The sequence below is a fragment of the Sarcophilus harrisii genome, chromosome 1, assembly GCF_902635505.1.
Source record: "Sarcophilus harrisii chromosome 1, mSarHar1.11, whole genome shotgun sequence".
In the NCBI taxonomy this organism is placed as follows: Eukaryota; Metazoa; Chordata; class Mammalia; order Dasyuromorphia; family Dasyuridae; genus Sarcophilus; species Sarcophilus harrisii.
Window position 1 is genome coordinate 351,243,481 of NC_045426.1, and position 288,358 is coordinate 351,531,838.

Consider the following 288,358-nt stretch of genomic DNA (forward strand, 5'->3'; position numbering starts at 1 on the left):
CCTCAATAAACTTTGATTTAATGGTTCAGGGGTCCTCAAACTTTTTAAATAGGGGGCCAGTTCATTGTCCCTCAGACTGTTGGAGGGCAGGAGTATAGTGAAAACAAAAACTTTGTTTTGTAGGCCTTTAAATAAAGAAACTTCATAGTCCTGGGTGAGGGGGATAATCGGCCTCAGCTACCGCATCTGGCCCACGGGCCGTAGTTTGAGGACCCCTACAAAAATCCATAGTTTCTTAATAAGAGATAAGCTTTTGAAGACTTCTATGCCTGACAATTAGGGCTAAATCCTTCTGTGCTTTCTCTGTACATCTACGAAAAAAAAGTTAGTAGAAGGTCCTAGAAAATGACAGAATTTAAGAGTTGGAAGGGATCTTAGCACCCAGACATCCAAAAGAATCCTTGTTATAACCCTCTGGACAAGTGGGTTTTTTCTTTCCCAGGAAACTTGTCATTTAGGATATCCCATTATCCTAAAAGACTGAAATCACATCTCATCAGTATTCATTGCCCTTCTAATTGGATACTGTGACTGAAGGGAAAGGGTATGGACTCCACAGCCATTATTTAAGGATGGGGTTTAGCACAGTTTTTCTCTACATTGCCTTTCAGTTTCACTGATTTTAGACTTCTGGGGAATTCTCCATCATCCCTCCCTGTCTAACACCTCTTCCTCCACTACCTTTTAAGCTTTCTTTTGTGTATTGTCTTCCCCCATTAGATTGTAAACTCCTTGTGGTCAGGGACTGTTTTTGTTTATATTTTTATTTATATCCCCAGTGTTTAGAACAATTCCTGCCACATAAAAGATGCTTAATAAATGTTTATTGACTAATTAATCATCCAGCCTTTGTTTGAAGACTTCTATTAAGGAGTATCCTATTAACTTTTGAGGTAACTGCTTTGGATGGCTCTCATTGCTGGGAAATAAATTTGCCTCCTTGCAATTTCTACCCATTGATCTTGGATATGCTTTCTAGGGTCAAACAAAACAATCCTAATTACTTCTCCACAGGATAACCTTTGAAATGTTTAAAGGTAGGTATCATGTCTCCCTTTTAGTCTTCTCTTCTCCAAGTTAAATATCCCTAGGTTTTTAAATCATTTCTTATATGATATCTACTCGAAACGCTTAACAATTCTAATTGCTCTTCTATGGATAATAGGGTCACATGTAAATCATTATGATCTAATATATGCTTAGACTTGGTATATGATATAACTCTCATAGATGTATTGGGAAATCTTAAAGGTCTTTGTAAAGGCAAATGTATAACCACTGTAGAATTGTCTACCCCCACCACCAGTTGTAAAATACATTTTCCAGATTGGTTTCCCAGGTAGATGGAAGATCCTCCAGTATTTCTCACACAAAACTCTATGGATCTTTAGCCATATCAGGACTCCACAGCCAGACTGACTCAGAGAAGGGCAAGGGACAATGGTCAGCACCTTCAGGGACTTGAGCTAGGATTAACTTTGGAATGTACTTGTTTTTGCTGATTAGCTTTCAAAAGGATTCTCTTCTACTATATATCAATTTATATATAATTTATATATAATTCAATTATTGGTCTTGGTGATGTGTTATGAATATAGGCTTACCAGGTACAAACTACCTGTGTACTCATATAAAGTTATATCTTTGGTACTATGCTACATTATTACAATTCTTCCATTATCTTCAATGACTACTAGCCAACTGAACAATACTCCATATGGATAATGCTGCTTGGGAGTTACTGAACTACCTGCATTTTTACCTGCTAAACAGGAAGTTCTATATGAAATATGTTAGCCCTGGGTGAATGTTTCTTATACTTTATAAGCATCGCATCCTTTAAAGCTTAAAGACTGCAGTTGTATATTCATAAATTGAATGAAAAATTCTGATCATGTATAAACAATGGCATATTTGTTTTACTCTCTTCTTGGTATTATTTACTCTCTTCTTCTATAGGAATGCAAAGAAAGCCAAAAACATGAGAACAGGTCCTCATCTTTATGAAGTGAATAGCAAATTTGCAGTTAGTCAAACTCTCCTTCTCCTGTTTCCCCCTCAATCAATTGTGATATTTGAAAACAGAGATTTGGGAAAGGACGTGACATGATATTTTGTCTTTCCACCAACCATTGATTGTTCTGGAATTCCTGAGACATGAGAAAACAGAGTAACATTATCAATATATTTCAGTAACAAAATTCATACTGAATATAAAGGGAAAGCTTTGAAGTCATTGTGTGTTATTGTATCTCATGTGGCTCTTATATTAGGTATGAAACTGAATGTGCAAATCTGAAGCAAAACATATTCTTCCCAGAGGAACTATAGTTCTACCTAGAAGTGTCTCTGGTCTTAAGGGGGAAGAGGTTTTAATTGACTATAAAAAGCATTCTTTAATTAATCTAATTAGTTCTGTGCATGTGTTATTCTTATCTTTGCTGGGAAATTTATCAAAACTTTAAGTGATACGAAGATGAGAGGCTAAAGTATACACAATCCCATGGTTTATTAGTTGGTGATATGTTTGAATTTGGACTTGTGGCACTGTGGTTATATAGAATTCTGGAGAAAGAAATGGGAAATTGCAACCAACAAGTCAAGGTAATACATGTTATGTACCATGCAAAGAAGAAGGCCAGGGAATGGGATGTATATCCAACCTATGGCAACTGGCTGCCTTCCCTCTTCTTTTGAGACCCATCTCACACAGAATGAGTGAAATACACAGAGAAGCAAAGGTGGCTTTTTTCTCCAAGTAAGAACTGTTGAGTATACATTGGTGAGTTTGAGTCAATTCTCTCAATATTTTAGAACTGAGACCTTTATCAGAACCCTTGAATGAAAAAATGTTTTCCCAATTTATTGCTTCCTTTCCAATCTTGTCTGCATTACTTTTGTTTGTACAAAACCTTTTTAATTTAATATAATCAAAATTATTTATTTTGGTTCAATAATAAGCTCTAGTTCTTTTTTTGACCATCAATTCTTTAGGATTAAGTTAAATATTCTCCAATTAATTAAACCTTTTCTTAAAAAGTCTTCTAATTCTTTAGGATTAAGTTAAATATTCTCCAATTAATTAAACCTTTTCTTAAAAAGTCTTCTATCACACATATTTTTAATTACATTGTGACCAGTAAAGCTTATGTTTAATAATCTTGCTTCTCAATATTTGTGAGTTTTAACGTTCTAATACCTGGTCATTTTTTGTAAAACATATATGTTATATTCCTCTCTGCTTCTATTCAGTAGATGCCAGAGATTTATCATATTTAACTTTTCTAGATTCCTATTCAGGTCCTTAATTTTGTTATACTTGTCTAATACTGGAAAGAAGTACATTGAGTCTAAGACTGAGGGATAGGGAAGAAAATGACACGTTGGGTTTTATGAGACATTATGAGTTCATGGTAAAGAATTTTGTAGCAATTAAAAAGTGGCACTATAAGTCAAATATGAGATAGGGATGGGAGATATAGTTTTGGGTATTATCATTACAGTGGCATACATGAAGCCAAGGCAGGGAGTACTGAGTGAACAATGGTTCTCAGTCTGTTTTGTGATTTTATGACATTGATAGTCTTATGAAGCCAACAGACATAGTCTCAGAATTATTTTATTTTTAAATGCATAAAATTAAATATATGATTACATAGGAAAAAGTTATATTAAATATAAATTATTCAATTTTTAAAAAATTCCCAGACCTTGAGTTAAAAACCTGTGGAGAAGAGAAAAACAGACTAACGGGAGGTTTGAGAGACAGTATTTATACTTTACTAGTAATATAGTGTTTACTCTTATTAGCAACATCAGAGAAACCTGAAATTTCTCTTTTGTTCTTAAACTCCTTATTTTGAAATTGACATTTAAATGTTTTTAAATGGTTCTTCTAAAATTCATAAAAGTACTTCATTTAAAAAGCAACTGGAATCTTTCTGCTTTCTTTTATAGCTTTTATCTGTTACTAACTCTTTGTTGGCAAAATCAGGAAGATTTTCAGCTTTTTGGGACTTTATACAACCAGTGTGATAGACCATAAACAGCAGAATCTGGAGGACCTCACTGTGCAAAGGAAGTTCCTCTGAATGGTAAAATAGATTTCCTCCATTACGTTTGCATATTACTTTAACAAGAATACATTACCCTAATTTATGCTTTTTCTGTGGTTTCTTATCAAGAGTCTTTATACAACATTATTTATATTTTTTTCTTCATTTAAGGAATCTTTAATAACTTCGATGAATGGAAGATGCTTTGCTGGAAGAGACTTTTTTTCTTTAAAGAGTTAATTAATTTTTCACATTAAAAAAATTGAATTCAAATTCTCTCCTTCCCCTACCAAAAGATAAGACAAACAATATGATGTAAATTATACACGCGAAATCATGTAAAATACATTTCCATACTAGACATATTGCAAAAAAAAAATCAATGAAAAGAAATAAGCACAAAAAAATTAAAAATATATTATTCAATCTGTACCCAAGAGTCAATTATTTCTCTCTCTGGAGGTAGCATTATCATAAGTCTTTTGGAATTGTCTTGGATCATTGTATTGATCAGAGCAGTCAAGTTTTTCACATTTGATCATTATTATAATATTGTTGTTACTGTATACAGTGTTCTCCTGATTCTGCTCACTTCACTTTGCAACAGTTCATATGTCTTCCCTGTTTTTTTTCCCTTAAACTGTCTTATCTTTCTTATAATACAACAATATTTTATCACAATCATATATCACAACTTGTTCAATCATTTCCCAGTTAATGTGCATCCCCTCAATTTTTAATTCTTTGCTACCACAAAAGAGTTTCTATGAATATTTTTATAGTTTTATAACTTTCCCCTTTTCTTCGATTTTTTTGGAATACAGACCTAGTAATAGTATTGTTGGGGCAATGGATATGCAGTTTTCTAGCCCTTTGAACACAGTTTCAAATTATTTTCTATAACCACCAACAATATCCCTATTTTTCCATGTTCCCTCCAGTATTTATCATTTTTCTTTTCTTTCATGTTAACCAATCTGATCAGAAATTTTAAATTTGCATTTCCCTAATCAAGAGTGATTTAAAACATTTTCATATAACTATAGCTAGCTCTGATTTCTCCTGAAAGTTTCCTGTTCATATGTTTTAATTTTTTATCAATTGGTTAATGGAACAGAACTTTTAAGGAAGTGGTTTTTGCTTTACTTCTTCAAATGCTTAAAAAAAAAACCTCAACAAATAAGCACAATGGGCTCCTGTATTCTCTATATTTTTCAGTGTATTTTGTGATGGTTAAGGTTTTCACTGTGGCATATGGCTTGTGAAGATCTACCTGTTCTCCTCTTACATTCTCACTGAGAATTTCTTTAATGTTTGTGAAGAAGATTCTTATGAGAAATTTTATGATGCATATTGAAAAACAGGCATATAAGTCAGGAGCTGTTAATGTGCAATTTGGTCACTTCAGTATTAGTAAAAAAAATCTAAGATATTTTTTCAGAGTCTTTTAAACATTACTTGCTTTGAGATACCTTGTGTATTCTTAATTGCTTTGAAAATTGTTTCACCTCTAACACTGACACCTTTTGATCTAAACAGAATTATTTTCCTATCTTTATATTATTTTTTTGTTTTATTTCTACCTTCTCCATAATCATGTTTGATATTGGAATGTTTAGAGTTCAAGTGTAGTAAAACAAAACATAAAATCTTTGTAGACTTCCTATTTTTCTTTCCTTCCATTTTTATCCTTAAGTTCCTTTGGAGTGACTTTATTCAGTTTAGTCTTTACCAAACTTTCTTTTTTTAAAAAAATTATCTATTTATTACCTTTATTATCTGCCTCTCCCATATGTCTTCCTCAAATTGAATAATCAAATAAAAACTTAATAACAAATATGCATAGTCTAGCAAAACAAGTCTCCATAAATATTTGTCTTATTTAATCTCTCTTGACAGGAGATGCTTCATCTTTAATCTTCTGGAATTATAGTTTATCATTGCATTATCATTGTATAATATTGTTGTCGTATATATTTTTCTGCTAGTTCTGCTCATTTTGCATCAGTTCATATATGTTTTCCCAATTTCTTCTGAAATTGTCCATATCATTATTTTTAATGGTATAACAATGTTCTACTCTATTCTACAAAATCCTAATGCCACAATTTGTTTAGCCATTCACCAATAGGTGGATATTTCCTTAGTTTTCTTTTTTTGGGGGTGGAGAGGGGTATAAAAAGAGGTGCTATGAATATTTTTATACATATCAATCTTTGGGGTCTTTCTGTGATTTCTTTCCAAATCTCTCTTGATTCTAGTGCCTTTCTTTTGTTTACCCTGTATATAGTTTGTTCATACATATTTGTTTGATGTTGTCTCTCCATGGGAGCTCTCTTGTCTTTTTGTCTTTCTTTGTATCTCCAGTACATGGTACATCATAGCCACTTAGTATAAATGCTTTTTGAATGATTTTGGAGTATATTGCCAATCTTCATTTTTAAATTAAAATTTATTTTTATTAATAAAATAGATTTTTCTCTATCCCACACTATCCACAATGAAAAAGAAAAAGAAAATCCTTATAATAAATATGGGTAGTAACATGCATAGCTATTGCATTGATCAGAGTTCTTACTCTTTTAGGGTGGCTTTCTTTTAATGCTGTTATTGTATTTCCTGGTTCTACTCATTTCATTCTGCATCAGTTCATACAGATCTTAGCAGGTTTTTGAAAAGTCATCCCCACCATTATTTCTTATAACTTAATAATAGTTTAATAAGGGTGTAATACTGATTTACTATAATTTGTTTGGCTATTTCCCAACTGATAGGTTTCTCCTTTGCTTTCAGTTCTTTGCTCCTACAAAAAAGAAATACTATATATTTTCTTTGTACAATTACTTTTCTTTTTCCTTTGATCTCTTTGAGCTCTATCTCTAAGCTTTCTTTAAATTGGTTTTATCTTCCACTGTTTCTATCTGCTTTCTGAGGCAATATTGTTTATAATCCTTTAAAATATCTTACATATGAGTTGTATTTTAAACTGGTGTGACTTTTTGTTCTCATTTCTTTCCACTTGCAAGTAAGACAAGTATTGCCCAACTAAGGCACTTTTAAGACTTTTTTGGTCTCCTTGTGAAGGGAGGAGTTGACACGGTCAGACCTCTGCTTTAGGAACAAATATCACTCTGGCAACAGTGTGCAGAATAAATTGGATAAGGGGGAGATTGGAAACAGAAAGACTAATCAGAATATTGTTGTAACAGTCTAAGGGGAAAATAGTGAATGCTTAAATTAGGCTAGTGGCTTGAGGTAGAAGAAAGAGTAAATGACTAAATTATGAACTTGTAGCTGGAATAATAGTAGATATTTCAACAGAAGCAGGAAACTTAGGGAGAGGAAAGGGTTTTGGAATGAGCTCTATTTTGGACATACTGCTTATGATTACCTACAGAATTGTCAGTCTAAAAGTTACGTGGTAATGACATACTGGAGCTCAGGAGAGAGATTACAGTTGAGTGAAGATGAGGATTGAACCTGTGATAGTTAATGAAGTAATCCACAAAGGGGATATAGAAAGAAAATAATAAGGGCCAAAACAGAGAGTAAAAGGCACATTTGAGAGTAAGACACACACACACACACACACACACACACACACACACACACGAGAGTAAGACACAGATGATCATCCATCCAATGAGACTAAAAAGGAGGAAGCAGATAGAGGTTAAGAGAATAATGAAAAAAGTAGCGTCACAAAAAACCAGGAGGAAATGAGGAAAGGTTGATGCTATTTGTTAATAGCATCAAATGCTCCCCAAAGTAAGGTTTTTTTGGGGGGATAGTGCAATAAACTGCTCATAAATTTTGGTGACACTTAATTTTAATTTATACTACTCAAGTTAAATCAACAAAATAGATTGACCACATGATCACATTAAAGTAACTAGGAGAATAAAGAGAAGAAATAAAAATGATAATTCAACAAACATTTCAAATGATGTATATTAAGCACATATACCCACTACACTGTGCTAAATCTTTGGGGGAGACACAGAGATGAGTAAATGTGATCCCCAACCTCAAAGAACTTAAAATTTAATAGGAAAAATAATAACCTTATATAAATTAACACAATGTAAATTAGAATATATTTGGTAGGTAAAAAAGTATAATGAAATCAGATGAAAATCATATTTTACAAAGACTCATATATAAAGATGATGTACAAATTGATCTTTACGGTCCTAGCTCCAGATCTCTTTTCACACTTAGATAAATATCAATACTGTGGAATACTTTCATGCACATTTTGTATATGTAAAAACTAGAGCATTATCTTCTTCAAGTTCACTTTGCTAGAATTTGACCCAGTTAGTAATAGAATTTAGGCATCTGCTTTGTTGCCCTTTGCAGAGGTCATTAGTCCTCAACTATTTTTTCTGCCACCTGTATGTTTGTATGGGGATAGGCTCACAAGATATCTAGTTACATAAGGGAGTGTCATAACACTGTCAATTGAGCAACTTCTAAAAGAGGTAGCTGCTGCTGATTCTACTTAACCTACGTTTTTGGCTCTTAGTGCTTCTGTCATGAGGGATATCATGTTCAGGAGACATTATGCATGGGGTATTTGCTTCTCAAGCTCATAGGAATTTAAATAGTTTCAGCTTCCCAAGGGTGAATCATACAAAGTCACATATTTATTCAGCAGATCTCATGCTTTATATGGTGGGCTAAAGAACATGGGCAAGGAAATATTTCTATATTAGGCAAGGCTTTGGGACCAGTAGTGTGGTGGTCATTACCTATTTTATTCTCTTTATACAAGAACAATCCTTGAGTATTCTAAATAACTACACAGGTCTTTACGCCCTGAAGGATAGTCAGGATCTACAAAAGAGCCCTGATTCTAGGAATCTTTCCTATCTGGAAATATCCAATCAATACTAAGTATTAGTCTCTTATTTTGTGTCAAACATCATGCCAAAACACTGGGAATACAAGTACAAAGTATCTGTCAGGACAGACCAGGAACAAAGAGGGATATTGATAGTTCAACCATACCTTGAAGTTCTTTATATTCCCTTTCTGTTTTTCCATATACATCTCCCCTCATTCTCCTCCCAAAGCTCTTAAATTCAATAGAAATTCCAACCTGAAATCAAACATAAAAATCTAGGAGGTAAGAATGCATTTGCTTAGCAGGCTTATATTTGAACATTTTTTATTTGGTTTGGGGTTCTTGTATGACTCCAGTGGCTAGATCCATAGGAGGGGGTTATCCTTTGATTATATTTCTATTGGATCCTTTCACCACCCCATGCCATCATGGATAGGAAAATGGATTCATATTTTGCAAGATAAATGAGAATATAGAATGTTAGAGTTGGAAGGGTCCTTAGAAGTCTTTTGTTTTCAGTCTCTCATTTTTGCAGGTGAGGAAACGGAAGCCCAGAAAGATAAAATTATTTACCTAAGGTTATGAAGCTAGATAATAAAAAATTAGGAATAGAACCCTGGTCTCCTGACTCACAATCTTGCAGGCTTTCTGTTAGTACAACAAATTGTTGAAACACTTGAATGCTGATTTCACAAAAACAACCCAGAGAAGGATTCCTACAAAACATTGCAGATAAAATGAATGTAAATCAGGAAAACAACTATTGCTTTTATATGATATTGCTTCACATTTTCTTTCCTTCCTTCTCTCTTTTTTCTTTGTTTTTATTTCTTTTTTCCTTCTTTTTTCTTTCTTCCTTTCTTCCTTATTTTCTTTCTTTCTTTCCTTTCTTTTTCTTCCTTCTTTCTTTCTTTTTCCTTCCTTCCTTCCTTCCTTCCTTCCTTCCTTCCTTCCTTCCTTCCTTCCTTCCTTCCTTCCTTCCTTCCTTCCTTCCTTCCTTCCTTTCTTCCTTCCTTCCTTCCTTCCTTCCTATCGTCCTTCCTTCCTTGCATCCTTGCTTGTTTGCTTGCTTCCTTCTCCCCTTCCTTTATTTCTCTGTCATACAGCCAATATGTGTTGGAAGTAAAACTTGAAGCCAGTTCTTCCTAACTCAGGGTAACTTTCTCTCTAAGACAGTTTACCACCCAAAAACACACAGTAAAAACAGCCTTCATTCTTAGCCTGGGACAACAGCTTAAGGGGCTGCTTAGTTAGACTATTCGACTTGTAGTATGTGTATTGAATCTGACCAAATTAAGAATGTTAGATGACCTAAAGTTAGATCTAACTGATGAATTATGGTAATAATGTCCACATTCTGAGGTGTATTTTAGAATTTGATTCAGTGAGAAGCTCATACGTAGACTTAGTGATGTCAGGACACATCTATGGAGAATTCCCAGTTTAACCTGAAGTTCCTGTGGAGGGTGATCTCCCATTTAGCAAACTGAGAATCACAGGAATTGTGACTCAGCCATAGGTGTGGGAAAGTCCAGCAAGTCATCATTTGATTTCTAATTAGATCAAGGAACAGGGACAGCTGAAAACTAATCAAATTCATGATTTAGTGTAAAGCAGGCCTTTTATTTGCTAAATATGATGACAACTTAGGACACAGGAATGATTTTCAGGACTCTAGGGACCACATTTCTAGTCAGCTACACAGCTTTGGGACTTCTTTAAAACTCTCTATTATGTCCTTTTATGCGTTGTCTTCTTCTGGAGAATGAACACTTTTTGAGGAAGGAGACTGTCCTTTTAAATTTTTATTTGTATTCCTTGCATTTACTATAGAATCTAGCATATAAAAATGTTTATGGACTTACTGATTGACCAATATAAGAAGTCAAGTGAAGACCTAGTAGGAGCTCCATTCAATTTAATTCATTTGAACATATGTTCCTTAAACTAGTTATTATCCAAAATGCTCTGTGCTAATAAAGACAGGATACAAAGATGAAAAATGACATAACGATTGTCCTTCAAATTTTCACTGATTTAGAAAGGTAAGATATGTATACAAATAACTATTTTACAATATCCATGTATATATCAAGTTATATAGAGGAAAGGTCAAACAAAGATATGAGAAATTGTTGAGGAAAAGATTACTTCTAGCTAGGAAATTCAAACTGGGTACATATAGGAAGCGATATCCAGTCTGGGTCTAGAAAGAAAAAGAAAAATTTCACTAGGCAGAAATGGGAAAGAAATAGTATCAGATTTGGTTCTTGGCCTTTTATTCTAAGAAGGCAAGAAATGGATAAATAAGACTGGGAAATAGCTAGCAGTGCAAAGTGCCTAAAACAGAGAGGAAAAGTGAAAAATTAGGCCAAAAAGGTGAGTTGGAATTAAATGATAGAATTCGCATCTCAAGCTGAGTCCTTTAATCTCTTTTTTTCTCAGTTTCCTTAAGTGAAAAAATGAGGATAATAATACTAATCCTCACAGGTTTGTTATGAGAATAAATTGAGATAATTGTCAAGGTTTTTAGCACAGTTCCTGGTATATATTAGGTACTATATAAATGCTTATTCCTTTTTCTTCTACCTCATCTCAGGTGAGAATATTTTGGGTACCTAAGTAGGGAGAGTGGTATGATGAAGCCTGCATTTAGGAAGATTAATCTGGCAACACTAGACAAGGTAAAGTAGAAGGGAGAAGGAGGTATCAAGAGGGCCAGTTAATACTTTATTACAATAGTCTAAACAAAAGATGATAGGGAAAGATAATGATAAATGTTAAAGGGGCTGTGGGAAAACTGGGATGTTAATCCATTGTTGGTGGAGTTCTGAAAAGATCCAAACATTTTGAAAAACAATTTGGAATAATGCCCAAAGGGCTATAAAACTGTGATTCAGCAGTATCTCTACTAGATCTGTATTCCAAAGAGATCATAAAAGAAGGAAAAGGACCCCCACATATGGAAAAATGTTTGTGGCAGCCATTTTTGTAGTGGCAAGAACTGGAAATTGAGTGGACGCCCATCAATTGGTCAATGACTGAATAAGTTATAATATATGAATGTGATGAAATACAATTGTTCTATAAGAAATGCTGAGCAATTTGATTTAAGAAAAGCCTGGAAAGACTTATATGAGCTAATGTTGAGTGAAATGAGCATAACTATGTATAAGAGAACATTATACACAGTAACAACAAGATCATATGATGATCAATTGTGATGGACTTGGCTCTTTTCAACAATGCAGTGATTTAAGGCAATTCCAATAGACTTGGCATGGAGGATGCATTTCACCTTTTTTATTTGTTTGATTTTCTTTCTAATTTTTCCATTTCTAATCTGATTTTTCTTGTACAGCATGACAAGTGTGGAAATATGTTTTAAAGAATTGCATATGTTCAGCTTATACTGGATTGCTTCTGACTGGGGTGGGGAGATGATTCGAGGCAATTCCAATAGACTTGTGATGGAAAGTACAATCCATATCCAGAGAGAGAACTATGGAAGCTGAATGTGCATCAAAGCATAGTATTTTCATTTTGTTGTTGTTGTTGTTTGTTTGTTTGCTTGCTTCTTTTTTCTTTCTTGTGTTTTTTTCCTTTTAATCTGATTTTTCTTATGTAACATGTCAAATGTAGAAATATACTTAGAAGAACTACATGTATTTAACTTCTGTTGGATTACTTGCTGTCTAGGAGAGGGAATGAGAGAAGAAAGAGAGAAAAAATTGGAAGACAAGATTTTATAGGGGTGAATGTATAAAAAGTATATTTGCATGTATTTGGAAAATTAAAAAAAACTTTTATAAAAAATAAAATAAAACCAAACGTGGATGTTGAGAACCATCTTTATATGTGTTTAGAAAAATAAAATATTATTAAAAATTAAAATTAACTTTAGGTTATCCTTATAGATTTTGACAGTGTCACATATAGGGAGATATTTGGCAGCAGCTAATATGTCCTCACTGAATAGGTCTCATAACTTCAGTTTGCTCATGTAAGCCAGAGAAAGAGAAAATAGCAAGAAGGATATAGACAGTTATCAAATGAAAGGTCATATTGGGTAAAAACTGAGAGAGACCTTAGGCATATAATTTAATTTGCAGCAATTCCTGGCTTTTTTCTTCAAATTTAAATTAGTATGAAAGCTTTAGAGACTGATAGTAAATGAATAGTCTTTAGTTTTCTTTGGAAATTCTAAGTCAAATCAGGTCCCAAAATTAGGATCTTGAAATCAACCTGTTCTTTTAGGGTTGTTCAAACTGAGATTTTGCTCAGATCCAAAGTAAGACACTGGAGCAGTGGTCTCAATAGTAGGGACTGAGCCAAGGGAGAGGAGAATCATGTCTTCATTCCAGATAGGCTTTGGTTTGATGCAAAGGGATATGTGATCAGCCAATCAAAGAGTAGAAATATGGGTTGTATTTCCCCTTCTCCATGACAGCCATACTCAAGACAGCATCAATACAACTGGTATCTATTCTTATTTCTCAGTACTCTCCTTCATAGTCCCTTCTCTCCACTATGCACAAATTCCAGTCTTTAGATTTTTCTCTGGAGTATGGGTCAAATTCTCTGGGTACCAACAACAGCAACTATACAGGGACCTTTGGGATAATTCTCCTCAACCCAGAAAACCATCTCTGAAGCCCAGATCACCTGAGTGGTCATAGAAGATGCCTCTTGGAAGGAAGGTTCAAGTTCTGAGTAAGACAGGATGAGCAGTTATGAATAGATTGTAATATGTATTACAGATATTATTATGTTACCTTTCACCCATTCCTCTTCTGGACTTATATTTGTGGAGAATACCAGTAGTCTAATCACCCAGGTGGTCATTCTTAGTGTCATCCTCAACTTTACTCTTATTCCCCTTATATTTCTAATCAGTTTCCAAGTGTCCTTTTTTTTTTTTTTACCTCCACACCTCTTGAGTTTGTTCTCCTTTCTCTATTTACACAGTTGCTACTCTACTTCAGATCTTAATCACTTCCCATCCATCTCTCTAACTCAAACCTTTCCCAACTTCTTTGTATTCTTCATATAGTTTCCAAAGTCAGTCTCAGGTCTGACCACATCACTCCCCTATTTAATATTACAGCAAATGATTAAATGTGATATTTATAAAGTGCTTAGTACAATGCTTGCTACATAATAAATGCTTGGTCCCTTCCCTCTCTCAATAAATTTCAATGGCTTCTGATTAATTGTAGGGTCCAGTATTATTTCTTCTTTATATCTTCTTATATATAAATGTTTATTTTTGGCATAAATTTTATAATGTGCACAATGATTAGTTTAGTGGTATCATGAGCTAATTTTAAATTAGTAAATATATACTAATTTGGAGATACAAGCATTGTTTTACTGAGAAGGATCAGTGAGAGGGATTAGAGCTCATTACTTTTGGAAAGAAGATTCCTCAATCTAATCCTTTAAGTGTCAAAACAAAGATTCCCTAAACTCTGGTGCAATCCATGACTTACCATACTATTCCAGGCTAACATATATGCATAACTATGCATAACTAATTTTTATTGCCAAAAAAGAAGGGAGCAAGGAGAAATAGTTTAGTGTAATTGAAGGAGTCTTAATATTACTGTTAGGAAGATGTGTTCAAATCCTATTAGAAATATTTAATAGCTTTATGTAAATTTATTCAGCTTTTCTAATTTTAAGTTTCTTTATGAAGTGGAAATAATAACAGCATTTACCTCACAGGATTGTTGTGAAGCTCAAATTAGAAAATATATGAACTTATTTTTAAACCTTACAAGTCTATATAATTGTGAATTATTAATAGCAACAACAAGGTTTTTGTTTTGTTCTTACAAACCAACTCCATAATATCTTTCAAGTTCTTCCCTTTAATTAATATTTCAGTTGATGGGTAGTAGGATCAGAGAGGAGACCTCAGCAAACAACTCAAAAAGAAACTTTGAAGTAAATTGTATCCCACTCCTAAGTTGACAAAGTTCCATTCAGTTCCAGAAAGATATACAAATTCAACATCAGAAGGGCTCAGCCATCAATTCCAATGAAAAAATAGCTGCCAGAAAGGACCTAGAAATTGATTGAATGCCTATCAGTTGGAAAATGGCTGAATAAATTATGGTATATGAATGTAATAGAACATTATTGTTCTATAAAAATAATGAGCAGGCTGATTTCCAAAAAACCTGGAAAAATTTACATGAACTGATGCTGAGTGAAGTGAGCAGAACCAAGAGAATATTGGGCATTGTATGTAATGATCAATTGTGATGGATTTGGTTCTTATCAACAATGTGGTAATTTAAGACAATTCCAATAGACTTGGGATGGAAAATGCGATCCACATCCAGAGAGAACTATGGAGACTGAATGTGAATAAAAAAAAAGTATTTTCACCTTTTGCTATTGTTGTTGCTTTGCTTTTTTTGTAGATTTTTTCCTTTAATCTGATTTTTCTTACAAAGCATGAAATATAAGGAAATATATTTAAAAGAATTGCACATGTTCAGCCTATATCAATTGCTTGCTGTCTTGGGGAGGAGAGGGGAGGAAGGAGAGAGAAAAAATTTGAACACAAAGTTTTGCAAAGGTGAATGTTGAAAACTCTCATTGCATGAATGTGGAAAAATTAAACAGTATTAAAAAATAGCTGCCAGAAAATTTAGGTTATACAAGTCAACTCAATTATACATACATTTATTGATCATTATCTATATGTTAGACACTGAGTTGAATGGAGTAATAGAGTTTTTGTCATATTTTCAAACATTATGAAACTAGAAACAATAGTTAACATAATGGATGTCAGAATTAGGATTCAAAAAGATTTCCAGGCCAGAGCTAATTTCTGTAGGTTAACACCAATAAGAAAAAATTATATTAGGAATCTAACATTTGGGTAAGTCCTTCAGATTAAAAAAACAGTCAATAGCCTAAATAAAGTGTGATGGAGACATGTCCATATGATCTTTTACATGACAATACCACAATATTTTGAGCTGTACACACCCTTTTGGGAACCAGAAATTTGAAACTATATTTCTCCTATAAAGAATAGGAGAAAGTCCTTGGGGAAAAATAATGTCTGCTACTTGCTGGGAACTTAGGAGATCTGGAGAAATATCTACAGAGGGTGGTCAGGTCAGCTCAGTGGATAGAGTATTGGGCTTAGAATCAGGAAGACCTGGGTTCAAATCCTGACTCAGATATTATTAGCTGTGTGACCTTCAGCAAATCATTTCACCAGATAGGTTTCTTCATCTGTAAAATGAGCTGGAGAAGGAAATGGCAAATCACTTCAATATCTCTGCCAAGAAGATCTTAAATGGGGTCTCAAAGTGTTGGACATGACTGAACAACAACAAAAGGGAGGGTAGAAATTGGGAGCAGTAACTAAGAGCAGCAATAAATGACATCATCTTAAATCAGTAAGAGCTGTGGAGAAAGAATAATATTATACAGAGAATAAAGCCAAATATATGATCACTGAATTCATGTGGATTCAGTACCAAGACCACCTATTCAGTAAATGGCTGCAAGGGGTATGACTGAGATTGTGCAGTAGTTTTGGAGAAGGGAAGGTTTGCCCACTAGGTTTCATTATTTCTAAGATCTCTAGAAGAAGTCCAATTTACCTTAACTTTTAAGGAAACTCTTTCCTATCTTGATCTTCCGTTTGTTGTGTTATGGAGTGTTAAATATTGAAAATTTTAAGTCAGCTGCTAGGAGGGAACAATGAGCCAAAGAAATGAGTAGTTCTTCTAAAATGTTCCAGGATCCTCATGGCAGTTAGGAACCTGTAAAAAATATCAGTGACAATGGGTTAAGCATTAAGTCCTGAGTCAAATTAGGGTCCAGGTGGGTCTACTATCAATTTTTCTTACAAAAATAAATGTGTATCAGTTAACATAATATAATTCTAATAAATTCTAAGTGCCATTACATGGAGATTGAAGTACCCTATTTTAAAGATTGAAGTAGAAGAATATATAATAGCAAATTCTAATTTGTTTATGCTGTGGGCTGATTTACAAAAATAATGAGAATATTGTTTCTAAAGATAACATTTTCCTTACATTTGGTAACACACTAGTGCTGTTGTTTTTAATTTTAAAAAACGTTTTCTTGGATCTCAAGTAGCTGTTCCAAGATTGCTTTTTTAATGAATGGATATAAAAATATGAATATATGGTTTAAATATTTCCACAAAATACACACTGATGTAACAATAGTTGAGGTGGAAGAAATTTTTAACTTTATTGAAACAAGCATTTTGAAAAATATTTCCAGATATTTTTCCCATCACAGAACTTTTAAAAATTTATACATTTTAACTTTTCCCCCAAGAAGAGTGAAGAATGTTTCATTTTCTCCTATGTGTGATATTTTTACTTCCTTACATAGGAGAAGATAATTACTATTTTCTTTCTCCCTTGACATTTACACTCATTTGTCCCTCTGTTCTTGTTTTGGCATTTAATAAACCAATGTAGTATTGGCTCAAATTTTGTTTTATATATGTCTGTCATACTCTACTACTATGCATTTGGTAATGCAGTAGTTTTCAAAGAACTTTGTTGTAAATTTTAGGAAATCACTGCAAATAATGCTTTTTATAACAATTGAACATATGATATAATCACTCACTTATTGTACATTTGAATAATTCACCTCACAAGGCTTACTTATATCTTTAATAATGAATGTATTCACAGAAACATACCTCAAGTAATTTTTTTTAAAATGGGAAACTTTTTTTGAATTACCAAATGGCAGATTATTAACTCTCTCTGTTCCCTTGAGTAGTCAGATATTTTTCAGTTCCCAGAGTATCCAGTTATGGTGCTATAATATACAACAGGTCTCTTGCATTTTGCATCCCCAGTATTCTTTTTTTCATTCTGTCAATATCTCCTTTGCCTTTCTAGGGTTCCTTATTGTAAGAGCTATAAATTAGGGTGAAGCAATCAGGGCCTTTCTCCAGGGGTACCTAAACTTAGAGGGCATGGATATCTCATTTCATCCTTAGCACAAAGTTAGGAAGACTAATTGGTTAAAACAGGAAACTTATAGATAACCTTTTTTTTTTTTTAAACTTGATATGCATTTTCTTCAGAAGTGTATTTTCCAGCAGCAATTTCTCAGTGACCCAGGGTTTCTCCCCACAGGGCTGCTGTCCTAGATCACTATTTCTCTTTTGTAGTATGCAGTGTATAGCAATTTCTCTCTGTTCTTTCCTCTCCTCCTAAAGTCGCCTCCACAGGAATTTTCCTTTAAAAGTTGATTTGAAGGAACATTTCACAGGGCTTGTCCCAGATGTATTCTGTGGGACCCAAAATGATAGTGACATCTCCACATACTTCCCAAGTTCAGGTAGGAAGAGAAGATTTTTACTTTGTTGGTCCTTCTCTGCTCCTTAATAACAATGTAACCAATTCTTAAGTGATTTATCTGATCATGATCTTTTATAAGTCCATCTTCCCTTCTGCCTTGTGAGTCTTAACCTTGTTCTTCATTCTCATTATGAACTTCCTCTAATTCCTTCACTACTCAGTTCTTTCTTAGGCTATCATTCCTTCCCACTTTCTTCCCATTTCTTATTTCCACCCATGGGTAAACCAGATCAATTCTACACTCTCTTATGTACTCGATTCCCTTGCCCACATCCTGTTGTCAAAAATGCCTTGCCAAACCTCAACTTTGGATTACTCCCAATGTCTAATGTCTTTGCTCCGACTTAAGTGTTACTGAAGGAAGCTGGAAAAAAGCATGAAATTGTACTGACTAGGTCCTGCAGTTTTATATAACATAATCTCAATAGGTACCTCATTGCTCCTGGGTAATACTTAAAGGATATGGAGGGAGCATGGGTAAGTTTGTAGGCAGCAGGAAAGTGGCCAGTAGATAGGAAAAAAAAAAACAAACCAAGAATAGCCAACGAGAAGGCAGGGGGAAGTGGAGGAGCAGTAAGTAATTTGCTGGAGAAGGAATAGATTGGGGTCATTTGTGCAAGTTGAGCCTTGGTAAGGAGACAGGTATTTCTCTCAGTCCCTAGCTGATTCACATCTTACTCACTGTAGGGGCTCCAAACTTTTTCATCTGTCTCAAACCAACTACAGTACCTCTCCCCCTATTCTCTCCGCTAAAAACCTTGACTCAAACTTCACTGAACAAATTCAATACTTGTTTATCCCCTTCTCATCTTCCATCTCTCAGATGCCCTTCACTCTCTTTTCTTTCACTCCAGAAGAAGACTAATTGGTTAAAATTGGAAACTTATAAATAACCTTTTTTTTTTTAAACTTGATATGCACTTTTCTCAGAAGTGTATTTTCCAGCAGCAATTTCTCAGTGACCCAGGGTTTCTCCCCTTGTCTCCTTACCAAAGTTGTACTTACAGAAATGATCCCATTCTACCCCCTCTTCTCCAGGAAATTACTTAACTTCTATCATTCTCACTCCTCACTAAACTTTATCATTTTTTGTTTGCTGTCCACTTTCTTGCTGCCTATAAACATACCCATGTTTCCTTCCTATCCTTAAAAAACTCCAAACCTTTTATTTGATCTGTCAATCCCTCCTCTCTTTCATGGCTAAATTATCTCTCTTCTCTTTAATGTTTAAATTCCATAAGAAATCTATCTATAAATGCGTCTATTTTCTGTGCTGTCTTGATTCCAACCTTGTTATTTAGCTGAAATTAAATTGAAACTACTTACTCCAAAGTAACCATTAATCTTATTGCCAAATCTAATGGCTTTTTCTCATTCTTCATTCTTTTAGATAACTTTGAAGCCTTTGACATTGTCAATCACTCTTTTCCCCTTGATACTTTCTCTTTTTTCAGTCTTCATTATATTTCTCTTTTGGTTTTCCTTCTACTTGTTTGACTGCTCTTTCCCAGTCTCTTTTGCTAGAACTTCATCCGGATCACCCCCTATAACAATGGGTTCCCCTCTTGGCTCTGTCCAAGTCCTCCTCTCTCCTTCCTTTACATCATTCCATTTGGTAATCTTATTACCTTCCATGGATTTAATTATTATCTGTGATATGTTTCCTGTATCTCTTTCTCTAACCTTGACTTTTCTCCTGACCTCTAGACTTGAATTTTCAATAGTCTATCGAACATTTATTTCTTTTCTTTTTTTTGGTCAGGTAATTGGGTTTAAGTGACTTACCTAGGGTCACACAGCTAGTAAGTATTAAGTGTCTCAGGCTGGATTTTAACTCAGATCCTCCTGCACCCATATTCTATGTTCTATCCACTATGTCATCTAGTTGCTGTGTTTATTGAACATTTCAAACTGGATGATTCATAGACACCTTAAACTCAACATGTCCAAAACTCATTATCTTTCACCACAAATCTTCCTTTCTTCCTTACTTTCCTAGCACTATTGAGGGCCCAATATCCCTTTTTATTTTCTCAGGCTTATAATATACTTCAACTCTTCATCTTCCTTCATCCCACATATCCAGACTGTTGTCAAGTCTTATCATTTCTACCTTTATAACATGTGTGTGTATACATATAATGTATATATCCACATATATAATATATACACACATATAAAGATAAATAGATGTATATATATATATGCAAGTCCTCATCACCTCGTGCCTAGAGAATTACAATAACCTCATTGATCTCCTATGCCTCAAGTCTCACCTTACTTCAATGCATCCTCCACTCAGTGACCAAAAAGATCTTCCTAAAATGCAGATTTGACCGTGCTGATGCCCTACTCAACAAACTCAGGGACTCCCTATCACCTCTAGGAGAAAATATGAAATATTCTCTTTGGCTTTTAAAACCCTTTACAATTTAATTTCTTTTTACTTCTCCAGTTATCCTGGGCTCTTTGCAAGTGTACAAGGATTCTGTTTTGTTCTGTAGGCATATTCTGTGGATAGGTTTTTCCTAATCCTGGAAATATAGACCCAGAAGTCCTCATCCAGCTCTTAGCAGAACTTTCACTAATCCAGTGTCACTTTTAATCAGAGGTGGTATCAAAGTTTATCTTTCAAATATAATTGGTAAAAGTACATTTTTTCTAGTATAATTTTAAAGTTATATTTCTTCTACCCTTGCTACCCTCTGCTTTTTTGTACCAAGGAAGTACTTCCTACTTTACCTGTTTTTCTATCCCTATATGTGTAGAAATATAGCAATAATTTCTGGATCATTCTATCTTTCTTTTTTCCCAATTAACTTTTTAACAAATAATAAGAGATTAGTTATAACAAAAAACAGCAAACATTTACTTATGTGTACAATATATTCTGAACATTGGGACTGAAAAGAATTTCCCTGAGTGGTTTTAATTAATTCATTTTATTTTATATTCATGGATTAGAGGTTAAGAGTTAATTTTGGACATTGATGAAACATGGAGCTTTACTTATCTGGCGAGAAGAAACAGGGCAGCACAGGAGAAGGCACAGGAGAAGGAAGTCAGAAAATATGGATTGAAAGTCTGGCTCTCTGCCACTAATTCTGTGTAACATTGGATCAATCATTTAATTTCTATGGTTTCTTCACCCATAAAATGAAAAGTTTGAGTTAGATGATATCTGATATACCTTACAACTCTAAATCCATCATCCTAGAGTGACTTTGCACAGTTCTGCCTCACTTAAATACAATTCACTTGCAAGTCAAGACATCAGCTTCCTGATATCATTGGTCCTCTTCTAGAATGAAGGACAAACAACAAGAACAAGAACAAATCCATCATTCTATGAACTCTAAGACTGTGTTTCTCTTTAAAATGGATCATAGCATAGATTTTGCCTGTGAAAGCATCTTTGGGGATAAATAACTTCTTTTTTTATATTCTTGGATGATGATATCGAGTTAAAGAATTCAGGACAATAGAATTTTTAAATTTTTAAAATTCAAAGATTACTCAATTCTTTTTAATGTACTTACTATGTACAAGATACTGTTGTGGTATTGGGCTGGGTACTGTGGCACCCAAATAGTTTCTTCTCTTGGGAGATCTGATATTCTCCTAAGGAAATATAACAGGTTTACCGATAAGCAAATGCAATTGAATTTGAGGAGGGAGAGAGCATTAACAACTAGGAGATGGAAAGGAAACTTGCTGAGACTTCAAAGAAATCAAGGTATTCGAGTAATGGAAAGAGTACTTTAGATACATAGTGATATTCCACGCCATACTTTATTCTAAGAGCAATAAAGGGTTATTGAAGGTTATGCCTCAGAAATATTTTTTTACATCAGGGTAAATGATGGTTGGAAGGCTAGGAGAATGATTAGTAGCCTTTTACAAAAGGTTACATAAAAGTGATAAGGTTCATTTGGGTGGAGAGAATAGGTACATGACATGTCATATAGGTTACAAACAAAACTTGGCAACTGATTGTATATGAGGGTGAGAGAACTGTGTCAAGAATGATTTGAAGATTATAAAACCCAGTGATAAGAAAGACTGTGGTTTCCATTGTTATGAAAGAGTATTAATCAGTAAATCAAAATATGCAACAATCCTGAGGCAATTTAGTTCAAAAGACAAGCTTAATTAAGAAATTATTTTTATTTTCAGTTTCAGATTTTCTCCCTCCCATCATATTCTTCTCCACCCATTGAGAAGGCAAGGAATACAATACCCATTATGCTTATGACATCATGCAAAACATTTCCACAGTAGCCTTATTTCCAAAGAAAATAAGAAAAAAAAAGTGAAAAAAAAAGTATGCTTCAATCTGCACCCAGGCATAAATTCACTCTTTGAAAGGGGATAGTATTTTTAAATTAAGAGTCCTTTGGAATTGTTGTATATCCTTATAAGGTTCAGAGTAGCTAAGTCCCGGTTCATTATTATTACAATATTGCTGTTACTATATAGAATGTTCTCCACATCTTACTTCATTTTTCATAATCTCATATAAATCTTTCCAGATTTTTCTGATATTTGTCTATTCTATTTGTCATTTCTTACAGCATAGTGGTATTCTACTACAAGCATAATTTCCTCAGCCATTTCCCAGTTGATGGTCATTCCCTCAGTTTCCAATTCCTTATCACCACAAAAAGAGTAGCTTTTAAAATATTTTTGTACATATGTGTTTTTCCCCTTATCTTTGATTTTTTTTTTTTAGGATATAGACCTAATAATTGTATTGCTGACTCAAATATAGCTCTTTGGTCATAGTTCCAAATTTTCCCCCACAATGGTTGGATTAGTTGCCAGCTTTACCAACAATGCCTTAGTGTACCTATTTCCCCAAATCCTATCCAGCATTGGTTCTTTTCTTTCTCTGTCATATTAGTCAATTTGGTGGATATGTAGTATTTTCACGGAGTTGTTTTAATTTGCATTTCTCTACTCATTAGTGATTCAGAGCATTTTTATATGATTGTTGATAGCTTTGATTTTTTTCCTGAAAACTACTTGTTCATATGATTTGACCATTTGTCAGTGGGGGAATAACTCTTATTTTTATAAATTTGGCTCAGTTGCCTTTATTTGAGAAATGAAATCTTTATTAGAGAACTTTGCTGCAAAAATTTCCCTGCAAAATATCTTCCTTTCCTTCTAAATTTGGCTGCATTGTTTTGTATCTACAAAACTTTTTAATTTATTACAAATCAAAATTATCCATTTTATCCTCATGATCCTCTATTTCTTCTTGTTTGTCATTAACTACCTTTATCCATAAATCTGACAGGTTATTTTTCCTCCATGCTTCCTTAAATAGCTTATGATATGACTCCTTATGTTTAAATAATCTCCCTATTTTGAGCTTATCTTGATATAGAATAATACATACTGCTCTATGACTAGTTTTTGCCAAACTAGTTTCCACTTTTACTAGCAGTTTTTGTCAAATAGTAAGTTCTTGCCCCAGTAGCAGGTATCTTTGGAATAATCAAACACTAGGTTATTGTGGTCATTTGTTTTGATATATTATATAATAATCTATTCCATTGATCAAATATTATATTTCTTATATATTGCCACGTTGTTTTGATATTCACTCTTTTGTAATATAATTTGAGATCTGGTACTTCTAGGTCCCCTACTTTCACTTTGATAGGCTTAAAATTTGCAGTCTTCTCATTATCGTTTAGAAAGCCTAAAACCATAGTTAACAATTATAATATTTTGGATTTTTACTATTGTGAGTTCAAAATGGACTTATTAGTTACAAGAACTTTATCTGTCCAAATAGTCTGTGAAAACAGCTATTACAAATTAGATAATTTCCCCCCAACGTTTCCCATACCACTGATTGGAGTCAGTTTGTTTTATCAAGCAGTTTTTGAATGCTTTTTAATTTTAAGTGTTGTATGGCCCTATTTCTTTTTTTTTTACATAATAGATACTTTAAAATTTTTTTACTAAAAAACTATTTTTAATATACATTGCTTTATGAATCATGTTGTGAGAGAAAAATCAGAGCAAAAGGGAAAAAACCATGGGAAAAATAAAAAAAAAACAGAAAAAAGAAATGAACATAACATGTGTTGATTTACATTTGGTCTCCATAATTCTTTTTCTGGATGCAGATGGCATTTTCTGTCCAATGTCTATTGGGGTTGCTTTGGATAACACTGAGAAGAAACAAGTCCTTCATAGCTGATTATCTCACATTCTTTTTGTTATTGTGTACAATGTACTCCTGGTTCTGCTTGTTTTGCTCAGCATCAGTTTGTGTAAATCTTTCCAGGCTTTTAAAAAATCACCTTGTTCAGCATTTTTATACAACCATAATATTCCATTACTTTCATATACCACAACTTGTTTAGCCATTGCCCAGCTGATAGGCATTTATTCATTTTTCAGTACTTTGCTACCACAAAAAGAGCTGCTGCAAACATTTTTGCACATGTGGGTCCTTTTCTCTCCTTTATGATTTCCTTGGGATATAAAGCAAGTAATGGCACTGCTGAGTCAAAAAGTAGCTTTTTGGGCATAGTTCCAGATTGCTTTGCAGAATTGTTGGATCATTTTACAACTCCACCAACAATGCATTATTGTCCCAGTTTTCCCACATTCCCTCCAATATTTATCATTATCTTTTCCTGTCATCTTAGCCAATCTGAGATATATGAGGTGGTATCTCAGAGTTGTTTTAATTTGCATTTTTCTAATCAATAGAGATTTAGAGCATTTTTTTCATATGATTAGAGATAATTTTAATTTCATAACCTGAAAATTGTCTGTTCTTATTCAATTTATCGATTGGGGAATGACTTGTATTCTTACAAATTTGATACAGTTCTTTATAAATTTTAGAAATGAAATCTTTTGCTAAGTGAAGTGAGCAGAACCAGGAGATCATTGTACATGGCAACAACAAGATTATACGAAAATCAATTCTGATGGACATGGCTCTTTTCAACAATGAGATGGCTAAGGCCAATTCCAATGTTCTTGTGATGAAAAGACCTATTTACATCCATAGAAGGAACTGTGGGAACTGAGTGTAGATTACAAGATAGCATTTTACACTCTTTTTGTTGTTGTTTGCTTGCATTTTGTTTTCTTTTTCATTTTTTTCCTTTTTGAACTTATTTTTCTTGTGCAACATGATAATTGTATAAACATGTATACATATGTTGGATTTAACATTTTTAATATGTTTAACATACTTGCTATCTAGGGGAAGGAGTAGAGGGAAGAGGCAGAAAAATTTAGAACACAAAGTTTTGCAAGAGTCACTGTTGAAAAATTATCCATGTATGTGTCTTGAATATAAAAAGCTTTAATAAAAAGAAAGAAATGAGATCTTTATTAGAAACACTGGCTAAAAAGATTTTTCCCAGCCTTGTACTTCTTTTTTATTCTGTTTCTATTGGTTTTGTTTGTACAAACCTTTTTAATTTAATGTAATCAAAGTAATCCATTTTGCCTTTCCATACAGTTCTCTAATTCTTCTTTGGTTACAAATTTCTCCCTTCTCCAAAGATCTGATAGATAAATTATCCCTTGCTGTCCTAATTTGTTTATGATATCATTCTTTATACCCAAATAATGTAACTTATTTTGATATGGGGTGTGAGATGTAGGTCTATGTTGAGTTTCTGACATATTTTCCAGTTTTCCCAGCAATTTTTGTCAATAGTGAATTCTTATTCCAAAAGCTGGAGTTTGGGAGTTTATCAAATACTAGATTACTATAAGCCTTGATTATTGTGTCATGTGTATCTAATCTGTTTCACTGATCTACCACTCTATTTCTTAGCTAGTACCAAATGTTTTTGATAACTGCTGCTTTATAATATAATTTTAGGTTTGGCACTTCTAAGCCACCATCCCTTGTATTTTTTTCATTAATTCCCTTCATATTCTTGACTCTTTGTTCTGCTAGATGAATTTTATTATTATTTTTAGTTCTATAAAATATTTTTTGGCAGTTTGATTGGTATGACACTGAACAAGTAGACCAATTTAGGAAGAATTGTCATTTTCATTATATTAGCTCAGCCTACCCATGAGCAGTTGATATTTTTCCAATTGTTTAGATATGATTTTATTTATGTGAGAAGTGTTTTGTAATTGTGTTCATATAGTGTAATGTTCTCTTCTCTAAAATATATAATGTTCTCTGGGAGCAGGTTTCTTGGGGGGCTTCTGGGAGCAGCCTTCGTTTCAGTTCTGTGTAATAATCACCTCAAATGCAGCCAGCTGTTAAAGTCCAGTCCTTTATTGTCTCTTCCAAAATAGCCTGGTTAGTTTTCTTAGAGGCCTATCTCTCTCCTTGGTTCCAAGAGCTCTTGCTGCTAGTCTTTTGCCTCTGCCAGCTTCAGCCTCTCCTCCGTCTGAATCCAAAGCCTCCAGCCAGCAGAAAGGTTGAAGTTGGAATGAATTGACTCCTCCTCTGAGAGTGGGATTGTGGGTTCTCTGTGACTTGTGAATCTCCTCCAAACTGAACTCCAAAGGTGTGAACCAAGTATATAAGCATTGTTTCTATCATTTCCAGTGACTTAGGACTTTGTTTCAAGTTCTGGCCCATAACAATATAGTTCTTGGATTTGTCTTGGCTGATAGATACCCAGGTATTTTATTTTGTTTATAGTTATTTTAAATGTAATTTCTCTTCCTGTCTCTTACTTTGTCAGTAATACATAGAAATGCTGATGATTTGTGTAGGTTTATTTTATATCCTGTAACTTTGCTAAAACTGTGAATTGTTTCAAGTAGGTTTTTGGATAATTTTATAGGTTTCTCCAAGTTTTTCTAGGTTTTTTCATCATATCATTTGCAAAGAGGGATAGTTTTATTTCCACATTGCCTATTCTAATTCCTTTAATTTTTTTTTTCTTTTCTTATTGCTAAAGCCAACACTTCTAGTTTGGTGTTGAATAATGGTAGTGGTAATGAGCATCCATCCTTGTTTCACAAACCCTGATCTTATTGGGAATGCATCCAATTTCTCTCCATTACAATAATATTAGTTTTAGATAAATAGTGCTTATTGTTTTAAGGAAAGCTTCCTTTATCCCTATGTTCTTTAGTGTTTTTAACAGGAATGGGTGCTGTATTTAGTCAAAAGCTCTTTCTGCATCTATTGAGATTATCATATGATTTCTGTGGGTTTTGTTATTATTATGGTCAATTATATAGTAGTTTTCCTGATATTGAACCAGCCCTGTATTCCTAGTATAAATCCTACTTGGTTATAGTGTATTATCCTGTTGATAAGTTGCTGTAATCTCTTTGCTAATGTTTCATTTGAAATTTTTATATCATGTATGCCCCTATTTCAGGTGATTTGAGGAAATATCAGAATTAGTGATATATGGTACCATATATCAGGTACCTCCCCTGTGGGAGGTTAGAATAGGAGAGAAGGCATGTACACAAATAACTTTACTGCAAGGTCAAATGTGGTAGATACTATAGGAAAGAGACAAAGTCCTGAAGAATCACAGAGAAAAGAAAGATCACTTCTGGTTGGAATAGGGCCTGGGATTCAGGAGAGTCTCCAGAAAGGAGGGAAATAACCTATAGCTCAGAGGTAGATGGACATTCTGTGGCCTTAGGCCACAGAAAAATTTTCTTCAAAATTCTGTTTTCCTTAGAAAGAGGGTTATTGGGCCAAAATTATATGTATCTGCTTCCATATATATTCATAATCTATGGGACAAAATTTTCTGCTTCAAGCCAAGTTCCTGATCACTGTTCCTTAATAAGGAAAGGAAGACTTTAATTGGGAGTTAAAATTTAGAGGGCACTGATAGAACCTATAATCTTTCAGTGCAAATCGAAAAAACTGAACATAATATAGTGTTGGCAAGAATAAGAATAATCAGTTAAAATAAAAAGCTACCAGATAGCAGCTCACTTCTGCCCTAGATATGCTCTAGAGTCTCTCCTTTGCATTAGAATTAATGTTATATGGTCTTTTTCTTGCCCCTAATGGTTTTTAAAAAGTTGATTTAAGAATATATTTTGTTTTGCTTACCCCAGGCATATTTTAGAAAAATTGTCTTAGGTGCCAAAATTGTTCATGATGGTTTTGATTATGGTTCTCATATAAAGAATATCTCCTTATCTTATATTCTCATAGTAGAATATAAAGGGCTTAGGGGTCTAGAAAGTAAAAATATCGCCAAAAGTATAAAACCCAACTGACTTATTTTTCCTCTACCATCTGTAGGGTAAGGAAGAAATGGTTATTTTGCTAATACTTCATACTATGCAGGGGTTCTCAAACTTTTTAAATAGGGGGCCAGTTCACTGTCCCTCAGACTGTTGGAGGGCCAGACTATAGTAAAAACAAAAACTTTGTTTTGTGGGCCTTTAAATAAAGAAACTTCATAGCCCTGGGTGAGGGGGATAAACGTCCTTAGCTGCCATATCTGGCCCATGGGCCGTAGTTTGAGGACCCCTGCTTCAGAAGCATATGAAATCTATGCTACTAAACAGATACTTTATTTATTACCAAGCAAGATACTATGAACAATTAGCACAAGAGAATGCCGAAAAACATGAGCAGTGTATTATTCCAATTGGCCTCAGGACTGGCCTTGATACCTTTAGAGGGGTAGAAGGAGAATTGGAAGCAGGAAGGGGTATTGATTTTAGCAGTATCTACTGAGATGGAGCAAAACATTGACAGTTCCCTGCAGTAAATGTGAACAGCTCAGGTTTTGGTCTCTCCTAGGGGTGCTGGCAGCAACTCTGATCTGACATGTGATGAGTACAAAAACCTGAGCCAAATATGTCCTCTCCTGTGAGACATTACATCATGCATATCATTCTCCATGAATATTTGGGAAGCTTTGGTGCCAACAGGAATGAAATAAGCAGAGAAATCCCTAATGCTTTAGCCCAAATATGAAAGATGATAGTGAATAACAACATGGGAACAAAATTAATTTGCTTTAAGCATTAAGGCTTATTAGAGAAGAACTGACTAAATATCTCTCCTTTATAAGGCGAGGGTGGCTGAAGAACTAAGCAGCCCCATGCTTTGGTGATGCCAAGAAAATGTCATCTGGAACACTGGGAAATCCAAAAGGCCTTTCAGAGAAGCAATTAAAAATGACTGATGCTGAAATGTGTTTGCAAACACTTTTGTACCGATTTAATTTCCTTAGAAATGAGGGCTCAGAAGCAAGAGATTTAACTTTACACAAAATTGAAATTTTATATTAAGTTGCAACTTTTCCATTTAAGAACCCCATAAAACAAAGGTCCTCCTAGTACTATCTCTTAATCACCTCTAGGCCTCTGGCAGTTTGGTTCTCATTTTGAAAAGTTACCACTGCCTCCCATCTCCCATCTTCTAAAGTAATAGGAAAGACAGGAACAGGGATAGGTTGGGGGAAGGGAGGAAAAAATGAGTTTGGTTTTGGACATGTTGAGTTTAAGATAAGAAATGTTCAGTTTGAGATATCAAGTAGGCAGATGGAGATGAAAGATTGGAGGTTAGTATTGAATAAGTATATCTGAGAATCATCAGCATGAGATAATCATTGAATCACTGGAAATAATCAATAAGATCATCAAATTAAATGGTTTAGAGGGGGAAAAAAGGACCATAGCAGAGCCATAGTAGATACTCATAGTTATTGGGAATAATGTTGAGAAAATCCAGCAAAGGAGACAGTGGAAAAAACAAAGAGTTAACTGATAGCATCAAAGGCTGCAAAGCATTAATAATGATGAGGATTGAAAAAATGCTATTGGATTTGTCAATTAAGAAATCATTGGTATCTTTGGAGAAGGCAGTTTCAGTTGAATTTTCAGGTGAGAAGTGAGATTGCATAGAGTTAAGAAGCAAATAGGGATAGCTAAGTGTATATTGGATACAGTACTGACTCTGGAGTCAAGAGGACCTGAGTTCAAATGTCACCTCAGACACATACTAGCTGTGGGACACTGATCAAGTCACTTAATTCCAATTGTCTTAAAAAAAGAAATAGCAGCAGAGAATAATGAAAAAAAAAACAGTGGAGGCACCAATTCTAAAGGAATTTAGTCACAAAAGGGAGGCTAGATAGAGGGGATGGATGGATTAAATGACACGGGTTTTTTTTTGAGGATAGACATATTTGTAGACATAAGGGAAATAGTCAATAGAAAAGAACAAATTAAAAAAATAAGAGAATAAAGATGATAGAGTGGGCAATTTTCTGTAGAATATGGGATAGAATTGGATCTCTTGTGCATGTAGAGATATTTGCCTTGTCAAGAAGAGTCATCTCTTTATGTGAGACAAGGATGAAAGAAGAGATAGTGGCAGAAGATATTTCAGGGATGTAAGATGAAAAGATAGTGAAAAGACGTAACTCTGAGTGAATGGCTTCATTTTTTTTGGTTAAATATGAGGTTCTCAGATGAGATAGTGAAGGTAGGAGGAGCACAGGGAAATTTGAACAGGGATGAACATTTTGGAAAAGCTCCTCTATTGAGTGAAATAGTGAACTGATTAGGGAGATGTATAAAGATTGACTAGTCACATAAATTTGTAGTGAGTCCAGTCCACATGGTTTCATGATTTTCTCTAGTTTTATTCAACACCATATGAATAGGAATGAAGGTAGTGAATCATGGGATTAATTCAAGGCTAGGGCTTGGCAGGGAAAAGGAGATCAAGGGACTCAAGAGAAGAGGACAGTGTAGAGTTAAATTGTTTAAGTTAAAGATATTAAAATGAAGCAAGTGTAGCCAGTGCAGAGGTGATGGCTATCAACCTGGGAGATTATAAGAATGGTTGTGCCTTCAAGAAAAACAGCAAAGTTTGTTAGAGAGGTTAATTTGAGGGGAAAGATGAATTCTGATTTGGACATGCTTGTGTTTGAATTGTGCCCGGAACATTTAGTTTGAAATATCCATCAGGAAGTTGGTGATGCAGAACTCACGCTCAGGAGAAATTGGAGCTAGATATAGATCTAGCAATTATCTACAGAGAGATGACAAAGCTGATAAAGTCTCTTAGCAAAAGAAGAAAAGAAAGTTCAGGATAAAGCTTTGGGAGTAACATAAGTTAGTGAGTATGATATGGATGATGGGTCAGGAAAGGAGCTATCAGACAAGCAGGAGAGGCAGGAGAGGTTGAGTTAGGAAAATCCAGAGTGGAAAAAAATATACAGGAGAGATTGACTAACAATGTCAAATGCAGCAGAGGAGTCAAAAAGTATGACTGAGAAAAGATGATTATATATGACAAGTAAAAGATTATTGCTTATGTTGGAGAGAATTGTTTCTGTGAAATGATGGATCTGGAAGATAGAGTGCAAAGGTTTGAGGAAGAAGAGAGGAAGTGGAGAAAAATACTTTTTCTAGGAGTTTGGCTTCTAGACAAAGGGAAAAGAGATTTAGAATATAGTTTGAGGGGAGTATTATAGTCTGGTAGAAATTTTTTAAAGAAGGGGAAGATAAGCATGTAGGCAGTAGAGAAGGAACCAGCAAATAGGAAGACTGTGAACATTAGGGGAACATAATGTCAGGAACAATCTAGTGGAGAAGGTAGGAATGGATAAAATTGAGAACATATGTAGAAGAGTTAGAGAAGAATAATCTTATTATGAGAGACTGGAAGGAAAAAAGGAAGGTCATGGTGTAATGTCCATTACATCATGTCAAGGAGTTTTGAAATGAAATAAAAGAAAGGAAGAAGTTACTCATGATAAATGGCCTCAGTTTTCTCAGCAATTTAAGAGATGAAGTATCCAGCTAAAAAGGTGAAAGGGAAATAGGGAGGCCTAAAAAGAAGGGAAAGTCTAAAATAACTTTTGTGGGGAGTGAGATAGGTTAAGAAGGAAAAAAATTACCTTCTTACAAAAAGGGCTCAGATGAAATAAGAAAACATATATTTGTAATGAACTTAAATATCATCATTGTTTGATTTCCTGCCAGCTCTGTCCAATAATTGTGAGTAGGACAAGAGGAGACAGTGAAGAGTAATGTAGGGATGAATTTGGTAAAGAATGAATGTCAATAAGATAAGGTGGAAAGGTTTTCAGAAATAGAAGACAATTCAGAGTTGAATTAATTTTAGGATCTTTCTATAGAAAGCTAGGTCACAGCAGGGTTTATACTACTGAGAGACTGAAGGACTGAGAATAGATTTAGAAGGGATGAGGTAAAGGAAAAGATGGAATAATAGGTTAGATAGAGGAGTATAAGTTTTTCACCAAGGAAATGGCATACTTTTGGGTAGTAGATAGTGATAGACATGAATCAGGAACACTTGGGTTCAAATCTTACCTCAGAAACCAGCTATATGTCTCCCTGGCCAAATCATCCAACTCTCTGAGCCAGGTCCTTTCTAGTACCTTCCTATGATGTATTTCACATATATATTACATATATATATATATGTGTGTGTGTGTATGTAGACATATATATGCATACCATGCACAGGTATGTGTACACACACACACACATATATAGATATATGTGTTCATATATAAATATATGTGTGTCTACACACTAACACTCTTCACTCTTCATTTTGGTACATGATCCTTTTTGCATTTGGAAAACATTATGCTGTTTACTAGAGAATGGACATTTACAGTATATTCCTTTCAAGGTCGTATTCTGCCCTACTCATTTTTCTGTGTTGCTAATTTTAGCTGCCAGACTCCAATTAGATCCTTTTTTTTTCTATGTTGTCAGTATCCAGATATGATACATTAAATTTTATGATAGCAGTTCTAAGTTGTTTCAAGGCAATGACCCCTTCATGGACTCAAAGAAGATTCAATTCTTTTAAAATAGTTATATTTTTGCAATTTAATTTCTTAATAATTTAAATTAATAGGAGCACTAAATATTGCTTGCATCAACAGTGGCAAGAGCCTTGGATTTTGAATTAGGTCTGGGTCAGAGTTTAAATTGTCATTTATTACCCATGAATCAATAAGCATATCATAGACTTAAAAAAAAAGTCCTTTCCTCAAATCTCAAAAAAAAAATTATTAAAGCAAATACTATGGGCCAGGTTATGGCTGGGTCTGGAAGATGCAAACACAAAAACAAGGTGTTTACATACTGCTGGGGATAGGGTGGGAGAGTTCAACATTTTCACAGATAAATACATAGTGATTTGAATGGTGTAATAAGGCATAATAGCTAGGGAATCGGGAAAAATCTCTTGAAGCAGGTGACAAGTGTACCTGTGGACAAACATAATTTCTCTGAACCTCAATATCTGCATATGTTTTTAAGAAGCTAATTCTAGCACTGCCTTTCCACAGAGTTGCTAAAAGGACACTTTGAAACAACATACAGGGTGCCCAAAAAGTCCTATTTAAGTCTAAAGCTTAAAATTACACAAAGAGTTTTGGGATGGCTTGTCTAAATAAGAGTAGTGAATGTGCTCATCGAAGAAAGCTGTTACTGTGTCTGGCCTTCAGCTCTTTCTTGTGGATTCATTCCCTTTCTTTTTACTGGTCAGAAATAGGAAGTATAAAAAAGAAGTTGGGGGGGGAGTGCTGGAGTTTGACCCCATTCTCCTTTTGTTTTCTGTAGGGGACTTCATAGGATGAGTAGAACTCCACTTAATCAACTGTATTTACTACATGCACTTTTAATCACTAAAATTCACTATCCTAGAAATAATTGTTTTGTTTTAGCTTAAGCGCCTTTCATAGTGATATGTTTTATTCTTCCAAGGTTAGTGAGCTGAGCCCCAAATTCGCAGTGTGCTGCTCAGCCTTCCCAGCCCCTGGTGAGAGCTTGTCCCTGCGCTTCATCAGTTCTCCGGGGCAGCATTTCACACTTAGCCCTCTGCCAGGGCCCCACCAGCGTCAATCACACCTACTACAGAAACAACCCTCAAATTTCATCACAGTGATGCTAAAATACACTCCATTTTGCTTGATGACCTAGCCCATTCAAGGGCAGACAAAAATGCTCCTCCTTTTGAACTTTCCCAAAGACCTTCTAGGAAGAGAGACTTGTTCAAGAGACTTGTTCCCAAAAATAAACATAGCTTCTCATTGGCCAGACCCTGCAAAAGGACCCTAAATCTTGTGTTCCAAATTCCAGGCCTGGAACTTTAGTCCGTACGAGCCCCTCCCAGCATCAGCCCTCCTCCAGAGACTCCTGGACAAAACGTTGTGAAAAGTAAGTCTGCACGCTTTGGCCTTTACACCTGAAATGGCTTAGGCTTTAGATAGAGAGCTGCTCACATTTTCTAGAGGGATGAAATGCCATAAAACAGAACCAAATGGAAAAACAAGTAAGGACAAGTTTGTGGATTTTTCTATGCAGTTTTAGTTTACTTTATTGTCAGTGATGTTTTCTTAGTTTAATAGAACTCTGATCCAATTTGAAGAGGAATTTCTTGCTTAGTCTTAATTATTTTCTGTAATTTTTTCTATAGCTGAACCAGCAATGAAAACTAGAAAGAAACAATGTGTGAAGAAATAGATCTGTTTATAAAAACTATGTCAATGATAGAGGCATTTTCCAGCCAATTTAGGCTCCATAATCTTTGACCTGAATTTATCTGTGTTGTTTAAACCAAGATACTTTCTTTTCTTAGAGTTATCTGGCAATTCCCACTTTTTGCACAGCCTTATAATGCCAACTGCAGGTAGTGAGAATTGCCAGAAGGCTTTCAGATGATGAAAACAGGGAAATTCAAGATTGCAGAGTGTCAGTACAGAGATTCTACATTTGTGACAAAATCAGACCAAGTGAAAAAGGTTGGTAAAATGGCAGTACCATAATCTTGTTTGTTTATGAATCCATCTAAACTTTAAAACTGCCCTGATTAAGGGTGTCAGTTACAGGCATCTGGCAATCGTTTAAAAATAGATAAAAGCAAGAATAACATTGCTGGGCTGCTGCTATAATTACTATCCATTACCTTTTCCCTTACTAAAGGTATACTTCATCTTCGAAGATTAAAGAATGAATTCCTTGGCTGGTGATATAGTCTTTCTCCTTTGAAGGGATGTATAATGCATTTCATGAAAGTACATTGAAACAAGGTAAGGATAACATGAAAACATTTTTCTGGAAACATTTTTGCTGGAAAGCTTAGGAATTGCAATTCAATATAAAAGCATTATACTGAACCGATATAATCTGTATAGAGGTTAAAAAGTATTTTTTTTCACTACACTGAGATTTAGACATTTGCAAACAAGATGCATGCGTACAAATTAAATGAATTTTAGGCATCAAATGGTCCTTCCTGTTTGAGTTACTTAAAAATTCAGTCACAGCTTTCCAAATTAATTTTTAAAAAATAGTATTTATTTGACCTGTGAAATGTGTTCTATTTAACAAAAGAATTTTTTTTCTTGAGGTGGGAAGACCAAAGTTCTTATTTTATAGTTTTTAGACATTGTTCCTTAGTTGAATTTCATTTTTTAAAAAAGTCTCATACATATGCATATGGATATATATATATATATATATATATGTATGCCACATATATGTTCATGCACAAAAACTTTATGACAAATATTCTAATTTTCCAATATGAGTATTTGGTATTTCACTTACTTTTTTGTAAACATAAAAATTTTAAAATATTTTTTCAATAAAAATTCTGCAAGTGTGTGAAATAATGAATAAAGTAAACGAGTAATTAGAATGTAAAATGTGCTTTATTTTAATTGTCAGAAAATTTAAATAATTTTCAGTAATATATGAGTATAATTAAAACATTACATTTAAGTACTATGCCTAAGAAAACAACAAAGTTATTGAAAGAAATAAATGATAGGCTTTTTATATTCAAAATTTAAAAAATATAGGTAAACTTAGATGAGAGATAAGTATGAGTTATAGAATCGCAAGACTAAAATATTATCTCAAATCTGTACTGAATATGTATGTATATAAAGTAAAAAAAATAGAATTTAAAATTTTCCTATGGACATTAAAGCATTGGTTTAACCTTTTCTATACAAACAAAATAGGCTAAACCTGAATGATATTCCCTTCTTTCTAAAAAAGAAAAGAAAAGAAAAGAAAAGCTAATTAAATCTATCAACCTAAAGATGGCATTTGGATGAGAATAAAAAGGATAGATAAATAAAAATTATGTAACTGGAAGCATTTTATAGACCGCCAAACTGGCTGGATTATATATGTGTGTGTGTGTGTGTGTGTGTATATATATATATATATATATATATGTAATGCCTACTGAAAATAAGTAATAAAATTGACCCAGAAGTAAATGATAGGACTAAATTACCTTAAGGACTATCTCATCTATAAAATTCTATTATTTTAGAAGTGATAATCAACTATACACTGTAATTCTCATTTTTATAAATCTGATAAATATATTAGACATTTTGCTGATGACGTCATGCCTTGGAGAGTAAAGGAAATGAGAAATTGCCACTATGAACTCAATTCTAACAAAAAAAGGGGGGATTGGTGAAGTGGAAGGTAACAAGTACCTGAGGACAAAGAAACCATCTCACCTTAGAGTTTTGTAATAGCAAAATAAAAAAATGCTGGATATAATCAGACATATATATCTAGACATTAGGAAAATATGTATAAAAAGGGTAAGAAAAAATATAGAAATGGTTCCCTAACTAGACTCTCTGAAAAGAAAGGCAGTTAAAAAGGACGAAAAGATTCTAAAAAATTAAAATTTGATAATACAATTGTAATCTGTGACTCAAAAACCCTTTGTGTGACTTTTCTCACTGGTGAATTGATTACTGGATGTTCCTTCTTGTGTTGATGAGAATCTGAGAGAAGATAGATCTTGGTCTTCCCACTTCCACATTATCTTCAGGGACAAGTCCCTCCAAGGGAGAGAACGATTGTGGGAAGAATATGAGGAATTTCTAGATAATGGTTAAACTCACTAGTGAGGAAAGTCTTCTATAAGGAGGATTCGAACAGCATGTTCCATAATGACAAATGGTCCTGAGAGGAATGAAAGAGAGATGTACCTAAGATATTAGTGTGATTGATGCTCAAATCTCAGATTTTGAAAGAATGCATACAAATTATTGAAAGAAAAAACATGTAATCAAGAATGACTAGAGAAGTAAAATGAATCTGAACAATAGTATCAGGATATTTTAAACCAAAAATGAACAGAAGATTGTAAAATATTAAATGAACGACAAAAGAATTCTTTTTGCTTTATTTGGAAGAAAAAAAAAGAACGAGAAATGCATGGACTCACTGCTTGGGACAGATTATTTAAAGTTAACATACGACAAAGAGAAAGCAAGGTTACCAGTTTCTACTCTGTAACCATCTTCTTCAATCTTCAAACTGGAAAAGAGAGAACAAAAATTATGATGAGTAGGGAAATGAAGGCTGAGCTAGGTGAGGAGACAGTGATATAAAAGCACATGATCACTTTAAATGAACTTGGATTTCCCTTTTAAATAACTTACAAATATGAGTAAAATCAAACAATGCAAAACAACAATAACAAATGTCCCACTGTTTATATACTGAAAAATAATGGAAAAAAGAAAAAAAGTTATGAACAATTGGATCCTAGGAGAAGTATTGTACAATGCAAAGAATACTAGACTTAGTGCCTCAGGACCTGTATTTGAGTCCTGGTTCCATTACTTATTACTTATTAATTACGTTAGTTGATGGGATACAAAGATGCAAAGGAAACATCCTTGCTTTCAAGGAATTTACATTCTTACGAGGGAGGTGAACACTTGAGCTCTGTGATTCTTGAGGGAATACAGATTCTGAGATGCAGGAGGAATGCATTTGAGGTATAAGGGAGAATTTGAATAGCTTCCCAGAGATGGGAAATGGATTGTAGGTACCATGATGGATAAAGCCCTATATTTAGAATCTGGAAGACACGAATTCAAATCCTGTCTCAGACACCTATTTTGTAAGTTTGGGCAAATCATTTAACTTGATTTAGCCTCAGTTTTCTCATCTGTGATAGTATATATCTCACAGAGTTCTGGAGAGAATCAGATAAGAAAATATATCTAAAAAGTTTTGAAAACCTTAATAAAGTGCTATGTGAATGTTAGCTATTATTATTACTACTCTTTTTGTTGAGTATGTGAACAGTTAGTAGTTTAATTTGATGGGAAGATAAAGTTCATGAAAAAATAGCATTTTTTAAAGACTAGAAAGTTAAATAGGAGCTAGATTTTGGAAATGAAGCCAGATGTTCCTCAGGTTTATATAATTCTTATATAATAAGAATATTATATACACGTTTGAAAAACACAGAGTTTACATCTCCACCTCCATAAAAAAATCTAAAAATTTAACTTCTTTTATTGGTCCAGCAGATCAGGAGAAGATTGCAGGTAGAGCATACATTGGTTTCAGCCAAGCATTTAGGTCTATCTTCCTTAATATTCTTTTGAATAAGGTGGAGAAATGTAGGCTACATGCATGTAGTTCTGTAGATTGCTTTTTAATTGAATATTACCATTCAAGTGTGGATTCATGCATTGATTAATCTGGAAGATGGGTTCTAATGATATGTCACTGAATTTTATTCCTGATCCCTAATCTTCAAGCCTCAAGCTTGAGTAACCCCACACAGAGGACAAAATAAAAATAGGTTGTATAGGGTCAACTGGAACTATATTAAAACGTTATCCATCTTGATAAGGCAAGTTATCTTGAAGGATGTACCCAAAAAACTGCTGAAGAAGAAAGACCTCTCTCTTCCTGGGGAATTTGTCAAGCAAACTTCTGGGAAATAAGATAATCAATTCTGATAATTATGAGTGTGTAGCTAAAGCTGTTATTTTTAAAGTACATTCCCCCGTTTTTATGATACCAGCTATCTAGGGATGGTACTGAAGGTAGAATACCCAAATATGCTGACACAGGCCCAAATCTTGGACCTTCTTTGCAGTAATAGGTATACCAATCAGAGATAATAGTACAAGTGGCAGCATAGGAAGGAAGGAGATTTTTCTAAGAACCTTGATATTAACTGTAATGGTTGTAGACTTAATTAACATTACAAACCCATATCCTGAATAAACATAGATTACAAGGCCAAACATCTTGTCCACAGATAGAGGAAGAGAATCAATATGATTAATATGATATTCAGAGACAGATTGAGGAACACATGGGATCATACCATATTGATCCTTAAAAGGTAGACACTGGCTTGGAAAGTATCATTGGGCAGGAGTAGCTACATCATTCTACTTAGTTAAGGGGAATTTATGGTTCTTTGAGGCAATTAGGTGATATAGTGTATAAAATGCTGGATCTGACTTGGAGTCAGGAAAGCCTGACTTTAAATCCAATCTCAAACACTTGATGGCCCTGTGAGGCTGGGAAAATCACTTAATCCTATTTGCCTGAATTTCCTCATCTGTAAAATGAAGCTGATAATAATAAAAACACCTAACTCCCAGGACTGCTGTGAGCATCAAAATGAGATTATATTTTTAAAGTGCTATTCAAACCTTAAAGTAAATGCTAGCGATAATGATGATAGTGATGATTATATTGTTCTATGATGACTCCAACACAGCATCATCACCCCCATCTATGATGAAGAATCCAATCCCCAATCTCCACTTTCTTATGAAGGTATCAGTCTGATTATTCATTTTGGCAGTTGGAATATGATATCTCTAATAAGCACAAATCTACCCCACAAACAACTATTCTCCCCTGGTTACAAGCTACATATCCAAACCTGTAGCCACCAAAATTAAGTAAAAAAAAAAAATTATGACCTTCTTCCCTCAAAACTCTCTCACTGGCCAACCATACAACAGAACCCCATCCCTTAGGTTGGATGTTCTTAATAGTGAATTTATGAGTTTGTTTTAAAAGATATTTTGATTACAGTCTTACTATGCAATTTGTATTGTAATTTTATGTATTTCATTTTATGGATTGACATTGTTCCAAGAAGACCATATGTTTCATTACACTACCAAAAAAGGTTAGAAACCCTTGTCTTAGGTTATTTCCAGTACTGAGTTTATAAATGCTGAAGTCTAGATTCATATGCCTTTCTCATAAAAGGCACAATCATCAGGAAACCAGGTAAAACAACCTTCTTCAAGAGCTAGGTCCTCATAGATAGGGACCCATTGGGTTAGATAACAAGACAAGGTATTAAGGCTAGAATGGAGTGTCTCAGCCTGGGACAATATTAGAACCTGGTCATCATACCTGAGTGATTATGATCTTGGATGAGCCATTTTCATCTAATAATGAAAGCTTTTTATGGTCTATTCATATTGTTAAAAGAACTATCTAATATTTCCCAATTCATGATGGTATTTTTGAACTAAAGGTAATAATATGCATCATCTGTTCAGCAGTAATCAGGGCCCAATAACATGAAAACAATTGTTTCTCAAATGTAATATAATAGTTGATCACTTGGGAGTTAATGGCTATAAAAGCCCAAGTGGTCACTTAATGTGAACATTCATCTTGGTCTCTATGCATACTCTAGAAACTTAGGTCCCAAAAGGATCATAAAGGCCCCAAGGGAAAAACTGATGATGGGCTCCCTTAAATCCCCCAAATCCTGTTCTAGTTTCTGCTCAAAAGAAAAAGAATTTTGATAAATAGGAGCAATTTAAAAATACAGATGTGGAATATCTGGGAGTATTTGGGAAGATCCAAAGAGTTCAGTAAAACTTTGAGTTTCTTTTTTTGTTTTATAAGAGAGCAAATATCACTAATTCATTTATGACTATACTAAGATAATCTAGACAATGTATTCCTAAAATGTTAACTAAATGGCCTAGATCCTGAATTTTTCTTTGTGTTAATCTCTTACCTTTGTGTCTCATGTGAACCATTATCAGAATCGTGGCTTCATTTGACCCAATCAGAATTATATCATCAATATAATGGTCAACATCAATGACCTCAGGAAGTAGGATCCCTTTCAGTTTCTGCCCTGAGAGAAACTGGCAATATGAAAGAGAATTCAAATAAAAAGAAGGAATAATGCTGAGAGTGTGCTCAACTCCTTTACAAGTAGAGACTAACTGACTGATCTCAGCCACAAGAATGGAGAAAAAGCCATCATTGATAAGAACAATATTCTCATGCTACTCACCTGGTATTTGCATAATCTAGTCCCATGCCAATGGGAACAGGAATAAGCAGGATGACTGAAATGTTCAACTCCCCCTATCATCTAGTTATTGATTACCAGGTAAAACCCACCATCCTCACTAGCCACACAGATTTGTCAAAATAGGAATTTTTCTGACAGAATATTAGAGTCTTTTTCATCTCCATTACTAAGAAGGAAATATCTTTCACCATCATCCCCCAATCTGATGTCATTTAATATTGACTACAGAGGATGGTTTAGATCTACCTAAAATATCTGGCACAAGAACTACTGAAATACCCAAAGCAGTATTGATTTCCAAGAACTCAAAATGTCTGTACTCATAAAGCACTCTTTTTTATTCAGCCCCACAATGGAGACCAAAATAGAGATTTTTCTACTCACTTCTACCTGAACAATCATATTTCTTTGTCACCCAGTCCTCTAATAGAAACTGGGGTAACCTATGAAGCTGTTGAAGGAGCCATGTAAAAATATGGTCTGGCTGCCTGTATCTCACAGACCTTTAGATATCTGGTGTCTCCTCCCTTCTCAAAGCGACAGTAACTCAAGCATATGATCTCCAGTCCCCCACTATCCTACAGCAATTCATGAAGTTGGGGAAGAGGAAGAGGAAGGAGAGAGCTTTAGCCTTTTCCTTATGGTGATTCTTTTTAACAATCTCTAAAATCTGGACTTGTCTGGAAGCACAGAACAGGTAGGTGAAAACTTTGAAGGATGTTCTAAATTTTGATAGAAGACCCATCAATTTTCTTTTGCATCCCGTGTTTTAAAAGCCAAAGTCATGATTCACTAGAGGAAAGAATATCTTCACAGATACCCACCTAACATGAGCATCCTGAATAACTTAATCAACAAGTATTAATTGCTTACTATGTACCAAGTGGGATGGGCAGATGAGAACAATTCATTCCATGAAGGTGGCTACAGCAGGTGCTGTGGAGTGCTTTGGCGTTTGTCAGACATTGAAGGTCATCTACTGCATCCTGGGCTATTGTCAGTTATCCTGATTTTTGTCTTGTCATGGGACTTTGATGACTCTGGAAGAGAGAGATGACTTTGTGTAACTACACTTAACTTAAATCCCATCAGCAACAAGTTGAGACTTCATCCCATGATGTCATTGGTCTTCTTTGAAAATGAAGGATAAGCAATAACAACCATGTGCCAGGCACTGGAGTCCCTTGCTCTAATCCAGTCTCTCTCAGCTGGTTAGAAAATGATGGCTAAAATCAGGAAAGGAGTCAGTGTCCTCTCTACATCCATTTCCTTTGGCCATCCTATTTATTTACTGCTTATGGGCACTGTCAGGGGAACAACCAACAAGCATTTATGATTCACCTATTATGTGTCAGACACTGGGGATGCAAGGATAAAAATAAAACAGTTCTACCCTTAAGAAGCTTACATTCTATTGGGTGAGGCAACAGACATAAATAAATATATTCCAAGTGAATATAAGGATACATAGCAGCTGGAAAGATGAAAAAAGATTTTATATAGAAGATAACACAAGAAGATTTTGAAGAAGCCAAGAGATTCTACAAGATGGAGGGGAGATGGCTGTATATAGAACCTAGATGATATGAAGACCAAATGATTGCAGGCTAGACATGTATAAGGCTGTATTCTATTTCAGATCCCCTCCTTCTCCAACTTTGTCTCAAATTCTCCAAAATGTATTCCTTAAAGTTAGAGGTTTGGTCCCTCCTAATCACAAATTTCCTATCAAGAAGACTGTCTTTTAGGCTCTATTAAGGCAAACATACTTAGGACTTCATTTTGTGATCTCATGAAAGAAAATAACTTTCCACTGGTGTTTACTCTCCACATGACTTCACCCTTTGTCCTTCTTGTCCAAGAGTTGGGATCAGTCCTTTACAGAGGTTTATCCCTCTGTAACCCTCTGCTGGAATGTGACCTCGTTACTTTTAAAGAAGTAGTCCATCTCCTCCAAAAATTCACTGGACCTTAGACAAAGTTCTCATATTGAATGTTCACTGTTAACAACTATAATCACTAGGATTTATCTAGCCTATTAAGGATTGCTAAGCACTTTGCAAATTTCTTATTTTAGCCTCACAACACTCCTGAGAGGTAGGTGCTATTTTTAATGCCCATTTTATAGATAGGAAAACTTAAACAGACATTAAATCCCACAGCTGGTAAATGTGACCCTGGGAACTCAGGTCTTCCTGACTCCAGATTTGGCACTCTTGCCGCCTCAGTTCTGAAGTTCTTAGAATCTTTAAGCTTCTTCACCCACATTCCACCCGCCTCTTATGAAAGAGGAAGGAGGTTGTTTGGTTTGGGATCATTTTGTATTTTCAGCTATTCTGTGGATCACCCAAGGCCAAAGAATTCATTACCTTCTAGTTATAATTCTTTTCATACTTAGGTTGATTTTTGAGGAGCAAAGTTCACTGCTAAGACTATAATTGAAGCTTTATAACTAGGTAGAAATTACCAGTCCTTGTGCACTGCTGTCACTGATTTTGGAAATTCAAAGTCACCTCTATCCCCCTAGGCACTAGAGGAACATTTTTCCAAGGAGAAATATTTCAGCATATATTTAGTATATTTTAGCAAGGGTGATTGAACAAGAAGTTGGGAAGGAAATGTCACCAGAAAAGTCATGAGAAGAGGATTGAGGGAATCTGAAAATTTAATTTGGTTATAAGAGTCAGCAACCTATGACCATTAAAAAAAATACTTTAAAATCATGATCATAATAGCTAACAATTATATAGTTTTAGGATTTGTAAAGCATTTTACATATATTATCTCATTTGATCCTCTCAACAACTTTGTGAAGTAAGTGCTATTATTATCCTCTTTTTAGAGATTAGGAAACCGAGATTAAGAGAGGTATGTGAAAATCTGCTTTGTTATTTTTGTTGTACCTTATACATTTATAGTAGCACAATCTTGCTTGTCTTCCTTATCCTAATCCTTAAAAGGAAAAGGAGCAGGACAGCCAGGACAATCAGTCCTTTCTATGTCTTGGACAGGGAGTCTGGATAGCTAAGTCTAAATACTTATTATTTCTTTAAATAGTTTTATTCTGGGCAAATGACTATGTCTTTAGAGCTCAGTTTTCTCATCTATTAAATGGAGGTTGTTCCAGGAAAGAGACCTTCCAGCCCTCACATTCTATGATTTTTAACTCCCCTAGATTTACTCTTCCTTTGCTCCTAATATATTCCCTCATAACAACCCTAATCTATCCTATCCCACTACATACTTGAGTGTTTCCTTTCCCCGATTCTCACTGGAAAGAGTGTATATTTATCAGCTTAGAGATTTAGAACTCAAAGTTTTCTTAGAATTCCTTTGAATCCAAACTCATTTCACAAATAGTAAAAAACCAAATCTAGAGAGGTTAAGTAATCTATCCAAGACCACAAAATTAGTAATTATGTGAGATTTTATTTGAACTCAGGTCTTCTTGACTCTAAGTCCAGCAATAGATCAATAACATCATGTTGCTGCTCAGATAATTGAACAAAGTCAAATTTTAGGATTATTCTGCATGAGCAGAATCCAGCCTAGCAATGGTGAGAAATTATCTCTACATTAACAACTTTAGCAATCAGCTCCTAAGTATCTGTTCTTTTTCTCTGTGTTATCTGGGATCTGTTCCCTGTCACCTAGGGGTGACATATGGTTTTCTTCCCAGGAGCACTTTTCTTTGCTGACAACTACAGTTTCCAGTTGGCACATGGCCAGAGGGCAGGAAACCCCATTTAGGTGGATTTACCATCTGAGATTAGCTAATACCCCACCACTGTTCCTTTCCATTCATCCAGTACTTCAGGTTGACTGTACATGTTGGATTTACTCTCTGGCAGAATTAAATTAAGATTAAAATAGCTACAGTTAATAAACCTCTTTGCATTTATCTGCAATGGTTTTTAGCCTCAAAGAAAGCTTCAAATAACTCTCATTAGCTATCATCCTTTTCCCCTGGGTACAGTCAGTACCCTGTAGTTGCAATATGTGCTGAGATGGTGAGAGGGGTCAGATGAAGTGCTTTTCTCAGTATTACAGCACATGAGCAATTTAGAGAAGAGACACAAGTGACTCAGGGCAGGATATGGTCCTGATACCTTTATTCTCATTCTCTTACTTGATCCTGGGGAAAGGCAGAGATGAGAGCTCTCTATATAATGACAATGGCAAGGTAAGTGTTATAAAATGACTGAGGAAATTCTTTATGTATTGATAGGAATACCATTAAAATTAGCCACATGTTTTAAAAAATCAAGATTATAATAACTCAAATGAAAGTAAGATTACTGCCTGAAAGGTACAAATTCTTTTTAAATGTGATGACTTGGATTTCATAGCTAACTTTTCTACAATCATTTTCAAAGGAATTGGCTTATTACTGACAAAATTATATATATTGTTGAAAGGTAAAATATACTTTGCTTTATTGGTGGTTATTGAAGGCTACATTTTTTGTTTCAGATGAATTATTTCATACTATCCCTACACACACACACACACACACACACACACACACACACACACACCATTATTTCAACGTTCTAGCCAAATAGGATCCTTCAATTTGAAATACTTATCTCTCACTTCCTGGCATTTATTAGACAATCCACTCCCCAGTCCTTCCTCATCTCAAACCCTCAGAAGCTTTATCTCCCTTTGAAGCTCACTTTAGGTGCCAAAATTGTTCTAATAATTTGTATACTTGTCCTCACAGAATTATGGCTAAATGATACTTCACAGATCATATAATCTATCCTGTTCCCAAAAGAAAGATATGTTATATGAGATAATCATCTTCAAAGTATTATCCGCTAATGGTTGGCTGTTCCTAATTAGACCCTGTGGAGCCAAGCAGAACAAATCCAATCCTTCTGTCACAGGATAGTCCTTCAATTATTTGAAAATAGCCGTCTGCCTGTGTATGTATTCTCAGAGCTTAGCACAGTGCCTGGCACATAGTAAGTATTTAATAAATGACATTCATTCATCCATTTATTCATTCATCATGTTCAGATGTCTCTGGTTCTCCAAAACATCCCCATTTCTTATGTAGCATGATTATGAAGCCCTTCTCTATCCTGGCTATCCTCTAAATGTTTTCCAGTTTATCAGTGACTTAGATACCAACACAGTTACTCCAGATAGGGATTGCATAGGAGGATGTAGAAAAATATCTATATGAGATGAAAGTTCAAAGAATAATTTTTTTTTTTTACCCAGGATAATCAAATATGGGAGATGCATAAGAAGAGAAAATGACTAAAACAACTGATAGATTAACTTCAATGCAATAAAAACATTACTAGGAACAAGATGCTATTCTAGGTTACCATGAAATAAAGATAATAATAATTCAAATTTACATACATAAATTATAATTTATATAGGACTTTCTATATATTATCACATTTAATTCTCATAATAACAGTCTAAGCTTTGTGTTACAAATATCATACCCATTTACAGATGAGGAAAACAAAGTTCAGAGAATTGACACAAAATGGCACAGTAGATAGAATATTGAACCTGGAGTCAGGAAGACCAGAGTTCAAATCCAGCCTCAGACACTTGAAAACTGTGATCTTGGCCAAATCTCTTAACCCTGCTTGCCTCAGTTTCCTCATCTGTAAAATGAGCTGAAGAAGGAAATGGCAAACCAAGCCAGTATCTCTGCCAAGAAAACCCCAAATGGGATCATGAAGAAGGAACTGTATTGTAAAGGGCTGAAACTCTGAATAGGTGCACTGGAATGAGACAACCAAGCACTTGAGGCTAATTACCTATTGGACAATACTCTATTAGCATATGTTTGGAAAATGGCCCTTCCCACTATCTTGTGCTGGCTCGATCTTTTAGTGTACACAGAGAATTGTAGGAGGGATTAGGGGATGGAGTAAGACAAGCCAGAGTCACTTGGATGGTGGACGAGGAGAAGGGATATTGTGGAGAGCTTGTGTCCATCCCCTTTACTTCTCCCCCTAAAGACCAAGAATAAAGACCAAGGACTTTTGCTTATCCTGACTCTGGCTGATTCTAAGGCATCAGGGTGCTAACCCAGACATCACATTGGACAAGTCTGAGCAACATTTTGCAAGCAAGGAAAGTGAAATTCAAAGTACTTCATGACTTGTACAAGATCCCATAGGTAGGGAGTTCTAAAGCTGGGATTCAAATCTAGGTCTTCTGGCTCCATATCTGGGGTTTCTAGCCCTGCATCAAGTCAGCAGACCCTTGCTCCCTAAGGATCTACTAATATGTAAAAAGTGGGGGGAAAGGGGAGCAATGAGACCAGAAATAAAGTGTGTATATAGAGTGACTGATACAAGAAAGACTGTCATAAGCACATAGGAAAGATCCAAAGCTGCAAGAACTTAGAGGACAGATGGGTGATTTTGGGCAAGGGGGGGGCGGTTTACGGGGGAAGAGAGACCCTGAGTTGGAACTTAAAAGAAAATGATATACCTCTACAGGCAGAGATAGTCATTTTATTCTATACTTGGACACAATATACTACTCCTGATATAATAATAACTCCTCATAATAATAATAACACGACAACTATTGTTGGTGTTCGGTCATTTTTCAGTCATCTCCCATTCTTTATGACCTTATTTGGAGATTTCTTGGCAAAGATTTTAGAGGGGTTGGCCATTTCCTTTTCCAGCTCATTTTATAGATGAGATGAACTGAGGCAAACAAGGTTAAGTAACTTGTCCAGGACCACACAGTAAGTATTTGAGGCCAGATATGAAGCCAGATGAGTCTTCCGGAATCCTGACACTCTATCCATCTAACTACTTATAATAGTTAACTTTTATCTAACACCTACTAAGTGCCTGACACTGTGCTAAGCACTTTAGAAATATTATCTCATTTGATTTAAATGATCAAAGACCCAGAAAGAGAAAACACATGTAGGGATAAGAAGAGGGAACAGGAATAGTCAAAACTGGGGACTAGTATAGACAGTTTGGAACCTTTGGATAGCCTTGAATATTAGGAGAAAGAGTTTAAATTTTATTCAGTAGGCAAGAGGGAACCATCAAAAATTTTAAGCAAAGTAGTTCTGTGATCTGGATTCATGCATAAAGAAAATTATCACAAGAGCAGTGTGTTGGAGGAGGAAGCAGAGATGTTTGGGTATAGAACAGACTTCTGGTCTCAGGTGAATTCATTTATCTTTTTTGCCCCAATTTTTTCTTCTCCATCTTAGTTAGATTTTGCTAGGCCAAGGGTAGGAAAAATCATTTTTAGCTGGAGATCTGTACAAAAACAGGTAGAGGGTTGAATTTGAACCACAGGAAATATACCTATGTTAGTGTGTAGCATATCTGTCATAGTAAGTACTTAAGAAATGCCAATCGATTGGCTGACTTTAACTTTGGGAAAGCTTACCTCTCCCTGTGAATGTCCATTACCCAATGGAAATGATTCTCCTAAATAACTGATGGTAGAGCTATGACCTCTTTAATTCACTGAAATTTAAACATTTTACAGAACTTAGTATGAAGAATCATTAACAAAGACTTTATTCTCCCAGATTTACTCGGCATGAGAGAATGACAGACTCTGAGCTGGCCCCGAGGAGTGCCCTGTGTTTCCTATCAACTTTGCCTTCTCAAAAGATTCCTGAGAAATCAGATCTTGTTCTTCGATGCACAATATCTGGTAACCAACACTAGCTAATCAGCATCTGAAATCTAATTATAAAAAAGGCCTTTTGTTCTTTTTCATTTATGTTTTGTTCATGTTTCAATTCAGCATATTTATTGATGCTGTTTCTTATGAAGAACAACTTTTTACTGATGCAATGTTTTTGATGTAATAGAAAATCTCCCCAAACGTAGGAAAAACCTTTACTTACTCTCCCTCCTAAGTGTGTATATGAGAACCTAGGCAAGTCACTTAACCTCTGTTTGCCTCAGTTCTTAATAATAGCACCCACCTGGCAGGGTTGTGGTAAGGATCAAAGGAAATGGTATTTGTAAAAAAAAATGTTTAGCATAATACTTATCAGAGAGCTGGCCCTTAAATGCTCATTTCCTTTCTTCCCAGGTAAAATTGCCTAAGGGCCACATTCACCTGGTAGCTTGAGTAAGCTTCCACTTTTGTAGTTTCCTGATTGTTCACGAATAAACCATGTAGATACTCTAATTTGAAGGTCCTGGACCAATAGGATCCAGTGCATTTAACTTGAATTTTGATACCTTTTCATATTATAACCCCCATAGATCCATTCTTTATGATCTATGGCAGTTAGTATAGATTCCTAAACCCACAATGAATCCAGAACACTGTTTGGTGATATCTTGCATCTCTTTCCTCATTTTCTATTCTGTGTTTTCCTACTAGAGCAGCCACCAAATAGCATGACTTTTTGAATTAATGTACTCCTCCCTGTCTGTCTTCTTTGAAAAAACAAAAATGAGTGAATAAATAAACGGATAAAACTTCAGTAATCTGTGAATAGAGGAGAAACAAAAGGTCTGGCTGATTAGCAAATGGAAGAATAATTGACATCCTTTGTGACTATGTTCATTTTCTAATAAAATAAACTAAAATTGGTACAAATTACTTAATCATTCTATCACCTTTAATGGGCAAGAAGATGCCCTCTACTTTCTTGGATGTAAATAGAAAGTAATAACATTTATTTGACTTTTAAATAGTATTATAGACTGAAGGGGACTCTTAAAGATAATCAAATATAATCCTCTTAGTTTACATATAGGGAAATTGAAATACCAAGAGGCTCAATGCTATGGTCAAGTTCACCAGGCTAGTTAATAATTGAGCTGCCATGATAATCTAGGTTTCCTGATTTCCTGTCCAAGATTTCTTTACTTTTTCTTTGTCACAGATACTTTTGGCAGTTTGGTGAAGCTTATGGACATTTCACAAAATTGTTTTTAAATGCTTATAAAAATAAAATGCATAGGTTTACAAAATTGTGCTGAAATAATAGTTATTAGAATGTTTTAAAAAACAAATTAATTGACACCCAGGTTAAGAACCTGATTTCTAGAATGCTTTCTGAAATAAATGATATACTCTATCCTTTTAACAATTCTGTGAGTCAGTTATTACATTGAAAAATCACATGATTACTTCAACTCAGGGGTGGAGCTAATCTTAATTATGGCCTATTTATGTTTCCCTTTCAATTTGTTATGATTCTCATTTTTCTCTGATTCATTTCCTTCTCTTCCTACTTTCCACTTCCTTCTCATCTCTTTGTTTTCTTTCCTTTTTTTGCTTTTTAAAGTATTTGAATCCAGAGTTCAAATTACCATATCTATATAGCATAATGTCAGACTTTCAAGTGGAAATAGTTTTGGACTATTTGTAAGGGGGGAAAAAGTATTGTTTTTAATTTTAAAGTTGAATAAATTTAGATTCAGACAAATTACATAACATCACACAGTAAATTGGACATTTGGATTAGGTCTTTTGTCTCTAAATTCACTACTCATACTCTTTTTGATGTTCATCCCTTAATCTAGGTCTTATATATTTAACTGGAAAGGAGAAAAAAAAAATAGGACATCTATAGTAACCTCTATTTTCTCAGGAAAAGTTATGCTATAGGCTTGTCTTTGAAAGGTGGAGGGATGACTTTTCTTAGGTGACTACATGCTCTGAAATATATTCTGGCTTTAGATTGTGCATCTGTAGTAGAACAGAGGTGCAGGTAAAAACCTAGATATTTCTTAGCCATTCTCTGTACCCAAAATAGATTTCATAATGCTACTCAGAGAGCTTCAATGTTATAGAACCTTACAGACTAGACTTCTCCATTACTTCTACTCTCTTCCATCTAAGGAATTCTGGAATTATCAAGTCACTTGATGATCAGAGTTTAAGATGATGGTTTTCAATATATACTCTTTAAGTGGGTGCAACCTGTCTAAGCCTAAGGAAGAGGTGAGTGTGCTTGCATCTCAGTGAATTCCTGTCAACAATGTAAAGACATCTCATTTAAATCATATTTTTACTATTTCCGCTCCTCAACCCACGTCTGCTCCCTGAAGCAATTTGCCCTATACTAGTTATGGCTCTGGTATCCAGGCAAATAAATGTTTCCCTGTATATAGTCTAAATTCATCTTATGCTTTTGAACTTAATATCATCCTGTACAGACCTAATAAAATGAGCTTTGCCATAAAAAGCTTGCTCTATATGGACCACATTGAAAAGGAAAAGAAATGAATCCCAATAAAAATGAGAATAATAAAAAGTTATTGAAAAGGGAACTGTAAGGCAAAAGGGTAAAGAAAGGTCATATGACTCTAAGGTCCAAATTGGGCTCAGCTTCCCTAATGGATAAAAACAATCATAAAGAAGCAATTCTTGTTTAATTGGTTGCTTGGTTGAGGTGCCCATGGAAGTCATACCCTTAGCAAGAGCCCAGGGGAAAGGCATGTGCTGGCCTGCCAGCTTGTCTGCCTCTCACTCAGCAGATTGCTTACTCAGGCTCCTACCTGAAGGGACAAGCCATTGATGAGGAATTTGTCTCATTTGCCAGGAAGAACATTCACAGCATGCTCAGGGGGAGCAGTCACTGGAGCTGAGGCCAGGAAGACTAAAAATGAATGAGACACAGAGTGACCTTTATAGACTTTTTCAAGCTCTGCAATCTTTTCTCTGTACATGTGGCTTTATCTTGTGGCATTCTTCACCCTCCTTTCATTTTTTTCCTTCTTTAAATGTCCTTAGAAGGATAAGAATCACTACCTTTAATGATAGCTGGGGCTGTCAGCCAAAAATTCCTAATACATAATATGAGAGGATTAGGAGCCCATTCTGGAAATGAATTTAAGATGACTAGACATTTCAAAGCCCTGATACATTTCCCACCCTGTTGCAACACTTTTAAGGATTTTTCTCTGAGATGGAAGTTATTTTAAAAAAAGAAGAAGAGGAAAGAATCCCTGGGACTTTACTTAATAATAGCCCAACCTAAAGGCTTCATAAAAATAGGAAAGCACCCACAGGCTGGAACTTCCAGTTTCTCCATATCCACCCAGTCAACATTGCCCAATGCTGTATTATGAACTAATGAATCCACTAGAGGGAAAAAAGCATAGGAAAGGGATAGTGACACTTTTTTCTTTCTCAATAGTATTTTTTTCCAAATACATATAAAGATTCCCTTATCTGCTCCCTCCTCAAGACAGTAAGCAATCCAATATAGCTTAAAAGTATGCAATCCTTTTAGAGATATTTCTGTATTTGTTATGTTGTGCAAGAAAAATCAGACCAAGAGAGGAAAAGCCATGAGAGAGAAAAAGCAAACAAATAAACAAAAAATGAAAATACTATGCTGTTTCTATACATATTCAGCCTCTATAGTTCTCATTCTGGATAAATGGCATTTTCCATCCCAAGTCTATTGGAATTATAGTGGTGAATTTTTGACAGTTACATCAAACACCAGTCAAGCAGCCCAGATTCCTTAAATCTTGGGTCATTTAAAGGAAAATTATCTTTGTTAAACCAGTTTAGTTCTTTTCTCAGTCATGCACTTAATCTTTTATTGGAACCTAATGTATGCTGACAGTATCAATCTTTTCAGTCTTATTGTTCTATTGTACTATCCATGGTGTTCTCATTATGTTTGATTACAGCTCAGCAGATTTTTTAATTTTTCTAAAACATCTATTTAAAGAAAACTAATGTTCTTATTTTTATGTTCCCAGGTCAACCCAAGCCAGAAGTAACTTGGTATAAAAATGGTCATGCTATTAGTGAATCAAATATCATTTCTAATTATGAAATCTTGGAGAATCAGTATATTCACATGTTACATTTATATAGGTAAGTGACTTTCTCTACACACTGTTTCTTAACAAAATCTATATTCTGTCATGTGTATTGAGAACATATGGAAGCAAGGCCAGAAAAATGGTCTTTACTTTTTCACTAAATTACAGTTTCAGAGGGCCGACTTCCTGCTTGTGTTATTAACATTACTTAAAATTTCCTTGATTTTTCTAGATGACTTGACTGCTTTAGATTGCATTATTTGGTGCCATTTACGATATTACAACTTGAGAGTTATGAGGAATCTTTATCGAAATTAATCAAGCTATTTCTGAGAGGAGGGAGAAGTTAAAATATTAGGCAACTAATGATGACCAGTGCTTCAATAGTTTGGTGAATCTGTAATTTCATCAATGTGAGTTACCCCATCCAATGAATCAGGTCACAACTCATCCTTACCTTTTCATCTTTTGTGACTAATTGTCCTATAAATTCTTCTTTTGTAGTAAGAGCTCTGAATTTGGAATCAGAGGACCCAAGTTCAAATCCCAAATTTGCTACTCAATACCTTCTAGCTGTACGATCTACCCAATTGGCTAAATGTCTTAAAACCCTAGTATCATAATGATCGACACTCAGTAAATACTTTCTGATTGATTGGTTCCAACATCATCAAAACCTAAGAAATGCTATTTTTTAGTCTTGGCCTAGACAGTGTGTATAGCACTAGAATGGCATTTTAATCTGATGAATTATTTTTAAATTACATGTCAATTATACAGTGGGTCTAGATCAACAGGAGGGAGAAACAGTTGTGCTTAATGGGCACCTAGGTAGAAGGAAAGGGAGAGAAGAAGAGTCAGGGAGTACTAGAGCTTCATAAAATGGAAAGTTGAAACCTTATGGTCAGGAACACTGAAGGGAAATTAGTTGTAGAAAAATTCTTAGAGAAATGTGTTAAGTGTGCTGGACTGCTAGTGAATGTCATTTTTTCTTAATGGATTTAAATTTCTCATAATTGAATAAGCTATTTCCACTCTCTTGGAGTGCCACTGAGAAAATATGACTGATGATAGAGAGGATAGTGCACTATCTACACTCTAGAAGAAATCTGTTGTATAAAATTCAAGTCTGGATTATTGTATATGTGTGTGTGTGTGTGTGTGTGTGTGTGTGTGTGTGTGTATGTGTGTATACACCAAAGAGAGCTTTGAAATTTTGACACTTTATTCCCTAAATATTTTTAATAAAATAGTTTCATTTATGCCAAAATGTTAGATGAATGAGTTCTGAAAATGAACTATTTGAAAGGAATATCTGAAAGGTCTTTCAAAACCTGTTTGTTGTTCATTAATTAAAAGTCTGACCTCTTTGTCTTTTTTTGCCATTATTACTAAACCACAAACCACAAGATTAGCCTCATAGTGTATCAAAGAAAAAAAAAGTGCTTTTCTTTATCTTCAAGGGTTTCTTCTTTGGGTCATTTATTTTGAGTTTTTCCAGATATTAGAAGCTCCTATTTCTGGCTTTTTCAAGGCCTGTTCCTGGTTTAAAAGTCTAATTTCTAAAACTTTTTTCTGTTTCATGAGGCATTGAAACAATGTTTTTCACTGAACCTTTCTCTTTCCCTAAGCACTCCCTCCCCCAAACCTTCCTTCTTGGTTTTCTTTATGCTTTCCCTTTTCATTTAGCTGGAGCAGATGGGTTTTCACAAATGAGACAGTTTTGGTGAGACAAATGCTTATGTGATCTTTATATTTATATGGTGGTTTGGGCAGGAAGGTAGAGAGGAGCTATCTTATAGAAAGATTCCTTCCTTCCTCCCTCCCACCCTCTCTCTCTCCATTCTCTCTCTGTCTCTGTCTCTGTCTCTCTGTCTCTCCATTCTCTCTCTCTCTCTCTCTCTCTCTCTCTCTCTCTCTCTCTCTCTCTCTCTCTCTCTCTCTGTCTCTCTCCCTCTCTCTCTCTCTCTCTTTCCCTATGTGATGTTAGATGTCACTTAGCCGCTCTGAGACTCAGTTTTTTCACCAGCAACATAAGGTAATTGAACTCCATGGACTCTAAAGTCCCTTCTACCTATTTGATCTACTTAGTAGGCTAGACACCTTATAGCCATAGTATTATAATGATGGGTATTCAATAAATACTTTCTGATTGATTGATTCCAATATCATCAAAACTCAAGAAATGCTCATTTTAAGTTTTGGCCTAGACAATTTGTGCTTCAGAAGAATGGCATTTTAAAACCTGATGAATTATTTTAAAATTATGTATCAATTATACAATGGATCTTTCTTTCCTTCTTTCTTTTTTTCTTCCTTCCTTTCTTTTCCTTCCTTCCTTTTTTTTTCTTTCCTTCCTTCCTTTTTTTTAACATATTATTCCTCCCTTTTCTCTTCTTTCTTCTCTATCCTTCTGCATTTATTTAATCAAGAATGACCATTAAAGTAAACGTTACAGTTTTATTTAACGTTCTTTCTGGGAAGTGAAGTGCAGATCTCTTGAGAGAGAAAAGCAATAGGAAAAATGATAAATATTTTCTATCTCATAGTAAAAGAAAGACTGTGACTGTGACTTATATGAATACAATATATGACAAGGCAGCAATGCAAGAGATAAAAATCAAGAGAAAACAGGAACCCACACCTAAAAGACTACACCCATTCTTATAACAAACAAGTTTGTTTTTATTTTTTAAAATTCAACCAAACCTCACTGAGAAAACACACAGTTTATTGCAACAACAAGGGGAAGCAGATGGATTTGTCAGAGGAACCAGTTAGATTCCTGAGCAAATCACAATGTGGATAGGGAGAGGGAGGGAAGGAAGGAGGTATGGGTGAAGAAACAGATAGACAGTGATAGACACAGAGACTGAGACAAGTAGAGAGGTGGAGACAGAGATATATAATGAGATGGAAAGAAAGACAGAGACACAGAGAAAGAAGCAGAAATTGGGATAGAAAGAGAAAGAGAAAGGGGTATAGGGAAAAAGGGAGAGAGAGAGAAGAAAAATAGACAGACAGATAAAAATAAGATAGATCTAGATAGAGAGAGAGGAGAAATATAGAGACAGAGAATAGCAGTTGTGTCTTCCTAATCATCCCCAGGGGGAGCTCAGTGATCTATGCCATGCTAATTCAGGTTAAGGAATGGTAGCAGCAAAAGCTTGAAGAAGATTAGTGGGCAAAAACCTTGTAGGAGCAAAGCAGCCTTTTTGAATCCTTACCAGCTTTAAGTGTATATATGAACAGGCGCTTATACAGTTTTGTCATTAACGTAATATGACCAAAAAGGGCTGTAAACATTATTTGACATCACAAGACAAGGATCAAAGGAAATGAGTCAAAGGATAAATATCATATCTGCTAACTCATCCCCAATGTGGACATTTCTGTCCAAGGCTAACTGATAGAGGGAAAATTCCTTTGTTACTTCTTTAATTCCCAATTTCTGTGTGTTCACAATTTCTAACCTACCCTGTCTCTATTTAGTTTAAACTCATTTATGATTTTATACTTTAAATAGAAATTATTTATCAGATCATGCATAACTTTAGATTCTAAACTAAAAGGGACCTTAGAGGTCATGAAGTCAAACTGTCTCCTTTTATAGTTGAGGAAACCAAGTCCCAGAGAGATGAAGGGACTTTCTGAGGCTTACCCAGGTAATTCAATTCAGATCCTGGTTCTCCAAGTTTAGTAGTCTTGTTATTGGACTCTTCTATTAGACCCTTCCCACCTGATCTCTGGATTTTTTCTACTTGATACTCTTTGCCTTCTATCCATTGTAGGCACCACGGCCTAGTAAATTATTCTAAAGATATAGTTGGCTTTGATTATGTCACTCTCTTGCTAAATAAAAACCTTCAATGTCTCCTTATTGTAGAATAAAGTCTATAACTATTAGTCTGGCATTTAGGGCTTTCTATAATCTATCTCCAATCTTCCTTTCTAGCTTTATTTTCCATGATCCCCTTCTGTACAGTCCTAATTTCATCACCTTAGGAATAGGAATAGGAATAACCATCTCCAATGCTTTGCTCATCCCATAGCTCCTGCTTGGATTGTCCTCTCTTTTTCTTCCTGTTTATCTAAGTCTTCTCTGGTCTTCAAGATAGATTTCACATTCTACTTTATCTTTATCTTCTTTGAAGCCTTCTCTAACAAGCACATAATAATTGCTCCATCCTCTTATTTCCTCTAATACCTATCTATTGGGATATTCACTGAACACTTGCCCTATAATACCATGTATTGTCATTTATCTTATCTTATCTATTTATCTGTCTCTCTAACTACCTATCTGAATATGTGTGTCTATATGTGTGTGTAGGTATATCTATAGTAATATGCATGTATATACAGTAGGGTTTTTTTTTGGGGGGGGGGTAGGGGTCTGTAAGTTGGATTTAAATCGAAGCTCTGTTAGTTACACTTTTGTGATCTTTCCCTGCTTCCTATATGTAAAATGTTTTGAGGTCTTCCTGAAGGTTTAAATCTGTGTTCTTCTGGATTCTAATCCAGTTCTTCTGGATTAAACACTTCTTATAGGATTGTATTTTAAATGTTTTTGTCTTTAGTAACTCATACAATGCACTACCACAGTAAGAACTTAATCAGTGCATACGTTTACTGGAGGTAATGATATTTTTCATATTCTTACACTGGCCTCCAGAATGCCCATTTGCAGGTCTATCACTGACTGGATTCTTTTTTCTTCTTAAGGAGGGATTACTTTTAAGCTGTTCAGTTACAGTGCAAGTTTTGTATAGAACCCTGTCCATATTGTGCAAATGTTTTGAAAACCTCTCCGACATCCTAATATCTGGCTGAGTCAGCCAGATTTGTGAGTTTTGAGCTTCATAGGACAAAGTCATGGTCTGATCCCTTTGGTGGCCAGTGAAGGTCCTAATTATACTGAATCATTTGAAAACTGAGTCTTTGAGGACTCCTGAATCCTACATAGAAATTGTTGCAACCAGTTGTTTTCATCCTGCCTCTGATACTTCCTAGGTGTGTGACTTTGGGGAAAAAAAAAACATCCTGATCTTTGTGAGCTTCATTTTTCTTTATATGTATATCGAGGGAAGTTGGATTAGACAGTCTCCAAGCCGATTAGCTCTACAGTCATGAAATCATGATCTAGCTCATAATTTTTCCTAGTTCTCTTTTAGCCCAGGTTTCCTGTATTATGACTTTAGCACCAGGTAGCTGTTCCCTTCTATTGCTACAGACAGTTACAGCTGTCTCACAAACTTAGAGTAGTTGTTAACAAGTAAGATGGATCTAACAAGTACGTATAGTTTGCTGATCAATAATAAATACTTTTTGAATTGAATTGAATGGAGCAAATACAAATAGGGGACTGAAATCTTAAAATTCCCATCTAACTATTTGAAGATCTTTAATGTTTTTGCCACAAACAAAGGACAAAACATTATTTCTACTTGAAAAAACTTCCAAATACCATATATTGATCCCATACACAAAGCCAGGTGATTCCATACACAAATTTTTAAAAGGAAGAGAAATGGGCAAGTTGAAGAGAAAAAACTCACTTTAGTTTGGTAGTTTGCTTCTTCGCTCTTTGGCTTGCCTCCCTCACCACTAACTCCCTAAAAACTCCCAATAAATCAGACTGTCTCTGTCTGGAGTAATAAAGTTTCATAAATATCCTTGGCTCAAAGAATCATCTAAAAGTGTTGAGTAATTTTTGGTAGGCAATATTTGGAAAAGCCTCCTGGCTGCAAGATTTCTTGAATGAGTTCCCTACTTCTGATGTAAACCTGCCCTATGAGTCCCCAGGGTGGTAAGTCGGCTGCTGGGAACTTGTTGTCAATCGTCACTCTTACAGTTGTGCCTAAGGAGGTGAGCATCTCCAAAGAGTCAGTGACTGGAGGGAGGAGCCGGTAGGCTAGCTTGGCCACACATAGGGGGGATTCTGGGCCTCTCTGCTCATTCTAAGTGCTTACTCATCTGTACCAAGAGATGGGAAGGCTGCTGCAGCTGCTACTAGCCTAATGGTGATGACCCCTCAGGGACAAAACAAGAGTAGGCTGAGGAAGGCAACCAGAGTAACCAAACAGGTGCCTTGTGTCTCAGAGCAAACAGAAGCAGATTCCCTGTTGGACTATTAGAAAATGAGAATTGAGGTTAAAGCCCTAAATACTTTATTTCACCATATTGTTCCCAGGAAACTCCTAAGGTCTTCTATTCTAGGGATACTGGGAGTAATCACAAGGCTGATCCAAATTTCAAGCCTACTTGAGAACTACACAATTAGAATTTTCTATTGATGCTAGAAAAGAGCTTAAACGATTCATTCATTTCCCAAACATTTTAAAGAATTCCTACAATCGAGTTCACTTTTTCATTTCATAGATTCATTGAAAAAGCTACAATAATAAGCAGAACAACAGTCTTTTCTTTCAAGACACATTCTACTGAGGGTGAAACTATTTGAACACAGATAAGGAAAAAAAAACACATATATACAAGGACAATAAAAAGTAATTCCTTTTTTTAGGGGGAGGGAATAAGCATCTTGATAGGAAAGGGTCCATCAGGCCTTAGGTAGCACATGGTGATTGAGTTGTATCTTGAAGGAAGCTAAAGGTAAAAAAAGAGGCTGGAGGACATGTCAATGAGGTCTAGTGAAGTTAAGTGATCTCATTAAGGTTACACAGCAAACCAGTAAAGATTTGTAACTAGAGCCCAATTTACTTGATTATTAAATTATCTGAGGGCTGTGGTTAAAAAAAGGGAATGAAAGTCAGTTTCTTCTTTCAAGGAGATAAAAACCTATCAGAAAAGAGAAAAAAAATCTAAAGATAACTATACTAGTAGGCAGAAAGTTATAGGGAAAGTATAAAGTATTGAGGACCACCGAAGAAAGAAAGACAACTCGTAAAGTAGGTGTGGGATCAGAGAAGGCTTCTCAGGAGAGAAAATAAGTCAGAAACTGTGACTTTAGGATTGAGTACACCTTTCAGAAGTTGATGTGTTTCTAAGCATAGAAGGGAGAAAATATCATTTTGAATGAAGGGGCTTGAGTTTAGATGGAAACTTTTGCCTTACTACCTACAAAGCTACTCTTTGGGTCTGTGTCCTCATCTGTAAAATGAAGGGATTGGATTAGATGGCCTCTAAGATCCTTCAAAGTCTTATGGTTTTTAAGGTCCCTTCAAGATCCTATAAATATCATCAAAATATTATAGTCAAACCTCACCATGATTTCACAAGACTCTGCTGTAACCTTTTTTAGGGAAATGCCCCCTAAACATTTATAATATTGTTTCCATTTAACTGTCTCCTGTATTATTGTTTTGTCTAACGTTATGTTTTTGTGATCCCGGTTAATCATTGCATATCAAAACTTACCAGTTATAATTTGAATATGGATGTAGAATATAAGCCCATTGAGGGTAGGAATTACTTCATTTTGTCTTTGTACTCCCAGTATGAGGGCAGTGTCTAGACTTTAATAAGGGCTTAAATAAATGTTTTTGATTGAGTGAGTGATAGGATTAAGGCCACTTCTCATAGTTTATGGAAAGAAGCAATCAAACACAATCACACAGATTTAGAGAAAGGCTGCTGATACTGATTGAGGAAAGATGTGGTCTTAGAAATTCCTGTAGAAGAGTCAAAGAGAATTTAAGCCCAGTTCAAAGTCCTAGATATGCCCGTAGAATATGTGGGAAGAAGAGGATATGAAGCTGAATAGGAAACATCTCATTCAATTCCACAAGTTTTCATTGGATGCTGGTGTGAAACAGTGTCAGAAAAGGGCTTCCTGGTGTGAAACAGTGTCAGAAAAGGGCTATGTCATTTCATGCTCTATCCATGTAAATTTTGTTTTATTCCAAAACTGTAAGAAAAGGCTTCAGGCAGAAGGAGATCTCTAGGCTCTGCCTGGCAAAGAGAGAGGTTTCCAGGAGTCTTGGAGGTGTATCTATTATAGATGAAGATGGGACTTTGATTATGAATAATAGCTCTCAATTAGACTATTTTTTTTTTTTTGCAGAAGCTAATGCTCCCAAATTCTAGAGTTATAATGAACACAGCTGAGATAGAAATACTATAAGTAAGATGGTGAAAATCTGAGGAAATGTAAGAAAGGCAGCCTGGTACAAGAGGTCAAGGGTTCTGGGTTTGAATCCCAGCTCTTCTCCTTACTGCCTCAATATATGTATGTATATGTATATTTTTTCCTGGTCACCCTGCTCCCCACCAGTTTTCTTGTTGTGTCCTCTCCTCTGAAGCAGGGCATCCTTTAAATACCTTTTTCCAATTAAATATGTCTTCTAGCCAGTTCTGAATCACTGAGTTATTGGGCTTGGCTGCTCAGTGTTTTCATTCTGCCCTCAGTTCATCTTGCCCTTGCTTAGTGAAGAAGCGCTAGAATTGAGGCCTGATGACTTGATCTTGTTGAGATGACAAAGAGCAAGGCAGGAACCAGAGATCTGATGCTGACAGGAGAAACCTGGGCCCAGCAAAGACATTGATTGTGATTGCCTTCCTACTCTGACATTTATTACAGGGTTTACTATAGGGTATGAAAGAAAGCCTAACATACAGTTTTATTTATGTTTCCTGCCTGTGTGCAGCAATTAAAAAATGTTCCCAAATCCACTGGGTAATATGAAAAAAGGGACTTTTGTGAGGAATTCTCCAGCTCAAATTCAGCTGTCAACAGACAATTGGCACTTTCTAAAGACAATAAATGGGGAATTATCATAAGAAGAAAGAAGGAAGAAAAGAAGGAAAAGAGGAAGAAAGGGAGGAGGGAAGGAGAGAGGGAGGGAGAGAGAGGAGGGAAGGAGGGAAAGAAAGAAAAAAGGAAGGAAAGAAGGAAGGAAGGAGGGAGGAGGGAAGGAGGAAAGAAAGAAGGGAGGAAAGGAAGGAGGGAGGGTAGGAGGGAAGAAAAGAAGGAAGAAGAGAGGGAGGGAAGGAAGAAAAGAAGGAGGAAAGGAAGGAAGGAGGGAAGGAAGGATGAGAAGTAGGAAGGAAAGAGGGAGAGTGGGAAAGAAGGAAGGAAGGAAAGGTAGGAAGGAAGGAGGAAAGATAGAAAAGAAGGAAGGAAAGTAGGAAAGAAGGAAGGTGGGAAGGTAGGAAGATAAGAAGGAAGAGAGAAAGGGAAGAGGGAGAGAGGGATGGAAGAAGGAAACATTCATTAAGTGCCCACTATGTGACAAATACTGGGCTTGAGTGCTTTATAAATTTTATCTCATTTGATACAACAGCCTGGGAAATAGATGCTATTATTATTCTCATTTTGACAATGAGAAAACTGAGGCAGATAGAAATTAATAGAAATGATCACAAAGTTCCCTAATTTGCTTCAAAGCTCAGCTCAAAGAGTTATCTTCTACACTAGATGCTTCTGGAATTCTATAGCTACTCATGCCTCACTTCACAAAATTATCTTGTATCTATTGTATACCCTTACATATGTAATGTTGTTTCCCCCAATAGAATGCAAACTTCTTGAGAGAAAAAACTGTTTTTTTACTTGTTTGTTTTTGTATCCCTGATACCTAGTACAATTCTGGCACATAGTAGGTTCTTAACAAATACTTGATTGGTTGTTGGGGTCATAGAATTAAAATGGAAACCAATTATTTTACAATAGAGAAAAGAGAGAACTGACTTTGCCAAAGTATTTTAAGTGACAGAGAAGTGCATTAACTTCAAGGTCCCTATCAACTATGATCTCCTTCATGAAGGATCATTATAAGCAGAACTGGTCTCTCCCTTTTTTTGAATTTTGAATTCTGTGCTATTCACATGACATTTATCATTTGTGTCCTAATAATTTGTATATATCACTTCTCTCCTGTTAGATGGATGGCAGGGCTCCATATTACTCTTATAAAGCTCAAAGCCTTGCCTATAGTAACAGTGGCTGACATTTACATAGTACTTTAAGGTTTGCAAAGTGCTTTGCATTTGTAATTTCATACAAACCTAATAATAACTTAGAGAGGTTGGTATAACAGTAATTATTAACTTGTTATTACTTTATAGATAAGGAATTTGATGCTCTGAAAGGTAGATGATTGCTCATATTTGTCACATTTCAGAGATGCTATAAGAACTGGGGTTTCTCCAAATTTCAGCTCCAATCTGGGCTCCTCTACACTATCCTGACTTATACACATAGTGAAGTGCATGTAGGGAGAACTTACAAAATTTGTTGTTGATTCAGAAGTAATTACGAAATGAATAAATGCAAGGGTCTGATGGCTGTTTTGGACTGGGGGAGAAAAGGTGAGAAAGAAATTTAAAGTGTTCCTGTAGCCAGTAATTCCTTTCAATTATATACAAAATTCTAAGTTTCAGGGTCTCAATATTCTAAGCTCCACCCCTCCTCTTGAATTATGATTCATTTGAATAAATCACAAAATTCCAGAATAGTAAAATAATTAATGTTTGATATTATATTGGTGAATTTTTTTAAACTCCCAAAACTTGTTTCAAGGAGATATCCTTTTAAATGAGTTCCACCACCAAGAAAAGGAACTAGTTTTCATCTTGCAGATAGTTGGAGCACTTCCCTTTGTGGTAACTTGTTCAGAAAATTCACACCCTCTCAAGAAGAAACATTAGAGGATTTAAGTCCTTCACTGCCAATAGTGCATGTAATTCAGATGTGGTTTGTTCCTTGATTATTTTTCTTCTACTGGGAAGTGGATTGTGTCACTTTAATGGGAAAGGACTATGCATGTCATTATCTAATTGAGTTGGTGTTAAGTCCCACATAGTTTTGTTACCTGAATTTAGACAGGAAGAGGCAGAAATAAGTAAAATCCAAATAGGATTTCAGAGCCTCATTTTAGATTTTAGCTTCTTACCAAACTTTTCACTAGAGCATCAGGCAAAGAGCTATTTAGCCTGTTTTGAGTTTCAGCAATTTCTATTTCTCTGGTAGTCCTTGCTTATGAACAGTTATCCAAAAAGCCCGCAGCCAGCTAGAGGGAAGACCCAGCAAGGGGTCAGAATAATTTACCATGTAGACAATCATTCCCTTTGTAACTGAGAATTGATTTAATTGCCTTTAATAGAAGCTATCACCAGATAAATGTTGCTCTAACTGTCATATCTCTATTGAAAAATCTGTAATATTTCCATTCAAAAGCACCAGTGCATTTGAAATAATGAAAGGGCTAGAAAAATTGCAAAAGGTTCTATAATGAACGAGCTAGAAAAATTGTAAAAGGCTCTACAAATACACAGGACTGTTATTTGGAAACTAGGAATTACTAGAGGCAGCAGCAATTACATGATCAAGTGGCATTTATTATTGAAATTGGCTGAGCAGCACTATTTCTAGAAAGGAAATATGAACAGTTAAAATTATTTAAAACTTTTAAAAGGCATTGCTTCTTCATTCTCCAGTATTCTTATTATCATTGTTTGTTCATTTGTTGCTATACTAGTAGATCAAGGGAATCTTATAGACCTTGCTATATTTCAATAAATTAATTGACAAATTCTCCCTTGCTGCCTTCCCTGAGAGTAAGCAATGTGATGTAGTATCGAGTGCTACACTTGAAACCAGGAGAAAATTGTGTTAAAATCCATTATCTGACACTTAGCTATTAGACTTTGAGCAAATCTTATTAAACCTCAGGCTTCTTGTCTATAAAATAGGGATAGTTGCTCTTATAGTACTTACTTGCTTTTTTTTAAATATAATTTTTTCTAACTATACATAAAGATAATTTTTAGCATTCATACCTTTTATTTAATATTTTATTTTCCTCAATTACATACAAAAATATTTTACATCCTTTTAAAAATTTTCCCCAAAATTTTGAGTTCTAAATTTTCTGCCTCCTTCCCCTCTTTTTCTCATTGAGAAGCCAAGCAATTTAACATAGATTATATAATCATTTAAAATACATTTCCATTTAGTATTCACTTTTACAAAATTTGAAGTTCCAAATTGTTCCCTTCCTCCTTCCCTACTCCCCTCTTCCTAAAAGTGTAAGCATATACATATATATATATATATATATATATATATGTGTGTGTGTGTGTATATATATATATATGCAATCACATAAAACATATTTTAGTCATAATATTAATCACAGGGGATATATTTCCACGTTAGTCATAGTGGCCGAAGAAAAAATAAGACCAAAAGGGGAAAACCACAAAAAAATAAAGGAAGTGAAAATAGCATGCTTTGATCTGCATTAAGAATTCATCAGTTCTTTCTCTGGATGTGGATAGCATTTTTTATCATGAGTCTTTTGTAATTGTCTTGGATCACTGGATTGCTGTCATTTATAATTGATCATCAGACAATGTTGCTGTTATTGTGTTTAATGTTCTCTTGGTTCTGTTCATTTCATTTTGCATCAGTTCATACAAGACTGTCCATGTTTTTTCTGAAATCTGCCTGCTTATCATTTGTTATTGCACAATAGCATTCTATTCCATTTGATGGACATCCCCTCAATTTTCAATTTTTTGTCACCACAAAAATAGCTGCTATAAATATTTCTGTATATATAGGTCCTTTTCCCTTTTTTTATGATCTTTTTAGGATACAGACCTAGTAGTTGTATTGCTGAATCAAAGAGTTGTTTGCTTGTCACAGTTTGGTTATCCTTTGGGTATAGTTCCAAATTGTTCTCCAGAATGGTTGAATGAATTCACAACTCGACCAACAGTGTATTAGTGCTCCAATTTTCCCAATCCTTTCCAATGTTTATCATTTTCCTTTTTGGTAATATTAGCCAGTCTGATAGATATGAAGTAGTATCTCAGAATTGTCTTAATTTGCATTTCTCTAATCAAAAGTAATTTAGAGTATTTCTTCATATTACAACTGATAAGTTTGATTTCTTCAACTGAAAACTGCCTGTTCATCTCCTTTGATTTGTGAATAACTTATATTATTATATATTTGATTCAGTTCTCTAAATATTTGAGAAATGAGGTATTTATCACAGATATTTGCTACAAAACAATCTACAAAGATTGTTTCCCAGAGTTTCTGGGGTTTTTTCCTTATCTTGGTTGCATTGGCTTTGTTTGTATAAAACCTTTCAAATTTAATATAATCAAAATTATCTATTTTATATTTTGTAATGTTCTCTACCTCTTGTTTGATCTATAGTACCTATTTTTTAGGTTTCTTGCAAAGATCTAATAAGATAATATATATAAAGTGTTTTGTAAACTTTGAAGTGTGCAATAGAAATACCAGCTATTATTATTATTGGTGGGTAGAAAAAGAGAAGGAGGAATATTGAGACTATTTACTACTCAAGAACAGCAACTATTCATGGGCCCACTCCCACTTTTGATCAGAAGGGACATTTTAACAATTTCTGATCTGATAGGTTTACCTTCTTTTAGGCAGTTTGGTGCTTTCCTACTCCCTACTCATAGGACTTACCATGCTGACCTAAAGTAGACCCTTTGTATAGACAACTAGTACAGAAGCCTGACCTAGTATAACACCTGAATGCTTAAGTTCTACTTTTGCTCAGGACTTCTGAGCTCAAATGATCCACCAGGCACAGACTCCTAGTAGGAGGCATTAAAAGTATGTGCCACCATACTTGGCTAAGTATCAGATGTTATTATTAAAAGAATGGTCTGTGGAATAGTAGAGTTAATCAAATTTAGAATTGGGTAAAATGGCACTCAAAAGTCCTGATTAGTATAAACTGATGCTAACCTGGAAGGAACTCTCCAATGACTCATTGCAAGGCTCTGATCTATTTTACATTTCAATCGATGATTTGTATGAAGACATAAAAGAGAGTAGCCTAGTGAAAAGAGCCCTGAAATTTTAGTCAGGCGGTCTGGACTCCAGTTTTGGCTCTGCTACTTCCTAGCAGTATAACCATAGAAAAATTATGTACCCTCTTGATCTATACTAACTACCTCACAATGTTGCTGTGAGGAAAGTGCTTTTTAAGCTTTAAAATACTATATAAAAAAGACTATTATTATTATTAGACCTTTCAGATAACACAACTGGGAAGGGTAATCAATATTTGAATGATGGATTCTATGTCAAAAGACCCTGAAAGATTGAATTTTGGGCTGGATCTAACAAAAGGACTTATATAGAATAGAATAGAACCAAAGACAAAGCCAGACAACAAGCTATTTGAAATTGTCCTCCAGGCTGACCTATTTGGGCATGATTATTTGGTTTAAGATGAATCTACTGGATTATATTATCACCCAATGCATTCTTCTTCATTTAATCCATAGGTATAATATGAGAGACTTTGTCATGACTTTGTTGTGACTTTTTCAGTACATCCTTTTTGAAATAAAAATACATTATTCTCATTACATTTCTGTAATTTAAAAAAATGATGTATACAAGTACTGAATAAAGCAGTAATAGGGGTTGAGAAGGGGGACCTAATTAACTGCAATTTTCATATGGAAAAAACTTGGGGGTTTTAGTTAATGAAAGGACTGATAATAGTACCACAAAAAATGATGAAATAGCATGTCTAAGGTAATGGGATATATACAACTGAGTCCTCAGTCTTGAGTTACTAAAGGTTCCTTAGGGGTCTATATGTTTTCCATTCCAGATACCTTCCTTTCTTTATACTCCTATTTAACAATCTTGAGTCCTTGGTGGGAAAGGGGAATAAAGAGTTATGATTTGGGGTAGAGGAAAGTAGAAGTAGAGAAGCATAATGAAGCATGTTATATTCAATTAATGGGATCAATCACTTTTTAACAAGTAAGCTGTCAGAAAGCAAGCCACTGGAAGTCTATAAAAGAAGTGGCAGAGGTGATTCCCTTGCCTTAAGGTATATTTTATTTTCTATTTTTGTTGCTCAGTCATTTTTCAGTCCAACTCTTTATGATCCATTCCGGATTTTCTTGGCAAGGAAACTGGAATGGTTTGCATTTCCTTTTCCAGATTCTACACATGAGGAAACTGAGGCCAATAGAGTTAAGTGATTTGTCCAGGGTTACACAGCTTTTAAGTGTCTGAGGCCAGATTTGAACTCAGGAGTATGCCATCTTGATTCCAGGCCTAGCACTCTATCCACTAAGCGGCCTAATCATCTATTTTTTTTAAAAAATTGACTTAGTTCTTGCTACCATCTTTCCTATTACCAAAGAGATCAAACTTTTGTTCAGTTAAAACAAATTCTGGGCTCTTTAGGCTTCTTTTTGTGATAATTGCTTCCTGTCAGCTGAATATTCTCAGAAAATGGTAATCATCAAAGTCAATGTTATTTTTTTTTCCATTTCCCATTTTTAGATATTGACCACTGTGCTTGAGTAGGTCAAGTTCATTCATTCAACATGCATTTATCAAACACTGGATACAAAAACAAAACTAAAGACTCCCTGTCCTCTTAGAACTTACATTCTATTGGGACCTTATAACATTTATGTAGATAAGTTAAGTAAAAGGTGATTTAAAAAGGATAAAGGCAGTATTTAAAGAGATTGAGAAAGGATTCCAGTAGGAATTTAAGGGTTTAATAAATATATGAAATTTCTTGCCAACTTTATCCTTCTAACTTGATGTTAACTTTTATCTTTGTTCTAACTAGTTATGGTCTGACTACATACAGATAACTGGTTCTGCTACGATTCCCACATCACTAACAAGTTATTTCCTGTCAGTTAAGACTGAGATATTTTCAGGGTGAGTTTTTCCCCCCTTTGATGATGTTCCAACTCCCTTCTTGAAGAAAGTATTCATGACATATAGTAAAGCTTCTGAATAATCTATGAGTTTATTTAGTTCTTAAACTTGAACTCTATTTTTCCATCATAGTTTTGCCATTTTCCCCTAGGCCCATCTTCATATCAAAGTTACTGAAGACCAAAGCATGTACTGACAAGATTTATTTTCTTATCTCTTCATCTTCATCTTTTAATATAGATATAATAGATGCCATAAGCTGCAACTAACTGGTGGAAGATGAGTCAATGTTCTATGTAGTTGTATTTCTTATTTTGAAGGGCATAAATGGCATTCATTCTACATCTTTATTTGTCTTTTGATGGAGACTCTGTAAGGCATCCTGTTATCTAGAAAAAATTTCCTTTTTGAATTCTGCTTTCATATTTCATATTGATAAGGTTTAGTTCTTTGAATAATATGTTAACTTATTGGTTATTGGAAATGTATTTTACATTTTAATATCTACAATTAGTATTTTCCTTCCCTTCTTTTTCCTTCTTCTTTCTTTACCTTCTTTTGTTCTTAGCTTCCATTCCCTTCTTCCTTCCCTTGCTTCCTTCCTCACACCTTCCGTCAGCTCCTTTCTCCTTTCCTCCACCTCTCCTTTCCTTCCTATAATTGTAACCTCTGTGATTCCTGGCCCCCGCAACTCCCTTTATTGCTTTATAAAAACTTCAGAGAGAAGAGAGAAAGATTACAGTTTCATCTCATAAAACAGTGAAAAGCAATAGAAGTAAAAACAATTCTGCAGAAAGCTTGTCATTAGACCAACTGAGTAAAATCACTCCAGGAGAATTCATTAATGAAATGAACAGAAAATTAACAAATACATGGAAAATTAAACAGATCTGAGAGCATTGCATATAATGAATCTATTTTCATTATCCATTTGTACTACCAAATTTAGAATTATGTCTCAATCCCCATTGTGATACATGAAAAAACAAAAATTATATGTAAAGTGAGAAAAGTAGGAAAAGTAGCTAGAACAGAAAAATAAGAGTTCATCTATGGTGATTCCATTTTGAAAATCTTGAATGACTGTTTTATAAAATATTTCAGGAAGAAGAAGATAACAAAAATGGAAAATATAATAGCTAACATTCCACCCCCCAAAAAGGGGACACAGAAGATATCACCTTTTGAGAGAAAGCTTAAACTTGATTGTTGTGATGACTAGGTACTGGATTGGGTTCAGGAGCACCTGTGTTAAAATTTCCCCTTCACTTTGGATGTTCTGTCATTGTGTGGTGCTGGATAGACATAACTTTCCTTATCTGTAAAATGAAGACTTTGGACTCATTGGTTTCAGTTTCTATCTCTAAATCAATGGTCCTATGAACAACTACCAACCTATGTCTATTTTTTCAACTTTATATAACATTGCTGATATCAGGAGAAGGTAGAAGATGGAAGATACTATAGAAAATGTCATTAAAATGCAAATATTAAGGACTAAGAGCAGGCAATAGAGCATTCAACCCAATAGCTGATGGTGCTCTGGAAAACTGTTACACTTACTCTGACTCTTAGAGCTACCTATGTTTTTTTCCTTAGATTCACCATTGTGGATGGTGATACATATTGTCATCATCATCATCATCATCACCAATTAACATTTGCAAGGCTCATAGAAACTTATCTAATTGAGTCCCCTCATTTTTCAGAAGAAGAAATCAAGATCCAGGGACAATAACCGATTTGTCCAAAGTAGCATTTATAGTAAGAGACAGAGCCAAGATTTGAACACAGGCCCTCTGACTCCAAATAGTGTTCTTTCCACTGACTCATAGAAGTTATATTATGGATATATCAGATCAGACTCTTGGAGCTCTCATCCTTACCTTACTTGGGAAAATTCTTCCCCTTTTTCTGAGGCTTGTTAACGCTTTCATTGAAGTTACTTGCCAAGACAAGCCATAAAAATATAAAGTGCTTTATTCATACCATTAGAAAATAACATAAACAAATGCATTAAAACACTGGCATGGATAACATTTCAGACTACAAATTTTTCCTACATGAGAAAGCTTTCTTTCCCTCCCTTCCCATTCTGGGTGGCAAATCAGACCACAAAAACTTAGTTTCTCTTCCTATTTGCTCCCACCTGCAACTGGTAAGTGTTCATCAAAGCAATTTTGCACTTTCAGCAAATAGGTCAATGTCCAGTCACCTGAGATGAATTAGGAACTCAGGACACCTGGTTGGTCTCCGTCTTATTTTTAAAGGTGGCCATGGCTTGAGTACTTAGAATAATATCAAGCAGATTAAATTTGGCAATGATTCCTTCTATGGGGACCCAGTCTGTTTGTATGTTAGTCTGTCTGCCTATCTCCATAATTACTTAAAAGAGCTCAGCCTACAAACCCACAGAGAAAAATCAAATAGATGAATAATGCCTATTGTAGAGAATATGAGATGCATCTAGTTAGCTAGTCCCATAAGTTAGTGCATCTCTCCATAGATATAGAAATATTTAGAAATCTTTCTATATGTATTGTTATACAAATATATTTGTTCTTCTCCATGGGCATGCATAGATGATATGTAATTATATGCAGAATAAGCAATGAAGATGCCAGGGTCTTCATGCTATTGCTGTATAGTTCCATTTCTTGAGGCCCTGAAGTGTCCAAAGAATCAAGTACTCAATGGACAATGGAGAGATGCATGTGGTTATAAATAGGCCATAGCACATTTCCAAGGGGCCCATATATAAGTAGCCAAGAGAAGAGTGATCAGAAAAGGAGAAAGACCATCCATGAAGTAAGAGTGAGTCATAAGAGAGGAGTGGCCTGCGTACCCCACTGATATATCTATGGAAGACAAAAAGGGAAGGCCTCTCTAATACTGGTAAATCCTTTGTGGAAGCTCTCTGAGAGAACAGGAACTGGAATTATGCTGGTTGAAAAAAATGAGAATAGGTTGTTAGCTGCAATAATGAATGGAGTATCCATGTTAACAAGAATATGGATCCATGGAAATGTTATTTATGGAGACAAAATTTATGCATTTAAAATTGACGGATGGTGGTACATGACTATAGTATCTGTTGCTAGGGAGGATGAGGTGGATGAATCACTTGAGTTTAAAAGTCCAAACTTCAGTAAACTTAAAGCTGCCTAAAGTGTCTACACTAAGTCCATCACCAATATGGTGAATTTCTGGAAGCAGAGGACTATCAGGCTTCCTATGAAGTGATAAACTAGCCCAAGTTAAAAAAAAAATGGAGCAGGTTAAAGATTCCATAACAGCCAATGTTGTGATCAGGCTTGTGACTGACGGTTATACTTCCAAACTATGTAAAAGAGAGAGAACTAATAAAAAATTAAGAACATTTAAGAGGCAGTGGGGTATAATGGATAGGGCACTGTCTTCATTCAGGAAGTTGTAAGTTCAAATTTTATCCTACAACTTCTACTGGTTCTATGGCCCCTGGTAAGTCATTTAACCTTCCATAAAGCATTATATATTTGCTTTTATACTAGTAACCTCTCTGTACCTCAGTTTTCTTATCTGTAAAAATGAGAAGATTGAACTCCATGGTACCTTCCTCCTCTGTCTCTAAAATCCTGTTGCCTAAAAACAAGTGCAACTTAATAAAATATCACCTGGACACTTAAAGGTTGCCTAATGCCTAATACTTAACTCTGATCACAAGCTCAGAGTAGAATAGTATTAATGGAAGGACCTCCTGGAGCAGGAACATTTTAAGTTCAGACTGCTCCAGGATCAGCTGCCTGGAAAACCATACCAGCAGCAGAAAGTTCAAAGAATCAGATTATTTGCTATTACCTTGCTTTGATACCCTATTCCCTAAGACACAACTATTGGGATTATGGGAATTCTTAAGAATGGTTTCATTTAACACTCCCTACTTTGGCTTAGTAGACATCTTAAAATTACAACTATGAGAATCAGTTTGGATTTAAGTCCTTCTTTAGCATCCCACAGCCAGATGATAGCTACCACACTCTCTAGTTCACAGTTGTATAGGTGGCCACATGGCCCTAGTTTGCTTCTCCCAAGAGAAAAGGCTCCTTTATTGAGTGATTGATGGGCCTCTCTCTCTGTGATGAGCATCCCTCCTCCCTCGGGCCAGCCTTTCTCTATAGCCAAGCACAACAGGGGTGGTATCACGTGCCATGGGGTCAGGCTGGCTCAGGATAATGTTTGCATGAGACTTAGACTGTAGGATTCAGGAAGTTTTCATTTTGGGGCAGGACATCATCTTCTGCCATCTTTCCTTATAATGAAGTGGTATATTTGGATTGCCTCCTGGCCTGTTAGTGGGACTGAGGTTCATGGCTTTTCATGGTTTGTTGTGAAGCCCCAGCTACCAATAAGTGAGGAGAGTCTTTCCCAAATAGACTCAGAGAAAGTTAAAATAATGGAGTGGATGAATAGATCCAGAAATTAACTCGTTCTGGGCAAGAGTGGGGATGCTGCAAGCTTGGCTGTTGTGGTAAGTCCACAGGTTACAATTATTTTTATCATAAATGATCATTAATTGTGGTACTCTGGAATGCATACTTTTCCCATTGAAATTAATGGCAATTATGTTTTTGACTCTAAAAAATTTGGCCTAGGAGAGTTTTAAAGGAATTAATTACTGCACTAAGATGAGAGAAGAATTTATATGAGCTCTTCCTAAGCATTCAGCCCTCTCTTTTCTTTTGTAATTTTTCAGTTGTGTAAACACAAACATTTATTACATATTTACTTTAGGCAGGACTGTAGAAAACACCAAAGCTCAATGCGGTTTGCAAAGAAACAGATTGTTTGCCCAGATCTCTAATGGAGTCTTTCCACTTCCCAGTCCTGCTCAGCAACCATATCCAAACTACAGGGAAAGAATAAATAAAGCTCTGCTTCAATTGAATTTTCCCAAGAATCCCTGGTCCTGATTATTGATTATAACATTAGATGGTGAGTAGGAGAGAGTAAGGTGTCATGGGTCAATATCCTCTGGATCAATATAATTCAGGTTACCCTGGTTACATTGACCTTTTTCTTCGGTTCACCACTTATTGCTGGTTCTCTTTCCTTCTTTCTTTCTTTTTCTCTTTCTTTATTCCCTTTTTTCCTTTCTTTTTCTCTTTCTTTCTCTCTTTCTCATTCTTTCTTTTCTCCTTGCCTTTCTCCTTGCTGAATCCCTTCACCTTTCCTTTCTTTTCCTTCCTTTCTTTAAAATGTAGGTGAGGCCATGTATTAGGGAGATGGACTCCCTCTTTTAAAGCAACATTAATTTATATGCAACATATATGTATATATATAAAGTGATATATATATGAACATGAAATTTTGTAAATAGGCATATATGCATGTGTATACACACATGCTCACACACATTTGTATGTATACATAGATATAAATATAGACATAGACATATAGATAGATATAGATATAGATATTTAGATATCTCCCCTTGGAGCTAGTTTTAGCTCTGTGAATTTTGTAGAAGTTTTACTCAGAAACAGTAAACATGTGTTTTCAGTTCTCTTTTAACATTCTTTTATACAAATTTAGGGAGGAAACACACTCTTGCCCAATTGCTAGGTAAGTAAACAAGTGCTTGTCATGTGTTCAAGCCTATATTTTCCTTTTTCATACAATAATGTGAAAGCAATTGCCAGTTGATCCCTTGTGGGTCCAGCATAGTGAGGGTCTGTGAGGCATACAAGAGAAATTAAATTTTGGAGGATCAAGGAGGTTCTGAAGACTTGACCAGAAATCCTGAATTGTATGGCTTAGATGCTTACTATTATAAATGGGACAGTTAGGTGGCACTCCAGGATAGGTGCTGGTCTGGAATCAGCAAGACTCATCTTCCTGAGTTCAAATCTGGCCTCAGGCACTTACTAGCTGTGCTCCCTTGGTCAAGCCACTTAACCTTGTTTGCCTTAGTTTCCTCATCTGTTAAAATGAGATGAAAAAGGAAATGACAAATCACTTTAGTATCTTTGCCAAGAAAACCCCACATAAGAGTCAAGAAGAATAGAACACAACTGAACAATAACAGTAAGCTACAAGATGAGTAAGGTTTACCAAATGAGGGATGGACAAGGCCAGCAATCAGCAAGCATTTATTAAGTGCTTACTTAAATGCCAAGTACTGTACTAAGATGAATACAAGCAAAGACAAAGACAGATACTGCTGCTAAGGACCTTACCACACATAAAAGGAACCTAAAGGAGGGAAGATGAAAAAAGTACTTGGGTTGGAGGCATGATGGAGAAATACTGAATGCATAATGCTCAGCTATGAAGAAATGGATGACCTGGGGCTATCATTAAGTAGAAATTCTGGCAGAAGCCATCAAATCAGAATGAGGGGCTTTCTGAGATGTCAATTGTAAGGCTGAGATAATTTTCCAGTTAAACTAGTTGCAGAGGCAGTTTGGAGAGGATAGTATGAGAAGAAGTCCCAGAGAAGGTGGAATATGAATGGAGCCTTAAGGGCTGTGTATGATTTAGATGGGCAGGAAGGAAAGAAGAAGGGCATTGCAAGAAGAAACCTGTGAAGGTATTACTCAGTGGAGTGGAAAGAGGTCCAGATGGGAAAGACCAAAATTTAAATCCTATTCCTGCCACTTCAGAGATTATTTGACCATGACCTAATTATGTGTCATCTCCAAATCTTATTTTTCTCATCTACAAATGATAATAATAATAGTCACTTCTTTCACAGGGTTGTTGTCATCAGGATCCAGTGAGACCATGTATGTAAATTGTTTTACAAGTGTTTAAACAGTTTATAAATATCTGACAATATTATAAAGAAACAAAGGCTTGAATAAATATGTCAATTGGAAGAACAGTTTTAAAATCACAGGTATGAGAGCTAAAAAGAATCTTAGACATCATTTCAGTACAATTTCTCCTTTTAACATTATATAAGTATTACTCATGCCTCTTGTTTTTGCGTCAGTTATTGCTGCATATTCCAGTCCTTCTATTCCTTCACCAGAATGAAACCCTTGAAAGGAAATACAATTTGATACAGTGACCTCATCTGACAATGGGCTTAACATTCTGTCCCTGTATTTGTATACTAAGAAAGATGACCACTGTATTTTACAAATAAGAAAACTGAGGTCCAGAAGTGATGGACCAGGCAAAAAGCATGACTCTTCTTTCCTTCTGCTTCTTCCTTCTTTTCTTCTTTCCTTCCTTTGCTCTTTTCTCCCTTTTTTCCTCCCTCCCTCCTTCTCTTCCAATCATTGATATCATCAAGAGGAATATGGTCCCAGACATCTCTGGCACTCTGGAATGTGATGTTAAATGCTTTGTGGCAGCTCTATTAGCCTCTGTCTCCTATGTCTGGTTATACTAGTGAGAAAGGGTATGAGCTTTATTTTCCCAAGTGTAGTAGTAACTGAGTACTAAGAAGGAGGATGAGACAAGAGTTGCCCTAATTCCCTTCCCCACCACCACTCAAGGACCCTGTGGGATCCTTTGCTCCCAAAGCTTGGTAGTCCAGAAGCTATGGCTAGAGATAAGAGAGGGACTTAGTAAGAGACAGATGAGTATAATGGCAAATATCCTCCAGTCTTATCTCAGAAATCCTGAGGCATACAAATGAGGATGAAACTACTTCTGTTAAAAGACTGCGTTGACACCCAGGGAAAAACATTGATGTAAACAAAGTTTAAAAAGTATTGCGTTTACTTTGACACATGTTCTGATCACCTCTACGGAACTAGGTGCTCCTCTCAGGATTAGCTCATCACTTTTAAACTCACCATTAAGCCTGGTGAGGCTTGACTGATAGCACCTCCCTCAATCTCCTTTCCTTTGATTGGAAGGCAGGAAGACAAAGTACCAAATTCCTCCCAATACTTTACTTTACAGAGGGCAGAAACTGGACTCTCTTCTCACTTCACTTTGCAGCTGCTTCACTGTCTGATTTCAACTCCATTGAATAATATGTCCTTATGTCAGGTAGATGTCCCGTTTCTGCATTCTTACTGCTTTCCTGCTTCCTTTTTTGTGTTGTCTCCCCCACTAAATTGTAAGCTGCTTGAGGGCAGGAACTTGTCTTGATTTTTATTGATTATAGCTCTTTAGATATATGCTTATGCTTATATTGATTAGATATATGCTTATCTATGCTTAGAATAATGCCTGGCACATGGTAAGTGCGTAATAAATGTTGATTGGATTGGATAAATGCCTTTTCATTCGTCCATCCCTGTGGTTGCTCCTTTCATTATAGCAGACCATAACTTCGCCATGACTTCTTAATCAATGTGTCTTATCTATACTTTTCTCCAAACCTCATGGAGGATTTACCTAAGACACTAAAGGCTTTCCTCTGATCCTAATTACCTGTCAAACCCAAGGCAAGGCATCTACTATTCTGAGGCCTTGGTTTTCTCCTCTACAAAAAGAATTGGTTAGATGAGATGACCTCTAGGGTCCCATCCAACTCTATATTTGTGGCTCTTTGTATATCTTGGGAACACAAGAATGACTTCTAGACTGCTTATGTGTACATAGCTGCCTTGGAACTTAAAAAAAATAAAAAAAATTTCTAAGAGAAAAAAATGTACACTCATAAAAAGTGATATTTATAAAAAGCTCTTTCCTCTTTTACTTTATTCCCAACCTCAGTTTTACCATGCCTAAAACCCATAAATACTCCTCACTTCCTTATCCTGGTCCTGGCTTTCTAGTTATGAGTAGTTCACAGGACAAGTGGATTAGAGTATACACAAAGGGTCAGTTCTAGTAATAACAGTAAGTTGATATTTATAAAGCATTTTGAGTTTGTTCACAACAGCTCTCTGAGGAAACATTACATGGACACAGTTTATAAATTAGGGATAGGAACTCACGGACACCAAGTGATTTATCAATAGCTAAATATCAACACTACTAAAAATCTAGATCTTACGACTCTGAGTTCATGGCTTTTCACACTGAAACAGTAATTCCCAACTTTGAGTATGCAGAACATTTTTTTCCATTTATTTTTCTAAATCATTTTTATGTTTTTTCTAATTAACAACCATTTCTTTTCTTTTCTTCTTATGCCTCCCCAATTGAACAATATTGCAAAAGAAAAAGAAACCCCTATGAAAATTCTTTACTATCAAAATATCTAGCAAATCTCTATGTGATCATAGTTGTATGATTTGTATTTCTTAAGAAAAAATATCATGGCATTGAATTCTGTAATACTTTTGAAATGAATTTACATTGTATTATTGCAATTTATATTATATATTATTGCAATAGTATATATATATATATACATATATATATATTTGGAAACATATATACAAGACCTAATTTTTATTCAGGTTGTAGTCTACTGGAGCTAAGTAAAAATCAATATGATAAAACTGGATGTGCCTACAAATTCACAGACTATTCTTAATGACTCCTTGGAAGGTTAGTGATTAGGAGCCACCTGACATGATCATAATTCCTCCTATCTGAAATAATAGCTGGAGGTCTGAGACTTACCCAGGGTTGTTCTTTTTGAGGAAAAGCTCTAAAAGCCAAATTAGCTTAAGGCAAAGGCCTATAACCAGGTAATATGTTGGTTTCATTTATCAGGAGACAGACAAAAGCTGCCACACTCTGTCTCCCCAGTTTAAAGATGTTGTGGGGTAGAGAGAGAGAATATATTCTTTGCTCCCTTCTAATGAACCCAATGTGGTACCTGCTCCAACACCTGTTTCTAAGGATAGTTGTCATTAGGAGACAAGTTGGTGCTAGGGGAGGGGGTGATTTTGGCACAGAATCTTTGTTTTCTGAACACTTCTAAAGCAGGAATTTTAATTTTTTTTATATCATGGACCCCTGGCAATCTAATAAAACCAATAGACCTCTCACATATACAATACATGGGATGACAAAAAAAAAAAAACTATATCAAAAGACAGTTCATACAGTTTGGTCATGTATACTTATTGTGTATCTAATTTATATTTTAATATATTTAACATCTACTGGTTATCCTGCCATCTGGGGGAGAGGGTGGGGGGAAGGAGGTGAAAAATTGGAATAAGAGGTTTGGCAATTGTCAGTGCTGTAAAGTTACCCATACATATAACCTGTAAATAAAAGGCTATTAAAACAAAAGACAGTTTATATATACATATATAAATCTATGGATTTCAGGTTAAGAATCTCTGTTCTGGGATATCCTAGGATATTTTGTCTACTCTAGGGTTGGGTCTAAGGGATTCTGGATTTAAATTTAAATGAGTCTTAGTCTTAACCCAGAGTAGATTCGAGTAGCTTCGTTCTTCCTTCTCTTTCGGGAAGATTTTACAGTAGGAAGAGATCCCAGAAATTGTCTAGTTCAATGTATACCTATGACATCCTGGACAAATGGTTATTCAGCTTCTCTTTTTAAGGACCTATAATCAAGGTAAAGCCCCTGTCTTCCATGGCAGCCCATTTTACTTTGGGAGAATTTTATCAGCAAGATTTTTTTTTCAGAGAGCAAGACTAAATTTGTACTTTTTTCAACCTTCACCAAGTGGTACTAGTTCTCACTTCGGGGGGAAAATAGAACAAGACTAATTCCTCACTCACATGACAGCCTCTTCAAATACATACATACATACACACACATATACATACATCTGTGTGTGTGTGTGTGTGTGTGTGTGTGTGTGTGTAATCATTATGCTCTTCTTGGATCTTTTCATTTTCAGGTTTATCATCCCCAATTCCTTCAACCAATCCTCATATATCATTATCTTAAGGCCCTTCATCATCCTGGCTATCTTCTTCTGGCTGCTCTCTAGTTTATCAATGTCCGTTTAAATTTGTGACATCCAGAGCTGAACATAATACAGCAGATGCGGTTTGGCCAGGGCAGAGCATAGAGAGAAACTATCAGCTCCTAATTCTTGGCGTCTATAGTTCTGAAAATGGCGTTCAAGCTATCATTTTTACAAGATGAACTTTTTTGTTGGCTGAATCATAGTGAGCAAGGCAGTTCATTAAAACCTTCAGATCTTTTTTCAGACTGTCAGTTATATAATTTGCCACCTCAACTCTGAACTTGTAAAGCTGGCTTTATGAACCAAAGTGTAAATTAACTTTACATTTATTCACCCTATTGAGTTTTATCTGTTTAAATTAAACCCCATTCTTGCATGTTAAGAACTTTTCTGTATCCTTACTCCATCATACAGTTATTTATTCCTCCCAGCTTTGTGTTATCTGAAAAATTAGTGAGCATGCCATATATGCTTTCATCCAAATCATTGATAAGGATGTTAAATAGATCAATCATAGATAACTGGGATTTTCCACTAGAGACCTACCACAATGATCTTGAACCATAAACTTACTTCCCTTTGAATCCAGCTATTCAACTAGTTTTATCCATCTAATTTTATATTTGTCTATTCTACATATCAACAAAAGTCCATGGCAATGTCAGATGGATCAGAATCAGAAAGATGTGGTTTCATCACTAAAAATGATATTAAAGAAGATGCATTATCAGCTACTCTGCTATTGTACCCTAAGGACCATGGTATTTTTCCATCTGACTTAAAACCCAAATCTCCTAAATATGTTGTCTCCCTCACTAAAATTTAAATTCCTTGAGAGCAAGGAATATTTTGGGTTTTTTCTGCTTAGCAGAATTCTTTGCACACTAAGTTGCACACTTTGCACACAATAATTTAATAAATTATTTTTCATTCATTCATTCTAACTTCTCCATCTTTTCCACAAGATTAATATTAGATGCTTTGTCAAATGGTTTGCTAAAATCTAAATAAATTATATTTAAAGCATTCCCCTGGGAAAAACAATAAAAAAGGAAATAAAAGTATTCTTCAGTCTTGAAGAAGTCATGCTGGTTCTTGCTCAAGAATTTTCTCAGGAATTGAAGTTAAACTCACTAGTCTATATAATTTTGAAACTTCCCTCTTTGACAAGTGGTTCAACATTTGTCCTTCTCCTTTTCCCCATTTACTCATTTTAAAACACTATTTACAGTGATGCAGTAATTACACCTGACAAGTCTTTTATCCCAAAAGGTACAGGTTCAGGAAACTTAAATTCATGTAGGTTATTATTATATAATATACATATTATATTATTATCTCTTTATCTTGAGCACAACTATTGGTCATTTTTATTCTAGTGTAAAAGTACTTGTCCTTGATTAAAAAAAAAGAAGAAGCAAATCCAGACATGAATAGCTCTGCCTTCTCTGGTATCAGTTGTCCTTGTTTCATCTGTCCAAGGGGCCATCTCTTCTTTGATGCTCTTTCTTCCCCCCCCCCCCAGCATAGCTAAAATTAAAACCATTTTATTGTTTTTAGTTTTCCTTTACAGATTCAGCTCATTTAGAGCCATCACTTGACACCATTTTTATAGGACCATGCTCTTATATTCATCCTCTGTTACTCTCCCCTCTTTTATAAATATCTTTTATTTATTTATTTATTTTTTGTAAATCAAAATTGACTGGTGAGTTCTCTTGGCATTCTCATTAATCTCTTCCAATTAGCAAAAATTGCATCTCTGCAAGGAAATTGATCTCTTACACCAGGAGACCAAGAGATGGAAAACAATGATTAATGGAATGATTTTTGTCTTCATAGTGCAGTAAATAAAAAAAATAGCTTCTATTTAGAGTCTTTCAAGTTTCAGCTTAATTACCATCTTTTGAAAGAAACCTCTCAGTCCTCCTTAATCTTAGTGTTTTCCCTCTGAGACTACTTTTACTTTATATATCTTGTTTGTACATAGTTGTGTGCTGAAATTTTATCTTGTTCTGGTCCCACCCCCAATGTAAAGTAACAAATAATAAATAGGAATTAAAAGTACAAAGGGGAACTTTGAAAAAACTGCCTCCTATATTGATTAAGGCTACATCCAGAGATTATCCACTGAATTTGAAGAAACCAGATAATAGCTCCTTCATTCCCACTAATATTCTTTTGATCTGTAAACTACAGATAAGGTCCAGATATAAGCAGTAAAGCAGAGAAACGTTATGCTAAGGAACCCCAACTTTGAGATGATATTGATATGTTAATGAACAATCTTAAGGTAGTGTGGACAGGAGTTAGACCATCCTCCATCCCCAGAACTCTATTAGAATAGGACATCCACACCCCTGTCCCTTGAGTACTATTTAACCTGCTATGGGCCCATTTTGCCCATGTGCTTCCAACTCTGAACTATAATTAAGTGACTCTCTGTGCCCCTAGGGGTCCCTCCCCAGTCTCTTCCCAGAGCTGTCTGCCTCCTGCTCCCATCCCATTTCCATATCTGTACTCTCTGGGCCTTCTTGGAGTATAACTGATGCATTACCCTACCTTGTTGCTGGTGTGATCTTTCCCAGGGAGAATCCAAATAATCCTGTGTGCCTCCCCTTTTGTGATCTCTTGGCTTTAAGCAGGAACCAAAGGTACCAGACTAGGAGTAATTGTTCACAGATACCTTTCTCATGGGAGAACAAGGTGTTGTGAACCTACTGGGAGAAAGGCAAGGACAATCAGAGACAAGGGACCCCATCTTCCTCCCTGGGCAGGGATCTTCTCTCCCATCTTGGTTGGATTGTAAACAAATAGCTGTTTATATAATGTCTTCCTCTAGTGGACTGTGAGCTTGCTTCTTGAAGGCCTACTTGAAGGTCTTTTGTCTTTCTTTGTATCCCTGGTGCGTAATACAATTTGGGACACATAGCAGGCACTTAGTAAATGGCTAGTTGACTGATTTCAAACAAACTTCTTCCTTATTGAAATAATTTCCCTTTGTTTCTTTAGGATTTTATTCTTGACAATTTCCCAACTCCTCTGAGCTGAATTCCCCTGTAAAATTTAAGACATGGGTTTTTATCTATCCTTCCTCTGGTCCCTCAAAAATCTCCTTTCCCCAGTTCTTAGCTTCCTGTCAGAATATGTCCAATTTTTCTGTCATTTATCAGAAATTTTAGAAAGAAATGGTCACTGCTTCACAAAGTTCCCAACATTTTCCCACTACTACAATAACCATTTTCTTCCCTTTAGTGGGAATTGGGCCAAGAATATTATTTCCACTCATTTTTTTGAGGTAATCAGGGTTAGATGACTTGTCCAGGATCACACAACTAGAATATATCTGAGGCCTTCTGAATCTAGAACTACTTACTGTTTCTTAGAGGAAACTTTTGAAAAGGTAGAATTTTTAAAGAAGGAAATTAGTTCCAATTTATAGTGAGAATCAGATCCATCAATTTTCCTTTATAGTTCCTCCCTGTTTTGAAGGATAAAATGACTATTAAGGTAGATAGAGAAATTATTGACTGCCAGTTTTTGGCAGAGGGATATTCAGAAGATATGTCGATAATTGAAATTACTTTCATTGTTAAATCCTCGTGTGTGTGTGTGTGTGTGTGTGTGTGTGTGTGTGGTATAAAAGCAAACACACTGGATTTGGCTTTACCTGGGTTTAATCCCCTGCTCTGTTACATAATAGTTTCAAAATCTTGTGATCCAATTGACCTTAGTGGATTTCACTTTCCTCTTTTGTTGCTGAAGATGAGATGATCATTAAGGTCCCTTCCAGTTTAGAATTCCATGAATTAATAAGCCCACACTTTATGACTGTAAATAAAGGCTTTGATGCTAAACACTTAGACATTAGATCAATTTGAGAGTCAATTTCTATTTTAGCTATCATGGGGCAGTTAGGAAGCAATGGAAGCCCCAGGAAGACCTTGAGTTAAAATCCACTTTCGGATACTTACTTAGCTATATGACTGTGGACAAATCATTTAATCTCTGCCTTAGTTTCCTCATCTGGTAAATGAGCAATATAATAGCACCGTTCTGGAAAGGTTTTTGTGAGGATCAACTGAGCATAGTGTCTGGTACATCATAAGTTCCATGTAGATGTTAACTATTATTATCATTATTATTATTGTTATTGCTTACTCTGAAGCATTTATTTCTAGTAATGTTAGTGTATTGCATATTTCAAAACCCCCATCCAGTTTCCATCTCTGTCAGACTTATAAGCTTATTTTACCATAAGAAATATAGGAGATTTCATTTTCTATTTGTATTCCTAGCACTTAACAAAATATTTAATAAATGCTTTTTCATGGCTTTCAAAAAGCTTGTCTAAAGATTTCCTTAAATTGACTTTAATAACTCCTAAGGTTTTTAAATAGCAAAATCGTTAAAAATAGAATTAAAATTGGGAATTACCACCCATTATCCCCTCTAAACTCTCTTAACCTTTCAAAATATTGCTTAAAAATTATGAGGATGTCAAAAAGGGAAAAGAGCAAATAGAACTCTTCCACACCCACTCACGCCAAACCATGGGGAAATGAACAGATAATTCTAATTTGCTTCCAAGTAACTGTAGACCATGGTGAAGTATTTATATTGACTTTGTGGGTGATTCCATTCCCTTTAGGTGATAATCATCCCAGCATTTTAAGTGTGCTTAAGGATTCTGTAGGAAGAAATGTATTATGTAATGCAATCATCTTTAGACTAAAAAGAAAGCACATAAATATATACTGCACATATTGTATATGCGAGAGCCAAAGGATTAGGGAGATGGTTTATAATTGAGTGAGTGTGTGCTTCAGAGAGCAATTAGTAATGAAAATAAAGAGGAGAAGAAATGTGGTGATCTAGGAATTTTATCACTCAGAATTTATATGGCACATTAATATTTGTCAAGCACTTTATAAATATCTCAATTTATCTTCAAAACCTATTATTATCCCCATTTCACAGACAAAGATATTGAGGCAGACAGTTTGAGCTCACATATCTACCAAGTGTCTGAGACCAGATTTTAAGCTCAGGTCTTCCTTATTTGGTTTTCATCTCTACAGCCACTGTGCCACATACCTGCCCTAGTGAAGTGGACATCCCAGGAAAAAGGGGTAAGGAGGTAAAAGGTTTTGTATACAGTTATCCATGTGGGTATAACACTGCCCTCTTCTGGATAGGATTTAATATAGGATAGGATAGGATAGGATACAATTTGCATGTATGTTATATGATGTACATCAACAGTCAACAAGTATTTATTAAGTATTTAATATACTAGACAAGTATCATATAGCTATCTAGAGTAAAGTCACAAAAATTATTATTCTGATTATTCTTTCGGAACAGGCTCATGATTTTTATTGGTGTAGTTGACTACTAGTCAGCTGTGCAATTTACCATCTTAAAGAGTTGTCAGAGACACCAATTTCCTGATCATTTTTACTAATATTATTAATAGTGACAATTACAAAAACAGATTAAATCCATGGAGTACTTTATGGTTTTGGGGTGCTTTTATATATCAATCAATAAACATTTATGAAATACGCATATCTAATGCCTTTGGTTTAGTTGTCCTAATTACATTTTCTGATGAACAAATAGTTCCCATAAACAGCTTACCTGAATGGCCAGTTATGACTAGGGCCCTGTTTCTCAACATTAGAAGTACTTTCCAGAAGCAACTAGGTGGTATTGTAGGTAATTAGTAAAGGTGCTAGACCTGGAGTTAGGAAAAATTTGAGTTCAAATCCTGTCTCAGACACTCAGCTGTGAGATTTGAACCAAGTCATTTAACCTGTGTCTGTCTGTTTCTTCCTCTGTGAAATGGCAATCCACCTCCCAAAGTTATTGTGAGGATAAAATGGGATTCTATTTGCAAAGTGCTTTGTAAACATTAAAACACTGCATAAATGATTTAATATTGTTATTTCCACCAAACTTCAAGAAGAGTAATGGTTTCTGTCTCTTTCTTTTATTTTTTTTTTCTGTAGCTTTCTTCCATTTCCCCCTTCCCCCTTGGTGTACATAAAGTACTTCTGTGAGCCAGAATTACTCCCCTTCTCCTCATATTAAAATTCCCATTTCAATCATTATCTTTTATCTAGGAACTAGAAGACAGTTGGCATAAAAGGAGCCAACTTCCAAAGTCAGGCTATCTAGGTTGATATCTGACTCTACTTGTATAATCTTGGACTAATCACTTAGTATTTTTAAGCCTTAGTTTTCTCTTAAATGAGAAAGCTTCTTGTTTTATTCCGTAAAATTAAAAAAATAAAATGAGGAAGTTAAACTGAATGAATTATAAGAACCTATTATTTGAATACTTCATGGATCCTCCTTTAGGTGTGTTTATTAATTTAACTTCCTTTTTAATTGATGGAATGTATTGGAGACCTTGGGAGGATATCAGCCTTACCTGATGTCTCTTGACTGCTTATGTACTTCTCTTCCTCTGACAAATTGGAACCAGGCACTGGTATTCCGCTTCTGAAAGGCTGTAGATTCCTGAAATGTGTCAAACAAACAGGGGTTAGTTATATGAAATTAAATGATGCGTAGGTGAAAGGTTACCAAGTATCAAGTCTTATATAAATGCAAGGTATTCATAGAATAGAATGATTATGAATAAATTACACTAGTTTTCCCTCTAATAGTTCATAATTTGACCAAAGCTCTCCAGATCTGCAAGGTAGGGCCATATAGAAAAATGACATTAACAATGACAATGCTACATCAGTCAGACTTTTTTGGGAAGGGCACTGAAAGTGGAACTGGAAATTATAATAATTAATGATGGTGATGATAATAATAGCTAATATTTATATAGCATTTTAAAGTTTGCAAAGTGCTTTACAAATATCTTATTTGATCTTCGCAACAATCCTGGAAGAGAAGTGTTCTTATTTTCCTTATTTTACAGAGGAGGAAACTGAGGTCAAGAGAAGTTAAGTGACTGATTTAGGGTCACACAGCTATTGAATGTTTGAATATGGATTTGAACTCAAATCTTCCTAACTGGGTTTAGAATTCAAATCCTGCCTTATTTACTATTTATGTGCCTGACTTAACTTCTCTAAGCCTCATTTTCCTCATCCATAAAATGAAGTGGCAAGAATCAACGGTCCCAAAGTTCCAGCTGTAAATTTATGATCCTGTGTGCCAAGCACCATGCCAGGATCTGGGAGGCAGAGACAAAAAGTGAACAGCCCCTTTCCTCAAGAAGCTTGCATTCTATTGGCAAACAAAAACCCTTACTTACATCATACCATTTAAGGCTCAGAATAGCTACAAGAAAGAGGTCATTCAAATATTATTATGATTATATTGTGGGAGATCAAGAGTAAGTTTAGAGAAGTTAAATGATTTACCTCAGTTTACACAGCTAAGAAATTCAGGAGCTGGGACCCAAACCCAGGACTCCTTACTTCAGCATTTGGAATTTTCATACCATATCACTTCTCCTTTCTAATGGCAATTATATAGGGTCATGGGGGAAAAAAAAACTAAGGTATCCTAAGTGATGTTTGCTCATATTTGAACAACTGTATACAGCATCAGAGACAATTTTTTTTTGCTCTATAGACTTTAAGCATAAGAAAGCTTAATGTTCTGTTAGGGATGGCATTCTCAGCCAGAATCACCCAAGAATCATGGTTGGATGTATTGGACTACCTGCCATCTAGGCAGGGAGTGGAGGGAAGGAGGGGATAATCTAGAACAGAAGGCTTTGCAAGGGTCAGTGTTGAAAAATTATCCATGCATATGTTTTGTAAATAAAAAGCTTAAAAACACAACCATGTTTGATAGCACTGGCAAGTCCACTGGCTAAGAACACTGTATTTAGAAAACTCTCTTTTCTATAATTAGTAGCATTGTAATCAGAGAGATCTACTGGCAAAAGTCACAATATTTAACATGACATTAAATACATTTGTTGTTCAGGTTGTCTCAGTCATATGGGGCAGAATATGGTAGTTATTTGAGTTTAAGTCACAATTTCTTGCTTGGAAACAAATGCTAGAATGGTACTTTCTCAATTCCCAGCACTCCAATAATGTCATAACATTTCTCCCTGGTAGGAGGGAAATTGTGAAAAATGAGACATTTTTTCATCTAAGTAAACAGCCAACTTTCTCCATTTGGGGAAGTGTTGTGGAAAGTTTTTTTGAGACTACTGAGAGTCTATCCATCGTGTGGTAAATGATGTGTTTTTTTTTTTTTTCCTCTTTCACCTCAGCTGCACCAAGAATGATGCTGCGGTTTATCAGATCTCTGCTCAAAACTGTTTTGGAATGATTTGCTGTTCAGCTTTTGTTGAAGTTGAGTGTTTTTCAGAGAACCCACAACTCAATCCTAACCTGAGAGAAGATACTGCTAAGAGTTGTAAGGATAAGACTGAGATTTACAAGAAGGACAACTCACATCAAGTTGATGATAAAGAACAAGTTTTCCAGGAGGAAGAGATTGCCACTGAGGACACTTCTATTCTGTCTGGTTCTTCTTTCCCTCAACTTAGAGACTTCTGCTTCTCACAGTTTTACTCCAACAATGATAATAAGACACAGAGTCCTGAAAAAGACACAGGTGTCAAAAGCACTATTCAAACTCCAAAGAATTACTCTAATCATAATTACACAGAGGAAAATACATTTGATCTGCTTTCCCCTAAAGACAGGGATGAGACAGACAGACTGGAAAAATCTTGCAGTGAGCTGGTACATTCCAAACCATCAAGATTAATTGATGATTGTATGGCCAGTTATGGTCATAATGATGAAGTCTTACCATCTAGTCATCAAGACCCTAAAATACAGAAATATATTAGCTTTAGCATGGCGTTGTCTGAGGAAACCACATCCATTTATCCAGTGTACAACTCCATAACCAAGCAGAATGTTTCCCCAGAGATTTCCAGTGAAGACTCTGACACAGATTTTGAACTCTGCCCAGAGATAAACCTAACCTGCACTGAGGAGTTTTCAGATGATGACCTTGAGTATTTGGAATGTTCCGATGTTATGACAGATTACTCTAATGTGATCTGGCAAGAGGACCTCAGAGGGAATGACCCTGTCTTTTTATTAGAAAGAGATGACGAAGAGACAAAATTCAGAGAGGGTTGTCTGGGTGGGTGTGAGCATTTCCACAGTGAAATGGCTCATCAGTGTCAGGTGTCAGATAACATTGTGCCTATGGATACCACCACTGGCTTCTGCGATCATCACTCAAAACTACAAGAAGTAGCTGGAAGGAGCAATCTACCCATTTCCAATCAATCTGCCTTGCAACCAGGAATGACTCTTACTTTGGGACACTCTCAAGATGAAACATCCCCAATGAAAGACCAAGAGCGATATAAGCTCCCTGCCGCTTCTCCAACCAATGACAGTGATCAACCAGGAATGAAAGGAGAAAATGCAGATAGTCACCAGGCAGGAGAGTACCTTGCCATTGACAGTCTGATGAACATGGAGAAGACTCCTAGAGAGATGGTGCCCCAGACTCATGAGCTAGAAAAGCCAGTGACAAACCAGCCTGTGGAGAACCTAGCAAAGAAAAGTGTGCAGGGAGACCTGCCGTGGAAGAAGGGCTCACAGAAATTAGTCAGGGTGAGAAGACCAGGGAGCAAAGGGAAACCCAGGAAGCCAAACACCAACCTGAAAGAAAATGCAACAGATGGCACGCTTAACCTCCCAGGTCCTGGAGAAGTCAGGAATCTTGAATTTAGCCAAGGCGATACAAGAGAAAGTTTTCATGAAGAGGCAGAAGTTATTCATCTTAATTCCCAGTTCCATGGAGGAGAATATACCATTTCGACCCAAGCACAGCAAGAAACAGAAACCCTTCCAGCGCCAACAGAGTCACTTCCCACAAAAGGAGAGACAGAATGGAAGAAGAAAGGGAAGGGTACTAAAGGCCTACTGGAGAAAGACCAAGTGGTAAACCAACATGCCCATCCTCAGGTAAGACTCCTTTCGAAAGATTAACAGAACAGAAAGCATCCTTCCATGTCCTTATCCCCCCACTTCAGGTTCCCATGAGCTCCACCATAATGTAAATCACAAGTAAGCCCTCAGATACCATTAAGGCAAGAGTGAGTGACAGCTGCTGCTGCTAGGAAGGAAATCTGGTTTTGAAAAAGGCCCAGATAAACCTTAAGCCATCCTAATTATAGAAAAAGACGGCCAGTAGTAAGAGGGACTAATGGGATTCTGGACAGCTGTATAGAGAAACCTGATCTTTCATACTCTGCATGTGTTTTACCAGGCAGTCTCTCTATTCAGAAAGTTTCTCAAGCAAGTTTTTTGAGTATAGCCTATGAAAATTTTCTCTCTATTTAGTCATATTTGGTGGGAGCAGTTTCTGAAAAGTGGGACCTGACAAGTTCATATTCCCTGTGGGAATGGGTAATTTCTAGATATTTTGATTTATGTTATTCATTTTGTCATGCTAGATAAATCATGTGGTTCTGCTACTGCCTTTTACTTTTAACTACATGTATTTTATCTGTATCTCTATGAAAATACTTTGTAAATTATGGTATGCTATACATCAGTAGTATTAGGTATCAGAGAAGAAGATAAAGAGTTAAGCAAATGACTATAAATTCCACTAATTGCTTATTTGGAGGAAGCATTTTAAAAAGAAAGAATTAAAAGCAAAGAAATAATTCAAGTATAAAGAAGTTTGCTTCTTAAGAAATACTTTTGTCCAATTTTTTTTTAAAGTTTTGAATTGACTTTTGAGGCTATATAATAAAAGTTATAATGTCTTGAATTTATGCAATATCTTAGAAAATTGTCCTTGATTCCTAGTAATGATTTATCTGACATAAAATTATTAAGAGGTTATGAGTTATTGATTTTTGGGGGGGGAATTGATTTATAGCAGAAATTGGGTTTTGTTATTTTGTTTGTTTTTGCCAAAACAAACAAACAACTTATTTGTCATTTGCCTGCTTCTTCTGCCAGGAAAGATGAAACTCTAACTTCAAAGGCTTTCAAAGGTATTCAGGGATTTTTTTTAACTCTCTCAAAAAAAACTTTAAATATTAGGCTATTTAAAATGCAGTATAGGGATTCCTACAGACTGACCGTACAACTTCCATGGTAGATTATTCTATTTAGCTGTCAAAAACAGGCAACTTAGCCACATAACATTTCCATTTCACTGTCTGCTGTATAGATGTAGTCTCACTAATAACAGGTCTATGACTGCTGTCATTTAATATTCACCCATAAATAATTTGCAACAAATTTGTTCCCATATATAGCTTACATTACTGGATTGCTCAAATAGTTATACAAAATAGGTTGTTGTTTTAAGTTTTTCTGGAATTTTATACATCATTTTCTTTCCTGACCATGAAGTTCCTTCTCTCATACCTTATTTATCTTTTTCATGTGTCTATACATTTCTAGTGCATATCATTAGGCAGAATATCCCTTTTACTAAAAGTAAATCTGCTATCTGCTCCAATGATAGAACATGAGAAAAAATAGGAATTAAAAAATAAAGGTTCCCTTATAAAGGGGGGTGGCAGGGATATACCCACCATCACCAGAGGCTTGATTTTATCTGTCCTAGATGCACTAAATTGAGAAACTGAGGGAAAAGAATCCCTATCCATCATTAGTCTCCAAACCCACTGGCGACTGGCTACCATGTCATTTTTTTTTCATTGAGAGTTAAGTAAATGAAAATACTTTCATTCCTGAAGCCAAATTTCTATCTGTTACGTCCATTCCAAGATCTATACTCAAGTACCTATACTTTCTCAGTTATAGCAAGCACAGTCACAAACATCTTCATCAAAAAAGCAACTTGAACTTTGGGATAAAATAAATAAATTAGGCAGGGACCTAGGTTGGAAAATAAGCTGAGAAACAGTTTACATGGAGTCAGATAGTTCAGTTCTCACTTTGCTGTGATCATCAGCAGAACTGATTCCCACTATGGGAACAACCAGCAACTTCAAAGGGAACTGTGTCTTCAAGACAGTTCTGTACAACTTAGGTGCTAAGAAGGCTTCTTCTTCCTATAATATCTATTGTTCTTTGGATAGAAAAAGTTTGTTAGGGGAATGGAAGAAGAAGGGATTGGTATATTTGACAAGGCAGAGTCTTCTTCCCATATAAATTTGTGTTCCTAACAGCAAGCTGTGTCAGCATTCATAACAAACCCCAAGGCTTGAGTGAGCTTTGGGGACCACAGGGAAATTTTCAGAATCATGTAAAAAATGTATTACCAGAATTGGGAAAATCTATTGGTTTTACCTTAAGCCTTTATCCTAAAACTTTGAAGTTTAAGAGTTAATTTTTGGGGTTTGTAGCTTTTGTTTCTAAACCTCCTATCCACTTTAAGTGGACCTAAGGATTAAGATGAAAATCCTGGGTTTCAGGGTAGTTGAAATAAAGGTGCCTCTCCTCTTTCATCTCTTCCCATTAGCTGATGGGTACATGCTATGACTCATTTACCTCTAAGTGTCTTCTGGTAGGATTAGTGACCTGTAGACTAACTCCTTTTCTAGTTTCTTGATTTTCATCACAATCATTTTTCTGGTCTGTCTCTCAAGGAACTTTATTTTAGTGGAGGTATACAACATATATACTGATAGGGAAATTCAAAGTACCCAAATACAAAGAGCAATAGTCTGGGATAAGAAGGGAAGAGCACTTATAAATGGGAGAAGTAACAAAGGTCTTAAGTAGGAGGCAGCTCCTGAACTGAGCCTGGAAAGGATGGGGGAAGTGATGGAGAAAAGAAGAGCATTCCAGGGAGGGGGCACAATCTATGTTAAGTCACAGAGTCAGGAAATAGAATGTTATGTATAGCACTGGGGGAAAAACAAAACAAAAAAAATTTCTACCATTTTATTTCTTTTATAATCCCTCCTCAGAATGTTTTTAGATGTACAAAATAAACTATATAAGATAAAAAAGTATACCAATTATATTGAAATATGGTTATCAACATATTTTTAATAAATAAGTTCATACACCCTAGTTTTAAAACTAATGACACCCTCCTTCCTCTCCTTTGTAAACTCATCTCTTCAGATTTTATACTTGCTTTCCTGTTTCACAATGTAAAAACAAAATAAAACACAACACAACAAAACTGTTTTAGTCTTATTGGAAATAGTATTTATCCAAGTTCACCCTCATTAATCTAGTCCTCCCAACCTAGTCTCAGTAGTTTAGCCATTGAGAGCAGAGAGGGTACCTCAGGCCAATCTGAACCGTCTCCAAAGGTCACACCAACAAAACCTTTACTCTGGTTTAAACCTCAGTGTGCTGGTCCAATTCTGAGGTTAGGAATGACATTCTACTCATCTAAAGTTTCTTCTGGTGCCTCACTGGAGTCATATAAGCTTCGCTCCTAAATGAGGAGTCCTGCTGGGTAACTGTCAGCTTTACTCTACAGAATGTGCATTTGGGGTCTAGGGAGGATTGGGTAATGGGTTTCCCATATGTACAATATGGAAATGTAATCTTAAGGTTTTTTGTAAATTTTCTGAATGGGGAGTCAGCACTTGGTAATTATGAAGCACTGCACTACATTCCATGTATTTTAACTAGATACTGTGGCAATAACAAATAATAATAAGCTTTTTCATGAAAGAATGATATAGTTTATTCCATACATCACAAACACTATTTCATGCAAATGTATTTTCTTTTAAATGCAGAAATGGCACTCCTGAATGATCATTCTATTTTTCTATTTATTTTGCATAACTTATTTTGTATATGTTTTCTCCACAAGAATATATCTATACATATATGTGTATGTATATATATATATATATATATATATATATAGTCTCTGCCTTCAAGGAATGTATGTGTATATACACACACAATATATGTGTGATTATACTACAGGCATATACACATATATATGCATGTATGTATGTATACATATCTGTATGTATAAACACATATTCTTTTAAGTCAGAGAGTTTGTTTTTTCTTTTTGTCTCCACAATACTAGAAACAGTGGCTGGCACATAGTAGGTTTTTAATGAATAAAAATTATACTAAAATAATTACTCATTGATTGAGTGATTGATCATTAGTGGAACATATCTTTGAGTTGTTTTTCTAATAGTGGAGATATAATTATGGTAAGCCATTCTCAGGCTTACCTGACTCCCTTTTGACAGTGCCATTAACTTTGGGGATGACTGTCAGAGGTTGGGAGTTTAGTCTATGACAATGTGATAGGCAGAAATTATGACAGAACCCATGTCATCTTTATTGCAATGCTCTGGATAAATTAGCTAGTCCCAGAAAAATGTTATAGTCCATATATGTCAGACTCCATTAGTCTGATAATGGAGATTAAATAATTCCAGTCTGCCTCTCTAACTTTAGTTCCTCTAGTAAAACTCTCACTCATGCCCCTAAATGTACTATGTCACTTCCTTAACCCGTTTCCTGAATGGCTAGCCCTTTAAGCATGAACAGATTCTTGAGACCCTTCATAATGTCCTGTCAATTCATTAGCATTTATTAAGCGCCTACTATGTGCAAGGCACTTAGTGTTAGGTTCTAGGGATCCAAAGAACACTAACGACTGGGAGGGATCAAGAGAGGCTTCATGTAGGACCTGAGCCTAGAAAGGAACTAGAAGTTCCCAGATGTGAAGAGGAAGAGAAGGAGAAGGAGGAAGAGGGCTGGGGAGGAGAGGAGCATTCCAGACATGGGAGAAAACCTGATCAAAGGCATGGAACATCACATGTGGGTAACAGCAAAAAGGCCAGTTTGACAGAAAATTAGAACATGTAAAGAAAAGGAAAGTGAAATAAGTCTGGAAAGATAGGCTTTAACTGGAGTGTGAAAAGATTTTAGTGTCAAACTGGAATTTATATTTTATACAGAAATCAACTGGCAGATACTGATGCTTCTTGAAGAGAGGACCATTATGTTAGACCTGAGTTTTATGAATACCAATTTGGTAGCTGTATAGAGGATGGATTGGAGAAAGGAAAGGCTTGAAACTATTAGATCAATTGACAAGTCACTGCATTAACTCAGGTGAGAGGTGTTAAAGGCCTGTAAGAGAAGAGAAGAGGATAGGTAATGGATATATATATATGGCAGTAAAATCAAAAAGACTTAAACACTGACCATATATGGGAGAGTAACTTAGAGCAATTATTGTCTATAACAGTTCTCCAAATTAATACAAGCTAGTTTGTCTTTGTTTTTACTTTATTGCCCCCCTTCACCCAGTTGAATTGTAAGTTTCTGGAGCACAAGGTCTTATTGCACTTAATTCTATCTCCAGCACACTTAATGTAGCAGGAACTGAATATGTAATCAGGTTTTGGGGCAGGACTGGGCATCTAGGTGGTACAGCGAATAGAGTGTCAGGCCTGGAGTTAGGAACATTCATCTTTCTGAGTTCAAATCTATCCTCAGGTACTTACTATCTGTGTGACCTTGAACAAGTCCCTTAGCCCTGTTTGTGTCAGTTCTTTCATCTGTAAAATGATCTCAAGAAAGAAATAATAACAACAACAACAAAAACTCTGGGCAAAAACTTTGCCCAGAAAAACCCTAAATGTGGTCATCAAGTGTAGGACATAACAGAAAAATGACTAAACAAAAAGAGCCAGGATCACTTGGCTTTCAGGGAATAACACTAAGGGCCAGAAGTATAAGAAGCCAGTAGTTGGAACTCATCCATAAAAAGAAACTAAGCAATTAAAGTTTGCTTTTCAGTCAAACTCAATGAGTGGCCAATAGAAAGAAGGCAGGGGAAACTGGTAGAATTCCTGATCAAGTAGGAGGATTAGACTTGAGGACCTCTCAGGTCCTTTCAATTCTGAGATTCTGTGATTGTTTCTCTGCGTGAAAGGGTCAGTCAATCAACACTGTTTTCAAGTGTCCACTCTGTGGAGGGCACCATCCCAGGATACGGTACATGACATTGGCATTTCCTCATGAGTGAGTACATCTAATTTTCTATATCTGTCATCAACATATCTATTTACTGACTTAAAAAAACAAACAAGGGGATTAAGCAGAGAAAAAATAATAAACCAAAAGAACTCTAAGCCTAAGCAATATGCCGTAGCACTAAAAGCAATAAATGATGTTATGGTCTGAGAAAGAGCAGTTATCTCATAAAGTCGTTTGTTTGCTAGCACGAATGGATGCAGACACGAGGGAGATGAATTCAGTATCGCAGACACGAGGGAGATGAATTCAGTATCTAGTACAGAGCTGGATTTTATGTGACACAAAGGAAGAATGAACTCTTTTGTGTTTATATATAAGTGGTAGAAGAAAACCACGAGTGTGGGGAACAGCTTCCTAGTCATCCAGTTTAACTAGAACATAGAGTTTGTGCAGAGAGACCATATGAAATAAGGTTGGAAAGGTTTGCAGGAGCCAGCCTTTGGATGGTGTATTTTCTCAACCTAGGAAAGTCCCTTTGGATTATGATTCCATGCATTAGCTATCCCTCCCAGCTAAATAATAGTAATAACAGCAGTGGTGATACTCATTGTTCAGATAAAGCTGTGATCTCATCAGTGTGGAAGCTCCTTCTGATGGGATAGATCACAATCCATAAATACCTACTTATTAGGGGATTTTTTGTCTATATCCTTACCATAAGTCAGCCACGAATGAACACCTGTAGTACTAAATGCTTTCATTGTTTTTTCTTGATGTATACTAACAAATTACTGATAACAAAAGCATTAATAAAACTATTAGTATCGTTTATTATTGCCACCAATAGACCTAGTGTGTTTATTCAGTTGTGTCTGATTCTTTGTGACCTCTGTTCATAGGTTTTCTTGGTAAAGGTACTACAGGGGCTTACTATTTCTTTCTCTAATGACAGAAACTGAATTAACTTACTGAAGGTCACACAGGTAGGATGTTTCTAAGGTTGAATTTGAATCCTGGTTTTCCTGACACCACGTCCAGCACTCTATTCACTGCCCCACCTAGTTGCTCCAAATGTGCTTAGCATATGAATATTATGCTCAAAACTTCTTAAAACCTAAGCTTCCAATTCTGAGTTTCTTAGCTTGAGGTTATTGATTTTTAAAAAAATTATTTCAATAACTGTATTTTAATATAATTTGGTTTTTTTGGAGTCTTATGTATTTTATTTATGTATTTGAATACATTATTCTGAGTCCATAAACTTCACCAGACTGCCAAAGGAGTATATGAAAGAAAAGAGCTAGAGAACCCCTATTCTAATGAGCTATAATCAAGGCACTATCAGAACTATCCAGTACATGACTCACAGAGTAATTAGTGCTGACTCTGCTCTTTGATCAGGAAGCCCATTTTGTAAGACCATCCATGGTGACTGAACTAGCTGGTTACTTTGATGTGTACTTAAAATCTGGCTTACTGTAATCCTACCATTTGTGTTAAAAGATCTATAAAAGTGCTCAGAGACCAGGCAACATAAACTTTTCATCATCTGTGGCCAGTTGGAGCAGAGATAGAATAACCCAAGTATTATTTTATTTATCCTAATATTTCTACCTCATCTTATTACATATATCCTCTCTCCTTCCCAATAAATCTGTTTTAATGGCTTGAAAGACATCCCTTAGGCCCACCTTATTTTGAATCTGACCATGATATAACCTCTACAACCAGTGTGGGATTTGATCATATATTCGTTGGGTAACTTATGACCAGTAGTATCTCCTGGAGCAAGTATTTTGGACATGCAAATCAAAACAATGTGGTACAACCCTAATGAATAAGACATATGAGGTGCTATAGAACAATTCAGTGTATTGATGGGAGGAGAGAACATTTTAGTGTTTCATTTAACCAAGTAATACAGTTTGTGGTTTACTTTATTGTATTCTGAACTTAAGAAATGAAATAAGCATTTCCAAATGTACTATATACAATTTACTTTTCCTTTTAAAAATATAAAAATTTATCATCGTAACTTCCTTCTTTTCCCTTTTTTCTTCCCTTCCCCTCCCACCCCGGAGATGGCCATCATTGGAGACAAATATGTGTATATATATATATATATATATATATATATATATACACACATATATACACATATATGTGAAGTCATTCCATAAAATACTTTTATCAGTTCTTTCTCTAGACACAGATAATGTCTTCTTTCATAGATTCTTTGTTGTTAATTTGCATATTTATAATAGTCAAAACTATTTAGTTATTCAAAGTTGTTTTTAAAACAATGTTGTTGTACAACATTCTCTTGGAATTGCTCATTTCACTTTTCATTGTTTCATGCAAGTCTTGCTATATGAATGGTCAAGATATTTAATCTTGAATAGTTAAGAATAATGTACCTAGGCTAAGAATTGAAGAGGATTGGGATAGACATCAGAGAAAGCTTCATGAAGAATAAGAATGAACTAAGCAGAGGCAGCTAGGTAGCGCAGTGGATAGTGTACCAGCCTTGGAGTCAGGAGGACCTGAGTTCAAATTTGACCTCAGACACTTAACACTTACTAGCTGTGTGACCTGGGCAAGTCACTTAACCCCAATTGGGGGGGAAAATAATGAACTAAGCTTTGAAGTTTAACCTGAATATTAATAGACAAAGTTGTTGGGGGAGGGTATTTTAGACAGAGTAAAGCCTTGGAGTCAGGAGAATGTGGGATATGTCTAAGGACCAAAGAGTGTTGAGTTTGCCTGGAGCATGGGGTATGTGAAAGGAAGGCATGGGACACAAAGGCCAAAAAGGGTTTTATATCCTAATTATATAGGATCTTGGATGCCAGACTAAGGACTTCATGTAATAGGCAGCCAATAAAAGTTTGGGAATGAGATAAGTGAGACATTATGGTGTGAGTAGGAACAAATACTGAGCTAGGACTCAGGAGCTTTGAATTTGAACTCCATGTTCTACCACCAACTTAGCCTGTGTGATCTCATTCAACCTCTTGATTTCCTCCCTCATTAAAATGAAGGGTTCCAATTAGATGATCTCTAAGGCCTCTTTCAATAATATGGACTAAAGAATATGAGATTAAAGCTGTACTTTTGGAAGAATAATCTGGAAGCACAGTTCAAAATGAATTCAAGAGGGAAAGAGTTTAGTTAGAAAGTCGCTATAACAACAACAATTAAAAAAAAACAGTAATAAGAACCTGAATTGTGGTGATAAAATTATGAAGTGAAAATAAATGCTTATTCAAGATGGTTTGTATAGGCAAAATCTACAAGACTTGAGAATTATAGTGCCATTTACATGGAAGAAATAGAAAAGTCAAGAAAAGGGGTAGGTTTTTTTTGGTAGGATAGGACATAGATTATAGTGAGATTCCAAGTTGGAAAGTAACTTTGAGGTCATCTAATCTCTCTCATTTTTTTTAATGGATAAGGAGACCAAAGGGAAGACAACTTTGACTATGGAAAAAGAGAGTTTGAAATTGTCAGTGGGACATACAAGAAGGGATGTTTAATAATTAGGTAGAAATGAGGAAACAGAGACTGGGAAAGAGAATGAAGCTAGAAATAAAAATGTTTGGGAGCTGTCTACATGGAGGCTCTTGATAAAGACATGGTGCAAAGGAGGATACCAAAGAATATAAGGGGAGTTAGAACAAACAGACCTTTGGGAGAACTGCCTATATTCAAGAGTATAAAGAAAAAGAAGAGATGGAGTAGGAGGCAAGGAAAGAATAATCGGAGAGATAGGAGAACAGTTAAGAAGATAAGCAAAAAAAACAAAAAAAGAGAGAATATCAAGAAACAAGGGAGGTAATAAGTACTTCATGGAGGTCAAGAAAGGTAAAGACTCTTGAATTTGGAAATTAAGAAGACAGTAAAATTTGAGAAGCCAGTTTCCCATGAATGGGAATCAAGAAGGTAAATTGCAAGAAGTTGAAATTCATCTGAATAAGAAATTAGCAAATATAAACTATTCATTGCAGAAATTTGACAAAAAGCCTTCCTTCTTTGCTGAAGTGGGGGACTAGTGGGTGATGAAAATTACATATATTATCTGACTTAGTTGCTGTGTTGGTTTGTTTTTCTAAACAGTTTTTCTTATTTTTTTTATTCTTTGTTTTAAAGGATGACTCAGAGAGGGAAAGGGACAGAGGATGAGAAAGAGAGAGAGAAGGCGGGGGGGAGGAGACAGATCAATAGGGATAGACAGAGACAGAAAGACAGACAAAGAGAGAGAGTGAGAGTAGGAATTGCAAGTGATGTAAAAACAAAATATATTGATAAATTTTAAAACAAATTTGACAAAGAAAGTGAAAAGAAAGAAAAGATAAGACTCACCTAGTAATAGGAATGAATGATGGTATTTTGATTTTTCTTTTGGTTTAAAGATAAAGGAGATGAACTAGTTTGTAGGCAAAATGAAAAGATCTAGGGAAGGAAGAGAAGAAATTAGAAATTGCAATTAGTCATGGGAAAGTGGTGAATTCTGAAGGACCTGATGAAGGCTTAATAGGATAGGTTCTCTTCCTGACAATCTGACTGCTCCTCAGTCTTCTTTTCTCAGTCTTCATCTACAATTACACTTGCTAACCAGAGGAGTCCTCAAAGCTGTCCTTTACAATCTCTTCTTTCTCCATACCATCTTATTTGATGATTTCATCAGCTGTCACAGATTCAATTACCACCTCTGTGAAGATGATTCTCAGATCTGTTTATCAAGACTTAACCATTTTCCTGACCTCCCTCACATTTTAACTCCCTATTATACATCTGAACTTAGTTGTTCCATTGTCATCTTAGATTCATCATGTCCAAAATTGAATTTATGATTTGCCTGCTCCCCAGTCCAACCTCCCCTCTTCTGAACCTCCCTGTTACTGTTGAAGGCACTACTATCATCCCAATTACCCAAGCTCACAACCTAAGTTTCATCTTTGACTCTTATTACTTATCCTACTTACCCAATCTGGTGCCATATGATCTCATTTTATCTTTGTGAAGGTTAAAAAAAAACACACACAAACCTCTCACACACATCCTATCACCATCCTGTGTTTATTTTGCACATATGTCCCTGGTGCAATCCCTCATCACCTCAGGTCTAGACTGTTGCAATAATCTTTCTGCTTTAAATTGTTGCTCTCCTCTCAGTTCCATTCTCATAGCTTCCCTATCAATCTTAAAAGTACAGGTATGATCGATTGGAATTCCACGATCAAATTTTAAATCTTCTATTTAGTTTTTAAAGCCCTTCATAATCTGTTCCTTCCTACTCATACAATCATTTTACACTTCATTGCTTCTTACCGTGGTCTACAATCCAGAAACAGTGTCTTTCTTGCTATTCTTATCACACAATATTCCCTCTCTCATATCTTTTCTCTTTCTGGAGGTTTCCTTAGTTTCCTTCAAGACTCAACTCAAATCTTTTCTTCTGCAAGAAGGTTTTTTCTTTTTTAACCCCTCAGTGTTAACCTTCTCTGAAATTAAGTCCAGTTCACTCTGAATATCTCTTATATGTACATAGTTGTTTGAATGTTGTCTCTCCAATTGGAGTATGAAACTCCTTTTGTCTTTGTAGCTTCAGTATAAGGGGAATTGATTTCTGGCACATAGTAAGCACATAATGGATGCTTGTTGACTTGAGGATCAAAGTCTTAGGGAGAAAGGATTAGTCTTGGAATAAAAGGACAATTCTATCTTCCAAGATAGGAGGGAAAGAGCAGAGAATGGATGCAAATATACAGAGGGCTTTTTTTTTTTTAAACATAAAGGAGGAGAGCTGAAATAGATGTCTAATGTCCTTAAGTAATAAAGCTAGTAGTAGAGAGGCTACCACTCTCTCTAGTAACAGAGAGACCAAGGTAAGGCTCTCTGTTGAGAGTGAATGGGTTCATCATTGAGAAGTGGCTGAATAAATTATGGTATGTGAATATAATAGAATATTACTGTTCTATAAGAAACAATGAGCAAGTTGATTTCAAAAAAGCCCAGGAAGATTTTAAAGAACTGATGCTTAATGAAGTGAGCAGACTCAACAGAACATTGGATCCAGTAACAGCAAGATTATGTGATGATCAACTGTAATGGAGCTGGCTCTTCTCAGCAATGTAGGGATTCAAAACAATTACAATAGACTTGAGATGGAAAATGCCATCCACATTCAGAGAGAACCGTGGAGACTGAATGTGCATCAAAACATAGTATTTTCACACTTTTTGTTTATTTTTTCTTTCTGTTCTGATTTTTTCAGACCATTTGTACATTTATGTACAATATGACAAATATGGAAATATATTTATAATACACAGGTTTAACCTAAAATAAAGTGACTAAGTCTGGATGGGGTTGGGGTCTTGAGGAGAGTGCAGAGGGTTTGGAATAACAGTTGTAAAGACTATATTAGGAGTGAATAAAATATGAAAAATAGGAGTGCTAGGTAGCAGGGTGGCCCACTGAGGATAAATAGGATGAATCTGTAGTATACTTAGCCAACATAGTTACATAACTTTGTCCATCAAAACTCAGAAGCCTTGAAAACAGGAATGGAGAAAACACATGGTAAAGGTTACCCAGGGTTAAGGATTAGCTGGATGGGAACAGTACAAGGTCAAGTATACTTAGGAAGGGGGGCATCATGGTTTACCGGATACAATGCTAGATGTGTTGTCAGGGAGACCTGGGATCTGAAGTGATACTTAGAAGCAGTTTGACCTCAAGCAAGTCATGTAACTTCTCAGTTTCTATATCTGTAACACTGAGATAATGACATCTTTAAGTAACCACCTTTTATGTTTAGTATAAAGATTAAATGAGATGATGAAAACAGAGTCCTTTTCAAACTTTAAATGTTTGCTATAATTATTAAATGAGTGAGGAATTCTAGAGTGATGATGAATATGCATTAGCTCCCAAAGTGACTGTGGGGTCTAAGCTGAGTAAGGAGGGCAGCAAGTAAAGCCAGAATGAGGTGAAGGAACTGGAAAAACAAAGAGGAGTAGAGAGGCCAGAGATAACAACAAGGGCAAAAAAAAAAAAATTCTAAGTAGTAAGGTATAAAAGAAGTAGAAGAATAGGAGATTATGATTGAATGACTTTGGAGTTCAGCATCTAAAAAGTGGTACAGATCCAAGTGAAAGTGAGCAATAAGATATGGTCTTATAGGTAGTTCATTGAAGTGGGTGGAAGGTGGAGGTAACTGAAGAGCTTGAGAAATTGTGAATACAGAATGCTAAAAAGGTTCATTAAAATGCGAGTTGATTATGCTCAAAAAGTTATCAAACTGTTCATACCCTTTGATCCAGCAGTGTTTCTATTGGGCTTATACCCCAAAGAGATACTAAAGAAGGGAAAGGGATCTATCTGTATGTGCCAAAATGTTTGTGGCAGCTCTGTTTGTAGTGACTAGAAACTGGAAAATGAATGAATTCCCATCAATTGGAGAATGGTTGGGTAATTTGTGGTATATGAATGTTATGGAATATTATTGTTCTGTAAGAAATGACCAGCAGGATGAATACAGAGAGGATTGGCGAGACTTACGTGTACTGATGCTGAGTGAAATGATCAGAATCAGGAGATCATTATATACCTCAACAACGATACTGTATGAGGATGTATTCTGATAGAAGTGGATTTCTTTGACAAAGAGAAGATCTGACTCAGTTTCAGTTGATCAAGGATGGACAGAAGCAGCTACACCCAAAGAAAGAACAGTGGGAAATGAATGTAAACTGCCTGCATTTTTGTTTTTCTTCCTGGGTTATTTATACCTCTGAATCCAATTCTTCCTGTGCGACAAGAGAACTGTTCGGTTCTGCACACATATATTGTGTCTAGGATATACTGCGACATATTTAACATATATAGGACTGCTTGCCATCTGGGCGAGGGGGTGGAGGGAGAGAGGGGAAAAATCGGAACAGAAGTGAGTTCAAGGGATAATGTTGTAAAAAAATTACCCAGGCATGGGTTCTGTCAATAAAAAGTTATTTAAAAAAAAAAAGTAAGTTGATGTCCCCAAGGATAATAGCAGGGGACAGTGTGAAGAGGAAGACTTTTGTTGAGTCAGATGCATTGAGGAAGGAGGGGAAGTGTCCTGAATGTCAACTGAAACTATTAATCAAGATGAAATTGTCATGGCTGAAACTTGCAGAAAAGGAGAGTTTGCTGAGGATGACACCAGGACAATTGATTTAGAATTAACAGTGGGGAGCAAGGGCATCTTCCAACTCTGCTCCTAACTTTAACAGATTCAAAATCATTGCATAATGATGGGGAGGGGTGAGACAGAAGGCACTGGCAGCTGGTGAGATCAAGAACAGCCTCATGCCTGTATGTGCAAGAATGTTTGTGGCAGGTCTCTTTGTAATGGCCAGAAACTGGAAACTGAGTGGATGCCCATCAATTGGAGAATGGCTGAATAAACTGTGGTATATGAATATTATGAAATATTATTGTTCTGTAAGAAATGACTAGCAGGATGATTTCAGAAAGACCTGGAGAGACTTACACGAACTGATGCTGAGTGAAATGAGCAGACCCAGGAGATCGTTATATATTTCAACAACAATACTATGATGATCAATTCTGATGGATGTGGCCCTCTTCAACAATGAGATGAACCAAATCAGTTCCAATAGAGCAGTAATGAATTGAACCAACTACACCCAGTGAAAGAAGATGACTATGAACCACTACATAGAATGCCCAATTCCTCTATTTTTGTCTGCCTGCATTTTTGATTTCCTTCACAGGTTAATTGTACACTATTTCAAAGTCTAATTCTTTCTGTACGGCAAAATAACTGTATGGACATGTATGCATAAATTATATTTAATTTATACTTTAACATATTTTACATGTTTTGGTCAACCTGCCATTGTGGGGAGGGGGTGGGGAAAGGAGAGGAAAAATTGGGACAAAAGATTTTGCAATTATCAATGCTGAAAAATTACCCATGCATATATCTTGTAAATAAAAAGCTATAATAAAAAACCTTCCATTTAATAAAAAGAACAGCCTCATGTAGGAGATGGCATTTGGAGGAAACTTGAAAATAACTGGGAATTAATTCTAAGAAGCAGAGGTAAGGAAGCAGTGGATTATTGTTATAAGGAATAGCCAGTGCAAAGGTAGAGATATTAAAGAAAGTGGTATGTATAAGAATACTATAGTGTATATGAAGGGGAGTAAGGTGTAATAATACTGGAAATTTAGATTGGATCCAGATTGTGAAAAGTCTGACCATGGGAGGATTTTATATGTGATTCAGAGGTAATAGAAATCCATTAGTGTTTATTGGATAGGGATGTGGCAGAATTAGCTCTGCTCTTTAAAAAAAAATCATTTTAACTGTGGTTCAATAGATGACTTAGAAAAGGAAGAAATTGGACAACCCATTAGAAAGCTATTGCAATAAACCAATAGAGAACTGATGAGGTACTGAACTAGGGTGATCTGATCTGAAAAAAGGATAGATCCGAAATATACTGTCAAGACAGAAGCAACAAGATTTAGCTACTGTCTGACATATGGAGTGAATAAAAATAAAGATTTGAGTTTGAAACCAAGATTTCAAACCTAGGGAATCAAGAGGATAGTGGTATCCTGGGAAGAAAGTGAGATTCCAGTCCATTTTGGGTAAATTGAAGGAGAAGCAGAACTAGAAAAAATGTCAGAAAATTAGTTTACAATAGAATGAGAATACCCAAAAACTCAGTAGAAGGGACCAATAAAAGAATAGATTGTAGTGGAATAGACTTTGGGAGGCTTTGTTGAATAAGGATGAAAATACAAAAGGCAATGGGGGCAGAGAAGTCTTTTCACCTATGGTGATAATGCTGGATAATACAGATTAGGAAACCAGGGAGTTAGAGAGTAGGCTGGAGGGATATGCTAATGATAAAGCCATGTTGGGGTGACAGAATTTTAGATGTGTAGGCACTTACTGGTCAAGTTAATAGTTACACCCTACCACAGGACTTGGAAGCTCCTTTGGTGATTCATTCTTCCACTGCAACTATAATAACACTATTTTATCCATTTCCACATTTTACCCTTTCATTTCCCTCTCTGTTTTCTAGTATGCTTGCTAAAAACATGTCTTTGTTTTCACCTGTCCGGGGTAACTGAAATAAGCACAGATGTTGATTTATTGTAACTAATCCAAAACAGGTGTACCATTTACAGCCTAGTTTTATTTTGAGGAGCAGTTCAGGGACTGGAATTTGGGTGACTCCTGATGAGGCTTGTGAGAGGCGGTCATGAACCTCCTGGTGTGTGGGTTTAGTCTCCTGAAACAAATCACTCATTGCTGACTTGTTTTGGAGCTGAGTGCCAAAAACAATGCTTCATTTGCCCCCTTCTTTTGGTCTGACTTAAACCTCAATCACAACAATCCTATATTGATCAAAACTAGCCTAGGTTATCTGCTAGGGTTTTCCATTCTCCTTAGAGTGTAAAATTTCACTTGCTAAAGTCTTAAAGGGTTGGTTTGGTTTCTGTGACTCAAGACAATGTCATAGAATTTTAAAGGTAAATAAACCTTGAAGATAACTGGCCCAACACCCTGTTTTAAGGATGGAAAATATGCTGAATAAAAAGATTAAGTAGCTTGCCCAATGTGGCAAAATTAGTTCATAGTAGAGCTAGGAATAAAACCAATGATCCCCAGTTCTAAGATTCTTAGTCCAATTTCCTCAAACTCATTACATTCCTGCAACAGATGGGTCAATTTTGCAATAAGAGTTTTTCATATTTGACTAGGGTAGCTTAACATGAATTTATTAATTTTAAAAGGGAGAATAATTTCTTGTCCATTCTCTCCTGGGTCCTTTACTCCAGAGGCAAGTTTTAATTTATTCAACAGGAACATATAGTGCTATAATTTTTCTAAATCTCTTAATTTAGAGAACAACTATTTAATGAGCAATAGAGATTTTTCTTTGTGTTCAGAGAGAATATAACATGGCTGATTAAAGTAAAATAACCTTTTAAGATAGCCACGAGTCCTAAAAATGAGTTCATTTAGACAAATATGAGCCCAATAATTAATGGGAATTAATACTTTTCTATTTCCTAAGGGCATTTTTTAAAAAAGAAAGGGCCATTTTATTTTGTTCTGGAAATCTTTGAAGAATATACTGAGCTAACATGGAACCCAATTTCCTCAGTGGAACCTAATTTCCTCTACTTTCCAGAGATATGGTAAGTTACCTTGGAAGATTATGTTTAAGTATTCAGATAACTTGGGGGACTATTTGGTATCCTCTTGTACAGTTTGGTTTGGAAAATTCCATCTTTGCTGATTTGAAACCAGGGAGGCAACAATGTTCCAAAATAATATTTCCTACTGATGCTGGTAAGAACATTGTAATGCTTTGCCCATAATAGTAATATCAGCCTTTTCTAGGAACTTTACAGGGCTATATGGTGAATCATCTCCTGGATGTACACCATCAGGTCACAATTTCAATTGCTACATCAAATTTTCATAAGAAGAAAGAGAAGATGTTATCTTAATTAGGACTGGGAAATACTATATAGAATAAGAGGAAGACAATTTGTTTTTGTTTTGCCTTAGACATATTGCATCAGGTGAGCAGTTTGAAATATAGGGCGGTAAGATGGAAAGTTTACTGGCTTTGGCGTCAAATGACGGGGGTTAAAATTTTGGTTGGTGATCTTGGGCAAGAAACTCCATCTCTCTGGGTCTCAGCTTCCTCATTTGCATAATGAGGGAGTTGACCTAGATGATCTCTATGGTTCTTTCCAGCTCCAAATTTATGACTCTGTGATTCATAAGGTGAATATAAGCAGAACAACAACAAAATCAACCAGAATCATTCAGGCAAAACAACCCCATTCATTTTTTTCAATCTCTAGCTTTTCACTGAAAACACTCAGCTACACTAACATGGCTTTCTATCTCTAAAAGAATAATGGTTATTGTCTATAACCCAACTTCTTAAACTGTGGTTCACAATCCCATATGGGGTCTCATAACTGAATGTGGGGCTCACAAATTTATGATTTATTATCAATAAATGTTTGATTTGTATACCTATTTTATATATTTATATGCCTGGTATCCCGAGTAGAAAAGGTTTAAGAAGCCTTGATCTTTGGCTTATTGGAGTCCATTAGTCTGCACACTAATGTGAATTCTTAGCTTAAGTATAAAAACATTATGAACTAAAATAAGCCAGGAAGATCTCCTTGAGTCTTTAATTTTAAAAACCTTATTTTTGTTGATTTTTTTTCTTTTATACCTTCAGTTCTAAAAATATCTTTATCTCTTCTACTCAGTGAGTCATTCCTTATATCCACTATCAAAAGTAAGAGGGAAAAAAAGGAAGATCAACAAAACAAAACAACAAAACAAATACATCCAGCACATTAGACAATATATGCAATTGTTGCTTAATTTTTAGACCCGCCCCTCAAAAAACCCACACAAATATGGGAGAATATTTGTTCACTTTTCTCTGAAACTTAGTTGAGAAGAAACTCACCATCAGAAAGAGAGTCCAAATTACATTACATTCAGGTCCAAGCTGGGCAAACTTCCATGATTCCAGGCCAGTAGGAAGCCAGTGCTGTTTCCACCCCATTCATGGAAAGCACCCAACTGCCTAACCCTGTTCTTCCCAGAAGAAAAAGCAACTCTGTATGAGGGCAAAAAGGAAACATTTCTAGCTTCATGTTCTTATTTAGTTGGGCAGGAGGCATAAAATGAAAGCAAAGTATCTTCTGTGCCAAATAGAAAATTGTCACAAAGGTCAATACGAACCCAGAATGCTGAAATATGTATCAGAGACCTTGGAGCAGGGATTTCTTATAATGTGATTTTTCCATTCATGGAAGAATTATCACATAAGTAAATGGAAATCAGCCAGATTACATCAACACAAAGGGAATTCTGGGACAGCTCCACCTCAAAATTTTCCTGTCTGGCAACAGTTGCAACAGTTAAGGCAACAGGAGTTGTAATGGAACTAAGGACACATATGTTTCCTTTAGTTTAATGAATAATAAAGATTGGTACTCAGCACAAAAAGCCTTTGAATGGCACCAAACTAGGCTACCATTGTTCACTATTGAATCCTATCTGTGTATAAGTAGTATACCTTTTAAAAAACCACTGATGTTTATACTTTAGTCCTTACCTCTGATTTTCTCTTGTGTTCTCCAGTTGTCAGTACAACCAGCTGTAGTTCCTATTTTTAAAAGAATGGGGTCTGGGGCTACTTCCTGTATTTTATACATTCAAATTCCACTGTCTGACAGTTTGCAACAAGTGGTATGGGTTAGACTTCTATCTAACCTCAGCCCACACTTGCCTTAGAGAGGGAATTAATTTCTAATTTCTCCATATATAATACAAACTTTTATCCATCTCTCTTGACTATCTACTTGCCATCTCCCCTGCTAATGCATCCTCTGGACCATTGAACTTCCAGAAACCAATTTCTGAGGCATTTAATCTACTCATTTCTGAAAGTAGTCTGAGCTGTTGGTAATGAGTGAGCATAAATTCATTTAGTCTGCTATCATCCTCACCCCAGACTACATTATACCTTCCATCTTATTCTGCCAGGCATCCCAGATATCTTCATTCCATCTTCCCTTTCACTTCAGACATCCCTTCAAAAATCCATCTCTTACCTTCCCACTTCTTGTTTGATTGAATATCTGAGATATGTTTGTAGTTAACAACATGCAATTTAATTACAGTTGAATTTATTATGTAGGTTAAAGTACCCCCTCTGAAAACCTCATCTATAATTTCATCCTACTTAGAATCATCAAAAAATCCATCTTAGAGAAGTATGAATTAATGAGGTTTCACTGTGAAACAATGAAATTAAGAATGTGTGTGTACATATGTAAACATTTTCTTATTATGGCAGGATGTGTATCCCAATCAATTTTCATTTACACAGCCATTTGCCATAAATGAATTACTATGAAATATCCAATCACTTACAGCTAGCACAATAAATCAGATAGCCTGAAAGTGTGGAGACCACAGGGCAGGCAGATCAAGAGTTCCTTGAAACCTCTATGAGAAAGCCAGTTGGGTCTTACAGGATTTTCATTTTTTATTAGAATTTATTAAGATAAAAACACAGAATGTTTCTACATAATAAGAAGAGTCTCAAGAAGTCTCAAGTCTTTAACTGAATCTTCCAATATGGATTCAAAGATCATTTGGACCCACAGAAAGTTTCTTTAGCCTTTAACATTTGCATTTGACTCACATATTTATAAATGTCATCCAGACCAAATCCTGGTCTATGGCCACTTTGATAAGAAGACAAACAACTATATATAACAGTATTTTCAACAACACAATACTATTCCATTAATTTCATATACCATGTTTAGCCATGCTCTAATGAATGGGCATTTATTAAGTTTCCAATTCTTTGCTACTATTAAAAAATGCTGCAGTGAAATGTTTGACATAGTGTTAGAGGGAATGGCCTTCTCTCAAGAGAAAGTAAACTAGTGTGGTCTTTGAATTCTTCCATCAAAACATTATCCTAGTCCTTTTATTGGACTTTAACTTTCTTGTCATCCTATTACTTAGATAAGAAAGTTGATGGGGAAAGGTTTCTGCTATTGTTTTTGTTGTTATTTTTAAAAGAAAAGCCTTTTTAAGGAGCATCCAGCATAGTGAACAAGTTTATACCCTGCTACACATACTGTTGCTCCAGTTTCATGTACCTAACTAGTATCATGGATGTAATCATCTGCATACACATGTGTGTGCATGCACACACACACAAATGGTTTTTATGAATAAACAAAAAGTGCTTCTGTTTTCTCCAAGAAAAACCAAACAGTTCAGATCTAAAAAGTCAAGAAGGTCAAAAATGCACTCAGCTACTTCATGGATTAGGAGAGCAAATATTCCAGTTTGAAGCAAAACTTAAATTTGAAATAAGGGGAAAGGTTTAGCCCAGTAGAAGCTGACAATTTGTAAAGACAAAGATGTCTCAGGTAGGAATAAAATAAGAGGATTAAAATCTAAAGAGATATAGATGTCAGGCAACATCCAAGGGAATCTTAGATGAAGAATAGGATGGATGAAGGCAATCCATGAATAAATATCACTATAATTTGTTTCTTAAATTAGCCAAAGGCTATCTTTCTACTTATTGTTTGCATTATTTATTATTGGCTTATATGTATTGGCTTAGAGTGGGTTACTGTACTAATGACTTCTAAGAGTAGAATACACAAGGCAAAAAAGAACTAAATACTACTAAATCCTAATTTCATGTCAATTAAGATAAGGAACTAGCAACTCACAGCAAGTAGGATACTGTGCCCCACAAAGTCCTAAAGTAATATATATATATATATATATATATATATATATTTATTATTATAATTTTTAATTGACAGAACCCATGCCAGGGTAATTTTTTACAACATTTTCCCTTGCACTCACTTCTGTTCCGATTTTTCCCCTCTCTCCCTCCACCCCCTCCCCTAGATGGCAAGCAGTCCTATATATGTTAAATATGTCGCAGTATATACTAGATACAATATATGTGTGCAGAACCGAACAATTCTCTTGTTGCGCAGGGAAAATTGGATTCAGAAGGTAAAAATAACCCGAGAAGAAAAACAAAAATGCAAACAGTTTACATTCATTTCCCAGTGTTCTTTCTTTGGGTGTAGCTGCTTCTGTCCATCATTGATCAATTGAAACTGAGTTAGGTCTCTTTGTCAAAGAAATCCACTTCCATCAGAATACATCTTCATACAGTATCGTTGTTGAAGTATATAATGATCTCCTGGTTCTGCTCATTTCACTTAGCATCAGTTTGTGTAAGTCTCTCCAAGACTCTCTGTATTCATCCTGCTGGTCATTTCTTACAGAACAATAATATTCCATAACATTCATATATCACAATTTACCCAACCATTCTCCAATTGATGGGCAGCCATTCATTTTCTAGTTTCTAGCCACTACAAACAGGGCTGCCACAAACATTTTGGCACATACAGGTCCCTTTCCCTTCTTTAGTATCTCTTTGGGGTATAAGCCCAATAGTAACACTGCTGGGTCAAAGGGTAAGTAAAATATATTTCTTTTTACTTTTTGATATTTGCAAAAACAATCATATGTCTAAGACAAGTTGCTTGCTTAATAGTTACATTTGTTTTCTTAAGTATCATTATGATACATGTTTTGAAACCACCCTTGAAAAGCTGAGTGATGGGATGATATTTATATCACGTGTTTCCTGTTTCTGGTTTAGACTTCTAAAATTTTTACAAGAACTTGTTTGTACAATTGTTATTGTCACTACAGGACAATAATGGCAACCACATACTCATGACTCAAGAAACCATAGATTCAGATCTATTAACATTTAAAAATCATTAACTATCATAACAATTTTCTTTTTTATCCATTTTGAAATTTCTTTTTCAGGCCAAACCTATATTAAATAAATATAGTATGCGCCAGAAGCTTATCCTCACTTCAATGCTGATAGCCTACATGTCCATCCAAAGACAGAGATAGGGGACTAAAGACCTTCTGGGATTATATTGGTTCTATGGTTCTAGGTTCTAACCTTCTACAAGACCAAGCTTTGAGGCAGAAATAGTAGATGCATTTTTTTTTTTCAGATCACGATGCAATAAAAATTACTTTCAATAAAAGGCCAGGGGAAAATAGACCAAAAAGTAATTGGAAACTAAATAATCTCATCCTAAAGAATGAATGGGTTAAACAGCAAATCATAGACACAATCAATAATTTCATTCAAGAGAATGACAACAATGAGACAACATACCAAAATTTGTGAGATGCAGCCAAAGCGGTAATAAGGGAAAATTTTATATCTCCAGATATTTACTTGCATAAAATAGAGAAAGAGAAGATCAATGAATTGGGCTTATAATTAAAAAAGCTAGAAAAAGAACAAATTAAAACCCCAATCAAATACCAAACTTGAAATTCTAAAAATAAAAGGAGAGGTCAATAAAATTGAAACTAAAAACTATTGAATTAACAAATAAAACTAAGAATTAGTTTTGTGAAAAAACCACAAAATAGATAAACCTTTAGTTAATTTGATTAAAAAAAGGAAAGAGGAAAATCAAATTGTTAGTCTCAAAAATTTAAAGAGAGAACTTTCCACCAATGAAGAAGAAATTAGAGCAATAATTAGGAGTTATTTTTGCTCAACTTTATGCCAAAAAAATTGATAACCTAAGTGAAATGGAGAAATACCTAAAAAATATAAAGTTCCCCAATTAATAGAAGAGGAAATAAATTACTTAAATAGCCCTATTTTAGAAAAAGAAATAGAATGAACTATTAATCAACTTCCTAAGAAAAAATCCCCAGGACCAGATGGATTTATATGTGAATTCCATCAAATATTTAAAGAACAATTAATTCTAATACTATATAAACTATTTGAAAAAATAGGGAATGAAGGACTCCTACCTAATTCCTTTTATGACACAGATATGGTTCTGATACCTAAACCAAGTAGGATGAAAACAGAGAAAAAAATTATAGACCAATCTCCCTAATGAATATTGATGCAAAAAATCTTAAATAAAATATTAGCAAAGAGATTTCAGAAATTCAGCCCCAGGATAATACACCATGACCAAGTAGGATTTATAATAGGAATGCAAGGCTGGTTCATTATTAGGAAACCATTAGCATAATTGACTTTATCAATAACCAAATTAACAAAAACCATATGATTATCTCAATAGATGCAGAAAAAGCATTTGATAAAATCCAACACCAATTCCTATTAAAAAAAAAACACTCAAAAGTATAGGGGTAAATGGAGTTTTCCTTAATATAATCAGTAGCATCTATTTAAAACCATCATATGTAATGGGGATAAACTTGGACCATTCCCAATAAGTTCAGGAGTGAAACAAGTTTGCTCATTATCACCATTACTATTCAATATTTTATTAGAAATGCTAGCTTTGGCAATAAGAGATGAAAAAGAGTTTAAAGGAATTAGAGTAGGTAATGAGGAAACCAAATTTTCACTCTTTGCATATGATATGATGGTATACTTAGAGAACCCCAGAGAATCTACTATTAGAAATAATCTACAACTTTAGCAAAGTTGCAGGATACAAAATAAATCCATATAAATCATCAGCATTTTTGTACATCACTAACAAAATCCAACAGCAAGAGATACAAAGAGAAATTCCATTCAGAACAACTGTTGATACTATAAAATATTTGGGAATCTCTCTGCCAAGGGAAAATCAAGAACTATATGAGCAGAACTATAAAACATTTTCCACACAAGTAAAGTCAGATTTAGGCATTTGGGAAAATATCAAGTGCTCTTGGATAGGTTGAGCGAATATAATAAAGATGACAATACTCCCTAAACTAATCTACTTATTTAGTGCTATGCCAATCAAACTCCCAAGAAACTATTTTACTGACCAAGAAATAATAACAAAATTCATCTGGAAGAACAAAAGGTCAAGAATTTCAAGGGAATTAATGAAAAGAAAAGCAAATGAAATGGGCCTAGCTGTACCAGATCTAAAACTATATTATAAAACAGTGGTCATCAAAACCATTTGGTATTGGCTAAGAAATACAGCAGTTGATCAGTGGAATAGGTTAGGTTCACAGAACAAAATAGTCAATGATGATAGCAACTAATGTGTAACAAACCCAAAGACCCCAGCTTTTGGGACAAGAATTCACTATTTGACAAAAACTGCTAGGAAAATTGGAAACTAGTATGGCAGAAACTAGGCATTGACCCACACATAACACCGTATATCAAGATAAGGTCAAAATGGGTTCATGATCTACACATAAAGAATGATATTATAAACAAATTAGAAGAACATAGGATAGTTTACCTCTTAAATCTATGGAGGAGGAAGGAATTTGTGACCAAAGAAGAACTAGAGATAATTATTGATCACAAAATAGATAATTTTGATTATATTAAGTTAAAAAGTTTTTGTACAAACAAAATTAATGTAGACAAGATTAGAAGGGAAGCAATAAACTGGGAAAGAAAACAAAATGTATATTCAAAGATTCTGATAAAGGCCTCATTTCTAAAATATGTAGAAAATTGACTCAACTTTATAAGAATTCAAGCCATTCTCTGATAAATGGTCAAAGGATATTAACAGACAATTTTCATTCAAAGAAATTAAAACTATTTCTAATTATATAAAAAGGGGCTCCAAATCACTATTGATCAGAGAAATGCAAATTGAGACAACTCTGAGATACCACTATATACCTCTCAGATTGGCTAAAATGACAGGAAAAGATAATGACGGATGTTGGAGGGGATATGAGAACACCTGGACATGATACATTGTTGGTGGAATTGTGAATGGATCCAACCATTCTGGAGAGCAATCTGGAACTATGCTCAAAAAGCTACCAAACTGGGTATACCCTTTGACCCAGCAATGTTTCTATTGGTTTATATCCCAAAGAGATATTAAAGAAGGGAAAGGGACCCACATGTACAAAAATGTTTGTGGCAGGCTTTTTTGTAGTGGCAAGAAACTGGAAACTGAATGGATACCCATCAATTGGAAAATGGTTATGGTATGTGAATGTTCTGTAAGAAATAACCAGCAAGATGATTTTAGAAAGGCCTGGAGAGACTTACATGAACTGATGCTGAGTGAAATGAGCAGGACCAGGAGATCATTATATACAGCAACAAGACTATACAAAGATCAATTCTGATGGACATGGCTCTCTTCAACAATGAGGTAATTCAAACCAATTACAATTGTTCAATGATGAAGAGAGTCATGTACACCCAAAGAGAGGACCATGGGAGCAGAATGTGGACCACAACATAAGCATTCTCACTCTTTCTGTTGTTGTTTGCTTACATTTTGTTTTCTTTCCCAGTTTTTTTTTTCTTCTTGATCCAATTTATCTTGTGCACAAGATAACTGTATAAGTATGTATACATATATTGGATTTAAGACATATTTCAACACATTTAACATGTAATGGACTACCTGTCATCTAGGGGTGGGGGTGGGGAGAAGGAGGGTAATTTGGAACAAAAGGCTTTGCAAAGATCAATGTTGAAAAATTACCCATGCATATGTTTTGTAAATAAAAAGCTTTAATAAAAAATAATAAACAAAAAAAGACCAAGCTTTGGGTCCAGGGCTTCAGAACACAACACATTGTCAACAAATTAAGGATTTTCTGGAATGAATTAAAGGATAATGGAGCCATTAAAGAGGAAGAAAAGAGCAGAGTTTACATTTGAGAAAAAAATGTGATTCATTTGATTCATTCATGTTGATTGGGGGGAAAAGAGAATGAAATTAGCACAGAGAGGTAAATATAAAGAAAAATTAATTTCTGAATTGGAAGACAGGACACCAGCCACTAGAGAAAAAAGATCCTGTAGGTCTTCATGTAACAGGTGACACTTGAGCTGGGCCTTGAAAAAAGGTAAGGATTCTATGATGTGGCTCTGAGAAAGAAGTGCATTCTGGGAATGGAGACAGTTGATCAAAGGGCACAAAAATGGTATGTTTTAGGGTCTTATCATATGTATCAGGGAACAGTAATAGGTCAGGCCTGGCCTTCTAATTCTGCGAATGATGAAAATTTATACTTGGTTCATTTCCTCTTTCCATTGTTAAATCAATTTTGCTCAAAAATAGTAAAGTTTCTGTCACTTAGTTATTGGCTAATAGCTAATGACAGAGACCCTTGTACTTTGTAGAGTCCTATTTTGCCTTCTCTGGTCTTGTTCACATTTCAGTCTTCATTGAGTAATTCATTTTCCCAAGGGGAAATACTATTCTGTGTTTTTTCAAGACTGTAATTTGTCATCAGGTATACTAAGAAAATACGTTCACACATTTGTGTGTGTGTGTGTGTGTGTGTGTGTGTGTATACACATTTACATGCATATTTATATACATAATACAAATATATATACATACACTTTTACATATATCTGTATATATACATGGATACAACATGAAAGATAGCTAGATTTGAAGTCAGGAAAACCTATGTTTAAATTCTTCCATAGACTCTTATAGGCTGTGTGATGCTGGGAAAGTCATTTAAATTCTCTGGGTTTGTTTTCTTTTTAAGAACTTTTTATTTTTCAAAACACATGCATGGACAATTCTTCAACATTAGCTCTTGTAAAATCTTGTATGCCAATTTCCCTCCTACTGCCTCCACACCCTCTCCTAGATGGCAAGTAGTTCTGGGTCTGTTTTCTTATTTATAGAATCAAGATTAAAAATTGAACCTATTTCCTAGGCTCAAGTAAGATAATGCATCAATCAGTCAATCAATAAACATTTTTTAAGAATTAACTATGTGCCAAGGCCTTTGCTAAATTCTGGGGATATAAAGAATAAAAATGTTATCATATTTGCTCATGCTTCAATTTCCTATCCCATTCTACTATTCATTCATCCCATCCTCTCCTTGCTTTTGCTAACTTGTTCCTCTATACCTGTCTAGATTATCATCCTTTACAGTGGACCTCAGACCTGTACCTCCATACCCAGGTTTTACTTGATCCATATCTTCAGTCCCTAGGGGGGAGTTAATCCAATGATCTTGGATCAGTTGATCAGCCAATAAGTATACTGAGTGTCTACTTCATGCTAGGGATAGAAATTCAAAGAATGAAACACTTTCTACTCATAATGAACTTACATTCTATTGGAAGAAACAAGTAATTTAAAATATTATATATGTATATATAAAATATATTATATTATATGTATATATGTATATGTATAATATATGTATATATAATAAAAATATATAATATACATATGTATATATGTATATAATATATATGTGTATATGCATATATATAAAAACTATCAAATTAAGTAGCACACATATGTTTATACACACACACATACATACACACATATATATTTAAACTGGAGAGAGGAGGACAGAAAGACACAGAGAGGTCTATACACACAAATTAGCGAAATGTAAGATAGCTTGGAAATGACATCTCTAGAAAATAGAGGATCAGGGAAGGCTTCTTTAAAGAAAAACAGGGACTATATGAGGCACAGGTAAGGATGGAGAATGTTCCAGACCCTGGGGGTCATGGAGTTAATATCTGTCAAAAGTGGGACTTGAACCCAGCTATTATTGGCTTTGAAGCCAGTTCTCTATTATTTATATCACAGAACTTTTCAGAAAGGGAAATAACAGAGAATAAAGTTAGAAAGGTAAATCCTAGTCAGGTTAGGAAGAATTTTAAAAGTCAAAGAAGTCGGTAGTGAGTCCTCTCAGCGATAGGGAGCCACTGAAGTTAATTGAACAGAGATGGACATAGTTAGCTTTCCTGAAGGAAATCACTTTAACAACTGTGTTGAAGATCATTGGGAAAAGGAAGAGATTATCTGAAAATTCAATTAGAAGAGGATTACAATAAGTAAGGATAGTGAGAAGGAAATGAATTCAAGAGTTATGGAACTAAAATAGTGATATCTGGTTACTGATTGAATATAAAAATTCATGTTGATAATGAATATGAAGTGTACTGAAAAATCTTAAAATATAAATATCAGCTATTATCACTATTATCTTGTAGCTAAGTGACACAGTGGTTAGAGGGCCAGACCTGAAGTCAGGAAGACTCAACTCCCCAAGTTCAAATCTAGGCTCAGACATTTAGTAATTGTGTGATCTGGGACAAATCACTTAACCCTGTTTGTCCTAGTTTCCTTATCTGTAATAGGAGCTAGAGAAGGAAATGGCAAAACACTCCAATATCTTTGCCAAGAAAATCCCAAATGGGCTTATGAAGCATTAGAGGCAACCGAAAAATGACTAAAAACAAAGAAAAAAATTACTATTATCATCCTCTCACTCACTTGTTCAACAAGCATTTATCATAAAAATGGTGTCTTGGCCATCTGAAAGTTAATTCAATTCTCTCAGAATTCAGTACCTCAAAAGCAATAAGAGTATCATGTATTTCTGCTGTACTTTTATATAAATTGTTTCACTGGATAAAATGTAGGCATCTAGAGAGTAGGTATTGTTTCATTCTTTGTCTTTATATCCCCAGTACTTAGCATAGTGCTTGTCTTATGGTGAGTGCTTAGTAAGTGCTTGTTAATTGATTATTATTATCTCATTTCTGTGAGATAGCTTGATAGCACCATTCTTAACCATTTTTTTTTTTGTCCTGGACCTTTATGCAATCCAATGAAATCTATAAAACTTTTCTAAAAATAAGGCTTTAAATGTATAAAGTAAAATACATAAGATTACAAAGGAAATCAATTATATTGAAATACAATTATCAAAATATTCAAATAACAATTTCATCAACCTGGAATTAAGAAGCCTTGCTCTAGCTGAGGATTTGAGAAAAGCTCAGTGACTTACTTACTCAAGGTCACATTACTGTCAAGGCCAAAATGAAAACCCAAGGCTCCGGGCTTCTGCTCTGATGCTGTTTCTACTATACCACACTGCTTGGCAAAAGTTCCCTGATGAATTCACATTAACCCTTGGAGGTCCCCTTAACATCCTTTTATAGAACCAAAATGAAATTCATAGTGTCAAAGCAGAAAAGGAGCCAGACCTACATTTCTGCCCCTGATATATAAGCTGCACCAATATTAAAAACTCAGTGACTTTCCCAGAAATAAGCACAGGGTTCTAAACTTAGCCTGCTGAAGTTTTCTCATTTCACAGGAGTCACTGGAATGAAGGAGAGCAAGTCAAATCCCAAGAATGCAATGGGTCCAATTACGAAGGGTGGGAGAGTCAGAAGGGAATTGAGAGACATTGGGGGCAAATTCTAGTGAGTTATATACTTTCTTTTTTTTATTGTATTATTTTGAAGTGATTTTCAAAGATTTTAGTGAAGGTGTATTTTTCCCCCTTCTTATGCTGTAGAACTCCTAAAAATAAATGCGGTCCCCAAAATATTCTGCATTTTGCTTTCAAGCTTCTACTGGCTCAGGGACAGGTCTGTTCTATCTATTTTCAGTTTCACACCACCAGGTGGTATGGATTTGATCTATCGAATGACATTATGCATGTTTAATGAAAGCTCAGCAGATAATCTGGGAAAGGGTGGCTATGCATGAGGATGTAGCAGCTCAGGATGATTTGGGATTGGGAGAGTCCCCCATTTAAAGTATCCAGGAGCCAGAGGAGTAAATTGAAAATGTGAAGACAACTGTTGATGGACACACTGCTATTTACACCCAGTCAAACATGGAGGAAAGAAGGTATGAATGAAACAAGATGAAGTAAGGAAATTATGTGACAATAAAATTCATTTCTGGCATGTGCCAATATAAAGCAGAGCCTGAGGAAGAGAGATGAATATCTGATTCTTCAAGGTCTTGTATCCATGTATTTGTGATTTCAAGACCCTTCGGCAGCTCAGACCCTTTGACCCTATTCCTCTGCTTTATCACTTCTCATGTTTCCTCCTACTGCTTTCCTTGGCACTAGTCAAGTTGGCCCACTCTTATCTGCTTTGATGCCTTTTTCCTTGGCATATCTTTCACCACCTCCATGCTTCAGTTCCCGTTTGATGGATCTGCCTCCGCACCCCATGACATTGTCCTCAAATATTCATTTCTCCCTCAAGCTGTCCAATGCCTCTTAAGGGCTTTGAGTAGCCTGACATGGTAGGTACAGCACTGACCTTGGAGTCCAGAAGACCAGATTCTGGGATATGGCTGCAGCCTGTGCTTTTACTAGCTGTGTGACTATGGACAAGTCACTTCACCTCAGTGCCAACTGAGGCAATGCTCTAAGATTACAGAAGAGTTGTCGATATATCACAGTGGAGGAATTGCCGGGCAAAATGATCCTTATACTAATGAAAACACAGAATTCTCCCTCTCCTTCCCCCTACTGCAAAGGCATATGCCCTTTTTCTCCCAATAGATGATAAGCTTTTTGAGGTCATGCCCCTAAAGTACATATCACATATCTCAATAATTTCTTTCACATAGTCAGCACTTAGCAGATGTTTATTTATAATGACAATGATTGATGATGACATGTAAGCAGCAAAATCTCTCTCTTGGCTTCACAGGCTAGGTATGTGGGAGATGGAACTATAGAAGGAACTTAAGAAAACTTTGAGTAATTCAGAGTCTACATAGGTATCAACAAAGACAGCTTTCAAGCAGTCATACCCAAGGATCTCCAAGGCAAAGGTTTTGTTGCTTTTCAATCATGTCTAATTTTTCATGATTGCATTTGGAGTTTTCTTGGCAAAGATACTGGAGTAGTTTGCCATTTCCTTCTCCAGCTCATTTTATAGATGAAGAAACTGAGGGAAACGGGGTTATTAATTTACTAGAGTCACCCCAACTTAATAAGTGTCTGAGTTTGGATTTAAGCTCAAGCCCTTCTAATTGGGGGTGGTGTGTGTGTGTGTGTGTGTGTGTGTGTGTAAGACAACAGTCCATCTACTGTACCAACTAACTGCCCTTAAGGCACAGATAGGCAAGTAAATAAATTCCATTCACCAGGCAAGAAAAACACACACTTAATCAGTAACTGCCAACAGAATTTGCTGGCATTATCTGGGAACAAGGGGTTGTCGGAACCAGTTGTCAAGAGGTTTGTTAAATATTCAGTGTAAATATTTACACCTTAAAAATATGCAAAGGTACAAATCAAGACTTGATTTATTGTTTCATTGATTGTCTTTATTTGAAAAAGTAATGGAGAAAATATTGATAATGTAGATTAAACTTACAGATATGACCTGTGGTACACTTTTTTTTTTCTCCTGGAGAGCCAAGTGTTAAACATTTACTAGCACATCTCTGCCTGGGAGTCTAGAAAATAGTAATTCCAGACCTAACTTTCTGGAATTGTTGCTAGCATCTGATTTATTTTTCTTTCTCCCTCTCCTCTACAACATTGCCCTGGATGAACAAAAACCAGCCCTCTTGACTTCTGGGACAAGTAGTACAAAACAAATTTTACAACTAATGTGAAAATAAAAGAAGTAATTAAGACCAAATTCAATTGAATTTCTCTAGTAACTTCTGATTGTTAAAAGAGTGTATGTGGCAAACTTTCACATCCTTTAAATTTTCGTGGCCTGGGACAAAGCCTTGGTGGCTTCCTGTAGGTTACAGATCTGATCTCCATTCCTACTATCCACCCACCCACCTGAAACACACATTTTTTTCTAAAGGAAGATGTCTAATTCTGATACAGGGGTTTGTTTCTATTTCTCATATTAAAACGTGCGAACTTGGCAAGAAAACAAGCAGCTAAAAACAGAACACTGAAATTGACTCTCCATCAGCAGTTTTATTTTCACCTGAACAAAGAGTTTCCCCACAAGATAAGACATAAAGGAAGCCTACATGATCCTAGTCACGGGTCCTCTGACAAAAATCGAGCAGCAGAAGACTCATTCTTTGTTGAGGCTGTTTCATAATGACTTACTGAGAAAGATGGCCTTCAAAGAAATGGCTGACTCACACAGAAAGTTTTGTTTTATGGTTTTGATTTGCATTTTAATTATTCTTCAGAATGAAAAATGAGACTGGAGCATCCTGTCTCCAGAATTGATGTCCCTAAAGTCTGTGGTTTCAGTCTTGGTTCTGTCACTTATTAGCAGTGTGACCAAGGGCAAGTTATTAACAACAACTCACATTTCTATAAAAACTTAAGAATTACAAAGTACTTCCCCCTAATGCAATCTTGCATGGAAAGCTTCTGACCCAGGCAGGACCTTACTATCTCTAAAAAGATAGGTGGTGAAAGTCTTATTAACTCCATTCTACAAATGAGAAAAATTGAGAATCAGACAAGTTAATGACTTTGCTCAAATTATGTAGTTAATTTGCATCAAATTTGGCATTTGAACTTAGCTGTCTTTCTTCCAAGTAATAGTGCTTGTTATACCACAGTAGAAAGTCATGGACTTGCAGTCAGGATCTGCGTATTCTTTTTAACTTTGCTACTTACTACTTGTGTGACTTTTGGGAAGTGATGGTTTCTCTTGGACTCAGTGTCTTCATCTGTAAAATGAAGAAAGATGCCTGAACAAGATGACCTTAGGTCCCTTCCATTTCTAATTCTCTGAGTTCTAACCATTTCAAGGATTCTAAATCTCATTTATTATTTACAAAGTGGGTATAATAATACAGTGGTTAGATACACATCAGGATGACTAGAGATAGCTCTGGATATATTAAGAACCTTGACGTTTTTAAACTAGGGGTTGACTGAGGCAACACCTATTCAGTGATTAAAGCTAAGTGAGAAATGAGACAGAAAATTGCCTCTTTTACCTATCAAAAAAAAAATCAGTCTGAGAGGGGAAGACCCTTAGGGTTTCTAGCCAAAACAGAAACAATTGCTATTTATGTTCACTCTGAGCCATCTGGGCCCAAAGCAAGCTATACATGGAATAAATAGGAAATAACAGAGTAAAACCACTGGAATTAAGAGTATTATATACTCGCTGAGCCAGTGACACTTGCCTCCTGGCTTTTCCATGAACAAGATGTTCTATTTCTCAACTCCAGGCATTTTCTCTGACTGTCCTCCAAGCCTAGAACACTCTACCTTTTCTCCTCTTTGACTACTGACCTCCCTAGCTCCTTTTAAGTCCCAGCTAAAATACCAACTCCTACAGGAAGCTTATCCCAACCCCTTTTAATTCCAGTGTTTTCACTTCAATCCACCCTCCACACTCAGGTACTAAAATGATATTTTTAAAGCACATGTCACCCTACCAGTCAACAAACTCCAGTAATTTTCTATTGCCCCAAGAACAAATATAAAATGCTCTGTTTGGCATTCAAAGCTTTTCATTAGGTTATGATTGAAGTGAAGATTTGAGGTAAAAGAAAGAATGAGGAGCCATGTCATCATATGAGACAGTGGTAAAGAAAGAAAAATTGGGGGAAGGTATCTGAGTGATAGGAGATCAGAAAAAGGGAAGAAGAGAGATAGTGAATGTCCTCTATTTTTTTTTTTTTGAGAGTGGGGAAAGGGGAAAGTATGGGGGATTTGAGGAGGTATGAAAAGATTTGGAAGAATTAAGAGAGTAGAATAGTGAGTTGATGAGGGAGGTACACATTAAAATTAAAATTACCTGGGAGCAATGATGGTCCAATTGAGGTTATGTAACATAAATTATGAATCTAGTCAGAAGAGATGCATAGTTTTCTCCGCATTCATTTAGCATATGTATAGAAATGAAGACAATTGACGATAGGAGTGATATAATGTTGAGGCTTGGCTGGGTGCAACCCATGTCTTCCTGACTATAAGAGGTTAGTTTGATGTGTACTGTATACTGCCATTCTCAGAGCCAATAAAATAGGAAAATCATATCATTAGGCAATTCTAGGGTATTGAACACTGATGCCTTCTGCTCACTAATCCTGAAAAACCTCTCTTAAAAGAAAAAAATATGTAAGCATACTGAGCAGGAGATGGAAGAGAGTCAACATTTATATTAATTATTTACTTTGTGCCAAGCCTTATGCAAAGTTCTGGGGATACAAAGGAAAGCAAAAGAAGCCCTATTTTCAAGGAACTCATAGTCTAATAGGAGAAATAACATGCAAACAGCTATGTATACACAAGTTATATACAGGATAAACTGAAAATAATCAGCAGAAGAAGGCATTAAAATGAAGGGTGAAGAGTCCTGTCTGGAATCCCATAGCCAGTAGGATTTGGACTCACATCTTCCTATGAGGTCGGTTTGATGTCTGCTATATCAACTGCTTTACCCAGAGGCAATAAAATAAAATAGGAAAATCACATTATTAGGCAATTCTAGGGTATTGAACAGTAAAGCCTTCTGCCCACCAATCCTGAAAAACCTCTCTTAAAAAAAACATATTCATAGTCAAGGATGATGACATTAGAACTGGGAGGAGTCTCAGAAATCATCTGGTTTACTGCTTCTCTATTTCATAGAAGGAGTGATAGTAGCGAGATTCAAACCCATAACCTGCAATAAATCCAGTATTCTCTTCTTCTGCACCACTCCTCCATTTTACAGGCATGAATTATATAGGTTAGTTTTTTTTTTTAATGGGAAAGTTTTGGGGGTGAGACAACTAGTGCAATACATTTCTTGTTCTCCTTCCCCACATGTCATCTTGTATAAGAGGAATTTTTAGGAGAAAAAAATTAATGAGGAAAGAACACTTAGCAGTCAATACTGTGAGAGTAACAGAAGTCTGCAGTTACAGTATAAGTTGTGTGTCATTTATTTTCATGTATAGCTCGTTGAAATGTGTCTTATAGTCACACCATGTACATATACACCAAATCTCTATTTTAGTATGGGCTGGCAGTGCCAACTTTCTTTTAGCACTGTTTGATCTCCATTGTATTCTGAGGAACCCCAATGTAATTGCTTTGATTTATAGTACCCTGGAGGGGTTTGGAAAGTCACTGGCTAAGAAGATGTTTATTGGATTAAATGTGGATTTCAATTATTCATATTATCTTTGCTTCCCATTAGTGCAGGTAATTAAAGGATTAAATATCATCTGGATAATTAATATGTCCTATTATAGGTTCTTAATAGTAATGATTCTATTCTGCTTATCTTCCTAGATACAAAGGGAGGAAAACAAAGCAGAGGGTGTTACCAGTAGTCACCTGCCAGTCTCTTCAGAGCTCATGAGAAATTCAGAATTTCTGTGGAAATCTTCTGCCTTAAGTGGGACCATAATAAACTCCAGAGACACTCTGCAAAGTATCAGTGATGAAGGTGGATCAGTGACCCAACACATACAGCTGGAAGGCTGCTCTCCAAGGCCACAACACCATGAGACACAAGACCAAGAAAATGATATCTGCCATCCCAAAAGTCCCAGGGAAGACAAACCAGATGAGCAAATCAACTCTGAGGCCAGTCATGAAAATGCATTAGACTGTGAACTCTTAGCCCATTACCAGAGGATAAGTGATGCTGATCTTGGGGAGCAAGAGAATCTATATATTGCTTTGGCAGAAGCTTCATATGATCTTCTGACAGTAGCACATTCCCTCAGTGCACCAAGGGATGCAGAAGAACCATTAGTCATGGAACTCCATGAAACAGGTGACACAGAAACAGGATGTGATCCCAAAGATTTTCCCTCTCCAATGCTAGGTGATGACTGTTTGCCTCAAGAAGATTGCTCTAGGGGCTCAGAGCTGGCAGAAGGTCAATGTGAAGCATCTGATTTATGTTTGCTCAGTGACATGATAACTGAACAACTTACTGGAGCACAGGCTGCTGACTCATCTTGCCCAACATGTGAAAATAGAGAGGCTGCAGGTACAAACACAACACCATATCCCATGAACATTTCCATGGGAAGCAGCTTGGAAAGGTCATATGAAAATGAGATGAAAGAAAAGAAGCTGGATAACAGAAAAAAACTGACTAGAATGCTAAAAGCAGACCAAGAAAGTAATTTAGTCAGTACTTGGAAGGACCACATTGTTACTCCAGAGAACAACTGCCTTTCCCAGCTCCAAAAAGCAAGTGATGTGACACTCCTTCTTGGAACTGAGGATGAAGCAGAGACATCTTTACTCTGTGGAATGACTGCAGAGCATCCTGAAGAGAAGTCAACTGAGATTCCAACTGAAAATATCAGGAATTCTCAGATTTCCAGTGATGGGGAGGAAACACTTACTCTTCAAACTATTGGTAAAGATCATCAGGTCAAATATCTTGCTGTTTCAATTGCTCAAAACAATCACTCAGAGAGAACTAAAGAAAATTTTCCTGGGGTGCCAGCTGGAAGCATTACTCACCTTCATTCTGATGAACAGTCTGCCCCTGCTGGAAATGACTGGGCAACTAAGACTTCAGAGCAGTTGACCCTCAAAGAACCCCTTGGGACAGCAGCTCATTTACCCCATCCACAGCTGCTGAGGGAAGAGTTCTCGAGTAATTCTTGGGGTGTTCTTACTGATGGATTGACCACTGAAAGTCAGGACACTGAGGGTGCTGTGGGTAAAAACTGGGAAGAGAGTTGTCAGAGCAAAGTGAGAGATTCAGAACAAAATGTACACAAAGAGATTCATCATCACTTAGCTTCTTTCTCTGAAGACGGCCTCCAAGATGACTTCTATGCCTTCACAGCTACATGGAGGCAAAGTAGCCTGTTGCCATTAGAACATTCAACAGATAATTCTGAGGAGAGAGAAAGGAATTTAGGAGTTCCCAGTGGCAAAGTAGCTATGATAAGTGACAAAGGAGAAAGGCAGGCTTCCCAGAAAGTTCCACCTTCTCTGGAAAATCTTCTGGAGGAGGCTAGCAAAAATTCCATGGATGATAGTCAGGGAGATTGTGAGTTGGGAGGAAAGCAAAAAGCCTCAACTTTGACAGATCTTGTTTCAGAGTCTTCATCACCAATTCAGGCAGTGGATGGAGCATGCCCAGTTAGTTCTGTGGTTCTGGACAATGTCTGTGTGATTTCTGAAGAGCTTGGGGCAGACAACAAGATACAAAAATTGGATACATCTGAAATAGACACATCAACTAGCAGCAATCAGTTTACTTGTTTTGATGGGAAAATTCAAGAGAAAAAAGAAGTAAGAAAGAATGTAGGCTTTTATATCCCTAGCATCCAGAATTTGAAAGATTCTAGCATCCTAGAATCATCAGTAGATCCGATAGATGAGAAGGAAGCCTCTACTGCAGTTTCACTATTTAAAGGGACCTTGAATATGGTCTCAGATGTCTCTGGGAAGAAAAACACCAGCCATGTAAGTAAAGCAGAGGAAAAAGACCAATGTACAGAGATTCACCCCATTTTGCTTACACAGCTTTTGACTCACCCACAAATCATGGAATCTTCTGTAGATTCTGCAGATGGAGCAGAAGTTATGGAGTGTGTTGGGACAGGAAAAATAGTGACTTCTGAGACCACACTAGAGGTGATGTCAGAGGAAAGGAATTTCAACAAGGAGAGCTTTAATCAAAAGTTGAAAGTTCCATGTCATAAGGAAGCTGAACACCTTGGGGAAGGAATTCCATGTGCAGACAATGGGAGACAAAGACAAAGCCCAGAGACCATGGAGAGTAACTTAGATGAGCCAAGCCACAAGGCACAAGACAGTACTATTGAATGTAGTTCAGCATCCCTTGTTCTTTCCAATAATCTTGTTGAACTAGTCACTGATACTTCCAATGAAAGAGATACCAATAGTGCCATAAGTCAAACACAAGATGTGCCTATGAATGGCTTAGTTGAGCCAAAACATGAATGGATTTGTACTGATTCAAAGGAATGTAAAAACACTGAGAATGAATATGTGAAAAATTTGTCACCTACCTTGCCTCCTTCAAGTGTGCCTGTTGAATTAACCTTGACTTCATTTCTAAAGGGAAAGGCCACACATTTTGCAAAGGATTGTAAAATACAAGTGCCCACAACTGGAGAACTCAAAGCCACAGATTCACTGGGATCCCCCATAGAAACTTTGGCATTCATTCCAGCAGAATGTTCTTCCAAAACCAGCCCTAAATGTCAAGACCAACATCTACTAAATCATTGTCTGAAAGACTCTTTACCAGGAACTGTACAAAAGGCAAGAGAGGAAAAAAAGCATTGTCATATGGTGCCTCCCAAATCTAAAGTGCTAGAGACTCTGGCATCAGCATCTGAGGAAGGAAATAAAAAGCAAGAAATGTCCGGGACTGGACATTTAGCTGAGGGTGTGAAGAAGAAAATTCTGTCCAAAGTGGCAGCTCTGAAAATGCGCTTGGAAGAAAAAGAAAGGGCCAGAAAGAACTCTATTTTTAGTAAAAAGATTCCTAAACCCGAAACACTGACTCAAAATGAAGAAAAAAAAGACTCCAAAAGATTGTCTTGTAAAAGAGAAAGCAAAGGTAAGGCTGAACAAATTTTCATTTCTTTATAGATGAGATTATAAGATTATAACTAATTATAAGATTAGTTTCAAGAAGATATTTATTGCCGCATAAGTCTTTTGCCTACAGCCAAGTTGCCATTTTGTGGTCAATGGCACCTTTTTCTTTACCTAAAAAAAAAATCAGTCCTATATTTTGTATTATTCAGTTTCTTGAAGATATGCTTTGCTAAGGGACTGAGAAGGAGGGAAGAGATTATTGCACATTTCTATGCAATTATGTTTTAAAAGAAAGAGATCTTTTTATGAAAAAAAAACTAATCATAAGTATTATGGACAATATTTAAGTAGATGAAAATAGTGTTAAAGTAGATTTAAGTAGTGTTAAAAGCAAGATCCAAATAAATAAGTACCTGGGTACCTTTCTCACTAAATAAATATTTACAAATATTACAAATACTAAATAAGTATTTACAAATTATTGTTTAATCTAACCCTGTTTTCCACCCCAACATTTGAGTATGATGCTTCACTCTCCCCAGCCTTCTAATTACTATAAATTTATCTAGCCAAAAGACTTCTGGGCAATGCCAAAACTCCCTGATTTACGGCCACTTCACTTTAAAAACCATTTTTATCACCACTCTTCTTTCGCAGTCTGAAATGGAAATAATTCTTCTTACGTTTCAGTTCTCTTCTTTTTAAAAGTTCTTGCTTTCCCATCAATGAAACTTGGAAGGGACTAAAAAAGACATTATAGAGAGATATTGTGCATCTTGATGTCAGATATAGTAGAAGAGCCATTATAGTCTGGATCTGATCACAAGGGAGCAACATCCTCTTTCCTTTTGAAGTCTGAATTCTTGTTATTCTTATTATTTTTTGGATGGTTTCTTAGCAACCATCACACAAAGTATTATATACAAAACTATTTTTCCAAAAGAGCTTGTAGTTCCCCAACCAAGCATGCCATACATAACTTTTTAAACAGAACCTAATGTTTTTAAACAAAGTTAGAAAAGACATAAAATAGTTTTGCCAATGTAAAAGAAGTACTACGTTTGGAACGCCATAAAGGGCATTGACTGTCTAGCTTGAGTATGAGAAGTTATTATTCTTCAAAACATTGTACTATGGAAGTATTTGGTGATGATCCCAAGGCAGCTTCATCAGGCAATGCATAATTAGGCCTAGTATAGCAAAAGCACACTTGAGCAATAGACTGGATCCTTTATAGGCCCATCCATAAGCAAAGAAGGATATATTTAGAACAGAGGTATTGTTAAAGCTATGGTTTCAAACTACCCACACTCACATGTAGATACACACACCAGCAAACACATATATGTGTATCCAATCCCCTCACACACAATGGATCATAGTATAGAGCTAAGCCTCTATTGGACTTATCCTGGCCAATTTCCCATTTTATAGATGAGGAAATGAGTCCCTGATAAGTCGTGTCATATGGATAGTAAGAAGTAGAACTTGGATTTGAATACATGTCAACTGGCTCCAACTTTCAGCATTTTAAGAAAGCAATCAGAGTCAAGGAAATGAGTACAAGCAATTTATATCAGTTAAAATCAAGATCCTAGATTTCATATCTCAGGTGTCATAATATTTCCATGCCATGTTCTGTACTTTGTGTTAGGGGGAAGAAGACCATTTGTTCCCAAGACACCCTCAGTCTTGTCTATTTCTCTGTGAAAGTGGAAATCCTTTATCAAAGGAGAGGAATGGGAACAGAAAGAAAGCACCATCATAACTCTGGACAAAGATTTACAGCTATTGTATGTGTATCAAAGATGGCTCATGATCCTATTTCCAGTGCCCAACTGGAGGTAGCATAACAGAGTGGAAAGATCTCTTAGTCAGAATCTGGTTTGAACCCAGGCTGACTTGTGGCTACTATTGTTTATACTAATACCCTCAGAATATATGTATACTAGGCATCTAGGTGGTGCCATAGTGCACAGAGCACCAGGTCTGGAGCCAGGAAGACATCTCCCCAAGTTCAAATCCAATCTCAAACATTTATTAGCTGTGTGAACCTGGCAAGTCACTTAACTCTGTTTGTTTCAGTTTCCTCATCTGCGAAATGAGTTGGAAAAGGAAATGACAAACTATTCCAGTATCTTTACCTAAAATACTCCAAATAGGATCACAAAGAGTTGAACATGACAGAAACAAGTGAATAACAGCAACATATATACTAAAGATCTCTGTTGTTTAATACTGCTTACTAGTTGCACAACTTGGAGCCTGTCATTCAACATCTTGGGCTTTTGCAAAATGTATTTTTCAACTGCAAAATGAGCTAGTTGTTTCTCCAACTAGCTCAAAAAAGAACTTTTAAGGTTCTTGTCAGCTTTCATAGAATCTTAGATTTTAGAACTGAAAGAGATTTCAGAGACCAGTAAATCCAGCTTTTTTTCCTGAGGAAGAAGCCAATACCTTGAAAAGTTGATTAACTTGCCCAGGATCACACAGTTTGTAAATATCTGATATATGATCTGACTTTATTCCTCTACCCTCACCTGCCTTCTATTGAACATATTATGACTGATGTGCCAAAGAAAGAATCCTAGAAACATATATTAAGAGGACCTTACAGTCAGCAAAAATCAATAGCATTATTGTCTCCTTTCCGCAGAGAGGTGAAGGTCTGTGCTTGCAGAACATTAACTATGTTGTCAAATGTCATTGTTGAATTGGCCATTTCTGGTTAATTCTTTTTACTTTGTTTCAAGGGAACAAATATAGGTATATATGACATATATATGTATGTGTATATGTAAATGACTATGATGTAAAAATAACATCAATAAAATTTTTTAAATATACAAAAATAAAATGGAGCTAACTCTTCCTCTACCCTCCAATGCTTAGAATAACAAAACCATTAGCATTTGAATGAAAAGAATTTTTTTTGGAAGAATAAGTGAGGCTCCTGTTTTCCCAAATTAATGCAGAGAGAGATAATTAGAAAATATTGAGTCTAAACTATTTTCTGATTGTAGAATTTGTTACCCAGTGTTCCCATCACCACTTCTCTAATATGGAATAAGCTTTTTATTTATACAAGTGGCTGTTATTCCAACAATGACTGGCAGCAGCTTTTGATCTGCTGAATTATTCACAGTAGTGAATATTGTAGTGACAGATCAACAAAGCAATGTTGGATCTTGGATGGGGCTCAGAAGGTTTTCATTACAGTTATTTTTTTTTGGTGGTGGTGGTTGTTATTTCGTGAGTGAACCTACTTAATGGTATTTGACTTGTATTGCATTGACACCTATGGCTGAGGCTAAGGCAAACTTTCCCAGAAACCCTCCTGGAAGCCTCAGAATGCTGACTTTAAATATTGTCATTATACCAAATGAAATTGCTTATTCTTTAGTTTTTGTGGCACCTGCTCCTTGCTTTTCAGGGAGAATCTACAACAAAATGAAGTAAAACTTTTTCCATCTAGATTTTTAAAAATCCTGGCCCTTTACATTAGGACTTTAACTTTTTCCACCTGGGACCCCTTTTCACCTGAGAAATTTGTATGTGACCCTGAGCATATAGGTATTTTATAAAAAGGTATACAAACCAAACATTCACTGATAATAAATGATAATTTTGTGACTCCCCCCTTCAGTTATGAGACCTCATATGAGGTCACAAAGCACAATTTAAGAAGCTGTGCTTTAGATAATGATGGTCCAAAACCAATTCTAAATGATATCATGTTAATACTGCCTCCTGGTGGCTACACCGATAATTGTACCTTATCTGGTACTCCACTCTTTTGCTTCTTCATAGGATAGCCCCATCTTCCAGTAATTGATTTTTTTTTTCATAGCTTATATTTGTTTTTTCCAATACCAATGTTCTATTGATATGAAGGAAATAAAATATAGCACCTTTTTAGTAGGGTTTCTTTTACAAAGAAAGTGAGGAAGAAAAACTCAATACAAATATATTATTGAGTTGCCCTTTGCTTCTTGGTGGTCTAGCTTTAGTTACCTTTACAATTCAGGTATACACTATTCCATGGACTTCACCCCACTTATTTAATATTGGCTTGGGAAAAAAGGGTATAGTTTTGTTAGCTGAAAACATGTATATGATATCTCAATATCCAATTTCACTTTTTAAAAAGGAAGGACTTATATTCTGTTTCATTGTCTGTGATTTAGATTTGGCCTCAGGATTTTTGAATACGAAAAAGAAGAGGTCAGGTTTTCTAGATCATTTAATTTCTCACTTTCCTACCAATGATGAATTGCAAAATTCTCATTGACAGCCCCAGTGCTATTGAAGAAGATCCAGGCTGAGATGTTTCCTGATCATTCTGGAAATATAAAATTAAGCTGTCAGTTTGCAGAAATCCATGAAGACTCCACCATCTCCTGGACAAAAGATTCTAAGTTAATTGCAAGGGTTCAAAGAAGGTAAAATGTCTGGTTTTGGACTAGCCAGTCTTAATCATTTCTCACAATCCTATTGGGGCATTGTTCTCATTTGCAATATGAGAAAATTAGACTAGATAATGTCTAAGGTCTTTCTTGTGTCTGACATTACACAATTCTATGATTTTATGACCATCTTGTCACATCATTTCTTAGGAGGTAGTGGAGGTGGCAGAAATAGTGAGAAGAGGTAAAGATTTGAGTTCCATTAAGGTAAAGATTCAGTATCTTATCTAAATATACCAACCCATTAGTAATCAAGTAATATTTGTTGAATAGGGATAAGGACTAGAATTATGATTCCATATTGCACAGGAAACTACAGATTGAGGGAATTCCCCAACTTTTAGTGGAGGTTAGTATCTTTGTAACTAGGTCTCAGAGAATAGCTTAGAGCACTGAGACATTAAGTAACCTGCCTAGTTCTGTAGCTAGCTTGTGTCAGAGGTGAAGCTTGAACACGATATTTTCGACTTTAAGGCCAGTTCTCTGTCCATTATGTAACACTGCTTCATTTATTGAAGACTGGAGACAAGAAGAACTGAGTTCAAATGCGGCCTCAGACACTTAATAGTTGCATGATTCTATGAAGTTACTTAACTCTTCTATGTCTCAATTCTCCATTCAAAATCCCCGGAGAAGGAAATAGCAAATTTTACAGCATCTTTGCCAAAAAAAAACTTTAAAAGAAATCATGAAGAGTTGGACATGACTCGAAATAACTGAACAACAATAATAATTCACATTTCTATAACTCTTTTAAAAAGCATCTTTCTCATCTTCACCTGTGAATCAAGTATCATAAAGCTTATTATTTCCATTACATAGATGAGAAAATCATCTGAGAAAGGTCAGACACCCTTGCTGAAAGTCATACATCTACTAACATCAGAATAGGCACTCAAACCCAAATCTAAGACCAGTCCACCTGCTTCTGTACCATACAGTGCAATGCACTAACTGCATGAGGCATTAAGAACTAGACTATGGGGAATGCTGAAGTGTGAAAGCAATACTGTCCTAGGGGACTAAAGATCTAGAATCTCGTGTTTGCTTTGCAGCTAAGAAGCTTGTGGTCTTGAGAAAATATCCACGTTTTTGGATTTCAGTCTACTTGCATGGCAAAGTCAAGAGACTCTAGGGGATGCCTTCCAGGATGCCTTCCAGGTCTGGAATTCTACCAGCCTAATACTGAACTAGGCTTTTTGCATCTGAAATGTTTTTCCTTACATATGTCATTGTGTGTGTCTGTTTCATAACTATCTCCATTAACCTGTCAAGTACTGTATACAGTCAAGCAAAGGTCAAATGCAGCAGATGAGCCCAAGAATATAAACAAGTATGGCATCCTTGGCATGAAGCTGCAAGAAACACTTGTAGCCCTCAGACCAAATAGCAGTCGTTGAGAAGTGCTGACTAGCCATTTCTAGGAATGGAAGGACTAGTTTGTTTTTCTGTTTCTAGGAGACTGATGAGGTGGGGAGTGGAAGTGGCAATGGGATTTTTTTCACTAATAAACATGCCAGGTATGCTGTCTGGGGTCTCTGAAGACTTGGTGGCTCACTTTTGTTTTCTCCCTGGCATAGAAAGTATCATCTCACTTTTGGCCCTTCTTCAGATCTCACTGGATAATCCCTGTGCCAGAAAAGCATTTCCTTCATTTCTTCAGGAAATAGACTTTTTACTAAAAGGATAAAAATTTTGTGATTTAAAAACAAATGACAGGGTTTGGTTGTGGCTAAGGGCAAGCTTAGGCAAAACTACCAAGCCTTAGAAATGTTACCTTTTTTCTAGTCTTTCCTTTTGCTACCTATGCACTATTCATTTAAACAACAGGAGGAACTTGCTAGTGAAGGCTAAGTAAGCCTTGGGCTACATTCACCTATCCCTACCCCACTTTCAAATGATCACCAGCCCTATATGACAGAAATTCTGACATTAATAATCATAATTATAGCATTGTTGCTGTTACTTTTTTAAAAAGATATTAGCCACAAACATTTTTAAGTTCCCCCTCATACCAGGAACTGCACTAAATTCTGGAGATACACAATTTAGAAAAATCAAACAATCCCTGCTTCAAAAACCTCACAGACAACTGTGAACAAACAGAACATATATTAAGAGATTTGGAGTAGTTTCAGAAAGAAGGCACTAAATTTAAGAAGCATAGAAAAAAACTTCTTGCTGAAGTTTGAAACTTTAGCTGAGACTTGAAAGAAGATAGAAAGCATGTAGGAGGAACAGCTAGGAGGCTAGAATATGAAGAGCAGTAGGATGTAAAAAAATTGAGGTTAGAAAGGGATTAGATTATAAAAGACTTTAAAAGCCCAGCAGTGGGGTTTATAACTGATCCTAGAGAAGGCAAATAGGTGACATATGCTGGGCCTAGAGTCAGGAAGATTCATCTTCCTGAGTTCAAATCTTATCTCAGATGACACTTATTATCTTTGTCATCCTTGGTAAGTCACTTAATCCTGTTTGCCTCAGTTTCCTCATCTATAAAAAGAGTTAGATAAGAAAATAATGAATCACTCTAGGCTCTCTGACAAGAAAACCCCAAATGGGGTCACGAAGGAAGAGTCAGACATGACTTAAAAAAATACTTAAGAATAACAACAAAAGAGATAATAGGGAAATGGTGGAACACATTGAATTAAGTGTATTTAACATTCTTTAGGAAGATCAATTTGACAGTGGATAGATTGGAGGGAGGGACAGATTTGGAGTGAAAGAAAGATTGTGACTGGGTTGAGAGAAAAGGATATATTTGTACAAGAGATGTTGCAAAGATAAGAAAGATAAAATGTGTCAATGGTTTGAATATGGGGAGTCATTGAGAGTGAGGAATCCAAGTTAGCTTGTTGGTTGAGATCCTGTATGATTAGGAAAATAGTGGAACCCTTGCTAGTAAGGGGAAAGTGTGGACACACTATTTTAGATACATGCAATTGTCATTGCAGAGGAGGCATTTTATTTGAGATGTCCAAGAGGCAGTTGGACATACACGACTGTGGGTTAGCAAAGAGGTTAGATATACAGATCTGAAAATCAGATGAATAGAGATCCATGTAGATGGGCCCATGAGAGCTAATGACATCATCAAGTGAAATAATATAGAGTGAAAAAAGGTCCATACTTTGGGGGACATTCATGATTAGAATATATAATATAGAAGAACCAGCAAAACAGTCTGAAGAGTGATCAAACAGAATGAGAACCAGGAAAGAGTAGTGTAACAAACCAAGAGAGGAGAAAGGGACCCAGATATCTCCTAGTTCAACCCCCTCCTTTTACAGATGAGGAAATTTTGACTCTTAAGAGTTCAAGTGATTTGCCCAAGGATACTTAAGTAATAAGTGGCAAAGAAGGAATTTGAATTCAAGAAACTTACATTTTACTAGGGGAATTCAACAAATTCCCAAATAAAATAGAAGATAAACAACAAAAGAATACAGAGTTATTGGTGAAAGTAGGGATACTAATAAATGTGACACAATCAACAGTATCACTATTCAAAAAGTGTTATAATCTATTATGACATAATCCCTATCAAAGTCCTCCTTTGATACTTCCTCCTAGTGTAGAATCGACCCTGGGTTCTTAACAACTACCAGTAGAACCTTAGCTCTGGCAAGTCCTACCAAGCTGGTAAGGATACAAACATAGGTTCATAGATGGACTGAAGGTCATATGAGAACCAGTAACCTGAGTTAAGTAAGGTTCATTACTAGGTTGACCTTTGGTTATAGGATGAACTTTTTGGCCTTTGCAATTCATAAAGGTCCATCTAATAAAACTGGGAGAGACTTTCATCTGAATCCTTGGAAAATCCACATAAATGAAAATTCACATTCTTGAGGTAGTGAAATCAGAGTTATATAATTCTCCAGTTTATCTATATTTATGGTCTTAGGGTCATCTTTGGCTTTTTCCTCCCTTATTCCCACTTCCAATCAGTTGGCAAGTTATGGTAATTCTATTGCTATAATGCAACAGGGATTCATCACCTATTTTCCACCCTGGAATGAGACAGTGATCTCTTCTTCTTTTTACACAGTCCCATACATTTTAATAAACATGAAGCATATTCCTTATATAAGGCTATGAGATCAGAATCAGTTTACAAAAAAGATGAATAAAATATGGAATGAAGCCTCAGATCTTTCTGTATAGTAGAGGAAAAAGCATAGGAGAGGCAAAAACAAAATGCTTTAAAAACTTACTGGAAGAAGAGACTATTTTTAGCTGGAAGATCAGGGAAAGTTTCCTGAAGAAGACTCATACAACTTTATAAAAATGTAACCACTGTGCAAAACAATATATACTTATATTTATATATTTTGACATGACATTGAAAGTACATCCTCTCCCAAATATTTTTAGTCTCCCAAATATTTAGTAAGTGCATACTGTGTATAAACCAATCTACTACTCAGGGCAATACCAAAATGAAGGAGATCCAGCTTCTGCCTCCCGGAACTTGTAATTTGGTGGGAGAGATAAGAGTTAGGTTAACTAAACAAGGACAAAGTAAAACCATAAAAATACATTTTCACAAAATTGTATGAAAATTGTGTGTAAATCAGAGACTTTACCAAAAAACTAAAATAGGATAAATTCATTTACTAAACTCCAACTAACCGATACTCAAAAATCAGTCAGGTAGGGATTTTCTTTCTTTCTTTTTTCTTTTACTAAACCAAAGTTTTCCCCCTTCCCCTCTCAGTTAATAAGCATTTATATACCAGCCATTGAGCTAAGCACTGGGGCTGTAAAGAAACACAAAAAACCCACCAAATTCCCTTCCCTCAAAGAGATGACAGTCTAATGGGAAATATAGAGAATTAACTTGAAACCCAAAGCACCTATACATTTTCTAGAATGATTAGACCAGAACAAAATATAAAAATATTCACCCAACCAAACATGAGGCAAAGAGTTGTTTCATTAAATATTTATACATATTGAATTATGTTTAAAATTCACCAAGGAGCTCACTATTCAAAGAAATGCCTCTTTTAATACTTTTATGAGATAGAGAACACTCTAGTAATATAGATAACTGTCTCTTAATTGATCCATTTAGTCAGAGTCAATTTTGATATACCTGGTTTTCCTAAAACAGCACACTATACAGTATTAATACTATTGCAGGGAATCAGGGCAGTGTGCAAAAGTATGAATGGTTATCCAGAAATATCTCCATTCTTTTCAGGGATTTATATTACAATGGCAGACTTATTCTCCTAATGAATGGGCAGATTAATATTTCATGATGGTACACAAATATTGGTGCAAGATCAGGATTTTCAAGACTTTTACTCTTTTCAAGGTTCTTTTACAAAATTTAATGGGCCAAGCATTCTTTACAAATAAATAAATTGTAAAACAATGTACCACAATGGAGGACTCCTCTTAGTTTATTGGTTGCAAAAAACAGAGGAGGGGGTAATAGTAGTTTTTCCTTGCAGCTTAAGAATATGAGACGTTAAAATGATTACGTTTGTAAATGTTAATGTTTTTTATTATCAGTGCAGGAGATAATTCAACTGTGTCCTTGGCCATTGTTCAAGCAAGTAAAAAAGATCAGGGATTGTATTATTGCTGCCTCAAGAACAGTTATGGGAAAGTGACAGCTGAATTTAACTTCACTTCTGAAGGTAAATCTCAACTTTATACTCTTGGATAGAAAGCAGAGTTACAGCCATTTCACTGATGCTCCTGGTCTGACAGCCTTTCTCTCTCATCTTTTGTCTCCTTTTAGTTCTGGGTCAGCTTTCAAGTCATCAGGATATTAAAGGTAAGTCAGTATGGGCTGTCAGAGAAAATGGGTTCACCATTAAATCATGAAATAGGCACCCCCTGGGAAAAATGATGGAAATAATGTGTTCCTTTAGACAGATAACAAGTAAAATAGATAAATTACGAGAGAGGTTGGAGAAGTGAAGGGCAAGCAATAAGCCACTTCAATCTCTCATTCTCTTGCTTTTGAGTAATAATATTCACTATCATCGTTTTGCCAAGTTATTAAAATTCTAGAGCTTTATCATTATCAGAGAGAGGGATTAGGTTAACACTAATTATTGTAAGTTTATTGATATCTTTGTTTTTATACCACATTTAATTTTTTTCCAGTTCTAAATTCAATTTTATTTTCAGTTTTAAATTATCCTCATTTCCCTATCCATTGAGAAGGTAAGAGAAACAAAATCCATCACAATGGATTGTACATGTATAGGTATGCAAAACAAACTTCCACATTAGCCATGTCCCAAAAAATTAGGAAAAAAGAAAGAGAAAAAATATTCTTCAGTCTTCACTCTTAAGTCTATCAGTTCTTTATGTTGAAGTATTACATTTTATCATAAGTTCTTTGAATTGTGGTCAGTTGTGTTAATTATTATGTCTTGATTATTCATTATCTTTATAATATAGCTAATAACGTATAATTTTTTCTTGGTTCTGCTCATTTCACTTTGCATCAATTCATGCAATTATTTCTGGGTTTTTCTGAAACCACCCCCTTCATTATTGCAAGCACAAAAGTATTCCATCATATTCATATGCCACAACTTACTTAGTCATTCTCCAGTTGATGAGTATGTCATCAGTTTCCAATTCTTTGCCACTGTAAAAAGCTACTGTAAATATTTTTGCATGTATGTGTTCCTTTCTTATTTCTTTCATTACTTTGGAATATAGAACTATTGGTGATATTACTAGATCAAAAACTATGAACAATTTAATATTTTTGGTGTATCTCCAATTTGTTTTTCAGAGTGATTAGAGTCATTCACAGTTCCACCAATAGTCTGTTAAAGTACCTATTTTGTTACATCCCTTCTAGCATTTGTCATTTTACATTTTCTTCATTTTAGACATTCCGATGAATTGTTTTTTTTAACTGTTTTACTTTGCATTTCTCTAATTATTACTAAATTGGAACATTTTTATGACTATTTATACCTTTGATTTCTTCCTCTAAAAATTCCTTATTCGTATCTTTTGGTCAGTTGTCAACTCTTGAGTGTCTTTTGTTTTTGTAAATTTGACTCAGTTCCTTGTGTGTTTAAAAAAGAAGAGGTCTTTATGAGAAAAACTTGCTGCAAAATTTTCCCGGTTTACTGCTTTTCTTCTAGTTCTAGATGCATTAGTTTTATTTTTGTTAAATCTTTTAAATTTTATGAATCAAAATTATCTAGTTTAACTCCTATAAACTTCTCTTTCTCTTGTGTGGGCATAAAGTCTTCCTCTATCCATAAATCTTACAAGTAAATTCTTATACAGACATTTTGAATATTTTCCTTCCCCACAATGAACCTTCCCTTGTAACAAAGGGGAAAAAATTAAGCAAAACCCCCATCTGGCAAAGTAAACATTTAATTCTCCACATACACCATTGTGTTCTACTTCTACAACAAATTTAGGTTGGTGCATTTTATCATTCCCTGTCCAGAATTAAAATTAGTAATTATAATTACACAAAAATCAGCTTTGTTTTACAGTTCTTTTCATTTACATTGTGATATATACACACATATATTATAAGTGTATATATATTTGTGCATACATGTATATACATACACACTTTTTTTGGTTCTGCTCACTACACTGTAGCATATAGTTTTCCTATGTTTATCAAAATTCCTCATATTCATTGTTGCTTATATTTTGTTCCTTCATAGGGTATATGTTTAGTAGTGGGATCTCTGGGTTAAAGGCTATAGACATTTTAGCCACCTTTTAAAAAACATATAATTCCAAATTGCTTCCCAGAATTGTTGGGTTAATTCATCAAAACCATCTGAGTATTGCTGTTTTTCTACAGCCCCTTCAATATTGATTTGTTGTTTCTCAAGAAGAAACAATATTCCATTACATCTGTATACCACGATTTGTTCAGTCATTTTTCAATCAATGGGCACCCATTGTGTTCCTAGTTCTTTGCTACCACAAAGTGTTGCTATGAATACCACTAATACTATAGTAAGTATTTGGAATGAGGACTTTCAGATTAGCTTCTATTTGCAAGTGTCTATGATATATAGATTTGATAGTTGAGGGCAATCTCCTCCCCACAAAAATGCCATTCGACTTTTTTCCACAATTCCACCTCCCTCTTTTCTGCATAGGCTCATAAACTACCTCTTTAATTGCTTCCACTGATTGTTCAGCTGTGCATGCTGATAAGCACATTCCCAAAAAGCATCAGGTATTTGGCAAGAACAAATCCTTTCATCTGCACTTTAATGCAAGTGGAAGGAGGGTTTTGATGTTTGCCTTTGATACCCACATACAGCTCTCTGTTCAACAAAGCTTAGGAGCCATTCCTGAATCTGCTCACGTTTTGATCAACTCCTCCACTGAATGTTCCCTGGCAAAGTGTTATTCTGCAGCCTATCCCTCCTCACAGAAATTTTACCTTCTGTTCAGGGTTGTAGCTGATTGAAGAGAGAATTGAATTTTACTACAGTTAAAATGTTTTGGATCATTCTGATCATTTATAACTTGTGCTCACTCTAAAACAAAACACAAGACAAACCAACCCTCAAACTTATGGATGAAAAGATATAGAATGAAAATACCAAGAGAAGAATTATTAGGATGTTTGCCTGCTTTTGTCAGGAGGCATTAGAGTCCCCTGGAAAAAGAGCACCAGTGTGTTCAATAGAGCACGGAAGTTCCATTCTCACTTCTGATGATTATTCCCTGTGTGACTTTGGGTCCAAAACTTAATCTCAGTTTCCTTACCTGTAAAATGAAGATAATGGGCTGGATGACTTCTGAGTGCTTCCAGATTAGATCTATGAATTTTTGTCCTTCATTTTGGGTCCAGGAGAAGTTGTGATATTGATATTTTGGGGATGGGAGCTTTAATTTCACTGGTATAGGTAACTCTCTCTACAAACACCGATTAGCACTTGCTCCACCACTTATAGTTTTAGAAGATTGCCTGGCCTTCTGAGAAGTCAAGTGCAGGGTCACATAATCAATCTTTGTTTGAGTCAGGATCTGAACCCAGACAATCTTCTTTTGAAAGTAGTTGTTTATCCTACTATATTAGATTGCCTTTTTTTTTATATAGCATTGATAATTTATTTTTTAAAATGACTAATTTGAATAATAAGGAGCTTCTGACTCCATATTGGGAAGAGCTTCTGACTCCATATTGGGAAGTTATTTCATAATTAAATGGCTTGCCATGTGAGGTAGTGAATTTCTCTCTCTAGAGTTTTTAGACAAAGCTGAATGATCACCTGTCATTGTTGATAATGAAGGGATTCAGGCTTCAAGTAGGAACTGGACTGGATGATCCCTGAAGTCTTTTCCAGCTCTGAGCTAAGATTCAATAGTTATATGATTCTCAATTACCTCTCAACAAAACCACTGGAGCAGAAAATAAATTTACTTCTAGTATTGATAGTGTGTGGTACACCTGCCAGTGGCCTCAAACAAAAATATCAGACAGGCCTCCCTCTTCATTTGTAAACCACAAAATGGAGCTCCAAAGTAGAGAGGGGCCCCTTCTTACAATCTATACCAAGAGTTTTGTTGTGGTCCATACCTGTGATGTTTGCTACTGCTTTGAAGGTTTGGATTTGCACAATCTAATATAATTATAGTGAAACTGAGTTTGCAATGAGAGTTAAAATGTGCCCCAGTTGGCAACCCTATAAGACTAATCCCTCTCTAGAGATTTCAAAGGCTTTAGAGGCCCCCATCAGAACTTCTGGCTCCCCTGTGACTATGATTACCAGGCCATGAACTTTGTATTCAGTTCCAGGGTGCTCCTGTCTGGCCTTTCTCACTAAATATTTTCTGAATGTAATTATAATTTCCATCTTGCAACTTGCATTTTGCAAGTTGCTCTCTGATTCAAAACTAATAAAGCTAAACCCATGAGAAACTCCAGAATGAATGTCGTGCCAGCTACAAAGCAACAAGCTGTGCATGATGACATTATTAAGGTTATAGATGCATTTGGGGATCACTTTCTGCTTGTTATCTTTAGGATCAGCATCCTATATCATTGCCTCCAGGCTGTGCTCCCTCTGTCTACATTGAATAAAATCTGTGGCTTGTAATAAAGCCTTCTGAAAACTAAGATGTGTTGATTTATATTCAACAATTCCAACAAACAAACCCAAATAAGGTTTTTTGCCAATTCATAGTATTCTTCATGCTTTATTGAAACACCACTTCAAGGCCACTGGTAATTTCCTGTCCAAATGATGCATTTGGTTTTTCTCACAATTTTAGGTTATCTATCCATCTACAATGTAGAAGATATTTAGCAAATAAGAAATTTACCTAGAATAGTCTTCTGCAAAATTGTCATCTAAGTGAACTCTATTACCTTCTTCCTTTCCTTCCCATCTTTTTTATTTCTCCTCCTCTTTCCCTCCCTCCCCCCATGTCCTGGGTATAAAGAAATCTAATTATTTGTTCAGGTATTAGAGACATAATATGTTTACCTTCCAAGCAACACATCAAAGCTTTTATCCCTTAAAATGCTTCACTCACAGGAATGAAACACTAATAGTAGAATTTCAGGCATAGTTTGAGAGTTGTTAGAAACAGAGCAGGTCTATAAACATTGTAACATTGCATGGATTTGCAGCTAGAGGATCTGGGTTTAAATTCAACTTCTAACATGTAATATTTCCTCAGGGAAATCACATCAGTGGTCTAGGTTACAGTATGGGGGTTTGGTTTTTTTTTTTTGTTTGATCTCTAAAATGAATACTATATGACCTTAGTTCCATTCCATCTCTAATATAATCCCATGATCCATTTGGAGATGCTTCCCCTACAACACTCACTACATAAAAATAATAGGGTAGATGTTAAGTAACTATCTGAGGTTAATATCAGTTTTAGGGGAGAAGCAAAGATATACCAGAGTCAGCTCAAACTGACTTTTGAGAGTCAATTGTTAAATTTTCAGTGTGTACTACAAATCAAGGTTTGATGTAATGTTTTGTTGATGGTCTAGACTTAAGAAAATGATTGAGAAAAATGTTGAAAAAACTGAGAAAAATGCAAATTAAACTTGACAGTATGGCCTGCTTTTTTTCAGAGAGCAGCTTATTAAACATTTACCATTTACCATGCACCTAACTGAAAGAGCCCATGGAAATCATCTAAGGTCTACTTCTTTAGTTCTTCTGAAGCCAAAGAAGGCATTCTGTATCTTGTGACTATAGATAGGGACCTTTTTATGTTCAGTTATCAGACTCTAAAGGAAAGAAAGGTTACCTGATTTTCTTTAGTATCTCCAGGCACTTTCAAGACTGCTTATGACTATAGAAAAACCAATTTAAAATCATCACTGCTTGGTGAAGCAGTATATTGCTAGCCAGTGACGATGTAAAAAGGGGGAAAGGGAGCATTCCTCCAGCATTTTTATATGGCAAATAAACATTCCTGAAGTTCCTTTAACACAAAATTCTTGAATAGTGCCGGGGGGGAGGGAGGGGGGAATCTTCTCAAGGTCCCTGAAATCATGCCCCATCATTGTTGTTCAGTCATGTCCAATTCTTCATAACCTCTGGACCATACTGTTCATGGGGTTTTCTTGGCAAAGATACTGAAGTAGTTTGTCATTACCTTCAAACCACTGCTCATTCCACTTTCCATAAGGTCTTATAGAGGCAACCTAGGATTGAGATCTCCGATAAGAGAGGAGTGGTCTTGGAGGTAGGAAGACCTGAGTTCACATCCTCCCTCTGACATATACTAGCAGCTGTATGTGCCCTGGGCAAATTATGTAATCTCCAGCAATTCTCTAAGACCATAGGCAACAGAGAAGTTTCAGATCTATATACCCAGAGGAAGTTTACATGTTGGAACTTCTCTTTGGTGGAATTACAAGGCTAGACAGGGAAAAAAGACCAGAATAGGGACTGCTTCTTAGAATGTTTTTCTAAAATCCCTGTATCAAGTTCTGCCTTGTATTATTCTCTTAAGTGTACTGAGGGATGCTGTCATTTTACCTGAAGGGGAAGAGAAGGAATGAGATTGTTCTATTTCTTCTTTTGCTGTGTTCATTGGCAGGGCTGCTAATGATGTCCCATTCTGTGTTTTGCTGTTGCTGCAGCTTTTCCTTCTTATACCCCAACATGATCTCCTGGATACCCATTTTCTTGAATTGTTGCCTGAACTAATTTTGAAGTTTTTCTTGGGTTGCAGAAATTCTTAACCTGATAAACTGAATTACACCGAAATGTTTCATTTATTAATTTTTACCTCTGGATTTTAAGCAATGGCATTGTCAGTTATAAAAAAATGTTTTTAAGTACACTACTATGTATGTCCCTATAGAGCTGACTTTATTCTTCTATGGGAGAGAGAGGTCAGGTTCCAACCTATAAAAGAGAAATAGCTATGCACCAGAAATGAAAAGTGTCATTCTTCTCTTATACTTCTCATCATTAAAATTATATACATATATATACATACATATATACAAGTGTGTACATATGTTTTTTGAAATATATATTGATGTGTATATATTATTTATATATGTATATATGTGAATAGCTATCCTGTATATATGTATACATATATGTATAAGCAGAAGACTATCCCATAACATACCTAAAGCTAATGGAATCCATCTCTCACTATTTTTCCTTTTTATATATTTTATTTTAGTCTTGTTTAAAAAGAAAAGAAAAATCTCTATTTCTATTGCTTTTTACTTGATTCACTCACATATACTTCTAATTATTGTTGAGACACTTAGATCCAATGTAATCACATTGATTTAGATATCCAAAAGCTAGATTAAAGGAAAACCAAAGCTTCCTCTTTCTATCAGAATAGGAGAGAGTCCATTTTGTCTTCTACTCTCCTGTCTTCTTGTAGCTCAGTAAAAAGAGAAAGAAAAATCATATAGCAGCAGCGAGAAATTACAGGCCTGGGTCACAATTTCATACTGGTAATTTTCATCATCCCTGCTTTCCCTGATGGCTAGCTCTTAAATGTGAGCCTGAATTTTCTATTTAAGAGGGCCTTCAAAAAGAAGGCCTTCAGTTTCTTCCTTTCCAAACTCCTTTCTAATCAATAATTAGTTCAATGTACAGTTTGATCCCTGACAAATAGCTGCAGGCCCCCACAGATTTGACAACATGGCTTCTGATAGAGACCACAGACAGTGTTCTTGTAAAGAAATCATACTGAAAGAGACAGACAAGCCATACTGTTTTTCCCAGGGTATGATATTTTAAACACATAAACAGAACATAATAAGATGTTTAACTCAAAATATAAACCAGTATTACCAGAACCAGTGCTATATTTTTTTTTAATCATAAGCTTGAGGTAAGAGGTGAACATTAGAAAATCAAAATAGAAGAACATTTATCTAAAATCCAGTCCTTTCTCAGTCATTCAGAAGTCTGGCTTCAGATACTTCAACTTTAAAGTGGAAGAAATAATCATAGGGAATCATTTATCATATGAAACACATTATCTTAAATTGATATTGAAATATAGCATTGTTGGGGACAACTACTGGCCTAGTGGACAAAGCACTGGACTTGGAATCACAAAGACATATTTAAGAGTTCAAATCCAGCCGCAGATACTTACCAGCAGTGTGACCCACTTAATAACCTTCTTTGCCTTAGTTTTTCATCTGTAAAATGAGTGGACAAGGAAATAGCAAACCACTCCAATCTCTTTGGCATGAAAACCCCAAAATGGCATCACAGAGAGTCAGAGACGACTGAAATGATCAAAAAATAACTAAAAATAGGCACTTTTCAGAATGCTCAAAAAGAAAAGATAGTACTGCTCCCCTCACACAAGAAAAACCAAAAGAAAAATACTGTTGTCTTTTCTCAAGGACTTTTCAAAAGAAGTTTTAGTTGTGATTTATTTTTTAATCCAACCATTTCCTGTATCTGAACATCTGAATGGTATAGTGGCTGAAAAGCTTGGATATTAGGAAGACCTAGACGAAGATTCTGCCTTTGTCACATATTGGCCAGGTGATGGGAAAAGTCACTTAGCCTCTTATTGCCTCATGGGAACTCTTCAAGACTATAAGTTGCAAAATATTTGATTTGCATTGCTAGAGAGTTCTTTATATCAATGAAATCTAGCCAACCCCTGCACATCTGTACCAACCAATCTCTGTCCCAAACCTTATATAACTATTTCCAGTCTCTACCCCTCCACTTTTCTCTGTCCACTTATAGCTAGGCACTATTCCTATTCCTATTCTCGGGTCAGTGTAAAATTTTCTTTCTGATTGGCCTCCCAACATTTGCTTCAGTAAATCTTGTGGAAAGCACAGATGGTGCCTTCCATTCTCCTATGACTTTTCTAGCACTGGATCTCCTTCTGCCCTTTTTCAGGGGCTTAAGTCTCTTATTATTTAGTTCTTCCTAACCTAATCATCTGTTCTTTTTAGAGTTTGCTTTATATTATAATATTTGTGTACATAACACAATTAAAATTTTTTTAAAGCTTAAAAACCAACAACTTTCCTTCTCTATCCTTGGTCGACATTGTTCTTCATATAAGCATATTAAGTTATGTATTAGGGGTGAACATAGGCTATAGTAGAGCTGCATCACCCAGCCAAAACCATTCTGTGTTTCAGAATTTGAAGAGATTGAATTCAGCCAGCTTATCTTCAGAGAAGACTTTATCAGTGACAGCTATTTTGGGGGCAACCTGCATGGTCAGATTGTAACAGAAGAACTCCACTTTGGAGAAGGGGTCCACCGTAAAGCCTTCCGAAGTAAAGTGATGCAGGGTCTCACTCCCGTGTTCAGCCCTGGCCATACCTGTGTACTCAAAGTGCACAATGCAATTGCCTATGGGACCAAAAACAATGACGAACTTGTCAAGAAGAACTACAAACTTGCTGCACAGGTGGGTCCTTCTTTTTCCCAGTTGAGTTAGCTCTAAAAGATCATCCTTCAGGGTATGAGATTGACTCATGTTTTGAGTTTAAAGTTTAAGTGAGGATCAATAGGAGTTTCTCTAAGGTAGAGATTCTTCACTTTTTTGTGTCATGGACCCCTTTGGCAGTCTGGTAAAACTTATGGACTCCTTAAATAATTTTAAATGCATAAATGAAATAGTTTTAAAAGGAAACCAATTATATTGAAATAAATTATCTGTCTACTCATCTAAAGAAACCCATTCAGAGCCTCAAATACAAGTGAAGAAATTTTGAAAACCTTCAGCCAAGGACTTCTTTGGATCTCAGATTATTAGGGACCTGTTTTGATACTAAGATAAATATGGCAAACCATTTGATTTCCAATGGTTTTATTTAATATCTTTCCTACCAATTCTTCACAGTTAAAGTTCAAGGCTCATCCATGTTTCAGAACTTTTTATCAGGTTTGGCCAAGCCTTGGAGAAGTCAGGATTTTAACTACATCTCAGTTTTTTGGGGGGGAGAGATCGTATTTAGTAAAGCCAAGGCCCTCTTTTGCAAGACTTTTATCAAGTATCAATAGAGACACTAAGCTAGATTTGAAGACTCAGTTGTGAACAAAATGCTTTGGCATTTCTACAACAGAAGCAGATATTTTAGCCTCTCAGATTGTTACCTAGAACTTTCGGGGATGTTTTAGCAGAATGGAATAGAAAGAGATAATTTAATGGATGAGCAATTCCCATGGGAGTAACTAATAATGATCATTGAACTTCTGCTAACTAATTAAACTCATTGTTCAAAGCTGACTGATAGATCAGTTAAATGATGCCAGATTTGTGAGGTCCCAATCACTTATTATTCCTATAGAGCCTGTCTTGATAAAACAACAACAATAACAAGAAACAAACAAACAAACAACACCTTTCCTGTAAACTTCTAACACATTCTCTGGGATACACACTATCCTTCTAGGGGCAGATAGAAAATATATTTGGAAAGTAGTGAATCTTAGTCACACCATATCTGCTGGGCCCAAATCTCTGATGATAGTCTAGAAAAGGACTAGTCATTGGGAAATTCAACAGACATACATTTCCTTTCCTTTTTCCCCTATTTCTTTTTTTTATATTTTATTCTGATTTTAAGAAATAAAGCAAGCATTTCCATAACAAAGTAGAATAGAAAAACAATGAATTGCATTTGAAATGACAAATGCATTATGTACAACTTGCAGTTTCTTTCAAATAGACAACAAAGTTATCATGTAGCTTTCTTTTTCCCCCCACTCCTAATTCCTTATGTATTTCTACCTGTTTGAATCAATTCAGGATATCAACTTAGAAAATCATGATTAGTTGAGACTTTTATTACTTTAGCTGATTTTTAGCACAATTCTTAAATAAGCCCTGGATCTACAAGATGCTATTCAAAGTAACAGAGAGGCGTTCTCTCTTTTTATTGTATACCTCTTTCCTAGTACTGACCTGAAAGTTAGGATACTTGGATCTTAGGTTCAGATGTGCTACTAATTGTCTATGAACTTTCAGTCAAGTCAACCTCTGTAGGTCTCTGCTTTTCCCTTCTGGAAAACTATGTTTTAGTCTAACCCTTTTTCATGATTTCTAAGTTTTTCCAACTTCACAATTCTACCATTTATATAACATTTTAATATATCATTTATAACATTTGGCCCTGAATCAAAGAAAGCCATTCCTATTCTTCACATACAGAATTCTGCCCATTCATGTTCATTTTGATTCAAAATATCACTCCTTTTCCTTTTCTAAAGTTTATTCTTTATACTTCAACCATTTTAGCACAATTATGACGAATTTCAATGGCATCCCAAGCTCTACATTAAGAAATGCCCCTATTCCTAAGAAAATGTAGATTCAATAGTACCAATTATCCAAGCCAACATCTCACTATAGTATTATAAAGTATTTATTTCTCAAATGGTATCTTTGAAAATGGGATTTTTTATTCACTAATCTCTTGCTTCTTTACCAATCATAATAGTTCTAGCTTTAGATTAGAGTCAGCACATCATTGAATCACAGAGTATCATATTTGGAGATGTCTAGGTTCATCCATTCAAAATGACTAAAACATGAATCTCTTATAACATTCTTGGACAGTAGTTCTCTAAATCAGCTTCAAGGTCTCCAGTAGTAATGAATTAACTTCTTCCAGAAGTATTCCTTTTTTTTTTTTTTTTAAAGCAATTCTAATTACTAGGAAATAATTCCTAATTTATTTAGCCAAAATCTGCCTTCCATCTATTGTTCTTCACTTATAGGTCAAGGAAAATAAGTCTAATAATAATTTTTCTACCTAAAAAAAACCACTTCAAAAATTTGATGAGAGACATCATGTTTTCCCAACCCTTCTTTTTTGAAGGTTGACCATCCCTAATTCCTTTAAGTTACCTTTGTATAAAATAATCTAAAATTTCTTCATAATTTTGATTGTCCTCCTTTGGATATATTACGGCTTATAATTGTCCTTTCCAAAATATTGTTTCCATAACTGAACACAAAATGTTTTAAACAATGTAGAGTACAATAGAATTATCATCCCTTTCCTTCTGAATGTTATTTTTCTTTTGTTAATGATAAAGATAGCATTTTTTTGGCTAAAACTATAGACTTATTAAGCTTTGCAGTCTACCAAAACTTAGAACTTTTTTTAAAATATGAACTGAGAGCACATATTGTATTCTTGTAAAATTTATTTCTTTGAACCTATTTAGAATCTTATATTGATCCCTATTTAAAATCCACGTTAGTCAATTTCATCCATAATGATTAATATCTTTTTCCATTTCCATTCTTTTAATCCAACTTTTCATTTCATTCTATTTCGTGACAACTGTAAAGTTGACACGCATGTGATTTGTGTCTCTGGATATCTCTCTGGGATAATTTGTCCAAGGATTTAGGCCTCTTTTGATCTTTTTGGAGGGGGAGTGGGATTCAATTATTTTTTATTTTGAATGTAAACCTTCAAAAGGAAGCATTTTCCATATATAAAGCATTTTTAAAGACTGAACATGAAACCATGTTTCTTCATTTAATACTACTTCTATTTCTTAAATCACATAAGTTCTACATAATTGCTTTCAAAAACTTCCCTGTTTATCTGTGCTCCCTTTGAAAGTCTTTTAAAAATATTTTGATGGCTCTCTCTCTCTCCAGCATCATTATTGATAACTCCCACCCTTCCACTTTTCCCAAACTCTTAATTTGCTAGTTTAAAATGAGAAAGAGAGAGAGAGAGAGAGAGAGAGAGAGAGAGAGAGAGAGAGAGAGAGAGAGAGAGAGAGGAGAACCCTTGTAATAAATACAGACAAGCAAAATTAATCTATTCTGGGCCAGGACCATGTGCTCCTATTCTACTTCTACTGTAAGCATGCTACCTTAACCTCATCAGGGATTGCTGCCTGGCTTTTCCCTATTAACATGTATTTTTTGTATCTCTTGGTGTACAGGAATGTTATGTTCAAAATACTGCCAGACAGTATGCCAAGATCTATGCAGCTGAAGCCCAGCCTTTGGAAGGCTTTGGAGAAGTACCAGAGTGAGTAGCCATGTTCAGGTTTGTAATGCTCCCCATCTGTCTCACCAGAGATGATATTAGAGACAGTGGTGGGATGGAAGTAGGAAAGAGAGGCCCTGTGAGCAATACAATTTGTCCCTAAATTCCCACAGTGACAGAGTCATTTTCCTGACCCACAAAAGGAGAGAAGAAACTCCCAAAAGTAAATCTCTTGCCTCCATGGGGGAGGGAGTTCCTCACCCTATGGAGGGGCAGCCCCACTAGATGTGGTCTCATTCAAGGGATAGACAAGATTAATGGTGGGATTCATGGCTGACACTCAGTTAGGATAGATATGATATGTTGTTTATCTGAGAATATATCTGAGAATATACTGACTTCTCAGCCAGAGAAAAGCACTTTTTTTTTTTTTTTTTTTTTTTTTTTTTTTTTTTTTTTTACCAAGGGCAGCTAGGTGACCTGGTAGATAGAGTGCTGGGCTTAGATTCAGGATAGCCTGAGTTCAAATCCCGTCTTAACCACTTGCTAACTGGCTACCCCGAGAAGGTTACCTGACCCTGTAAAGTGAGTGTAATAATAAGTGTAAAAATAGTACCTCCCTCCCAAACTTGTTGTGAGGATCATGGGAAATAACATTGTAAAGCACTTAACACAGTGCTTGGCACATAGCGAGCACCATATAATTCGTAGCTATTATTGACTATTAATAACATTAGTTTCCATTTGTGTACCACTTTACATCTACAAAATGTACTTTTATATATAAAATCTCATAGGAATGTTGCAAAATCCAGTCATGCAAATATATGAATGTATATGTATATGTGCATGTGTAAAAATGTAAAAATGTTTTATATCTATTTTGTCTTATTAAATGTGTACATATTTTCCCTGATCATAAGTTCCTTGATGGACTTTCATTTTTGTCTTTGAGCAGTGTCCAGCACAGTATATGACATAATGTAGATAGTTATTAAGTGCTTAGGGGAGTTTTACACCTGTGATTTCACTGATTTATCAGTGCTGATCAGCAATTTCTCCAAAATGGAAAGTCTTAGGGAATTTTCTGGGCTCCCAGAGAGGTTAACTAACTTGCCCTCAGGGAATGTAGCTGGTAGGTATCAGAGACAATACTTGAACTCCAGTTTTCCTGATTCTAACTAAGGCAAGTCCCCTCTCCACAGCGAAGACTTGTTAATTGACTGATTGATAGGTATAAAATTGTATGGTCTGCAGTCTCAAAAAGAAATGGAAACATACCTGAGTAAAGTGATGCTCTTAGATGAGGAGAGACCTGAATCTAAAGTTTATTAGTTAGGTAATCTAAAAACAAATTATTTAACTATTCTGAAGTTCAGACATCTCCTGGTGATTCTGGTATCTTATGGATGGATAGCAATCTGTAAGTTGAAGGAATTACATCTATGAAAGACAAATCCCTGAAGTATTATCCTGAGGTATACAAAGAATTTTCTTCACAATAATGTTGTAAAATAGGAGCTGTTTCCATTTGATAGATGTGTAAATTGAGGCTTGATCAGACTAAGTGAATTACCCAATACAACTAAGTAGGTCGGTCACAGCCAGGTAGGTGATGGAGACAGCATTCCAATCCAGGGCCTCCTTCCATTCTACCATACTACCTCTCACATAATAACTTCTATTTTAGAGGAATAGGGCCTAGACCTGTGATTTCTTTGGCATAGGGAATTCCCAGGTGAGGAAATACCCTCTACCAAAATTGCTCAATATCTCTGCAACTTGATATCACAGAGAGTTATCTAAAGCATTGAGAGTTAAATAATAAATTATTTATCCAGGGTTATACAGACAGCTTATGTTAGATGTAGGATTTAAACACAGCTCTTTCTGATTTCCAGACTAGCTTGGTATACACTAAACCATGAGGTCTCTCACACCACACTCTAACATCTCTATGGAGCTTCTTAAATGTTTCAGGAGTTCTTTTCACACAGAAACCTTGTGAAATGAACAGTGCAAGTATTATTAGTCTCTTTCTATAAAGACTTTGAGTAACTTGCTTAAGATCACACATCTAAAGAATGGCAGAGTCGAAATGAAAATTCCGCTCCTGGCTCCAAGTCTTGATTGCCCTTGCTGCTGAATTGGCTCTACATCTGTCATTAGACTACCACGTTAGCCACACACCCTCAACTATTCTTTTGGATGACCAATAGCACACTTTGGCCAGACATCTGGTTAAGGTTAGAAGCAGAGGCTCTAGCCATAGAATCCCCCAAAGTTAAATAGCCCAAATGGGCAGTGAGTTCCCTGCCATGGAATCATTAATGAAGCACAAAGTTCTAATCCTCTGAGCTAATTGGCCCCAGAAAAGAAAGAATTATAATTAAGCATTGTGATGCTTTCTTTCATATGAATGCCAATAAATTCTATTTACAAAGCAAACACAAAACCCCACTGAATCTTACAGAGATATTTCTTTGCTCATTCACATTAGTTTTTTCAGTTCATGTTTAAAAATATTTATCAAGCCAACCAAAAAAAAAGTTAGGCACCCAGGATATGTGATTGCCTATTTATTTATAAGGTAATTATTACTTACTTATGTATGTATACATACTGAAAGAAGGAGTGCGGTAGGGTATATTAACATAATCTGAAACAGGAATTCTTAAGAAATGAGAAAATTGAAGTAGGAATTTAGAAATGTTTTATCAAATAACTCACTATGAGTGAGGGTTTACAAAGGTGAGTAAAAAAAGTGCCATCAAGTCATTTATAATAGATTCTCAGGAAGAAAAAAAAGTAAATGAATTACTATAAGATAAAGTAGAACAGGTGGTAGTATGGATAAAGCAGTATACCTAACAGGAAGATCTGAGTTCAAACCTAGGCTTAGACATTTACTAGCTGTGTGACTAGTAAGTCACTTAACCCTTTTTTTGCCTCAGTTCTTCATCTGTAAAATGGGGACACATTGGAAAAGGAAATCGCAAACCATTCATGTTTCTTTGCTGAGAAAACCCCACAGACAGTCCATATGATCAAGAAAACTCAGATATGACTAAATAACCAAATAATAACAACATAGTAGCATACAAATACTATAAAGGGATGTAACCAAAATGATATAGTCATTTAGTGAAGAGAGACATCATATCATTAGGAAAGACTTATAAAGGCAAAGACAGGGAGGATTCATAGGAGGATTACATGAATATGGAGCTGGAAGGTCCATTAAGAGTATCTATTCTACTCCTCATTTTACAGATACCCAAGCAAGTGACTTGCCCAAGTTTGGACAGGTACAGGAATATTCATATTGATTGGGACAGAAAAATAATTAAATTTGACATGACATAAATCTGACATCTTTTTGCATCCTTAAATTTTTTAATATAATGTTCCCCTGCTACAATCATTGCTTTTCATGATGTAGTATTGAGTTCTCAAGATTTTGACATTATCTAGTTATTCATTATGAAACCATAAATCCTACTGAGCAGTTCATTTCCCCAAGGCTGGCCTTGTTTAGAGTGCATAGATTTTTTTTTCACAGGAGTTTAAATTCAGAGCTTCTAGGTGACTGAAGCATGGTTATCTTTATATCTTAGAAAAATTTCTTAACCTTTTGTGACATATAACATGGTATAAAGTCAGGTTGCAGTAATCCATCAACATTTGAAAATTCCTATAATTTTGGAACAATTCTGCTTTTCAATATATCATTATATTAATAGAGTTTATTATCGCCTTACAAGACTTCAGGCCCACTAGATAGAAAACCGTTTTTGAGCTTTTGTGTTTTACAGTTTGATACAGATGCTTAGATCTTAAAGGCCCATTAGACTTCTTACAGTGTTTTGGTATAGCCTCAGATGGAAAATGTGGGCTTTAGCAAAAATCAAACAAACAAAAAACAATTGCTTTTCTCCAGAAGAAGTAGTTTTTCTTCAAAGTACTCATTAGTAGGTGTATTTTTTAAAATTGGTCTTTTGCTGTTCTTTCAACTTTCAGAATTCTGTGCTAGGAATCAGCATATTTCAGGGACCTCTGAAGGTCTTTGCTTGTTTTCTGAAGCTTCATTAGGCTACTTTGGAGTAGTAGTTCATCAATTCTCAGTGTTTTGGGGTTTTGATCCCACTTTCCCTTTGCTCACCTGGTCCTTTAACCACAAATTTTTACACCAATAAATGCCACAATATTCTCTAACAATAATTGAAATATATTCTTTATACAATATTTAGAATCATAGAATTAAAAACTTAATTAAAAACAATGTAAACACATGTATGTAATGTGAAATCCAGGACTCAACTGACAGAGAATTAAAATGCAGTAAGCCTAATGTCAATAGAAGCACACATGCATGACCACTGCAATTACAAAATAACACCATATCAAAATTATTGCTTGTCTTAAGTAATTCACATGCCACTATAGTAAGCTTCATACATAGGATTTGAACTGAGGTCCTCTACTTCAGAATTTTTTCTCCAAAAGGGGTAGATGGGAAATAGGACAACCCAAGTAAAAGAAACAACTTGAGCACAGTCTTAAAGGTGGAAAAGTGTAGAGGATGTTGAGGAATGTAGAACAGATATAGGGGAGTTGTAAGATTTAAGTTTGAAAAGATATATTAAATCTATTTTATAGAAAACATTTAATGCCAGACTGAGGAAGCTGGAATGAATTTAGTAAGCCTCTAACCTTTTTCAGCAGAAGGGTGGTGTGATTGTAGTTTGTTTAAGGAAAACGTATTAAATAGTAGACATGCAAGAAGGATTAGAGTTGTGGGCTTTAGGTGGGTAGGAGAGATGAGTCATTCATCTCTTTCCCTCTATTATTTTTCAAAACTTTTTTTTCAGTCATATTTTATACTACCTGTTATATGTCATTCAGTCTACTGGCCATCCCTCATGCGTATCCTCCCACCATATTTGGGTTCATACTGTGAATGAAATAACTTTGTTTTTTGAATTCCCACTTATAAAATTACACAATTATAGCATTCTAGTACCAGAAAGAATCTTAGAGGTCATCAAGCCCAGACTCTTCCTTTTTAGATGAGATAGTGAGCCCAAAAGGGGTAGAAAGGTTAGTTATAAACAAAGTAACTAAAAGTCACACAGCAAGTCAGTGGTTGAGCCAGGCCCTAAATTCAGATCTTCCCAATTCCAAATATAAGGCTATTTCTATTAAACTGATAACCATTAAAATTCTGCTCCTCCATGATGCTTCCCCAGATCCTTCCAGCCAGTGATGATCTTAAATACTCTGTCTGAATCTCTCTTATGTATGTAATATTTTCAATTATGTATATTTGACTTGCCCTAATATGGCACTTTAAAATTTAAAAAATCTCTTGTTTTTTATTAGATTATAAATTCCAATAGGATAGGAAGAATATCTCCTCCCCAAATTTCTATTTCTTCCAGAATTCAACACAGTGATCTTTAGACACAGAAGCCACTTAAAAATCCTTGCTAAATACTGAACTGAAGGTTAAGTGACTAGTTAAAAGACTCTTACAATAGTCTTGTGGTAATAGAGGTCCTGAATCAGAGTGGTAATGGGGTAGGTAGAAAAGATACAATGAATATTTCAAAAGTAAGATAGGAATCCCCAGTGGATTGTCTAAGGGGGAGATGCTTTTGAAAAAAAGAGAGGATAAGTCAGAGATATCTACAAGGTGGCATCTTTCAGAGATAAGGGAAGTCAGAGGAAATAGTTTGGAGAGAGAAGCTGAGCTTACTTTGAGAGAAAAATATGGAATACTTTGTAATGAAGGAAGTAACTCTGTATAACTGTCACCCATTTTAAAATTCATCAGCTAGAAATAAATATTCTCCATGTACTTCAGGGTTGAGCAGCATCTGTACATCAAACCAGATGATTTTCAGTCCTTACTGGCACCAGATTTACCACATACATTTATACATGAGTATGCCTCTCTGTGAGGAGGAGAAGAGGATGGATTTCTAGCAGCACAAAAAGGCATACCTATAAACACAGTTTAGTGTGGCTTCTTTTCTATTATGCACAGTAAGATAGAAACTAGGCTGAATGAAGGTCACATACAGTAAGAACTAGTCCTTATTACTCCACCTAAATATCCCCCACTTTTCTCAACCTCTCCAGGCAAAATAAGGACTCATGAACAGCAGAATGGGAAAATCAGACAATCTGTTTTTGGTATATTAATAACCACCAAATTCAAGTCCCTTCTTAACACAGAGCAGGAGATTATTGTATCCAAACCACTTCCCTCTCAGGTAAATAAGGGCATAATTAATTTGAACTTTCCCCTCAAATTCTAGAATCCTAGGAAGAACTCTAAGGAGTAGCTGGAAAGGATTTTGAAAGCTCTTATTTAAGCAGAAGACTATCTAAAGGGTCTGAGGCCTCCTTGGAACTCTCCACCCTGGGACCCATTGTAGAAAAGCTTGAAATAGGCAGCCTTTTGGATGCCGCCTGTATAGGCACATTGTGTGTATGCAGGGAATAAATTAAGATCCTGAGAGCCCTGTAGCTTTGTGAGCTTAGAGGCAGAACAATCCCAGTTGGCAGTAATAGTAGCCAAGAGAAGGGACAGACTGAGGAAGAAAGGGATTCATGAAGAGCAGAAGGGAAAGGTCACACAATCTGCTCCCCACATATTCAAGGGTCTTCTCTATTTTTAACCATACAGAAGGAAAAGGAACTGAGTCAAAGGGGCTTGAACTGAAAATACCAGAATCAACTATGTTAGAACTGAATTTGATAAAGAGATCTTTGTCTCTGCAAATACTGAGGTAGAATTTCATGGTGCAACTTTTGACAATACAAGCCAGCCCCTATGTTTTCTTCCTCATAGGATGATATTAGTCCCTGGGAGTTCCCTTTCCGAGATTTATTTATAAGAGAATCAGGGCCTTAAATGAAATGCTATATGTGAAGATAGCTACCCGTTTAAAAATTTATGATCATCCAGGGATCCAAATTAGGTATGCAAATGAAATACCACTGGGCATGGACTAGGCTTAATTAAAGTGCTGAACAGTGCTTAGCCATTGTTGGTATTTTATAAATGCCACGTAATTAATGAGTGCACATGCAGTCCATGAACCCTTTCACTTCTGCTAAGAAGCCAAGTGGTTGGTTGGATTTTCAAGTGCTCACTAAGGAATACAACTGTGTAACCATAACTTATCTATAATGGGAACAGTAAAAGTGAACAAGGAAACTTAATAGATGTTCTGTGAAAACTGTAGAATTGAAATTGTGGAGAAGGAACCATTTCTTTTTTCTTTAAGAACTACTGCAACTCTAGATGGACATTATTCCCCTTCATCTTACCTATTTCCCTTCCCACTAGGGCCAGCTTCAAAGCATGAGATGCTAGGAAAGCCCCTGATTCTGCCTTTAAACTGTTTCAATTACCCACTTCACCTTTTAGTGAAACTTGAAATGCCTCTAATAAGGGATAACATCTTTTATTTTATAGTTACAGATGAAATGTAAAATGGAAAAAAACTCTCAAAAGAGAGGAAAGAGTTGGAGTTATAGAATCATTAGCAACTATGAAGGAATAGATGTTAGGGGAGACACAAAGCTAAAAAAGACAGAGTTCCTGCCCTTGTGGACCTGAGAAACAGATGGAATTTTAGCTTTGGAATCAAGCTCAGAGGTTATCTCCTCATTTTTAAAATGAGAAAACAAACAGTCCTACTTTAAGTCCCCAGCTTAAATGATTTGCTTTAGGTCACACAGTTACTATTGAAAATTCCACCTCCTGACTCCTAATTCTGAAAGGAGCTTTGCAGATGATTCCAAAAATGTAAAGAGTCTTGCAAGGGACAAGGTGATTAGTTTTGTGGCAGGAATATAAAAAACCCATATAAACCACCAGAATTTCTATATATTACCAGCAAAACCCAATAGGAAGAAAGAAAAAGAAAATTCCATTTAAAATAACTGCAGACAGTGTAAAACAGTTGGGAGTCTACCTGCTAAGAGATACACAGGAACTAAAAGAAAATAATTACAAAACAGTTTTCATACAAATAAAGATAGATACAAATAACTGGAGAAATATTAATTGATTATGGGTAGGCTGAGCCAAGACAATGAAAATCATAATTTTGCTTAAAATATTTTAGTTATCCAGTGCCATACCAATCAATACCAAAGAATTATTTTGTAGCTAGAAAAAATGATAACACAATTTATCTGAAAGAACAAAAGGTCAAGAATATTAAGGGAATAAATGAAAAAATAAAATAAAACAGAGGAAGGCATCCTAGGCTTACCAGATTTCCAACTGCTATAAAAGGATAATCATGAAAAAAACAGCTGGCACTAGCTAAGAAATAGAGTGGTGGATCAGTGGAATAGATTAGGTACACAATATACAATAGTAAATGATGATAATAATTTAATGTTTGAGCAACTCAAAGATCCAAGCTCTGGGGGCACAAACTATTTAATAACTATTAATTAATTAATGAGAGGTAAAATGGATAACTTTGATTATATGATTGGGAGATATGGGACACAGCATTTAGGCCTGGATTTCCTCCTAATTAGCTTTTTAATTGAGCCTCTAGGCTTCAGTTTTCTCAGCTCTAAAATGAATAAAGCATATAATTATTTATTTAGTGCTTGAGGGGACCTGTGACATTATTGAGTCTAACCCCTTTTACAGATGAGGAAATTGAGATCCAGAGAGGTGTAGTGACATGCCCAGAGTCACACATCTAGCAAGAATTTGAATATTTGAACCCTGATTTTCCTGACTCTAATTCCATCACCATATTCATTAAAACATGCTGCCAGCTATAATGGTCACCTAATTTCTGAGTCTTAATATATTCATCTACAAAATGACTGGACTAAATGGCTTACAAGATCCCTTCAGACTCCTGATTTATGATTCTATAATCCAGGATATAAATTCAAACTAAGGTACAAATCACTAAGAGTGGATCTTTTCCATAGAACAAGTTTTCTCAGCAAGAAGAGACTAGTAAGAGAGGGGAGACAGAAGAGGAGACTCAACATAACCAAAAAGCCCACACATATTTATTTCTTTTCCAATTTTTCTAAGGCTACTCTTGATATTTTCCCCTTGCATGTTTATCATTGTATTTCTCTTTAAGTTGTTCTCCCTAACCTAAGTCCAAATCCATGTCACCAGGAATGTACTGGTAAAGTTTAATAGAGAATATAAGCAGAATACACTTTTGAGTTTAATCTGCATTATTAACATGTTCTCTACTCCTTCTAATATTAAGACAATCAACAAAATAATAAATTAAATCCTGGTTTGTAGCTTTTGCCAACTTTGAAGGCATAAAACAAAACTTAATAATTGGCTCCCAAAAGCCCAGTGTGAATTGGCTCCAGCATATCATCATTGTCTTTCACAATATTAATTGTAGCTGATTGATTTGGTATCCCTTTTACAATGCCTAATAAGAAGTGTTTGGAGAGTGCAACCATATCATAATTCCCTTTCACAGAGTGAGGGGGCCACAATAGATAAAGGCTATGTCAAATTGATGTGATAATAGCTGTAGAGAACAAAATCACCACTTCTTTGTCTGTCTCCTTGGCTCACCTGGCACTCTATTCTCTGTTATTTGTAGACAAAAAACTTTTTTTTGATCTGTCATTAGTTATACCAATTTGTTCATTCATTCCTTTATTCATAGACTTTTTCTGCCATTACCCATTCCTGAGATTTATATCACCATATTTTTTTTTATTTAATAGCCTTTTATTTACAGGGTATATGCATGGGTAACTTTACAGCATTAACAATTGCCAAACCTCTTGTTCCAATTTTTCACCTCTCATCCCCCCATCCCCTCCCCTAGATGGCAGGATGACTAGTAGATGTTAAATATATTAAAATATAAATTAGATACACAATAAGTATACATGACCAAAACGTTATTTTGCTGTACAAAAAGAATCAGACTCTGAAATATTGTACAATTAGCTTGTGAAGGAAATAAAAAATGCAGCTGTGCATAAATATAGGGATTGGGAATTCAATGTAATGGTTTTTAGTCATCTCCCAGAGTTCTTTTTCTGGGCATAGCTGGTTCAGTTCATTACTGCTCCATTGGAAATGATTTGGTTGATCTCGTTGCTGAGGATGGCCTGGTCCATCAGAACTGGTCATCATATAGTATTGTTGTTGAAGTATATATTGATCTCCTGGTCCTGCTCATTTCACTCAGCATCAGTTCGTATCACCATATTTTTCAAAGTATTCCTCCCATCTTTGATTCTAGAAATACATTTTTGAAACATTTAATCTAGTTGATGACTAGTTACTTGAAAGTTGATAAAACCTGAATTTAAAATCCTTCTGCAGGCCTGATTCCTGCTGGAAGAAAGATGACAGTCCTGCCTGAGTATCATTAGTGCTACCTGTAAAATCATTCAGATTGTTTGGCAGAAAGTGAGCTCTATGATTAAATCCTTGGCAAAGCACACACTGCATTTTTCAGAAGTTACAGAACTTTGCATTTTTAAGTGTTATGGTCATATTTTTAAGGATTTAGAGCTACAAGGGACCTTAGAGATGATCTATTTTCATTTTATAGACAAGGACAATGAGTACTTGTCAGGTAAAGTTATTTGCCTGAAGTTATACATTTAGTAAGTGGAAAAGGCAGAACTTACATTCAGGCATAAATTCATATTTCTTTCTACAGTGATTCTTTAGAAAATTTTTCTTTACTTTTTTAGACTTCTTATATCTCTTTTTTTCCTTTTCCTCAGCTGTCTACATAAAGGCATTTTGCTATTCTTTTCCATCCTTAAGTTATTAAAGGGTATCATATGACTGACAGCATAGGAAGCAAAGACAGAGATGGCTTAGGAGTTAAGGAAGATCTGTGTTGAAGTCCTGCCTATGACATATACTGGCTGTGTGACCGTTGGCAAGTCACTTAAGCCCCCCAACAGTTTTCTAAAACTATAAATTTTAGAACAGGTACAAGTCTTCAGTGGCAGGCGCTATCTCTTTAGAAGTTCACAATGCTAATGAAATCAAATAAAATAATAGTAGACTCATTGTAAAAAAGAAACAACATCGACCCTTTCCAGTTCCTTTCTGGATGAAGCTTACAAGCTAAGATAGATACATTGCCATAGTCACACATCTAAAACAGATTATCCTTCCCAAACGAAAAAGAGGTTGATTTATTGTTTTGTTGATTGTTTAGACATAAGAAAATAATGGAAAAATTGCAGAGTAGTGACAATTAACTTGGGAAATGAAATGTTATATTCAAGGACTATAAGTAGACCAGTGCTGCTGTATTATAAAGTGTGTGAAAAAGTGTAACATGTATGAAGGGCTATAAATTCTTAAGAGAGTACTTTATATCTCTTCCTTGAGATAAAAAGTGAGCTGCACATGTCAGGATGTGTGTGTGTGTGTGTGTGTGTGTGTGTGTGTGTAGGGCTAATATAATTGACTCTCACTTCAGTAAATTCACCTGCAGGTGAGAGGGGACGGATTGGAGTGGAGAGAGACTTGGAGCTAGTGATTAAGTTAGAAGGCTATTTCAGTAGAACAAGTGAGAAATGATGAGGTCCTGAACTAGGATTATGGTTATATTAGTGGAGAGAAAATGATGTGTTTGAGAAATTCTGTGGAGGTAGGAATGAGAAGATTTTTAAATGGTTTATATATGTGGGGTGAGTAAGAATGAGGAATCAAGGATGACACTGAGTTTGTTAGCCTAGGTCACTGGGAGGATGGTGGTGTCCTTGACAGTAATAGGGAAGTTCAAAAGAGACAAGAATTTGGGAAAAAACATTATGAGTTTTTTTTTGGGGGGGCTCTATTAAATTCAAGATAGCTACAGGATATCTATTTCAAATGCAGACAAGGCAGATAATGGATACCTATAACAGTATTGTTGTATGACTAGAAATAGAGATCTGGTAGACTTGCACAGAAAAGATAATTAAATTCATGGGAGATGATGAAAATATAAAGTAAGATAGCATAGAGCAACCAAAAAAGAGGACTCAGAATATACTTGTGAATCTTTTGCCCAGATTGAACAGGGCTAGAACTAGAAGACAACACTGAAATGTGTCCATTTTGTTGCTTAAAGCAAGTTTTGGAAAAAAGGTTTGGTGAAGAATATGATTCAGATCATTGTTTCACAGTGTGGTCCAGAGAAACTTGTGGATCCTTAAGACCTTTTCAGTAAGTCCATGAGGTTAAAGCTATTTTCCTAATAATAATAGTAATAAAATATTATATTTTACCCACTTTTTTAAAAAAGAAAAAGCTCTTTGGGTTTTCAGTAATTTTCAAGATAGTAAAAAAATTTTGAGACCAAAGGTTTGAAGACTGCTAATTTAAATTATAGGCTAACAAGATCCTCTGGGACTTTCTGATATTTAATTCATCTAGCAAGTCAACTTAGGGCAGTAGTACAGTACAAAAGAGGGCTGGATGTAGATTACATAGAACTAAGTCTGAATCTTAGCTCTGACACATGCTATATTTGCCCAGCAGCAAGTAATTTAATCTCTCAGATCCTCCGTTTCTGATTCTGTGAAATGGGGAGAATAACAGGGCTTACTTCATGAGGTTGTTGCAGGAATCAAATGAGAGAAATGCATGTGAAATGTTTTGCTAACTTTAAAGAGCTGTACAAATGCCAGCTTTTATTTTTCTTTTATCCCAACCAAAGAAATTAAATCTTGTCCCAAGACTGACCAAACAATTTTGGAGTGAGGATAATAAATGTTTATTGATTGAACAAAGAAGCCCTTCTCTTATTTGATGGTTCAGTATAGTGCTACAATTCCTTCCACTATTATTAGATGTGTTTTCAATAGAGGACTCGGGTATGAGTTTCTTGAGCTCATTGTAGCCTTAGACTGGAATAATAAACATATTAGCTTTTCTTTCCTGCATGAGGACTGCCTGGGTAACCCTACTTCTTTGCTTCCAGGATCATTCCAATCTTTCTTATACATCGGCCTAAGAATAACATCCCATATGCCACTGTGGAGGAAGAGCTGATCGGGGAGTTTGTGAAGTATTCTATCAGGGATGGGAAGGAAATCAACTTTCTGAGAAGAGAATCAGAAGCTGGTCAGAAGTGCTGCACCTTTCAACACTGGGTGTATCAGAAAACAAGTGGCTGTCTGCTTGTGACTGATATGCAAGGTAAGAATACCAGCTCCCGCTATACCCCATGGGATATCCTTGGGGACTGAGTGAGCAAATGAGAAAGAGAGCTCACTCTTGTTTAACCAGAGCAGATTGTTCTTTGGGGAAGGAAAGGAATACTTTTTTATTGTTTCACTAGTGGTCACAAGTCATTTGACCAGAGGATGAATGGGAGAAGGGAAAGAACATAAAGTTCATAAGCACCTCACTTTTGAAGTGGAAGGGACCTTAGAGATCATCAGGTTCATTTTATAAATAAGAAAATTGAAGTCCAAGGACCTTGAGTCATATGCATGGAGTCATAAAAATACCAAGTGACAGAATTGGGATTTAACTTAAGTCACTTGACTTCAAATCTCATTCTTTTTCTATCAGATCATGAAGCTTCAATCTACCTATGTGGAGTTTTTAAAAATAAACACTTCTTTTTTATAAACTTAAAAAAAGTTTGAAACATATGGCCAAAAAGAAGTGTAGAATAAATTACAATAATTTCCCCTGCTAAATAGAACAACCAATTACTCTAGATAAGGGGTTCTTAAGGTTTGTGTGTATGTGTATGTCATGGGCCCTTTTACCAGGCTGATGGAAGGATTAGACCCCTTAGCAAGTTAATAGTCTTAAATGAAAATTAAATACAAAGGATTACTAAGGAAACCAGTTTGTTATAGAAATAAATTTTGCCCATTTGAATTCATGGTCCATGGTAGATCCCAGGTTAAGAACCTCAACCCTAGATAATCGAGTGATGGCTCTATAAATATGCCTTTCTTTAAGCAAACTCAATACTACATGTGAAAATCAGAATGATCATTAAAGAAGTGTTTATGTATTTTACAGAAGGTTGCCTTCTTTAACAGGAGTCATAGCCAGGACTCCTTTAAACATCAAACTTCCCTAAATGCATTTAAAAGAATTTCCAATTTATTCATAGCTTTTCAGAAACACAAGGTATAAGGTATACCTATAGAAACTTTTTTCCTCTACTGCATAAATAAAACCCAATAATGATGCTGATGGAATATAAGAAGTCTGTTTTCCCTTCCAATTAAGGAATAAAATTCATTTCAAGTTTGTTCCATTATCTCCTGTTGTGCTGGGTCCTAGATTATTCTTCTCTCTTCCAAGATATAACACTTCATGTAGAATTCCCTCTCTTTCTTGACTCATCCCTGACCCTTCCCTCTTAATCTCTGTCCCCAGGCAGAAGCTGAAAATATTTGATCTTTCCTATGACCCCAAGAGGCCAGTATACTAAAAGTAGTTATGTTCTTTTATTCTCAGGAGAGCTATCAGACTGTAGAAACATCTTCCTTTATAAACCTAGGTACTTTTCTATCCTAATTAGCCTTTAGCTGTGCAATCATTGATGTTCCTTCCCCTCCTCTTCCTCTTTGGTGCTAATTTTACATTAAATATGAAGTTATAGCCTGGAGTTATCTGAATAATTTTTTCTTTCCAGTTGGCAATAAATAACCATAATACATTACATTCCAGATATAAAATAAAATGCCAGTTAATATACCAGTGAGGTGTTTCATAAAAGTGTTTCTTTAGTCAACCCTGCCAGGAAATCTGCCTTTTTTTTTTAAACTGTTGGCTGCATAGTTGTACATGATAATTCTATCCATGTTCCAAACAAATCCAATGCTCCTTCCTGCTTACTGGCCTTTTTTGTGTCATTGATCCAGCCCTTTAGCAGACTACAGAAACTTTCTGAGAATAATATGTTTAATCAAAGGAAATGCTAGATTTCAGATAGGGATGAATGAAAATAAAGATGTAATTTTTTTTCTAACCAAAGTTCATAGATCCTGAGTAAATCTGTCCATGGCAGATAATAAATTCTCATTTTATACAATTCAGTGGTCCAGAGATTGAGCAACAAAAAACTAGATTACAGATGGTGAATTCAAAGCAGTCATCTTAACAACTGAAATAACCAGGTCAGGCCTGATGGAAAAAGCTGTCTCAGTTGTCATTGTGATGAGAAAATCATGTCTTCATGTACTAGTCAGTCTGTGCAGCTCTCACACACAAGAGCAGCCAAAACAACCATTCTGTCTCAGAGATGCTCCAGTTACTGATGCTGTGAAAGACACAAGTACAAAGTCAGACAGTGCTATTATGAATGAGGCAGGATCAACTAACTCATGACATCTGTTCTTATAAACAAAAAATGGTAACTACTGGCCTAGACCATAAAGAGCAACTCACTTAGAATGTGTATCCTGAAAACAGCTGGGAGCAAATCTCCAGGATTATGAGCTAGAAAGATTTTAAATTAAATTTGGACTTTGTATAAGGGAACAAAAGATTATTGTTCTCTACTGCATTGTGGCAGATCTGAAAAATCTGGTTTCTTACCTCTTCATTTCTTAATCTTCATAGTTTTTCCTATTAAGAAATGTTTTTCTTGAGCAAAGTTATGGAGCCAACATATTCTGATCAAGATGCATGTGCCAGTTATTTTGTTAGGAGAAGAGAAAGGAAGAAGAGGACAGTAGAGGTCAGTAGTTTTTGAATGATCTCTATAGGACCATTGCATGTCTCAACAGAATGGAAAATGAAATCAATTCTTTTCAGTCCAACAAACATTAAGTGTAGTCATTTTTGCACCACATGCAAAGACTCTTAAATGTGTAAGGTAAGAGACATTGTGGTATGGTAGATGAAGAGTTGCCTTAGAGTCAGAAAGATTTTGATCCTGCCTCTGACACATACCAGCTATGTGTTTTTTGGCAAGTCACTCAGGCAATCCTTGAAGACTATAAATTACAGAATACTATATATGTGCATTGGTAAAGGAACTTTCTTCATCAGGAATTGACTACCTTGAAGAAATCACAAGTCTAGACCAAACCAAATCAAACCACAGAAAAACCAAACAAATATGTTAAGGCCTCTGACACTGGAGATACAAAAAGAAAAAACCCAAACTATCCCTGACCTCGGGGAGCTTACATTCTGGGTGTTAAGTAAATATAAAAGTCAACAAGGCATTAAATTTACAGGATATCTGCCAATCCTAGGTCAGGAAAAACTTACCATCTAGGCCATCTCTAAATATACTGAATAATGCTTTCTCTGATTTTGAATTTTGCTTTCTAGGGATGTGTAAACCTATACCTTATGCCTTCAACTACACATGAGCCCATGCTTTTAGTTCTAGGTCTGAATTATCATATTTTCATAGACTCTTAGAAAATATTTTACCAAGAGCATAGATTTACTAACCTTACTAGAGTGAAAGACTTAGAAATGGAGTCTGGGAATCAAGCTTAAATAGTAGTAGATGAGGGAAAACAGTGTGGCCTAAGAGTTAGAGAGCCAGAATGGGAATCTACATTCATGTCTTGTCTCTGACTGCCACATACTAGCAGGGTGACCCTAGGCAAGTCATTTAATTTCTCAGTTCCTCAGGAAACTAAGATTGTTAATTTTCCCTGGGAGTTTACCACTCTGATCAATTCCCCTCTTCCCTCAAAAATGTACATATGTAACTACTACTAGTAAAGTTCCAGGATACTATCATCAACAAATCTCAAAGATATAAACAACAGGGAAACCAGTCACCTAAAGCTAAGTTAAGCATATCCCTTCACCATCCACTCCACGGGGGTGCAGTGGAAAGAACATTGGCTTTTGAGTCCAAGGATTCAAATTCCACTTACTTGTATTACTCTCTTATTTGGGCAAGTAATTTTACTACCCTGTGCCTCAGTTTCCTTATCTGTAAACTAAGGAAAGTGGATTGTGTGAATTGTGAAGTCTCTTCTAGCTCTAGATTTTTTAAATGACTGCTATATCAAATCTGTCTTAATGATTTCATATTGTAATTTAAAAATTACACTGTAAAATTTTTTGAAAAGTGTTGTTGAATTGTAGTCATTACTAAAGAGTACTTTTTTCTTGTTTTTTTTTTTTTTTTTTTTTTGTAATCACATTTCTTTTTTTTCCCCTAACTTATCAGTAACATCTATTAATGAGGGAAGGAATCAGGGAGCAATAACTTGGTTTTTCCCAAATGATTAGGGGAGAAAGAAAGTTAAGCAATTCTAGAAAAATGGATTTGTGATTTTAAAATACATTTCACATGCAGCAGGAAGCAAACTCAGCAAGGAGATTTTTTATTTTTATTTTTTCTAACAAGGCCCAGTTATCCAAGCCCCATGGTGTGTTTCCATGTGTATCTTGGTAGTTAACAGTGTCAGAATAGAGAGATGAATTAGTTCCCCACTGTGGAAAACATTTTAAAAACTGCTCATTGCCTTCCACAAAAGTGCCATTTCTAATTTAGGCTTGCAGGTTCGAAGAAGAAAAACAGAGCTCAGACCTTCTGTCTGAATGACCAGTCTGAAAAAAAAAATGTCCCAGGCTGTTTGTTGGGCTCCACAAAGGTCCTGCTGCTTCTGAGTTTTGTTGTTCAGTGCACTTCGTGCCCAGTGGGGTTCAGGGAAATAAAGATATGTTTTTATCTCTATTCTTTTCTCTTTTACCCCCAAAGTTTCACTCCTATAATTTTGAATTTCTTTATATATGTAAATATTTACCCAATAGAACGGAAGATCTGAGGAGCAAGGTTTCTTTCATCTTTATCTTTCTATCCTTGGCACCAAGTGCCATGCTTGACCCATATTGCCAACTAGTATGTGCTTTTGATTGATGGGGGGGGGAGGTTGGAGGAACACCAGAATCAGCCAGACAGTCTTTTCCCATGGGAACAAAGGGATAAACAGCTTTAGAACAGAGTCAAATACCAGGTATTACAGTCTTTGTCTTCCCGGAACTGGAATGTAAGCAAAGGGCAGATACCAAACATCAGGCAGGACCAGCAGAGTGACTGTTGTTGAACTGGCACATCTTGTGGTAAGGACATCTTGGTCCTTATCAAAGGTCAAACAGCAGATTTTCCAGGATTTTAGCTGGAGATCATGGGGGACTAGAATACAGGAATTGAGAAGGGAACCCAAAATAGAAGCTACATCTGTGCTTGATCAAGTCAAGGAGACTTAAGAAAGGCACTTGGGAAATAATGCTCAATAATTAAGAAAAGAGATTCTATGTGACACCTCCCTCCCTAATGTGACTCCCATAGTACTCAAGCAGTATTAGGGGAACTAGATCTCTTATCGTTTACTGCAACAAGACAGGGGTAGGAAGGCATCCCATAGCAAGGGGATAATTAGAGCATCTTTCTCTGCAAAGCAAGGATTTCCTACTCTTTCCATTTTCACCATTTGACAGAGCTGGAGCTTGGTACCTGATTGAAAGAACACCCTAACTTCCTTCACCATTGAGGCTTGCTTCTGTGTGTCTCTCAGAATCTTCTGCCATCTAAGAGTTTCCCTTTTCAATATTTAATTGGACTCAATCCTTTTAGCAAGAGCCAAAGAGCCCCATATGCATCTCTTTGGAGAGAGCTCCTGGGAAAAGGGTAGATGAATTCAACTGCATGTAACTAGAAGAACCAAAAGGAGCCCCTGACAGGCAATGTTGCACAAGGGGCAACTCAGACCTGGAATGCATTTCTCAGGGCTATGAAAGGCCCTCCATTGTCAGTGTATTCATGCCACAGTGATTTATTTACAAAGACATGAATCCCCTGTCTTTCTCCGGATATGCAGCTTACAGTTCCTCATTACTGTTGTGTCAAAGGCCTAGGACTCCTATTATCATTCCCTTACAGTCAGTACATTTCTGAAAGACAACGGTCACCAGCCCAGAGAAAGCAATCTCAAGCAGAGGAAATCAGAGTGGAAAATGAGCTCCCTAATGCAGGAAGGGAAATGACTAGTGATCAGAAGTATCAGAGTGCCCATCAGTAGTGGATTGCTGATTTCCCTTTTGAGAAACTCATGGTATCTCAGACCTTATCTTTCCTTTCTTTTCCTGTAGGTGTAGGAATGAAATTAACTGACGTTGGCATAGCAACATTGGCGAAAGGGTGAGTGGAAAAATAAATCCAACAGCGAATGCTTTTGCATTGTATCTCCAATGCCTCACTGGGCAAACACGATAGAGACTGGCATGTGTAATGCTGGCCTCTTGTCCTAACTTAAAAAGACAAATATTCTTGGTGTGATTTTAATTCATCCTTCTCTCATTTCCATCAATTGTTTATTGGAAATGGTCCTTACATAAAACACATTTGTTGTCTACTTTTTAAAAAACGCATATATTACTACCTAAAAGCTTTATCTTGAAATAAATAAAGGTACTATTGTTATTTCTCTTTACAGGCACACTTTGGTTTTCTAAGATTTCTTTTTTCAGCATTGCTAAAGTTTTGCACAATCTCCAAAGTAGAAAAGAAAGAGTTGATTTAAGAAATATTTTCTTTTGCCATCAAGAAAACTCAATGAATTTAGTTTATAGCTGACAATATTAAGAAAATGAGGATTTTTATAGCTGTGAAAAAATTAATCAGTCCTCTTTTCCATCTCCTCACCTTCCTTCTACTTCTAATCTTTCAATATAGAATATTATTTTGCTCTGCCAGAAAGGAAGATAAAAAGAGAGTGGCCTTGTATGTGTGAAAGAGGAAGGGGAGAGAGAAGAGGGGGGAGGGGGAAAGTTACTTCCTATCTGCTCTAAAATATTTCTGTATTTGAGATTTATGGGTAGTTTGGTATTTTTTGGCTACAGGATTGCTATCTGGCTATGGTGGAAGATGAGAACATAAAGATAAGCTTGAAAGAGAGTTAAAAAAGGAATACTTTTTCATTTTAATATCAACCAACCTATATTTCTTCAGGACCTGTGGGAATAGTAGTGCTGCATCCAATTCTATTTGGATTTTTGGACTATAATTTATATTGAGCATTATCTCTTTTTTTCTTCCCTCTCCCCCCAATGAAAAAATCCTGCAAAGTTTTCTTTAGGAAAAAGAAACTAGGCTGGACAGCAGCATGTATTTTTTTTTATTTTTTTTATTTTTTGTCTCCAGATTGATTATGATCGTTCTAACCTTTGTGGTCAGGTGTTATAATGCATGGGGCTAAAGAATTGGGGTGGGGAGGAAGACATTCCTTGCGCCCAAATACACATCTCTGTCTTTTTAGAATGATCTTTGTCCTGTCATCAGAGCAGGAAAATTATATTCTACCATTCAAAGCCTCAGGAACACAGATTAGCAAATCCTTTACATTTTTCTTAACCTCTTCCATATTAAGACAAAACCCAAAACAAACATAAAACCCCAAACCAAATGCTGCAATGCTCTAGGATAGTACTTAATCATTTAAAGCTGTTTTAGAAATATGAAATACAGCTCTGAGGAATGCAGACCCTTGGAGAGGCTGAATCACTCTCACCTCTCCCTTTCCCTTCCCCCTCCAATTTAATGACATCCCAATCCTTTGGTTTTGTATGACTAGACAGGTATGGCAGTGTAAGAACCATTAGAGATAATAGTTACACAACAATCTAAAGGTTTGCTTGCGCCCCCCAATTTTTTATTGTGTACCCCCATCAGTTAAAAAGAGATACTGATGGGGATATATATCAGCATTTGTCCAATGACACTCATAAGCATCAGGATTCAGTTATAACAGCCCTAAGAAAGTAGTGCCTGATTCTGAAGAAGGTTAGAAGCTTGTGGATTGGAGGAAGTGGGTAGGTAGGAACAGAATTGGGTTATAATGCGTAAAGGACAGGTGTGATTGTGTTGAAAACAAGTCCCCAGATTGGCTGGGTGACAAGACGCGAATGAGATCAAGAAGGGAAATACTGAACTGAGGAGAAATGTAGTCAGATTTTATAGAGAATACTGGAGGTGAAAGGGACCTTAGAAATTATTTGGCCTAACTGGTCAGATAAACCCCTTGTAGATAAAGAAAGGGAGGTGATTTGTCCAAAATCACACCACGTTTAAAATCCAATTCTAATTCCCAGTCCCATAGAAGTTGCCAGAGAAAAAAAAGAACTAATCATCAACTCTTTGTAGTAGAAATATGTTATGAAGTAAGTCTCTTGGAACCCCAAATAGGGAAACAAAACAAAAGGACAGATTGAAGGAGCTTTAAATTTGATTCTGAAATTGATAGGAAAGGAGAAGTGGTAAGAGGAAAAAAACTAGCAAAATAAAAAAGGAAAATTAAAAGGAGAAAAGAATTACTATAACAAGAATTAAGTTGGGAAAAAAAGGTGAATGGAGCAATGTCAGAAGACAAGGCATACATATTAATTCAATTGAACAAGGATTCACCATCACCTTTGCTCACACTGGGGAGTGCAGGGTTAGTTCACTTATAGCAAATGGGGTAGAATTGGATGCTTACAAGAGGGGAAGATTGATGGAACTTAGCACAGAAATATGTTTGTCCAGTAACTTGGAGGTGAGAGAATTGATTTCTGGGGTTTTTTCCCTGAGGCAATTGGGGTTAAATGACTTGCTCAAGGTTACACAGCTAGGAAGTGTTAAGTGTCTGAGACCAAATTTGAACTCAGTTCCTTTTGACTTAAGGGCTGGTGCTCTATCCACTGTGCCACCTAGCTGCCTGAGAGTTGATTTCTTACTCATTTTAGAGGGGCTTGTTCAAATCTTGACTCTAAAGCATGCCTAGATTTTCCCATTCTGCCAAGCTACTCATTTCTTTCACATACAACCTACATTAGAGAAAAGGTTTCATAATGCCTTGTGATGCCATACTATGAAAATACCCCAACTTTTCACAAATGCAACTTGTACTATACTCAAGGCTTAATTAAGCTAATTGATTCCAGAGACAGTGACTTGGAGGTAAATTGTTATTCATAAGTTAACTAAAAAAAAAAAAAGGGGCGAGTATCATTTTTCATTTGTTTGATGATATACTCCATTCCCACCCCCCACCTTCCTGCACTACTCTTAAAACAGAAGTATGTGATTTTTCTTTTGGGATATAGAAGATATTATTATGCTTGAGAGCATGTCATATATAAAATATGCATTTGTGTATTATATATGTATATATGTGTATATCCCAACACCATTAATCTTTTGGCAAAGGTAAAAATAAAAGGTTTAAATGGTTAGTCAGAAAACTAACAAATTGAATTGTCTTGACATCTATTTAGCCATTGACTTTTTGTCAGTTGCTCCCTGTTAGAATAATTCAATCTGCTGGCTCTAGTGCTATATCTCTTTTTCTGATTGAAAATTCCTCAGCCAACAAGAAATGCTCTGAAAAGTATGCATTCCAAGTGAGAAAAGCAGCTAGTTCCATAGAGGGTGCTTGGGATCGTGCAAATAATAGTTCCTTTCAAACAAGCCAACAAAAACAACAGTAATCGCCACTGAAAAGAGTGTGTAAAAGTACTTTGACTTTTAATTTATTTTCTATTTATCCTGTAGAAAAGAAACAAAGAAGGATAGATCCAAATAAAATCTCTTGATCTATTATCCATGCTGGAGATGAAAGTTAAAAATTCAGCCAGCAGAGGGAACCAGAGTCAACAATTTAATAGTAATTTTTTTTTTAAATGTTCATTCCCCATCTCTAGATTTAACTAGAACAAAGAGAAGTACATTGAATAGGGTTCTCTCGCGCTCAGAAATGCTGGGCCAAAAAAAGACAGAGACAAGAGCAAAAAAGAGTACTCCTTCTTTTGGACAGTTGCCGAAACCAGCTGAGCCAATTCTTGCTTTCCTATCCCCAGACATTATGACGATAAAGATAAATGATTCATGGGATTTGTCAGAAATGTAAAAATTAAACTCCTAAGACACTGGGTGGGAATCACAGATGGGTCCCTATTATGGGGAGATGGAGGCACCCATGCTCTGAAGTTACAGAAGTAGGATTCAATCGGTTCCCTTGAGAAAACCAGCACTGACACAGTCTCCTCCCCCAACGCTGGTGCTACAAACCATATTAATAATAGAATGCAATTGCTGCCAAGCCAGAGTTCCTTTCATCATTCTGCCTTTGCAGAACAAATGTTGCATTCTGGATCTACCGAGTCCAGTGGTTCTGGGCCTCAGAACTGACAATGGCAAACAAAGAGGAGGAGGGGAAGGCTAGGGATGCCCTTGGGTACTTATGGCATGTACAGAGATCTACTACTGGGCCAGTAAGTAAAACACTGAAATTAACTTGTTAGGTGCAGGAAATTAGTTCTAATGATCAGAAAAGATCTGGAATGGGACTAATTGTTGCTTCCTGGAGTCAGAATATTCCCTCCAGAGTCTATATGAAGAGGAAACAGAATGAGGTTCTGCAACTGTACTCCCTGATCTTTGTCTCTTTCCTCAGGCTCCAGAAGGTTGAACAGTTCTCCTGATAACTGGGGACTGTCTGGCATCTGCTGGGTAACTCGGGATTGCTGTAGGCAGGAGTAACCCAATAACATAGTGATTTAGTGAATAGTGATTTAGAAAGTACACCATTGCTACAAAATAGCGTTAAGAGCCAGAAATCCTTAGCCATTAGCTCTTCTTTTGAAAGGTACCTTAGTATAGTAGTTTCCCTATTGGTCTTGGTATTAGAAAGTCCTGGCTTCAGAACCTGCCCCCTTCACTTGCTGCCTGTGGGATGGTAGACTCAAGTTGGTGTAGTTGCTTGTCATTTGTTCTCAAGTCACTTAATTCTTTAATTCTTCATCATAAAATGGGAATTACCTTTGCATAAATTACCCACCTAGGGCAACTGGGTGGCGCAGTGAATAGAGTACCAGGCCTAAAGTCAAGAAAACCTGAATTCAAACCTGGCCTCAGACACTTACTAGCTGTGTGACTCTGTTTGCCTCAGTTTCCTCATCTGTAAAATGAGAGAAGAGGGAAATGGCAAACTACTCCAGTATCTTTGCCAAGAAAACTCCCTCCCAAAAGGCATCACAAAGAATTCAGACTTAAAAATGACTGGACAAACTACCTCACAGTATTGTTGGGAAGCTTGTAGGAGAAAATATATATAAAATGCAATGGTGGGGTTAGTTTTAATGAGTCATTTTCACTAGGTGAAGACATTATATTACCCTGGAGGTCACGTAGCTAGCCAGCATATTAGCCAGGTTATCCAATCAATTATGATGACAGATACAGGCAGTAGCACAAGGTCTGATGAAAGAGGAAAGCATATCAGGAATCTGGTAGATGCTTGGGCAGAACAGCCTCCAATGGGAAGTTGTGGGCAGCACTTACATCATAGATATCTTTTAGAGAGAAGGTACCAAAGAAGGATAAGTGGAGGTATAAATGCTTTTAATGATATAATGCTATAAGTGGAGGTAAAAAAAAATGCTTTTAGGTTTAAATTTTTACTTAAGGCAGCAAGATATTGTAGTGAATAGAGCGCTCTATTTAGTGTCTGGAAGATCTAAGTTTGAATTCTGCTTCAGACAGTTACTAGTCACAGTATGTATCAGCTTGAGTTTCCTCATCTGTAAAATTAGTGTTACAGTAGGACCTAATTCAAAAGGTCCTTGTGGGGATCAAATGAGGTAAACTACATGTCTCTTTGCAAACTTCAAAGAACTGTATAAATGCTATCAATTATTATTATTATTTGTCTTGGCCTAAGATTTCATCAGTAAGATACTTCTAGTATCTACAATTCTCTCTACCAGGAAATTCAACAACAAATCTATAACTAATAATATTAAAAAGTTTCTGTGTTTTTAAAAAGTAAAATGACTTGTCCAGAGACATTCAGTTTGCATGTGTCAGAGGAAGGACTAGAATCTAGATCTTGCTGACCACAATGCCAGCCTTCTATATGATGTATCATACTGCCTTTTTATCAACTTTATTATTTTGCATAGCACTGGTCTTGCTAACAAATTTACTTGAGTTCTTTGTGATCAAAAGTTTCTGTACCTTCTGTTCTAAAATTGTTTGATACCTTGTAGGTAGGAATGACAGTGATATTGACCTTGGAACTCAATTGCAAGGTTTCAAATTGACTTTTTTGGTAGGATGAAATTTTGTTCCATTGCATTGAGTTGAGGGTTCTAGGGTTCTCTGTACCAGCTGCCACTATACCTGAATATCCTCACTGTTCTGCAGAAATCCAGCCAGACATCTTTGGTTTCTGATTTATGTGACTTATGAGTGTAGAATAAGAAGAAGATGGGCATTGGAGAATATCCTCCAGAAAGGAGAAAAGAGAAGCCATCAGAAAAGACAAAGAATCATAAGTGAGTTAGAGAATTGGAGAAAACAAGTTTTGGGGAGCTAAGAACAATGTATGTCAAGAGGGAGCTCATGTATAAGAATGTCAAATCTTTCATAAAGATTGATGAACATAAATATTGAGTACAGATCCCAAGAAGGTCATTTGATAATTAGAGAAACCATTTTTAATTAAGGAAATCTGAAGACAGAAGTGTTAAAGATGGAGAATATAGGTTTATGGAGGCAATTGATGTTCAAGAAGTTTGGTAGTTAAAGAAAAGAGAGGGAATAGATGACAGCTAGAAAGGGATAGCAGGGCAAATTGTGATGTGTGAAAAATGAAGTTACAGAGAAAGTCTGAGCTTCTAAGTATAATAATTTAAGCAATGAATGCTGATTACCCAGCAAGTCAGGACCAGTATTCTTCCTCAGTTTTGGTTCTAGACCTCAAATACAGGGGGAGACAGATTGTTTTATACATTAAAAACAATTAATCAAATAAGCATGATTAATTAAAAGGAAACAATAAATCAGGAAATCTGATTTCTAATTGAGGAAAAGATATGGGACTTCTTAGGTTGGGAGAAGAAAAGCAAACAGGTACAATTCACTGAAATCAGAAAAAGAAGTATCCTATCCCCATCCCTCTAGTATTTGTAGGAATATGGTAACAGAAACTGATTAATCAATATGGGGCCAGTTTTCAGGTAAGACATATGGGTTACTCAAGATGTAAAATTTGAAAAAATTTGCATCAATCTTTGGATCTAACTAGGTTTCTGGTCAGCAAAACTAAGTCCTTAGTTAAAAGTCTCAAAGCAGCAAATAGAGGTGAGCCAGCTTTACAGTCACTTAGAGCTGGGTTCAAAGAAGAGCATATAATAGGAAAATTGAAATGATGATGTCTAACAAATAAAACCCTAGTTATTAGGGGAGGAAATCTGCCTAATTTAATGGACCTTGACATTGAATTCAGACTCTGACCCCCCAACTTCCAATGTATATTTCACTTTTTTTGAGTAAAGGGTTCTACAATGTAAAACTAAAATGTAAAACAGGGAAATATGTTGCCTAAAGAAAAAAAATATTTATTCTATACTTCTCACTTTGGGTACAAATTTGAAACACTTTTATTTATTATTTAATTAATATTATTTATCATTTATTCATCCTAAATCTAGCATTCCAGTTTAGAAAGAAGAATGTCCAAACTGATATCAATTCCTTATCCCCTTAATGTAATTTATATAATGTCACCTGAAAAATAGAAGCATCTAGAGAACTTCTTTCATTTGGACTTAGCCTAGACTTACTCCATGACACTAGCAGTCAGTATTGATGAATAAATTGTGGAAAGCACAATAAAAACCTGTTTTTAAGAGATATTAAGAAATTATTCTTTCTCTAGCCTAAAAATCCTTTCTAGAATACGACTCTTGAGGTAACATTTGTAGGAATATTGAACAAGGAAAATAAATCATATGTTCTTTTTTTTTTTTTTTTTGACAAAACATATGCTTGGGTAATTTTTTTTTTATTTTTTTATTTAATAGCCTTTTATTTACAGGTTATATGTATGGGTAACTTTATAGCATTAACAATTGCCAAACCTCTTGTTCCAATTTTTCACCTCTTACCCTCCCCCCTACCCCCTCCCCCAGATGGCAGGATGACCAGTAGATGTTAAATATATTAAAATATAAATTAAATACACAATAAGTATACATGACCAAACCGTTATTTTGCTGTACAAAAAGAATCAGACTCTGAAATTAAATCCTGAAATTAAATCATATGTTCAAATGCAACATTGGGTTAACATTCCAAAGTAACTGGTACTATTTAGTTCCTTCATTGATTCCTCCCTTCACATATACTTCAGGAGTAATCCTAGAGACCTCTGCCTTTTGAAGTGGTACAATTAGAAGCAGGAAGACTCATCTTTCTGAATTCAATTTTAATTTCAGACACTAGTTGTGTGATCCTGAGCAAGTCATTTAACCCTATTTGCCTTAGCTCCTTATCTGTAAAATGAAATGGAGAAAAATATGGTAAGTCATTTAAGTATCTTTGCCAAGAAAACTTCAAAGGGAGTCACAAAAATTGAAATCATCTTTCTTTCTGAGTGGAGAAACATGGGTTTTTTAACTTTATTGTGACTTTATTTGTGTGGTTCTTCTATCACTGAAATACTCTTAGTTTCAATGTGGCTTTTGTACTGCTGTGGAAAGTTAGCTCTGTGACCTTTAGAAGTGTGCAGAGGTAGCAGAAACCACGTCAACAGCTAGTACCTGGATGGCTTGTTGCTTGATTAGTCAGCCTTCTGTGATGGAGGCTATCTCCACCTTCTCTCATTTTTCTAAAAAATGAGGATATTTTAGTACTCTGCTTTTTTTCTTCCACGGTGACACTTCCAGAGTGTGCTAAATTTGGTTTCCATGGAGGCAATCTGAGACAGTTATTAGACTTGAGGACAGAGGGAAAGGCCAAAACATGCACTATTAGCTTGACGCTGGTTGTTAGAGGGATATAGAACAGCATATAAGACACTTAATATCTCCAAGAGGCCCAATTGATGAACTCACAGAACTCTGAGCTTAAAGGACCTCAGAGGTCCATACCTGACTGAGAATCCCCTTGACAACATACCTGACTCGAGGTTCTCTCGCCTCTGCTTAAAGACTTAGTGAGCAGCAAGCCACTATCTCCTGAAGCCATATTCAGTAAGTTTTTTGTTTTTTTTTTTTGGCAAATTTTTCTTTACATCAAACTTAGATTTGACTCCACAATTTACACAAACTGTTCCTAATGTTGCTTTTTGTGATAAGGCAGAACAACTTACATCTCTCCTCTTTCTCTTTTTCTCTCTCTCTATACATTATAGCCCTTTAACTATTTGTCACATCTGTTCTAAGACTTCTCTCCTTCAGGCTAAATATTCCCTTTTCCTCCCACTGATCTCCATAAGGGATGCTGACCATATGATACTGTTCAATTTGTCCATGTTCCTTTTTAAAAAATGATGCCTAAAACTGAGTATAATACTCCAAATTTGGCAGTTTGATCAAAAGCTCAAGGATCTTAGGTCACTGATGAAAGGCCCTTTGGAAGTCATACAAACAGGATTCCCAGTAGGTAATCATGGAGTTCTTGGACCTAGGGGTACTGGTGTCACACATCTATTATTTTCCTAGAAAATTTTTTCCTCTCACAGTTAGAAGGCTGACTGATGATCACTGTGAGAAGTCATTTTCATAGAATGTTAGAACTAGGAGGAGCTTTAGAAATCAATTGCTAATATCTTTTTATTTTACAGATGAGAAAACAATGTGTACAGTTTTTCCCATTTCTAACATTGATTATTAGGATCACAGGTTATTCACAACACAAAAGATTTGACACAAATTGAAAGAATAAAAGAGTTATTCCCTAGAAGAAAAAAAGGTTGTTAGAGGGACAACATCCTCCTAATATGTACTGCTACTCTATATAGTGTGATGGGATTTTTCACTTTTTAGAAAGCTTATTTTTAACATTCTTTTTTTTTTTTAATTTTGAATTCCAGATTCTCTCCCTCACTTCCATCCCTCCCTTAGCCACTGAGAAGGCAAACTATGTATCATTTATACATATGATATCATGTAAAGTATATTCATATTAGCCATATCATAAGACAGCAAAAAATAAAGCAAGCAAGGAAATTATAAATTTTGAACTCAGAGTTCATCAGTTCTTTCTGGAAGTAGAGAACATTTTTTCATTACAAATCATTTGGGATTATCTTGAATCACTGTATTGATTAGAGTAGCCGAATCTTTCATAATTAATGATCATTTACAACACTGCCATTTTTACTGTGCATAGTGATCTCCCAGTTCTTACCTGTCTTTGCATTAGTTCATATAGAACTCATCATGTTTTTGTTTTTTTCCTGAAACTACTCCCCAAAATTTCTAATAGCACAGAATCCTAATAGCACCTTCAGAATCCTATGCCACAATTTATTTAGTCACTCCCAATTTTCAATACTTTGCCGTCACAAAAAGAGCTGATATAAGCATTTTTGTACATAAAAGTCCTTTTCCTTTTTCTTTCATCTCTTTGTGGGTATGGTATTGTTGGATCAAAGAGTATGTATTGTTTGTAGCCTTTGGGCATAGATATATATTGTTTTCCAGAATGGTTGGACCAGTTTTCTAAAGCCAACAATTCATTTTCTTTCATCCCCTCTAGTATTTGTCATTTCTGATAGATGTGAAATAGTACCTCAGTTATTTTAATTTGTGTTTTTCAAATTTCTAGTGAGTTAGACCATTTTTAATATGACTATAGCTTTGATTTCTTCTGAAAACTGCCTATTTATAATCTTTGCCCACTTAGCAATTAGGGAATGGCTCTTATTTTAATAAATTTGATTTAATACCCTATATATTTGAGAAATGATATATTTATCAGAGAAACTTGTAAAATTTTTAATATTACTTCTTATCTTTTAGCCAAATGTAGTTTTCTTGATTATCTCTTACAATTAGGCCTTTGTTTGCTTTTGCTTTGTCTGAGATCATGATTGCCACCCCTGACCTCTTCATTCAACTGAAGCATAATAGACTCTGCTTCAGCCCTTCATTTCAAATCTGTGTGTGTCTTTCTGTCCCAAGTGTGTGTCTCTTCTTGTTGGATACAACTTCTTGTTGGATTCTGATTTCCAATACACTCTGCTTTCTGCTTCCAATTCTATGGATTAATTCTTTGCATTCCCATTCCCAATTATGATTACAAACTGCATTTTCCTGTATCCCATTTTGCTCTGTTTATCTTCTCTTTCTCTTCCTCTCTCCCCCTCTGTCTGTCTCTCTCTGTGTCTCTATGTGTATCTCTCTGTCTCTGTCTCTCTCCATCCTTCTCTCTTACCTCTTCTTTTCAAGTCAGTTCTTGTCAATTTCCCAATTGACTGTGTATATATATTCTTCCCTCTTTTATCCAATTCCATTGAGAATGAAGTTCGTGGAATTTCCACCACCACTTCTGTTTCCTCCTCCCCTAAAAAGAAGTTCTTCCTTGTACATCACTTTTATATGAGAAAATTTACCCCATTCTACCTTTCATTTCCCCTTTATCCTAGTACATTCCTTTTTCTCACCCCTACATTCTTTTTTTGGAAGATCATCTCAACATAATCAATTCACACCCATACACCTCTGTCTATGTAGATTCCTTCTAAATTGTCCTAATGATGAAAAAAATTTTAGAAGTTGCACATATCATCTTCCTACATAGGAATGTAAACAATAACAGCACTGAATCCCTTATGATAACTCTTTCATGCTTATCTTTTTTTATGCTTCTCTTGAGTCTTGGGTTTGCTAAATTTTCTATTCAGCTCTGGCCTTTTCATCAGGAATGTCTGAAAGTCCTCTATTTCATTAAATATCCATCTTCCTCCTAAAAAAAAGTATACTGTTTTTTCTGTGAAGATGATTCTTGGTTGCAATTCTAGTTCATTTGTCATTTCATTTTATCATTATCATTTCAAGCCCTTTATCCCTTTAACTTGGAAAATGCTAATTCTTGTGTGATCCTGACTATGGTTCAATGATTTTTTTATTTGATTCTTTTTGACCATTTGTAATATTTTCTCCTTCCCCTGGAGCTTTGAAATTTGGTATGATATTTCTGAAGTTTTCATTTAAGTAATCAGTGGATTCATTCAATTTCTATTTTATCCACAGGATCTATTTTACCTTCAGTTTTCTTTTATAATTTCTTTTCTCTTTTTGGGGGGGAGGGATATAATTTCTTGAAATATGATATCCAGGCTGTCCCTCTTTTTTTTAAATCGTGGCTTTCTGGTAATATTTGTAATAATTATTAAATTATATCTCCTAGATCTACTTTCCAGGTGAGTTATTTTACCAATGAAATATTTCATATTTTCTTCTATTTTTCCCATTCTTTTGACTTTATATTATTATTTCTTGACATTTCATAGTCATTAGTTTCCATTTGCCTAATTTTAATTTTTAAAGAATTATTTTCTTCAGTGAGTTTTTGTACCTTTTTTCCATTTCCTCAATTCTGCTTTTAAAGGAAATCTTTTCTTCAATGAACTTTTCTGCCTCTTTTACCATTAAACCAATTCTGTTTTTTTTAAGATAATAATTTCCTCAGTATTTTTGTGCCTCTTTTATCAGCTGTTAATTCTCTTCTTATAATTTTCTTGCATCACTTTTTTCTCTACAACTCATCTCTTACTTTAGTTTCTCTAGGAATTCTTGCTGATCTTGAGTCCAATTAGCATTTTTAAGACTTTGTTTGTAGTTATTTCCATATTATTGTCTTCTAAATTTATGTCTTAGTCTTCTCTGCCACCATATTAATATTTGATGGTCAAACTGAGTTGAACTCTGCTTACCTGAGGAGTGAGGAGGTAGTGTGCCAACCTTCAGTTTTTTTCATACTGCTGTTTTCAAAGATAGTTCTGAAGTGTCTGAAAGTTTTCAGTATTTCAAAGCAGTATGATTCAGAGAGAAGTCTCCTGGTCTTAGCCCTGGCCTTTACCCAGGTCCCCTGTCTCCCCGAAGCCACGAGCACTAGTACTCCTTGTGGTCCTAGAACCATGACCAAGTGTCTTGTTGCCCTGCCCCTATAAGCACTAGTCCTCCTCTTGGCTCTGAAACTTTGATCAGGGCCCCTGATTCCTTGTGACAGATCACATTTGCTCATCCTGACCCAGAATTGTTTGTATGGTAAAAGAGTTGCCAATTACTGCCAGTTGCATCTAGCACCAGCAAGGAGTCCCCTGTAATCTCTTTCTGACTAGTTCCTGACTATCTTACTTCCTCTGGACTGAGAGGATCCGAAGCTACTGATGTTGCTCTGTCCATCTCTAGGCTTCTAAAGGTCTTCTAGATTTCTGCTGGTACTTCTGCTTTAGTCCAGGCCTGTGCCCATCCTATTGTTACATATCTCTGCTATAGACCTCCTAAGTTGTCTTAGGCTGGAAAAATGTCTCTGACCTTTTGTTGGCTCTGTCACTCCAAAAATTTCTTTCAGAAATTAATTTAAAGTTGTTTGGAGAGAAATGTTTAGAAAATACAGTTGGGTCCCAGGCTGTCCTCTGCCATCCTGGATCTATCTCTAGGAAACCTTATAGAGTGTATTTTTCCTTGCTTTTTCAATTCTCTAAATTTGGGACCATTTTTAATGAAGATCTTTCACAATAATAATAGTGCTTTAAGATTTGTAAAGCACTTAATATATTTTCTCATTTGGTCTTTACAAGAAAGTTGTGAGATAGGTGCTATTATTATTCCCATTTTATAGATGAGGAAAATGAGGCTGAAGGTAAATACCTTACCTAAGGTCACATAGATATTAATCATCTAAGGCTAAATTTGAACTCAGGTCTTCTAATTTCTAAGTTTAGCTCCCTTTAAAGTATAGTATCTAACATACATAACTCCTTTGATATGGATCCTCAATGATCATGATCTTGACTTAATTGGCACAGCTGCCATAGGTTTTATCTATATCATATCCTATTTCTCCTACTCTTTCTCTTGAACATTTGTTCCCTAATTAGCAGCACAGCCCAACTCCCAATTCCTTTCTACGGGGCCAGGAAGTCAATACAATGTGCTCAAGGAGGATGAGGGCTGATTAGACTTTGGACTTTTGATTAAGAAGGCAATGGCAACTGCTAAGAGAGGTTTCAGTGAAGTGGCAAAGAAAGGAGTTAGATTTCAGTGCGAAAAGAGGAGCACATGTTGCATGGATTTAATTATCTGAGTCAAGAGTAGAGGAAGTAGAAGCAGAAAATGCAGCCTAGCCATCTTAGAAGCTTGCTGGTGAAGAGGAAGAAAGTCAGAGTATATCTTTTTTTTTTTAAGCTTTTTATTTATAAAACATATGCATGGGTAATTTTTCAACATGGACCCTTACAAAATCTTCTGTTCCAACTTTTCCCCTCCTTCCTCCTATCCCCACCCCTAGGTGGCAAGTAGTCCAATATATGTTAAATATGTTAAAGTATATGTTAAATACAATATATGTATACATATTTATACAGTTATCTTGCTGCTCAAGAAAGATCAGATCTAGAAAGAAGGTTAAAAAAAACCTGAGAAGGAAAACAAAAAATGCCAGCAAACAATAACAGAAAGAATACAAATGCTATGTGGTGGTCCACACTCATTTCCCATAGTTCTCTCTCTGGGTATAGCTGATTCTCTTCATTACTAAACAATTGGAATTGGTTTGGATCATCTCATTGTTGAAGAGAGCCACATCCCATTGTTGGTGGAGTTGTGAACGAATCCAACCATTCTGGAGAGCAGTTTGGAACTATGCTCAAAAAGTTATCAAACTGTGCATACCCTTTGATCCAGCAGTGTTACTACTGGGCTTATATCCCAAAGAGATCATAAAGAAGGGAAAGGGACCTGTATGTGCACGAATGTTTGTGGCAGCCCTCTTTATACTGGCTAGAAACTGGAAATTGAGTGGATGCCCATCAGTTAGAGAATGACTGAATAAATTGTGTTATATGAATATTATGGAATATTATTGTTCTGTAAGAAATGACCAACAGGATGATTTCAGAAAGGCCTGGAGAGACTTACACGAACTGATGCTGAGTGAAACGAGCAAGACCAGGAGATCATTATATACTTCAACAACAATACTATATGATGACCAGTTCTGATGGACCTGGCCATCCTCAGCAAGGAGATCAACCAAATCATTTCCAATGGAGCAGTAATGAACTGAACCAGCTATGCCCAGAGAAAGAACTCTGGGAGATGACTAAAAACCATTATATTGAATTCCCAATCCCTATATTCATGCCCACCTGCATTTTTGATTTCCTTCACAAGTTAATTGTACAATATTTCAGAGTCTGATTCTTTTTGTACAGCAAAACAACAGTTTGGTCACGTATACTTATTGTGTATCTAATTTATAGTAGAGAGTTCAGCAAGTTCATAGGCAGAGGGAAGGAAACTGGAAGAGAAGTGACGAAGGCCAATGGGGAGAGCACTAGAATTGGAGTGTGAGATAGGAGTTCAAATCTTATCTTTACCATTTGCCACTTTTCTGATTCTGGACAAATCCTTTAACCTATCTAAGCTTTTGTTTCCTTTTTCTCACCATCAGAGTTATACAGAAGTGTAATGGACTGTCTCAGGAGGTAATGGCTTCCCTTTTGGCCTCACTAGAGACTTCATAAAAAGATTGGGTGACTACTGGTCAGGGATATTGCCTGAAATTCTGTGAATCACTAAGAAATGAATAAAAGAATTATTGCACAATATTGAAAACCCAGTTGAATGAGATTAGATAAGACCTGGACACAGTGTGATGAATGTCTGTCAATGCTTGATTTAACCATAGAAGCAAAACAATGAGGTTAGAGCCAGGGTAGATTATGCCTGTCATCCTAGCTGCTAAGAGGTTAAGGCTGGTGGATCTCTTGAGCTCAGGAGCTCTGAGGTGCAGTGGGCTAAGCTGATCAGGCACCTGCATTGTTCAGCATTAATTCGGTGAATGCCTTGGGAGCAGGGGGTTCCATGTTGCCTAAGGAAGCATAAATTTACCCAGTTTGGAAATGGAGTAAATCAAACCCCCATGCTAATCAGAACCAAATCAAACCTGTGAATTGTCCCTGTACTTCCACCTATAGGAGAGGAAAGGTCAAAAACAGAGAGATGGAGATAAAGACAGAGAGGGGAAGAGAAAGATCCAGAGACAGACCAGACTAGACTAAAAATTCAGTGAGTGTGGTTTCAATGTCACTGAGATCTCTAGGAAGATTTCAAATATATAGCACTTTACTTGATTAGCAGTGTGGTGGTAGAATATTTAGAATTTAAATCAGAAGCCTTGAGCTTTGACTGTTGGTTCTTCCTCTATTATTATGACAATGGCTAAACTACTTCTCCTTTTTTGGTCTCACCTATAAAAGGTGGGAGTTGGAGTGGATAAGCTCCAAGATTCCTTTCAGTTCTCAGTTTATGACACTGAACAGGAAAAACAATAAAGGGATGACTGGAAATTAAGCCAGTGGGAGAAGAGTTAATAAATAGCCCCCCTCCATTTTTGGCTCCCTCCAACTTTAGAGCAGGCCACAGATTGTGCTGTAGATTATGTATGATGATTCACAGAGCTTGGAGATCTCATCTCGGCCAGTGGTTGTATAATCAAAGACACGCAAGTAGCCATAAGAAACTATTATTGTTCACTTGTTTCAATCATGTCCACCTCTTCATGACCCCATTTAGGGTTTTCTTGGCAAAGATACTGGAGTGGTTTGCAATTTCCTTTTGTAGCTCTTGCCACTAGCTGCCCCCTTCCCTCAGAAATAGGGAGAGGAAATAATACTATAGAGAATTATTTGTGTCTGACTGAATTTTAATAGCCAAACAAGAAATGTCTTGCTTTTTCTCTCAGGAAATACTTTATTCTCTTGGTTTAAGAGAACAATATATCAGAGGAGAATCCAGGCAGAAGACAGGGGGCAACTAGAAGATATGAGGTGACAAATGCAATTCCACAAAAGTAGAGGCAAAGGAAATTTTAGAGATGTACTCACAGAGACACAAGTTAAATTAGCTCATTTTGAGGGCCACAATCCTTCAAAAGGTACCCTCTCCAAGCAAACTGGATACTTTGTTCCTTTGTTCTCATAGAAACATACAAGCAGGAAACACCCTTTTGAGATCAAGCTTAATGGAATGAACCAAAGGAAGGTATATAAACACACATAAAGCAGTCTGCATGGTACTCAACTCCAGATATGGTATTTGATAAGCGCATTTTATTTGTTTTGAGTCCCTATCCAGTTTAACTGAAGAAGTCCAAAATCTTCTAAAATTCAGTTTTTATAACAGATGAGGAATTTCAAACTAAAGCATTTCATCAAGATTAAAATAATTTTTAAAAAGAATAGGAAGAACACTTTCCTTAGCACTTACTCTGGGAATTAGATTTTGATCCCAGGATAGTTTTCTGTGAGATTCATGTTCAGAGTGTGGCGAAAGCATGAAAGATGTTTCTTTCTGGACTGAGAGTTGGGAAAATTCATTCCTGTGACACTTGGTCAACATTTGATTTCCTACTCAGAATATTTGCTACTTTCTGCCAACCTAGTAACAGCAAGAAGTGTTCCACTCAACTCACCTTACCCTTGGCAGTCAAAAGTCAGGTTTCATTGCTGCTGTCTCTTATTCCGCAAGCACAGCCATAAAAAAAAAATTCTCCATATGGCTCCCTTTTTCTTCTCCCTAGAAGTCTCTACCACCTGGCTGATACAGACCCTGTAAAGTTACATAGTTTCAAAAAGTATTACTGTCTTAGGCAAGTCAATCTGACCCTTCTTTGAGGACCATGGGAAATGGTCCTTCATAGGAAATATTGTTTTTCCCCTCAGATACAAGGAAAAAGATTCTCAGAACTTGCAATTATAGGTTCTCTATGATAATCAAAACTATAGGGGTTAGGACTAGTTTTTAAGGATCATAAGACATACATGAGCTCATTGTGATGATTTGTCAGAACAATAATGAGAAGGCAAGATACCAGCCAGACTATCCAGCACAAGGGGTTCTTCTACCCCACATTAAGAAGGCACATGTGGAGCTATGTAAAACGTTTCCATAAAAGTCATGTTGTGAAAGAACCCCACTCCCCAACAAAAAGTCCTCAAGAAGAACAAAGAAAAAAAAACAAAATGAATATGCTTCAATCTGTATTCAGACCCAATCAGTTCTTTCTCTGGGTATGGACAGTATTTTTCTCCATAAGTCATTCAGAGTAGTCTTGGTTCTTTGTACTGCTGAGAATAGCAAAATCATTCACAGTTGATCATCCCACAACATTGCTATTACTTTGTATACAGTACATTTCACTTTGCTTGAGCTCATGGAAGACTTTTCAGGTTTTTCTGAGAGCATCTGCTCATCATTTCCCAAAAAACAATACAATTGTTTCATAACCACATATCACAGTTTATTCAGCCCTTCCCCAATTGATGGGCCTCCCCTCATTGTCCAATTCTTTGTCCTGAAAAAAGAACTTCTAAAAATATTTTTGTATATACATGCCCTTTTCCTTTTTTTATTCTCTTTTGAGATTCATGCCTAGTAATGCTATTGTTAGGTCAAAGGATATTCATAATTTTATATTCTTTTGGGCATAGTTCATATATTTTGATGATTTATCAATTGGGAAATGGCTAAGCAGGAAACTTAACCTTGCTGTTTCAATTCTCCTATTTGTGAAATGAGCATACAAATACTTATACTACCTACTTTATAAGATTACTGTGGGGGAAAGCTGGAGAATAGAGATTACCTGAAGAGAAGCTCAAAGAGGAATGTTCATGAATCAACTGATCAACAAGCATTTACTGTGCTTAGACCTAATATGTGCCAGGCTCTAGAGATAAAACGTTAAAGGCAAAAATCAGCTTCTGACTTCAAGGAACTTTCGTTCTAATGGGAAGAAACAACTTATGCACTTAAGAAGAAATGTAAAATAGATAGTTAACATAAAGCAATGGGGATATCAACCCTTGGAGATATCAGTAGAGGCCTTTTGTGTGAAAGAGGTGGCATCTGAATTGTACTTTGAATGGAGCTGGCTATTCTATGAAAGAAGGAGAAGATGCATTCTAGTCAGGAGGGAGAGTTTTTGCAGAAGCATGGACATGAGAGATGGACAAGCAAATCTGGCTGAAATGTTCAGTGCAGGAAGGAGAGTAGAATGCCAGGAAAGGTAAATTGGAATCAAATTATGAAGAGCACTGAATAAAAATCAGATGCTATTTTCTCCTAGAGACAACAGGAAGACTGAGGCAGAGGAGTCTCATGACCAGAACCGTGTTTTAGGAGTATCACCTAAACTACTGCATGGAATGTGAATCAAAGAGGGAAAGATAGGAGGCCAGGAAATAAATCCAAAGGTTATTATAATAGTCCAGCAGAGAAGTTATGAAAGCCTGGACCTGAGTAACACATGTGTAAGTGGACAGAAGGGGAGCGATGCTGCAGATGTTGTGGAAGTAAAAATTACAAGATTTGTCAACTGGTTATTATGTGAAGTGAGAAGGAATAAAGAGCTGAGGATTACTCTTCTGATGTGAACCAGAATGACTGGGAGAAGGAGGAATTCGTTGACAAAATTTAGAAATTTAGGAAGAGATGTCAGGGAAAATATAATGAGTTTTGCTTCCGACATGCTGAGCTTGAGATCTGGTTAGAAATATCCAAAAGGCAACTGATGACATATGAAAAGAGTTCAGGATAATAATTAACTAATAATAACAGCTAATATTTATAGAATGCTTTAAAGTTTGCAAAGCCCTTTATAAATATCATCTCATTTTATTCTCACAGTTTTTTTTGGAAAGTAAATGCTATTTCCATTGTCATTTTACAGATGAAGACCCTGAGGCAGAGAGTGTAAGCAACTTTCCCAGAGTTACACAGTTAAAGAGTATCCAAGGTAGGATTTAAATTCAGCTCTTCCTGATTCCAGATTTAGTGCATTATCTACTGAACCTCCTAGCTATCTTAGGAGAGACTTGGATTGGATAATCAGATCTGGGAGTTGTTTTCATAGAAATGATTGTTGAATTCACAGGGACTTATGGAATCATCAAGAAAGGTTTTAGAAAGACAAGAAAAAAGGGCCTTAGGATCCATACAAAATGGGCAAAACATAAATTATGATCAAGTAAAGGAAACTAAGGAACTACCAGGTAGGAGGAAAACCAGGCAAGAACTAAAAAATATCTTGCAGGAGAATGCAGTCAATAATGTCAATGTGCAGAGGGACCAAGAAAGTGGAAGACTGAGAAAAGGTCAATTAGACTTGGCAATAAAGAACTTTTTACAAATAATTTTCATTTTAATTATCTTATTTTTTCCAATTACATGTAAAGACAAATTTAACATTCATTTTTTTCAGTAAAATTTTGAGTTCCAAATTTTCTCTTTTCTTTCCTTCCTCCTCTTCTTCCTCCCTAAATTGGTAAGCAGTTTGATATAGGTTCTATATATACAGTCATGTAAAACACTTTCCCATATTAGTTATATTGTGAAAAAAGAAACAGAACAAAAAGGAAAAAATACTCCCCAAAAGTGAAAATAATGATGACAAAGAATTTTGGAGTGAGTTGTTGAGTCGTGTCCAACTCTTCATGACTCCATTAAGGGTTTTCTTGGCAAAGACACTGAGGAAACTGAGGCAAACAAGGTTAGATGACATGTCCAGAGAAACACAACCACAAAGTATTTGAGGCCAGATTTGAACTCAGAAATATAGAGAAGTCTTCCTGACTTCAGAACTAACGTTCTAGCTACTGTGCCACCTAGCAGCCCTTGGAGAGAGTAACTTCAAATAAATGATGAGACTAGAAGTCAGTTTGCAAGAGTCTGGTGGAAGACGTGGAGAAAACAAAAAAAAATATAAGTAGCTTTTTCTAGCGTTTGGCTGTGAAGAGAATAATTATAGGAAAATAAAGGATTGCTAGGATGAAGTGAAAGCTTTTTATTTTAAGGGATGAGGGAAACTTGGCCTGTTTATAGGGAAGGAGCCAGTAAATAGGGAGAGTTTGACAAAAAGGATGATTATGGGACAATCTATCACAGTAGATAGAAGGAGGTGAGATGAACCAAAGAGTTGCTTTTGGAAGAGAAAAGGGCTGCTTCTTTATTTGAAACAGACCAAAGGAAGAGAAAATGAGGGATAGTATAAAGGACTTCGAGATGTAGAGTAAGAGACAAGAAGATCATGACAAATGCCCTGTTTTCTCACTGTAATATGAAGAGAGATTATTTCCTGACAAGGAAGAGGTATAGATAATACGGATATGAATCTGATTGGGAGAGAAAGCAAAGATTTGGAAGAGCCACTATGGCCAAGTGAATAGGACACAGACTTGAGCCGGACAAAACCTCAGAAATCATCCAGTTCAAACACCAACTTTTACAGCTACAGAAATTGAGATCCTCATGAGACAGATGAAATGACTGACCTCAGTCCCTTTCTACTCCTTGACTATTATGACTATTTATAAGTAAAAGGATTGCTTGGGCTAATGACAGCTCCATTTACAACTAAATAATAAATAAACAAATAAAGAAAGAAAGAGGAGAAGTATAGTTAAGGTATTAGTCTGTATTATTAAGGATTGGGCAAATAATATCCAGACAGAAGGAATTCACTAAGTATTACTATCTAAACTGAACAAAACTAAACTTGGAATGTACTATACCTATTATTTCCTTTTAAGTATGTGTGTGTGTGTGTCTGTAGATACATATGTGTATGTATATATATATATGTGTGTGTGTGTGTGTACATGTACATATCTGTTGATACATACATCACACACACACACACACACACACACACACATATATATATATATATATATACACACACTGGTCCTCAGATGACAGACCTAGAATCACTCTCAAGGACATTCTTCTGTTTACATGAGAACAAAAATATGTAGTCCCAATGAACCCATTACCCACACACAGATCTTCTGATAGTCCACTGCAGGGATCCATCAGCATTGTCTCAGGGGAATTATAATATGGTGAATTATTGTTGTTATTTTCCTTGTGGTCATTTCCAGGGCTGCCTATGTGTTTAGCAGCCCTAAGGCATTCACATCATGGATGAGCGTGACTGTTTCTTCCCTTGTCCCTATTTGCATGTGTATAAACATCGGTACTAGCCTGTGTGCATTACATTTGGAGTATGAGTAAGAAGCCATGGAATCTGTGTTATCCATCAAAGACCTTTCCTCAGTAGAGAATGGGATTATGCTTTCCATCATGGTTCAGACAAACACAGGAGGCCCCAAGAGGCTTCACATCCTGCCAGGGAGTCCTGGAGCACAGTAGAGAAATGGACATGCTGACATTTCAGCTTCCCTCTCTGGTCCCCTCAAATAGAAGATAGAGATGTAAAAATGAAGTGAGGAGACAGCTGGATCTTTCATTCCGCCAGATTCATCGCCCTCTATTCTGTTGACTTTTCCTTCAACGAATGAGCGTGGTTTCTGGAACATATGCAACCATCTTTTATAAGACAATGGAATGCAGCCTCCCAGAGGAGAAGACGTATTTGTTGGCCTGAAGTACATAGGGTGTGGAGAAGGAGAGGTAGGGAGAGGAAAAATTATAACAAACATGTCAAGATGATGATATGCCTTGGTGCTTCAGCTTCAGAACTGAAAGAAACTTGTCATGCCCATAATTGTCTAAAGCCCAGCTCAGATTGCATGGTGAAGAAAGCAGTCTCCAGACCCTATCCTTTCTAGGATTGTTTGATCTTTCTGTCTCCCAGAAATAAATTGAATTTAGCTAGAGTTCTTTAGTCAGTTTAGCTATGGAATGAAAGTAGCCAGATGCTTTGGCTCACTGTCATTCCTCCCAAGCCTAAAAATTGTTTTTTGCCTCTATGTGAGACTGTATTAAGTGCTTTACCACACTTAGACAGCTGTAGCTACTGCCCCGGGGAGCTGGAAGTCTATCAGAGATATTACTAATTCAGATAAATTAAAAAAAAAGTTACCAGACCATTCCAGTAATGGTAGCAATTGATGTTTATATAGCACTTTAACAAAAAGTTATCTTGTTAAAGATAAAATTATTCTCAAAATACCCCTGATCCAAAGGAGCCTCTAGAGCAGTGGAGAAGTCAACATGTACATATATACACATATACAGACTATATATTGTATAACCACAAGCCATTGGACAAGGGGCAGTAGCATCTCAGGGATAAAGAAAGAATATTTGTGGGAGTGTTTAATTTGAGCTTTGAAGGAAACTAAGGAACTGAGGTGATGAGAAAAACCTTTGTAGGGGTGGAAAAAACGACCTGTTCACATACACAGAGATGGAAGAAAAGGTCATATATAAGGAATAGTAAGTTCACAAGTTTAACAGAGTGCATGAAGAGGAGTTGTGTATAATGAAATGAAGATAGGTTCGCCTCAGATTATGAGAGGATTTAAATCCTAGTGTTTGAAGTTAGAGATAAGAGGGAACCACTGGAGTTTATTGAACAGAGAAAGGACATGGAGAGATCTATGCTTTAGAAATATCCCTTTAGATATTCTGTATAGAAGAGAAGGATTGGAGATAGGGAGACCAATTAAGTAAGCTACTTAATTTCAAGCAAAAGATGAACAAATTACACAGAAAAAAACCTATGTGGACTTAGTCAGTGTTCTTTAACATATCCATGGCTAGAGCCAGTGCATTTTAGTTTCAAAATTCTTTTCATATTTACTATTGCTAATTGTATTTTCCTGTTTATTTTATTCTCTTTCCTTACACCCTGTTCCTCCTCAAAAGTGTCTTCTTCTGACAGCCTCTCCCTTAATGTGCTCACTCTTCCATCACTTTTCCTCCTTTCTAATCTCCTTCCCCTCCTACTTTCCTACAGGGAAAGATAGATTTCTATACCCATACTGAGGTGTAGTGTGTATAATACTTCCTCTTGAGCAAATTCTGATGACAGTTAAGGTTCACTCACTCTCTCTCTCATCCTCCTCTTCCCCTCCATTGCAAAAGCTTTTTTTTGCCTCTTTTATGGCAAATAATTTACACCTTTTCACCTCTCCTTTTCTCTTTCTCCAAGTACATTCCTCTCTCACCCCTTGGTTTTATTTTTTAATTACTATCCCTTCATATTCAACTCACACCTGATCCCTCTGTCTGTATATACTTTTTCTATCTGCCATGATGAAAAGTTCTTGTGAGTTACAAATATCCTCTCATGTAAAATGATAAATCTTGTTAAATCCCATATGATTTTCCTTTCCTGAATACCTCCTTATGCTTCTCCTGAGTCCTGTATTTGGAAATCAAATTTTCTGTTCAGTTCTGAACATCATGAATGTTTGAAAGTCCTCTATTTTACTGAATGACCACCTTTTCCCCTGAAATATTATACTCCATTTCGCTGAGTATATGATTCTTGGTTGTAATCCTAGTTCCATTGCTCTCCAGGGTATCATATTCTAAGCCCTCAAATCCTTTGACATAGAAGCTGCTAAATCTTGTGTTATATTGATTGTGACTCTATTATACTTCAATTCTTTCTTGATGCTTGCAATATTTTCTCCTTAATCTAGGAATGCTCTTTGACCTACACTATTCCTGGGAGTTTTCGTTTTGGCATCTCTTTTAGGAGGTGAGCAGTGTATTTTTTTCAATTTCTATTTTACCTTCTGGTTCTAGAATATCAGGACAATTTTCCTTGATAGTTTCTCGAAAGATGATGTTCTGGTTCTTTTTTTGATCATGGCTTTAGGGTATGCCAATAATCTTTAAATTATCTTTCCTGGATCTATTTTCTAGTCGGTTGTTTTTTTCAGTGAGATATTTCACATTTTTTCCTATTTTTTCATTCTTTTAATTTTGCTTTATTATATCTTGATTTCTCATAAAGTCATTAGCTTCCATTTGCTCAATTCTAATTTTTAAGTAATTATTTTCTTCAGTGAACTTTTGTACCACCTTTCCCATTTGGCCATTTTTTTACTGCCTTGCATCATTCTCATTTCCTCTATATCTCATACTTGATTTCAGAATTCCTTTTGAGCTTTTCCATGATCCAAAACGAAGTCTTATTTTTCTTTGAGGCTTTGGATATAGGAGCTTTGATTTTTATTATCTTGTTCTGGGTGTGTATTTTGACCTTCCTTGTCACCATAGTAGCTTTCTATGGTCAGAATCTTTTTCTGTTGTTTGCTCATTTCCCTAGCCTATTACTTGGCTTGTAACACTTTATTAAAGTAGGGCTCTGTTTCCAGGATGGAAGGTGTAATGTTCCAAGTTTCATGGGTTTTATGCAGCTATTTTCAGAGATCCTGCTGTGGACATGTATTGTCAGCATTGCTATCCAGATCTGCTTATGGGCAAAGCAACTGAGTTCCTGCCATAATGCCAGCAAAGAGACACCTGAAATCTCCCTCTGACAATCTGTTCCAGCCCCACCCACCATCTGTGTTCTGAGATCTCCAGAACCCACTGCTGTATCACACTGTCTGTGCGCCACATCATTACCACTACCTCATTGCTGCTGCCTTTGCTGTTGATTCAGTGGCTCCCAAAGCCCAGACCTGATCTGGGGCTCCCCTCACACCCTAGTATGTCAAACCTTTCTTGCTGAGTTGCCCTTGGCTTCTGTGACCTGAGAAGTCTAGAGGTCGCTGGCTGCCACTGCTGCCAATTCAGAGGTCTCACTGTCAGCTCCTGCTTTCTTGGGACCTGGGCTGTACTGGCCCAGCCTAAACTGTGATTGTGCTCCAGAGTCACTCATTGCAACAGATCCCATTTGCCGAACTTCCAAGCTTCCTTTGGCTGAAAAAATGTTCCATTCTGTCTTTTGTGGTTTTGATGGTCTTGATGGTCTAAAATTTATTTAGAGTCATTATTTAAAGATATCTGGATGAGACTGGAGGGAAACTTGGTGATTTCCTTCCTCTCTTTATTCTGCCGTTTTGGATCCACCTCCCCACAAGTGCATTTTAGGAAAAAAAAAGTGGCCTCCTTATCTAATGGGAAGAATGATGGACTATGTTCTCAGTCTGCTTCTTTCAGTAACAAGAATAATGGCTTGGAAACAGAGTGGATGTCCCTCAGTTGGAGAATGGCTAAATAAGTTATGGTATATGAATGTTATGGAATATTATTGTTCTAGAAGAAACAACCAACAGGATGGTTTCAGAGAGGCCTGGAGAGACTTACAGGAACTGATGCTGAGTTAAGTAAGTAGAACCAAGAGAACATTGTACACAACAATAACAAAATTATGCAACAATCAATTCTAATGGACATGGCTCTTTTCAACTATAAGATGATTCAAGCCAATTCTAATAGATTTGTGGAGAGAGCCATCTGCATACATTAGGGACTGAATGTACATCACAACAACATAGTATTTTCACCTTTTTGTTGTTTGCTTGCTTTTTCTTTTCTTTCTCATTTTCTTTCCTTTTTGGTCTGATTTTTTTGTGCAGTATGATAGTTATGGAAATATGTATAGAATATTTGTACATATTTATTATATATTGGATTACTTGCCATCCAAGGGAGGGGACGGAAAGGTGGAGGTGGAAGGAAGGAAGAGAAAATTTGGAACACAAGGTTTTCAGAGGGTGCATGTTTAAAAGTATCTTTGCATATATTTTGAAAATAAAAAGTTATTATTAAAAAAACAAATAAACAAGGATAATGGCTTTAGGAAAGTCACCTCTCACCTCTCTAAGCCTCAGTTTTCTCATCTGTAACAAATTGTTATTGGACCATATGGCATGTAGGGGTGAAAAAGCCCTTTGGATACATTCACATCTAATTTCCACAGCCTTGTGAAATATGTTGTTATTATCCTTATTGAGGAAAATACTCAGAATCACACATCCAAAATCATAGAGTTGTAGGGTTTGGAAGGATGGGCTCATGCAGCCCCAGCCCAAACTATAAACCTCCTATATAACAACCCTCACAATTAGTCATGCAGTAATCACATGAAAGACTTCTAGTGATGGGGAATTCACTACTTACTCCATCCCCAAAGCAATGCATATTTAGAGAAGCTCTAATTATTAGGGAAGATCCCTTACATTAACTCAGAATCTTTCTTTCTCTCTATATATATATATCCTACCTACTGGGTTTAATTCTTCCATCAAGAGACAAGAGGAGCAGGAGAGCTATCTATATGGCAAGAGGCTTCAGGTCTATCATCGTCACCTTGTATTCTCTTCCCTAGGTTAAGCAGCTCCTATTCCTTTATCCTCAGACACAGGTCTGAGTCTTTAATCCATTTTGGTTGCCCTCCCTGGATGCAGTCCAGCTTTTCCACATTCTACCTAATTATAGCTCCCCAAGTGCACACAGAACTCCAGATGTGGTCTGATATGAACAGAGAGAGTACAGTTGACTTACCACCTCTCTCACTTTGGACATCTTTATTCTATTTACGTAGACAGAGAATGCAGGAGTTTTTCTGGCTGCCCTGTCACACTGGGGGAATTCAGCTATTTAAGCATCTGCTGAAGCAGACATTCTGCTAAAAACAGAATCACTGACCAACTGGGGACCTGCCTTGCTGAGAATTTCATTGTTCAAAAGGTGGAGGAAGCAGCAAAAAGCCTGCTATTCTGGACCTCATTCTAACCCATAAGTAGAGCCTGCTTCCTGAAATAGAAATGCCTTGAACCTTGGAAGAAAGAGATCACACCACATTATGTTGCTGATTCATTTGGAGCCTGCAGTTCACTTTCACATGAGCAACTTTATAGCCATGCCTTTCTTTAAAAAAAAATACTTATGCAATCATGGCTGCTTTAAAAAAAATTGTTTTTAGCCCAAGTTCAGGATATAGTACATCATAACACCAAGACTTGAATCCAAGTCACACAGGATTATTGTTGTTTTGTCTTTTGTTTTCTAAGAGACCAATGATATCATGAGTGATATAAGAGGAGACCACTGAGTTCAACATTTTGGAGGGTTTTTTGTTTGTATGTTTTATTTTGCTTTTTTTTTTTTTTTTTTGGTCAGGACTAGGTTCCCCTCCCCTATGTTTTTAGATGGAATTGACAGACCATATGTGATAATGTCCTCTCTATATAGTATCAACTCCTTCATTTTTCAAAACAGCAAAGGAAGCCCCAGACAAGTGGTGTGATTCACAAAGGTCATTCCCCTGAATTATATTTTTTTAAAATTTTTTTATTTAATAGCCTTTTATTTACAGGATATATACATGGGTAACTTTACAGCGTTAACAATTGCCAAACCTCTTGTTCCAATTTTTTACCTCTTACTCCCCCACCCCCTCCCCCAGATGGCAGGATGACCAGTTCATGTTAAATATATTAAAATATAAATTAGATACACAATAAGTATACATGACCAAAATGTTATTTTGCTGTACAAAAAGAATCAGACTCTGAAATATTGTGCAATTAGCTTGTGAAGGAAATCATAAATGCAGGTGTGCATAAATATAGGGATTGGGAATTCAATGTAATGGTTTTTAGTCATCTCCCAGAGTTCTTTTTCTGGGCATAGCTGGTTCAGTTCATTACTGCTCCATTGGAAATGATTTGGTTGATCTCGTTGCTGAGGATGGCCTGGTCCATCAGAACTGGTCATCATATAGTATTGTTGTTGAAGTATATAATGATCTCCTGGTCCTGCTCATTTCACTCAGCATCAGTTCATGTAAGTCTCTCCAGGCCTTTCTGAAATCATCCTGTTGGTCATTTCTTACAGAACAGTAATGTTCCATAATATTCATATACACAATTTATTCAGCCATTCTCCAACTGATGGACATCCATTCAGTTTCCAGTTTTTAGCTACTACAAAAAGGGCTGCCACAAACATTCGTGCACATACAGGTCCCTTTCCCTTCTTTATAATCTCTTTGGGATATAATCCCAGTAGTAACACTGCTGGATCAAAGGGTATGCACAGTTTGATAACTTTTTGAGCATAGTTCCAAACTACTTTCCAAAATGGTTGGATTGCTCACAACTCCACCAACAATGCATCAATGTCCCAGTTTTCCGTATCCCTCCAACAATCATCATTATTTTTCCTGTCATCTTAGCCAATCTGACAGGTGTGTAGTGGTATCTTAGAGTTGTCTTAATTTGCATTTCTCTGATTAATAATGACTTGGAGCATCTTTTCATATGACTAGAAATAGTTTCAATTTCTTCATCTGAGAATTGTCTGTTCATATCCTTTTGACCATTTTTCAATTGAGAATGGCTTGATTTTTTATAAATTAGAGTTAATTCTCATATATTTTGGAAATGAGGCCTTTATCAGAACCTTTGACTGTAAAAATATTTTCCCAGTTTATTGCTTCCTTCTAATCTTGTCTGCATTAGTTTTGTTTGTACAAAAACTTTTCAGTTTGGTATAATCGAAATTTTCTATTTTGTGATCAGTAATGATCTCTAGTTCTTCTTTGGTCATAAAGACCTTCCCCTTCCACAGGTCTGAGAGGTAAACTATTCTGTGTTCCTCTAATTTATTAATAATTTCATTCTTTATGCCTAGGTCATGAACCCATTTTGACCTTATCTTGGTGTACGGTGTTAAGTATGGATCAATGCCTAGTTTCTGCCATATTAGTTTCCAATTTTCCCAGCAATTTTTATCAAACAGTAAGTTCTTATCCCAAAAGCTGGGATCTTTGATTTCCCCTGAATTATAAGGGAAAACCAATAATGAGCTAATCAAATTTGACAAGAAGTTGTCAATTCAAAATTTGCAAAAAGAGTGTTTGAAATACAGCTTAACATAAACTGTTATTAATACTGAATGTCACCCTACAATGTATTGTGCCTTGGAGATAATAACCAAAGGCATGGAGATATTAACCAATCAAAAGGCATTTTGAATCTAAGCATCCATAAAGAAAAACTTCAACCATGTTTAAACTTATGTGATAATTGTGTACTTTATGAAATTTCACTGAATCTTTTAAGTGCCTAGAACCTTATGACATTCTGTATTTAATATGCAAAAATGAAAAGCCACGCCTCATTGGAGAAATACTTCTTCTTTTATCACAGTAGACATGGCTGAAATTATTCTCCTAAAACAATAAGATGATAAAACACATTTTTTTTTTTGTCAGCAAATACAGTTGGAAGATACCTACAAGACAAAGCTAAAGTTTTGATGAAACATTCTAGAGAAGAGTCAGAATTTGAATTCAGCTCTTAGTGTGGCTCTATCTATAGTTCCAGGCTAGCACTGGATTTCTATTTCCATATAATGATAAGATTTTGTGGTTCTGTGGTTAGTTTGCAAGGAACCACAGAGAATGTATTTTAAGATCTTCTCCAAAAAAATACTGCTCTGACAGTTACTTTTAGTTATTTGCCCTCAAATTTTCTCAGGTCCAGCTACATTGCCTTAATTTTCATGGTTATCAATTCAAGTTTAGAGAGTAAAGGTAGATTCCAGTTGCTCCCAGAACACTGGGCAATTTATTACACCTAAATGACAAGAAATTCAGAATACTTGTTATTCCTATTGTAAGTAGCAAGCTTTGGTGTTCTGAAATTCTTCACAAATATTGAAAACAATGAATTTTTAATCTCTGCTTAAAGATCTCCAGTAATGCATAACTCATTACCTTACAAGGCAGCCCATTCTACTTTCATAGTTCAGGAACTGAAGACTTTTTTTTTTATTTCAATAGTATTTTATTTTTCCAAAGACATGTAAAGATAGTTTTCAACATTCATTTTTGTAAAACTTTGTGTTCCAAATTTTTCTCTCTCTCTCCCTTATCCCCCCAAGACAGCAAGAAATATGAATATGATTGAATATATGCAATCTTTTAAAACATATTTCCATATTTGTCAGTCATGTTGTTTAAGAAAAAGCAGACCAAAAGGGAGAAAAGAAAAAGCAAACAAACAACAACCATAAAAAAGTGAAAATGCTTAGATCCACATTCATTCTGTATAATTCTCTCTCTGGATGCAGATGGCATTTTCCATCTCAAGTCTATTGGAATTGTCTTGAATCACCACATTGATCTAACTCCATCACATTTGATTATCACATAATTTTGCTGATACTGTGTACAGTGTTCTCCTAGTTCTGCTCACTTCACTTCCAGGCTTTTCTGAAATCAACCTGCTCATCACTTCTTTTAGAAGAATAATATTCCATTAAATGCATGCATTATAGCTTATTCAGGCATACCCCAGATGATGGGCATCCACTCAATTTCTAGTTCCTTGCCACTATAAAAAGAGCTGCTACCAACATTTTTGCACATGTGGGTCCTTTTCCATCTTTTGCAATTTCTTTCAGATATAGACCTAGTAATAACACTGCTGGATCTAAGGGAATGTACAGTTTTATAGCCCTTTGGACATACAAGAACAGAATACCTTCTATGGCATATTAAGGTGTTAGCCAAGGATTGAAGATGCCAAGTAATAGCAGAATAAGGATATAAAATAAAAGTTATTTTCATACAGACTTGTAAATATACTAAAGTTCAACCTGTCAGTCAATATGACTATTGCTAAGTCATGGGACTTTGGCTAAGCCTTGGTTTTGGCTTATATCTGTTGAATCTGCCAAGACACCCATCATGATAACCAACATGATAATATTAGACTCTTTACTTTGGTTTCATTCCCAAATGATATTATAGATATTATCTATAATATATATATGATGATAATATAATATATGACATATATATATAATATAGATATGATTATATAGATATTATAGATAATATAAGGATATTATAGAGGACAGTAATCTCTAAGACAACTGGCAAAATAATTTCTGTGTTAAATCATCAGCTTTTCTATCAACTATCAACAAAACTCAGCAGTAAGAGCTAGAAAAAGAAAATCCATTCAAACATTTGCAAATTATACAACATACTAGGAGGTTTACCTTCTAACATATATATATATATATATATATATATATATATATATATATATATATTTCACAAATGCAATTATAAAATATCCTTTAGAGAAGTAAAAGAAAATTTAAATAATTGGAGAAATATTGATTGTTTATGGTTGGCCCTGAACAATATTAATAAAAATTACAATGTTAGTTAAATTAGTTTATTTATTCAGTACTATACCAATAAATTTACCAAATTGTTGCCTTATAGGGTTGATTTTTTTTATTTTTAACAAAATTCATCTGGAAAAATAAAGGTCAAGAAATAGTATATAAAAGGAGACCTAGCAGTATCATATCTATAACTCTACTACAAATCAGTAATCATTAAAACTTGTTAGTATTGCTTTAAAAATAGAAAAAACACTTAGGAGACTATATCAAGTAAACAATATGTTCAATAAACCCAAAGATCCCAACTATACCCTATTCACCAAAAATTGGTTCAGACCAACATTTCATACAATCTACCAAAATAAGCTCCAAATGGATACATGACTTAGACATAAAAAGTGACATCATAAACAAATTAGAGAAACAGGGAAAGAAATGGATTGGGGAAGAATTCATACACAAAAGCAATAGAAACAGAGATAATAAAGTGGACAATTTTAATTACATGAAATTGAAACATTTATACAAATATCATATTCTAATTTTAGTATAGAAACAATTTGCAAGAAAACTATTTTTGCAGAGTCTCTGATAAATATCTAGTATATAAGGAAAAGATTCTAATATATAGAAACAAGTTCTATTTCCCAAAAGATAAATGGTCAAAGAAAAGGAATAGGCTGTTCTCATACAAAGAAATTCAAGTTATCAAAAAAAAAAAACTATATAAAATGCTCCACAACACTAAAAACAAAAGCAACAACAACCAAAAAACCCATCTAGAAAAATACTTGGAAAAAGTCCGAGTTTCTGTCACAGCTACCAGATTTGCAAACAACAAGAAAGGAAAATTATGATTACTGAAGATTCTACCAAAAGACAGGCACAGTGATGGATATATTCTTGGTATGAAGCTGTGAATTTATCCAGCCTTTCTGGAAAAATAATTTGGGACCATATCTAAAAAGTCACCAAACTATATTTCTTTTCATACAATAACACCAATATTAGGCTAATACCTCAAAGAAATAACAAAAAAAACATATGTATACAAATATTTATAATAGCTCTATTTGTTGTAGCAAGGAACGTGTAGGAAGAAGTAGACCAATAATGAATGTGCCATACATTTTGTGAGAGAGAGATGATGGTCTCAAAATAAGATATAATTTTAGGATATGGCCAACTTGCTAATATATTTTGTTTTGCATGCATATGTTACATAATTGCTTTTCTTTAAAAAAAAATAGTGGGGGGAGAGATTAGTAATAATATTATAGAAAAAAAGACAAGAAGGTAAGTGAATTATTTATAACATGTACAAAAGAACACAATGAAGTATAGAAAGAAACAGATCAGCCAGCCAACTTGAAAGAAACAAATTCAATTTTCTTATATATCTAAAAAGAAAAGGAAGCCATCATGTATGATCTTCATTATCTATTCTGTTTTGCATGTCAATATGCTCATTTTATTTGGTGTTTAAGTTCAGAATTTTAAAAAATTGGTTTTCTGTACCATAATCCTGGGTAGGCTACTGAACCTAATGTAAATAGTCTTTGGCTTGAGAGAGGTGGGAAAAAAAAACAGTAATCATGAGTGAGGTGGCCTGAATTCCCATCCTTCTACTGCTGCTAAGGAATTCTGTGACTTTGGACCAATCATTTCACTTCCTTATATTTCGGTTTTCTTAGCTATATGTTAGTTATAACATGATCTTTGAGCTGCTGCCCAGCTCTAAATAGAATTATATTATTCCTTTCATAAAGAAATTTGATAGGAAGAAAAAGAAAGGGTAAAGATTCCTTGTATTTGTTATTGGACTTACATGCCACTGAGATTTTACCCAGGTTTCTGTCAAAATGGTCTATCCCTAGGTATACGAATAAAAGAAAAAATGTAAAATACAATGGCATTATAAAATGTGTTAAAGACTTGGAACTCTTTTTGATATCATGTCAAAGGTGGTTTGACCTTTACTGCATAAAACTAATTTTACTTTTCCTTAATTCTATTGTATTCATTGTTTTCACCACTATTTATGTTCTTGTCCTTCATTTAGTTACTAATAACTTGCTTCTGTTGTTTACTGCCTTTGTGACAAATGGTGTAACCCCCATCCTGGATTTCTATCTCCCTTATTTGTAAAAGACTAAACCTGAATGAGATGGCCTCTGAGATCTTTGCCCACTCCAGCTCTACAATCTCGTTATTCTAAATGTAGATTGTATATTTCTCCTCTATCTATCAATTTCTTTCCTTCAAGTCTGGTAGAGTAGGTTTTCTGGCAAGGACTCCATTTAAAATTTTCTCTTTCCTTCTTTACAGGTACAAAGGTTTTAAAGGCAACTGTTCCATGACCTTCATTGACCAGTTTAAAGCCCTGCACCAGTGTAATAAATATTGTGAAATGCTGGGGTTAAAATCCCTTCAAAGCAATAACCAGAAACAGAGAAAACCAGTCATCGGGAAAGGCAAAGTTCAGCCACCCACTACCCCTGCCAAGAAGGCAGGGACCAATGCCCCTGCAGAGAAGAAAACAGACTCTACGGTTAAGTCACCTGCTAGCAGAGAGTGACAGAGAAAAGCAGAGGCCTTATGCAAGAGGGACTTCACAGTCAGTTATAAGACTGTAGCTATTCCCAGTTTACAGTGCCTTTAGATGCTTTGTAAACTATAACCTTCTGTCCTTATTGAAATGTTAGCAGGACCCATGAAAGACTTAAACTGGAAAACAAACCAAACTGTCCATCAGAGTGATAGTCAGTCCTCTCTTTGTCTGAACTTTTCAGTATTTTTACCATTGTCACATCTGTATGTATTTGTGGGTTTTGCACATTGTTGTGCTATCAAGGACTTGGTGTAAGGTTGGGACTATCCTTTGTCCTATGCCTTCTTTATTTCCCATTCAGAACTAGACCAGTGAGGTTATTCAGCTGCTATATAAATTTAAAATATGAATGACTGACTCTATATTGAAGTTTTGCACTAGTGTTGGTTACTGGCCTTTTTGAAATTGTTCAGTAATGATGACCTTTTTCATAATTATTTGCACAGTTGTTACCCTTGTGAAACTTTGACAACCAGGTGTACTTTTCTGTTTAATTAAATTCCTATTTAAACAAAAGAAAGTTGTGTGGATACTTGGATCATTGCCAGCATCTTTTCTGTGTAATTTGTAACATAAGCCAAATCTCTTGGGTTTAATAATCACCTAATAAGGTGACCTACTCATATGGCATTTCCTTTTTAAAACAGAAAAGCTCTAAAAATGGACATCTGTGGTTTCTCTATTCTTAGGTCTCCACTTGAAAAGGTACAAACTTTCTATTATTTTCCATAAATCCAGAACTCCAAAGATTGATGACTCTTTCTCTGATTGCATAAAAAAGAGGCATAAACGCTAGACTGTATTTTCTCTTTTATACACAGGAGGGTGTTGGTTCTACACATTTCTCAGTTGACACTGTCCCTCCTCACATTGTGTCTTTCCCTCACTTTCATCGCCCCCAAATTACATCTCATTAATCCTTTGTTATGTATTCATATTATAGTATTATGGTATTCACCAGTCAATTATGTCAATTCTTTCTGAATAGTTAATGGGAAAATGGAACCAATCTGATGACCTTTAATGGGATGGGTCAGTGTTAAATGTAGACACATCTTCTGGCATCATGTCCATGTAAGTAGACCTGCTCCACCCAGGACATCAACACCAAATTTTCCAGAAGACACCTGTATGCAATGTCCCTCTTACCCACCGCCATAAAAAATCTCTAAGGTTAGAAGTTTATTTCTTTTGCCAATGGATTTTCCTGTTTAGAGACTAGTACAGGGGACAGATATTGCATATGGACAATGAGTTGAACTCTGAATTGAATGGAGGTAAAATATTAGGTAGATTGTGTTTTACAGAGACTTAGATCTGAAAGATCATCTAACCCAACTTGTATCTTAATGACAAAAGAATGTCCTCTTCAATATATCTGATAGATGGTCATCCACCCTTTACTTAAAGACCTCTAATGAGGGGAAATGTGCTTTACTTCCTGATGAAGCCCATACTCTGTTAAATATCTCTAATTATTGGGAATTTTTCCCTAAAATCATTACTACATTTGCCCCTGGCAAATTGCTTCTATTTCTATATTCTGGTGCTCAGCAGAAAAAAATTATCTTCCAAATATCCAATAATTCCTATCATACCTTAATTCATTTTTTGGATTTTTAGACTAAACACCATTAGTTTCTTTATCCCCACCTGACATGAAACTTAAGACACTCAAGTTTCACTACTCTGAACACTCTCTTAATTTCTCAAAGTCATCTTCAAAATTTGCCCAGAGTTAAACACATTCTTTTAGAGGTGGTCTGACTAGGAACTTCTCTGGTCCAAGAGCTATACCTCTTGAATCTAAGACTGTACTACTCTTTGGGGCTGCCCCACTGTACTATTTATTTAAGTTGACCTTGAAATTTACTAAAAAACCCCTATCTTTTTCAGAGGAATTGTTATTTAGTCATGTCTCTTTCATTTTGTACTTTTGGAAAGAGTAAAAACTATGGATTTTTTTGCTGAGAACAAGGAATGGAATAGAGAAAGGTAGGGAGGAATTTCACCTAGGACATAGCCAACAAGGAAAAAGAAGCTATCCTCTAGAATACCAAAAGATTTCTATGCTGTTTAAAAGAATGGACACTCTTTGGAGAGAGGGGAGGGATTTTGATGGGATGCTAGAATTTAATAATATGATTGTTTGGGGTGGGGGAAAAACACATGCCTAAATGAGCCCTCCTTCCTCCAGCAATGGTGAAAGATGTAAATAGTACATGGGATACCACTAGGTTTTTCTACTGCTGAAGGATCAACCACTGTCAACCAGTGGAAAGTTGAGTCATGGGAGAGAGGAAGTGTGTCCCAAGATAAAGCTTTTGGTGCTCTCCAGATTTTGGTGTCCCAGGGCAATTACATTACTGATTCTGTTTGTAAAATTGATTTTTTATACCCAAGGGTAAGACTTTATATTTATCCCAATTTTATTTTATTTTATTCCATTCAGCCTAGCATTCTAGCCTATCAAGATGATTTTGCATCCTATCATTCAATGTGTTAGTTTTGTCTCTTAACTTTATGTCATCTGCATATCTGATAAGGATCACAGTTTTTTCCTTTTATCTGAGTCAATGATCAAAATGTTGAACAAGAATGCCAAACAGAGATCCCTTGGTCATTTCACTGAAAACCTTCTTCTATGCTGATGCTGAACCACCAATGACTACTCTTTGCATTTGGTAACTTAAACAGTTCTAAATTTTCTTAACTGTTATACTGTGGAGTCTTCATCTCTCCATCTTATCTACAAAATAACAAGAGAGACTGTTAAGTGTTATGCTAAAATCAAATCAACCAATATCTATTGTATTCCCCCATTTTACCTGTTTAGTAATCCAATGGAAGAGGCAAATGAGATGTGTCTAGTGTGATTTTTTTCTTGATCAAGACACACTAGATCTTTATAATGTTCATCTCCTTTTCTGGCTTTTTACTCATCATCCTTAAATAGTACATCGTAAAATTTTGCAGGATTCATTATCTAGTTTACTAAACTATACTTTATAAACTCTTCTTTTTAGAAAGTTAGGACATTTCCTTTCCTTAGATCCTTGGCACCTAAATCATTCATGTTATGCATATTCATCTAGCCCCTTGATTATTCGAACTCTTCAAAGTACTCCCTTATTCTTCCCCTAACTTGCCTTGGGCATCAATCAACTCCTTATTAACCAAAAATCATTTCCTTAGAAGAGAATTGAGAACAAAAAGAGTTGAATCTTAATGCCTTTGAGATCTTATATATACATGCATACATACATACATATATGTAAAATTGTTCCTTTCACTTGAATTCATATCTTCCTTTTTACCCTTATTTCCCTAATATAGCTAAAGACAAAAACAAAACAAAAAAATTGTTGATGTCGTTTTTAGTCACTCTTAGTTGACTCTGAGTTTAATTGTTCCCAATATTAATTTTATTAGATCAGGCCATATTTTTTAGTGTTTCTTTTCCATGACTTAGCTTGGGTTTCATTTTGTATATACTTATATATATATATATATATATATATATATATATATATATAAAGTATATACATTTTTGGTGAGTCTTTGTGCACCAACATAGATCCCTTTAAACAACTCATCAGAAATGTTTCCCTTTATTTCTTCAGAATTTCATTTCTGTGAGTTTCCTTTATTTTTCATATGGATTACCCTTGCAGAATTCTAGTTCATGGTATCCTATGTGTCTTTTTCTTTGAACTCTTTTAAAATCTATTCCAAAGACACTAATGCATTGTTGATGGAGTTGTGAACTGATCCAACATTCTGGAGAGCAATCTGGAACTATGCCCAAAGGGCTATAAAACTGTACATACCCTTTGACCCATCAGTGCCATTATTGGGTCTGTGTCCAAAGGAAATCATAAAGGAGGGAAAAGGACCCACATGAGCAAAAATGTTTGTAGCAGCTCTTTTTGTAGTAGTAAAGAATTAGAAAATGAGTACATGTCCATCAACTGGGGAATGACTGAAGAAATTATGGTATAAGAAAGTAATGGAATATTATTGTTCAATAAAAAATGATGAACAAGTTGATTTTAGAAAGGCCTGGAAAGATTTACAAGAATTGATGCTAAGCAAAACAAGCAGAACCAGTAATACACTGTACACAATAACAGCAAGAATGTGCTATGATCAACTATAAAAGACTTGGTTCTTTCTCAGTAGGTCAGTAATCCAAAGTAATCCCAATAGACTTAGGACAGAAAATGCTATCTGTATCCACAAAAAGAACTGTGGAGATTAATGTAAATCAACACATTCTATGTTCATTTCTTTTTTTTTTTTTAATTTCTCCTATGGTTTTTTCTTTTGTTGTGATTTTTCTCTTCCAACATGATTAATAAAGCAATGTGTATTAAAATAAAATAAATTAATTTTAAAAATAAAATAAAATCTATTCCAGAAATCCAGCTTCCAATCTAAAATACCATCTTATTTGGGAGGGTGTACAGTGTATAATCCGAAATTTCTTCCCTAAAATAAAATCTATCTGAAAATAACACTACCACAAAACTTTTCCTGGTGATGCTATATCTTGGAAACAAGACTGTAAATCTTGGAACATCAATCCCTGAAGAATTAAAGTTGTAAGTTACTAAAAGGATAATGGAGAAAGATTTATATGGTGGGCATAAATACGATGCAGCCTATTTCCAATGCTGACCAATGAGACAAGAAGCAATGTATGTCATATCATTCAAAAAATTTATGATAAAAAAGTGGGCTAGTCATGTAGAAAAATATGAACAATGTTAAATGAACAATTCATATGCTAGTTTCATACCTAGGAAATGTAAAAAGAAACAGAAGGCCTCCAGCCTGCTTCCTACATCTTATGTGGAGCTCTATGGGACAACATGGGTAAGACTCATGCATGATAAGAAGGTATGGTTATATTACAATTCATTCCAACAGAAGGAATGCCCATATTGATGAAGTCACAAGTCCATACAGGTATTCAAGAGTTAAAGGTATTTATCCTATCATTTATCCTCCTCTCATACTTTGTATGTATGATGTCTATTCCTATATATATGGCATAGTTGTCCCATTAAAAAATAAGCTTCTCAAGGGTAAGGATTGTTTTCCCCATTTCCTTTTTCTAATGCTTACTTAGCACAGTCCAACACACATCAAGGGCTTAATAAAAACTTGGTACTTGCTTGCTTGATTCCTAGACCTAAGGTTGAAAACTCTAGTTCCATCCTTTTTGTCCATCCTTTTTACTGGTGGCTGAGCAGTGACTTAAACAGGCAGCTTCTATGGGTGAAAAAAGTGAATCCCAGTAAGTTGATGCTGCAAGCTCCTTTTTTTGTTCAGTCTCTCAGTCATGTCCAATTCTTCACGACTCCATTTGAGGTTTTCTTGGCAGATATTGGAGTGGTTTGTCATTTCCTTCTCTAGCTCATTTTACTGATAAGGAAACTAAGGCAGGGTCACACAGCTAGTACATTTCTGAAGCAAGATTGGAATTCAGGAAGATGAATTTTCCTTATTACAAGCTCAGTGCTCTATGTGCTGAGCCACCTAGCTGCCCCTTATCAGCCTATTAATTCCTCCTACCATCTCCATGCAAATAATAAAATTGTCCCTCATTTCTTACACACTCATTGACATGCCCCCTTAAGCTCTTTTGTGTCCTCACTGGGCCCCTACCATTCTCTTTTCAAGATTGCCCAAGATGCTATTTCCCAATTTCACCGCTAAAAATAGTAGAGAGCAGGGAGTAGGAGGAGCACAAAGAGTGATGATGTGCTCATCGCTCTGACAGAATCTCCTCCTTCTCCTCACCCCTACCAATTTTCTTTGGCCCTCAATCCCCCTCCAGATGCTCTTGGGTGGGATTGTTTTGCCATCTGCCCAATCAGCCAAATCATGACCATCTTCTTTGGAATTAATTGTTATTTTCCTTGTATTGGAAAATAACAGGGTGCTCACACCAAGGGCTCTATTACACAAGAGGTCCCAGAAATATACACATTCTTTTTAATTGCTTCAGAGGGCTAAGAGTGGTAACTGAATGAGATGTTATTGATTTTCCAGTTGGGGCCAATTAGAGTGCTTTATTATTAGATATATCAAGGACCCATACACTGAAAATATCCTCATGCTTCACCCTTTTTCCTTCCCTCCTTCCATTGCCTCCTCTCCCCACCAAGCTTTTTTCAAATCATTTAGCCAGGACAGCCTCAAATGTAACTATTTCTCAGCCCTGGGATCCTCTCTCTTTCTGACTGCTCCCATGACTGCATATATGCCCAAGAACAATTTTTTTCATGCAAGGCTCAGTCATGAAGCTATATTTGTGAATTGTAAGTCACAATAAATGAATGTTTCATTAACATGTGTCTGGTGTCCCTGGAGTTGGGTGCATCTCTAATAAGGATGGCAGGAAAATCACAACAGCATGCCAATAGCATAAGAGCTTGGCTGGATTTCACCCTGGATAGATGGGAAGCTTTTCTGAATGTTTCACTCCATCCTCGCTATACTCATATTTCCCTAGGGAGGCTTCTGATCATCCCTGTAATTAGAGCCAAAGATTCAATAGGATTATTATTTAAAATGAATGCCAGAAGAAGTAATTATTTTCTAATTATAAAGTGCTCTCTTTTCTAAATATATAGATGATTACGTGTGTGTTTGCATGTCCCACAACAGCCAGGAGAGAGTATGCTGACAAATGGATTTTGTTTTTCTGGCTCTGTTCCAAAGGAGCTGTGTAGCCTCAAAGTAGAAGGGCTGACTCAATTGAATCATTTTGAGATGGACAGATGCCACTTGGACTGGGATGTTTTAAAAAACAAACAAAACAAGAGACACTATTTTGATTCTGCATTATAGCCAAGGGGGCATCTCCCAGCTCTCTCTTCCACACTTCTTTGAAAATGTCTAGAACAGCTTGAAGGCAAGGTTGAGGTCAATTGAATTATTTCCTGAAGTGAATCACAAATTTTATTGACAGATTCTTGCGTTGCTGACAGATATTTATAAGCATGGCTGAAAACATTTTAAAATTCACTTTCCTAGTAGAAAACAAAATGGTCCCAGATAAATTTCTAATTAGCTCCTAAGCTTAAAACTCCATGCCAGCTTCCATTTTAGGTCCTGTAGATTCAAAGCTTCAGCAAGCTTTCTGTGACATCTCTAAGGCTCTCACTAGTTTGTGACTTGTGTAGTCTCTGCAGAAAGATACATACAGTGATCTTAGTAAAGCATTCATCTTCTTTTTCCATTTTTTGCCAAGTTTTCCTTAGTTTCTTCTACTTCCGATCTAGGAGTTCTGGTGATTCCAACTGTCTTTGACACTCTCTCTCTCTCTCTCTCTCTCTCTCTCTCTCTCTCTCTCTCTCTCTCTCTCTCTCTCTTTCTTTCTTTCTTTCTTTCTTTCTTTCTTTCTTTCTTTCTTTCTTTCTTTCTTTCTTTCTTTCTTTCTTTCTTTCTTTCTTTCTTTCTTTCTTTCTTTCTTTCTCTGTTCTCTCTTTCCTCAATAGCCTTTCTCAGCTTCTTTTCCTCCAATTTCAAGCACATTTGAATTTTTCTCTAATTTCTTCCACCTTGCCACTCTTTCGCATATTGGTTATAGTCTTTTTATCTAGGATGATAGAGTTGCTTCCATTTTCTTCTTTTGGCCTTGTTAATCCTTCCTAATTTTCCTAAATCATTTCCAGCAAGATTCTCAATGAATGAATCTTAGCTGGAATATTGACTCATTCTTTTCTTCTTACTGGTCCATTTTGAATACCAATTACAGAAAGAAATAAAACAGAATTGAAGAGGGGTAAGGTTTAACATAAGAACACAAAATTGTCATATTTGATTAGATTTATGGTTAATTGAGCTCTATTTTCTCTCTTTTATACAGGATAGTTTTGTAGAAAGGTATATTATACCCTATAGTAATTTCTAAATGGCCAGAGAGAGATACATTCAAAAAATCACTACCTTTCTTTCTGTCAAGAACTTATACAAAATGTCCTTAAATATTTTCATCTGTTCAGTGTATAGGGAAGTTTTATATATGTGTATACACACATGTAAATATATATACATGTGTACATTGTATACATATATGTATATGTGAGTATATATTCATATGTATGTATAACTTTGGAGATAGTCATTTCCACTGAGTAAATACCCTTTATTTAAAGTAATCAATCATAAAACCTCATTTAATTAGAGATAAGAACCAGAAGTAGAACTTCATTGATAGAGGTTGACAAGTCTAATTTTATTACTAAGGTAACCTACCAATACAATTCCTCATCTTCTCTGCCAGCTACAGTCTTAGAGAGCTGCCATTCAGAAGAAAATTGACTTGCTTAGGGTCCCATAAACCTACGTCAGAGGTGGATTTTGAATGCAGATAAACTCATAAGTCAGATGTCTACCTCAGTGCTATTAAGCCAGCCATCTATCTTCCTCAGTGCTCTGACTCTCTTATAAAACTATATAAATGTGAATTGTAAACATTCTCATCATCCTTATTGTTATTATTGCTGAAGCAAACTCTTGTATCTATTTTTAGATTTTTCAGTGATTGCCATCTGACAGAAACCATCTTGATCTCAGTCCTATTGGTGGAAACAAGCAGTGGATGAAAGTAGGCTTTAATCACTGGTGGTTCTGAATATAATAGTATTGCCCTTCTCCCAAGAGCAGTCAAGGAATTTATGTTATGGATGTCCACTACTAGTAACTGAGCTCAGATGACACAGAATGAGGAAATCATGGAGAATTTCTGTTCGATAATTGGGCTCTCATGTCCCTACCATTTCTCCTGATGTAGCCACACTCTGTGATTTATTTTTGCCTGGATTGATCTGTCTTATGACTCAAGGAGGTGTACATTGCTTTTCCTGGGTAACTAAATCAAAAGAAATCAACCAAATGATGGCCCAGATGAACAGAATTTCTTCTAATTGAATTGTCAGTCAATTTAAGTTAAGCATTCACTATGGAGGAAACACAGGGCCAAGTACTGGGATACAAAGAGTGGCAAAAGACTATTTTTGTCCTCAAGGAGGTTATAATCTGATGAGAGACAACATGTAAAAAATCATGTAGAAATAAGCTACATAGGTGATAAATTAGAAATAATTAACAAAGGGAGGGTATTAAAAATAAGAGGCAATGGAAAAGGTCAATGGTTTTTTGTTTTATTTCATATTGTTTTGTAGGAGAGATTTAATCTAGAATTTGAAGGAAGCCAGGAGGTAAAGATGGAAGCATAATTGTCTATCTTTTCAGTTTCCCAAGGACAGCCTCCATTCTTTATAAGTGGTGCTAGGCTAACAAAGGAAAGTAAAAAGGTAATAAATGAAACCTTTCCCCACTTTTGCTTGGAGGCTTATATAAATTCTTCACATATTTTGGAATATATTTCAATCTAATAAGGTTATTGCTCAAAAGTCCAGTAATCAAGAGTACAGACTCAATTACTACCAATTGAATTATATTTTCAAGATATTAATATGAGCAGAAATATACTCCTTGAAAGAATTTAATTGGAAATATATCTATCTGTAAAAAGAAAATTCACTCCATAATGTGTCTTTCTTGTAAATCAAGATTTTCAGATTTTGATTTAAGGTGTGCTGCTATCTCTATTAAATTATTTTGAACCAATCAATTAATTAATATTTATTAAATCCTTACCCTATTCCAAGCACTATGGTAAGTGCTGGGAATACAGAGACAAGAAAGAAATTGCCCTTGCCTTCAGTGAAACTATTTACACTTAGAAATGTAATGCCAGAAAAACTTGAGGCAATACAGAATTGGTTTTTAATCTTTTAATGTGGAGAGTTTAATAAGCTAACTGACTGATGGGACCATCTTCCAAAGCATTTTGTATAGAGTGACTGAGGCACAGCATTTACATAGGATTTAACTAGCAAAGCAAGTAGGTGATACAAAAGCAAAAAGAGTGCAGTTAGGTCATCAGGAAGCTCTTATTCAAAAAAATTATATTTTCCACAGCAATAACCGGAAGCATACAATGGTGAGAATGGGCTTAAGAGGACCTTCCAGGGTCAGTATTTTCAAAGAATAATAACTGATCTTATCTGTAGAAGTACCTCACAGGTGTGATGCCCAAGTAAGCATAAGAACAAAAATAGGCAAGGTCACTCTATGGTTATCTTGTCACTTTGATCTAGTATGTGAAGCTAGGTTGAGGTTCTTATTAGAAATTTACAGGGTCCTTTTTGGTTCAGCAGAAGCATATACAAAATACAGATACAATGAATATAAGATAGTGAGTGGAGGGGATGAGGAGAAATAAGGTGAAATTCTTGCTAAATTTTGAAGGGAACTAAGGATTCCAAGAGACTGAGATGAGGAGGGCAAGCCTTCCAGATATGGAGAGGCAGGGGAAGCATTGAAAATACAGAGATGGAGTGATGAGTGTGAAAACAAAAAACAAAAAACAAAAAAAAAAAAAAAACATGTAGCCTGCAGGTCTGGACAGTAGGGCTCATTTTGGGGAGGAAAGAGTAAGAAGACTTGGGGAGGTGGGAAGCATTCAAGTTTAAAGCTGTAAATACCAGACAGAGATTATATTTGATCCTGTTGGCAAAAGGGAGCTACTGGAGTTCATTGTATAAGAGAGTGACATGGTCACATCTATGTTTTAGAAAAAATCCCTATGGCACTGTGTGGAGGATGGATTGGAGTAAAGAAAGATTTAAAGTAGGAAAACCAAAGAGAAAACTATTGTCATAAGACAAGGGTTAACAATTTTGTTAGAAAGGGAGTAAAGGAAGGATTCTGGGACAATGGCGAAGTAGATGGGTAAATTTCAACTCTCTAGATTTCCCCCACAATTAGAACAAATTTGCATTTCAGGGCCAATTTAGACTAGTGAAAAATTAAGACTTGGGACAGAACAGGATCCTCCTGATAAAAGCCAAGAAGATCTGAAAAAAAGACCCTGGGCCAGGATTAAGCTGTTTGAAGTACAAACATCTCCTGGCTAGCTCCTCAGAAACATCTAGTGAGGAGCCCTGGGGTGAGCTGGGTGTGGCTGAAGCCTCAGGAGGAACTACAGAGTCTTTCACCTCCTAGATTGTTTGGCAAATCCAAGTTTTAATCTGGGAAGACTGAGGGAACCTCAATGATTGGGAACACCACCCCAGCTGTGCTGCTGAGATGCAGCTGTGGACAAGAAGGAATCAATACACCAAGTGAGCAGGAAACAGTGGGGCAGGGATATTGCTGGCTTCAGGATCTGCAGGAGCCAGGACTTTGGGGTTCCTGGTCAGAGTGGAGAGCTGAAGGTGATGAGGTGTGAGAATTGAGGGTAAGAGATCCCCAACAGCAATGGGATCCCCTGGCCAGTTGCACAGGTTTTGTGAAAGAATTTGCAAAGCCCAATAAATACAAGCTCGAGGTTTGTGGCAAAGAATGGGTTTATTTACGATAAGAAAGCACTCTGCTAAGAAGACAGCTTTCTTATGGGCAAGGTTCTGTTAGGACTATTGTAAAGAAGGGTTTACAATCAGGGGTCCTCAAACTATGGCCCTCGGGCCAGATGCAGCAGCTGAGGATGTTTATTCCCCTCACCCAGGGCTATGAAGTTTCTTTATTTAAAGGCCCACAAAACAAAGTTTTTGTTTTTACTATAGTCCAGCCCTCCAACAGTCTGGGGGACAGTGAACTGGCCCCCTATTTAAAAAGTTTGAGGAAGTAAATATGTTTATCATTGGGCTCCATCCATAAGGGCAGGCCTTCCTGATTAAGAATAAGCAAAGGTGAGTTAACAAACCCCTGGTTATATAGGGCCAGTCTTGGCCTGGAGCTGGGGAGCAGTTTGAGTCATTCAATAGAGGATGTTGACTATGCCCCAGGCTGAGAGTTCCAAATGAATGAGATTACTTATCTGGGAGTTGTCTGGGAAAGGGTATGCCCCTCCCAGGATTTGAGAGTTAGGAGCACCCTTCCCCCCAAAGAGGGCACAGTTCACATCAAGGCCTTCCCAACTCTTCCCCCCAAAAGATCTCAGTTTATATCATCTCCCCCCCAAGCAATCCCCCAAAATTCATTTGGGGCAAAGGGATGAAGGTCTCATTTTCTGGAGCTGCTTCAAGCTAACAAGGATGGTGGAACTATCGCTACTTTCACTGAGGGTTCCGGCCAGGAGGGGAAGTGTGAGATCTGAAGACAGCAGCAGCATCTAGAAGATGTGGAGTGTCCTATGATCTTCAGGCTGAAGGAGTAATTATAAATTGGCTTGGAGCCTGGAGGAAACCAATTTCAGGAACAGATTAAAAGTGGGGTATCACCCAGGGTGGAGATGGTGATGTTTGGGAATAGGGCCTTTGCAAAAAAATGCATCAGGTCCCATCTGTGACCTGCCTTAAGGATGCTGATGGCCCACTCAACAATCCTGATGCCCCCACTGCCCACGAAACAGGGGCCATAGAATGACATCAAGAGAGAAGATGCTAGGAACAAAGTTCTCATCCTTGGAGCGAGAAAGAGTTAGGAAGGAGATTATGGTGAGAGAAAGAAAGACACAAGTGAATCTCCCTTCTGATGTCCTTAGCAAAATATGACTGAAACTCTGGGTTTGTGGACAGCCTGTAGTAGCTGTAGAATTTCTCTGCATATTTAATAGAATTCTTTGCTGTCAAAAGCCCCCTTTCTTTCCATATAGCCCCATGAGCATGCAAAACACTCTCACTCCCTTTCCCAGTTCCAAAGCTCTGGTTAGGACAATGAGTTTGGCTTTTGGGGCAGAAGTCCCAAGGGGCAGTGGCTTAGCCTCCAGAGTGCTATTGAGGGTCACCACAGAATATTCTGCCTTTCTTTCCCCATTTTCAAGAAAGTTCAACCCATCTGTAAATCATTCACCATTTGGGTTGTCAAGAGGAATGTCCCTTAAGTCAGGTCGGCTGGAGTAGGCAGAATCTAAAGCTTCCTCGTGATTATGAGAAATGTCTCCTGACTAAGTGTTGTCAGGGAGCAGAGTGGCAGGGTTAAGAGTGGGACCCACCTGGAGAGACAGGTCAGAGGTATCTAGCAGCAGAGCCTGATATAGTAAGCCTCCTGTAAGCAAGCCACTGAAGCCCTTTGGCTTCTAAAATGCTCTAGTGTCCTAGGGTAAATTTTGAGGCTTCTCTTCTAAGGCACAAGAGTTTTTATTTTTAAATAGCAATAGACCAAGGGCAGAAGATATGATGTGGTTTCTCCTCCCAGGCACAGGGAAAAAGAAGTGAAAGAAAGTGTTAAGTGGAAAGATATGGGACTACTTTTGGTAGTCGCTGGTTACCTACATGGCTAGACTGCTTCCAAAAGCAGATGTATGGGAACGATGTGAAGAAAATGATTGTCCTCATCTCTTTCCTTGATTCTTCTTTGGAGGGAAATGACATATTACTTTTTGAGCTCATTCATTTATTCTACTAAAAGATATCTATTTTTTGCTTTTAATTGTCGTACACATTGTACAACATTGAGGGCATTGTATACCAAGGTTTAGGAAATTAGAGAGGAGGTGAAACTGAAATCAAAACCACTCCTCATATTTTTTTTCCCCCTAAATCTACCTCAGGGGCCCATGGCAGGTAGGGGAGTCCATAATGAGTCAGACTCCTTAAACTTATCAACTGGAAGATTCTGAGCTGCTATTCACATTTCACTTTTGGGAAATTTTGGGAAAATATTTATAAACAGTTCACAATATGTGCTTTAGTTAGAGAGAAAATCTAACAGTGGACCAAAACTTGGGGTTCTTGATCTGGAACTATGAAAGGAATATTTGTATGCCTATGTATGTATTCTCTCTTCATCTCTATCTCTTAGAATTCTTAACTTCTTTCATGGCACATGATGGGAACTTATATGTTGAAGTGAATTGAGGAACATAAAGGAAAATACTGATCACAGATTATAATTTTGATTAGCCCACTTTCACAGAAGGAGAAATATGAAAGTTGATCTTTGTGTACTACTACAATTAAGTAAAAATTGGCAGAAAAATTATTTATTTTTGAAAAAATGTGAAAATATATTTAACTTCTAGACCATCCCTAGCCCTAGGCAACAGAAGTACCCATTTTGGTGTTAGGGTTGGAAAGGACCTAAAGGATTCTTCCCCATTAAACACATTTTTTTCTCCTTACTGTGGTTTTCAGAAACTTCTACCCAGTCAAACTTATAATAGTTCCTCTGTAGCTCTCTGCCTCAGTAGTACTCCTAGCAGCTACAGTCAGCTGGTGCCACTTAGTTTCCATCTGAAATGCTAGTTAGTCATGCTCTAGGAAATTAATAATCCATTGATCAGAAGTTCAACATTAATTCTTCCTTTCTAATTTGTTGTTGTTCAGTCATTTCCAATTCTGTCACCCCTCATAAACCATCACACATCAATACTTTCCAGGGGGTTTTCTTCCCAAAGATACTGGAGTGCTTTATCATTTCCTTCTCTAATAGATTTAGGTAAATAGAAGCTGGGTGACTTGCCCAGCTAGTAAATATCTGAAACCAGATTTGTTCTCATATCTGTACTCAGAGCCAGAGCTCTATCCACTAAGCCACCATTCCTATTAAATAGAACTCCTTTGATATCCTCCAGGTCCAGAAAGTGAGCATTTACCTAATTTCTGTGTTCAGATTGGTCCTCATGGATGCCAGATGCCTGCAAGCTTGGACATGTTCGGCATCTTGCCAGCTCCCTTGTTCTTCTTACATTGCTCTCTGCCTGCCCACTGAGACATCTACTTAAAGCCTTCCAGTAGACACAAGGGTATACTCAAAACAGCTCAGTAGAGCCAATTGCTAAATTTTCAATGTGAGCATTTATACCACAGAAATCAGCAAAGCTACAAATCAAGGGCTTGGTTTATTGTTTTTTTAATGTCTAAAATTAAAAAAGTGATGAAGAAAATATTAATAATGCAGATTAACCTGAAGTCGGATAGCTGTTAACCATTTACAATTCACCCATGAGCAGATGTCCTAGCGGCTAACTGCCCATTTATCTCAACTTTTCTGTGCTGTTATTCCCTACTTGAATGAGCCTGACCAGAATTTGGTTCCTGGACATCCCCAGTTGAGCCTATCCTGTTGTCAATGAAACTCCATATCTAACAGATCTTCAGGTGAGAAATATATAATTTCTGCAAATGCCTCAAAATGCCAAGATGTTACCTGGCCTGGGGAAGGAGGGAAAAAGTAAAATCAATCCATTAACACAGACTGGTTTATGAGAGAACAGAGTGATCAAGGGTGAGATGCAAAACAAATCAGTTTTGGGGAGGAAGTGAGAAACTGGAACAATAATCCCACTATTTATTTGTGTAATATTTTATACTTAAGATCATAGAATAGAAACTGGAAAGTACCTTGGCAATCATCTTGTACACTCCTCTCATTTCTCCAAAACAAAAATGAGGCTCAGAGAATTTAATGACTAGCCTGAGGCAAGGCAACAAGCTTATTCCAAGGCTGGCACAAAGCTAAGCACTAAGAACACAGTTATAAACACAAAGAGAGTTAATAGCTTCCTTCAACGAATTTACAATCTAATGTATGAAGATCATATACCACTCACATGGAAATATGGTATTGGGATCCAGAAATTCAACCCAACCAGAAGAGGAACTGGCCAGTGTGGACATTTCTCCAAAATAGAGGCACCAGGAAAAAATTCACTAATGGAAAATGGGAGTGAGTCAACATGGTAGAGGATGTTACAGGGTGAGAAAGATAACCTCACACAGGTAGTAAGTGGAAAAACTGGGACTCAGACTTAGGTGTTCTCACTCCAAACCAGGCATATTGCCTTTTTCAAAGTATTAATGATTTCTTTTGATCCCTATACCATGGCATGGGAGTAGGGATATAGAAATAAGACCCAACATTTTTCTATTTTACAATGAGGAGACAAGGCCAGAGAACTCAAGATATTTTTCCAAGTTTAAACAGCTAGTTGGAGTGATAAGGTGCAGCTTCTAGGAGAAATATAACAATAATCCTAAAGTCCCCGGACCTCAGGAGTGCTATGGTTCTAGCAATCTGGTTGTCAGTGATTCTAAAGTCTCCTGGCCTTAGGAATATTATAGTATAGTCCTATCAACATTACTGACTGCCAGATAACTATCTGTTGTTCAGTGTTAACAGGGTTTCTGAGACAAATGGTGAGGACCTCAATTCTACCACTAAGCCATAAAATTAGACTATCAGTGACAATGAGAACCAGATCTCTCTGCTTTTCCTATAAATCTATCTTCTTGCCCCTAATTCTTTGCTAAATTCTTTTGGATCTTAGCCTACTTCAACTGGCATTAGAATTATAATAAACTTTGCTCCTTGACTTAGAGATACGTTCAAGCCTGCAAATTCTTTTGAGATGTCTCATGACACCAGTCTGCTCACCCCAACCTTTTGGGGTCTCTTTTGAACCTCAAATAGTAGTAGTGCCAAGACTAGATTCCTCCTGGGAGGCCATGTTGGGATGTCTGGCATAGAGCACAATAACATTGCTGCAAAAGCATCATTTTTCCCAGGGTGTTTATGAGCTATTCAACCAACTTAAATTTTGTTTCTTTTTATGCTTTTTTTTTCTTTCGGAAGACTTCTCAATAGAGCTGTCATCATGCTTTCTCAAATGACTAAAAGGTTGTTTTTTTTTTTTTTTTAATTTCTTAGTTTAAAAAGATTCCAATATGTAGCTTGTGAGTGGGCGAGCTAAAGGTCACATAGCTCTTCCCCAAATTTCAGTTCATCAGTTTTTCCTATTCAATAACAAAACATATAACACACCCAAATTAACCCATAATTATATAAACTTACAGTTCAAGTTTCTGAAATAGGAGGCAGAGAAACCAAACTGTCTTCCTGTGAAAGGGTGGGGGGCTCCCCATGTAGCAAGGATACAAGTGAACCCCAGGCATGCAAATGCCTTGACAGCAAAGCCCTTGCCAGGGTTTCAAAATTTTACTGAACAGAATGCAAAGCAACTATAGCCCTGCTTTTGCTCTGACTATCCCTACGTACTAACTCCCACCTTCCATCTTGAAGCCTAATTCCCAGTTGAGGGTCTTCCTGTGCCCCAAAGGTACTTGTATGGCATGTGTTTATTTTAATTAAAGCAAATTAAAATTAGTCTCTCCTTTGAGATTTTCTTGAGATAAGTACAGACTCCAGGTTTGGGAATCCCCAGTCATACTACCTCACATATATTGTCTCAGTTGAGCTAGTTCCAGAATTCTTTGTATGGAGAGAGAGAGACAGAATGTTTATATCTATCTATCTATATATATATATATTCATACATGTGGACGTACATAAATATATGGGTGTGTTGTCTTCTCACACCCTCCATGCCCTGTTGTTGTTAAGGCAGAAGATATCCCAACAAGATTAAGGACTTTCTCACACCTCATTACTGTTATACAGCAACATGGGTAAAATGTTAATATTTAAAAAGTTATACTTTTTAATAGGTAGAGAGAACAAATAAATAAATCCTCCACATTAATCATTTGATCTTTAGGATAAAGACATTGACCTCCTGTTGGGATGTGTGTGTGTGTATATATATATATATATATATATATATATATATATATATATGTAACAGAGAGCTATAAACATTAAACTATTCTACTAATAGAACATGGACAGAGTACTGGGCCTTAAGGAAGACTCATCTTCTTATGGTCTCAGATATTTAATAGCTATTTTAACCCTGGGTAAGTCACGTAATCCTGTTTGCCTCAGTTTCCTCATCTGTAAAATGAGCTAAAGAATGAAATGGCAAACCCTTCCAATATCTTTGCCAAGAAAATTCCAAATAGGATCATGAAGGGGGTTACATGTGACTGAAACAATAGAATGTTAAAATTTTTTTTTTCAATTCACAACCATTTGGCTTACAACCTCATAACATAACTTTATGAAGCTTCTCTTTCCAGTGTTACAAATGTAGGGAGGATTAGAAAGCAATGTCTGCGGTTGGAAATAAAGTTCCCAATACCTATGAACTTAGGGAAACCATGAGGATGTGAATATAGTCCAAAAGGGGATCTCTTCTTCCCTGTATATCCTCTAGTGGAAGGGAAAGCTGAAATCTCACCAAGAGGTAAGAAACATCATCAAGTCAGCTGGCCTAAAGCATAAAGCTGCTTCAAGCAACATTTGACATTTTAGCCAGGATAGTGTGGACCAATGAGGCTGATTCTGATCTCCACTGCCATGGCAACTAAAACATCCATAGCCTAGCAGTTTCAACCAAAGCAGGAAATAAAGATTGAGTGACCTACTGAGAAAGAATGGGGAGGAGAAACTGAGGCTTAGTGCTGCTGCTGTTATGGCTAGTGCCATAAAGGTCAGGGGATGGGGGCAGGGTGGTGGGACTTGGGGAGAAGCAGGACAACTCTGAGCTTCTACAGAAAAGAGAGCCAGCACTAAGTCCTTTTAAGGACTCAGCCTGCTCGTGCAGGTTCTCTCATGCTCGGGCTCGCTCTCACTCTTGCTCTATCTTTGTCTGTCTCTGTCTCTGTCTCTCTCTCCCTCTCCTCCCCCCTTTCTCTCCCTCAAAGTATCTTCCTTTAATGGCATCTTTCTCCTTGCTATTGCTGTCACTCAATGGCATACTCAGGTCTTATGGCATATTCCTTTAATGGATTCTTTCAAACTCCTTTCCTTGGTAATCCTATTGCTTTCCCAACTCTATTTCATATTTGCCACTCTTGGTGCCTATTTTACAAACTCATTTTGTCTGTGACCTCTTCTCCCAAATAAACTTACCTTTTGTCAAAAAGAATGACCATTGTGAATTTGTCCTATGTTTATTTTCTTTTTTTTTTATTTAATAGCCTTTTATTTACATGATATATACATGGGTAATTTTACAGCATTAACAATTGCCAAACCTCTTGTTCCAATCCTATGTTTATTTTCAAACTAGGAATTGCTACCCTGACATCATCATAATCATCAGATTGAAAAGTTCTGAATTTGAAAACAGAGGACCTTAGTATATATACAGGTATATATTTTGATAACTATATTTCAGCATAATTTGTTCCTTAGTATCTATTATATTCATTTTATTTTCCAAACCAATAAACATTTATTAAGCACCCACTAAATGCCAGGCACTATGCTAAGAGCTAGGGATGCAATTAATAAAAAAGAAAGATATTTGATCTAATTTTTCTTGCACAGCATGATGAATGTGGAAATGTTTTGAAGAATTGCATGTTTAATCTATATAGGATTGCTTGCTGTCTTGGGGAAGGGAAAGAGGGAGAAAAACGTGGAACATGTGGTTTTCCAAAGGTGAATATTGAAAACTATCTTTGCATGTATTTGGAAAAATAAAATACTATTAGGATTATTTTATTAAAATAAATAAATAAAAACAAAGAGAGAGAGCCACAAGCTATCTTCATTTGCCAGGAACTGCAAATTATGGAATTACCCCTTCCCTCCTTCCTCCCCAGGAGAAAGAATGGCCATTCCAAAATGTAGCTCTGTTTACTGAAAGTTAACATTGAAATTACTATTCATCTCTACAGGCCAACATTAGGATAAAACTGTAATTGAGCATTATTGATCTATTTGATTCTGAGAGAGAGAGAGAGAGAGAGAGAGAGAGAGAGAGATTGAGATTCTGTTCTAATTTGCTGAGGTTTTCTCAACTGAAGGCTCAAAATGTATCCTATATCTTATTGACAAATATGATGATGGCTCCTCAAAAGCAGGGAAAAAAATTACTTCAAATGATTCAAGACTATCATCAGTTCTCTGGGCACTGTATATGGCCCACTGTATATGCTCTCTTAAGGAGAAGCAGAAACTTTTCCCAAAGCTCCTCTGAGGCAATAGATTCAGACAATTCTCTCTCTAATTGTTCCATTCTCACTGTATGTTCAAGGAAATCACTGTACTTCTGGATTGGAGTCAAAGATGGAGACTAGAAATAGAAATACATCTAAAAGAAAGAGTTCTCACACAATGGTGGAAGTCACATGGAATATCCAGGTTTTTTCTTGAACCAAACAACTGCTGCTCTCAGTCATTGATACAACAATCTCTAAATTACTTAATCTGATGCTCATCATTACTCATCATCCTTCTTGATCTCTTTGTAGCTTTTGAACAGTTGATCTTTTTCTCTGAAACGTCTCCTTTGGCTTTCATGACATTGATTTTTCCTCAATTTCTTCCTCCCTGTCTCACAGCCCCTTCAAATCTTCTTTGCTGCATCATCATCAATTTCTTACCCTCCTAAATATGAATGTTCTGCAGTGGTTCCTTCTGAGCTGTCTTCTCCTCTTCTCTACATTCTCTTCCTTGTGATCTCATTTGCTCCCATAGGTTCTGTGATCAATTCTGTATAGATAACTCCCAAATCTATATCTTCAGCCCTAACTGTGCTCCTGAATTTCAATCCTGAATTTCAATCACCAATTGTCAATGGGATCACTCTCTCTAGATGTTTTATCTTCATTTCAAACTCACCATGGTCCAAAGGGACCTCATTCTTGTCCCCAATTAAGCAGGCCCCTCTTTACCCTTCACTATTTCTGTGAAGAAATACATGCTCCATGTTACCAATCCAAATCTCCTATTTTCATACATCCCCAGAATGAACTCTTTTTTTATTTCTGCAATCTTCCTGAAAATTTCATCTAAAGCATTACTTCCTACCCACAATCCCTCCAAGATACAAAGTTTCTCTGTAACCTCAAATTTCCTTACATTTACCTGCCTATGTATATGCTGCATCCCCTGTGAAATGAATATAAGCTCCTTAATCAAAAGAAACATTTAGTTTTTGTTTTTGTAGAAAGACAGTGTGGCATAATGGATTGAAAGCTATTCTCCAAGCCCAGGAAGACCCAAGTTTAGGTTTCACCTCTAGCTGTGTGACTCCTTAGCAAAGTACTTTATCTCTCAGTGCTATAGGCAACTGTTTAAGATTGTATATTGAACAGAAAGTGCTCACTTGATCTACACTGGTAGAATTTCCTCACTTGGGAGTACCAATGACATCATAGATCTCTTCTCTATCTCCTAGCACAGTGCTTTGCACAAAGTAGGCACTTTAAAGTTTGTCAAATTAGTTAATTTAGTGCTCAGAATGGGGAGCTACTTCCTTGGAGAGGGTAAAAGGAAGTGATTCACATTCTAGCACAGGTTTGCCAGTGCTGAGTTTCTTTTCTCGATTTCTTTCCTTGCCTATATGCAGGGCTCACCTCCTTGAATTATAGTCCATGTCTGCACAACCCCTCCTGCCCCCAAGATTCACATGCTCTTTTTACTGTTTTCTAGAATAATTGCTATATGTTGAATAATGATATTAAATTAAATTAAATATGACATCATATAATCTCTTTCCTGAAGGCAGTATTACCATATTTGAAAGGGATAAACTGATCTCTCTTTTCTATTTTTAACATTTCTTTTATTATGAACTTTATAAAACTGAACATTTCCACTTCCAAAGAACAGAAAAGGGGATTGTATATCAATGAGGAACCTAGGCCTGATGCATTTACATAACACCCCTCATGGAATCTTCCCACATGGAGAGCCCAGGGGACCTACTTCTGAGAAAGTCAAGATAACATGAAATGGAAGTGCCTTGGTTTTCCAACTGGAGTATGCATAAGTATTCTGTAACTGGTTTCAGCCTATTGACCATGTAATTGACTGTGTAGCTGGAACTGGAGACATCTTCAAAAAGACTTTTGTTGACTTCAAATATTCTCTCTGATTTGTTCTGTTCTACTTCTCTGCCCTTGGTTTGATTTCTTCAGTGACAGCATCTGGTGAGAGGCAATGCTCTAAGAGGAAAGGAATTGGGTCCTGTAAGGTTGACATATTGCCTCTTGAAATGGGCCCTTGACTTTGGCATTTTTTTTCTTTATAGGAGATAGTTTAGCAAATTTGTGATATCCAGGAGCAGAAAGCAGGAGTCCATGAAAGGTTTTATTGTCAACTCAGTATCATCGCCCCAAGGAGCAGAGGAGTAACCTTCAGTTATCTAAAGATTAATATCCACATGGATATAATGACCAAATTATGTAGTTGAGCCAGAGTATTAAAATCAAGACTCATTTTTGGAGCATCAATTGAAAATAACAAATAGGATGCAAGAATGATACTGTTGTGTCATTTTAATCATGCCCATCTCTTCATGTTCCCATTTAGGGTTTTCTGGCAAAAACCCTTGAGTCATTTGTCATCTCCTTCTCCAGCTCATCTGGAGATGTTAGGCAAACAGGCCTAAGTGACTTGCCCAGGATCGCCCAGCTAATAAGTGTCTGAGGCCACATTTGAACTCATAAAGATGAGTCTTCCGGATTCCACGTTGATGCTCTATCCATCACACCACCTAACTGCCCCAACAGGGATAACAGGGAGCATATACTGTTCCCATGTGATTTTGATCTCCTCTACAAGATGTTTATATTTTGAAAGCCTTTCATGGCATTAGAGTTGATGAGGATCTGACAAATGACATTTTAAAACATTGTTCTTAAATTTTTATGGTTCGTTGTTTTATGTGATTGGTTATGGTTAACAACTAGAGTCTACAATAATGGTTTGGTTCCCATACAATTTGTTCTTTCAGTTCTCCAGGATCTTTTTAGATCTGTATTTGGGGCTGGGAGGCATGGCATAGAAGGTAAGATTTGAGGTCTATCAGTTTGGGAAAAATAATAAGCTTCTCATGCACACTTCTAATGACCAAGTCATGTTGATGTAATATGATTTTGTGGTTCCCTGATTTTAGTGGGAGGGGGGCCTCTGTTTTGACAGTGAGTTAGGAAATCCTAAATCTTTTGGTTTTGGAGTCTGCCTCAGGAAACTTCAACACTCAGTCTGTCTGATTCTGAATATACTACTTCTCAGTTCTTTGCTAACTGATGATCTGATCAGCGATAATCAAATTTCAGAGCCCACTCTCAGTTCATCTGAAGATTACTCCCTAACCCTATCCTTGGGCCACAGAATGAACATATCTATGATTGAAAGCTGTCTATGTGTATCTCCTTGCTTCTGTTTCTCTATTTTTTTTTTTATTTAATAGCCTTTTATTTACAGGATACATGCATGGGTAACTTTACAGCATTAACAATTGCCAAACCTCTTGTTCCAATTTTTTACCTCTTACCCCTCCACCCCCTCCCCTAGATGGCAGGATGACCAGTAGATGTTAAATATATTAAAATATAAATTAGATACACAATAAGTATACATGACCAAAACGTTATTTTGCTGTACAAAAAGAATCAGACTCTGAAATATTGTACAATTAGCTTGTGAAGGAAATCAAAATGCAGGTGTGCATAAATATAGGGATTGGGAATTCAATGTAATGGTTTTTAGTCATCTCCCAGAGATCTTTTTCTGGGCATAGCTGGTTCAGTTCATTACTGCTCCATTGGAAATGATTTGGTTGATCTCGTTGCTGAGGATGGCCTGGTCCATCAGAACTGGTCATCATATAGTATTGTTGTTGAAGTATATAATGATCTCCTGGTCCTGCTCATTTCACTCAGCATCAGTTCGTGTAAATCTCTCCAGGCCTTTCTGAAATCATCCTGTTGGTCATTTCTTACAGAACAGTAATATTCCATAATATTCATATACCACAATTTATTCAGCCATTCTCCAACTGATGGACATCCATTCAGTTTCCAGTTTTTAGCCACTACAAAAGGGCTGCCACAAACATTCGTGCACATACAGGTCCCTTTCCTTCTTTATAATCTCTTTGGGATATAATCCCAGTAGTAACACTGCTGGATCAAAGGGTATGCACAGTTTGATAACTTTTTGAGCATAGTTCAAACTACTCTCAAAATGGTTGGATTCGTTCACAACTCCACCAACAATGCATCAATGTCCCAGTTTTCCCGCATCCCCTCCAACAATCATCATTATTTTTTCCTGTCATCTTAGCCAATCTGACAGGTATGTAGTGGTATCTTAGAGTTGTCTTAATTTGCATTTCTCTGATTAATAATGACTTGGAGCATCTTTTCATATGACTAGAAATAGTTTCAATTTCTTCATCTGAGAATTGTCTGTTCATATCCTTTGACCATTTTCAATTGGAGAATGGCTTGATTTTTTATAAATTAGAGTTAATTCTCTATATATTTTGGAAATGAGGCCTTTATCAGAACCTTTGACTGTAAAAATATTTTCCCAGTTTATTGCTTCCCTTCTAATCTTGTCTGAGTTAGTTTTGTTTGTACAAAAACTTTTCAGTTTGGTATAATCGAAATTTTCTATTTTGTGATCAGTAATGATCTCTAGTTCTTCTTTAGTCATAAAGACCTTCCCCTTCCACAGGTCTGCGAGGTAAACTATCCTGTGTTCCTCTAATTTATTAATAATTTCATTCTTTATGCCTAGGTTATGAACCCATTTTGACCTTATCTTGGTGTACGGTGTTAAGTATGGATCAATGCCTAGTTTCTGCCATATTAGTTTCCAATTTTCCCAGCAATTTTTATCAAACAGTAAGTTCTTATCCCAAAAGCTGGGATCTTTGGGTTTGTCAAAGACTAGGTTGCTATATTTGTTGACTGTTTTATCCCTTGAACCTAATCTATTCCACTGATCAACTAATCTATTCCTTAGCCAATACCAAATAGTTTTGGTAACTGCTGTTCTATAATATAATTTTAGATCTGGTACAGCTAAGCCACCTTCATTTGATTTTTTTTCATTAATTCCCTTGAAATTCTTGACCTTTTGTTTTTCCATATGAACTTTGTTGTTATTTTTTCTAGGTCATTAAAATAGTTTTTTGGGACTCTGATTGGTATAGCGCTAAATAAATAGATTAGTTTAGGTAATATTGTCATCTTTATTATATTTGCTCGCCCTATCCAAGAGCATTTAATATTTTTCCAATTGGTTAGATCAGACTTAATTTGTGTGAAAAGTGGTCTGTAATTTTGCTCATAAAGTTTCTGATTTTCCCTTGGCAGATAGATTCCTAAATATTTTATATTATCAGTAGTTACTTTAAATGGAATTTCTCTTTGTAACTCTGACTGTTGGATTTTGTTAGTGATATATAAGAATGCTGATGACTTATGTGGGTTTATTTTATAACCAGCAACTTTGCTAAAGTTGTGGATTATTTCTAATAACTTTTTAATAGAATCTCTGGGGTTCTCTAAGTATACCATCATGTCATCGGCAAAGAGTGATAATTTGGTTTCCTCATTGCCTATTCTTATTCCTTTAATCTCTTTCTCAGCTCTTATTGCTAAAGCTAGCGTTTCTAATACAATATTAAATAGTAATGGTGATAGTGGGCAACCTTGTTTCACTCCAGATCTTATTGGGAATGGTTGCAGTTTGTCTCCATTACATATGATGCTTACTGATGGTTTTAAATAGATGCTGCTGATTATTTTAAGGAAAAGTCCATTTATTCCTATGCTCTCAAGTGTTTTTAATAGGAATGGATGTTGGATTTTACCAAATGCTTTTTTCTGCATCTATTGAGATGATCATATGGTTTTTGTTAATTTGGTTATTAACATGGCCAATTATATTGATAGTTTTCCTAATATTGAACCAGCCCTGCATTCCTGGTATAAATCCTACTTGATCATAGTGTATTATCTTGGAGATGATTTTCTGTAGTCTTTTTGCTAATATCTTATTTAAGATTTTAGCATCAATATTCATTAGGGAGATTGGTCTATAATTTTCTTTCTCTGTTTTCAGCCTACCTGGCTTCTGTTTCTCTAATGAATTCCCTTACAATTCAGTGCACTTTGTAATGGTGTACCATTACTTTTAATAAAACTTTACCCCTTGACTAGCAGGTGGGTTCAAGTCTTCAAATTCTTTTGAGAAAACTCGTAACACTGGTCTGGGACCCCAAACTTTTAGGGTCCCCCTTTCCTATCTCAATAATGTCTTGCTAAGCATTCATTAGGTGCTAAATGTTTAGAGCTTGCAAGAGTATGTTATAGAGTTTCTACTTTTGCCATGCATAAGCTATGCATAAGACTCACTAAGTCTGAGTTCCTTAAGGGAAATGCTTTTGTAATTTCTGGAGTCCATAGCCTAGTCCTGAATTTCTACCATAACTCTCCTCCTCCTCCTATTTCTAGAAACAAATCTACATGACACTTGTTTATTCTTTGTATTCTTTTACTATTTTTGGTTGGTTGGATTTAGTGACTGGTTACTGTCAAAAAGGCAGGGGAATTCTGCTTTCAAGAACTATTGCATAACACTTGAAGAGAAAAAGGATCTCATCTCTCTTTGTCTTAGAGGTGGAGCAAGGGTAATCACAGCAGAGAAATGGAACAGAATTCTTCTCTTACAAAGGAAAAGAAGGTCCCTTCAGAGCTCAAAAAAAAATTACAGTTTCAAAATTAACTACCCCAAGCTCCACTTTGAAATAGCTTCAGATCACTGCTATTCCCAGGAGCAAAACTGCTGATGAGAAATTTGCATCTACTTCTCCACGCCCACACCAGAAGTCTTGCCTGCCCCACCAGAACTGCCAATTCCCAATTTCTAAGATTAATGGAAGAAAACCTTGGCAAGGAGCAAACCCAGTCTCTCAGATAATTGTCAGAAAATGTAAATCAGACACCAATTCATGATTTGCATTAAAATTTACATTTAAAATGAAGATACTCAGCCTTGCTGAGTGCTCTTAGATAAAGCAGTACTCCTCCAGTTCTTGACTTTTGGGTCTATAGTTTCACTACCTGAAACAAGAACAGGCTGCTTATATAGCCTCTACTCAGAATACCTAACAAACAGAGGAGTCTGTTTTAATGCTAAAATTCAACCCAACTCAAGCTGTGCCCCAGGTCACCGAAATTTAGAGGATACTGACAATTCTTGAAATTCTTCAGCAACATTAGGGAACATAGGGAGCATCTACTTAGAATAATTCTTTTTAAAAAAGAAACAAGATTTCCTTCTTCCTGTCTCCAGTAGCCCACTGCATCCAGGGCCATCCCCAATCTTACTGATGGCTCCAGATGGCTCCAGAGGAGAAAGTGAGGCTGGTGGCTTTGCATAGCCCTCCCTCATTTCAATCCAATTCACTTGTCTGTGTTAGGTTATAAGCTCCCCGATGTTGTGGAACTCTTTAAGAACAAAGGACAAATAACAACAGTAACCTGCCACTAAGTTAAGCTATATTCTGACTCTCCTTGTGCCAGCTTCCCTAAAGTTCTCTGGCATCCCATGATGCCCCTTACGTTATTCCTTTCCTCTTTCCATAAAGTGTATTGTAACTCTGAACTGTTTATATAATTCATAATAATATAAAAAAAGAAATCTCCACAGAAATGAGGACAAAGACCTTGATGACAACTAGCTAGAATATTAAGAAAGAAATAGCTCTCTAAATACTGTATAGATACGACTTAGATCGAGAAGGAACAAGAATTCTTCTCAGGTTATGTTTTGTTCTTTAAAAAGTTCTGACTAAAAGTCCTGGTACATATTCAAACAATTAAAGGGAAGAGAAGCAGCTGGGGCCTAATGAATAGTGTGCTTGTCCATATTCAAGAGGGATGAGGATTCATTTACTGGCTATATGACCCTGAGCAAATCGTTTTCCTTCTTAGTGTGCCAGGATAACTCTTCAAGAATATAAGTCACAGAACAGTTTTTAATCTTCATTTGGAGGGAGTTTCTGCACCAGCAGCTCCCTGCACCAATGAAATCAATCATAGGTCCAGTTAAAAACAAACAATAGAAAAATATACAACTGGATTTATTTAAAGATAAAGACAAATGTCAAGGAGATCTGGTAGGAACTCAACTTTGTAGAAATGATTAGTTTGGAATAATGTGTGGAATAATAGCTAGAGTGAATCATCTTGATTAATAATCATTATTCAATGACAAGGTATCCACCACACGAGGAATCAATGAACATCATAAGAGCAGTTTGGATAGTAGCAGAATGGACATTTGCTACAATTAAGTATTAATTTAACCACCAGGTGGCACTGCTAGCCAACAACCTGATCCCATACAATCAGAAAGGTCATAGATTTAATCTGGTCGTAGAGATTCATTACCCTGAGTGGAAATGCTAGGAAACTAACAAGAGCTCTGTGGTTCTCAGAGAGGAAATGACCATCTATTTTTCATCTCTGTCTTTCTCTGGGTAATAACTCCATTTTACCAATCTGGGGACATGATTAGTGAGGATATGCCCAAACAGAATCAGTTGAGGTCTTAACTACAGATCTAATATCTTCCATGAACTTGCTGTATGTCACCTAAGTCCTATTAAGCATAACTTTTGCATAAAGGTATCAACTCCCTGATAGAAGAAAGGCTCATGCTTAGCTTGATTTACATATTTACTCTTGTCCTGGACACAAAAATATAAAATAATAAACAGGAAAATATCTGTTACAAAAACAAACCTGTAGCTTCCCTAATACCAGGCAGCTCCCAGACAGTACATAGGCTCCTCCAAATCCAGAAGTTCTGAGGAAAATAAGAAGTATATATATATATATATATATATATATATATATACACACACACACATGTATGTATATGTATATATACCAATATTGTCTAAGTACAGACTGAAGTATACTATTTTCCCCTTCCTTTTTTTTCTTTTTCTTCCTTCCTCCCTTCCTCCCTTCCTTCCTTCCTTCCTTCTTCCTTCCTTCCTTCTTCTCATTCCTTTCTTTCTGTTTTCTTGTATAAAATGACTAATATGAAAATGTTTTACATGACTGTATATATCAGCTTATATCAGATTGCTTACCATCACAGAGAGTGGGGAAGGGAAGGAAGAACTTGGAACTCAAAACCTAAAAAAAACCTTTAAAAATTGTTTTTATATCTAATTGGGGGGAAATATTGTTAAGTTTTTTTAAAAAAATAAATGTATATAGCACAACACATTTCTTTCAGAATCTTGATTCTTGCTATTCAATAGGAAGGGTCATTAATTGAAGACTTAGGAACTCTAGACTGGGATCCTAGTTTCCCCTTGGGTCAAGAATGGCTGGCTAACTCTCCATTCTGTGTCAATTCACAGCAGATGGCTCCAGATAATCCTCACTTATAGAGCAAGCAGATTGAATTCAGTGACAGGTCTTGTAAAGGAAAAGTATGCCAACATTTACAAATTTGTTAAGTATAATATCTATTTCTTCACATGAAACATTGATTAAAAAATTAAATACCACATTGATGTTCACTGGTATTATTAGTCTTTAACTCCTCTCCTTTTATGTGAAGCAAGTAGGCTTAACCATAATAGAATGCATGAGAAAAAAATGTAAGCAAAGATGATGATATGCAGCAGCCAAGGGATAGGTACTCCAGACAAGGTGTAGTGTAGCACTTGGAAAGCAGCAAAGGACATAACATATATTTTAGTCAATTGGAAATTTGAAAAGAAGAATACGAAGTCAGAAGTATCAGGACAAAAAGGAAATGTAGACTTTTTCTTGCCAAAGTCTGTTACTGAATCCAATCTGCCTTATCTCCAAGTATTGTATATATACAGCTAGAATCTGTCAGAGGCCTCTGAAGTGACCTGGCACAATGGAAAAATCAACAAATCCCAAGTCTATATCCCTTGTCATAGGGAGGATCTAGGATCCAGATTTAAAATTCCTGAGTCTTCAGGTAAGGACTGCCCCTAATGGATAGTATAAATCAAACATCTGAAAGAAATGTCTTCTGCAGGTCTTCCTTTCTAAGTCCTCCACTTTGTCTGGGGTACTTTTCCCTTGGCTGATGCATATTATTACCTTTGCCTAAATTTTACCAGTGACTTAGAAAAAGAAATAGATGTCATATTTAATAAATTTGTGCTGTAGAAAACATAATTTATATACAAAAAGATCTTGACAAGTTAGAATAATAAGTTGAATATAAGATGGATTTTAGTAAAAGTAACCATAAAGTCCAACATCAGTTTCCAAAAATCATCTGCAACTATATAGTTGCAGTTCAAGAATTTCACATTCAACAAATAATCAGTGTGATATGACAGCCAAAAAGAGTAATATAAATGTGGGTTATGTTAATAGTGACATGGTTTCTAGAAGATGAAAAGTGACAGCAGTTGCATTCTACTCTAGATAAGTAAAATTTGGATCATTGTGTTTGGTTCCACATACTATATTTTAAGCAGTATAACAACAAACTAGCACACATTCAGACATGAATTAGTAGGATAATGAGAAGACTGGCAGTCATTCTATATGATCAGTAGTTTAAGAACTAGGGATGGAGAAAATAGGTTAGGCAATTTAAAGTATGACCAGGCATTAAGCTAATTCATTCGTCCCCATATCTTGGATAGTGACTCTATATTTATTGTATCCTGAACTAAATGGAGAGAGGGCTGAATTACATTTGTGAAATGTAGTGATTTTTTTTAATGACCTTATGCTTTCCCCTGAAACAAAAAGCCTCTTCTTAATATTATTATGCTTTTGGGGATGCTACATTACTCTAAACTATGAAATACTATAGTCTCTAAAGGATTAAGGTTGCAGGTCACCCAAAGGTCAACAGAGAGGTCAATGATGGATGCAAATAGAGTATACCATATTACTAGTGATGAATGGCATATGAGAAGCAGCATAAAAGATCTCAACAGAGAAATATATGATGAAATGGAATTAGGGAGCTCATGTAGCAGGAAGCTAAGGATGAGGCATCTTGGTGCAGTGGTGAATAATATTAATTGGCATCAATACAGTGCTTTAAGCTCTAAATATTATCTCATTTGATTCTCAAAACAACCCAGCAAGGTAAGTACTATTTTCATCATCCCTACTTTACAGATGAGGAACTGAAGACAAAGGTTAAGTGACTTCCCCAGCTAGTAAGCATCATAAGCTAGATTTCAATTTGGGTTTTCCCAATTCTACTTTCTGCACTAGACCCACTATACTACCTACAACCTCTAGGGATAGAGTTAGAGTAATAGTAATATAATAGTAGAGTGAGGATGACCTTAGTTCAACTCCTGTTTTATCTTGGACAAGTCACCTTCCTTATCTGTAAAATAAAGGAGTTGGATTTGATGGTCTCAAAGTTACCTTCCAACAGTGGATCTATAATCCTTTGATAGACAACATATCTGAGTCATTTATACCTATACCATATCAAGAAGTCTAAAGAGAACTCACATTATGTTGGGTGAACTCTTTATGAAAATTTTATAGGAGGACATAGATAAGCGTCACATAGAATGAGAAGTTATGGGTGGAATACAGCCTGTACCACTGAAGATAGTATTAACATTGATAAGATTGTAACTTTAAGAAAATATCTGGACTTCAGGGAGTGGAGCCAAGATGGAGAAGACATACATTTCTCTCTGACTTTCTCTACAATTCTCACACTAATTATGAAATCCAGCCTTTGAATTAGCTCTGGGCCAGCAAAACCCACAAATATTGGGAGTGCAACAAATTATCAGCAGAAGATAATTTTGAAGAATGCTGAAAAGGTCTGTTTCAATTGGAAATGGGAGGGAGGCAGCCAACACAAGCAGCTGAGTACAAACACCAGAGCACACAATGCAGAGAACTAAAGCAGTGTGAACATCCAGGGCAGAAAATCTGCAGGGAGGAAACAGACCAGAAAAGGTCTATTTCAATCAGATACAAGAGGGAGGCAGCCTAACACAAACATCTGACCACAAATGCTAGCACAGATAGCTCAGAGTCCCCGGGTGCTGCAGACTCCCGTGGCAGAGAATTTATGGGGAAGAATCCACAGGAATCTACAGTAGTGTTGGCCACTCTGCTCTGGATGCAAGCCAGTAGATCAGCAGAGAAGTTATAAAACATCTAACACAAACACAAAAGATCAATACTGAATCCCTAAATGCCAGAATCTCACAGGACCTGGACATGCCCACCCAGCACCTGGAGTGAATCAGCACTGACCTAGCACAGCTTGAACCCCACCCCCCACCCCCCGCCAAGGCAGACCTTAACTTTAAAAAAATGAGTAAAAAAGTAAAGAGGAATTTAATGATAGACAGCTTTTATGGTGAAAGAGAACAGATTTCAAACCCTGAGGAGACTAAAGGCAGATTGTCTCCAGAAGAAGCCCCAAAAGATGATATAACTTGGTCCCCATCACATAAGTTAATTAAAAGTATCTTTAAAGAGAGCTAGAAGAAAAATGGGGAAAGGAAATGAAAAAAAATTGCAAGAGGATTTGGAAAAGGCAACACAGAAACTATCTGAAGAAAATTCATTACAAAATAGACTTAGTGAAATGGAAAAAACATATAACTCATGAAATGATAGATTTGCTAAAATGGAAAATAGAAAGCAACCCCCAGAAAACTAGAATTAAAAAACAGAATTTGTGAAATGGAAAAAGAAAATAACTCCTTAAAAAATAGAATTTGTGAAATGGGGAAAAAATTCCATAGGACAACTCATTTAAAAATTCAACTGGACAAATACAAAAAGAAGTAAAAAAAAGTAAAGGAAGAAAATAATTAACTAAAATTCAGAATTGAACAAATGGAAATGAATGAATCAATGAGACAACAATAATCAGTCAAGCAAAACCAAAAAATGAAAAAATAGAAAAAATGTAAAATACCTAATTGGGAAAATGACCTGGAAAATAGAACTAGGAGAGACAATATAAGGATCATTGAACTCTCTGAAGTACATGGAGAAAAAAGAGTCTAGACACTATCTTTTAGGTAATCATCAAAGAGAACTGCCTAGATATCATAAAAACAGAAGGTAAAATGACCATTGAAAGAATTCACTGAACACCTCCTGAATGAGACCCCAAAATTAAAACCCCAAGGAATATTGTTGCTAAACTTGAGAACTATCAGACTAAGGAAAAAATATTACAAGCAGCCATAAAGAAACAATTCAAATACCAAGGAGCCATAATAAGGATTACTCAGGACCTAGCAGCTTCCACTTTAAAGGATCGAAGGGCCTGGAATTAGATATTCTGAAAGGCAAAGGAACTTGGAATGCAGCCAAGAATAAATTCCCCTGCTAAACTGAGCATTTTCTTTCAGGGTCGAAGATGGATATTCAATGAAACTAACAAATTCCATTTATTTTTGATGAAAAGAACAGAGTTAAACAAAAATTTTGACCTCCAAATATAGAACTCAAGAGAAGCATAAAAAGATAAAAAGAAAAAAAGAACTCTTTAAGAATTGTATTTATGTCAATACATTGAGAGTACATGTATAATCTGATTTTACTATTATAATATAAAAAAGAAACTAGAGATAGAAAGAGGATTATAACAGGAAAAAAAGGGGGAAATGGAGGTAAAATGAGGGAAATTACATCTCAGGAAGAGGCAAAGAAAACATTATAATTGAGGGAAAGAAGGGAGGGTGATGAATATTGTGTGAATCTTACTCTTATCAGATTTGGCCCAAAGAAAGAATATTAGATGTATTAGGTTTCACCAAGAAGCATCTCTCATTTTATAGAAAAGTGGGAAGGGGAAAGGGAAAAGGGAAGGAATAGGCTAAATAGAAAGGAAAAGAGAAATAGGAGAGGAAAGGTATAAAAAAGGGGGAGGGTCTCTAAAGGGGGAGGACTGCTTGAGGTAAGTAGTGCTCATAAGTAAAATAGTGGGGAGGAGGGAAAGGGGAAAAGGAAAGAGAAAAGTATAATTTGGAGTTAATAAGAGGGCAGGAAACACAGAATTGGTAGTTTTAACTGTAAATGTGAATAGGGTGAACTCTCCCATAAAATGTAAGTGGACAGCAGACTGGTTTAAAAGCCAGAATCCTACAATATGTTGTTTATAAGAAACACATTTAAAGCAGAGCAATACATACAGCGTAAAGGTAAAAAGCTGGAGCAGAATCTTTTATGCTTCAGGTGAAGTAAAAAAGCAGGGATAGCCATCCTGATCTCAGATCAAACAAAAGCAAAAACTGATCTAAATAAAAGAGATAAGGAAGGCAACTATATCTTGCTAAAGGGTACCAGATAATGGAGCATTATCAATATATATATTTTTTAGGAATCCTAACATTTATTTTTTATTTTCTTTTTCTTTTTTTTTTTTAATAATTTTTTATTGACAGAACCTATGCCAGGGTAGTTTTTTACAACATTATCCCTTGCACTCACTTCTGTTCCAATTTTTCCCCTCCCTCCCTCTGCCCTCTCCCCAAAGATGGCAAGCAGTCCTATACATGTTAAATAGATTGCAGTGGATCTTGGATATAATATATGTGTGCAGAACCGAACAGTTTTCTTGTTGCTCAAGGAGAATTGGATTTAGAAGGTATAAATAGCCTGGGAAGAAGAACAAAAATGCAAGCAGTTTACATTCATTTCCTAGTGTTCTTTCTTTGGGTGTAGCTGCTTCTGTCCATCCTTGATCAATTGAAACTCAGTTGGATCTTGTCTTTGTTGAAGAAATCCACTTCCATCAGAATACATCCTCATACAGTATCATTATTGAGGTATATAATGATTTCCTGGTTCTGCTCATTTCGCTCAGCATCAGTTCATGCAAGTCTCGCCAAGAGCATTATCAATATTAAACACATATGCACCAAGTAGTGTAGCATTTAAATTCGTAAAGGAGAAGTTAAGAGAGTTGGAAAAAGAAATAGACAGCAAAACTATAATAGTGGGAGATTTGAACCTTGCACTCTCAGAACTAGATAAATCAAACCACAAAATAAATAAAAAAAGAAGTTAAAGAGGTAAATAGAATACTAGAAAAACTAAATATGATAGATCTTTGGAGAAATTGAATGGAGACAGAAAGGAATACACTTTCTTCTAGGCAGTTCATGGAATCTATACAAAAATTGACCATCTGTTAGAACAGAAAGGCAGAAATAGTAAATGCGTTTTTTTCAGATCACGATGCAATAAAAATTACATTCAATAAAGGGCCAGGGGAAAATAGACCAAAAAGAAATTGGAAACTAAATAATCTCATTCTAAAGAATGAATGGGTGAAACAACAAATCATAGACACAATCAATAATTTCATCCAAGAGAATTACAATAATGAGACAACATACCAAAATTTGTAGGATGCAGCCAAAATGGTAATAAGGACAAATTTTATATCTCTAGATGCTTACTTGCATAAAATAGAGAAAGAGAAGATCAATAAATTGGACTTGCCCCTAAAAAAAGCTAGAAAAACAACAAATTAAAAATCCTAATCAAATACCAAACATGAAATTTTAAAAATAAAAGGTGAAATCAATAAAATTGAAACTAAAAAAACTATCGAATTAATAAATAAAACTAAGAGTTGGTTTTATGAGAAACCAACAAAATAAATAAACCTTTAGTTAATTTGATTAGAAAAAGGAAAGAGGAAAATCAAATTGTTAGTTTCAAAAATGAAAATGGAGAACTATGCACCAATGAATTCCTCTTCACTAGAACAATTATCAGGAGTTACTTTGCCCAACTTTATGCCAATAAATTTGACAACCTAAGTTAAATGGAGGAATACCTACAAAAATATAGATTGCCCAGATTAATAGAAGAAGAAATAAATTACTTAGATAGTCCCATTTTAGAAAAAGAAATAGAATGAACTCTTAATCAACTACCCAAGAAAAAATCCCCAGAATCAGATGGGTTTACATGTGAATTCTACCAAACATTTAAATAACACTTAATTCCAATACTATATAAATTATTTGAAAAAAATGTGGAATGAAAGACTCCTACCAAATTCCTTTTATGACACAGACATGGTATTGATATGTAATGTTCTTGTCGGTTTTCTGGAGGTCTCTGGGTCAGCCTTTTTTTCAGTTCAGTAATCACCATGAGAATAGCCAGATGTTAAGTCCAAATTCTTTATTATCTCCTTCACAATCTAATTTCCTTGTCTGGGGCCTGGGCTAGCTTTCTTGATGCCTAGTGGGGTCTAGTGGGGAGCAGGAAGACAGGCCAGTCACCACAAGGCTGATGAAGATGGGATGAATCTGTCTCTCCTTGGCTCTGAGAGCTTGAGCTCCCACCTCCAGTCCTCTTGTCTTCTCTGGCTCTGCCTCCGAGTCTCTTGGTCCCCCAAGAGAGCGACCAAGAGCCTGACTGAAGATGGAATGTCTCTGGCTAAGTTTGTCCCAGCTTTATATGCTCTATTTTAATTACATCATCTTAAGTGTGAATCTTGTGGAACTATATTAAGTATTAAGTACATATACTGAACTAGAGAACTATTAATCACCATGCTAAACTAGATAACCATTGTCTCATCAATTCCACCTTGTAAGAGTCCTTGTTTCAAGTACAGAGTTCTGGCCCATAACACTGATACCTAAACCAGGTAGGACAAAAAAAGAGAAAAAAGTTATAGACCAGTCTCCATAATGGATATTGATGCAAAATCTTAAATCAAATATTAGCAAAGAGATTTCTTTGCTTGTTGCTGTGCATAATGATCTTCTGGTTCTGCTTCCCTGGATAATACAGCATGATTTATACCAGGAATGTAGGGCTGGTTCAATATTAGGAAAACTATTAGCATAAATGACTATATCAATGACCAAATTAACAAAAACCATATGATTTTCTCAACAGATGCAGAAAAAGCATTTGATAAAATCCAACAGCCATTCCTATTAAAAAACACTAGACTGTATAGGAATAAATGGACTTTTCCTTAAAATAGTCAGTAGCATCTATTTAAAACCATCAGTAAGCATCATATGTAATGGGGATAAACTAGAACCATATCCAATAAGATCAGGGGTGAAACAAGGTTGCCCCACTATCACCATTGCTATTCAATACTATATTAGAAATGCTATCCTTGGCAATGAGAAGAAAAGGAGATTAAAGGAATTAGACTAAAGAATGAGGAAACCAAATTATCACTCTTTGCAGATTATATGATGGTATACTTAGAGAACCCCAGATAATCAAATAAAAAGCTATTAGAAATAATCCACAACTTTAGCAAAGTTGCAGGATACAAAATAAATCCACAAAAATAATCAGCATTCTTATACATCACAAACAAAATCCAACAGCAAGAGATACAAAGATAAACTCCATTTAAAATAACTGTTGATAATATAAAATATTTGGGAATTTATCTGCCAAGGAAAGTAGGAACTATATAAGCAAAACTACAAAACATTCTCCACACAAATAAAGTCAGCTCTAAGCAATTGGAAAAATATCAAGTGCTTGTGGATAGGTTGAGCGAATATAATAAAGATGACAATACTACCTAAACTAATCTATTTATTTAGTGCTATACCAATCAAACTCCCAAGAAACTATTTTACTGAACTAGAAAAAATAACAACAAAATTCATCTGGAAGAACAAAAGCAAAAGGTGAAGAATTTCAAAGAAATTAATGAAGAGAAAAGTAATGAAGGTAGCCTACCTGTACCAGATCTAAAACTATATTAAAAAGCAGTGGTCACCAAAACCATTTGGTACTTGCTAAGAAATAGAGAAGTTGATCAGTGGAATAAGTTAGGTTCACAGGACAAAATAGCCAATGACTATAACAATCTAGTATTTGACCAACCCAAAGGCCTCACTTTTGGGGATAAGAATTCACTCTTTGACAAAAACTACAGGGAAATTTGGAAACTAGGATGGCAGAAAGTAGGCCATAGACCCACACTTAACAATACAAGATAAGGTCAAAATGGATTCATGATCTAGACATAAAGAATGATATTATAAACAAACTAGAAGAACATAGGATAGTTTACCTCTCAGATTTGTGGAAGAGGAAGGAATTTGTGACTAAAGAAGAACTAGAGATCGCTATTGATCATAAAATAGATAATTTTGATTATATTAAGTTAAAAAGTTTTTTGTACAAACACAACTAATGCAGACAAGATTAGAAGAGAAACAATAAACTGGGAAAACATTTTTACATCCAAAGGATCTGATAAAGGCCTCATTTCTAAAATATATAAAGAATTGGCTCAAATTTATAATAGTTCAAGCCATTTTCCAATTGATTAATGATCAAAGGATATGAACAGACAATTTTCAGATGAAATTGAAACGATTTATTGTCATATGAAAAGGTGCTCCAAATCACTATTGATCAGAGAAATGCAAATTAAGACAACTCTGAGATACCATTACACACCTGTCAGATTGGCTAAGATGACAGGAAAAGATAATGACAAATGTTGGAGAGGATGTGGGAAAACTGGGACACTGATATATTGTTGGTGGAACTGTGAACAGATCCAACCATTCTGTAAAACAGCTTGGAACTCTGCTCAAAAAGTTATCAAACAGTGCATATGTTTGATTCAGCAGTGCTTCTACTGGGCTTATATCCAAAGAGATAATAAAGGAGGGAAAGGGATCAACATGTGCAAAAATGTTTGTGACACCCCATTTTATAGTGGCAAGAAACTGGAAACTGAGTGGATGCCCATCAATTGTAAAATGGCTGAATAAATTGTGGTATATGAATGTTATGGAATATTACTGTTCTGTAAGAAACAACCAGCAGGATGATTTCAGAGAGGCTTAGAGAGAACTACATGAACTGATGCTAAGTGAAATGAGCAGAACCAGGAGATCATTATGCACAGCAACAAGATTATATAACAATCAATTCTGACAGACGTGGCTCTCTTCAACAATGAGATGATTCAAACCAGTTCCACTTGTGAAGTGATGAAGAGAGCCATCTACACCCAGAGAGAGAACTGTGGAAACAGAATGAGGACACAGCATAGCATTCTCACTCTGTTATTTTTTGCTTGAATTTTGTTTTCTTTCTCATTTTTCTTTTTCTTCCTTCTTTACCTCATTTTTCTTGTGCAACAAGATAACTATATAAATATGTATACATATATTGGATCTAATGTGTATTTCAACATATTTAACATGACTACCTGCCAGCTAGGGGAGGGGGTAGGGGTAAGGAAGGGAATTTTGGGACAAAAGGTTATACAAGGGTCAATACTGGAAAAATTACCTATGCATATGCTTTGTAAATAAAAAGCTTTAATAAAAAATAAATGAAGAAAGAAAGAAAGAAAAAGAAAGAAAGAAAGAAAGAAAGAAAGAAAGAAAGAAAGAAAGAAAGAAAGAAAGAAAGAAAGAAAGAAAGAAAGAAAGGGGAAGGAAGGAAGGAAGGAAGGAAGGAAGGAAGGAAGGAAGGAAGGAAGAGAAAATATCTGAAGGACTAGATTTGTTTTCTTTGGCCTCAGAAGTGAGTTCTAGGAATAATGTGTAAAAGTTGCAAAGAAACAAAATTTCTGCAAACTATAAATAAAAACTTTCTAAGAATTAGAACTGTCCAAAAATAGAAATGGCTTCCTAAAGAAGTAATGGATTGATGGCTGCCTCCTGGGATCATTTTAGAAGGGATTTTTGTTTTATCAAGATATTAAATGGCCTCTCAATTCTTTTCTAATTTGGAGATTCTGTAATTCTTCAACTTGATGCCTAGCCAGGGAAATAGAGATATTAACTTTTTTTTTTTAACTTTCTCTGTCAGTCAACATTTATTGAGTCCATACTTCATAGGCATCACCATACCGAGTGTATAGAAATATGATACTAGATTGCAAGCTCAAGAAGGCCTTAAGCATGCAGAAAAATAAGAAGACATAGTCCTTGTCCACATGGAACTCCTACTCAAATAATTTTGTATACTCTAAAATATAGTTCTTTCCCCTCTGAATGGTAAATATCCTACCTTTGTTCTGGAAATGAAATAAAAATGTTTAACAAGAAATTGATACACAAGATAAGTAAAGAGAAAGGAAACAAGTTCCTGTTGACCCATTAATTCAAGTCACCTGGACCAGATACATTACATTCTCCTATGAGGAAAGTAGTGGAAGATTTGATTGCTAATCCACTTCCAGTGAGACTTAAAGATCCTTGATAAGTTATGGAATTCTACTGAGAGGGAGTACCGAGGCCACCTCAACCTTTGGGGAACAATAAATTTTCTACCATATTGCAAAAATGCCCTTGTTGAGCAAGGACCAGTGATTTGTGATCATGGGAATGAGTAAGCAGAGGGTCCCAGCCAGTGGCTACATGAGCAGGGATGCCTGAACAGGGCCTCTAGCCTGTGAGCGAGCTGCTGAATTGCTGGATTGGCTCTCCTCCCATTGGCAGATACCATGCATACACAAAGCCCATGAGCTGCTTCTCTGAATGGTGGTTGGAGACTGTCTACTGTTCACATGCTGATCACGCTTGCAAAAATGTATATCAACAAGACTGTATGGCATAATAAACTGGAGCTCTTTTCACACTCTGTGAGTCTCCCTGCCTCATTCATCTCCCTTCTGAGATCAAAGGGCTCATATGTTTTGAGCTCTTAAAAACAGCTACAACAGATCATGAAAAGTAGATGAGGTGAGGGAAGATTCTGGGAAGATGGTGGAGTAGGTCAGAAACATGTTAGGACATTTAAAAGTCAGGATGAGTGCTAAGGTGGACAACTTGGAGAGCCTTGAGTTCATAATGCCAGGAACGGAGCTTCAAGCATGTTCAGTCTGGAGGAAAATATTAATGGTTGTTTTCAAGTATTTAAGGAATATGGAGGAGGGATTAGACTCTGAGTCGGGAAGGCAAAAGCAGAAGCAGTGGGTTGACGTTGCAAAAAAGCAAATTTAGGTTTGATGTCAAGAAAAATTCCTAATGAGGATATAGCTAAAAATAGACCAATCTAACTGGAGAAGCATGCTTTTTTTTTTTTTTTTTTTTTTTTTTTTTTTTTGAGGAAATTGGGATTAAGTGACTTGTCCAGGGTTACACAGATAGTAAATGTCTGAAGGTAGATTTGAACTTAAGTCCTCCTGATTCTAGAACTGGTCCTTCTATCCTCTGTGGCACCTAGCTACTCATGCTTTTTGTGTATGTTTTAATAAGGATTCCTTTCACATAGAGATTGGACTAGATGGTTACTGGAGGATATCTACAACTCTATAAATCTGTGATTCCATGACCTGCAAAATCCTGAATAAATCAAAGGTAGTATGATGTCTGTTTTACCTTTTTGTAAATACAGTTGTCGTTCAGTTGTTTTTTGGTCGTCTGACTCTTTGTGACCCCATTTTGGCATTTTCTTGGCAAAGATAATGGGTGATTTGCCGTGTCCTTCTCTAGCTCATTTTATAGATAAGGAAACTGAAGCAAACAGGGTTAAGTGACCTGCCCAGCATCACACAGAAACAAAGTGTTTGAGGCTGAATTTGAACTCGGTCTTCCTGACTGCAGTCCTCTGTTCCCTCTGCTACCTAGCTTGTAAATGACTCAGCCCAACTTCATAGGCTCATGTTGTTGTTGACTCTACCAGTGAAAACAATGTTTTTCTCATGTTCTCCTTGAACAGAGAGGAGAGCACTCTGATGGGTCAGGTAACAAAGATGCCCAATTAACTGGGTTAAACTCCCTCTCCCCAACTCTGGAGCAATAATGTTTTATTGTCTGAACAACTATGGTCATAGGACATGGTGCCAACCAAGCCTTTGCCACACCCTATCTTTTTGCCTTTGTGAGGTCTCCTACTGTTTCATTGTCATTTCTGCAATTGTGACTGTATCTCTCTCTCCAGGACCATAATCAAATACATCCAATTCCACCACAAACGTTGCAATTCTACAATACAACTCACTATGTGCTGTTAAGGGACAGGTCAATTCTCCAAGAGCCTCCACAGCTGTGGATCATAACATCTGAAGGAGTTGCAGGGCAGCCTTTGCTGACACAGGTGTTGTGGACCGGGAACAAGATAAATTGGAGGCAGAGGGAAGAGGAGAGAGGTCAGACAACGCAATGGCCTTTCAGTCTCCTTGTATCATTCTCTTACGAGAAGAGATCTATTTTGGGTTGGCTCTCTAGCAGCACTGTCAGGTGACTCCCGTGTATTCCAACAGCTCTCCCATGTATTCCAATAATGTGCAACAAGCACTGTTCTGGGCACTGGAGAACTACAAAGTTAATAATATCTTTATATTATATCATTTATATTATTTTATATAATAGTCATAATATGTCATAGAAAACTAAAATAGTGTGCATACATGAAATAATTTGAACTGCACAACTCTGAGGATGGTCCTACACATATTATCTTGCCCATTTTATAAATAAACTGTCTCAGGAGTGTCTTCCTCATAATGGAATCAGGTTCCACTCTTTTTACCCTAATATGGTATCTCTTTGTACATCTTGATATGACTTCTGTCTTTATTGACAGTCCAGAAGGGGAACAAGATACATATATCACTATCAAACATAGTTACATATAGCATATAAATTAGAGAGATATGGTGCTTTGTGATGTTGGAGGTAAATAAATGAGTCAATGAAAAGCATTGATTAAGGATATATTACATGTCAGATAGTGTGTTAAACACTGGAAGACAAATTAAAAAAGGCAAAACAAACAAACTGAGATAGTTCCTTCCCTTAACAAGCTTATCTTCTAAATGGAAGAGGAGTGGTGTTTAGGAAAGGGAGTTTGAGATGGGTAGGTAAGTGGAGCTATAAGGCAGATGATTGACATGCCTTTTTCTCAGAAGAAATGATAGCATTGATATAATTACTCTTCTCTAGCAAGAAGTGGAAAGTAAGGAAGAAGCCTGAAAATTAAAAAAGGTATTTTTAAAAATAAAAGCAGCAGCAACAGCAACAATAAAAACCTCATTAAATAAATAAATATAACTAGGAGCTGTTTTTTTTTTTGGGGGGGAGGGAAAAACAATAAAATAGAATCATGGTAAATTTGACTTTTTTAAAAAAATCAATAAAAATGATGTTGAATTCACCACCAATAAAGAAGAAATAAAAGAAATTATTAGGAACTATTTTACCCAATTATATGCAAAAATAAATAAACCCAATCTGACAATCTAACTGAAATGGATGAATGTGTGTGTGTGTGTGTGTGTGTTTACAAAAATATAAACTGTCCAGATTAATAAAATGAAATAGCTAATTTAGTTCTAATCTTAATTTAAAACAAGAAACTAGACATAAATGAATTCACATACACATACAACCCAAAAAATAACCCCCAAACCCAGGACCAGGTGGATTTACAAGTGAATTATCTCAAACATTTAAAAAACAATTAATTCTAACATTATATATACTATTGAAAAAATAGGAAAAAAAGAGGTCCTACCAAATTCCTTCTAGAACACAAGTATCACCTTGATGCCAAAACCAGGGCAAGTCAAAACAGAGAAAGAAAACTATATACCAGTATCCCCAATAAATAAAGGGAACTGATTCAGATTTATAAGAATGAACCATTCCCTAATTGATAAACAATAATAATAATAACAAACATTTGCTATGTCTCAGGCACTGTGCTGTTTTACAATTATTTCATTTGATCCCACAACAACCCTGAGAGTCAAGTGCTATTATTATATTCATTTACGGATGAGGAAACTATCAAAAAATGGTTAAGTCCCTATAATTAGTACTGACACTTTGTAAATATCTGAGTCAGCACTTCTTGACTCCAGGACTAGCACTCTACTATGTTACCTACCTGTTATGAGCAAATAGTTTTCCAAGGAGGAAAGCCAAACTATCAATAACTATATAAAAATACTTTGAATGACTAATAATTAGATAAATATAAATTAAAACAATGACACAGTCATCAAACTGGCAAGGCTGACAAAAAATAGCAAATACTTAAGGGGCTAGAAGGAAAAAAAATGCATTAATTTACTATTAATGGAGCTGTGAACTAGACAACCATACTGAAAGACAATTTGGAACCATGCCCCTAAAGATACTAAACTATACATGCTCAAAGATACTACTGCAAGGTCTATGTTCCAAAGAAATTTTTAAAAAGTATTCATATGTACCAAAATATTTATAGCAGCTCTTTTGTGATGGCAAAGAATTGAAAACTATGAGGATAACTATAAATTGGGGAATGGCTGAACAAGGTATCATTTTTCAGTTAGATCTTACTTTTTATGACCTCTTTGGGGGTTTTCTTGGCAGATACACTAGTATGATTTGACATTTCCTTTTTCAGCTCATTTTACAGATGTGGAAACTGAGGCAAACATAGTTAAAAGATTTGCCCAGGGTCACACAACTAGTAAATATCTGAGCTCATGAAGATGAGTCCTCCTGATTTAGGCCTGGCACTCTATCCACTGCATCACTTAGCTACCACAAATTATGATATGAATAATATATAATATATATATATATAAATATAGAGATGTTAATTGACTTAAAAGTAAAGAAAACCATTCAAATATATAGTAAAATATATATTAATAATATATATATAAAATAAAACACACATATGTAATAGAATACATATAATATTCTATAGAACAAAATACTACATATGGAATAATACATGTGTGTATGTGTATATATAATGAAATGAATTTATATACTATGTATATAAATGGGAACTGTTTCTATATATGATGGCATACTGTTGTGTTGTAATAAATAAAAAAGGAGATGGTTTCAGAGAAACGTAGGAAGATTTTTATGAACTGGTGAATCAGCAGAAAAAGGAGAGCAATTTGTACAATAAAAATATCAAAAAGACAAATGATTTAGAAACTCTGATCAAAAAAATGACCAACCACAATTCCAAAAGATTCAAGATAAAACATATTACTCATCTGATAAAGCAATGATAGATGCGAAGTACAAATTTAAATGTATCTATTTGTCTAGATATATTTAATATGATTAATATGGGAATTTATTTTACTTTACTATACATATTTGTAACATTTTGTTTTTATTGTTTTCTCAAGACTATGTGAAGAGATGAGAATGAGAGAAAGCAGATCTAAAAATAAAAGGGAATATAATTTAAAATAATAATAAAGGTTTAAAAACAGATCATTGGTAATTCTGGAGATCTCATTCACTCTGTATATTATCATGCATATTTCTAATATGTGTAATCTCTCTGATTTCTCTTTACTAAAAACTTAGATAAATGGATTTAATCATAACCACATAAAAAGAAAAAAAAGGATGATGATAGTGGTGCAAAAAGTACATGGTATGTATCCCAAGTCATTGTCAAAGGAAGAAGATAGTGTGAATAACTGGATTGGATGTGAAGTATGACCTGATTTGGGGTAGGCTAGATAAAGAAAGCTTTGTGCACCTGTGCTCATTTGTTACCCACTGAGCAATTGTGAAAGGACTGCTGAAAAAGGTAACAAGTTGGGCTTTAAAGGTTCAATAAGAACTCAGCATAGAGAGTTTCACATATTGTGTGAAAATTCTAGCAGAGAATGGAAGGAATTCCAGAATTAAATTCTAGCAGAGAATGGAAGGAATTCCAGCATTAAATGCATAATGTTCATGAAGAGGAGTAATATGAGTTTATTTGGAAAGGGAAGATGACCTAGACCCTTTGGGACAATTCTGGAAAGCTGAACTACCCAGATCTCAATTAAGCAAGGAATTTCTGCCTAGTAAATTGACTACTATTTTGAAAAGACAGTTGAGGGCAGGATACCAAATAAGTTATTCAGAGCACCCACACTGAGCTGGAGGAGTGAATGAAAAATTCTAATATGCAGAATAATACAAAGCAAGGCGGGGAAAGCAACACAAGAGCAGGTTGACAGTCTTCAGAGAAAAAAGAATTTAAATACAACAGCTGGTACAATAGAGAACTCCATGTAACAAGAAGATAGGATAATCACTGAGATTCTTTGAATTGTGCTGAAATTGGAAGCTATGAACAAAAGTGGGACTGGATGTGTTACATGTAAAAAAGCCAGACTTAGAGAACAGGCAGGATTTTAATTAGCTATGGCTTTGAAAAATGTACCACAAATTAGAAAGAAAGGGATTTGTTCAGCAGGTAAAATAAGATTAGCTTTTTGTTGAAAGTATCTAACTGGTCAGGAGTCTTAGTATATATATATATATATATATATGAAAATCCCCCATGCACTTCAATATTTGATTCTGTCAAATAAAACACTAAATTCATTGGCAATGCAGAGTTCATGGGTGATTTGGAAGGTTCTAAAAAGTAAAACTTAGAATCTTAGTACAAAAGAAGTATTTAATATACATTTGGTGAAATCCATTGAGTGATTTCTTATGCTCCTAGTGAATTGCCAGTCCACAAAACTTTTCTTTATGAAGATATTCTCAAGAAGATACTCATACACTCCTCCTGAATTTTCCTTCTTTCATCAGAGCTATTATATCATCATTATAGGGAGTTAGGGAGTTTCCAGAGAGGGTGCCTCTAATAGAGCAGATTGGCAACTGTACTCTGTAATACATAGTTTTATTTGCTTGTTCATTTTGGTCCATCCTTTTGATGTCCTCAATTTAATAGTTCATTTGGTTCTTCTTTTTAAAATTTGGATGCTAAAGCATTTGGTGAACACAGGTTTAATATTGATATTTTTTTCATTATCTATGGTGCCTGTTTAACTCATTCAGTTAAATCTATTTTGCTTTTAACTTTGAGATCATGATTTGCCTTTTTTTGCATCAGCTAAAGCATAATAAAATCTACTCCAGTCCTTTATTTTTGTGTCTTTCATTTTTAAATGCCTTTCATATAAATCACATTTTGTCACATTCTAGTTTTTTATCCATTCTGCTAAATGATGTTTTCTTGTTGTTGTTGTTTTATGGGTAAGTTGATCCATTTATGAACTGGGACATTAATACATTGTTGGTGGAATTGTGAACTGATCTAACCATTCTGGAGAGCAATTTGGAATATGCCCAAATTGTTATCAAACTATGCATACCCTTTGATCCAGCAGTATCTCTACTGGGCCTGTATCACAAGAGATCATAAAAAGAGGAAAAGGACCCACATGTGCAAAAATGTTTGTAGCAGCCTTTTTGGGCTGGCAGGAAACTAGAAATTTAGTGGATGCCCATCAGTTTGAGAATGGCTGGATAAGTTATGGTATATGAATGTTATGGAATATTGTTGTTCTATAAGAAATGATTATCAGCATGATTTCTAAAAGGCCTGGAGAAACTTACGTGAACTGATAAGTGAATTGAGTTGAACAAAGCCAAAGATCCCAACTTTTGGGATAAGAACTCACAATTTGACAAAAACTGCTGGGAAAATTAGAAACTAGTATGGGAGAAACTAGGCATTGACCCATACTTAACACCATATATCAAGATAAGATCAAAATGGGTTCATAATCTAAACATAAAGAATGAGATTATAAATAAATTAAAAGAATGTAGGATAATTTAACTCTCAGACCTGTGAAGGAAGGATTTATGCTCAAAAAGTTATCAAACTGTGCATATCCTTTGATCCAGCAGTCTCTACTGTGCTTATATCCCTTATATCTTATATCTTAAAGGAGGGAAAAGAACCCACATGTGCAAAAATATTTGTGGCAATCCTTTTTGTAGTGGCAAGAAACTGGAAACTGAGTGGATGCCCATCAGTTGGAGAATGGCTAAATAAGTTATAGTATCTGAATATTATGGAATAGTATTGTTCTGTAAGAAATGACCAGCAGGATGATTTCAAAGAGGCCTGGAGAAACTTATATGAATTGATGCTAAGTAAAATGAGCAGAATCATAGGATCATTATACACAGCAACAATAAGACTATATGATGATCAATTCTAATGGACGTGGCTCTCTTCAACAATGAGATGATCCAAACCAGTTCCAATTGTTCAGTAATAAAGAGAGCCAGCTACACCCAGAGAGAGAAGCATGAGAACAAAGTGTAGAACACAACATAGCATTCTCATTGTTTCTGTTATTGTTTGCTTACATTTCTGTTTTCCTTCTCAGATTTTTTTTCTTTCTAGATCTGATTTTTCTTGTGCAGCAAGATAACTATGTAAATATGTATACATATATTGGATTTAACATATATTTTAGCATATTTAACATGTATTGGACTATCTGCCATCTGGGGGGGGGTGGAGGAAAGGAGGGGAAAATTTGGAACAGAAGGTTTTGCAAAGGTCAATGTTGAAAAAAATTACCCATGCATATGTTTTGTAAATAAAAAGCTATAATAATAAAGAGAGAGAGAAAATAAAAACAAATTAAAACGAATGTTGGAAATTGTATTTACATGTAATTAGGGGGAATAAAATGCTAAAAAATTAAAATAAAAAAGATCTTGTGATGACACCTTTCCCCAGTAATAATAATGAGGAAGATAACATCAACAACCCAATTGTTCCATATAGAAAGGCGGGGGAGAAATGCTTTAAATACATAAAATAACTAAGGGAATAGAGAAAATGAATATGGACTTGTTCATCAAATCTGAGTCTACTAAGATGAGAGTACTTCAGAAGAAACCTGACTGAGGAGCATCTTAGCACAAACAGAAGTGAGAATTATTATGATATAGCTGAAAAAACTGTGGAGGTCATTTAGACCAATCCCTTCAAAATCAGATTCACTGAATCCAAGTCCAGTGTTCTGTCAACTGTATTGTATCTCAATGGAGTATTTATCTATTTGTCTGTCTAACAAGCATCTTTCCTGATAGGATATAACCTAATTTAAAACTAGAAACTGTTTCATTTTTGTTATAGGATCATAAATATATATCTGTAAAGGACATTGTAGGCCATGTAGCCTAGGGCACTTATTTTACAGATGAAGAAACTGAGGCCCAGGGAGCTTAAGTGTTGTGCCCATGGATGTACAATTAGTAGCCAAGTCAGAATCTGAACTCAGGTCTTGGACCTCCATTTTGCACTGTCTGCTACACTATTGCCTGCTACTTTGTATCCCTAATACCTAGCCCAGCATCTGGCAATAGGTGCAAGGTAAATGCAGTATATGGTGCCCTGAGGAAGATAGTTGCAAATATTAATAAGTTCTAGAAAATTTTGACCCACTTATGGAAAATAGATCTATAACAGCTCAATTAAAAGACAGATATGTGAGAAACATCTTTACCTTTTGCAAAGATCTTAGAATGTGACTCTAACCAATGCCTCTGTGAAGAGAGAATAACTCGGTGAAGTAACTATTGTTTCTATTTTATATTTGTTTCTATTTATTATATCTATGGCGAGGAAATTCATAATATTTCACAGACTCAAGTGGTCCAGAAAGCCCAGAAAGATCTGGTTTACCCTCAGTCATGGTAAAAACAACAATAACAAAGTATCTGGGTGTAGGTAATCTATACTTGACTCTGTTCCTCAGCCATAGGTAGATTTCAAATGAATTTGCAAGTGGACTTTTTCATCTTCAGCTTTCATTTTCAAAATCTCATTCAGTTACTTTTCCCCAGGAATGCTCTATAGGGAAACAATTGGCAGTAATCTTCTTCAGGGATAGGCTGAAAGATGGGTCGCTGAAAGATGTCCTAATCATAGATTTGGAAGGGACACATCTTTATTAAAGACTGCTCTAACATGATGAATCAGGAGATGAGCAATTGCTTTTTTTTAAATGTTAATAGCTTTTTATTTACAAGTTATATGCATGGGTAATTTTACAGCATTGACAACTGCCAAACCTTTTGTTCCAATTTTTCCCCTCCTTCCCTCCACCCCCTCCCTAGATGGCAGGATGACCAATATATATTAAATATATTAAAGTATAAATTAAATACAAAATAAGTGTACGTGTCTAAACCATTATTTTCTTGTACAAAAAGAATTGGACTCTGAAATATTATACAATTAGCCTGTGAAGGAAATCAACAATGCAGAAGGACAAAAATATAGGCATTGGGAATTCAATGTAATGTAATGTAATCTCCTGTTGGAATCCTTACAAAGTGTTAATCAGAGTTGATAGAGACAATAATTATCTAATTTAGCATGGTTCAGTATGATTGATCTGATGCTATGAGGAGATGTTATGGGCCAGAACTTGAAACAAGGTGCTAAGTGGAATTGAGGAGATAATGTTTAAATCTAATTTAGCACTGATTTAATCATACAACAAATAATGGTTTTTCAGTGATATAATGATTGGTGTGTACTCAGTGAACAGCATATAAGCAAGAAGCTCTCGGGGCCAAAGAGCACTCTGGGAGATACAGAAGCCCACAAGTCCACTCTTGGAGGCAAAGTCAGATTCATTCCATCTTCCCCCTTTGTGCTGGCTGGAGGCTGAAGAAAGCAGAGGCAAAGGACAAGCTGCAAGAGCTCTTGGAACCAAGCAGAGACATAGGCCTCTAAGAAAACTAACCGGGCCCAAGGAAAGATAAGAAATAAATGTTTGGATTTTATCAGCTGGCTGTATTTGAGGTGATTATTACTCTGAACTGAAACTAAGGCTGTCTCCAGAAAACCTCCCCAAGAAACCTGTTTCCAGAGAGAACCATTATATTTTAAAGAAGAGAACACCACATTTGGCCCCACGTTGGGTGCCAAAATGTGGTGTTCTTCTTCTTTTTCATATAATATATGATGGTCCTTTGGGCATCAAAATTCATCAGTTCATGTAAATCTCTCCAAGCCTTTCTGAAATCATCCTGTTGGTCATTTCTTACAGAACAATAATGTTCCATAATATTCATATACCACAATTTATTCAGCTATTCTTCAATTGATGGGCATCTACTCAGTTTCCAGTTTCTGGCCACTACAAAGAGGGCTGCCACAAACATTCTTTGAGCAATTGCTTTTTAAGAGATTAATAATGGTTGAAAGAAAGGAACCTGAAATCTGGGGTTCCAGGCTCATATTTTGTTACAATTACAATAATGCATTAAAAAATCAACTTTGGAAATGGTTACTAAGCCTACATTCACTCAGAGAAACCAGTACTATTAGTAGAAGAAATCACAAAATAAACTTTCAGTCAATAAACATTTGTTAAGTGCCTACTGTGCTAAATGGTTAAGTAAAATAAAATTAAAAATTCATTTTCTAAACCCAATTTAATTCATTGACTCTTTGTGACCCTATGGATCATAGTGCTCCAGGCCCTTCTTTTCCCCACTTTCTCTCAGTCTGTCCAAGTTCCATGAAACTCTCCATCTCAACCTCTGGTGTCCCTTTCTCCTTTTGCCTTCTATCTTCCCCAACATTAAGGTCTTTTCCAATGAATTCAATCTTATGTGGCCAAAGTTTTTAAGCTTCAGCTTTAATATTTGACCTTGCAGTGAATTGTCTGAATTAATTTCTTTAAGTATTGACTGATTTGATCTCCTCACTGTTCAAAGAACTCTTATAAGTCTTCTCCAGCACTACAATTCAAAAGTGTTGATGTTGCAGTACTCAAGTTTTCCTTACAATTCAACTCCCAGTCATACATTGCTAATGGAAAAAGTATACCTTTAACTATATGGACCGTTATCAGCAAGATAATGTCTCTGCTTTTTAGTGTGCTCTCCAGTTTTTCCATAGTGTTCATTCCAGGGAACATACATCTTTTAATTTCTTGGCTCTGGTTGCTTTAAGCCAGGGGTCCTCAAACTACCGCCGAGGGCCAGATGTGGCAGCTGAGGAAAATTATCCCCCTCACCCAGGGCTATGAAGTTTCTTTATTTAAAGGCCCACAAAACAAAATTTTTGTTTTTACTATAGTCCAGCCCTCCAACAGTCTGAGGGACAGTAAACTGGCCCCCTATTTAAAAAATTTGAGGACCCCTGCTTTAAGCCCAAGAACATAAAATCTGGCACTGCTTCCATTTTTCTCCCTCTGTTTGCCAGAAAGTGATGGAACCACTTGATCTACTTTTGGGATTTTTTTTAAAGTTTCAAGCTAACTTTTATTTCATGACTCTCATAAAGTGGATTCTCAATTCTTCATTTCCGCTATCAGAATTGTATCAGCGACATATCTAGAATTATTGATATTTCTCCAAGCAACCTTAATTCCAGTTCTTGATTCATCCAGAATGGCATTCTGCATAATGTACTCTGTATATAAGTTAAATAAGGAGAAAATGTACAGCCTTATCATACTCCCTTTCCAAGTTTAAACCAATCAGTGGTTCTTTGTTCATTTCTGTTGCTTCTTGACCTGCATAGAGTTTTCACAGGAAACAAGTAAGATGATCTGGTACTCTCCTCTCTTTGAGGACTTGCCACAATTTGTGATGATCCCCACAAAGACTTTTGTGTAGTCAATGAAGCAGAAGTAGATGTTTTTCTATAACTCCCTTGCTTTCTCCGTAATCCAGTGAGTGTTGGCAATTTGATGTCCAGTTTCTCTGCCTCTTTGAAAATCAACCTTTTCTGCTAACTCTCAGTTCATATAAACTGAAGCCTAGCTTGAAAACTCTCAAAAACAATCTTACTGGCATGTGAAATGAGCCATTTTTTGGGGTCATTTCAACAGTCCTTATCATTGCCCTTCTTTAGGATTCAAATGTCAACTAATCTTTTCCAAATCAGTAACCACTGTTGATTTTTCCAAGATGGCTGACATATTCAGTGTAGCACTTTAACAACATCACCTTTTAGGATTTTAAATAGCTCAGCTGGAATTTCATCATTAGCCTTATTGTTAGCAGTACTTCCACAGGTCAACTCAGCTTCTAATTTAAGAAAACTTTCTTATCTCTCTCTGCTATTTTCTGGAGTTCTACATGCAACTGAGTATGTTTTTCCCTTTCTCCTTTCCCTTTCCTTCTCTCCTCAGCTAAAATGTAACCGTGTAAGTATATAACTGTGATGCTTTCTTGCTATTCTTTTTCTTTGGAATTTTTTAGGGGTCAAAAAGAGTCAAAAAGACCTGAATTCATAATCTGCTTTTTGACACAAGTTAACTGCTGTCATGGGCTTGTCACTTAATTTCTTTGGATTCTAGGCAGCAACATTTTAAGAACTAAGCTATGAATGAGTTGTTGAGTCTACCGATGGAAGGAGCTTTCATAGCAGAATCTCTCTTACATTGATGAAATCTAAAGTCACCAGTAAATAATAGAAACTTCAGATACTTCAAAGGATTTCCTCCCCCCAGAATACAGATGCCAATTCCTCTATACTTCAGTATATGATCTCCATGAGTTGTTGTGACCAAAGTTTGCAAAACTGTAGCTGCACTCTCTAGTGATGAGTCTCTCCTCAGTTATTTCGTGAAAAATAATTTTTGGCTTTGAACAATTTTATTTGTGTAAATGAACAGAAATAGAGAGCGTTTCATGAGGACCTGATAAAAAGAGTCCTCAGAGAAAAGAATTCACTGATGAAAATGAGGCCAGAGTGCTTTGCTTCCCAGCAGCTAATTTACATGTGACTATTATGATGCCTTTGAAGTTGACCCTTAGAAAACCCCCATAATTTTAACTTTTTGGTGCCTATCAGGGAACTGCATATCGCCTATTTGTAGCATGAATGATAAGAAGGTGAAATTTGATCTCCTAAGATAGAAGTGAGTTGCTTCTGCTTTGAGGCAGAAGACCGATAGTAAACATCAAAGCAGAGCAAAGGCTGCCACCTACTGCTTGCAAAGAACTCATCTCGACTATCAGTTGAGGAGAAGGCCCAGAACCTCTTTGCAAAAGGAACCAAGCTTGCTAAGCAGAGGGCTAAGAGGAAAGCATCAAGCCAAGAGCTAGAGAAGAGCCTGGATTCTCCTCCACTCCAACATCCCCAATCCTAAATTGATAAACTGAATGGAGAAACATAGTCTTTGGATTTGCTGCTCATGGATGCTTCAGGATGAAGAAAAATGCTGCTTGAAACTGGAAAAAAGGAGAGGCTCGTCTGCCTTGCCCTTTTAATTTTAACAATTTATGGTCTGAAAGAAAACCCTTCTGAGTCCAGCAAAAAAAAGCAACCGGGAACAGCTCTGTCAGTCCTAGGCTTAGGTAAATTGCTTTTGCTTAAATGAATATAATGCTGACTATAACATAGTCAAAGAAGAGTTCCTATGGAGCAGCCAACAGAGAAATAGTTCTAAATTAGAGGTGATCTGAGGTGTAAGCTGTTCCTTAAGATCAAGGGTATTAAGGCCTGCATTTCATAGTCCTGAGTTACACTGAATACATGGGTTGCCCTACTTGTATGTCTCCTTGCTAAGTTTCTATGGATACCAAGAACGTGCTATGTTTTGGTGGGAGAGTATGTTCCAAGTTTATGGGTAGGCTAATGTTAAAATTATCTTTGGTTGATATTTTTAGCAAAAATATTTTTTATGATTAATGGTATCACTTTGACTAATTTGTATAAATGGGGAACACAATGGTGGAGATTAGGAGCTATAGTTGTTAGCTCTTTTATACCAGGACTCTAGGAATGAATTGTAGTCACAAGAGCACCCTTCTGTGAATGCTCTGACCTTTCAAGTTCAATGAATGGGTCAGCCCAGAGGAGTTTTAGTGCCATGCTTATATTACATTGGTGTGGTCTTTTCATCATAAAAACAGAGACTATCACTGGGTCAGACGTGTTAAGACTCGAGTTCATTCAGGCCCTACTCTGATGATTCATTGTACTGTGGCATTGCCATTAGAAATAAAAACACTGGGGAGAAAAACAATATGGATTGTAAATTTAATGTGTTTGTTCATAAGCTTATGTGCTTTCACGTTGCATTTGGGACAAGAAAGGGAAGCTTATATGTAACTTCATATGAGTCATTAATGAAATATGATCTTCTGAGACACATCAATGAATCGGAAAAGAAGATATCAAAATTGAAAAAAATAAAGGGAATTTAATTAGATGAGAAGTCATTTGACAAGGTGAATTTCAATAGTTAAGGACCAAACTTAAACTTTCCCTTCCTACATCTATGATAGTTATTAATTCACAGAATATATACATATACATGTATCCTCACACTCCTCTCTTTTTTGGGGGGTCCAGTCTTTTTTTCTTTATTGCTTTTTTTTTCTGTTTATTCATGTGTATTAACTTTTTAAATACACATTTCTTTGTGAATCATGTTGGGAGAGAAAAATCAGAACAAAAGGGAAAAACCACAAGGAAAAAAACAGAAAAAAAAGAAGCGAAGATAGCATGTATTGATTTACATTCAATCTCCATAGTTCTCTTTTTGGATGCAGATGAATCCAGTATTTCTTGAAACAAGCTATATGTGCTTCAGACACAACTCTTCGTCCAGCCTGGCCCCTTCCCTCTTTTATAATCTTCTATGCCCATACTCCACCTGGTTAATTAGCATCTGTTATATATGACAGCAAATGAAGGAGATCAATCAGCCAGGTATGAGCAAGAACTCACCCTTCCCTCTTCTGCTTTGTTTTGTTGTTTCTCTGGCAATTTGAATTTTCTTTGACTCTTCTCATTGGCTGACCATCCTAATCTATGAAAATACTTTTGTATAGAGAATTGACCTGTGTTGATCCCCACCTAGTTTTAGAAGGGTGGGAAGAGCTGGTGTGCTTCCCTGATGGAGACAAGATCTTAGCTATCTTATGTAGAAGCAAAGCTAAGTATACAAAGGACAACATATATCCTCTTCACTCACATCCTTGAACTTCTTTTCTTATCCTGCTGTGGCCTAAATACTGTTATTACAAATATGGTTGTATCCCTCCTGAGTTGCTTCTGTCCTCCCCTTATTTGTTCCCATTGCTAGGTGTTCCCTTAGACCTTAAATCTTCCCTTGGGGAAGCTGAAAATGTATCAAATTAAAGATCTCTTGCTTTTAGCAGTATCATTGGCTGGTGAGTCTCTCCCCTGTGAAAAACCCCAAAACCATTATAGTGGATTGGAATAGTGTCATATCCTTTTTTTTATTTACTCCCTCTTTTTCCTTCCTTGCTTCCAGTTCCATAAGCTCTGTTCTTTGGATTTGTATTTTTGTCCTCTAAATAAACAAACTCATTTCTTTGAAATGTGATATTTGTAAACCATTAATGCAATTTTTTTTCTTTTTTACTAAATGTACTGAAGATAATCTCTTCATTAAGGTATTTTCATTAAGGTTTTCAAAATTCCTTAATGAATTATTTTGTAAATTTTATTCATTTGACTAATGGTATTACTTAGATTCAGAGATTGTTAGAATTATAACTTAAGAGATCATCTAGGCTGGCCTTCCATTTTTGTTATTGTTCAATTATTTCAATCATGTCTGACTCTTTGTGACTCCATTTTAGGGGATAAAGATACTCATGTCGTTTGCCATTTCCTGCTCCAGCTCATTTTACAGATGAGAAACTGAGACAAGTAGGACTAAATGACTTTTCCAGGTCACAGTTAATAAGTAGGCTGGATTTGAACTCAGGTCTTCTTTACTTTAGGTCAGGCCCTTTATTTATTCACTGTGTTACCCACCTTGCTGCTCCAGGAAGCCAAAAGAGATTTAATGACTTCCTTAAAGAAAGAATTCCTCTCTCTTGGTCTGGTGTTCTTTCCACTATTCCATTTCTTTCTTTTTGTTTTTAATCACTCATCAGGTATTCTGGAGTTTCTTTGTATGATTATAGTCTCCATTTCCAGGACAACTGGAAACTGAAAAACTGCATATACCATCAGTTTGCCTCATACACAAAACATGATCCAGTGTCAAGAATTTAGTCCTAATAACTGGATTCTGAGGAAAAAGCCCAACTTGGGCTATCATGCAGTTGATTAATTCAAATTATTTTAAGCCAGTACACCTTCTGATCCTCTCCTTGTTTAGGATATAAGAACCAACCCCCTTTACCTCTATTGCATTTCAACTCTGCTGAGTTCAATTATTAAATAGGCCACAAGAGCTAACAATTTCAAAAGTTGTTTTCAGCAGTTCAACATAATGGATAATTAAAGGATACATTAGGGAAGGGGGAATCGTGCATACATATATAGCAATCATCACTGTAATTGAATAAAATTGTTAGGAGTCAAACATGTGCACTAACATTTCTAGGAGGTCAATTAGACCAAATGTAAGTTTATTACCGTGTGCTTTTGAAAGGAATTCCATAATGAAAAGAAAAAAGGCAAATACTTTACTTTCTATGTAAATAATAAATTATTTGCATATCCCAGATGATTTCTTTTCCCTTTATCCATTCCCTCCTTGCTACTGCATTTCAAGAAATATTTATTGTTGGATCCACTGTGTCTAGCAGCATGCTAAATCCTGTGGGATGGTATGCATCTTCTTTAGGGACTCAGAAATATATTCAATTCAACAAACATTTATTAAAGATTATTAGTACTAGATGCAGTGATAGGCTATGGATACAAAGATGAAAATTAAAACAAAATAATCTCTGCCCTCAAGGAGCTTACATCCTTCAGGAAAACATCCATTTATAGCAAAGGGTAAAAGGCAAAGTTGAGAAAATTCTGCCTCTGAAAGAATATACCCTTTTATGAGCCACCATTTTGGCAATTTCTTTGGTATCCATGAATGAACAGGGCATTAAAGTAAGAGTAACAGTTTTGTCCATCTTCAGCAGATGACTCGATGCTTGACATGCTCTTCCCTGAAGAGATGGAGTACCCAACTATAGCTATTTAGTGTGATAATGGCGTTTGATAGACTGGACACAAACACCATTGTCACACTCCATAGCTCTGGCAAGGATAACACACAGCCCAAAGAATATTAGTTGCACTTCCACATGGCAGCACTGCCATGAACCCACCAAAAAGGAAGTCTCCAGATCTCTATGCATTACCTGAAAGGGAAAGAGGAGATAGGACACCATGACAAACTTTATAGGAAATGGAGAGACAAGCTGAAGGAAGTCATAACAAAAGGTAGAAGATTCTCCTTGCCCTGTCCAAACTGAAACTGCCTTATGAGAGTAGTTATTTGGTCTACACTGACACTAGCAAATCTGCCCTTTGTTCTGCTTTCATAGGATCACAAAATCATCTATCTAGAACCGGAAAAGACCTCAGAGGCCATTCATTCCAGCATCCTCATTTTAGAAAGGAAGAAACTAAGGATCAAGGAGTGACATCATATACAAGATCACACAAATAATAAGAAACAGGAAGAATTCAAACCCATGTTCTCTGATTCCAGAGTTAGTGTTTTCCATGTTACATATTCTTTGTCCTACAATTAAGCACTCCTTAAAGTAAGTGGAGATTTCTTAAGGAAATCAAATATGTGATGAGCCCACTAGAATATTTGTTTTCACTTATTTTTTTTAGGCTGAGAAAATAAAACATCTACAGTGGATACACTACTGTATGTGTGAAACCAGAATTTGACAAACAAAAATATTTTGTGGGAATGCATATAATAAGCAAGCATAAAGTTATGAAAAGGCTCTCTTTCCCTCCATCTCCCCCTTCCTTAATAATTCCTAGCATATTATTAATGCCTGCTTTAAGTCTGTGACAATTTTGGTAAGTGGTATTTTCTTCCCAAGAAAGAAAACTCACTTCTTTTAAGGAATAGAATTTTGACATCAGTAGCATGGCCTTGGTTACCTAACAACCAAGCTCAGTTTGGATTTTAAATCTCAGTCCATTATGGTAGTGGAAAGGAAAAGGAGTAAAATTGAAGAGACAGGAGGTAAGCTTAGTGAAAAGGACCTATTCATTTTGGAGGCAATAGCATTCAGATCTTAGCCAAAAGGAGACCTATCTGTGAAGCAATCCTGCTCTAGATTTGCACAGGTTTCCAGTTTGAATTATTTTTTTGATAGTACTAAACTCCTTGCCACAGTAGAAAAGACAAGAAGCTAAGTATTTTACTTCACTGATTTTCTTTTTTACTATGCAGTAAAAAGAGGAAAGTTGGGGCTAGGTTCATGTTTCTCAGAATTGCCTCTTTTTCTAAATACAACCAGAAATACTTTCTAAATTTAATGTTGTCATATCCTTGAGCACCTAAAATCAATTTTCTTTGTATTTCCTAAAGACAATCTGGTTTCCTGTCTCCCAGTAAATGAAATCAGCAGGCTTGACAAAGACAACAGGGCTTCAGGTTTTGTGAGGATTGATATATTTTTAAAAGTCATTTTTATCATACTCAGATTGAGGGAGTTGGCTCCAGCTATTTGCTTATCTTCTTGGTTTGTTTATCCTTTTAATAGGATGACTCATTTCCCTTTAGAATGTGACTTTGGTCCATTAGCCAAACAGGCCACTGATTGCTTCGGTAGTATGATTTGAGGGATATTAGAAAAGCCCTTCCCAGCCTCTTTCTTACCCTCAAATGTGTCTCCACAGGCTAGACATTAGTAACTGAAATTGTTCTGTTACTAGAAATTCTTTTTAGTCCCTTACAAAGCTCCAAATATTCCTGGGAAGGATCAAATGTCCAGGTTATAATCAATCATCAACAGTCTAGCATGAATTAGTTGAGGAAATCCTCTCCAGTAAGCCGAGTGGTTTTCTATTAACGAGCTTTTAACTACAGAAAGTCAAGACATCAAAATGGCTATTGAGCCCCAGCTTCAGTAAACTAAAATATAGCACTGTATTCACTATTTCTTATTCTTATCCTCAGAAATTTCTGGACCCTTATTCGTAGCATCCAATTCTGAGCTTCCTTAAAACTTGCCCAGACTCATCCAAAGGATCTGATAAAAGGCCTCATTTCTAAAATATATAGAAAACTGACTCAAATTTATAATAGTTTAAGTCATTCTCCAATTGATAAATGGTCAAGAGAGATGAAGACAGTTTTCAGATGAAGAAATTGAAAGTATTTGTAGCCACATGAAAAGGTGCTCCAAATCCCTATTGATCAGAGAAATGCAAATTAAGACAACTCTGAAATATCATTACACACCTGTCAGATTGGCTAAGATGACAGGAAAAGATAATGATGAATGTTGGAGGGGATGTGGGAAAACTGGGACACTGATACATTGCTGGTGGAATTATAAATACATCCGGCCATTCTGGAGAGCAGTTTAGAACTATGCTCAAAAAGTTATCAACTGTGCATACCCTTTGATCCATCAGTGTTTCTACTGGGCTTATATCTCAAAGAGATCTTAAAGAAAGGAAAGGGACCCACATGTCTAAAAATGTTTGTGGCAGCCCTGTTTATAGTGGCAAGAAACTGGAAACTGAGTGGATGCCCATCAATTGGAGAATGTCTGAATAAATTATGGTATATAAATGTTATGGGATATTATTGTTCTGTAAGAAATGACCAGCAGGATGATTTAAGAGGCCTGGAGAGACTTACATGAACTGATGTTAAATGAAATGAGCAGAGCCAGGAGATCATTATACACGGCAACAACAAGACTATATGATGGTCAATTCTGATGGACATGGCTCTCTTCAACAATGAGATGATTCAAACCAGTTCCACTTGTGCAGTGAAGAAGAGAGTCATCTACTCCCAGAGAGAGGACTGTGGGAACTGAGTATGGATTATAACATAGCATTCTTGCATTGTGTTTTCTTTCTCAGCTTTTCTTTTTCCTTCTTTCTTGATCTATTTCTTATGAAACAAGATAACTGTATAAATATGTATGCATATATTGGATCTAACATGTATTTCAACATATTTATCATGTATTAGACTACCTGCCAACTAGGGGAGGGAGTGGGGATAAGGAGGGGGAAATCTGGAACAAAAGGTTTTGCAAGAGTCAATGTTGGAAAAATTACCCATGCATATACTCTGTAAATAAAAAGCTTTTGTCAAATAGATAGATAGATAGATAAATGAATAAATAAATAAACAGAAACTTGCCCAGACTGAGTTCTACCTTTTCTATTGCCATAGCAACATCTCAGAACTCACATGCATGGATGTGAGCAAGCTATGATGACTTATATAACTTTCATCTAGTTCAGTTGCATTCAATACATTTAACAAACACATAATACTAATGCTTAATCTGTTATGACTCAGATTTTATGTGTGTTTTATATCTTTTTCATGTATTTGATTTCTTTCTTTCATTTGCCCAAAGGTGCCTGGGGACCTAGAACAAAGCTCCTCACACATTTTAGTATATGAAATGAAAGTGTTTTGAAGACAGGGATGGGATTTTTCTCTTTGAATCTCTTGGGAGCAGCAAAACATCTTGGCATAAAGGAGATGGTTAACAAGAATTAGCTGGTTTTGAAAGACACTACTCTATTAACTACAATCTCTTAGTTGTAGTCCTTCTCTTACTATTTCTCAGAACTTATAGTAAAGATAGCTGAATCTAGGAAGAGTGGAGAAGAAGCTAAAAGGGAGTGAACTGCTTGTTAGATTGGAGTGTTAATGGTTGTTTGAAGATGAATGTACTGTGTGAATATTTTTGGCTACCTTTCATAGTCCTCGGCCATAGTGGAGGTATAAACTTCTCTCTACTGTCCCCGCTGGGTGGCTCATCACTTCTTAAGAATTCTACAAAGGAAGAAAAAGAAGAAGAGATGAGAATTGAGGGAGAAACAGACAGAGAAAGACAGAAAGAGTGCATTTAGTAAGTGTTATGCCAAGCATTGTACTAAGTATTGCAATTACAAATACAAGCAAATACAAGAAAGAATTTGCAATCTAATAAGGGAAACTGGACTAAGAACTAAGAAAAGTCAAAGTTAAAATGAGGTTTATACTATCTTTTCTTCTTTAATCCCTACTATTCTTCCAATTTTCTATTTCTTCATAAACCCCAAAATGAAGCAATTCTCAGCATTGCTGTCCACCCTGAACCTCCTACTGGACATTTTCCCTCCACCCTCAAAGCAAAGATCCAGAAGGTTCTAATCAGAAAATAGACAAAGGTTATTCTTTCATCAATAAGCATGAAAAGGTGACATCTTGGAGAAGATGTTATCTTCAGGGTAACTTCTCCAGAGTTCTTCAGATGGATCATGGAAGATTTCTGATTGCTCTGATTTCTGATCAACTCATAAAGATTTACAAAATGTCAGCTATGAACTCAGCACTTTATATTTAGCCATTTAAAAATTTTTGCGACAATATCAAATGATTACCTTTTATTATTATTAATATTTTTGGCATTAATAACAGAGGTAATAGCTGCTATTGTTGTAGTGCTTTAAGGTTCGAAAAACACTTTTCATGTTATTTTTTATGATCCTTGCAATGCTTTGGGGGTGGGGTGGGATGGTACTATAGGCATTAAAGCAAGCAGGATAGTGAAAGAAATACTGGATTTAGAGGAAAGAACTGTATCAGACTCCACCCCTATGACATAAGATTAAACTATATGACCATGAGAAAGTCACTTTGTTGCTTATTTCACTTTTTTCATCTGTAAAATGTGAATAAAAATAGTTCAAGTACTTACTTCACAGGGCTGTTAAGAAGATCAAGTGAGAATACAAAATATAAACTCCTATAATGTAAGTTCTCTGAGAGCTGGAACTATTTTTGCTTTTTCTTTGCACTCCCAGGGCCTTAAGGTAGTGTTAAAGTGTTTATTGAATGCTCTTATTCCTCTGTGTGTGTGTGTGTGTGTGTGTGTATAGACAGAAACAGAGACAGAAAGTAAACAAGAGAAAGCATTAAACTCCAATCAGTTTCTAATCCAGTTCATTGAAAGGATTTAGTCATTCATTTGACTGATAAAGTGATGATACTCATCTTTTTTTTCCCCCTCCAGCATAATCTTGTTATGTCTGAAGATTCAGAGTTTGAAATTACAGCAGGTTCTTTTGGTAGACTTCTCAGATACACACATACATACACACACACACTCATACACGCACACATACATACACATATCTTATACAAATATACATACACACATTTTCAGAAATATACATGTATATAAAACTACTGAAAAGTATGCTATTTTAAATTTCATTAGTTATATCATTATTTCTAGTGTACAGTAAAGTGAAGGTTTTCAGCTTACAAAGTAGATAATGAAATAGTTTGGTTTTGTTTTTTAAATTTGATTTATTAATTTGACATAATTAGGAAACTCCTCTACCAAAGTTATTCTGTTGCTAGCTGGAGATGACACTGGGCTCTTGAATGCTGTGTCCCGAATATCAACTTTAGCAAGGTCTCCTATGTTGGAAACACTGAATACTGGCCCACTGAAAGACTATGTTATGCATTAACAGAAAATCAACATAGATAGGGACAGAAAGTCCAGATCAGAAGGCTGGCTATCAAGTAATAAATCTGTTAAAGCTCATCTACTATGAGGTGAGGAGGAACTGTGATCAGAGTGAATGGAAGGAATCCTGAGGGAGATCATGGCTCCTTGAACGGAACTAAAATATGCCACAAAGAAAATTACCACCTTGATGTATTCTCCTTCAAAATTCATTGAAACTTTTTTTATTCTCACTATATGGAAAATCAACATACCAACTTAAAATGGTTATCCCTGGACAGGCAGGATGGTATAAAAGTGAAGAACACTAAATAAGAAATCAAGAGAAATGAATTCAAATGCTGGATCTATGCCTATGTGAGTTTGAGTAGCTTAACCTCTTTGGGCCTCAATTTCTTATAATGAAATGGTTGTCCTAGATCAGTGGTCCTCAAACTTTTGTTCTCAATATCTTTATCCTATTAAAAATGATTGAGGATCTGTCCAAAGAGTTTTTGTTTATGTGGGTTATAATTATAGATATTGATCACATTAAAAATAAAAACCAATTATGAATTTGTAGACTCTCTGAAAGGATTTCAGAGATTCCTCAGGATGCTCTGGACCAGAATTTGAGAACCACTGTCCTAGATGATCTATAAGGCTCCCTCTAACTCAAAAAAACTATGATACAATCTATGATTTCTGAGGAAGTTTTGATTTTGTGGGAGTATATCATTCTCCACCATATAGTCTACAACCCATTTGTGACTTAGCAGATAAATATATTCCTATAATAAAACCAATGAATGCTAACCAGCGTTTCTATAGGACTTTCCTCATGATAACCCTGCAGGCAGGTAGTTATTATTAACCCAGGTCTCTTGACTTTAGGTTCTGCATTCTTTCCACCAGATCTAAGCTCATGAGATCTCTTGCTAACTGTTCTTTAAATCAATCACCAATGTAAGAGCTAACAGGAGTTCTCAATAAATTATCATTTGAGTGGCTGACACTTGAAAGGGAAAGGCTGTTTGCCTAGTGATTCTTGTGAGCCAATTTCATTTCTGTGCTGATGCTTAATTATTCTTAAGTACTATCTGCAGAATAATTAAAGGTGAGAGAGGAAGAGAAGAAGAATGTCTGTGGAGGTTGGTATTTTATAAAATCAAAAGATAAACCCAAAAGATATAGTATCAAGGGAACCTTAGGTACTGGACTTACCCTTTCTTTTATGGGAGCATGTTTATTGTTTATTAATTCTTTTATTATTTTGCCTGTTTCTTTCTAGGCTGGGTTTTTGTTAAATCTGGGCTAGCGAAACATTAATTGACCCTAGTTCTTATACTCCAAACAACTGGCTCTGGCTGCCTTCTTCATTTCTTTTACCTTCCTAGAGAAGGCAACGCCAACCCTTTAGATGGCAGATGCCTGCTTTCTCCTCAAGGCCTCAAAGTTTAGTCATTTTAGCAGAAAGACAAACACATTTTCCTAGAATCCCAGATGCTACCCAGGTTTTGTCTTCTGAAATGTTAACCACCTCTCCCTGTCCAAAGTGTTTGGTGTCAGTGCCTGCTCCCAAAGCAAAATCTACTTTACCTCAAGGGACAGAAAGTGATATAAGGAGACACTTACCACCTCCAAGAGTGGCTGCATGGTGGGGAGCTTCTCCTCTGCAGGGTCTGTCCCAGATTCTGATCTGAACAGTGACTGGGCCTTGGCGTTCCACACATCTCTTAGAGCTAGATGCATCCCTCTAAAGAGCTTTCTCCTGCTTTGCCTTTCAGCAGCCCAGAGGCAGAAACAAGGCCCTCTGCAGCTTCTGTTCCCAGTGTGCCTTTCCCTCTCTCCCTTTATGGGATCCAGGGATTTAAAGTAAACAATTCTTTCTCTTTCTGATAAGTCACATTAAATTATTGATTTGGGGGAGGGGGAGGTCGACCTCAGTCCACTAAGTTAGTCACCTTTGGCCAAACAGACCAAGCACATACTGGAAATCCTGGGTTAGTTCCCCCCACCCCACCCCCCAGCTTGTGGGAGGACACAAACTTGATATGTAATAAGGGTTGTAGAACCTGAGAGTGGAAAAAGTTGGGTTTGAGAAGAACATAGGCAATAATATCTGGTGGGTAACTCAAGAGTTTTCTCTGAAAGCTGGGCAAGCCTGTTTAACTCTCTTCACACCAACCATCAGCTAGCAGGTTACCACTGTTCTCTTTCCCCCTATCTCAATGCATTTTAAAATTAAGGCTCCTTTAGGGAGCTCTTTAGGGAACTCTTTTGTCTAACATAAAGGGAATTTGTAAAGACGTAGTCTTGGCTGGAAAGGGGAAATCGGTCACTATGTCTCTTCAGATTTCCAAAAAAAAAAAAAATCAAACGAACAAAAAATGAATTGAGTATATTAGTCTGTTAATTTATTTTTTCTTGGTTCTGTCTAGTTTGAACTAAGCAATACTTTGGATAAAATCCTGGCCTTTTCAAGTGATCATTTCTTCTACTATTATAAATCAAATTACAGTCACTAAGCTCTCAATCGTTATTTTGAGGGAGCTGGAGGGAAGAAGGTGGTCCAGACCTTGATCCATCTAGAGAACTCCTGGTGTGAAAACTGCCCACCAATTTAGATCAACGACTAATTTGTAATTTAAGAATCTCAGGAAACTGGGATGGGAGGGTCAGGGGAAGGGATGGCAGTGGGAAGGGATAGCAGTAAAAGGTTAAAATTCCTGCACTGGGTCACCTATATCAGAAGAACTGAACTTCTTGGACTCCAATGCTCTCTCTCATTTACTACAGTTTATTACTTATATTATTATTATAAATAATTAATTTATTACGATTTTTTAATCTTCATGGGATTTGAGGGGTATTTTTCCCTTTCTGTGATGAGTAAGTCAGTTTGGCAATAAGTGTATCTCATAATAGAAAAAAAAAATTCTAAATGTCTCCACTACCATTTGTGGACTCTTAAAGTTGTGTTATCATGACTCTAAAAGCCCACTGTGAACAAATAATTTTAGGAGACAGACCATTGAAATATGAATAACAGTGGTTATCTTTCTCTTTTGCTCATAATTACTACAATGACACTACTGAGTACAAAGGATAAGGGGGGAAAAGGGTTCTTTTTGGCTTTGTTTTGTTTTTATAAATGGCTTTGCAGCAGAGAGGCATGTTTTGCTACTGTTTTTTGTTTGTTTGTTTCCTACTCAGGGAGAACTTTTAAAATAGATTCTAACTAAAGTACAGGAAGTTTCTATAGAGAAGACAGGAAGGGGGATACTAGTTCCTGAACAACGATTTCTCTTCAGTTTCCCAATGACAATTTGGTTTATCTCCTTATATGAAGAAAAAGTGGACTGTCCAAAATCACCCAGGCTGTCCATGAAAGAACTATGTGACTGGATATGGTAATTTAAGGGCAAAACATTTGTGCTATAAAAATCTAATCTGTCATCTTGAGAGGAACCAAATAAAACATTTTTCCAGAAAGTTTTCCGTATCCTGCTCCCAAATGAAACTTCCAAACTCATGTGTATTTTGTCACAGGGAGACAAAGCTCAACTTCAAAAAAGGAATTTTGTTGGCATTGTCTTGCACGGTATATGGTAAATTGATTTGTATTTATTTTTTAATTTGTTTCACCACCTGGTTTGGTTACGGTAATCATATTTCTTTACTGAATGATTATGAGTTAAAATCCTTTAGGGAAAGTGGAAAGCTTTGCCAAGTGAGTTTTCCAGACATATATTCTTACAAGAGACAAGCAGATCCCTCCCACCTTCAGTTCTCAGCAGGATGCACATCTGGAACACTTTTCCTCAACATTTCTCACTAGGCGAAACCTGAAGCTTGTTCCACAAATCCCCACTTTCTCTTCAGTTCTAAAACCATAACTAGCGGAAATGTTAATTTCTTTAAAATTCCCATTGGTACTGCCTCTCAGTCACTTGGATATGTTAGAAGTAGGATGATCCTTATATTTTGGCTCCCTTCTGTCCCACTGCCTTTAAGACAGCTACTGTGATAAAGTATTGTTACACTTATGATGCTCATTAGGAGGCTACGGGTGGTAAGAGTTGATACATACTCATGGTTTTTTAGAGTAAAGTGTGAAGGTAAGTACTGGGATTTTTAACATTGTAGGAAGTTTAGGTTTTAGATGTAGTCATTTCAGGGAGCATTGGAAATTTTCACTGAGAGGTGGTGAGCAAGGAGCCAACTCCTGTTTCACAAGCTGGGGGTGGGGATGGGGTAGGGTACAGATAAATGGCACAATGGACTAGCACTGGCCCTGGAGTTGAGGAACTGAATTCAAAACCTCAGATATTTAACCCTTTAGTTGTGTGCCTTCAATTGCCTCCCAAAGAACAACTTCAAGAGATCATTTTGACCATCTGAAGTCAAAGTCTTACTGGACTATCTGGAAGTCATCCCAAATTCAGAAAGAAATCCAGAATTATGTGTAACAAATGCTGCAAAAATAACGTTTTGGTCATGTATACTTATTGTGTATCTAATTTATATTTTAATGTACTTACCATCTACTGGTCATCCTGCCATCTGGGGGAGGGGGGCTCTTATGGGTCTTACAGAGCGTGGTAGGGCACGACTGGCTGGGGGTCTGCATATATCCTGTAAATAAAAGGCTATTAAATTAAAAAAAAAAAAAAAAAAAAAAAAACAAATGCTGCAAAAAAAAAAAAAAAATGTAAATTTCCACTCACCATGAGGAGCAGACACCCAGAATCCTCTCTTCTCCTGGAGTTGGAGTATGGAAGGGTTTCCATCCTTCTCCCATATTACCACTGAAAAGCTACATAGACGCTTTTGGAAATAACGTAGGAGTAGGAATTCATTACCCTTAAGATCATTAAGTTTAAGAAGCGGGGTAACTCTTTATCATGGAGAAGGGTTTTGAAAATGTTGATGCTCATGATTGAGAATTCCAGAAATGTGGTTTGGAGAAGATACTGTTGCCCTTGTTGGTTTAAACGGTAATGGCTAACCCTTTCACAGCCTTTAAGGGTTCCATTCTTACTTGTTCCTTACAACGCCGCGATGATGGAGGTAGGAAAAACTGGCCCCATCAGAGACTGGCGCAATGCTATCGCTTCAGGCTAAGATCACGTGTCCCCAATCTCATCAACGCATGCGCAAATGACTCCTCAACGTTGACTGACTAGGCCCAAATCCTTGGCTAAAAAAACCTCCCCTTTAACTGGAAGACCCTGTGAGGCGGCTGTCCTCACACAGTACTGTAGATGACTCAGCAAAACTGATGACATATAAGAAACCCACGTCACTGGGTACCAAAACCTCATCCCGGTCATTGCTGCTTCAGTTGAAAAAGCCACGTGTCCTCAGTGATGCCCGCGGCGCCTGCGCAGATGACCCCCAGCCAGTCGTGCCCTACCACGCTCTGTAAGACCCATAAGAGCCCCGCGAGGCCCTGAAACAGTCCCGATAGACTCTAAGAATTCCCCCACCACGCAGAGTGACTGCGTGGGCCTGCCAGGAAGGGCACTGAAGGTGCCAGTTGTCTGGTATTGGGGGGTGGAGTGGCCACCAAACTTCCGCCCTCCCTCACCCTAAATCCCCCTCGGAGCAATGAAGCTCCATGAGTCACATCCCACCAATGATTCCCGGAAGTAGGGTATGACGTCAGTGGCGGAAGCCCATGAGCGGGATTCTGGTCTCTCTGGGCATGTGCGTCACGGGAAAGAATTGTTCCCTTAGCAAAAGGCACGTGGTATAAAAGTGGGTGGGGGATGTCCTCGGGAAACCAGTGAGTTCAAGGCTTGGGTCCGAGTTTTTGCGTTTAGTCATAGTCCTTAATTCCAAGGCCTCATTGCCTCGATGCATCGTTTCTGTTGTTGGTGCAAAGAGATGTGGTCAAAGTTACCTGGAACATGACCTTGCAAAGACTCCTAGACAAGCCCAGGAAAACCCCTGCCCTGATCCTCCTAAGCCTCCCCCAGGCTTAGCCAAAGGTGCAGCGCCCCTCCCCCCACCTTGTTAGAGTGCGTTTTCTTTGCTTGGAAAGCAGCCCACCCCCTCACCCCTTTCCTAGCGGAGCATCGGGAGTATGGCCAGAACAAGCAGTGGCACAGCCCCAGGAGGCTGCAGGGTATTCCCTTCTCTCACGAGCTTAGGAGCAGAATTCCTCAGAACTGATCACAGCTGATGAATGAACGGGGGAGCCATCTTTGTGAGCTTCCTTGCTTACCCCATGGCCTGGGGCAGTCTGCCCCACTCAGGGACACAGATTCCTGGACAGTATCTGGAACCGAGCACAGAGCAAGCCAGGGTTTTCTGCTTCATAGATCTTATGGGATAGGTATCTTGCGGCAGCGGAAGGTACTACCCTACCATTGACCAGGCCCTGACTACTGAGGGGAAAGAAGAGCATGTGCAGTATGTACAGAGTCTGTGGTTCCTGCTTGCCCTTTTGCTTTAGTAAGCAAAGATTCGTCATACATCTTCCTAGTCCAGCACCAATGGCCTCACCCTATGGAGTCATGAGGGGGTTGTCAGATAATGGATGGTACGAGGTTGAGAGACCCAGGCCATGTCTTTGTAGAAATACTTAGTTTCCCTTGTCACCATCTTTGTCGATCATGTCTCTCTTCCCAATGGCAGAACTGACCCTTCTTCATTCCACAATTTCTATGCAGACGGGCATAGCCAGGTGGCCACGGCTAATAATGCACTTCTAGACCCAGGCCTATGTTCTATGACTAGATTCCATGCAACGAGGACTAGGTCCCCTTAAGGTATGGCTAGAGCAGACAGGTTTTCTATAATCCAACAGAAGATACTGTAGCAATTTCAACAAAACACCTTAACCCCCAAAACTAGTGACTATACTCTGCCTATTCCAATAGAAAATCTGACAGGTGTGTGGATATTTGATGTCAATATCTGTTTCCAGTACCCAGGAGATGAGGAATTGGTACAAGATGAGGAGGGAGTGCCAGTACCAGATACTGTGGCTACTAGCACAGCATGTCCACCATTGACTATCATAGAGGAGCGCTTGTGCTAATTATTGGGTTCCCCAGCCATCATGGGGCTCACTCATCACTGAGCATCTAACCACACTCCATGGGGGAACAAATGGAAGTAGTTGCACTATGATCTGGCCCCACAGAATGAGTGGCCAATGAAGAAAAAGACACCCTGGGAATAATCTCTAGCTATGATCTTTCTCTGTTTTATAGTGAAGGCACACCCTTGGACAAGAGAATGACCTTATTCCTCTCCTGTGCCCAACAAAAGACTATGACGTGGGCCAGGACCGCCTTGCTTCCACCTAAGTGAGTACATTTCCCCTGCTCCTACCTCCTTAGTTTGTGCTTATGCTTATTAGTGGAAGGTTGGAATGAGTAGAAAGTGACTCTGTTCCAACCTGGGACAAGCTATCTAATTCCTGTGACTGGTGCTGCTGGCGCAATGAGAGGCTGAAAGCAGTATGTGGGCACTGCCCTGACTCTGGGGTTGTGCCATTCACTCTCTCCTTGTCTACTTTATTTGCCTCTTCCTCATTACCCACTCCTTTCTCACCAGCAAATATCAGCAGTTCTGCCTCAGCCAATTAGATCCTTTGCCAAGAAAGTGCTAACTCAAACCCATCCATGCCCATTTGTATAACCACCTCTACCAAAGCCTGCATGGGCTCTTGCAGCATGCTGATAGTGGCTGTGTGAGGACTCCTTGGCTTTCTGCACCTTCCTAGCCTACACCAATGTCTGGGCTGCCCTTCCAGGGGAGCCTGGTGCCCTGTCAACAGCAGATACAGGGCCTTTAACCCTGCCAGTAACCATGGAAATGTATCTGGTCTTGCCAGGCTGACATAGAAGAGGACATGGCAGTCTGCTCCAAGCTAAACTTGTGCAAGTCCAGTAAGATGACCACAACTGATTGGATTTAGATATCCTAGAACAAGCACCAAAATGTTTCTGTACTATTTGGGCCATTTATTCCAAGTGCACAAGCCCTCACTACATGCCCTTATTTTAAATCCAGCCTTCTCCCATTGTTTCACTTTCTGGGGCAACTAAGGATTCCTGGGTTGGGAGCGCCAGAACCCTGACCTGAACCTTCCTTGGAGGGATTGCACGAGCCACTTTTGTGTCCACCTGCCTAAGCCACAGTATCAAAGCAACTAGACAGGGGCTCAGATCTCAATGACATTGACCCAATGCCTGACCTTTGCTTATTAAGATGGTCCTGAAGACCTTCCTCACGGGATGACCCACTGTGCTCCAGTCACCAGAGTCTCTCACTGGTTGCTTTGAGCTTCATGGTCAGGCAGATATTTGGGCCCCACTTGCCACCATGGGCTACTACATGGGTTGGAAATTGGATAACTATGACCCAGGATTTATAAATGAAGGAACATGGCCCTGGAGGAGTATGGCTGCTTTTAGGAACTACCCCTCAGTTGTGGGAGTGGGCCTGGAACACCACTAAGGGGGAAGTCCACTGGTTCACCCTGGGACAGGCCTATGTGACAGCTCTCACTCACTAAGGCAAAGAGGCTGATGGCCATTGCCTGTTTAGTTTGTGTGGGCCTTTATCCACACTAGATCTGGGCCTTTGGATTGACTGCTTCACCATGTGATGGGACTATGATATACCTCCACGATCCCACTAAGAATTCTTCTCTGGTTCTCTGACAACGGTGACATCAGATTATAAGGTGCTACTGCCAGCCTGATGACCATAAAGGATTCTGTGGCCAGGCTGCTGCCCCTGTGGACCCATGGGACCTGCACTGGCCTAGCCCGTGGTCAGCAGTGTGCTGGAAGAACTTAGCTCACCTTGGACACTCCCATCCAAATCCAGATAGTGGGTCAAGGCTGTGCACCCCTGGAGCTCAAACCTGATGATGCACACGCTGTGAGAGGAGACTCCTGAATGCCAGTACTTCAACCCCCTATGTCACCTAGGGCCAGCTGCCACTGAGCCCCTTGTATAGACTCAGAAAGCCTACTTTCCTTCTTTGCTCCTTTTCTGGAAATCTCCATGACATTTTTTCTTTTCTTTTTTCCCTGCTTGCACTTTTCCTGCTTGCTCCCACTGGTTCCTGTGCACATCACCAATGGATAGGGACATCCAGGGCTGCACCTTTTTTATACAATATGTTCAGCACTAGGTAAATAAATGTCCCAATCCTTACCCACAAGACCTAGAATACCAAGTAGCTGTGACGCAGTGACTGGAATACCAAGCAGCTTTAAAGGCCCAAGCTGATGTCTCTTCCCCAAACTAACATATTAGTTACATTACAGCAACTTTTGGGGTCAGCCTTACCTTACCCATCACCCCCATCCCTGCTAGTTGTTTATCCCCAACTTTGTCCCATCCTATTTTACTCCTGATTAATCTCCTAATACCACCAGGGAAGTTTGGTTTCAAAATCTCTTTTACCCCCATACCTTCCACTCTACTAAATTCTATGTCCATATGGTCAGATAGTGTAGTAGAAATGCCACTTGGGCTCACTCCAAACCTGAGATACTATCGAGTCTGCTCTGGTACGTGGCACAAACCATTGCTAAAACTACTCATCATCAAAGCAGTCACTTTCAGTCACAAATTCCCAGCACCATCTGATGCTTGATGGGCTTGCTGGCAGCAGGAAAACTAGAGTACTTTCCTAACCAAAGATCTTCTCATGCATGACTTCTTGCCATCAACATTCAATGTACAACTTCACACCTGTACACCCAAGCATTTGCCTGCCAACTTGTCCTTTAGTGGGATTGGAGTGTCTATTTGGTTTCTTCACCAACATTTTTGACTTACCTCAGGTCTATGGCTCTCCTGCTAAGTGTATTGATAGATGGAGCCATGCAGATTTCTACCATGGAACACCCTTTAAACATTATGGGAGATGCAATGCATACTCTCCATTGAAGTGTGTAATTAGATTGCCAAGATAGTAATGTGCCTTCACTTATTGGTTGAAGACTAATGCATCATGGGTACACTGGTCCTAGACAACTGTATGACTCTGGGCCTCCTTTTTGCTGATAGGAAAGGAGTGTACAATATGCTAAACTTTACTAGCTGCCTGTGGGTTAATCATATGCACCAACTCCTCAAAATTGTGAGCAAACTCAATTGGCTGGTTTCCCGTACTGATCATCCACTGATCACATCATTAATCTATGCCCTATCGCTTCCCCATCTTCACTTACCCATTCACTTTTCTCCCAATAAAGCTTCTTCAGGCATCAGTACATTTTTGCACCTTGTTATTCCCAGAAGTCACACGCAGATTGGGGCTAGCTTTGGCCATTCCTGCATCAATCCCTATTTTACAAAAAACAAAACTGAAATAAAATGATTTACCCAGAGTCCCACAGCAAGTAAGGGTTTTGAATTGGCTTCCTGATTTCAAATCTAGTGTCCACTGTGTCATATTTTTCAAATTCCTTTTAAACTTCTCTATCTTTTTTAATAGGCAAATACTCTTTCTATTGTAGAACATGGATTTGAAGTCAAAGAATTTGGGTTTGAATTCTAGAAAGTTATTTCACCTCAGTTTCCTGACCAGTAAAAATGAAAGGATTGACCTAAATGATTACCAAGGTTCTTTTCAGCTGCAGAGTCCTATATTTATCTGTATATGTGTGTCTCTATATATGTATGTATGTGTGTGTGTTTATGTGTATATATGTATATACATGTACATGTATATATACACATATATATATATAAACATATAAAAACTGGGGGTCAGTTTCATGTAGTAAAAACAGTACTAGATGGAGTAAAAAAAATCCTAATTTATGCCAAGTTCTGAACTTGGACAATTAATTTAAATTTTCTGAACTTCAGTTTCCTTATCTGTAAAATGGTAATAATATTGTCACTACCTACCTCTCAGTATTGTTATATGGATCAAATGACATAATATCCATGAAATATTTTGAAACCATGAAATAAATATAATATAAACAATCACTGCAAAGTTGTACATTTGTAGCATATATATGTCCAATATCCAATTTGGTTCCTTCACTTCTTTTTGGGATATGCCTTACTTGCCTTATGTAACAAATTAGGAGATTGAACTAAATGATCTCAAAGAGCTTTTCGAGCTTTGGCAGTCTGTAAGGGCAGGATCTTCTTTTCTTTTTTAACCTTCAGTGCTTAACTGGTGGTGGTCATAGAGTAAGTGTATAAGTTATATTGAAAAGGGCACTATAGACAACACCTAAACTCCTGTCTTATCTCTGCTACTGAATACTGACATTGGGCAAGTCATTTACAATTTCTGAGCTTCAGTTTTCTTTACCTGTAAAATTGGGATGCTATTACTTATAGTACCCCAAGGTTGTTGTGATGGAAGTATTTTGTAGACAATTAAGTTCTTTGAAAACACTCTCAATTGATAATAACGGCAATAAATAATAAACCTGCACCTGGATTCAGGCAGTGTATTGTAGTTAAAAATTACCTTTGACTCATCCATGGACAAGATCAGATCAAGAATGTAGAAAAAGATTAACTTTCTAAGGGACTATGTAAATTGGAACAAAGGTTGCTCCCCAGAAATCCCTGATCTCTGGCCTGGGTTTTTCAGCAGCCTTATTTGGCATTTAGTATATACTGCTTTTATTTTTTAGTTATTATTTTATAGAAATTGCCTTCTGCCCAACCAAAGTGTGAGCTTCTGCAAGGAAGGAGCCATACCTTATACTTCTTTTGAGACCTTGGTACCTAGGACAGCTCTTTACACTCAACACTTATTAAAAACTTCTTTCTGTGAATGCTGCTTATGAATTAATCAAAGGCCGTTACCCACTAGAAAATAGAAAGTACAATGAGTCTTCATTTGAATAATATCTTAGGGATGGTATTAACAAGGAAAAAAATTGTCATAATAGCAAAAAGCTGGAAACAACTAACAGAATTATTATATAAAATATAAATATGAAGAATACCAAAAAATGAGGAGACATGCATATAAAGGGATATAATGTCAAGAAACAAAATTCAGACTGAATAATGTAAACTGAATACAACTAAAGCAAGTCTAAAAACTACACAAAAGAAAGAGGTAGAAAATATGAAAGCAAAAAGGACATATCTTATTATTTTGTTAAAGTTGATCATATTTCAAAACAAATTATAAATAATAAAATTTATTATTTTATCTTTAGTAATTTTAAAAACTATTTGAAAGATTATTTTGTTGATGGGTCAAATTTTTTAAAGTAAGATGTGAGAATCAGTCTTACGCTATCAGTGCCCACCACTTTGTCATTGTTTTCTAGGACACAAGGCAGATGATACAAATGATTTGATCCACTTAAAGGGGAAAAACATATGAAAATTAGTTAGGAAAAAGGATAATTTTCAGTTTCCTCCTCTATAAAATTAAAGAGTTAGACTAAGTGATTTCTAAAATTCTATGGTGCAATGTAGAACTCATTTCCTTAGGGAAATTAGGCCTGAAATTTAGTACTGTTCTATCCATTACTTCGAAACAAGATTTCCCTTCACCCTTAAAAAATAGTGCTTTCAGTTTCTGTAACGACCGCGCTAGCTCCCAGGACACCCCAGAATCAGCCAGAGTCAGGATAAGTTTATTCTTGGTCTTAGATGCAGGATTGAACAGGATGGAAGCAGAATCAACCCGACTGCCTTCTCCCTCATCTACCGCTGAGAGTGTGCCCCTGGCTAGCTTTACTCTACCCCCTAGTCCCTCCTATAATCCTCTATACTCCAATCATTGAGCCAGTATGGATAGTGGAAAGGACCATTTTCCAAGCATATGCCCATAGAGTATCATCCAATCAGAAGTTAGCCTCAGGCACTCAACAGTCCCGACCTCAGAGCATCAACCCAATAGTTTCAGCCCTCTAGAAGTTTCACTGAACATGCCCTTCTTCCAGTGACCATATGGCAAAAGGTCTATCAATGTCATCAACAAATTGATCATGTGAAGTTTTCTATATCTGTACTTAAATAATAACTGATTTTTCCAAGGTCAATTTAAGGCCTTGAATTTCATTAACAAAATTCTCTGTAGTCAAAGTGATTTTTGTTCTTTTCCATTCTGCCTCATTTGGGTATTACGAATACAAAGATCCTATCTTTGATGTCTAGTTCTTTACCTGGTCTAAAAGAATGCAACTACAGGGAAAGACTGTGTTGATTGACTGACTAATTAGTATAGTAGAAAGACTTGTTTGAATCCCAGATTATTAATCTCATGACTTTCTATGAGGCTTTAATCCATCTGATCCTTAGTTTCTTCCCTTGAAAGAGGGAGGATATATTTTCTGATGTGGATTGGGACCTGATTTCCCTATCCCCAATTAACTTTTCACCAAATCTCCTATCAAGTAACATTCTTGGAATGATTTTCCCTCTGAGTGATTCCTATTCTGTAATAAATAATTGAAAGAGCTCAAAATCAGGTAGACAATAAATAGCAAAGATATAAATAAACCACAAATACATACACACTCACATACTACCCATATACTCAGTAGTATATCAATTTATTGGGCAAGGTGCTAGCATTTAGACTACCAATTTAGACATACAGATATGTGTTTGTAGATGGTCTAAACCGTGTATGATTCTTGGGACCTTCTTTCCCTAATTCTATCACTCTGTCCCCATCACTACAGAAGTAGAAAAAGAAAAACGACAAAACTGAGGACTCTTTCATGTTTCTTTGCCTTGTAGATTCATAGATAAAAAAGACATTTAATGGTCAACTTATTGATAATAAGTCTCTTTATACTTAACTAGATTGATTCTCAGACAGTCAGCACAATTTTAACATCGCTTTTAAGAACTCATGACACAATGAGGCATGTGAGATATTTTATGGTGAGCTGAAAGACATTATTGATGGTAAGAATTAACCAACATTATAAAAATGAAATCAACCATATACAAACAGATAAGAAATGACTGGTTACTGGTGCGTAATCATTTATTTTTTCTTAAATATTTTTTCTTGGTATCTTTTGCTTTTTACAAAATGAACCTTCCTTGGAAGTCCATAGATTTTTTTTTAAGTTCAACAAAAACAATTAGCAATATCTGACAGCACATGTAGCATTCCACACCCATGGTACATCCACTCCCCAGTGAAGAGAAGGGGAGGACATTTTTTCTTCTCTAATAATTATAATGAACAGGGCCAAATTTGTTCATTATAATTACATAGCATGTATTTTCCATTTTTCCCCATTTATATTGCTGTGATCATTGTGTATATTGTTTTGCTATTTCTGCTTAGTTCATTTTTCAGTAGTTCATGCAAGTCTTTTTTATCTTTCACATGCATTGTTCCTTATAGAAAAGTAATATTCCTTTGAAGCAATGTAACATAATTTGTTTAGCCATTCCTCAGTTTAGACTCTAGGGCTCCAATTTTGTTTCCAAATGTTTGCTACTACAAAAAAGATACAATGAATATATATATATATATATATATATATATATATATATATATATATATATTTCCTACATACACACAAATCACAAACACATAAATACATACATACCTCTATATGTAAATAAGTATATATGTAATAGACCCTTTCTTTTCCTTTCTTGGGTTATATCCAAAGGGATTTCTACATCAAAGAACATAGGCTTTCTAATCACTTTTTAAACAGAAATTTAAATTGCCTTCAAAAATAGACAAATTCACAACTTGAAAAAAAAAAACTTGTACAAATACACAAGCTCCACCTTGATCTACTCAAACAGGCTATTGATACACAAGCATGTAAAAGTAAATAGATGACAGTAAAGACATATGTTTCGATTATCATGATTTCCTAGGGAAGTTTAATATAAAAAGGTCACCATAATGAAAAGGTTAAAAGACTCCAAAAAAAATCTTAGTCAATAAATATTCAATCTCTTGTCATATATGGAAGCCAAGAGCAAATTTTCTTGAAATACAAGTTTAAATTAAAATTAAAATATTATGGAGGAAGATGGAATAACAAAATTAATCTTATTAATTAATAATTAATATTATTAACATCAAAAAACAATGAAAACTGGTAGAAAAAAATTAGTCTGAAGAAAACATGAAGTGTTTTCACTTCAAGAAAAGCCTGATCACTTTAAGAGCATTTATAGGGAAAACTATAAGTAACAAATAGAAAATAAGATAGATTTGTTGACATTTTTATAAAACTTCATCTTTATTATTAAAGACAGTATAGTCATTACAGTCAGCCTCTGGTTTGCTATATATAATGGGAATTAAATGGCTAACAACAATAAAAGTGATCAGATGATCAGGCAAAATACACAGAATAAATTTGTTAGGGGGTGACACAATTTTGAAAACTTTGAGACATCAGTTTTAAAGATTATTACCCAATGTGAATATACCATATAATTGTGTTGGGGCAGGACTCATAGAATTATTATTCCCTATTTACCTATTCCAAACAATCAAGAAGAAAAATGCAACTGCTAAACCCTATACCACCTTCTCACCTTAGGAAAATCTGCACAATAATGTTCTACAAATATAACAAGTAACCTTGATGAAAGGAAACAGGCAAAATTACAGTTAACTTTCTACTGTTAAGTCAATTAGCATTTATTAATGACATTATATGTGGGGAATATGAAGGGAATACAAGCACAAATAGAAAGAAAGATTATCTCTGTTCTCAAGGAGCTTACATTCTATAAGGAAAGATAATATATGAAAATACACTTAATAACAATTTGGTCTAGATACAAAATCACATGGAATGGGAGCATTCTTCCTTCTTCTCTGATCCTCCCCCTGCCTTAGTCACTGGCATTTCTCTTTTATCTGCCCCCTACACAATCATCTATTTGTGTCAATTGTGGAGGGCCATGGCATTTGGCTAAATGGCTAAATTGGTGGTAATTGCATGGGCTTTGCAGAGCCTTGAGAGTGATAGTAAAGTAGAAAACAACTGAGGAGGTGGAATGAAACTTCAATGGGAGGGAAGAGAACAACATTTAGGCTATTGTAGTAGTCTGATTCTACTTTGCAAGTTACTGGAAATGCTTGAAAGCCTTTCCCCCTGAGACTTTAGATGCATTTTGGCCTTCAATGAAAATTGAAGTGGAAGACTTCAGGTATCAAAGGGGAAGGATCTGCCCTCTTCCTTTTCTTTCTAATCATTTCTAAGTCTCACAACATTATCCTTCTCTTCCATATCACTGCCATATCACATTTTTATTTTGTTTTTGGAGCCAAGTGGGATTAAGTGACTTATCCATGGTCATACAACTAGTAAATGTCTGAGGCTAGAATTAAATTCAAGTCCTCCTGACTCCAGGACCAGTACACTAGTCACTGCACAATCTAGCTACCCTTGCCATATCACATTTAAATCAGTCTGAGTTCAGCCAGAATACAGCAGCCAGATGGGCTAATGCTTCTTTTCTTGAGACCCTCTCTCCCACTGCTACTAAAAGAACTTAAGGGAATCCAGGGATATCAGGAATCTCTTCATTTGTGGCTGACAGTGATGATGGTGAAGTCCTAGGATGATAGAGTGTAGTTCCAGGAAAAGGACCCAGGCTTCACAATATAGGATAGTGAAAGTTTGGGAATCAGAAGCCCTTCTTGCCCCAGTTTTCCTTCTAATGACCTGTGTGAACTTGGGACTCTGAGCATTAGTTGGCTCATCTGTAAATATTGGGGTTGGACTATGTGCCTCAAAGGTTCCTTGTCATTCTATCATTCTATGAGTTGACTCAAGAGCAGAGAAATAGTCCTCCTGCTGAAAGAAGCATACCTTACTTTGTAGCTCCTAATGTGTGTTGTTAAATGCAGAGACTTGTTTAAACTATAAATCTCTTGAACCACTAATATTCAACTTAATTTGATCTTATCAGTGACATGGAACTTCTTGCAAGGGCATTCCCTCAATCTACTTTTCTTGTCCGGCTTAATGGAGAAGCTTCATTTACAAAGGTTTGATTACACAATTTTTTCTCATTTGTTACACTGAAGACTAGCTGTTCAGCAAATGGACTCATTTTTCTGCTTTCCCATAAAAGCATCTTTGTATAAGTACAATAAATATGTGTGCAGTGCCTTTTATCCCTTGCATTATACATCATTTAAATGCACTGAGGCTGACCCCAGAAGGAGATGCAAATTATCGTGCCTCTGTCTGGAAGCTTTTATTTGTTGTCTTGTCAAAGACAGCCTCATCAATTTGTTCTCAGGTCTGAAAATACTTCACATGGGAGACACTGATAAAAAAATAGGCTTCTTGAAAGGAATCTGGGTTCTGTCAGTTAGCAAATGAGTTTAATAACAATCACTTTGGAATGCTTATTTTTACCGTACTCTATAGATCAGTGATCATATGCTATAATTCACTGTGCCTTTCTCAGCAAAGTTTGGTATTGAGAAAGTTAGCTTTCGATCTCATTCAAGGTCTGAATTCAACCAACAGACCTTGCACTTGTATTTTCCTACCTCTATACCTTTTCTAAGTCCCTTTCTTCTCATCAGTTGGTATATTTCCCTTGCAATGTCCCTCCAGTTCTTGAACCCCTCCAAAGACTAGCTATTACCTATTTTGTAGTGCCCCATGTTACTCAACACATACATGATTTCTTTCTCGGCTGAACTCCTATGGTAAGAGAGACAAGGGAAATAGAAGGAAAGAAAGAGAGAAGAGGAGAAAAGGAAAGAGACACACACTGCTCATTTATATAACCCCTTCCACTCTACTATGTAGAAAGTATAGGTTAAGACAAGATTTGTGACAGACAGCTAGATGGCACAGTAAAGAGAGTACTGGGACTGGAGTTAGGAAAATCTAAGTTCAAATCCATCCACAGACACTTACTAGCTGTGACCCTAGGCACTTATTCCCAATTGCTTCAGTTTCCTCATTTGTAAAATGAGCAAAGGAAATGTCAAACCACTCTAGTATCTTTGCTAAGAAAATCCCAAGTGTCATAAAAAATAGACATGACTGAAAATGATTAAACAACAACAGACTTGTATGAGAAGCTTCCATAAGAAGAGCCATATTTTTATAGAAATGTAAATGATTTGGGATAAGCAATTACTGATTTCTCATTCTATAATTCCTACTTTGTCTTCATTTAAATAAATCTTTCCTTTATAATACTGTGAACTACATGCTTGAAGATGAGAAGTAGGTCTCAGTATAAGACTACTATATATAAATTGTTTTAGGTTTCTTAGGTAAGGGTTGGAAGTCAAAATGAGGCTGTACACTTTGTGTCATGAATGAGTCTCTGACACAAGGTTTATATTTAAAAGTTTTTTTCACAGTGGAAAAACTTGGTTCCATGGAAAGTACTGTGTGAGTTGCCAAATGCAATATAGCTTGTTCTTTTCTGATGCAATTCTAGGCCATGCTCATTGTTTCTTTCTAGCATTTGTCTAGAATATCTGGGTTATATATGCCTAACTGCATCACTGACTGAATATTCTAATCTGGACAATGTGTGATTTTTATATCTTTGTTTTTCTAAAAGATGTGATTAGTTCAGTTTCTCCAATAACAATAGATTTTAATCCAGCAGCTTTGTAGTATTCCACAGCGTTATGTAATTAGCACAGCCACTTGTAATTAGAAAATTAAAAAAAATGTCATAAGGAAATCTCTCTTTTATTTGTATTCTGGGGACATTCACCATAAAATACATTTTAAGTAAACATATCTACCTATTTTATGCCCTACTTGGTTATATCACTTAGCAGTCTGTTGACATGGAGCTTATAGTCTTATTAGAATCAATTCATTCTTTGAAAATTATAATGTCTAGGCTAGCTTTCTAGTCTGAGATTGAGTTTGAGCACACACTCAATTGAGTCTGCCTCGAATCTACTTATTTCAAGTCCTCTCAGCCCTTATATACCTTAGTACAATTATATCACTACAGCACACTGAGCATGTGTCAACTGTAGAACCATTACATCACCGTACTAAGTATATATATATATTGCTATCTTTAGGATATATATGGCAAGACTACTTTTTTATGGGCTAAAAGTTCTTATATCTTACCCAGAATTTTCCCATTATCTGCAGCCCTCTACAGAAAACTATTAAATATTATTGAGCTTTTGGTGAAAGCAACTTCATAAAAAAGTAGTCTTGCCATATGTATCCTAAAGATAGCAATATAGGGAAAGCTCCCATTTGGTATCATCACAAAATATTGGTAGTTCTCTGTTAAATTTGATTTGCAAAACCTTCCTGGTCCTCAATACCCAACCTGACCTATACAGTACATTGTGGATTTTTCTGTTCATTTGATAACATTTCCTCCTTTGTGTGCATAGAACCTATTTTTTATTCTCAATTTATCTTCCCTAAACCAAGCATAAATTCTGAATAACTAAAGCTGTTGTTTCACAATCACCATCCAATTAATTTTAGCATCTGCCAGATTGAGGGCTAACAAGACTGAACTCTACAAAGTGCATGGAGAAAATACCTAAGCCATCATAAATTTTAAAGTTGGAAGGGCCTTTAGAGAACACTAAATGCCTTATTTTTGCCGATAAAAAGACAGATGATATGTAATTTACTTATCAATACAAAAGCAATAAATGAGAGAGTAGGTCCTCTGACTCTAATCAAATCCAGTATTTGTTTTCCCATTGTGCCGTACTACCACAATTGACAAGATTTTCCTGGCTCAGACTATTGCTGTTCACACTCAGTACCCCAAGAGCAAAATTCAGGTAACCCACAGACCATTAATTCTTCTCAGGGGAAGATCCACTGTGGTTATTGCATATTGAAGCTTAAAACACTGTAATGAATAACAAGTCAGCTCTGCAGGTAAAGAAACACTAGAAGGCATCAGCTTTCGAAGCAGTTTTACCAAAAATCCCCAAATAACTACAGCATCACATGTGGCCATATTACATAAAAGAAATAGTTGTGGTTGTCTGCTTTAAGACAGCCTTTTTCAGTTTCATTTTATGTGTTGTCTTTCCCTATTAGAATGTAATCTCCTTAATTTGGAACTATGCCCAAAGGGCTATCAAACTGTGAATATCTTTGATCCAGCAGTGTTTCTACTGGGTCTGTATTCCAAAGAGATCTTAGAGGAGGGAAAGGAACTACATATGCAAAAATGTTTGTGGCAGCTCTTTTTGTAGTGACAAGAAACTGGAAACTGAGTGGATGCCCATCATTTGGAGAATGGCTGAATAAATTATGGTATATGAATGTTAAGGAATATTATTGTTATTGTTCTGTAAGAAACAATCAGGAGGTTGATTTTAGAGAGGTCTGAAGAGACTTACATGAACTGATGCTGAGTGAAATGAACAAAACCAGGAAATCGTTGCACACAGCAACAGCAAAATTATACAATGATCAGTGCTGATAGACATGGCTCTTTTCAACACTGAGGTGATTCAGGCCAATTTCAATGGTCTCATGACAGAAAGAACCATCTGCACCCAGAGAAAGCACTGTGGGAGCTGAATGTGGATCACAACATAATGTTTTCACTTTTTTGTTGTTGTTTGCTTGATTTTTGTTTTCTTTCCCATTTTTTTTTTTCTCTTTGATTTGATATTTCTTCTGCAGCATGATAATTGTGGGAATATGTATGGAAGAATTACACAT

General features: G+C 36.0%; 1 protein-coding gene and 1 long non-coding RNA gene across 7 annotated transcripts; one reads left to right on the forward strand and one right to left on the reverse strand.

Moving 5' to 3' along the window:
• The first annotated feature begins 34,240 nt into the window (after nucleotides 1–34,240).
• On the forward strand, nucleotides 34,241–205,438 carry ALPK2 (alpha kinase 2). 6 transcript variants are annotated; one of them, XM_031945911.1, is made up of 14 exons: nucleotides 34,241–34,460; nucleotides 35,226–35,332; nucleotides 48,953–49,080; nucleotides 53,112–53,229; nucleotides 87,889–89,614; nucleotides 125,214–128,490; nucleotides 132,766–132,913; nucleotides 138,467–138,594; nucleotides 138,699–138,734; nucleotides 147,549–147,823; nucleotides 151,330–151,418; nucleotides 164,357–164,574; nucleotides 170,476–170,524; nucleotides 204,628–205,438. In XM_031945911.1, the coding sequence occupies exons 3-14, from the start codon at nucleotides 48,972–48,974 to the stop codon at nucleotides 204,875–204,877; spliced, it is 6,423 nt and encodes a 2,140-aa protein (XP_031801771.1). In that variant the 5' UTR covers nucleotides 34,241–34,460; nucleotides 35,226–35,332; nucleotides 48,953–48,971; the 3' UTR covers nucleotides 204,878–205,438. The 6 variants fall into 6 exon arrangements, 5 of the variants coding, with proteins under 5 accessions (XP_031801771.1, XP_031801772.1, XP_031801774.1 ...); XM_031945912.1 differs by lacking the exon at nucleotides 34,241–34,460 and adding an exon at nucleotides 34,476–34,575; XR_004230843.1 differs by lacking the exons at nucleotides 34,241–34,460; nucleotides 35,226–35,332 and adding exons at nucleotides 45,440–45,583; nucleotides 190,112–190,177 and having other exon boundaries at nucleotides 204,628–204,706.
• A 56,471-nt stretch (nucleotides 205,439–261,909) lies between these two features.
• On the reverse strand, nucleotides 261,910–272,236 carry LOC116420506. The gene is made up of 3 exons (XR_004230844.1): nucleotides 269,361–272,236; nucleotides 265,979–266,059; nucleotides 261,910–262,415 (listed from the first exon to the last, which is right to left on the reverse strand). It is a non-coding gene; the product is annotated as an uncharacterized LOC116420506 (long non-coding RNA).
• Between the last annotated feature and the right edge of the window lie 16,122 nt (nucleotides 272,237–288,358).

Coding starts and splice junctions, on each gene's coding strand:
- ALPK2 (XM_003759976.2), top strand. CDS start 45,552: ATGAGAGCTCTCTATATAATGACAATGGCAAG. Junction 49,081..53,111: donor TCTTCGATGCACAATATCTG/GTAACCAACACT, acceptor TTATGTTCCCAG/GTCAACCCAAGCCAGAAGTA. Junction 147,824..151,329: donor ACTACAAACTTGCTGCACAG/GTGGGTCCTTCT, acceptor CTTGGTGTACAG/GAATGTTATGTTCAAAATAC.